The sequence below is a fragment of the Oryctolagus cuniculus genome, chromosome 20 (genome assembly GCF_051225735.1).
Source record: "Oryctolagus cuniculus isolate XC-2025 breed Fujian yellow rabbit chromosome 20, ASM5122573v1, whole genome shotgun sequence".
Classification (NCBI taxonomy): domain Eukaryota; kingdom Metazoa; phylum Chordata; class Mammalia; order Lagomorpha; family Leporidae; genus Oryctolagus; species Oryctolagus cuniculus.
Window position 1 is genome coordinate 11179358 of NC_142886.1, and position 283991 is coordinate 11463348.

At 45.8% G+C, this 283991-nt stretch overlaps 1 protein-coding gene and 1 long non-coding RNA gene across 4 annotated transcripts; both read left to right on the plus strand.

Moving 5' to 3' along the window:
- Positions 1 to 41887: 41887 nt before the first annotated feature.
- Positions 41888 to 48118, plus strand: LOC149120055 (uncharacterized). Its single transcript, XR_016226826.1, has 3 exons — positions 41888 to 41991; positions 45231 to 45355; positions 47770 to 48118. It is a non-coding gene; the product is annotated as an uncharacterized LOC149120055 (long non-coding RNA).
- Positions 48119 to 52081: 3963 nt separating this feature from the next.
- PPP2R5E (protein phosphatase 2 regulatory subunit B'epsilon) lies at positions 52082 to 229481 on the plus strand. 3 transcript variants are annotated; one of them, XM_089322682.1, is made up of 14 exons: positions 52082 to 52730; positions 54871 to 55034; positions 148833 to 149029; positions 178501 to 178602; positions 184051 to 184143; positions 208705 to 208835; positions 209003 to 209062; positions 209944 to 210052; positions 211730 to 211783; positions 211884 to 211934; positions 212732 to 212851; positions 216465 to 216592; positions 219689 to 219775; positions 224716 to 229481. In XM_089322682.1, exons 2-14 carry the CDS (start codon positions 54878 to 54880, stop codon positions 224813 to 224815), a joined length of 1389 nt encoding a protein of 462 aa, XP_089178808.1. In that variant the 5' UTR covers positions 52082 to 52730; positions 54871 to 54877; the 3' UTR covers positions 224816 to 229481. The 3 variants fall into 3 exon arrangements, with proteins under 3 accessions (XP_089178808.1, XP_069921160.1, XP_069921159.1); XM_070065059.2 differs by having other exon boundaries at positions 52093 to 52730; positions 54874 to 55034; positions 219689 to 219790; XM_070065058.2 differs by having other exon boundaries at positions 52095 to 52730; positions 219689 to 219790.
- The last annotated feature ends 54510 nt before the right edge of the window (positions 229482 to 283991 follow it).

Here is a 283991-nt window from a genome sequence, read left to right on the forward strand (position 1 = left end):
GTCCTTGGGGCAGAGTGGATGAATGTTATACCCACTGGGGCTAGCACTCAGGTGCTGGTCTCCTTTGAGGAGAGGAGCTCAGCTGAGCAGATAAACTTCCCTTCTGATTGAAAAATAAAAAAAGAGGCTGGCGCTGCGGCTCACTAGGCTAATCCTCTGCCTTGCGGCGCCGGCACACCGGGTTCTAGTCCCGGTCGGGGTGTCGGATTCTGTCCCGGTTGCCCCTCTTCCAGGCCAGCTCTCTGCTGTGGCCCGGGAGTGCAGTGGAGGATGGCCCAAGTGCTTGGGCCCTGCACCCCATGGGAGACCAGGAGAAGTACCTGGCTCTTGCCATCAGATCAGCGCGGTGTGCCAGCCGCAGCGCGCCAGCCGTGGCAGCCATTGGAGGATGAACCAACGGCAAAGGAAGACCTTTCTCTCTCTCTGTCTCTCTCTCTCACTGTCCACTCTGCCTGTCCAAAAAAAGAAAGAAAGAAAGAAAGAAAGAAAGAAAGAAAGAAAGAAAGAAAGAAAGAAGAAAAATAAAAAAAGAGGAGATTCACCATGCCAAATTGGGTGTGTCACCTTAGACAGATTCTTCACCCCGGGGAACTGAACAGAGCTCCCTGTCCACACCCACTATAAACCTTTAGATATTCACTGAAAGCAGATACTCCATTTATTTATAGAGGCATGGTACAAAAATAAAAGTCCCCACATTGAAAAAACAAAGTAGAAGCCAACAAGTATCTCTACAAATGCCAAACAACAAATGCACCAATTCAAGAAACAATAAAGAAGACAACATGACACCCCCAAAAGAACAAAACACTTCAATACTAGATTGTGAAGATAGTGAGATGAAAGAAATACAAGAAATGGAATTCAAAAAATTGATCATAAGGTTACATAGAAGTGGCCGACGCCGCGGCTCACTAGGCTAATCCTCCACCTTGCGGCGCCGGCACACCGGGTTCTAGTCCCAGTCGGGGTGCCGGATTCTGTCCCAGTTGCCCCTCTTCCAGGCCAGCTCTCTGCTGTGGCCCGGGAGTGCAGTGGAGGATGGCCCAAGTGCTTGGGCCCTGCACCCCATGGGAGACCAGGATAAGTACCTGGCTCCTGCCATCGGATCAGCGTGGTGCGCCGGCCGCAGCGTGCCGGCTGCGGCGGCCATTGGAGGGTGAACCAACGGCAAAAAGGAAGACCTTTCTCTCTGTCTCTCTCTCTCACTGTCCACTCTGCCTGTCAAAAAAAAAAAAAAAAAAAAGATTACATTGAAGTAATCAGAAGCAAATGCATGAACTACTGAAATCCATACAGGACATGGAAGAAAATTTCTCCCATGAAATTGAGATTTTTTTTTTCTTTTTTGACAGGCAGAGTGGGCAGTGAGAGAGAGAGACAGAGAGAAAGGTCTTCCTTTACCATTGGTTCAACCCCCAATGGCCGCTGCGGCTGACGCATCGCACTGATCCGAAGCCCGGAGCCAGGTGCTTTTCCTGGTCACCCATGCGGGTGCAGGGCCCAAGGACTAGGGCCATCCTCCACTGCACTCCCGGGCATAGCAGAGAGCTGGACTAGAAGAGGAGCAACCAGGACAGAATCCAGCACCCTGACCGGGACTAGAACCTGGTGTGCCGGTGCCGCAGGCGGAGGATTAGCCTATTGAGCCATGGCGCCGGCTGAGATCTTGAAGAGAAATTAACATGAAATGAAGAAGTCAATAGAACAAATAAAAAATCCAGTGGAAAGCCTTAACAGCAGAATGTGTGAAGCAGAAGAATATTGGACTTAGAAGACAAAGCATAGGAAATTATACAGTCAAACCAAAGACAAGAAGAGTAAATTAGAAAACTAAAAAACACTGTTGGAAATCTACAAGATATTATCAAATGACCCAACATATGGGTTCTAGGAGTTCCTGAAGGCATGGAAGGAGAGAAAGGATTAGAAAGCCTTTTTAGTGAAATAATAACAGAAAACTTCCCTAATTTAGAGAAAGAAAGGTACATCTAATTACAGGAAGCACATAGAACTCCTAATAGACATGACCAGAAAGGATCTTCACAATGACCCATTGTAATCAAACTCACAACAGTAAAACATAAAGAAGATTCTAAACTATGCCCAAGAGAAACACCGGGTTACTTTCAGAGGATCTCCAATTCGTCTCACAGCGGATTTCTCATCAGAAACCCTACAGTTTAGGAGAAAATGGTGATATATATTCCAAGTCTTAAGAGAAAAGAACTGCCAACCCAGAATACTATACCTTGCAAAGTTCTCATTTATGAATGGAGGTGAAATAAAGACTTTCCATAACAAACAGAAATTGAAATTTGTCACCACCCATTCAGCCCTCAAAATAAGCTTAAGGATGTGTTGCACACAGAAACATGGTCATCACTACAAAAGAAGGTAAAGGAAGAAGATCTCTCAGTAGAAGTTCAAAGGAAATTCAAAGTAAAAAATAGGAATATTTTTGGAAAAATGGCAGGGCAATGTCATTACTTATCAGTAGTCACTTTAAATGTAAATGGTCTCAACTCTCCAGTTAAAAGATATAGACTGGCTGAATGGATTAAAAAACAAAACTCATCTATTTGTTGCCTACAAGAAACACATCTCACCAACAACTATGCATGCAGACCTAAAGTGAAAGGATGGAAAAAGATATTCCATCAAACAGAAACTGAAAAAGGAGCTGGTGTAGCCATTCTAATATCAGACAAAATAGACTTTAACACAAAAACTGCTAAAAGAGACCAAATGGACCTAACAGATATCTACCGAACTTTTCATCCTAAAGTTTCAGAATGCACATTCTTCTCAGCAGTGCATGGAACATTCTCTAGGATTGAACACATGCCAGGCCATAAAGCAAGTCTCAGCAAATTTGAAAAAATCAAATCATACCATGCATCTTAGACCACAAGGCAATGAAGCTGGAAATCAGCAACTCAGGAATCTCTAGAACACAGCAAACACATGGAGACTGAACAACATGTTCCTGAATGAACACTGGGTAATAGGAGAAACCAAAAAATTTTTGGAGACAAATGAAGATGACAGTACAACATATCAGAACTTATGGGATACAGCAAAGCAGTGATAAGAGGAGAGTTTATAGCAATTAGTGCCTACATCAAAATCGGAAAAGTACCAAATAATGAGCTATCAATGCATCTCAAGGCTCTAGAAAAATGGCAACAACCCAAACACAACTCTAGGAGGAGAAAAGAAATAATTAAAGTTAGAGAGGAAATCAACAAAATTGAATCCAAAAAACAATACAAAAGATCAGCAAAACAAAGAGCTCATTTTTTGAAAAAAAAATATACAAAATTGACACACCATTGGCCCAACTAAACAAAAAAAGGAGAAAGAAGACCCAAATCAATAAAATTAGTGATGAAAAAGGAATGTAGCAACAGACACCACAGAAATAAAAAGAATCAGCAGAAATTGCTACAAAGACTTGTATGCTAGCAAACTGGGAAACCTAGAAGAAATGGAGAGATTCCTGGACACATACAACCTACCTAAATTGAGCATAAAGACACAGAAAACCTAAACAGACCCATAAAAAGTCAGAAATTGAATCAGTAGTAAAGGCCCTACCCACAAAGAAAAGCCCAGGACTGGATGGCTTTAGTGCTGAAACCTACAATACATTTAAAGAAGAACTAACTTCAATTCTTCTCAAGTTATTCAAAGAATTGAAAGGAAGGAATCTTTCCAAATTCTTTCTATGAAGCCAGCATCATCTTAATTCCTAAACCTGCAAAAAATACAACAGGGAAAGAGAATTACAGACCGATTCCTCTGATGAACATAGATGCAAAAATCCTCTACAAAATTTTAGCTAGTCGAATAGAACAACATATCAGAAGGTTCATCCACCCAGACCAAGTAGGATTTATCCCTGGTATGCAGGGATGGTTCAACATTCACAAATCAATCAGTGTAATACTTCACATTAACAAACTGAAGAACAAAAATCATATGATTATCTCAATAGATGCAGAGAAATCATTTGATAAAATATAAACCCATTCATGATGAAAACTAAACAAATTGGGTATAGAAGGAACATTCCTCAACACAATCAAGACAATATATATGACAAACTCATGGCCAGCATCCTATTGAATGGGGAAAAGTTAGAAGCATTCCCACTGGCCGGCGCCGCGGCTCACTAGGCTAATCCTCTGCCTAGCGGCGCCGGCACACCGGGTTCTAGTCCCGGTCGGGGCACCGGATTCTGTCCCGGTTGCCCCTCTTCCAGGCCAGCCCTCTGCTGTGGCCCGGGAGTGCAGTGGAGGATGGCCCAGGTGCTTGGGCCCTGCACCCCATGGGAGACCAGGAAAAGCACCTGGCCCCTGGCTCCTGCCATCAGATCAGCGCAGCGCGCCGGCCGCGGCGGCCATTGGAGGGTGAACCAACGGCAGAGGAAGACCTTTCTCTCTGTCTCTCTCTCTCACTGTCCACTCTGCCTGTCAAAAAAAAAAAAAAAAAATTAAAAAAAAAAAAAAGAAGCATTCCCACTGAGATCTAGTACCAAACAAGAATGCCCACTCTCACCATTGATATTCAATATAGTCCTGGAAGTATTAGCCAGAGCCATATAGAAATCAACAAACAACAAATGCTCTCAAGTATGTGGGGGAGAAGGTACCCTAATCCACTGTTGGTGGGAATGTAAACTGGTAAAGCAACTATTGAAGACAGTATGGAGATACTTCAAAAATCTGAATATAGACCCACCATATGACCCAGCCATCCAACTCCTGGGAATTTACCCAAAGGAAATGAAATCAGTAAGCAAAAGAGTTGTCTGCACCTCCATGTTTATTCCAGCTCAATTCAGAATAGCTTAGACATACTATCAACCTAAATTTCCATCAACTGAAGACTGGATAAATTGTGGAATATTTACTCTATGGACTACTACACAGTGTTAAAAATATATGAGATCTGGTTATTTGCAACAAAATGTGGATGAATCTGGAAAACATTGCCTAGTGAAATAAGTCAGTCTTGGGGCTGGCACCACGGATCACCTGGTTAATTCTCTGCCTGTGGCACTGGCATCCCATATGAGCACCAGATTCTAGTCCTGGTTGTTCCTCTTCCAGTCCAGCTCTATGCTGTGGCCTGGGAAAGCAGTGGAAGATGGTCCAAGTGCTTGGGCCCCTGCACCCACGTGGGAGACCAGGAGGAAGCACCTGGCTCTGGCTTTGGATTGGTGCAGCACCAACTGTAGTGGCCATTTGTGGGGTGAATCAACGGAAGGAGGACCTTTCTCTGTCTCTCTCTCTCTCTCTGTCTATAACTCTACCTGTCTAATAAAAAAAAAGAAATAAGCCAGTCCCAAAGGGACAAATACCATATGTTCTCCCGTATGTTTTCTGTGAGAACTAAAAGAGCACCTAAAATGAATTCTGTAAAAGTAAAATTGACATTTTGAGAAGGGATGACTTGATCTGCCCTTGTCTTGACTCTCGAGGAATAGTTTCATTTATTTATTTATTTATTTATTTTTCTTCATACTATTTGTTGAGTTCTTTACTTAACATGGAGTTAATCATATGTGTATAAAGTCAATTGAAAATAGATTTCAGGAAAAAAAGAGTGGGAATAAGAGAAGGAGGAGGAAGTTTGTAACAGTAAAGCTCTATAGTTCTGCATTCATTCCTACAGACTTACTTCTAAGGTTACAGTTTAACAACTTGTCATGGGACTCCAAATCCCATTATGCTTGATGGTCAAAGTGCCATCTTAACTGTTAAAGTGATCATATTAAGTGATAAAGTGAACATATAGGTAGGATTAAGTGTTAAAGTGATCATATAAATAGGATAAAGTGCCTGGTAATAATAATAGATATAATTAAATAGGAGAGAACGTTCCAACATGAGAAGCAGTCAACAGAGCAGACCTCTAGAATTACAATCACTTTAAGTAACACTCTGACCTTAAAATCAGCCCTTAAGGCTTCCTGGTCTAGCTGAGAAGCCCATGAAAGCATTTCAGACATGAAAAACCAAGACACTGTGGCAAAAAATGTTCTATATGAAAGATCTCTGTTGAGTGAGACCTCAGTGGAAAGTGGCCATGAAAGAAGGATGTACTCTTCTCTAAAGGAAGGAGAGAACTTCTACTTTGCTTGTGGCCTTGTACAAACACTGACCGAGTTTGTGGACTCAAAAGTCTTCCATACCCTAGGAAGCTCATGTCAAGAGCCTCGGGTGGTCACTGACGTCATACATGAGTGTTACTTGTTAATAATAGGAGTCACTGTGCACTAACTCCCTATGCAGGACCTTTGTCCTCAATGAGTTGTATTATGAAAGTTACCTGTAAAACTAGTTCTCAAAGAGTTTTTTTGGTGTGTGTGTGTGTGTGTGTGAGTGTGTGTGTATGCAAACTGTTGAAATCTTTACTTAGTCTAAAGTTGGTCTTCTGTGTACAAAGTTAATTGAAAATGAATCTTGATGGAGAATAGAACTGGCAAGGGGAGTGGGAGGAGGAGGAGGGATGGGAATGTGCATGAGAGGGGGTGTGGTGCAAAGAATAACCATATTCTTAAATTGTACTTATGACATTTGTATTCCTTAAAAAATAAATTAAAAAAAGAAACTTGGCTGGCACCGTGGCTCACTAGGCTAATCCTCCACCTGTGGCGCCGGCACACCAGGTTCTAGTCCCGGTCGGGGCGCCGGATTCTGTCCCAGTTGCTCCTCTTTCAGTCCAGCTCTCTGCTGTGGCCCGGGAGTGCAGTGGAGGATGGCCCGAGTGCTTGGGCCCTGCACCCCATGGGAGACCAGGAGGAAGCACCTGGCTCCTGGCTTCAGATTGGCGCAGGTGCTGGCCTTAGCAGCCATTTTGGGGGTGAACCAACAGAAGGAAGACCTTTCTCTCTGTCTCTCTCTCTCACTAACTCTGCCTGTCAAGAAAGAAACAAAGAAAGAAAGAAAGAAAGAAAGAAAGAAAGAAAGAAAGAAAGAAAGAAAGAAAGAAAGAAAGAAAGAAAGAAAGAAAGAAAGAAAGAAAGAAAGAAAGAAAGAAAGAAAGAAAGAAAGAAAGAAAGAAAGAAAGAAAGAAAGAAAGAAAGAAAGAAAGAAAGAAAGAAAGAAAGAAAGAAAGAAAGAAAGAAAGAAAGAAAGAAAGAAAGAAAGAAAGAAAGAAAGAAAGAAAGAAAGAAAGAAAGAAAGAAAGAAAGAAAGAAAGAAAGAAAGAAAGAAAGAAAGAAAGAAAGAAAGAAAGAAAGAAAGAAAGAAAGAAAGAAAGAAACGAAACTGTCCCTGGAGAGCTTAAATGGCATTTTTACTGGACAAAGACTTTAAACCTAGTCTTTAAAACATTGTCAAAGAATTAAAGGAAACCATGTCCAATGAACTAAAGTATGAGGATGATGTGTCACCAGATAGAGAAGCTCAGGAAAGATACAGAAATGTGTATCTCTCTATATATAATGAAATTGGGATCAGCATTGTGGTGTAGCTGGTAAAGCCACTAGCTGTGACACTACTATCCCATATGGATGCCAGTTCAAGTCCTGGCTGCTCCACTGCTGATCCTGCTCCCTGCTAATGCACCTTGAAAAGCCTCAGAAGATGACCCAAGTGGGCCCCTGTACCCATAGGGAGACCTGGAAGAAGCTTCTAGCTCCTGGCTTCAACCTGGCCCAGCCCTAGACATTGCTGCCATTTGCGAAGTGAACCAGCAGATATAACATCTCTCTCTGTCTCTTCCTCTTTCCCTCTCAAATAATAAATAAATAAATCTTTTTTAAAAAAATTTGAAATTCTGAACTTGAAAATACAGCATAAATTTTCTTTCTTTTCAAATTTATTTATTATTTACATGAAAGTCAGAATTATAGAGATAGAGGCAGAGAGAGAGAAAGAGAGAGAGAAAGTCTTCCATCTGCTGATTCACACCCCAAATGGCCGCAGTGGCTGGAGCTGAGCTGATCCGAAGCCAGGAACCAGGAGTGACTTTCAAGTCTCCCACACAGATGCAGGGGCCTAAGAACTTGGGTTTATCCTCTACTGCTTTCTTTCACAGGCCATATCTTAAAATTTTCCTTTTTCCCTTTCCAGTAATTGCATATGGCAGAAAATTGAACTTCATATAAGCTTTATTTCTGTTTTTAAATATTCATTTATTTATTTGGAAGACACAGAGGGTGAGGGAGAGAGTGAGGGAGAGAGAGAGGATGAGTATCTTCCATTCCCTGATTCACTGCCTAAATGGGCACAACAGCCAGACCTGGGCAAGGCCAAAGCCAGGAGCCAGGAGCTCCATTTGGGCTCCCACATGGGTGTTGGGGGCAAGTACTTGCACCATGATGCACTGCTTTCCCAGGCACATTGGCAAGAAATTGGATCAGAAGCAGTGTAGCTGGGTTACCAACTGAAACTCTAATATGGAATGCCAGTTTCACAAGCAGCAGGTTTTTCTTTTTAAATATTTATCTATTTGAGAGAAGAGTTACAGAGAAGCAGAGGCAGAGAGAGAGAGAGGTCTTGCATCCACTGGTTCATTTCCCAGATGTCCGCAATGGCTGGAGCTGGGCTGATCTAAAGCCAGGAGCCAGGAGCTTCTTCTGGGTCTCCCACATGTGTGCAGGGCTCCAAGCACTTGGGCCATCTTCCACTGCTTTTTCAGGCACATTAGCAGAGAGCTGGATTCCAAGTAGAGCAACTGGGACTCAAATTGGCACCTATATGGGACTGGCACTGAGGCGGCAACTTTACCCACTACACCACAGTGCCGGCCCCATCAGCAGCAGTTTAACCTGTTATACCACAATGCTGGCCTCAACCTTTGTTTTTAATAATCCCTAACTTTCAATTGCTTGTATTTCCTCCAAAGAAAGCCCTTGAAATTCCTTTAATTATAGAATAGATACCACTGAGATCAAATTTTTTTTTTAAAGCAGTAAGCATCGTAGCCACGTTTAATGAAAAGAAATAATGGAGAGAGTATATCTGATAGATCAAGCAGGCAACTTGGCACACAACTGAGAGCCCAGTCTGTACTGAGATCAGAGTTTTTGTGGATGTGGGTGCCAAGGACTTGGGCCATCTCTTACTGCTTTCCCAGATGCATTAGCAGGGAGATGGACTGGAAGTGGAGCAGCTGGGTCACAAACTGGCACCCAGGGGCCGGCGCTGTGGCACAGCGGGTTAATGTCCTAGCCTGCAGTGCCGGCATCCCATATGAGCGCCAGTTCAAGACCCGGCTACTCCACTTCTGATTCATCTCTCTGCTATGACCTGGGAAAGCCCAAGTCCTTGGGCCCCTGTGCCCACGTGGGAGACCTGGAGGGGACTCCTGGCTCCTGGCTCCAGATTGGCTCAGCTTTGGCCATTGCGGCCAATTGGGGAGTGAACCATTGGATGGAAGACCTCTCTCTCTCTCTCACTGCCTCTCCTCTCACTGTGTAACTCTGACTTTCATATAAATAAATAAACCTTTTAAAAAAAACACATGTGTGCTAAGTTTTGCATGTATACATGTTGTCATCTCTCTTGGGTATATGCCATGGAACACAATATATGGATCATGTGGCGAGTCTGTTTAATCATCTAAGGAACTGCTGGAGTAGCATTTTGCATTTTCCTGAGCAGTGTGTAGGAGTGCGATTTCTCCACTTCCTCGCCAACACTTGTTACCTGACTTTTTGATCAGAGGGGTTGTAGTGGTGAAGTGGCATCGCATTGTGGCGTTGATTGTGCTTTCGTCCATGACTGATGGCATCAAGCATCTTTTCCTGGGCTTATGTTCATTTGCAGGTCTTTGTTGGAGAAATGCCCATTCAGTTCCTTCGCTCAGTTCTTAATTGGGGAGTCTGCTGTTTTATTATGGAGTGATAAGATTATGTATTCTAGACACAAATATTTTAAGTCCCTTATCAGACATATGAGGTGCCAATGTGTTCTCCCATGCTGTAGCTGCCTTTTCACTTTCTTGATGGTGTTCTCTGAAGCACAGAAGTTTTTAATCTTGATGAATTCAAGTTATCTACTTTTTCTTTTGCTGCTGAATTTTTGTGTGTTGATCTGTGCTTATTTGTATGAGGATTATCTGATAATGGTCCCTTGATACTCTTTTAAAATGACATCTTTCAAAAGAAGACAGCGTTCATCCTGTAGATCCCAAAGTTATGTACAAAGGATTACCAAGAATGGTTTTTTTTTTTTACAACTGATCCCTTAAAAATAGAGTTTCTCTGTCTCAAAACCTGTAACATCTTATTGCCATCTGCCCAGTCACCTGCCAGCTAATCCTGTGCTTAGAATGAGAGTAAGTTTCAGGCCTAGCACTGTGGCGTAGTGGGCTAAGCCTCCACCTGTGGTGCTGGAATTCCTTATGGGTGCCGGTTCTAGTTCTGGCTGCTCCTCTTCTAATCCAGCTTCCTGCTATGACCTGGGAAAGCTGTAGAAATAGAAAGCTTAGGCCCCTGCACCCATGTGGGAGACCTGGAAGAAACTCCTGGCTCCGGATTGGCCCAGCTCTGACCGTGCGGCCATCTAGGGAGTGAACCAGTGGATGGAAGACCTCTCTCTCTCTCTGACTCTGCCTCTCTCTCTGTCACTCTACTTCTCAAAGAAATAAATAGAATCTTTAAAAAGAAAGAGAAGGTAATACTAAGGTTTTTCAGACTTCTTTTTTTTAAAGAGTAGGTTCCTTATTCTTCTTCTTATTATTATTATTTTGACAGGCAGAGTGGACAGTGAGAGAGAGAGACAGAGAGAAAGGTCTTCCTTTTCCGTTGGTGCACCCCTCAATGGCCGCTGCGGCCAGCGCACCATGCTGATCCAAAGCCAGGAGCCAGGCGCTTCTCCTGGTCTCCCGTGCAGGTGCAGGGCCAAGGACTTGGGCCATCCTCCACTGCACTCCAGGGCCACAGCAGAGAGCTGGACTGGAAGAGGAGCGACTGGGACAGAATCCAGTGCCCTGACCGGGACTAGAACCCTGGGTGCTGGTGCCGCAAGGCTGAGGATTAGCCTATTGAGCCGTGGTACTGGCCAAAAGAGTAGGTTTCATAGGTGGAAGAGAGGATTTTTAATGTTCTCACCATAGAGAAATGATAAATGTTTGACATGATGCATATGCTAATTACCCTGATATGATTATTAATACAGTATATACATATATTTAAACAGCAGGGCCTATGCTGTGGCATAGTAGGCCATTGCCTGTGGTGCCAACATTCCATACGGATGCCAGTTTGAGTCCCAGCCTCTCTATTTGTGATCCAGCTCCCTGCTAATGCACCTGGGAAAACAGTGGAAGATGACTCAAGTACTTGGGCCCCTGCACCCACATGGGAGACCTGGAGGAGGCTCCTGGCTCCTGACTTCAGATCAGCCCAGCTCTGGCTGTTGGGGCCATTTGGGGATTGAACCAGCTGATGGAAGAATTCTCTGCCTTTCTCTCTCTAACTCTGCCTTTCAAATAAATAAATACATCTTTAAAAAAAAAAAAAAACCACTGCACTGGGGATGGGCATTTGTTGTACCAAATTAAGACATTGCCCAGATGCCTGCATCCCAGGCTGGAGTGCTAAATTTGAGACCCACTCTATGTCTGATTCTAGCTTCCTTGGTGGCTCAAGTACTTGGGTCTCTGCTACCCAGATGGGAGACCCAAATTGAATTCTAGGTTTCTGACTCACGCCTGGCCCAGCCCTAGCCATTGTACACATTTGGGGGGTGAATCAGAAAATGGGAGATCTCTCTGCTTTTCAAATCTAAATGAATAAAAATTAAAAAATCATGCAGTATACCATAGATATGTAAAATTACATGCCAAGTTTACAAAACAGTAACAAAAGGTTCGCAGTGTGTTTGGGAAGAGATTGCTAAATTGATGTTGTATTATTTGTTTCCTCTGACTTTTCTTTTCTAGAATGCTTGATCAGGAAGAGCCCTAAGAAAGTTTGTACTTCCTTTCATTTTATAGATCAGGCAGTCAGATCTTGCTGAGATCCCCACCTTAGCTCCAAGTGTAATTGATGTTGTCTTGATGTAATGCATTGTTAAGATCTACTGAATTGGGGCTGGTGCTGTGGCACAGTAAGTTAATCCTCTGCCTGTGGTGTTGGCATCCCATATGGGCGCCGGTTCTAGTCCCGACTGCTCCTCTTCCCATCCAGCTCTCTGCTATGGCCTGGGAAAGCAGTAGAAGATGGCCCAAGTCCTTGGGCCCCTGAACTCGATGGGAGACCCGGAAGAAGCTCCTGGCTCCTGGCTAAGGATCAGTGCAGCTCCAGCTGTTGCAGCCATTTGGGGAATGAACCAGTGGATGGAAGACCTTTCTCTCTGTCTCTCCCTCTCACTGTCTGTAACACTACCTCTCAAATAAATAAATAATCTTTTAAAAAAGATCTACTGAATTGGCATGAAAAAGAGTTTAAAGCTGATATGGTGGGGGGGGGGGCGTGAACACTGCAAATCTCCTATGTCCTTTGCAATTTTTTGAGATCTCAAAACTCAGTTTACAGACTTGGTCAAGTTACTGAGTCGTTGACTAACCTGGAGAGTACATAAGGCCATACTTCATGATCTGATCTCTTGATTTATCTTTCTAGCCCCATTTGCCCTTCATTCTTCCTACTTTTCCCCCCTACAATTTATTTATTCATTTGAAAGGCAGAGTTACAGGGGGTGGGGGGAGAGAGAGAGGAAAAGAGAGGTGGATCTTTGATCTGCTGATTCACTCCCCAAATGGCCATAAAGCTAAGCTGGGCCAGGCCAAAGCCAGGAGCCTGGAATTCTATTCAGGTCTCCCACATAGGCGACAGGAGCCCCAACACTTAAACCATCTTTCACTTCTTTCCCAGGTGCATTAGCAGGGAGCTGGATTGGAAATGGAGCAGCTGGGACTCGAACTGGTGCCCATCCAGGATGCTGGCACTGCAGGCAGTGGCCTAACCTGCTGTACCACAACGCCAGCCCCCATTCTTGCTACTTTATACTTTGCATAAGTCAAAAGAAATGCAATGAAATTTTGTGACTCTCCCATGAGATAAATGCAATCACTCTTCACATTGATTCTATCTCAGAAATGGAGATCAGACTATGTGTCAGAAATAGCTAATTGCCTCTCATTATCTGTTCTCCTGTTCCCTAGTTTTGAAACCCTCACTTCTGAGGTAGAGATATGTTTCCGAGAATAAACACTGTATTTTGCACAGTGGCTTGCAGATACTTGTGGCTATAAGCCTATTTTGGGGTAATGAAATGTGCTTATATGTGAGTGTCTAAGAACCACATAAGGGGCGGGTGTTGTGTTGCAGTGGGTTACACCTCCACCTCTGATACCAGCATCCCATATCCAAGTGCCAGTCTGAGTCCAGACTGCTCTGCTTCTGATGCAGGGCCCTTCAGATGCACCTGGAAATGCAGCCAGTGATGGCCACGTACTTTGGCCCCTGCCACATACGTGAGAAACCTGGATGGAGTTCCAGGCTCCTGGCTTCGGCCTGACCCTGCTCTGGCCATTGTGGCCATTTGGGTAGTGACCCAGCCTGTGGAAGCTCTCTCTGTCTCTCTCTGGCACTTTGCCTTTCAAATAAATAAAATAAATTATTTTTTTAAAAAAAGAACAATATAAAATGACATGTGTTAAGTGCTTTTTGCACTCTTTTCTGCCACCTGGAATGTGCAGGTGATAGCTGGAACTCTGGTTAACATCTTGGACCTTAAAGGGTGAAGGCTGCACCTAGTTTCTGGAGCAGTTGGTAAAAGAAGTCCTGGACACTGAGGTCTTCATGGAGAGAGAAATGTATTGCTTGGTTGTTTAACCTACTGTTATTTTATTTCTCTTCCAAGCCATGAAACCTAACTGATACATTGTATAAACTTTTTAAGATTGCTGGCAACATTACATGAGCTGATACTATGGAAGCTCTTGGGACAGTGCCTGAGAACAGGACAAACAGAAAGTTAACTACTCTTATGACAATTCTCTGTTCTGAGAACACTGTTCCCTCTGCCTGGAAGTTTGCTTGATGTATTAGTTGGGGTTCACTAGAGAAAGAGAAGCAGCAGAATGGATAGATTAGATATGCATAGACCAGTGGATGGATGGATGGATGGATGAGTGGATAGATGGGTGGATGGGTGGATGGATGGAGGGATGGATGGATAGATGGGTGGATGGGTGGATGGATAGATGGATGGGTGAATGGATGGATGGAGGGATGGATGGATAGATGGGTGGATGGATGGATGGATGGATAGATGGGTGGATGGATGGATGGATAGATGGGTGGATGGGTGAATGGATGGATGGATGGAGGGATGGATGGATGGATAGATGGGTGGATGGATGGATGGATAGATGGGTGGATGGGTGGATGGATGGATGGATGGAGGGATGGATGGATAGATGGGTGGGTGGATGGATGGGTGGATGATGGATGAATGGATAGATGGGTGGATGTATGGATGGGTGGGTGGATGGAGAGAGGGGATTTGTTGGAGGAATTGACTCATATGTTGACAGAGGCTGGAGACTCCCAAGATATGCTGTCTGCAAGCTGGAGAACCAGGGAAGCCAGTAGCTGGCTCATTCCAAGTGCAAAAGCTGTGACCCAGAGCTGAGGGTGTCACCCAGCCAGAGGCCAGAGCCAAGGTGCTGCTGATGCTAAGTCCCAGAGTGCGAAGGCCGCAGAACCCAGAGTTCTGCTGTGCAAGGGCAGAAGCTGAGTGTCCCTGCAGGAGAGTGAGAGGAGTGAATTCACCTTTCTTCTGCTGCTTTGTTCTGTCTGGACCCTCAGACTGAATGGTGACCTCTGTACTGGATGAGGACAGATCTTTCTTACTCAGTCTGTTGGTTTAAATGATAACCTCAAGGGCCATCGCTGTGGCAAAGTGGGTTAAGCCAGCATCTGCAGTGCCAGCATCCCATATGGATGCTGGTTTGAGTCCCAGCTGCTCAAGTTCCAATTCTGCTCTCTGCTAATGCACCTGGTAAAGCGGCAGAGGATGGCCCAAGTCCTTGGGCCCCTGCACCCACATGGGAGACCCAGAAGAAGCTCCTGGCTCCTGGCTTTAGCCTGGGCCATCCCTGGCTGTTGTGGCCATTTGGGGAGTAAACCAGCAGATGGAAGATCTCTCTTTCTCTCTTCTTCTGCCTCTCTCTCTACAACTCTGCCCTTTGAATAAATAAATACTTTTTAAAAAACAATTTTTTTAAAGTGGGGCCAGTGCTGTGGCATAGTAGGCTAAGCCTCTGCCTGCAGCACCAACATCCCATATGGGCGCCGGTTTGTGTCTCAGCTGTTCCACCTCCAATCCAGCTCTCTTCTATGGCCTGGGAAAGCAGTAGAAGATGGCCCAGGTGCCTGGGGCCCTAGACCTATGTGAGAGACCCAGAAGAAGCTCCTGGCTGATGGCTTCGGATTGGCTGAGCTCCAGCCATTGCAACCATTTGGGGAGTGAGCCAGTGGATAGAAGACTTTTCTCTCTGTCTTTCCATCTCTAACTCTACCTCTCAAATAAATAAATAAAATCTTTCTTTTAAATTTTTAAAAATAGATCTTTTTAACTATTTATTTATTTGAACTTCATAGTTACACAGGAAGAGAAGGAGAGAGAGAGAGAGAGAGAGAGAGAGAGAGGCGCCTTCCATCCACTGGTTCACTCCCCTATTGGCCACAACAGCCAGAGCAGTGCAGGTCCGAAGCCAGGAGCCAGGAGCTTCTTCTGGGTCTCTCACAGGGGTGCAGGGGCCCAAGGACTTGGGTCATTTTCCACTGCTTTCCCAGGCCATAGCAGAGAGCTGGATCAGAAGTGGAGGAGCCGAGACTTGAACCAGCGCCCATATGAGATGCCAGCACTGCAAGTGGCAGCTTTACCTGCTACACCACAGTGCCGGCCCTAAAAAATAAATGTTAATCTCTTCTGGAAACAGGCTCACAGCACGCCCAGAAATGATGCTTTGTCACCTGTCAGGGCATCCCTTAGTTCATACCCCAGATGAATCATTCCACTTGAAAAGCTCCTAAGGACCCAGATCAAACACTTCCTCCTCATGGAACTTTTAATTATCCCTACTTAGGGGTTCAATTCTTCTTTGACTTTATAGTAGGTGTTAGATTTGGGTATACTATTTTTGAGGTGGGATTTCTTTTTTTATGTGTTGATTTTTATTTATTATGAGACGAGAGAGAGAGAATCTTCCATCTGCTTGTTCATTGCCCACAGTGGCTGGAGCTGGGCCAGAAGAGCTAGAAGACTGAAACTAACTCAATCAGGGTCTCCCATGGGAGTAGCAGGGACCCAGCCCTGGAGCCATCACTGGCTGCCTTGCAGGGTGCACACAAGCAGGAAACTGGAATCAGAAGCAGGGCAAGGAGTTGAACCCAGGCACTCCAATATGAGATGTGGGCATCTCATGCATTGTCTTAACCACTGCACCAAAAGCCTGCACCTTGTGTATACGTTTACAGCAAGTTGCACATTTTTGTTAATACATTTTTCTCCCTGTTACACCACTATTATCAAAAACAAAAACAAAAACAAAAACAAACAAACAAAAAAAAAACACTACCACCACCAACAGAGTTCTCTTTCAATAAATGTAAAAATTCTGTGGCTCATTTGCATTCTGACACTGCCTCCAAAGCCTATGGCAACCCTGGGAACCAGCCCTGCCTGTCCAAAGATTGATGTGCCTTTTAGCGCAGGCATATCCCCCGCCCTCTCCTGGCCCACCCCATAACTCAGCTGAGATAGACACTATTAGGATGGGGACTGCTGTAGGTGATGCTGGGGGTAGGGTTTTGGTCTCTGCCCTCAAAGAGCTTGCAATGTACAAGGTGAGACGGATCCTCACCTAGTAATCCTCCTCTTATGTGCAGGGCACAGGAGTGGAAAGGACAAGGAAACGATTCTCCCCGCTCACAAGCACAGGTTGTGAAAGGACGACGCCTGCACTGCATTTTGATAGAAAAATAGTTCACCCAATAGCCTGGGGAAAGTGGAGGAAAAGGGTACCAGGACAGGCAGCAGGACAGCATGTGCAGAGCGCAGAGGCATACAATACGTGGCTAATTTTCGTCGTGAGCTTGGGACTCCGGCCTTCCCGAGTTTCTCTGCAATAACATCAGGGCGAGCGGCCTCTGCAGATGGCACATCTCATCTTCTATATCTTGATTTTTCACATTTAATTGGAAGGCCAGTGTTTCCCTGAGCCTGCTCCCTAGCCTCAATACCGCTAGGCAATGGCTGAAGCTGTTCATGTTACTGTTCCTGGAAAAACGTGCCGCAGTGCCGGGTCGGAGCCCCGCCGTGGACTCATGCTGCCGTGGGGGACGCGCTGCTGCTCTTCCTTCTAAAGGCTTCGTTGACATCCACAGCATTTGCAAGATTGCCTTGTAAAGTCTGCCTGGTTAGTTTTTGGCTACTAGTTTCTTTCTCTCAAGCTTTATTTATTTTATTTGAAAGCCAGTGCTCCAGAGACAGTGAGAGATATTCCATCCTATGAGTCACTCCCTAAATGGCTGCAACAGCTGTGACGGGGCCAGGCTGAAGCCAGGAACCTGGAATTTCATCTGGGTCTCCTACATGGGTGGCAGGGGCCCAAGCACTTGGGCCATCGTCTGCTGCCTTCCCAGGTGCATTAGCAGGGAGCTGGATAGGAAGAGGAGCAGCTGAGACTTCAGCGGGTGCTCATATGGATGCTGATTTAACCCGCTGTGCCCCAGTGCAGGCCCTTTAGCTACTAGTTTCTGGTTAATAGCAGGTCTGCCTGTTTGCCGCCTTCCCTGCGAGACCCTAGCCTAGAGCAAGGCTGCCTCTAGCCGCAACCATTGCTTCCTCGATGACTGAACCACACTCTACAGATGAAGTTACAGCTGTGCTTTCATTTCTCTCCAGGACAGAATAAAGGCTCGGTATTTCCTTAGGGGCTTTCCAAATAATGTAGGTTGGCCCAGGAATTGAATGAGCTCCTCCTAATAGGGTTAGCCTGATTCTCTGCCCTGGAGACCCTCAGTGGCTCTGACTCCCACAGAGCTTGGCTGGAGAGAGTTGACTCTGCCTGGCAACTCCTGGGAATGGTGGATTGGGTTTGTGCCAAGCCTTGAAGGCTGTTCCGAATCTGCAGGTACCACGTCGAGGCTCCTGCCAATTCTGTTTTCTCTCTGACCCTCTTGTTCTTCACTCACACCTCTGCTGACATGCTGAAGGTTCTGATCTCCATTATGACTGCTCCATCCTGTGTCAGCCATGGCCACCATTGGCCTTGACCAAAGCCAGAGAACCAAATGAGCACAAAGGGAGTGTCCCATCTTGCGAATGCTTCTTTTGTTCAAGGAAGTCTGCTGCCCACCCCTGACCGGTTAGGCCTCGGCTGGAGTGCTGGACCACAGCATCAGTCTGGCCGCGCGGGTGTGCTCATCAGTAGATGCTTAGCTCCTCTCCATCCGACACCGGGATGGCTTGTTCCCCACAGCAGAGCGGTCCTTGGGGCTTTTCTTACCTGTGACATCTGGTGCAGAGCAGTCATGACCCAGCTCTGGGCTCCGGGTTTGATTCCCCTTCCTGGCGTTTCCACCTAAAGGAGTGCTAGAGATAATCCTCACGAGCAGCTCTGAGAGGTAGGAACCTCATCCCTCGGGCTGTAGGAGGCAGTAACAGAAGCGGTAAAGAGTGTGGACGCAGTAGGGGCTGGTAGAAGGCTAAGCTTCTCCCCGCGGTGCTGGCATCCCAGTTTGGGTGCTGGTTGTTTCACTTCCAATCCAGCTCCCTGCTAATCCACCTGGGAAAGCAACACAGGATGGACCAAATATTTGGGCTCCTGCATCCGGAAGAAATTCCTGGCTCTTAGCTTCCACCTGGCCCAGCCCTGGCCATTGCAGCCATTTGAGAAGTGAACCAGTGGATGGAAAATCTCTCTCTTCTCTCTGTATCTCTGCCTTTCAAATAAATAAATAATTAAAAAAAAGTGTATTAGGTTTAAAAAAGAAAGAAAGAAAGAAAGAAAGAAAGAAAGAAAGAAAGAGGACTCAAGTGCCAGATTGCCTGGGTTTAAATCCTTGTTGCTTTACCTTTGCGATTTTTTTGGGGAAAATGACATAGACTATCTAGGACTTGGCTTGCTTGTCTGAAAAAAGTGAGGAAATAAAAAGCCCTTACCCCTTCAGTTATTACAAGAATGTAAAGAGTTAATATAAGTGAAGCAGGCCGGCGCCATGGCTCACTAGGCTAATCCTCTGCCTGCAGCACCGGCACACCGGGTTCTAGTCCCAGTCGGGGCGCCGTATTCTGTCCCGGTTGCTCCTCTTCCAGTCCAGCTCTCTGCTGTGGCCTGGGAAGGCAGTGGAGGATGGCCCAAGTCCTTGGGCCCTGCACCTGCATGGAAGACCAGGAGAAGCACCTGGCTCCTGGCTTCAGCTCGGCGCAGTGCGCCAGCTGTGGCGGCCATTTTGGGGGTGAACCAATGGAAAAGAAGACCTTTCTCTTTGTCTCTCTCTCTCTCTCACTGTCTAACTCTGCCTGTCAAAAAATAAAAATAAAAAAATATATAAGTGAAGCATTTAACACAGTGCTCTGGACATTATAAGCGCTCAATTAATGTTAACTACCACCACCATCATCATCATTGAAACCAAGTTTTCTGGGTAGTAGAAACTAGTGAAATTAGGTCCAGAGGGGTTGGCATTTACCCTAGAAATTAAGACACTGCTTAAGATGCCCGTGTCCACATTGCAGTTTCTGGCTTCCACACCTGGCCCTGGCTCCTGACTCCAGCTTCCTGCTAATGCAAGCCCTGGGAGGCAGGAATGACGACTGTAGTGACTTGAGTTCCTGCCAGCCACCTGGGGGACCTAGGTTGACCTCCCAGCTTTCGTCTGGCCCAATATCAGCCACTGAAGTCGTTGGGGAGTGAACGAGTGGGTGGGAGCTCTCTATCTCTGTCTCTGTATCTTTCTGTCTCTCAAATATGTAAAATCAGAAAATAAATTAAAAAATGAGGCCCTAGGGCCGGTATTGTGGTATAGTGGGTTGAGCCGCCACCTGCAATGCTGGCATCCCACATAGGCACCAGTTCAAGACCTGCCTGCTCCACTTCTGATCCAGCTCCCTGCTAATGCACCTGGGAAAGCAGTGGAAATTGGCCCCTGCACCCATGTGGGAGGCCCAGAAAGAGCTCCTGGCTTCTGGCTTTGGCCTGACATAGTCCTGGCCATTGAAGCCATTTGAGGAACAGACCAGCAGCCAGAGGATATCTCTGTCTGACTGTCTGGCTGTCTCTCTCTTTCTGTAATTCTGCCTTTAAAACAAACAAACAAACAAACAAAAAACGAGGGCCAGAGGTATCAGTGATCACACCATCGCATACTTTGCATCAAGCTTTTTCAGTGTTTAAAGAACTTTCGTATCATTATCGTTCATGATCCTGTCACCACACCACCATTGGTTAGGACAGTCAATCATAGCATTTCCATTTTATAGATTCATTAATCAATACTGCTTATTGAGGACTCTTCATAGCAGGCACTGCTATAGTCTGAGAATTTAAAGATGGAAATTCATGACCTATGCTCTTATATTAAAGAAGGAGAGAGCCGCCACACTGCTTCCGGGTCCATTCTCCAGCCGCGCTACCCGACCCAGCACCTGTTCCAGGGTCCCCAGCATGGGAGTGTGGGTGGAGATTGTCTCCCTGGAGATGGGTGCACCTTGCCCCAAATGCAGCCAGGCCTGTGCGATGCACTACAACAGGACGCTTGGAGATGGAAAGAAATTTAACTCCTCCTGGGATGGACACAAGAGTCCATGCAGGGCAAACAGGAGGTGATCTGAGGCTGGAAGGAAGAATTGCCCAGGTGAGTGTGGGAGAGAGCCGACCTGCCCAACGCCCCAGACTATGCCCCCTGTGCCACTAGGCACCTGAGCATCATCCCACCTCCCACCACTCGCAGCTTCAACGTGGAGCTTCTGAAACTGGTAAGATGGGACGGGCCTGCTCCGTTGGCTCCCTGTTGTTGGATCTGCTGTAGAGGGATCTGGTGCCTCCAGATGTGGGCACGTGAATCCATATGGAGCTTTTCCGGATAGGGGACTGAGTTTGCAAGAATCTGTATTTTTTCCTGGATGAAATTGTAATCTGTTATGTATTAAGCATTCCTGAGGCTGCACTGCAGAACCACAGCAGATTTGAGATGCTGTTGAGAGCTGAATTATTTCCCAGTGTGAGAGAGGCCCATGGGTTAGATTAGAAGACTTACTTGGGGTCAGCGCTGTGGTGCAGTGGGTTAACTCCCTGCCCTGAAGCGCTGGCATCCCATATGGGTGCCGGTTCTAGTCCCAGCTGCTCCTCTTCTGATCCAGCTCTCTGCTGTGGCCTGAGAAAGCAGTAGAAGATGGCCCAAGTCTTTGGGCCCCTGCACCCGCGTGGGAGACCCAGAAGAAACTCCTCGCTCCTGGCTTCGGATCAGCATATCTCCGGCCGTTGCAGCCATTTGGGGAGTGAACCAGTGGATGGAAGACCTTTCTCTCTGTCTCTACCTCTCTCTCTGTAACTCTGTCTTTCAAATAAATAAAATAAATCTTTAAAAAAAAAGACCTACTAAGGGGCTGGCATTGTGAAGCTGCAGGTTAAGCTGCCACTTGCAACACAGGCATCTCACATAGGCGTGCAAGTCCCACTCCCAGCTGCTCTGCTTTCAATCAGGTAATGCACGTAGGAGAGCAGCAGGACATGGGCATAGTGCTTGGGTCCTTGCCACCCAAATAGGAGACCCGGATGCAGCTCTGGGCCTGCCTATCCTTTGCTGTTGCAGCCAAACCAGCAGATGAAAGCTCTTTCTCTCTTTCTGTCGCTTTCTCTCTGTCTGTCCCTCTCTCTCTCTCTGTCACCTTGCCTTTCAAATAAATAAAGCCTAAAAAAAGAGTCCTCCCCCACATTGAAGTGGGGATGGGAAGAGCCTTTGACGCCACCAGTCCCGCCATCCCCTCCCTCTGCCTTTGAAACCAGATCACGTAGCAATGCTGGATGCTACAGTGCTCTGTCCCTGGGCCAGCGGGGACCCCCGAAGCCTTCTTCATGGCACAGCTCTCAGTGGTTTCCACCCTGTGCATGGTCTCCTAACTATCCAAAGTCCACCAAAACTTCCAAAGTGTTGAGAACTTTACCCGAGCGTTTCAGTGGAAGGTGCCATGTGTAGACTTCACACCCACGGGAGGCCCAGCTACGGTGGCACACCCTTGAGTGTTCCTCCAAAAAAATGATGCTGGTCATGGCAGCTTCAGCATCTCCCAGGTTTTTTTTTTTAAGATTTGTTATTTTATTTGAAAGTCAGAGTTACACACAGAGAGAAGGAGAAGCAGAGTGAGAGAGAGAGAGAGAGAGAGGTCTTCCATCCGCTGGTTCACTCCTCAGTTGGCCACAATGGCCAGAGCTGCACCGATATGAAGCCAGGAGCCAGGAGCTTCTTCCAGGTCCCTCACATAGGTGCAGGGGCCCAAGGACTTGGGCCATCTTCTACTGCTTTCCCAGGCCACAGCAGAGAGCTGGATGGGAAGTGGAGCAGCTGGGACTCCAACTGGTGCCCATATGGGATGCTGGCACTGCAGGCAGCGGCCTCACCTGCTACGCCACAGCACTAGCCCCTCCTGGTTTTCACTGCTTGCCTCTCGCTGCTGATCTCAAAGATTTGCTGCTTTTCCTTCTTCCAAGCTCCTTCTCTGCCCCTCTGCTGTCCTGTGTGGTGGTTTGGTGAAAGAAGTTCTTGCTGCCTCCTCTTCTCTGGCACTACATAAGTTTCAAGTTGTTTTTTCTTTTTAATATTTCATTTATTTGAAAGGTGGCGAGAGAGTGAGAGAGATCAATCTTCCATTCTATGGTTCCCTCTCCAAGTGGCCACAACAGCTGTGGCTGGTCCAGACTATAGCCAGGAGCCTGGCACTGCATCCAGGTCTCCTACGTAGTTGGGCCATCATTAGCTGCTTTCCCAGGAACATTAGCAGGGAGCTGGATTGGAAGTGGAGCAGCTAGAACCTGAACTGGCACTCCTATATGAGATGCTGTTGTCACAGGCTGCAACTTAACCTCATTTGCCCCAAAGCTGGCCTCTCAATTTTGTTATTGCAATAATGTGCTTTATGCTAACTTTTCTCAAGCAAACTAACAAAAAAGAAAATAGGAGCTGTCTTTGAGAGTGAGTTTTCAGGGGGTCATTTAACTTTCTGCATTTTTTTTAATTTATGCCACTTTTATGATCAGAAATGAACAAACTGGTGGGGGTAGTACAAAAAATCGGGGGGGGGGGGCAGGCATGCAAAGTAAGGAATTAGGAAAATAGGGCCACAGATCTTTAGAAATTCCAGGGGAAAAATCAGCAGTGGCTTCGAAGTGGAGGCAGAAATGTTGAGTACAAGTTTGTGAGATGAGAGCCAAGAGAGTGTTCCGGCAGAGGAAGCAGGGGCAAGCGTGGTAGCCCCCTAGGGAGCTGCCCTATGCTTCGCTTCGCTGGACAGGAAGTGAGCGGTGAACGGTGTAGCGGGGGCCGGGATGATGAGCAGGCTTCAGACGATGGGGGATGTTCAGAAGCTACACTCTAGGGATGGATGCCCATGACGAGTTTTATGCTGGGGAGAAGCATGGTTAGATTTGTGTCATTCACTGGCAATGTGGATGGTGGGAACTGATAATTTTTAAAAATTTATTCATTTATTTGAAAATCAGAGTTACACAGAAAGAGGAAAGGCAGAAAGAGAGAGATCTTCCATCCACTGATTCACTCCCCAGTTGACCACAACGCCCAGAGCTGTGCTGATCTGAAGCCAGGAACCAGGAGCTTCCTCCAGGTCTCCCACGTGGGTGCAGGGGCCCAAGGACTTGGGCCATCTTCTACTGCTTTCCCAGGCCACAGCAGAGAGCTGGATGGGAAGTGGAGCAGCTGGAGCTCGAACCAGCGCGCCTATATGGGATGCCGGTATTGCAGGAGGTGGCTTTTCCTGCTATGCCATAGCGCCTCAGGAACTGATAATCCTATAAAAGGCTCACAGGGTCAAAGCAATCAGCACCTAAAGTTAAGGTTTAGGTGTTTTAGGAATTTTCCCTTGAACTGTGCCGACTCCTCCTGTAAGGCAGCATATTCAGGGGCCGACACTTTGTCGGTTTGCTCGTGTGCACTTACATTCTTGACTCAGAATGAGAACGGTTTCACATGATCTCTAGGCAACTGTCCTCTTGTCCTTTATGCTTCTTTGGGGACACACCTATTAAATCCACTCTTCTTTTGAGTTGTATCTCTTCCTCTGAATGGAAAAGAGCACCCTTAATTCCTTCTTCTCATGCGTAAGAGTGTAATTTCCACTTAGTGACTTCGCCTCCAGGCCTATACCCTTTATTAATTCATGCAAATCGTCTTCAGTCTCAATTGAATTTTTATTGATACAGTATAACCCCATTTCTTCTGGTTTCCGTCCTTAGGTTATGTATCAAATCCAAAGACAGAGGGACAGCCGTTGTTAGCAGGAGAGTTTGCGCCCCCAGGGGACGATACTTGCTGTCGGTGTGTTGAACTCCGTCTTTGCCTTCACACCTCTGTCCCCATCAGAGGGCATCCATCAGCCTCACGCACAGCAAACTGAGGAGCAGAGTGGGACAATGCTTTAGCTTCCTGCGCTTTCACCCCGGGGTCCTTGCTGTCTGGAGGAAGACACGGGAGGCCTGGTCTTGTGTCATTGGCCATCCCGTTAATCTAGCATCTTATCAGAATTCCATGGGTTCCCACATGCTTCAACTCCTCAGAGTTACACAGAGAGAGGAGAGGCAGAAAGAGAGAGAGAGAGAGAGAGGTCTTCCATCCGCTGGTTTACTCCCCAGTTGGCTGCAATGGCTGGAGCTGTGCTGATCCGAAGACAGGAGCCAGGAGTCTCCCATGTGGGTGCAGGGGCCCAAGAACTTGGGCCATCTTCTACTACTTTCCCAGGCCATAGCAGAGAGCTGGATCAGAAGTGGAGCAGGCCGGCGCCATGGCTCACTAGGCTAATCCTCCGCCTGCAGCACCGGCAGTCCGGGTTCTAGTCCCAGTTGGGGTGCCAGGTACTAGTCCCGGTTGCTCCTCTTCCAGTCCAGCTCTCTGCTGTGGCCCGGGAGGGCAGTGGAGGATGTCCCAAGTGCTTGGATCCTGCACCCCATGGGAGACAAGGAGGAAGCACCCAGCTCCTGGCTTCAGATCTGCGCCAGCCGTGGTGGCCATTAGGGGAGTGAACCAACAGAAGGAAGACCTTTCTCTCTCTCTCTCTCTCTCTCTCTCTCACTCTCTAACTCTGCCTGTCCAAAAAAAAAAAAAAAAAAGTGGAGCAGCCAGGACGTGAACTGGTGCCCATATGGGATGCGGGCGCTTCAGGCCAGGGCATTAACCCGCTGCGCGACAGCGCCGGCCCCAGCACATGGTCTTTTTTATGCACTCATTCATTTATCCATTTTCTTGAGGGTTTACTACATGTCAGCCCCTGTGCTAGGTGCTTGAGTCACAACAGTGAACCACACAGCTCCTTCCGTCATGAATCTTCTGCTCTGGTGACCCCGGGGGTGGCGGGCTTGTTCGAAGGGGAGAACAGCTTGTCCCATGAGACTCGGAGGAAACGGAAGTGACTACCATTGCCAACAGTGTAACTGACGCATCCTAAGCAAGAAGTTTAAACATATTTTAATGGTTATATATGAGCATGATTGCTATTTTCAATTTAATTAGAGGGAAGGCAATATGCCGCCTCTTAACATATTGCAGTAGCGACCATGAGAATGGGGCTATTTGCTTAAAAGTTAACATAATTCCTCAAGAAACTAAAAATAGAATTACCATATGATCCCACAATCCTACTTCTGAGTATATATCCAAAAGATGTGAAAACAGCATTTTAAAGAGATATTTGCACCTCTATGTTAATTGCAGCATGATGCACCATTGCCAAGAGCTGGAAGCAGCCCAGGCGTCCATCACAGATGAAAGTATGGTGTACACACACAATGGAATATTGTTCAGGCTCAGGAACGACGGAAATCCTGCCACAGCATGGACGCAGCTCGAGAACAGTATGCTGAGTGAAGTAAGCCAGTTACAAAAGGACAAAGCTGAGGGGCAGCTGCTGGCCTGCTACTTGCGACGTTGGCATCCCAACTAAAGCTCCCGGATTTGAGTCCCAACTCTGGTCTTGCTCATGCAGACCCTGGGAGGCAGCAAGTGATGGCTCAAGTGGCTGGATCCTTGGTCACCCAAGTGGGAGACTTGGATCCAGTTTTTGCCTCTGGCCTTGCCCCCAGACCGGCCCTGGCCCATTGCAGACATTTGGGAAGTAAATGAATGGATTTGAGCTCTCTTTCTCTGCCTGTCTTTCAAATAAAAAAAAGCATAGCTTAAAAGTCCTTTATTAGAATAAGGATGAATTCTGTTTGGTGACATTTGTGTGAAGTATCTAGAGGGACACATACAATAGAATGTGTGTTTTTTTATTTTTATTTTTTTGATGGGCAGAATGGACAGTGAGAGAGAGAGACAGAGAGAAAGGTCTTCCTTTGCCGTTGGTTCACCCTCCAATGGCCGCTGTGGCTGGCGCATTGCAGCCGGCGCACTGCGCTGATCCAAAGGCAGGAGCCAGGTGCTTCTCCTGGTCTCCCATGGGGTGCAGGACCCAAGTACTTGGGCCATCCTCCACTGCCTTCCTGGGCCACAGCAGAGAGCTGGCCTGGAAGAGGGGCAACTGGGACAGAATCTGGCGCCCTGACCGGGACTAGAACCTGGTGTGCTGGCGCCGAAAGGCGGAGGATTAGCCTAGTGAGCCGTGGCGCCGGCCCACAATAGAATGTTAATTGTCAGGGGCCTGGGGAGGAGAACGTGGGAAGTTGTTGTTTAATGGGTACAGAGTTCCAGTTTTGTAAGATGAAGAAGCTTCTAGGGATCTGATATACAACGATATGACCATAGTTAACACTACTGAGATGTAGACTTGAAAATGGTTAGGCAGGCGCCATGGCTCACTAGGCTAATCCTCCACCTTGCGGCTCTGGCACACCGCGTTCTAGTCCCAGTCGGGGCGCCAGATTCTGTCCCAGTTGCCCCTCTTCCACGCCAGCTCTTTGCTGTGGCCAGGGAGTGCAGTGGAGGATGGCCCAAGTGCTTGTGCTCTGCACCCCATGGGAGACCAGGAGAAGCACCTGGCTCCTGCCTTCGGATCAGTGCGATGTGCCGGCTGCAGTGGCCATTGGAGGGTGAACCAACGGTAAAGGAAGACCTTTCTCTCTGTCTCTCTCTCTCACTGTCCACTCTGCCTGTCAAAAAAAATTAAAAAAAAAAAATGGTTAGGAGGTGGCTTCGGATCAGCCTGGCTCCCGCCACTGTGGCCACTTAGGGAGTGAACCAGCAGATGGAAGACCTTTCTCTCTGCCTCTCTCTGTAACTCTGCCTCTTAAGTAACTAAATAGTAACTAAAGTATAATAAAGTATAATTGTAAATATAGTAACTTTAAGTAACTTAAGTAACTAAATAGGAGGGGCTGGTGTTGTGGTGTAGCAGGTAAAGCTGCTGCCTATGGTGCTAGCATCCCATATGAGCCCCAGTTTGAGACCCAGCTGCTCCTGGCTCCTGGCTTTGGATTGGCATAGTTCTGGCCATTGCAGTCAATTAGGGAGTAAACCAGTGGATAGAAGACCTCTCTCTCTCTCTCTCTCTCTGCCTCTCCTTCTCTCTTTGTGTAACTTGGGCTTTCAAATAAATAAATCTTTCAAAAAATATGGTTAGGAGGATAAGTGTTGTATTATGTGGGTTTTTTTTTGCCCTAACTAAAAATAAAAATAAGAATTTTATACACATAGTTAACCTGGAAGCATCTGTATATGTATGGTGGAGAAGGCATTGATTTGAGGTCAATTGGCCCTGCCAGTTCCTAGCTGCATGACCTTGGACTTGCTTTTCACCTCTATGCCTCATTGTCCCTACATGTCAGATAGAGAGCAGGCCTCCGGCAGCAGAGAGTTTTGCAAAGAATAAACGAGATGATGTGTGTGCAAGTTGGTGGACACTAAAGCACAGTTCAAATGGAAAGCATTTTATCTGTTTTGGTTGTCTGTTTTAAATTTGCTTATTTATTTGAGTGGCAGAGAGACAGAGAGAAACAAACACAGAGACAGAGAGAGCTCCTATCCGCTGGTTCACTCTTGAAAGTCCTGCAACAATTAGGGGTGTTGAAGCCAGGAGCCGGGAACCCAGTCCAGGCCCCCATGTGGCTGCGGGCCAGAGGAATGTGAGCCATCACCTGCTGCCTCCCAGTGTGCACTAGCAGGAAGCTGCTGTCAGGAGTGGAGCCGGGACTTGAGCCCAAGTACTCCCATGTGGGATGTGGGAGTCTTGAGCACGAGGTCAAATTCCCATCTCCCCTTCTTTCATTGTAAAAACTTATTTTGGGGTTGGCACTGTGGCATAGCAGGTAAAGCTGCCACCGGCAGTGCTGGCATCCCATTTGGACGCCGGTTCGAGTCCCAGCTGCTGAACTTCCGATCCAGCTCTCTGCTATGACCTGGGAAAGTGGAAGATGTCCCAAGTCCTTGGGCTCCTGTACTCCCATGGGAGACCTAGAAGAAGCTCCTGGCTCCTGGCTTCAAATCAGCGCAGCTCCGACTGTTGCAGCCGCTTGGGGAGTGAACCAGTGGATGGAAGACCTCTCTCTCTCTCTACCTCTCCTTCTCTCTCGGTGTAACTCTGCCTTTCAAATAAATAAATAAATTTTTTTTAAGTCTTATTTGATAGGCAGAGAAGCAAATAGAGAGACAGACAGGGAAGGTGCTGGGTGGTCATGATGGTGTCCTCCAGTACCTGGGTTGACCACTGTCATGTCCACCCGTGTTCCGGCATGTGGGGAGTTGAGGCTGTAGTTCCTGCTTCATCTTTCATCGTTTGTCCTGCTACTTTCCCCTCTTCAGGGCTACAGATTTTAAGATTTATTTTATTTATTTGAAAGACAGAGTTACAGAAAGAGGTAGAAACAAAGAGATGTCTTACACCCGCTGGTTCACTCCCCAGATGGCTGCAACGGCCAGAGCTGTGCTGATCTGAAGCCAGGAGCCAGGCGCTTCTTCCAGGTCTCCCATGTGGGTGCAGGGGCCCAAGGATTTGGCCATCTTCTACTGCTTTCTCAGGCCATAGCAGAGAGCTGGATTGGAAGAGGAGCAGCCAGGACTAGAACCAGTGCTCTTATGGACTGCTGGTGCTTCAGGCCGAGGGTTTAACCCACTGTGCCACAGCACCAGCCCCGGGGCTGGTTAACACGGAAGCCTGGCCTACCCGGCTGCTGCTCCTGTGACCAGCAACTGTTCTTCCTGACTTCTCTCAGGCAAGTTCCACTTGTCTCTCGTTCTTATCTGATCTAAACTCAATCCGAGAGTTAGCGACAGATGTATGAGAAAACTAAAGAGCAATGCAAGATAATAAGATTGAGTGTAGACTGGGACACTTGGAGAAGAGAGTGTGACCTCGGCCAGCCTCTAAAGGAAGGAAAGATGGAAATATGAGGGGAGTTGGAAGGGAGGGGTCAAGTCCTTGGTGGCAGGGAACCTCGTGCAGCAAAAGTGCAGAGGAAGTGATGGCAGGAGAGTGCAGGGGCAGCAGCACGCAGGTCTCTGAGGGGTGACGGGCCTGGGCTAGTCTGGGCCTAAAGCAGTTTTCCAGACTCTTGCCTTTGGCTTGGAGAACAATTCTAAATACAGGCCCAAGCACGGCATGCAGTGTCATACACTTTATTCACAAAGAGAGAAAAACACACAGGCTCGTTAGGGCTTTATTTAGGGAGAGTGGGCCAGGGAAGGGAACTCCCATACCCCGCTCTGCTCGTCCCAAGTCCATGAAGAAGAGAGCACGGGTTTCTGTGCTGCCTGGCTTTTATGAGCTTAGGAAAACAGAAGTGTTTCCATGGTCCCACCCCATGTCACTGGTGAGAGGAAGTACTTCCTGGGGCGGGGTCCCCTGATTGACAGGTAGTTGAACATAGGAACACAGAGTGAAGGAGGTGTGGCTTCCAGCTCATGGACTTGAAATGACCTGTGTAAGCTCTCCTGCATCCAAACGTGACAGCAGGGGACTACACAGCCAGGGCAGTGAGGGATGACAGGTGGGGGACTTGAGGCTCAGGCTGAGGGTCCCGGGTGTCATGCCCTGAGGAGATTGGTCATTTCGTCTTGAGAATATGGAAATGATCCATTGAGTGTAGGAACAAAATAATTCAAGGGCGTAATACAATGATAGTAAAATCCCAACGGGTTATTCAGGGGAACTCTGAAAACAGCGCTGAAATTCAACTAGATGACTCATCAGGTGAGACAAAGAAAAAGATTTAGAAGTGAGGAATGTAGGAGGGCTTGCCGGCTAATGGAGGTGGGAAAAGTAGCTACTTAATTAAAAAAATCAATTTGGGTTTTTATCTCATATCATATGTCAAAATTAATCATGATTAGAGTGAAAATAAAAATAAAAGTTGATAATATAGATGCATGTCTACTGATGAGTAAGGAGTTTTTTAAAAATTATTTATTTGAGAGAGAGAGATCGATCTACTGGTTAACTCTCCAAAGGCCCACAGTGGCCCCTGACTGGGACAGCAGCAGGGAGCTGGAACTCGGTTCAGTTCTCCGTGTGGCTGGTAGGGACCTAATTCCCTGAGCCATTACTGCTGGCTCCCCTGGTCTGCACTGGCAGGAAGCTGCAGTCTGACCTGGAGCGGGTGTCAGAGTCAACGTAGGCCCCTTCATTGCTTGGCCAAGTGCCCACCTGGGTCAGGAGTTTTAGAGCCATAGAATCTCTGACATACTGCAGTGGGGTTGTACATTGGAACAATGGTTTCGGAAAGCGACTTGCTGTATCTTGTGAAGCAGTTCCACTCTGAGATGCACTAGAGAAACCACAGTATGCAGGAGACCTGCCTGGGAATGTCACAGCAACTCTATTCCCTATGATACAGAACTGCAAATAAACCAAGCCGCACAAAACATCACAACATCTATAAATGAAAGGTTTTGTAGTAGTGAAAGTGAACACTTTAAAGTGTGCGCACAAACACAGCATGTCGGGGTGGGCATCTGGTCTACCAGTTGAGAGACTCGTTGGGACACTAGTATCCTACGTGGGAGTGCCTGCGTTTTGGTCCCGGCTTTGCTCCTGATCCAACCTTCCTGCTGAGGTGCAACCTAGCAGACAGCAATTGATGGCTCAAGTACTTGGGTTCCTGCCACCCACGTGGGAGACCTGCCCTGACTTCCAGGATCCTGGCTTTGGCCGGGTCCATCCTTGGCTATTGTAGGCATTTGGAGAGTGACTCAGTGGTCTTTCAAACACATTTTTTAAAAATCACAATGTTGAGTGAAAATGAAGTGTAATACCAATTATATACAATCCCCAAATATGGAAAAGTATCACATGCTGTTTAGGTATATATACATGTTTAGAAGTGTAACGTCAGGGGCCAGTGCTGTGGTATAGTGGGTTACCACTACCTGCAACGCCGGCATCCCATATGAGTGCCAGGTTTGTTTTTTTTTTAATGTTTATTTATTTATTTATTTGAAAGCCAGAGTTACAGAGAGAGAGGAGAGGCAGAAAGAGAGAGAGATCTTCCATCCGATGGTTCACTCCCCAGTTGGTCGCAATGGCCGGAGCTGTGCTGATCCGAAGCCAGGAGCCAGGAGCTTCCTCCAGATCTCCCATGTGGGTACAGGAGCCCAAGGACTTGGGCTTTCCCAGGCCATAGCAGAGAGATGAATCAGAAGTCGAGTAGCCGGGTCTTGAACTGGCGCTCATATGGAATGCCGGCACTGCAGGCTAGGACATTAACCCGCTGTGCCACAGTGCCGGCCCCTGGGTGCCAGTTTGTGTCCCAGTTAACGCATCTGGGAAAGCAGTAAGAGATGGCCCAAGTCCTTGGCACCCTGTCACCTGCGTGGGAGACCCGGATGAAGCTCCTGGCACCTGGCTTCTGCTTGGCCCAAACCTGGCCATTGTGGCCATTTGGAGAGTGAACCAGGGGATGGAAGATCTCACTTTCCATATTTCTCTCCCTCTCTCTCTCTCTCTCTCTCTCTGTAACTCTGACTTTCAAATAAATAAAATAAATCTTAAAAAAAAAAAAGTGACAACATGGGAATGAGAGACAGTAGATTTAGGGATATGGTACTCCTGAGAAAGAAGGGACTATGAGAGAAGGTCACACAGGAGGCTATAACTCTGTCGGTCATGTATTATCTCTAGAGCTGTGTGATGGCTATATGGGTAGATCTGTGTATTGTTCACTGTGGTTGTTTGTAAGTCTAAAACGGCCCATGAGGAACAAGCATTTGGCGTAGTGGTTAAGACTCTGCTTGGCAGGCCTGCATCCCACAAGGGAGTGGCTGGGTTTGAGTTCCTTCCAGGTTCCTACTAATACACACCCTGAGGTGGCTCAAGTAGTGGGAACCGGGCCCCAACACGGGAGACCTGGATTGAGTTCTCGGCTCCTAGCATTTTTTTTTTTAAGATTTATTTACAGGCCGGCGCCGCGGCTCACTAGGCTAATCCTCCGCCTTGCGGCGCCAGCACACCGGGTTCTAGTCCCGGTCGGGGCGCCGGATTCTGTCCCGGTTGCCCCTCTTCCAGGCCAGCTCTCTGCTGTGGCCCGGGAGTGCAGTGGAGGATGGCCCGAGTCCTTGGGCCCTGCACCCCATGGGAGACCAGGAGAAGCACCTGGCTCCTGCCATCGGATCAGCGCAGCGCGCCGGCCACTGCGGCCATTGGAGGGTGAACCAACGGCAAAGGAAGACCTTTCTCTCTGTCTTTCTCTCTCACTGTCCACTCTTCCTGTCAAAAAAAAAAAAAAGATTTATTTATTTATTTGAAAGTCAGAGTTACACAGAGAGAGGAGAGGCAGAGAGAGAGAGAGGTCTTCCATGCACTGGTTCACTCCCCAATTGGCCTCAACGGCTAGAGCTGTGCCCATCCAAAGCCAGGAGCCAGGAGCTTCTTCCGGGCAGGGTCTCAAGGACCTGGGCCATCTTCCACTGCTTTCCCAGGCCATAGCAGAGAGCTGGATGGGAAGTGGAGCAGCAGGGACTTGAACTGGCACCCAGATGGGATGACAGCGCTTCAGGCCAGGGCGTTAACTCACTGTGCCACAGCATTGGTCCCCTTGGCTCCCAGCTTTGGCCTGGCTGCAGCCCAGCCAGAACTCAGCCCCAAATTTTGTAGGCATTTGGGGAGTAAACCAGCAGAGGGAAGATCTCTCTCTTCCCCACACCCACCTCTTCCTTTGAAATAAGTAAGTTATTTTTAAAAATTTCCATGAAGTAAAATGCAAAGGTGATACATGTTCCTTATGAAAATTAAAAATAATATCTATGTATATAATTAAATCTTTTTTGAGGCTTTATTTATTTATTTGAAAGGTAGTTATAGGGGTAGGTATCTTCCATCCACTGGTTCTCTCAGGAGTCTGGAATTCCATCTGGGTCTCCCATGTGCCGCAACACGGAGCTGGATCAGAGGGGAGAAGCTGGGACTCTAACAGGTGCACCCATAGGGGATTCTGGCTTAATCCACTGTGCCACAATGCCAACCTCTGTAATTTAATCTCTACTACCCATACCTCCAACCCATGTCCACAGGTATGCAATGGTAACAATTCCTTGTATGACCATAATGTACGTATTTCATAATCTGATTTTTCCTAATACGAATTGGACACTAATTATTATGGGTTGAACAGGATATGATTCCTAAGACTCATACAGATATTAAACCCCAACTTTTATATTAGTGGTAAATGGATTCATGTTAATGATTGGTGGTTAAGGGTGGAGACTGTCCAATTGCAGTATCTGGGATGTGGGCCAAGCGGGAACTGTTTCAGTCGGGGGGCTTGCCCTGGGACGGCGGTTCTCAAGGACTGGTTGTTTAAGCCCAGCGTGTCCCAGCTCTTCCCTGTCTGCTTCCTGCCTTGTGCTATGCTTGTACTGCTCACGCTCTGCCACTGCCAGCCTCCGGCACACACCAGACTAACGGGCCCCCATCTTCAACTGTGAATCTGCAAACCATGACCTGAAATGAACCACCTTCCTTCATAAGTAGCTTCTCTACAGCAATTTAGTTAAGTAGTGAAAGCTGACTACTACGCTACTTTCCCTATAATTCTGTGATCTTGCATTTTTCCCAATATTTCCATATGACATACATCTCCCTTATATTTAATGCCTGCATAGTATCCCACAGTAGGGTGTGCCATAATTTATTTATCTACCCTTTAACTGATACAGATTTAGGTTGTTCCTTTTTTTGTTATTAATATTCTACAAGGAATATCCCTGGTAAGCCCTAGCGATATTTTTGTATGAAAGATTTCTGGGGAGAAGAATTATTAAGTGAGAAACTTTCTGAGAATTTATGCTTAGCAATGAAAGAAATCCCCAAAGAAATACGGTATAGTCTTCTATGTAAAATCAATATATAAAACATTCATATAAATAAATCACAAAATCACTGAAACTGTAATAGAAAAATAAGCCAAAAAAAAGATTCCCCCAAAACAGAAAACCAAAACCACCAATAGCCAATTTTAAGTAAAAGAAATACAAATAACTACTACATAGATGGAAAATATTGTAACTACCCTACCTCTGTAATGAAAAAATTGGTGTTTATAATTACTTTCAAATTTTTGGCCTATCAGCTTAGACCACATGAGAAAATGAGTAATAATGTTGGCAGTGTGGAAGAACCTTATCAAGAGCTTAAAAAAATTCATGTCCTTAGACCATTGATTTTACTGTTACAAATTTAGTTTGAGGCAACAAAGATGTTGTAAGTGTTTGGTTCATGGGTGGGTGTCAGGACTGTGGTTTTTCCCTCTTCTTTCTCTCTCTCTCTCTCAGCAGATGTAGAAAGGGCATTCAGGCCCAGGAACTCTGTGTGCCCTGTGCCCTGTGCCCTGTGTCCTGTGACTCCAAGGCCCTGGCCAATGTGGAGCGGCCCCGGTGTGAGTAGAGTCCCTTTCCCAGGAACTCTGGGTTAAAACTGCGGGATTCTAACTTAAGTTCTGGCTGCTCTCTTAAGGGAGACAAGGCAAAGGCGAGAGCTTGATCTGCCATGTTGCCCAGCTCCGCCTGGCTCTCCGAGAACATGAGAGAGATGGAGACAACAGAGGGCTAAACCTAGCGGCGCCGGCACACCGGGTTCTAGTCCCGGTCGGGACGCCGGATTCTGTCCCGGTTGCCCCTCTTCCAGGCCAGCCCTCTGCTGTGGCCAGGGAGTGCAGTGGAGGATGGCCCAGGTGCTTGGGCCCTGCACCCCATGGGAGACCAGGAGAAGCACCTGGCTCCTGCCACCGGATCAGCGCGGTGCGCCGGCCACAGCGCACCGGCCGCGGCGGCCATTGGAGGGTGAACCAACGGCAAAGGAAGACCTTTCTCTCTGTCTCTCTCTCTCACTGTCCACTCTGCCTGTCAAAAACAAAACAAAACAAAACAAACAAAAAAACCAGAGGGCTGAGGGCTTTCCCCTCCCGCCGCGAGCTCCTGCTGCTGAGGCTGAGGGCAGCCCTGCACAGAATTCTAACGGCGGTTTTCCTGTTTGCTTAGCTTCGTCAGCTGCAGTGAGGTTTTGGTAAGGCCCCTGCTGCTGTGAACCAAGAGACGGCACCCCAGATTCTGCCTAGGCTCTCAGTATCCCCTGACATGGAGAGAGAGGGAACTGAGTAACTCTGAGGGTCTACAGTGGAAAGAAGACTTCATATCCAGAGAGCACTAAGTCCAATGAAAGCAAATACAGGGATCGGCGCTGTGGTAGAGCGGGTAAGCCACAACCTGCAGTGCCGGCATCCCATGTGGGCACTGGTTCAAGTCCCAGCTGCTCCACTTCCGATCCAGCTCTCTGCTGTGGCCTGGGAAAGCAGTGGAGGATGGCCCAAGTTCTTGGGCCCCTGCACCCACATGGGAGACCCAGAAGAAGCTCCTGGTTCCTGGTTCCTGGCTTCGGATCTGTGGTGTGTCTCCAGCCATTGTGGCTAACTAGGGAGTGAACCAGGGGATGGAAGACCTCTCTCTCTCTGCCTCTGCTCTCTGTAACTTTGACTTTCAAGTAAAATAAATAAATCTTAAAAAAAAAAAGCAAATACAAGGACTCCTCAAACCATTTATGGAAAGTGAAATTAAAAGGTAAATGATTGTGTTGTGAAAATATTTTGACACCTATGAATAGTTTTTTCATAATATTTATTTTTCAAGGACTTTTAAAAATTGCTTATCTATTTGAGATGCAGACAGGGACAAAGGGAGAGGGGAGGAGAGACGAGGGGGGGGGAGAGAGAGAGAGAGAGAGAGAGAGCACTTCTATCTACTGGTTCACTTCCTAAATAACCTGCCATGGCTGGGGATGGGCCAAGATGAAGCTGGGAGTCAAGGAACTCATCCCTGCTGCCTCCCAAGTTCAGCACTGGCAAGAATCTGGGGTCAGGGGGCTGTGGTGAGGTGGGTAAAGCCAACGCCTGCAGTGCCAGAATTCCATATGGGTGCCGGTTGCAGTCCCGGCTGCTCCACTTCTGATCCAGCTCTCTGCTGTGGCCTAGGAAAGCAGTAGAAGATCGCCCAAGTCCTTGGGCCCCTGTACCCGATGGGAGACTCGGAAGAAACTCCTAGCTCCTAGCTTCGGATTGGCACAGCTCTGGCTGTTGCAGCTATTTGAGGATTGAACCAGCGCTTGGAAGACCTCTCTCTCTCTGTCTCTCCTTCTCTCTCTGTGTAACTCTGACTTTCAAATAAAATAAACAAATCTTAAAAAAAAAAAAAGAATCTAGGGTCAGGAAGTGGAGCCTGATGTTGAACCCTGGTACTCTGACACAGGTGGATTCAGATGTCTTAACTGGCACCTTCACCCCCAGGACAAGTGCCTACCCCATAAACCATTGAATTCTATTTTCCACAAACTTTTTTTTTTTTTTTTTGACAGGCAGAGTCGACAGTGAGAGAGAGAGATAGAGAGAAAGGTCTTCCTTTGCCATTGGTTCACCCTCCAATGGCTGCCGCGGCCGGCGTGCTGCGCTGATCTGATGGCAGGAGCCAGGTACTTATCCTGGTCTCCCATGGGGTGCAGGGCCCAAGCACCTGGGCCATCCTCCACTGCACTCCCTGGCCACAGCAGAGAGCTGGCCTGGAAGAGGGGCAACCGGGTCAGAATCCGGTGCCCTGACCAGGACTAGAACCCGGTGTGCTGGCGCCGCAAGGCGGAGGATTAGCCTAGTGAGCTGTGGTGCCGGCCTGCCACAAAGTGACAGAGAGAGCACTTCCATTTTCTCCAAATGGCCACAATGAGGCCAAGGCCAGGCTGAAGCCAGAAGCCAGGAACTTCTTCTGGGTCTCGCACATTCGGGAGGGGCCCAAGCGCTCAAGCCATTGCCTGCTGCTTTCCCAGGCACATTGGCAGGGACCTTGATCGGAAGCTGAGCAACAGAGTTGAACCAAGATACTGGCATTACTACAGCCTAACCCTATGTGTCACAAAAGCAGCCCATTTCCACAATTTTTTTTAAAAAAGATTTATTTACTTGTTTTGTAAATCACAGTTACAGAGAGAGGGGGACAAATTGAGATCTTTTATTCACTGGTTCATTCCCTGAGATGGTCACAATGACCAGGTCTGGGCCAGGCTGAAGCCAGGAGCCAGGAGCTTCATCCGAGTCTCCCACATGGGTGGCGGGGGTCCAAGCACTTGGACCATCTTCTGTTGCTTTCTCAGGCCATTATCAGGGAGCTGGGGCAGAAGTGGGCAGCCGGGACACCAGCCAGAGCCCGTGTGGGGTGCTGATGTTGTAGGCAGCAGCTCCACCCGCTGTTCCATAAGGCTGGTCCCATTCCACAACTTTTATGACACAGCCTAGTGCTCTATGTGAGATGCTTTGGTTCTGGTTCTTAGTAAATAATACCCTTAAAAAACCAACAATGTGCCAAACCAGGAGCCATTTGTTTGTTTGTTTTTTAAAAATTTATTTATTCATTTGAAAGAGTTACGGAGAGAGAGGTCTTCCATCTGCTGATTCACTCCCCAGATGGCTGCAACCAAAGTCAGGAGCCAGGAGCTTCCTCCAAGTCTCCCATGCGGGTGCAGGGGCCCAAGGACTTGGGCCATCTTCCACTGCTTTCCCAGGCCATAACAGAGAGCTGGATGGGAAGAGCAGCTGGGACTAGAACCACCATCCATACGGGATGCTGGTGCTTCAGGCCAGGGCTTTAACCTGCTGTGCCACAGCGCCGGCCCCATGGAGCCATGAGTTTTAAGTATTTCCATTATCACCTCCTGTTTTTCTCTTTCTCCCCTATTCTTACCACCTGGTCACAAGATATTATACTTGGCTCTGGACTCCCAAAACAATTATTAGCCCTTGAAGGGCAGGCATTGTGATGCAATAGATTAAGCCACTGCTTTGGACAGCCACATAGCAAAGTGCTAGTTGGAGCCCTGGTTCCCCTGTTTCTGGTCCGGCTTCCTGCTAATGCACCTGGAAAGCAGTGGATAGTGGACCAAATATTTGGGTCCCTGCCACCCTTGTGAGAGAGCAGGATGGCGTTTGTGGCCCCTGGCTTAGGCCTGGACTGGTCCTGGCTGCTGAGGCCATCTGGGAAATGAACCAGTGGACTGAAGAGCTCGTTCTCCAACCACACTTCTCTTGTGCATTTTGCCTTTCAAACAAATAAATGAATCTTTTAAAAAAACTTAGCCCTTGATCATAACATGTTGTAATGCACTAGAGCAATAATATTTATTCAATTTTATATTTTTAGAGGCAGAGAGAGAGAGAGAGAGAGAGAGAGACTTCCTACCCACTGATTCACTCCCTAGATGCCCTGAAGGCAGGAACTCAATCCAGGTCTCCCATGTGAGTGGCAGAGACCCAAGCAGTTGAGCCGTTACCTGCTGCCTCTCAGCTGGAATCAAGAACACAGCTGGACTCAAACCCAGACACTCGGATACGGGGTCTGCTGTGTTAACGGTTGAGCCAAACAGCTGCCTGCCCTGGTACTTACCATGTCTTACCCATGCATAAGTGGATTTTCCCAGGGCAGAGTGGGTACTTACATGTTTAATGTGACTTCGGGAGAAAAGGGCCAAATAAACTAATGACAAGTCAGTTAGAAAGTTCTTCTATATTAAGTATGTGGAAGCCTTATAGACATGAATTTATCACCATGTGGAGGATGACTTGAAGTTGTGCATTTACCACAGTCTGCCTATGAAGTCAGTGGCTTTTAGCTAATTATAACTTTTTCCTCTTGTGGGTCAGGAAGATTGGGATTTTATACTTCCAATGAGTCTCTTCTAATGCTTTTTTTTCCTCAAAAAATACTTTTAAAAAGTAAATACTTTGTTCTGGTTGCCAACTGGCTTGTTAAGTGGGTCACCAACCTTCCAAGCCTGAGAATACTTGTATAAGCTTTCTTGATATAGAAATACCATCAAACAGAATATTTTCAAATACTGGAGATGACTACTGCCTCTAACCTTGCTTTCAAAACCCTGTCAACCTAGATTATCTGCAAAATCTTCTATTCCTTAAAGGGAATGTTGGGGTGAGCATTTGACCTGCTGGTTAAGATGCTGGTTGACATGCCAACATCCCATATCAGAGTGCCTGGGTTCAAGTTTTAGCTTTGTTCCTGATTCCAGCTTCCTGCTAATGCAGACCCTGGGAGACAGCAGTGCTGTTTCAAGTAGTAGAGTCCTTGCTATCCAATTGGAGAACTGGATTGAGTTCCTGCCACCTGGTTTGAGCCTGGCTCAATCCTGGCCATTGCATGCATTCAGGAATCAAACCATCTAATAGAATCTCTCTTTGTCTGTCTGTCTTTGTGTCTCTTTCTCTGTCACTGGAATAAATAAATGAGAATTTGGGGGGGGGGAAGGAATGTTGATTTGGAGCCACACTGCAACATAACTCTACCAGCAAAGTGTGCTTTTCGTCAAAGACAGAATGGGGAGTCTGTGTTTTTGTAAAGAGACTTAAATATCAGTGGGAATTAGCTGGAAAGGCTTCATGTTTCTGTAAAGGAGAATACTTCAACAAATTTGTGGAACATGTAATTAAAAGATGATTTCATCTTGGTACAAAAATGTTGAAATGGATGCATGTGAGGGGTGTTCAAAGAAGTTCATGGAGGGGCCAATGTGATGGCACAGCAGGTTGGGCCGTTGCCCGTGATGCCAACATCTCACATGGGTGCCAGTTTGAGTTTTGGCTGCTCCACTTCTGATCCAGCTCCCTACAAATGCACCTGGGAAAGTACGGAAAATGGCCCAAGTCCTTGGGCCCCTGCCGTGTGGGAGAGCCAGATGGAGTTTCCAGTCTCCTGACTTTGGTCTGGCCCAGCTCCAACATTTGTGGCCATCTGGGTAGTGGACCAGCAGATGAAGATCTCTGTCTGTCTCTTCTTCTCTCTAACTCTGTCTTTTGAATCAATAAATCTTTAAAAAAATTAAAAAAAAAAGAATGTCATGGACAATGCATATTGTGAGAGAACTATGCATAGATTTCAGAATTTTTTTTCACCAAAATTAACTTGACTTTTACTTCAATTTTTCTGTGACTTTCTTGAAGTACCCTGTGTTCTACACAGCATTAGACACAAACCAGATTCTTTCCAAGAGTCCCAGGGTGAAAGGTAGTAAAATTGTTTAGAATTTCAATGCTACATTCCAGTTTTACCTCCTGCCCAAGATCTGCTTCTTCCGAGATGCGCAGCCTTGGAAAATAAGCTTAAGCTTCCTGTATCATCATCGTTTCTGTATCGCTATTGTTTGTGCATCTGTGAAGTGGGATAACAGTACCTACAGGAATGGGTTACTTTGAGGATTAAACAAAATGAAACATGTTGAAGAGGCTGTCACAATTCCTGGCTTATAGTCTACATTTTTACATTATGACCTGATTGAAGACACTTAACCTCTGTATCTTGTGAGTCTTGTCTTTGGTGAGGTAGAGAACATAGGAGCCTTATATTCAGTCTCTTGGACACACCATGAACAAATGGACAAAAGGAGTTGGCATGGTGTAGAGAGGACTGGCCCATGGGAGAGCAAGGTTCAAACTGTGGCTCTGTGAGCTCCTAGCAGTCTGACATCTGGTCACCTTCCCAATCCTGCTTTCTTATTCATGATATGGAAATAATAAGTCTGTATGGAGTGAAGGCAAATGAAATAGTGCCTGTGGAAGCACGCTACGTGGGCTGCATGTGTTTGCAGAGATGACCAGTCCCACATGAGAGTCCTGCATTGTCTTTATTGGATTATTTTGTTCTAATAACACTGAAATCAAGATTTAAGTTTTCAAGCTTTTTTTTTTTTTCGGTTGACTTTCCATCTCAGAATATTTTAATGATGTACATATCCCATGGTTTCTTTATCCAGTCTTAAATTGATGGACATTTAGGTTGATTCCATGTCTTAGCTATTGTGAATTGAGCTGCAATAAACATGGAGGTGCAGATAGCTCTTTTATTTGCTGATTTAATTTCCCTTGGGTAAATTCTGAGGAGTGGGATGGCTGGGTCATAAGGTAGGTCTATATTCAGATTTTTGTGGTATCTCTATACTGTCTTCCATAGTGGTTTCACCAGTTTACATTCCCACTAACAGAGGATCAGGCTACCTTTTCCCCCACATCCATACCAGCATTTGTTCTTTGTTGATTTCTATATGAAAGCCATTCTAACTGGGATGAGGTGAAACCTCATTGTGGTCTTGATTTGCATTTCCCTGATGGCCGCTAGGGCCAGCACTGCACCAATCCGAAGCCAGGAGGCAGGTGCTTCCTCCTGGTCTCCCATGCAGGTGCAGGGGCCCAAGCACTTGGGCCATCCTCCACTGGCCCCCCCCCCCCCGGGCCACAGCAGAGAGCTGGACTGGAAGAGGAGCAACCAGGACTAGAACCGGCACCCATATGGGATGCCAATGCCACAGGCCAAAGATTAACCAGGTGAGCCATGGCCCTGGCCCTGAACATTTTTTTGCATGTGTTTATTGGCCATTTTGATTTCCTTTTTTGAAAAATGTCTGTTTAAGTCCTTTGCCCATCTCTTATCTGGGTTGTTTTGTTGTTGTGGAGTTTCTTGTTCTCCTTCTATATTCTGGTTATTAATCTTTTATCAGTTGCATAGTTTGCAAATATTTTTCCCATTCTGTTGGTTGCCTCTTCATTTCTGTTTCTTTTGCAGTACAGAAGCTTCTCAATTTGATGTTATCTCATTTGTTAATTTTCACTTTGATTGCCTGTGCCTCTGGAGTCTTTTCTGCATGTAGAAATCCAGTTTTCCCATCACCATTTGTTGAAGAGACTGTCCTTGCTCCAGGGATTGGTTTTAGCTCCTTGGTCAAATATAAGTTGGTTGTAGATGTTTGGATTGATTTCTGGTGTTTCTATTCTATTCCATTGGTCTATCCATCTATTTTTGTACCAGTACCAGGCTGTTTTGATTATAACTGCCCTGTAGTATGTCTTGAAATCTGGTGAGGCCTCTAGCTTTGTTTTTGTGGTTTAAGATTGCTTTAGCTATTCAAGGTCTCCTGTGCCTCCATATGAATTTCAGCATCATTTTTCTAGATCTGAGAAGAATGTACTTGGTATTTTGATTGGTATCACATTGAATCTACAAATTGCTTTTGGAAAAATGGATATTTTGATGCTATTGATTCTTCTAATCCATGAACATGAAGATTTTTCCATTTTTTTGTATCTTCTATTTCTTTAATGTTTTGTAATTCTCATCATAGAAATCTTTGACATTCTTGGTTAAATTTATTCCAAGGTATTTGATTTTTTTTGTAGCTATTGTGAATGGGATTGATCTTAGAAGTTCTTTCTTAGCGTTGGCATTGTCTGTATATACAAATGCTGTTGATTTTTGTGTATTGACTTTATATCCTGCTACTTTACCAAAATCTTCCATGAGTTCCAGTAGTCTCTTTGTGGAATTTTTTGAATCCCCTATATATAGAATCATGTCATCTGCATGTGATAGTTTGACTTCCTCCTCCCCAGTTACATCCCTTTGATTTCTTTTTCTTGTCTAATGGCTCTAGCTAAAATTTTCAGAACTATATTAAATAGCAATGGTGAGAGTGGGCATCGCTGTCTGGTACCAGATCTCAGTGGAAATGCTTCCAACTTTTCTCCATTCAGTAGGACACTGGCTGTGGGTTTGTCATAAATTGCCTTGATTGTATTGAGGAATGTTCCTTCTATATCCAATTTGCTTAGAGTTTTGATCATGAAAGGGTGTTGTATTTTATCAAATGCTTTATCTGCATCTATTGAGATAATCATATGGTTTCTGTTCTTCCGTTTGTTAATGTGAAGTATTATATTGATTTGCAAATGTTGAACCATCCCTGAATACCAGGAATAAATCCCACTTGGTCCAGGTGAATAATATTTCTGATGTGTTATTGGATTCAGTTGGCCATACTTTCAGATGTGTTGTTGGATTTGATTGGCTAAATTTTTTTCATGGATTTTTGCATCTGTTCATCAGGGAAATTGGTCTGTAGTTCTCTTCCTCTGTTGCATCTTTTTCAGGTTTAGGAATTAAGGTGATGCTGGATTTGTAGAAAGAATTTGGGAGGATTCCTTCCCTTTTAATTCTTTTGAATAACTTGAGAAGATTTGGAGTTAGTTCTTCCTTAAACGTATTGTAGGGTTCAGCAGTAAAGTCATCCAGTCCTGGGCTTTTCTTTGTGGGGAGGGTCTTTATTACTGATTCAACTTCCATCTTGGTTATGGGTCTATTTAGGTTTTCTGTGTCTTCATGGATCAATTTAGGTATGTCCAGGAATCTATCCATTTCTTCTAGGTTTTCCAGTTTCTTGCCATATAGCTCTTTGTAGTAATTTCTAATGATTTTCTTTATTTTTGTGGTGTTTGTTGTTACAGTTCCCTTTTCATCTCCAGTTTTATTTATTTATTTATTTTTTTGACAGGCAGAGTGGACAGAGAGAGAGAGAGAGACAGAGAGAAAGGTCTTCCTTTGCTGTTGGTTCACCCTCCAATGGTCGCCACGGCCGGCGCACTGTGGCCGGCGCATTGCGCTGATCCAATAGCAGGAGCCAGGTACTTATCCTGGTCTCCCATGGGGTGCAGGGCCCAAGGACTTGGGCCATCCTCCACTACACTCCCTGGCTACAGCAGAGAGCTGGCCTGGAAGAGGGGCAACCGGGACAGAATCCGGCGCCCCAACTGGAACTAGAACCCGGTGTGCTGGTGCCGCAAGGCGGAGGATTAGCCTAGTGAGCCGCGGCACTGGCCCATCTCCAGTTTTATTGATTTGGGTCTTCTCTCTCCTTTTTCTGTTTAATTGGGCCAATGGTGTCAATTTTGTTTATTTTCCCAAAAACCAGCTCTTGATTTTGCTAATCTTTTGCGTTGTTTTTTGGGGATTCAATTTTGTTGATTTCTTCTCTAATTTTAATTATTTCTTTTCTCCTACTAGCTTTGGGTTTGGTTTGCTGTTGTTTTTCTAGATCCTTGAGTCGCATTGATAGCTCATTTATTTGGTGCCTTTCCAATTTCTTGATGTAGGTGCCAATTGCTATAAACTTTCCTCTTAACACTGCTTTTGCTGTATCCCATAAGTTCCTTTATGCTGTGTCATTGTCTTCATTTGTTTCCAGAAATTTTTTGATTTCTCTCTTGATTTCTTCTACTATCCACTGTTCATTCAGGAGCATGTTATTCTGTCTCCATGTGTTTGTTATGTCCTAGTGATTCCTGATTTGCTCATTCCTGGCTTCATTCCACTGTGGTCTGAGAATTTGCTTGATATGATTTTGATTTTTTTGAATTTTCTAGGACTTCCTTTATGGCCTAGCATCTGATCAATCCTAGAGAAAGTTCCATGAACTGCTGAGAAGAATGTGTATTCTGCAACTGTGGGATGAAAAGTAGATATCTGTTAGGTCCATTTGGTCTATAGTGTTGATTAAATCTGCTGTTTCCCTGTTGATTTTCTGTCTGGTTGATCTGTCCATTTCTGAAAGTGGGCTATTGAAGTCCCCCATTACTATTGTATTTGAGTCTGTGTCTCCTTTTAGATCCCTTAACTTTTTTTTAAATAGCCAGGTGCCCTGTAATTAGGTGCATATATGTTTCTAAAAGTTACATCTTCCTGTTGAATTGATTCCTTAATCATTACATGTGCCTTTCTTTGTCTCTTTTAACAGTTTTTGTGTTAAATTCTATTTTGTCTGATATTCGGATGGCTACACCAGCTCTCCCCACGGACCACACAAAGGATCTGTGCAGTCCTCTGCGTAAGCTCAGATTCCCCAGCAGTGTCCCTCACCAGGTAAGCAGGGAGCCCTGAGCTGTGGAGCCTCCCACAGTGGCTGCCCAGAGTCCCAGCCACACCATGAGTCCACCCACGCAGTCGCAGCATTTTCACAGCCCGAGCACGGAGCCCCCGTCTGTTCTCCCCACCAGACTCAGGAGTCTGCTCTTGGCTACTCGCTGGGCACAGCCACAATCTGGCACAGCTGTTACGTATGTCCAAAATGGTGACTGCTGTCTATCAGCTTGTTACAGGACGCCATTTCAGGGTGACCAGGGAGAGAGAAACGTGCCGCACCTTTGTTTTTTCTCCTCTAGTTTTGCAGGTACGTTATCCCCCACAGGGTTCCAGGCCAGATCCCTCTAGGCTGTTCCTGCAGCTTTTTCGCCAGTGGCTTGGGCTGCTGCAGTCTGGAGTCACCTCACTCTCCAATGCTGGTGCAGAGGCTCTCAGCTGCTGGGGTCCTGAGTGTGCTGACCTTAGTATTTTAAGAGAATACAGTAAAAATAACCTATTGAAAAGCAGCAACAGTGACTTCTGTTCATGCTAGGCAGGTCACTGCTCTGTTCTTTTGTAATGTGCCTGAATTCTAGAGGGACGTATATAAGGATAATTTTTAACACTCACTGGGTGAGGGGCCGGCCTGTGGCATAGTGGGCTAAGCCTCCACCTGCAGTGCCAGCATCTTATATGGGTGCTGATTCCTGTCCCAGCTGCTTTTCTTCCCATGTAGCTCTCTGCTGATGGCCTGGGAAAGCAATGGAAGACGGCCCAAGTGCTTGAGCCCCTGCACCCATGTGGGAGACACAGATGGAGTTCCACACTCCTAGCTTCAGCTTGTCCCAGCTCCAGCCATTTGAGGAGTAAACCAGCAGATGGAAGACCTCTCTCTCTTTCTCTTTCTCTCTCTGCCTCTGCTTCTCTCTGTGTGTGACTTTCAAATGAATCAATAAGTCTTAAAAAAAAAAAAAGCAAATATTGGAGAAACACAGCAGATCCCTCTGAGTCATGTACCCCAGCCCTCTGGGATGGGGGGAGGGGATGGAAGGCAAGAGGGAGGCAGCTTCTTGGAGGGAGGGGGTGGTGGTCCTCCATGGAAATAGAGGATGAATGGGAAGCAGATACTCATCCCACCAGCGCCAGACCGTTAGCAAGGGCAGAGCTACACCTGGAAAATGCAGCCTCAGTCCTGGTTAGAGAAGTTACAGTGAGGGAGAGTGACAGGGAAGTTTAGAGCAAAAACAATTTAACAAATAATGTAAATTCAAAACAAAGATAAAGCTCTGAAATGATGCTAAGTCAAATAACCAGAGTTTTTTTTTTTAAGGAATAATTTATTTATTTGAAAGAGTTACAGAGAGAGAGAGAGAGAGAGAGAGAGAGAGAGAGAGAGAGGTCTTCCATCTGCTGGTTCACTCCTCAAATGGTGGCAATGGCCAGAGCTGAGCTGACCCAAAGCCAGGAGCCAGGAGCTTCTTCCAGGACTCCCACGTGGGGGCAGGAGCCCAAGCACTTGGGCCATACTCTGCTGCTTTCCCAGGCCATAGCAGAGAGCTGGATGGGAAGTGGAGCAGCCGGGACTCGAACCAGTGCCCATATGGGATGCTGGCGCCGCAGGCCAGGGCTTTAACCCACTGCACCACAGCGCTGGCCCATTTTGTTTTTTACTTGCAGAAGTATATGGATGTTATAAAATGCAAATCCCTAGTCCTGCTAATGAATGCTCCCACACACATTCTGTAATTGAGCGTGCTCATGGATGAACGGCCTGCCTCTGGTTCCCTGCTCCTCGTCTTCCTTCCACCACAATACAATCTGCAGGGGGAACAAAATAAAGAAAATTGCCTTTTTTTTTTTTTAAGATTTGTGTATTTGAAATACAGAGTTACAGAGAGAGGTACAGACATCCTGAGGTCTTCCATCTGCTGCATCACTCCCCAAATGGCTGCAACAGCTGGAGCTGAGCGGATCCAAAGCCAGGAGCCAGGACTTTCATCCAGGTCTCCCACGCACTTGGGCCATCCTCTGCTGCCTTCTCAGGCAAATTAGCAGGGAGCTGGATTGGAAATGGAGCAGTCAGGATGCCAACTGGCAACCATGAGTGACGCCAGCGCTGCAGGCTGGGGCAGTAACCTGCTGTGCCATATTGCTGGCCCCAGAAAATTTCTTAAAGAAAAGTTTCTATATGGATAAAGAATAGTCACAGTAAGAAAATGCATAATTGTGGTAATGGGCAGTATCTACTGAGCAGGGAGCGTATGTTAGTCACTGTAGTAAATAAGACAATCATTTCAATCTTGTAACTCTCCTGTGAGTTGGGATTTTGATTCTGCTTACTTGCAAGTGAGAAAACCAAGGCTGGGAGGGATGAATGATTTGCCCCCGTTCTGGCTAAGGCCTTGATTTCAGAATCTGCATTCTTAAAATTCTAGGTACCGGGCCGCCGGTGCTGTGGTACAGCGGATTAAAGCCCCAGCCTGCAGCCTTGGCATCCCATATGGGTGCTGGTTCGAGTCCCAGTTGTTCCACTTCCGATCTAGCTCTCTGCTATGGCCTGGGAAAGCAGCAGAAGATGGCCCAAGTCCTTGGGCTCCTGCCCCACTTGCGAGAACCAGAAGAAGCTCCTGGCTCCTGGCTTCGGATCGGCACAGCTCTGGCCGTTGCGGCCCTCCGGGGAGTGAACCAACGATGGAAGACCTCTCTCTTTCTCTCTCTCTCTGTCTGCCTCTGCCTCTCTGTAACTCTGGCTTTCAAATAAAATAAATAAATATTTTTAAAAAATTCTAGGCGTGGCTTTCACTTTTCGTTAATTATTTGACTATTTTTTAATTTAAGCACCATGATTTCTTGTGGCGCATTATTTTATATTTGGTACTGTGGGCAATAAAGCACACTCGAAGCTGGCTTTTTTTTTTTTAATTTAATTATTTTTTGACAGGTAGAGTTATAGACAGTGAGAGAGAGAGACAGAGAGAAAGGTCTTCCTTTGGTTGGCTCACTCCTCAAACGGTCGTCACGGCCGGCGCTGCGCCAGTCTGAAGCCAGGAGCCAGGTGCTTCCTCCTGGTCTTCGATGTGGGTTCAGGGGCCCAAACACTTGGGCCATCCTCCACTGCCTTCCATGGCCACAGCAGAGAGCTGGACTGGAAGAGGAGCAACTGGGACTGGAACCCAGGCCCATATGGGATGCCGACGCCACAGGCCGAGGATTAACCAAGTGAGCCATGGCGCTGGCCCTGAAGCTGGCTTTCTCTCCCTGTTTTTTCTCCAACTGTCCTACCCCATCTGCAACACAAGGCCTCTCTTCCTGCTCTGGTCCATCAGGGACATCGGACTCTGACTCTGGATGGAGCAAACTTCCTCTGATAGTCATTTCTGGATTGCAGCTGACCCTGGCAAATAAATCTCAAGCAACAACTATGCACATTGATCATTTGAAAATCTGCAAGAAAATGCCAATCCATGAAGCACATCTGCAAATGTAACTGCAATATTTAAATTGTGACCCAGGAAAATGTCTCTGCTGAGGGTGTTTCCTGGTGGATGTGGTTCAAAGAAATCTGACACCCTTGTCTACACTGGCTGTGTGTGTCCTCCTTTTACGGGAGCTCTTGTTTTAGGCTTTCTCACAGCTCTTCCCCTGGTCCAGCCTCAGCTCATGTACCCTCATCCCACACCCACTGGATTGGGCCAGTCTTCCTCCAATGAAGATCTATCAGCATAGGTCTTTTCCTTCTCTGGTTACTGGTTGAGAATTGCATTGGTGCTGCTTCTGCTTATTATCTTAGCCCTTCTTAAGTTCACCAGTGAGCTGTCGTTCGAGTCTTCCAGGCTCATCACATGGCCAGCCTGCCAGTAGATCCGCGATAAGCTCGGCTTTGATATCTGGGAAGTGTATGCTTTCATCTGATATCCATGAACTGTGTTTTGTCACTTGTGTTTGGCCTCCCGGTTGGCTATTGATGTATTTCTTTCCTTATTATCTGGAGTAGCAGTCCAGCTTTTTTGATAATGCTTTCCCTTTGGTCTATTTTTTTGGGACAAATTCTTCCAAATATATTTGTTCTTAAAGGGTATACAGGTGCTCCTGTCCTTAGCTTGTTACAGTTAGTATACACAGGGTGAAGTTCATTGTTGATAATGGACGCGCATCTACATTTCAAATTGTCCTCCTGATAGTTTTATTGTTTTCCTAATGAGAATTTGGTTGATAAGGTTGCCATTTGAATTTTGAAAGTGATTGTCAAAGATGTGACACCTGGGACCCTGCAGTGCCAGCATCCCTTATGGGCGCCAGTTTGAGTCCCGACTGCTCCACTTCCGATCCAGCTCTCTGCTATGGCCTGGGAAAGCAGTAGAAGATGGCCCAAGTCCTTGGGCTCCTGGACCCATATGGGAGACCCAGAGGAAGCTCCTGGCTCCTGGCTTCAGATCAGCTCAGCTCTGCTATTACGGCCAACTGGGGAGTGATAGAAGACATTTCTCTCTGCCTCTCCTCTCTCTGTGTAACTCTTTCAGATAAATAAATAATTTTTTTTTTTTTAAAGATGTGATACTCAAAGAGCCGGTTCTGTCATTTGCTTGCTGTTCTCCTGTGGCTTCTTTGCAGAGGATTCTTACACAACCATTTGTTCTGCGAGAGTCGAATTAAATCTAGATAATGTAGTCAGAAAGCCTGTTTCACTGAATGTAGTAATGTTTCAACATGTTGACCGGTGCCAACTCCTGGGAATGGGAAGAGGACATCTCTGTTGCACGAGGGCATGGGACTACACCACGGACTGAGTGCCGGGCCCTCCATCGTGGATAGAACATATTAGTTGAGGTTAATGCCTTTCTTTTTACATTAGAATCAGGCATAAGTAGATGTCTGAATGTTTTCTTCTGCATCCCCAATGGGCTGGCTTGCACTATCTTTGGAGTATACACACTCCTGGGAGGCACTGTCCTTCTGCAGAAATTACGAGTCCAGAGAACAGTTTCTCACGTAAGCAAGGATGTTTCCCTTGAAAAAAGGCCTGCTCATTTCAGTTGCTCAGCCATTTTTATCAAAAATGCAATGACTTTGAAATGAATTGTCTTTAGAGAGATCCATAATTTGCAAGCAAAATCTCCACTCTACAAAATGTGAAATGTTCTAAGCAACAGCTGTGAGCATTTCAAACGTGCACTATTTCTTAACGGTTCAACTGTTGCCAAGGGAAATTGAGTTGGCTTGAAAATCTTCCTTGGTTTTAAGTCTGCATTTTTATCCCGAGATGCAGGAACCAGTTCTGCTTGGCTGGGACACTGAACTTTCATGAAGACTGTACGGGAAGCGGAGACCCGAAATGGAAGTTTCTTGAAGGCAGAACTAGTCCCGTATTCCAGTCTTCAGGGCTTAGTGGTAATGAACTTGCTCAGAGTCAAAACCAACAGGAGTGATACCAGCGCAGCAGCCAATCACCTGAAGTCAGCAGGGGGAGCCTGCTTCATGGAAGTCATCTTCCCGTTCCGCATTCCCAAGGCAGGGATATTTTTATCTTTCATGGCACAAAATAATTATTTATTTATTTTTCACCTAAGAGCCATTTCTGGCAGTGTACACGGAAATCGGCACTACCTGAGAGCTAAAGAACAGAATCGAGAACACAAATGCGTTTTGTTGGTTGTCAGTTGTACTCATGGTAAATACTTTTATTTTAATACAGTCCCGACTCCCTAACTGTGTGGATATCATGATGTGCTGCCGAGGGGGAAACCTAGGTTACAGAACGACACAGATGATCAGAAATTAAATAAATAAACACAAAAAACCAAACCCACTGGGAAGACGTACACTAAGATGAGCGATATGAATAATGCTTATTTTTTTAAGTGCTCCCCCCCCCAATTATGCAAGTTTTGAACAAATGCTACTCTGACGTTCGTGATTCACATTAAAACTTTCTTCCCTGAAAAGATGTGTGTAGCGTGCATTCGAATAGACAGAGAAGCCAAGAACATTCGCTGGCGACGCTCCACTTGGCCTAGGGCTCGCCGAGGGTGCCGACTCGTCTCGAAACAGCTCGTCACTCGTCCTAGACAGAGTGAGGGGACGTCTGCGTGAACTCTCCGGGGTCCGGCGCGAACACCTCGCACGCTCCCACGGCCCGCCCGAGCGCCGAGGCCGGCAGGGGCTTCCGGGAGTGGACTGACGTCGAGGGAAAAGGACGGCGGGCGACGGGGCGCTCGGCCCGGGCCCGGGGTCGGATGTCGGAGCCAGGCCTCCCGCCCGGAGCGGCTGCGGGGTGGCACCGCGGGCTCCCAGGGACCCCCGTGCAGCGGCGCACAGGTGCGGGAGCCGGCTCTCCCGTCTACGCAGCGCGGGGTCCCGTCCTGAGCCGGCCTCGCTAGTCGCTGAGGGCTGCGAGATCGAGGCTCAGGGGGGCTGCCCCGCCCTTGCTCTGGGAATCCTGAGGGAAGACGACCGCCGCCCAAAGCCTCCGCACGGCGCGCAAGCCCAGCCCGCGGCGCTGCCGGCCGCACGCCTCCCGGGTTCTTTAAAGCGCTCCTGTTCGGCCTAGCGGAGGCAGCGACCGCCACCGCGAGCCCGCACCCGGCCGCCCGGCGGAAGCGGCAGCGGCGCGGCCGGAGATCGCGGCTGCATCCGGGTCCCTCAGGCCTCGGCCCAATCCTCGACCTCCGCTCTTCCCACCCCTCCTGTTTCTCCGCCCCCTCCCGCCGCCAATCCCCGATCAGCTCTCAGCCTAACATGCTGGCAGGGGAGTGAAGGCGGATCCCGGCCAATGAGGCCTCGCTTCCCGTTTGAAGTCTCCAGTGGGCGGGCGCCGGAGGCGGGCGCTGCTGGTCAGAAGGTTCGGTTGAGCGTGTGCCATGGACTCAGCCGCCCGGTGATATTGACAATAGGAGAGAGAAAGGGGCATTGACGGGGACCCACCGCGGGTAGCGAACGGCGGCTCTGGCAGCGGCGGCTCCAGCTCCAGCGGCTCCTCTTTCTCCTGCCTCCTCCGCCGGCTGCCGCTGCGGATTCAGTCTTCCTCCCTCCCTTCCCCCCTCCCCACGTCGCCGCCGCCGCCGCCGCCGCCGCCGGGTCCGGGGCTACGAGCAGAGGCGCCGCCCGCCGGGAATGTGAACGCGGAGCCTCAGGCGGAGCCGCTACGGAGTCGGGTGCCGATTTGATGGGACGGGCCCGCGGGGGAGGATCGTGAGGCCGCCGCCGCCGCGCTGAGGTTCAGGTCCGGCCGTGAGGCCTAGAGGCGCCGCCGCCGCCGCCGCCGCCGCGGAGCCGGAGGGACGCCGCACCGGACCGCCGTCGCCCCGGGCTCCCCGCCGCTGCCCGCCCGGACCCCGCCCGCACGCCCGCCCCCTGGAAACCACACGTCGTCTTCGGATTCCTCCCCAGAAGCTTCAAGGTAACTTGGTCCCTGCAGCCCCGCGCGGCTCGCCGGCTTCCCCTTCCTCCTGGACGGTCCTCCCGGGGGGCACCCCGCAGGGCTCCGGGCCGCAGAAGGCCCGGCCGGGGCCGGCCAGGGGTGCGGTGGGGTGGGGTGCGCCGGAGCCCCGCGCGTCCCACTTGTCTGATTGACCTGCAGATGCCTCGCTCCCGGCGCCTCCTCCCCCTCTTCCTCCTCCTCCTGGCCTCGGGGGCGTTTTCTCGTCCGGGCAGGGCAGGGGCAGTAAGGGGGCTTGGGGCAGCGGGCAGGACGCCGTAGCCGCCTGGCTGCTCCGGGGCTTGGGATGCGTGGGGTGGGAGCGAAGGGATTTCGGGCTGCAAGTACCCCCTCCCCGTCTCCCTCTCCCCGCTCTCCCCTTCGGATTACCCTGAGCCTTGGAAATGCCCCGTGCCCGCTGTTAGAGGATAATAGGGCTTCGGGCGTCCTGGCCCAGGGCGAAACCTGTTTCCCAGGGCTTTGGCGGACTCGCTGCTGCCGAACGTTCAGTCCTGCAATGCTTTAGGGTTGAGATCTCTGACGTTTTATTCTGGGCCGCGAGCATAAGGGGCGAATGGTTTTTTTTTTGGGGGGGGGGGCATTGCAACCCGTAGTCCTCTTTAGAGGTGGGAATGGAGAATAAAGACGAGATAGAAGGAGTGATGGAAGCAAGATTTACCGGAATCTTGCGCTGTTGGGTTACAGTAAAATCTAAGTAATTCCAATGTAATACCTGATGAGAAAATCGGCCCTAAATAGGCAGCAAACAGAGGTGATGTGGAGCTGCTTGCTGCTGCAGTCATTGTATTTTAAAGTCATCTTTTCGTTTTCTATAGTCATTCGTAGTGTGCAATTACATTTTAAAGATCTGCCACATATTTTATGCTAAACTAGGCAGATGAAAAGAAAAACACCTTTTTTCTTAAAAAAAAAGAGAGAGAGAACCAAAGAAGACTTAAAGTTCCAAACCTCCACATCATTTTTTTAGGTGTTATTTTTACTTTGTCAGAATCTGTGTACATAATCAGGTTAACTTTTAATTCCTACATGTTCAGGAAGAGCCCCTCTCACTCTTCAGAAGTTTAAAAACACTTGCGTTGTGTGTTAGGTGAGTAATTGCGTTCCAGCCCCCCACCCCCACCCCGTGGGTGATTTCTGTCTCAGTGTGCCGTGAACCCTGCGTGGAGCCTCAGTACCATAGAGACGATGGCCTCTGTATAGGTAGTGAATGAAATTGAACTTCATGCTTGGCACTTTTAGGAAACAGCTTTCATTTGAGGGGGTTCAAGAATGCCAAAGAACTATCTAGCCCTATCGGTTTGATGGAATTACAATTGGTGTTTGACAGTGAACTTCAGGGTCTAAACCTCTGGGGAACTCAACTTGGTTGTCTGAAGTAGGCTGTGGAGTTACGTTTTCAGTTCAGCTCTGGTGCTTGATTTCATCATAGGTTCCTTTATTAAGCTTTAATAACTTTAGGTGACTTCATTACAAAGAAGACTTCTTTGAAATGATTTTAATTATGCCTTTTATGTGTTCTGTTTAATCTAGCCTGTCCTCATTTGCAGTGTGGTGCTTTATCATAGCTAGCACAGCACATTGCTTTAAAAGTCGTGCTTAGAGTGTCATCGTGATTGTGAATTTCACCTTGCTCTGATACCCTGGTGTGGATTGTTGGAGACCAAAAAGGATTCTAGCTCCAGAGCCCATTCATAATATTAAATACCTTGGGAAAAATGGATCAGTGGACGTTTTCCAGCGGCAGAACCACTCCAGAATTACTTCCAGAGACTCGAGATGAGAAGAGCTGTGCAATTAGGAAGTAGGCAGACGGCACAGAGTTCTCCAAGTCCACATAAGCATCCACGATGCTTACAGCAGAGTGGTGTGGTGTTAGATTTAGGGTATTGCCTGCATGATAGTTGCATCTTTTTTTTTTCCACCAAATTCTCATATTTTACCACTGACATAGGACTTCTGTTAACTGACTTCGTTTGCTTTCTTGTTGAGCACATATTTTACCACTGACATAGGACTTAGTTTCATGAATATTATATATGGAAGCACTGTCATTTCTGTAACTCTGCTTGGGCACTTGCTGATGACACCTCTTTCTCTTCAGTAGGGATATGTCCTCAGCACCAACTACTCCTCCATCAGTGGATAAAGTAGACGGATTTTCTCGGAAGTCCGTCAGAAAAGCGAGACAGAAGAGGTCGCAAAGTTCCTCACAGTTTAGGTCTCAAGGCAAGCCTATTGAGCTAACACCTCTGCCGCTGCTCAAAGGTAAGGCTCCTGACAAGGTGATGCAGTTTGCCAGGGGTCTGTCTGTATCTGTGTAATTTCATTTTCGTAGAGTTTCGTATCTGTTAAGATTCTGTTGCACATTGGAGGGATGGGAGGCAGCAAACACATTGAAGTTGCTGGTAGGTGATCAGGTAACGCTCACCTTTTAAGGGGCTCAGTTTAATCTAAAGAGCTGTAGACAAGGAAAAGAAATGTATTGTCTGGGAGCCTGCTCACGTTGATGAGTAGAAAGCTTACAGGTGTCTGCGCCTGGTTTTCATGTTTCTTCTGTTGACCTTTAGGTGAATCCGGCAGGTACAAGGACAACTATAAACTGTGCTGTGTTGGTCAGAGAGAAGACTTTTGTAGTGAAGGAGATAAATACAGCTAACTTACATGTAGAGAAGTGTTTGGCGACTTTAGTTTTTAAAAATCAAGAAAAAAAAGAGTTTGTAATAGATGATATTCATTCTTGCCTTTGGGTAGTACAAAATAGAGAAGATGCATGATGGTCATACTTGCTTAATACTTTTTTCTTCGGAATGGGTGAAGAAGTTTTTAATGTGAGCACTGTTTTTTCTAAATTAGATCTTTTTAGAATCTAGTGTACAGATACTTTTTTTCCCTTTTAATTTTAAGTTCATCTGCTTGCTTCCTCTTTCTGGGGAGAAATTGTTTGAAATGTATCCAAACCTAACTGTTATAGTGTAGAAGCTGTCAGAATTCCCTCTAAGGATGGAGTTGTGTCTGCGGAATGCTTCCAGTGGGAAGACAGGAAACAACGCCACAGTGGACGCCAGTGGCTCAGAGGAAATGAGACAACTTGCTTTACTTCATTAATACACTTTTTTTTTTCTGTAACACTGTGTGAAGTCAGATTTTAAAAGACAACTGGAATGTACCTGGAAAAAACTCCTGAAAACTTAGCTTAGGACATTTCAAGCTGCTATTTTTTTCCTTTTTTTAAAAAAAGGGAGGGAGATTCATAAATAGGATTCCAGTGTGGAGACTTGAAGTCAGTGGAAACTAAATACTGACTACCATAAAGGTGATGGATCTACCAGGTAGGAAGGATGAACTCTTAAGTTTCAAGGAAGAAAATTTTGGCTGAACATTTTCCGGCTCAACATGAAAATAGTTTGTATGAGCCTTTGGAAGAAAAATGAGGAGGAATTGTGAGGCTAAAATTCATGGTGCTTTGACAAATACAAATTTGGGAGAGAATACTGGGTTTTTAGTGATGCGTTTAATCTCAGGTAGACACGTAATAGCTGCTAAGCATCTGTGTCCGGCAGAACTTTATTTTGAGGAAACAGATTAAGCTTTTTCATGATTCGAAGGAATTTTAAAACTTTTATTAAAAGTAATTTCTTGGGACTATGGTAAACACTTAGAGTGTAACTAGTCAGTCATAGGATATTGACATACAGGTAGGAAAGAGGTGTAAAGAGAACTCGGACACGTATTTTAATGATGTGCTTCCCTTTTCTCACTGCGTCTCACTTTGGTAAAACAGGCATGGCATAAAATGGGCGAGTTCAACCATTCTGCAGTTCAGTGGTATTAAGTGCATTCACAGAGCTCCCCGGCCATCTCCACCTGGTATTGCTAGAGCCTTTTCATCTCCCCCTACAGAAATTCTACCTGTTAAACACCTCCTCCCTCTTCCCCGCAACCACCCAAACCCTGGCAGCCGCCATCCTACCTTTGGTCCGCCCCAGTACCTCCTGTAAGTGGAGTCCTGCCAGTATTTGTCCTTTTGTGACTGGCTTATTTCACTTAGCCTTACGTCTTCAGTGTTCATTTGTGTGGTAGCATGTGTCAGAATTTTTGTCTTTTTAAAGGCTGAATGATGCTTCCTTGTGTGTACCACACATGATGCTTACCCGTTCATCCGTCAGTGGACATTTGGGTTGCTTTTACCTTTTGGCTGTGTAGATAATGCCGCTGTGAGCATGGGTGTACAACATCTGTTTGAGAGCTTGCTTTCATTTTTGGGGGGTGTATACCCCAAAGTGGAATTGCTGGATCTGATATTTGATTTCTTGAGGAATTGCCATAAAGTTTTCCACAGCAGCTGTGTCACTTTTCATTCCATCAGGAATGCACCAGGATTCCAGTTCCTCCAGCATCCTCACAGATCTTTGCTGTTTTTTTTTTTTTAAATAGCTGTTATAATGGATATGAAGTGGTATTTCATTGTGATTTTCATTTGCATTTGATTAGTGAAGTTCAGCACCTTTTCATGTGCTTATTGGCCATTTGGGTGTCTCTCTTTTTTTTTTTTTTAAGATTTTATTATTTATTTGAAAGAGTTATAGGTAGAGAAAGAGAGAGAGAGGCAGAGATTTTTTTAAATAAGTCTAGTCGTATTTAAAGTTTTCTAGGAACTCTGCTGTCCAGCATTTCTTTTGTGTGTGTGTGTGTGTGTGTGTTTGTGTGTGTGTGAACTTGTATACTTTGTGAGTGTGGGAGAACTGGAGAGGGCAGTAGGACTAGGTGTACCAAGTAAACCTAATTCCAGAATGACTAAAAGTGATTCTTGTATAATCAACACATTCTGGGTAAATATTCTGGGATGTATTCCATCAGTTAGATTCCCACACTTGTCTATAGAAAGCATAAAGAAGAATAATCAGGCACAGATTTCAGAAATATGTATTTGTTCTTGATTTTTGTGGTGAATATGAAGAGTTTGCTAACTGACATTTGTTTTCCTTATAGTGCATCAGCTTTTGTTTGTGTGTTGCCTCCTTGCTAACTTTAGGAAATAATTTATGGACTATAAAGAAAATACAGGAAGATTTTCTTTTCTAGGTTTCTCTTTGGCATTGCCTTAGGTTTTTCCTAAGTAAATGCATGCCAAAGGATAACAATTTATTTTTTTCTAGTGTTTCTTTGACTAAATTAGAAAGTTTGAGTTAATTTTATTTAAGACACATAATATGCAGTAGAATTTTGTGAGTTATTTAAAAGAACAAAGTAGAAGACTTGTCCTGAAGGACTTAGTTTTAGGGAATTTGACAATGGACATTGCATAAATAACAGAATTATGTAACTCATCTTTTTAATCTAATTTTTGAAAGCTCAGAGCTTATGAAATTCATTAGTCATTTGTATACATTATCAGAATGTTTATTATAGGCATTGTGATATTTGATTGGCAGACTTAGGCATACCACGTCAATCTATGCATTTTGACAGGACGTTCATGTTTAGAACTAGAACATAGAGTAAAGGGAAAGAAAAGGAAAGTATCTGTTTTGTCCTTTTTCTGATAGGTGGGTGGCATTTTGAAATTTGTGTCAGTGTTATTTCTGTGAAAGCAACACCAGCATGTGCTTCTTTGTAGACAGACAGCGAGTGGCCCAGCTTTTTTTCAGCTAGATGTATGAAATTATGTGGTTGAACTTTGTAGATAAAGACTTTTGAATTGTTTCTGGCTGTGTGTACTTCTGAAAGGGTTTTTGGAAGAACCCTAAAATTTTTGAATCTGACTCTTACTCATAGAAAACCTGGTAGAAGTTTAGTGTTCTATGATTACACTTGATCTTAGCCAAAAGGCTGAGAAGCAATTTTTTTTTTAAAGATTTTTAAGATTTATTTTATTTATTTGAAAGACAGTTACAGAGAGAGAGAGAGAGAGACAGAGGTTTTGCATTCCCTGGTTTGCTCCTCAGATGGTTGCAACGGCTGGAGCTGAGCTGATCTGAAGCCAGGAGCTTCTTCTGGGTCTCCCACCTGGGTCAGGGGCCCAAGGACTTGGGCCATCCTTTGCTGCTTTCCCAGATGCATTAGCAAAGAGCTGGATGGGAAGTGGAGCAGCCTGGACTCTAACCGGCGCCCAAATGGGATGTCTGTGTTGCAAGTGGAGGATTAACCTGCTACACCCCAGCGTCGGCCCCTGTTTCCTGGCTTTTATTCCAGGTTTTTGCTCCTGCATAACTTAAGATTTCAAAGCAAGGACAAAAGTAAAGTGCAGTAATGGGAGCAGGATGTATTTAAATGTGAGTACCCATTCAGGCATGAGTGCAGGCAGCCCTACTGAAAGAGAAGGCCACCCTCCCAACCCCTCCCCAGAGTAGGGGTTCCCTCTATTGGTAGGGGCCTGCCCTAATTGACTATACAAACAGGGTGGAGTTGGGGTACAGTTTGGTGCCCATGTTGTTCTCTGGGAAAGTTTTAGGGACATCTCCATGTAGAGCTCAGTGTATGTTGTTCTTGGCATCCTGCTCTTTGTCCAGTAGCAGGCTCAGTGCATCATGGGAAAGTGAGTGTGCTAGATTGGCACGTGACGGGGTGGAGTTAGGGTTCAGGGCCACAGACAGAAACTACAGAAAATCTCCCAGCTCATTTAGTTCTTGTCCGACTTCTTGCCCATCCTATATTATTATGTGTGTGAGAAGAAAATATCTGGATGCTTTCTTTGTACTTGCATAGTAGGATGTGAGGCAAGCTTTACAGTTATTGAGGTACATCAGTGAGTAACGACAGTCAGACTAAACACTTAAGCAACACATGCACACTCACTTCCGTTAATAATGATTAGTGGTAGTGGTAGTGGCAGTGGTTGGTAGTGGTAGTGGTAGTGCTTGGTAGTGCTAGTGCTTGGTAGTGGTAGTGGCAGTGGTTGGTAGTGGTGGTGGTTGGTAGTGGTGGTGGTTGGTAGTGGTTGGTAGTGGCTTTGGTTGGTAGTGGTAGTGGTAGTGGTTGGTAGTGGTAGTGGTTGGTAGTGGTAGTGACAGTGGTTGGTAGTGGTAGTGGTTGGTAGTGGTAGTGGCAGTGGTTGGTAGTGCTAGTGGTAGTGGCAGTGGTTGGTAGTGGCAGTGGTTGGTAGTGGTAGTGGTAGTGGTAGTGGCAGTGGTTGGTAGTGGTAGTGACAGTGGTTGGTAGTGGTAGTGGTTGGTAGTGGTAGTGGCAGTGGTTGGTAGGTAGTGGCAGTGGTTGGTAGTGGTAGTGGTAGTGGTTGGTAGTGGTAGTGGCAGTGGTTGGTAGTGGTTGGTAGTGGCAGTGGTTGGTAGTGGCAGTGGTTGGTAGTGGTAGTGGTTGGCAGTGGTAGTGGTTGGTAGTGGCAGTGGCAGTGGTTGGTAGTGGTAGTGGTTGGTAGGTAGTGGTTGGTAGTGGTAGTGGTTGGTAGGTAGTGGTTGGTAGTGGTAGTGGCAGTGGCAGTGGTTGGTAGTGATAGTGGTAGTGGTTGGTAGTGGTAGTGGCAGTGGTTGGTAGTGGTTGGTAGTGGTAGTGGGTGGTAGTGGTAGTGGCAGTGGTTGGTAGGTAGTGGCAGTGGTTGGTAGGTAGTGGTTGGTAGTGGCAGTGGTTGGTAGTGGTAGTGGTAGTGGCAGTGGTTGGTAGGTAGTGGCAGTGGTTGGTAGTGGTAGTGGCAGTAGTTGGTAGTGATAGTGGCAATGGTTGGTAGTGGCAGTGGTTGGTAGTGGTAGTGGGTGGTAGTGGTAGTGGTTGGTAGTGATAGTGGCAGTGGTTGGTAGTGGCAGTGGTTGGTAGTGGTAGTGGGTGGTAGTGGCAGTGGTTGGTAGTGATAGTGGCAGTGGTTGGTAGTGGCAGTGGTTGGTAGTGGTAGTGGGTGGTAGTGGCAGTGGTTGGTAGTGATAGTGGCAGTGGTTGGTAGTGGTTGGTAGTGGTAGTGGGTGGTAGTGGCAGTGGCAGGGGTAGTACCTCCTTAGGTGATGATTTATGTTCCCTCCCTACCCCGCCCTCCCATGCCTGATTTCCCTCTTTCTTTGACTTAAATGATTCAGTTTCAAGGGAATGATTCAATTTGCATGAAATATTTTTGAAAAAGACTACCTCTTTGAAGATGCTGTTGCAGTAAAAGTGATCATTATTGCTAGCCTCACAATTCATTGTATGTTTCTGAGGCATTTTGTGGGTAGTTTGGACATTCACTGTTTAACTTTCCAATTACTGTGATGACTGGAGGCAGGCACCATGTAGCAGAAAGAAACTTTTTTTAAGACTTACTTATTTGAAAGGCAGAGGGAGAGAGAGAGAGGAGAAAGAAGTTTTGCATCCTCTGGTTCACTCCCTAAATGGCCCCAATAGCTGAGATTGGGCCAGGCTGAAGCTCGGAGCCAGGAGCGTCTTCCGGGTCTCCCACCTGGGTAAAGGGGCCCAAGTACTTGAGCCATCCTCTGATGCTTTCCCTGAGCAGCTGGGATTTGAATCCATGCCCATATGGGATACCAGTGTTGCAGGCGGTGGCTTAACCTACTATGCCACAATGCTGGCCCTCAGAAAGAAGCTCTTTTCAACATTTTATCATTATTTTAAAAAATGTATAAGATTAAGATTCATCTTACATTTTTACTTTTTAGGTTGAAAGTTTATAAGAACTTGACAGATTACAATTTTGACCTAGTTTTTTTGCCTTTCTAATGATTGGGTGGGACAGTTCTTGTCTTTTGTCTGTTTCTGCTTTGTGTAGTTTAAGATAGGAATATGGTGTGCTAATGCTGTAAAGTGCATTTATAAGAATAATCTCTTAGAACATGATGTCCTTTCTCTCTTTCTCTTAAGATTTTATTTTATTTATTTAAGAGAGTCACAGAGAGATGGAGAAAAGAGAGAGAGGTCTTCTATCCACTGCTTCACTCCCCAGATGGCCACATCAGCTGGGGCTGGTCCAGGCGAAGCTAGGAGTCAGGAGCTTTCTCTGGGTCTCCTCCACCTTTCTCTGGGTGCAGGGGCCCAAGCACCTGGCCATCCTCCTGATGCATTTCCCAGGTGCATTACAAGGAGCCGGGTCGGAAGTGGAGTAGCCAGTATTGAACTGGCACCCATATGGGATGCTGGCAGTGGCTAAACCTGCTATGCCATGATGCCAGCCCCTCTTTTTTTAAAGTTTATTTTATTTACTTGAAAGGTAGAGTGACAGAGAGGGGAAAATGAGAGAGAGGTCTTCATCCCTCCGCTGGTTCACTCCTTATATGCTTGCAACAGCCAGGTCTGGCCAGGCTGAAGCCAGGAGCCAGGAGCTTCTTCCTGGTCTCTCAATGTGGATGCAGGGACCCAAGGACTTGGGCCGTCTTCCACTGCATTCCCAGGCTCATTAGCAGGAAGTTGGATCAGCAGTGGAACATCCAGGACATGAACCGGTGCCCATATGGGATGCTGGTGTCACAGGCCGTGGCTTAACCTACTATACCACAGTGCCGGGCCCCCAAAGGTGTTTTTGACTCAAAATAAGGTTAAGAACTGTTGATCGAGTTTGTCCCTTGGTTAATGATGGATGTGTTTTAAGCATCTAGATTGTGGTGTGTACGTGTGTGTGTATGGTTGGTTTTAAAAATAACTAATCTGCTTTTGAACTGGGAGAACATTTGTAAGTCGGTGGTAAAAAGTTCAGTTTTTGCAACCTTTCAAAGTGTGTAGTAATATTTTTCTTTTGAGAAAGAAATTATAAGATCTTGCATAACACCATGTGCCAAACTACATTATTCTCATGTGTGAGACATTATACTCACTTGTAGCAAGGAGGTGTTTCATTCACTGGTAGGCAAGGATTTTTTTTATATGTTCTGATAATTTTTTCTGTAGCATAGCACAAAGTCCCATACAGTCTTATGTGGGCCAAAAGAAATGGAGAATCTAAGTATTCCTGACTTACTGCATCTACCCCTGTGATAGTTGGATAATTAGAGGTTGAGGATCCGTTATCCACAATGCGTGGCCCGGGAGTGTTTCAGGTTTTGGATCTTTTTGGACTTGGAGACACTTGCACATAGTGAAACATCTTGGCAGTGGGACCTGAGTCTGAACACAGAGTCCACTTGTGTCTCCTCTATGCCCCGCACACAGTGATTCACACAGTGATTTTAGTGAGGCTGTGTCCTGTCCCGACAGGTCTGAGGTGGAATCTTCTCCTTTTCTGTGGAGTCATGTTGGCACTCAAGTTTCACGTTTTGGGGCGGTTCAGATTCTGGGTTTTTGGATTAGGGATGCTCAGCCTTCATTTAGTTCTCCACCCAGGGTTCATGGTTTTCTGCTTGGGACAATGTGTGTCATGGGTGGGCTTCAGGGTTCTAAGACCCTTCTAAAATTATGTGTAAAGTTTCCGTGTGCCTTTTTCTTTGAAGGAGAGAATTCATTGTTGTCATCAGATTGTCAAAGATTCAACCCTTCCGTTCCAGTTCTCTTCTCAGAGATGAGAGCTCTTGCTGTAGACTCAGATGGGGGGTGAGTGTGTGTTAGCTGTTGCACATGCATGCCCACGCTGCATTAACCCTCGCCAGGCAACACCGTAAACACAGTGGTGGGCCTGTCCAACATGTAGCCGAGACACGGCATATGAACACTGAAGGACCAAATGAGTGTTCCCGTAAGGTGAGGTGGCCTCTTCTACTGAGAGCTTGCTACTCCTAATTCTGGATCATTCTTCAGAACTGAGCTCAGGGGGCCTCCTTGGGGTCTTCCCTAATGATTTTTTTTTTAAGATTTATTTATTTATTTGAAAGTCAGAGTTACACAGAGAGAGAAGGAGTGGCAGAGAGGAGAGAGGGAGAGAGGTCTTCCATCCTCTGGTTCACTCCCCTAATTGGCTGCAAGGCTGGAGCTGTGCCAATCTGAAGCCAAGAGCCAGGAGCTTCCTCTGGGTCTCTCATGCAGGTGCAGGGGCCCAAGGACTTGGGCCATCTTCTACTGCTTTCCCAGGCCATTGCAGAGAGCTGGATCGGAAGTGGAGCAGCCAGGACTACCTTGGTTAATGATGGATGTGGCTTTACCCGTTATGCCACAGTGCCAGCTCCCCTAATGACTTTTAAAAGTAGTCTGTGAAGTTTCTGTCACGCCGCTGTTTCTTGTAATCTGAGTTGTTTTGTCTTTGTTCACTTGTGTGTTATCCGTCTCCTTTTCCCCATTAAAATATAATCTTCACTGTGGAAGCCTTGTTCTCTTTATCTCCAGGGTCTCAGTCTATGTCTGGTACATAGTTGGCATTCAATAAATATTTTTTCTTCTTTAAAGATTTATTTTACTTATTTGAAAGTCAGACACAGAGGAGAGGCAGAGAGAGAGAGAGGTCTTCCATCCTCTGGTTCACTTCCTAATTGGCTGCAACAGCCGGAGCTGCACCAATCCAAAGCCAGGAGCTAGGTGCTTCCTCTGGGGCTTCCCATGTGGGTGCAGGAGCCCAAGGTCTTGGGCCATCTTCTACTGCTCTCCCAGGCCATAGCAGAGAGCTGGATTGGAAGTGTAGCTGCTGGGATTTGAACTGATGCCACATGGGATGCTGGGACTGCAGACGGCGGCTTTTACCCGCTACATCACAGCGCTGTCCCCTTTGTTTTTTAGTAAACTAATGAACATTATTAGTTGAAATTTAGGTTGATTTAGTTGATTAATAAGTAATAGAAGTATAGGCATTTATTTTTCTTGCTAAAAATATAAAATTTTCCCCTTAAAATACGAATTATACACATTTTATTTTAACTTGTAACTTACACAAAATGATAAATTTGTTTAATAAAAAGCTTTTTAAAAGGATCAAATTGCCAAGCGTTCACGTGAAATCCTGAGTGGCTTTATGCTGTGAGAGTCCTGTGTGTTTCAGATTTAAAAGAGGAGTGGAGGTTTGTGGAAAGAGGATGGAATGCATTTGATATAAGCCAAGCCAAGAGCAGTTCCCTATACCTTGGGGATTCATCACCTCTGTTTTACAAAGTAAAGATGTTAAGTACAGTGAAATCTTGATGTTTCTTTTGGTGTTTGGGGACTGATTATAGGCTAATCTGATCACTAGACTTTATGTAGTTTAAAAGAGAATAGCATATCTGAATATTATAAAGAACTTAAGAGCAGGGGTTTATGGTCAGATTTTCTCTCATTTATAAACTTTATAACACTGTTGGCTTCAAAAAGATAAAAATTCTCGGTATTTAAAAAAGACTTAAGATAGTTCTTTGTAAATGATGATACCCTCTTACTGCTTAAAAATTATTTTCTACTTTTTGTATTTGAAGACTTTTTGCAAACAGATATAGTATCTTATTTTTATGTTACTATGGAATCAAGCATATAATGAACATCTTAATTAATAGAATAATTTTTTTAAGATTTATTTTATTTACTTGAAAGAGTTATGGAAAGGTAGAGAGCAGGTGAGCGAGTGAGAGAGGTCTGCTGGTTTGCTTCCCAAATGGCCGTAATGGCCAGAGCTGAGCCAGTCCAAAGGCAGGAGCCAGGGACTTTTTCCGGGTCTCCCACATGGGTGCAGGGGCCCAAGCACTTGGGCCATCTTCCACTGCTTTCCCAGGCATATCAACAGGGAGCTGGATAGGAAGTGGAGCAGCTGGGACTCGAACTGATGCCCATATGGGATGCCGGCACTGCAGGCCGGGTCTTTAACCCACTGCACCACAGCACCAGTCCCTAGAATAATTTTTGTGTTCATTACCTAGTGAGACAGGTGACCTGTCTCAGCTAAGCATGTAGGTCCTGGGGTCAAGCCTGTGACACTGTGGGTTAAGCTGCCACACCATCATCTCACATCAGAGCGTTTGGGATTGGGTCCCACCCCTGCTGCTGGTTCAGATTTCTACTGTGTGCACCTTAGGAGGCAGTGGGTGATGGCCCAGTCCTTGGGTCCCTGGATGGAATTCCCAGACTGGCTGCTGTGAGCATTTGGGGAGTGAACCAGTGGATGGATGGAAGAGTGTCTCTCTCTCTCTCTCTGTCATTCTTTTTTTTTTTAATTTTATTTATTTTATTTTTTTTAACTTTTATTTAGTAAATATAAATTTCCAAAGTAAAGTTTATGGATTACAATGGCTCCCCCCCCCATAACTTCCTTCCTACCCGCACCCCTCCCGCCTCCCGCTCCCTCTCCCTCTCCCATTCCATTCACATCAAGATTCATTTTCAATTATCTTTATATACAGAAGATCGATTTAGTATATATTAAGTAAAGATTTCATCAGTTTGCACCCACACAGAACATAAAGTGTAAGATACTGTTTGAGTACTAGTTATAGCATTAATTCACAATGAACAACACATTAAGGACAGATCCCACATGAGAAGTAAGTACACAGTAACTCCTGTTGTTGACTTAACAATTTGACACTCTTGTTTATGGTGTCAAAAATCTCCCTAGGCTCTAATCATGAGTTGCCAAGGCTATGGAAGCCTTTTGAGTTCGCTGACTTCGATCTTATTTAGACAAGGTTATGGTCAAAGTGGAAGTTGTTTCCTCCCTTCAGAGAAAGGTACCTCCTTCTTTGATGACCCGTTCTTTCCACTGGGATCTCACTTGCAGAGATCTTTCATTTAGTTGTTGTTGTTGTTGTTGTTTTTTTTTTTTTTTTTTGCCACAGTGTCTTGGCTTTCCATGTCTAAAATACTCTCATGGGCTCTTCAGCCAGATCTGAATGCCTTAAGGGCTGATTTTGTATCATTCTGCTTTTCAAATAAATAAGGATAAAAAAAGGATAAGGAAAGCTCATTGTTTTGGGGAAAATGTGTAAACCCTGAGATGGCAGGTATTTTGGTTTGAATTCTGCATCCACTGCTCAAAACCATGTGAATTCTAAGCCTCAGTTTTATCTGAAACATTGGCAAGTACTAGAGCCTACCTCATAGCATCAGATTAAATACATAATGCAGGTAAAGCATTCAGCTCGGCGCTGGGTATGTTGTAGGAGTCCAAGAATTAGCTACTGCAATGATGGGAAAAATTTCATTGTGGGCTGTGGTTACTGGTGTTTTTCAGTTGATTTTTATTCCCTTAATACATTACATGGATTATTTCCACTTAAGGAAGAAGAATATGGAGTGTGTAGAACTGTGAAAATTAGGCTCTGATTTGACTCTTGGAAAGGAGAACTAGATAAGAAGCAATCTCCGCATTACTGTTTAGTTAATGCCACTTTCAGACCAACTTCTCATTTCAGGAATGAGCACCTAAGGCTAATGTAATTATTTTCAAGGGAAATTCCGCTTGTGGAATAACCAGGTAAAATTACTGTTAAAATTATTTTGGAAGTTGTCCATTAGAGTAGAATCTCCAAACTTTTTTTGAAATGGCTTAAGTCTGTCAGTAAATACAATTCTAGCATTCCCCTTATATTTGTGCTATTATGCAAATATGTAAGTGTGTTAAAATACACAAACACATAATTTTTTCAAAGATTGATTTATTTGAAAGGCAGAGTGAGAGAGGGAGAGCTAGTGAGCAAGAGAGGCCTTGTGTCCACTGGTTCACTCCTTGAATGCCCATGTAAGCCAGGAGTGGACTAGGTGAGCGCTAGAAGCCCAGAACTCCATCTGGGTTTCCCACATGGATGGCAGGGGCCAAGTTCTTGAACCGTCATCTGGTGCCTTCCCAGATGTGTTACCAGGAAGCTGGGTTGGAAGCAAAGAAGCCAGGGACTTAAACTAGCACTCCAGTATGGGAAGTGGGCATCCTGAGCGGCGGCTGAACCTGTTGTGCCATAATGCTTGCCTTGCCACAAACACAGCAATTTTTAAAAATATGATACTGAAAAATAAAATATGAGAATACTTCAAAACGTCTGTGGAAAATGGGATTAAAAAATTAACTAATTAATTAAATAATTAACTAACTTATTTTGGTGCAGATTGTTTTTTTGAAATCTGTGCATGTATGAGGTCATCATAAGTTCATGGAAAATGCATATTATGAAAAAACTATGCATGGGCTGGTGCCGTGGCTCGCTTGGTTAATCCTCCACCTGCGGCGCCAGCATCCCATATGGACGCCACATTCTGTCCTGGTTGCCCCTCTTCCAGGCCAGCTCTCTGCTGTGGCCCAGAGGGCAGTGGAGGATGGTTCAAGTGCTTGGGCCCTGCACCCCATGGGAGACCAGGAGAAGCACCTGGCACCTGGCTTCTGATCAGTGCAGCACTGGCCATAGTGTCCATTAGGGGAGTGAACCAATGGAAGGAAGACCTTTCTCTCTCTCTCTCTCTCACTGTCTGACTGTATCAGTCAAATAAAAAAAAAGAAAAAACTATGCATGGATTTCAAAAAGTCTTTGCACCAAAATAAATTTATGTGGGTGGGTGTTTGGTGCAGCTGCTGCGATGCTGCTTTAGACTCCCACTTCCCATATTGGAGTGCGGGTCCTAGTCCCAGCTTCATTGTCTTTTTTTTTTTTTTTTTTTTTTTTTTTTTTAAAGATTTACTTATTTACTTGAAAGTCAGAAAGTCAGAGTTACACAGAGAGAGAGAAGGAGAGGCAGAGAGAGAGAGAGAGAAAGGTCTTCCATCCGATGGTTCACTTCTCAATTGGCCGAAACGGCTGGAGCTGCGCTGATCCGAAGGCAGGAGCCAGGTGCTTCTCCTGGTCTCCCATGCAGGTGCAGGGCCCAAGCACTTGGGCCATCCTCCACTGCACTCCCTGGCCACAGCAGAGAGCTGGCCTGGAAGAGGGGCAACCGGGACTGAATCCGGCACCCTGACCGGGACTAGAACCCGGTGTGCCAGCACCGCAAGGCAGAGGATTAGCTTAGTGAGCCACGGCACGGGCCGGAGATGCAGTGATTTTTAACAGCCTTATCTCGGCTGTTGAGGAACAGTGTTTTATTTACTTCGTACTGTTTGTTAACTCTTTACTTAGTATAGAGTTAATCTGACGAGTATAAAATTAACTGAAAATAGATCTTTGTAAAAAATATGAATGGGAATAGGAAAGGGAGGAGGAAGAAAAAAGTGTTCATCAGTCCTCTTTTTTTTTTTTTTTTTTTATAACATTTGCTTATTTTAAAGAGTTGGAGAGAGAGGGAGGGAGAGAGAGAATGAGAATGAATATCTTCCATCCACTGGTTCACTCTCCAGATGGCTGGAACTGTTGGGGTTGGGCCAGGCTGAAGCCAGATTCTTTCAGATCTCCCTCATGGGTGCAGGGGCCCAAGCATTTGGGCCATCTCTACTGCTTTTCCCAGGCCATTAGCAGGGAGCTGAAATCAGAAGTGGAGTAGCTGGGTCTTCAAACAGTACTCATAGGGGATGCTAGTGTCATAGGCGGCGGCTTTACGCACTGTGCCACAATGCTGGCCCTCATCAGTATTGTTTGAAAAATTAAGTTGGGGGACTGGCACTGTGGCATAGCAGGTAAAGGCCACTGCCTGCAGTGCCAGTATCCCATATGGGTGCCGGTTCGAGTCCCGGCTGCTTCACTTCTAATCCGGCTCTCTGCTGTGGCCTGGGAAAGCAGTGAAAGATGGCCCAAGTCCTTGGGTCCCTGCACTCCCTGTAGGAGGCCTGGAAGAAGCTCCTGGCTCCTGCCTTTGGATCTGTGTAGCTCAGGCCGTTACGGCCAATTGAGGAATGAATCATTGGGTGGAAGACCTCTCTCTCTTTCTCTCTTTCTCTCTGCCTCTCCTTCTCTCTCTTAGTAACTCTGACTTTCAAATAAATAAATAAAAAAAGAAAATTTAAGTTGGATGCAGAGGAGTACTACTGGCAAAATTATGTGTGCTTATAAAATAACATTTTTTTCTGAAACAGCTACAGACCTAGGAGAGGTGAGGCAGGTTGTCTTTGCTGGTAAAAAAATAATTTAGGTCAGCAGTGAAGGAAAAAGAAGTATTGGGGTGCTTCAGAAAATTCATGCAAAAAATAGAAACTTTTTTTTTAAAGATTTATTTATTTATTTGAAAGGCTGAGTGAAGGATAAGAGAGATAGGGAGAGACTGCAAGAGATTTTCCATCCATAGGTTCACTGCCTTAATTAAAAGTAGCTAAGGTTGAAGCCAGGAACCAGGTACTCCATTTGGGGTCTCCCATGTGCTGGCAGGGGCCCAAGGAGTTGGGCCATCTTCTGCTGCTTTGCCAGGCACATCAGCAAGGAGCTGTATTGAAAGCAGAGCAGCCGGGACTGGACCCAGGGCTCTGATAGGAGCTGTTGGCATTGCAAGCAGAGGCTTAACCAGATGTGCCACAACACTGCCCCTCCTTTATTTTTTTGAAGACCCTGTATATCTCTTGGTTCTGCTGTTTCCCTGGCATCACAAGATGACCAATACTATTGTAAATGCAAGAAATATTTCCTTGTAACTGAGGGCAAGTAACTTGCTGGCTCCTGCAGAGAGAGTCAGAGGTGGGGTCCCAGGCTCCTCCGGCTCCAAAGTCAGAGCCTTGCTTATTGTGGCCATTAGCAATAAATGAATCCAGGTGAGAATAGGAGCTAACCTGAAACTTTATGTTGTGTTGGGGTGATTCACAAAGTGGACCACCTTACTATCTCTGGGCACGAACCCTGAACATTGCTGGCAGATGAAAGTGGTAAGAGAGAACAGTCGAGAAGAGTGATGGGAGCAGCCAGGCCAGTAGCAGAGCTGTGGGTGGTGGTGGGCAGCAGCCATGTGCTCGCTGCTCTCCAGGAACGAAGCGGAGCTGTGCACTGGATGGTAGAGAGGAGGAGGAGCGCCTCTGAAGCCCTGTGACTCCCATTCTGTCCTGGCAGAGCATGGCAGCCACAGGGTGGTGACCTGGTACTGGTGGCCTCTGCCACTAGCTTATTGTGGGAGAGTGAATGCTCAGGTGGTAACCACAGCCTTGTGAACTGGGCTCAGTCACTTAACCCTGTGGACTCCAGTCTGCGCTTTGCCTTATACCTCGCAAGGTGGTTGGGAGGAGTAGGTGAGCCAGCCTGGCTTAACTGTCTGCTGTGTGATGGGTTGCTTCATGAATATTTGTCCTTATCTTTCTGTTTGCCACTGATCTGCCTTGGAGTCAGCCCTGTGGGCCAGGATCTTGTTTCAGAACACGCAGTGTGGTGGGCGAAGATACCTGGCAAAAGTCCATTCGTTACGTAGGCACCGTGAGACTTGTATTGCATGGCGATGTTAATTTTTAATTTAATTTAATTAATTCAAGGTTGCATGTGCCTGGAACACTGTTCACAGTGACGCGTTGAAACATTGAAAAGAACATGGGGAAAATTAGGACTTAGAACTATTTCAGGGAAAGTGCCGTCTTCCAATAGGAATTAACGTTTTACCAGAGTGTGCCCAGAATATGATATCTGGCGCTGGTAGGAGCTACTCACTGCTGTGCCTTATGAAGAAATATGGTGAGAAGGGGGGGTGGGTGCAGGCTCCTAAGAAGCGCCCTTATTTTTAGCATATGGGAATCACAGCTAAAATGTGGCTGGCACATTATGGTCACACAAGACTTTTCTTTTGGAATGAATGAATACTTTGGAATCATAGGCAAAAATGAGTTGTTTTGAGGGTTAGAAGACAACTTTCAACCTTTGGCTCATCAGACTAATTTCTCAGGAACGCAGTTTTTGCATCAAAAGTTCTGATGCTTTCCCCTGCTTTGTGACCGACAGTCAAAATCACTCGAGCACAGGTGGACACAGGGGACCCTTTTGTAGTGAAAAGTTTTCATGTTCCCTGTTGTGCTGTCTTCCGTCTGTCTACCTCCTCAGGCCATCTACAACTGGTATAACTGGGGTTTTTAATCTTCTGTTTGTTTGTTTGAAAGGCAGAGTTACATAGAGAAGGGGAGAGGCAGGGAGAAAGAGATCTTCCATTTGCGGGTTCATTCCCCAAGTGGCTGTAGCAGCCGGGGCTGGGCCAGGTTGATGCCAGGAGCCTGGAACTCCATCTGGGTCTCACAGATGGTTGCCAGGGGCCCAGGCACCTTGGGCTGTCTTCTGCTGCCTTCCCAGGTGCATTTGCGGGGGCTGGATTGGAAGTAGGGCAGCTGGGACTTGAGCTGATGCTCCGATATAGGATACGTGGGCATTGCAAGCAGTGGCCTGACCTGCACCACAACGCTAACCCCCAACTTCAGATTTTCTTGGGCTTAGGGTTGGTAGAGTCAACTCAGACTCTTTTGAATTATGGTAAGGCTTGCTTGTATGCAAGGGTTATTTGAAGTATGTGTGAAACAAAAACCTACGAAAAGGAGTCTGCGTTTGACCTGGCTAAATCAGTCTCTTCCAAGGGCCTTAAATTCTCATTTAATTTTTCTTGCTGTGGTCTAATTCGGTCCTTCAGAAGGTTTCTGCTGAGTAATAAGATGCAGCACACGCGGTCCTGGTAAGACAGTGGAGAGCAGAGCACGATCGGTTCCACTGTCTTCTGGAGATGTGTGTTAGCTGATTAAACGAAGGTGGGGTTCCAGCAGTGGGAAGGTCTGTGAGAGAAGTGTGCTGACTGTTACGGAAGGCTTTCCTGGAGCGAGCAGTGTTTACCCTGAGGCTTAAAGACAGGCCAGGTAGGCTGATGAGGTTCTTCTCAAAAGGTCGTTGTAGATGGAGATCAGAGACTGGATGGGACTGTTCTAGTCGGAGGCCAAATCATCCAGACTGCTTTCACGTGTTTGTCCTTGGGCCTAAGAGCACTTGTCCATCCATGAATGTATTGCTCCAGAATACATAAATCCTCCTGCCAGCCCTGAGGGTTTCATAGTTCCCCTCATATTGATATATTCTTGTATTATACTTCTTTATCCCATGTGATGATTAACAGCATTTTGACAGAATTATTTGAAGTAGTCTTATTGTTGGAGTTGGACTTTTTTTTAAAAGATTTATTCATGTATTTATTTATTTGAAAGAGAGAGAGAAAGAGAGATCTTTCATCTGCTGGTTCATCGCCAGATGGCTGCAAGCCAAGAGCCTTTTCCATGTCTCCCACATGGGTGCAGGGACCCAAGCACTTGGGCCATCTTCTGCTGCTTTTCCCGGGCCGTTAGCAGGGAGCTGGATTGGAAGTGGAGCAGCTGGGACTCAAATCGGCACCCATATAGGACAAAGCCGGCCAAAGAGTTGGAATTTTTAAAAATTCTCTTGCCGTGGTAGCATCACGTTTGTCATTTCATGATCGTGAAGTTTCTTTGAAAACAAACCACCTGTTTGTTTATTGTTTGATTGTATTGCCAGTTTGCTTTCAGACGTAAACATGAAATGTTCAAATGTAAGAAACATCAGATCTCCTTAAAACTGTACATCAAATCTATCTTGGTTCAATTGCATGCTCTGTAGATGCCAGTGTTACTAAGGTGCACGATCCTAAGTTTACACGTGTTGTAATACACTGTTTTATGAAGTGCTGTGTGGAATTGTGGCAGGCATAATACAATAGATTTAATTCATTAAGAGAATAAAGGTTTAGAAGATTAGAGGTAGAATTATTGTCAACGCCAAGTGAAGTTCATTAAATGAGAATGAAAGCTACAGTAAAATCAGTTGGGCAAAGGTTGGTGTTATGGTTACTGTGAAGATTGGAAAAATAAATAATTGGGAGCATTGTAAAGGTGACAAACTGAATGAAGTTAAAAATTGAATCCACCTCCTTGCTACTTGCTAATTTTAAACTTTCCTGAGCTGTTATAATTTAAATTGAAGCTATCTGTGCTTCGTTCTGTAGGTGGTGAAAATACAAAGAAATAAGTGCTTTTCAATATCAGTGCTAGAAATGGAATTAGATTTGTGATGGCTTTTGTAAGGAAGGAAGCTTTGTCTATGATTGTCTCAAACTCTGACCGGTGGAAGAATCTAATAGAATTAATAAAAAGATTGTCGACTTTGGAGCTTGACAGTCGATGCTTAAATGACCAATCTTGTATCCAAATGGTTAATAAATTTCAGAATGATTTGTCATTTCATGGTTAGTCCAGCAGTGTGCCTTCTTGTGAGCACAAATCTGTATTTAATACAAAAGTAATCTTAGTGACATATGTCCTAACAGTTGAACTTAATGAAAAATTTTTCTTCAGTTGTGTATTAATGTAGTACACCATACCTACATTTTAAGGCTAGGAATGTATTTTATATTTCATTTTATTTATTAAAAAATTTTATTTATTTATTTGAGAAAAGGAGAAAGAGAGCTGTCATCTACTAGTTTTCTCCCCAAATACCCACAACAGAGCTTGAAGCTGGGTCTTCCAGATGTGTGGCAGGGACTCACCTATTTGAGCCATCAGCACTGCCTGTCGGAGTCTGCATTAGCAGGAAGCTGGAGTCAGGAGCTGGAGCCAGGTGTCAAGCCCAGGCACACTGATGTAGGACACAGGTGATTTAACTGCTCCTCTGGATGTCTGTCCCTGTGTACTGTCACTTAAGAGAATATACTTCTCCACATCAAGGACTCATATACTGATTGACACTCATTTCTGTCCCTTAATGTAAGGGTAGTTGGCTCGTTTTTTGTCTCTCATTGTGGAATTGTCATGAAATTTAGCTTGACTCATTTGGAGAAGTTGAGTGATTAAGAACCTCCCCATAGAGTAGTTGTGAACATTGAGTAAGTTAATAGTATGGCTAATGTTTAGAACAAGGCCTTCTTTAGTAGGTGTTACACAGATGTTAGCTGTTGTTGTAATTTATAAATAAATACTCTTTATTGTCTGAGTCTTAAGGATTGGGTCCGAAGTAGATCTCCTAAAGACTATATTTAGGAGAGTAGGTGTTTATTTTTTAGGATCTATTTAATCTGTTCATGGACTACATTGTTAAGTAAAACAGTCTATCACTATATATTACATTTGCTTAATGAACTTTAAAGAGCTTTTAAAGACTTTGTGAGTGAAGGAACATTTGGAGGCTGTCAAAATTAGTACATTTCTAAACCCAAGAAACAGCACAGTCAAGTGTGGGCTGTGGTGCTTAATGACAGATGTTGCAGCATTGTGTTCACCTGTCTTCCCCAGCTGGTCAGTGCTGGGAGTTGGAGGGGTTGGAGATTGGGGAGTTGGATGTTTGTGAAGACATTGGATATGGTTACTGTGGAACACTGGGGAGGCCTGGAGTGTTGGAGGTTGACATTGCAGTTGAGGTTGGTGGATGGTACTTGGACAGATAGGAAATAGCTATTAACCTAATATCTTTGTTAAGTGGGATCATTGAACAGTCTTAAAAATGCTAGGGGTTTAACAAAAGTCTGTTTGGAGCAGGTGGCTTAGAATATGTATTTCATGTGTGTTAAAATTTTTCTTCATCTGTGAGTTTTTATTTGAAGCTATTCTTGTGAACTGAAATTATCGATTTGTTGTTCACGTATAATTTTGTTTAGCGATGGAAACGGTATTTAGTTTTTGTTCAAACTTCGAGTAACTTTTTTCTTTGTCTCCCCCATGGGAAGTCATGGTTATTACGGTGTCCAAAACATGCATTTCTCACACTTATCTCAAGATAATGAGGATTGCCATTGAGAAGTCACCAGTTTCTGCCAAAACAAGAAAAGACATTCACCTTTGTGGAGTTTTTCCTTTCATAATGCATTCAAATAAATTAAGTGACTGGGTGATTTTGTTCATAACGTACACATGCATTTGAAGGAGGTGTGTAATGAGGGAAATTGCTGACACTTCAGTGTGACTAAATTAGAATGTCAAGCAGAGTTTTGTCTTCCAGGTTATCTTCCTGTGCTGGGAGAAGCCCTAGTTTCTGTTCTCCCTTGAGTTCTTATTTGTTATGTTATGGTGAAGATTGTAAAGGCAGACTCAGAGTGAAGAAACCTCAGTGGAGACGGGCGGGCGCTTTAGGTGTGCTTACTCTTTGGAGGCAGCTTTGTGGAGGCTGAGGCAGTGGCCCTTTTAATGGTTTTTTTCTTCCCATCAATTAAAACATTTTTTTAAATGGAGTTTTTTTTTTTTTTTTTAGATTTATTTATTATTTGAAAGAGTTACACAGAGAGAGGAGAGGCAGAGAGAGAGAGCGAGAGAGAGAGAGAGAGAGAGAGAGGGGTCTTCCATTTGATGATTCATTCCCCAGTTGGCTGCAACGGATGGAGCTGCGCGGATCCGAAGCCAGGAGCCAGGTGCTTCTTCCGGGTCTCCCATGTGGGTGCAGGGCCCAAGGACTTGGGCCATCCTCCACTGCTTTCCCAGGCCACAACAGAGAGCTGGACTGGAAGTGGAGCAGCCGGGACTAGAACCGGCACCCATATGGGATGCCGGCGCTTCAGGCCAGGGCATTAACCTGCTGTGCCACAGTGCCGGCCCCTAAACAGAGTTTTGACATTAATTTTTATTATCTCTGGATTTTCTCCTCCCTTAGTTGTTTTGTGAGTGGGTTTGCTTAAGGCCATACAGAGCTATCAGAAATACAGAAGTAGTGTGGGAAGCTTGGGACACTAACGATTGAGACACAGGGTTTTTACACGTCCAGCAGGGTAGAGTTATGGGAGGACAGGTCTGTGAGCCAAACAGACATCTGAAAATTGTAGCCAGTTTTCCTTGTAAGTAGGTGACCTTGAACAAATGACACCTAAGAGTCAGTTTTCTCACATGTAAAGTGATGACAATATCATCTCCGTTGGCAGGGTTCATTTGCAAGGTGATGTCTATGAAGTGCCTAGATTACTACCTGCCTGCGACATGTGGTGCGTGCTTAGTCATTGACTGTTGTCCAAATCCCGTCCTTGCGCTCATGGTCCATTCACGATTGTATTCCCACTGTCTCAGAGAGTGCCCACGTACATTGTCACTGCTCAGTGAGTTACTTGTTGAGTGAAACTGTCCTTACAGGCAGGAAAGGAACTCTTGATGTAGATAAAGCAGGGACGATTCTGATGTGAGTAGTATTGCTTCTTGGGCATTGCTTTTTTACCCGTTTTGCATCTTAAATGGTCCAGAGAATTGTTTTTTTAAAAAACTGGACTGTTTTTGTATAATGTAGCTGTGTAAAAACTGAGCATAGCTTTAAGCCATAGCCTGCTCGGGTTGCTGTGGACAGAGCACAGTCCCTGAAAGGCCCATCCCTCTCAGCAGTCTCCTGGCCTTGAAAGGCTCTGGGTAGGCTGGCGCCACAGCTCACTAGGCTAATGCTCCGCCTGCGGCACCGGCACACCGGGTTCTAGTCCCGGTCGGGGCGCTGGATTCTGTCCCAGTTGCTCCTCCTCCTGTCCAGCTCTCTGCTGTGGCCCGGGAGTGCAGTGGAGGATGGCCCAAGTGCTTGGGCCCTGCACCCCATGGGAGACCAGGAGAAGCACCTGGCTCCTGGCTTCAGATCCGCGCAGCTCCATCCGTTGCAGCCAACTGGGGAATGAATCATCAAATGGAAGACCCCTCTCTCTCTCTCTCTCTCTCACTGTCCACTCTGCCTGTGAAGAAAAAGAGAGAAAGGCTCTGGGTGTTCGTTTCTTTTTCTGTTTCTGTGCTCAATGTCTTCAGCTGTGACTGAGAGCTGGCAGTGTCCGCCATGTGTGAGACAGTAGGAGTGGTTACTGAATGAGTGAATGCATGTGGTGATAGTTCAACTGTCAAGATTTAGAGGAGTCTTTATTGGGTAGTATTTATGTAATCAGCTCGGAACAGCAGAAATAGTATGCAGGCAGTAAGTGAATTTTAGTGCAGTCTTGACAGTCAAAGCAACTTAGTTTCCTGTCACTTCTCAGGCTTAGACTGGACAGAGACCTGCTGGTTCCCAAGAATTGCCGGCAGCACTAATTTAGCACTTTGTAGTTCTCCTTGAAATACGCTGTGGAAGACAGTGGGCTGGATCCCAGGGCCTGAACAGTTGTACCTTTGTGCAGGAATGTCCGGGGAGCTGCTGGTGGGGGACATGTGAGTGGAAGGGCGAGAGGGAAGCGGGAGAGAGAGTGGTATTCCGATCCCTTCTCTCTTAGTGGGGCCCCTCTTGCCTTTTAGGGATTTCTGTCAGTTCAGATACACCAGCTCTGCTCATCATGATTGATGGGCGCTAAGTGCTGAGAAAGGTCCTCTCTCAGCTTCTGTGTGATCTCTTTCCTCTCAGATGGACACCCAGTCTGATTTTACTTTTGTTTGATGTATGTTCAGGAAATTGAAAAAAGCTTGTATTAGTTCTAGGTTGGATTTAATTAAAGAGGCAGAGTTTCTGTTAGCTGATGCAGGAACTCCTCCTCCCTCCCATCCCTGGCCTCCAAACCCCCGCAGTCATTAACATTTTTATTGAACAGTGATAACTGAGTTTTAGGGTGCCCAGGTTTCTACCCCTTCATTAGGATTTGTAATTAAGAGTGGAAGGATTTGATGCGATTTTTCTAAATTTTTAAGCAGCATGAAGCACAGTGTTTGATATTTTTCAAAGATTTGGGGAGATTTTATTTTTATTAGAAGCCTCATTATCTTGGTAAAGATTTATTTATTTGTTTGACAATTAGAATTACAGAGAGAGAAGGAGAGACAATCTTTTCATCTGTTGGTCCACACACAGAGGGCTACAGTGGCCACGGCTGGGTCAGGCCGAAGCCAGGAGCCGGGAGATTCATCCGTGTCTCCCACATGGGTGGCTGGAGCTCAAACACTTGGGTCATCTGCTGCTGCTTTTCCCAGGCCATTAGCAGGGAGCTGGATTGGAAGTGGAGCAGCCGGGACATAAACTGGTGCCCTTATGGATGCTGGCGGTGTAGGTGGTGGCTTTGCCTGCTATGCCACAGCACTGGCCCCAGAGGCCTCATTTTCTGAGCTCTTCATTTTCCTGTGTATAATTTGGTAAGACACAGTCTATCCTTGTTCTTTGTACGAGAAGGCAGTGCAGTGTGTATTCCCAGGGGACCAGTGCATGACCCTGAGAGGCCTCTCTTTGGTGTGTGTGTCTTCAGAAATAAGGGCAATCAAGACCTGTCTCCAGAAATTTTCTTTCTTCCTAAAGACTCATTTCCACATGTCAGGTATAAACTAGGCCCACAGACTCCGATGAGTACTTTTCATTTAGCCATCCAAACAGTTTCTGTTTTAGTTCCAAAAAAGGTAATTTTCTCCCTAGCTGTTAAACAGTCAGGTTCCCCCACCCCTCCCCATCTTTTGAGGGAGACTGGGGTCTTTCACTTCTTCTGAGTTCTGTTTGATGATAATGGATGAGCTGTTTAAGAAATCTAGCCGTTATAATATCGGTTGTTTTAAACTCAACGTACAAGACTAATGTTAGATTTTTATAGAGTTTGGAAAGTTCTGACAGCAGAATACTTGCAGATAGGAGCGAGCTCTACTTGATTCATAGGGGTAGTGTGGAAGGATTACATATTTTACTTTTTAAAATTACAGCTCCCAATAGTCAACTTTGAAAAGAATGGTCTAGAAGGAGATATAAGGAAGTTGTTAACAGTGGTCATCTTTGGGTAGTAGGAATGGAAAGTTTTACTCTCTGTCCTGACATTAAAACAATTATTGAAAAAGCAGAAGGGTAGTCGTGTATTTTAGACGTGTCTACGTTCCAACTAAGACAAAGTAAGCAAATTCCTGGGAGTAAAAATATTGTTTGTGAAGTTTGGTGATCATTAGATCAAGGCTTTGTGTAATTAGTTACAATGTGATGGAATATCTATGCCAGTCTTTGAATACAGCATAATTGCTTATGAGACACATGTGTTTGTCCTGTTCTTCTGTCCCCTAGTCACCCAGCCATCTACCCAGCTGTCTGTATCAGACGCAGAAGTACAACCTGTAATCTCTTTAATATAATTGTTTTTTAAATAAAGAGCGTAATTGCTCATTTATCTAGATAACCTTGAAAAAGCATTATATTTGATAGTCACCAGAAGGGTAAGGTACTAGTAATTTTTGGAGATGGTGTATGGGACATTGAAAAGATAAATTCTAGTGGTGTAAGTCTTTTATTCTCATTATTTTCTGAGATTCTTATCTTGGCGATTTTAGTACAGAGAGAGTTGTCACGGCACACTTTTAATTAGTGACACAGTGATACATGAGTTGTGCTCCTTCCTTTTCTAATCAACTCATCTGAGCACCGTACTTTGTCAGTTTACTTTAGAGTTGACATTTTTGGTTTTTGTGTGTTTGCCTTTAGAAAAATGGTTTGCATTCAGTTTGGGAGATAAGTAATATTGAATCAGCTTTTGCTGTTTAATAAACTACTCCAAAACTCCGCAGCATAAGACAGCAGCCGTTTATTTAGCTCACCATTCTGTGGTTTGGCACGGGGGCTGGGCTCAGCCCGGTGACGGTTCTTGTCTCCTCTGGAGTCACTCCTGCGCTTGCAGTCCGCTGGTGGTTGATTGGCTCACTGTTGTTGGCTGGATTACAGGGGTGCCTGGCTCCTCCCTGTAAGTCTCAGCATCCAGCGGGTTAGCAAGGTCTTCTCCACATGGCGGCTTGCGTAAGTTCTTTTCACATTTCTGCCGTGTTTGCTTTTGTCCCATTGGCCAAAGCAAGTTGTAAGGTCATCTGAAATTCCAGTGGTGCAGAAAGACTCCACCTCTTTGGAGGAGCTCTGAAATGTAGTGCAGTGGCATGAATACAGGAAGACAAAGAACTGCCGCCGTTTTTGCAGTCCGCCGTGGATATTCCAGGGACTTTTTTGATCTTGGCTCAAGGGTATCGTCTCAGCTTTGACATATCTCTAGAATTTAAGCATCTCGCACTTTCTCTAGTGTCTCCTCGGCTGCCTTCCAGTCCATATCACTGTCATCTTTGGCCTGCTAGCAGGGTCCCTGTTTTCACCTTTTCCCGTCTGTTTCACAAAGCAGCCACAGCATACTTTTAAAAATAGAAGACAGGGCTTGGTATTCAGCATGTGTCTCACATCAGAGCACCTGGGTTTGATTCCTGGTCTGGGCTCCTGATTGCAGTTTTCTGCTAATGCAGACCCTGAGAGGCGGCAGTGATGGTTCAGGTTGTTGAGTGTCTGCCACCCGTGTGGAGACCTGGACTGAGTTCCTGGCCTAGCTGTGGCTGATGGCAAGTGAACCAGCTAAGGGGAGCACATAATTTTTTTTTTTTTTTTTAAGATTTATTTATTTATTTGGATAGCAGAGTTCATAGAGAGGTAGAAGCAGAGAGAGAGAGAGAGAGAGAGAGAGAGAGAGAGAGAGAGCGGTCTTTCATCCAATAGTTCACTCTCCAGATGGCTGCAGTGGTCAGAGCTAGGCTGATCTGAGGTCAGGAGCTGAGAGCTTCCTCTGGGTCTCCCACATGGGTGCAGGGGCCCAAGGACTTTGGCTATCTTCTGCTGCTTTCTCAGGCCATAGCAGAGAGCTGGATCGGAAATGGAGCATCCAGAACTAGAACTGGCACCCATATGGGATGCCAACACTGCAGGTGGCGGCTTTACCCGCTAGGCCACAGTGCCAGCCCCAAGCGTATGCTCTTTTTGTCTGTATCTCTGCTTCTAAAATTAAAAGGAAAAGAACAAAAAGTAGAATTCAGATGAATCATGTCACTCCTCTTTTAAAAACTTCCTTTGGGCTTTCAAGCTCATTCAGACCACACTGGAAGTTCCTTTTTGAGGCTGTTGACTGCACTTAATGCAGCTTCCTTCTTGGAGCTCGTCTCACGCCACTGCTCAGTCTTCCTGCTGCAGCCACCCTTCCTCTGTGCACTCAGGTGCTCCTGCCCTGGGGCTGTGCCCTGGCTGACCACCTTAACCATCCGCTTGCTGTGTTTCGGTTCGTAGTACCTAGCACCATCTGACGTTTGTGCTTTGCTCCTCCAGTTAGAATGCAAGCCCCGTGAGGGCGGTGCCTAGGAGCTCCCTGAGCCTCAGCGGACACGGTCATCTGACCCTGTGGCTCCTCCCTGGGGTTGAGGTGGAACCTGTGTCCTGTCAGTGCAGGGCTGGAGACATCTAATGTCCTCTCCTCTACTCGACGCTCAGCTGGACGACTGTCCAGAAGATATTTAATGAAGGGTGCATCCTGTCTTCCATTAAAATTCTCGAGCAAAATTTTAACTTGATAACTTTTAAAAAATCATTTTTCTTTATAAATACCTGTTTTCATGGATTTAGGAATATAATCATTATATGCTTAGATGCAAATGAGGGGGGGTCTTCCAAAAGTTCATGAAAAACGCACAGTATGAAAAAATTGCACAGATTAAAGTAGTTTCTGTACCAAAATAAACTTCTAATTCTGTTTACCATGAACTTTTTGAAGTACCCTCCTAAACAAATCTGTAATTTTGAAGAGGCTGGCATGCAGAACAAACCCTGTAAGGGAGACAGTAAGCACAGGGAAGCTGCGTTTCTCCCTTCTTTGTGTGCTCCGGAGCTTCCTGCCGGCTCCCAAGCCTGTTTTCACTCAGACCCACATCCTGAGCTGCTCAGACTTCCTCTGAGGTTGAGCTAACGCAGGCAGGTGTAGAGCTGTTATCCTTGCAGTCTCGGTTGTCTTTCAGATGACTTTCTGAAAGCTGAATTTGAAGCTTCGCATCTGAATTCTTGCAGATACGTATTTGTAACATAAAGGCAGACCTCTCATTTGGAATAATTGGAGATGGGAATGAGTAGCAGGAAGGGCTTAGTGAAGTGTCTGAATCACAGAATATTGGAAGATAAGGGCAATTATATGATTTTATAATTACAGTGCATGTGACAGCTTAAGATATAGCTGGATTATAAGCAACGGTGATGTAAATATTTACAGTTCACCACAGCCCTGCAGAATAAGCTACGGATTTTAAGCAGCAATATCTAGGAGTTATTTGGCTTAGAATTTGAAGGCTAATCCAAAGAACCTGAGAAATTCAATTTCTTGCAACATTTGATTTGAAAAAGTTACTGATTTTTATATGAAATTCTCATAACTTGTAAGGAGCTGAAAATGTGCAGGTGCAGATTAACTTGTACTCGATTACAATGACTCAAGTCAAAAATGGAAATTTTGAAGAGGAATTGCTGAGACTTGAAGCTTACCTGCCCTGCCTGTCTGTCTTCTGGTCATTTAGATAGCCCTGACCGGAGAGGTTGCCCTTTTTGTGTTTTATTGCCCCAGAGCTGGTTGAGTTAGAAAGCTGGGAAACAGGGCCTGGCACTGTGGCATAGTGGGTAAAGCTGCCGCCTGCAGTGCTGGCATCCCATATGGGTGCCGGTTTGAGTCCCAGCTGCTCCACTTCTGACCCAGCTCTGCTGTGGCCTGGGAAAGCAGTGGAAGATGGCCCAAGTCCTTGGGCCCCTGCACCCACTTGGGAGGCCTGCAGTAGCTCCTGGCTTGGAATTGGCCAGCTCCAAATGGGGAGCAAACCACTTGATGGAAGACCTCTCTCTCTTTCTCTCTGCTTCTGCCTCTCTGTAACTCTGCCTTTTAAATAAATAAATCTTCAGAAAAAAATAAAAGAGGGCTTTGTTTATATAAAAAAAAAAAGGCTGGGAAGCAAAGCAAGAGAAGTCTTTAAATAATTCAGTGCAAAGAGGATGCTGATAATGACAGCAGGAACTATTAGACTGTTTTGGGCTCTGGCTTAAGACAGAAAGGGACAGGATTAAGAACCTGTGCTTTGGGGCCAGACAAGCTAGGATTTTAGTTTAGTTTAGCCATTTACTGTATGATTGATCACAGGTACCAGTGTCCTTGGTAAAAAAGGAGATGTTGAGAGGGCCTGTGTCTTAAGTTGTTGAAAGGATTAAATGAAGTGATGTATATGAAAGGCTGCTTCTATGAGTCTCAGAGTAGATGCTCAGGGAATGTTAGCCACTGTGTAGAGAAGAGTGTTTTCTCATTCAGCAAGATGGCCCCAGAGGCAGTGGGCACATTGGCACAGTCGTACGTGACATTTTGGTGTGCAGTTGGTTTGTGAGAGGGACAGGATGGAGGGTGCTGGGCAGAGGGAATGGGTTGCCCTAGCCTTCGCAAGGCCTCAGTTGGTGGAAGTGGTGAATGGGGGTAGTCTGGAGAAGAATGGGCAGGGTGTTTCACACGTGCATGGTGGATCCACGGCAGGATGTGAGGTGTGGAAGGTGGGAAAGCACACACCAGCTGCTGGAGACTGAGGGGCCCAGGGAGAGTAAGAAAGCATTGGTGCCTGTAGGAGTATATGGGTGCGAGTTGGGGAAGGGGGAATGGGGCAGAAGGGTGAGAGTTTGGAGGTCTGGATTAGGCAGTTACACTCGATTCCCAAGGCAGTTGGCCACTCAAACTAGTTCTCTACCCAGGGGAAGGAGACAAACAGAGGCTCTGGAAGGACCTCTGTAAGGTCCTCCTGCTGGTTTATGAGAGATCCCAAAGGCACTGCTTCTCAAACTTACCCACTCAAGCGCCCTGGGAGTAAAAGAATTACCCGTGCTGCAGTTGTGTGATTTGGAGTCTTGGTTTGTGTTTTAGAAACCCACAGGCAGGCATTTGGGCTAGCATTTACACTGCCTGTCAAGTTGCCTGCTTCTCCCATCAGAATGCCTGGGTTCCAGTCCTGCTAGTGAGAGCCCTGGGAGCAGCAGTGATGGCTCAAGTGACTGAGTTCCTGCTGCCCACCTCGATTGAGAGGCCTAGATTGCCTTCTCAACTCAACTCCCAGTTTGGGCTGGGCCCACCCCTGTTTGTTGGAGATGTTTGGGGAGTGAACCAGTGGATGGGAACTTTCTCCTCTTCTTTAAAAAAAAAAAAGACAAAACAGAGCTTTCATAGCAAGGAAGAAGTAGAAATGGATATTGGGTTGGTGATTAAGACTGCGATAGTCTTTGGACTTAGAGAGAAGTGGTAGAAGAGCAAAATGATGAGATGCAGAAAGGATTTTGTTGGGTGGCTGTTTGGCCAAGTGGTTAAAACTGGCAGCCTACAGTGGAGAGCCTGGGTTCAAGTCCCAGCTCCACCCTGATTGTAGCTTTCTGTTAATGTATACCCTGGGAGCCAGCAGATGATGGCTCAAGTACTTGGGTCCTTGCCACCCACGTGGAAGACCCAGATTGAGTTCCAGGCTCTTGGCCTTGGCCAGGCCTAACTTGGCTGTTGCAGGAATTTGGGAAGTGAATCAGTAGATGGAAGACCTCTTTTACTGTCTCTGTTTCTCTTTCCAAAAAAAAAACCAAAAACCAAAAAACAAAGACAAAACAAAACAAAAATTTCCCTGGTCGGGGAAGTGCTGTGTTTTTCCGATGGCTTCTGAAAGACACTCCCCTTATTCTCAGATTAATCTGGAGCCAAATACTGAGCAATTAGGATAGTTGGACACCAGGAAAGAGGGGTCTTTTGAAGGGGCTTCCTACTACCAGCAGGCAAGCAGATGGTATCCCTCATTGCTTCTTCCAGCCCTCTTAGGGACCACATCCTCTATGCAAGACATCTTGGCTGTTTTTGACAGCTTCTAGGGCAGTCTCTTGGTGCTCACTGCTTGTTTACCTGAGCTGCTAAGAGTTCTCCTCCCCAGCCAGGAGCCCCAGCAGCAGCAGCAGCAGCAGCAGCAGGAGCCGCAAGCATCCGGCCCGGTGCAGCTGTGTGCGCAGCAGCACCGCAGAACAGGAAGCGATGGGCGTGCGGGGGGGAGTTCTGTTCTGCGGCAGGCAGTGTGTTGTTTCTGAGGACGGGCCCGCCCGGGCTCCCTCTGCTCCCTCTCCCCAGTCCCACCTTTCTTTTCTTTCCCTTTCTCTTGGTCTAAAATACCCGACCTCCTTCTTACTGCTATTTTGTTTTAACATTTCTATTGCGATATAGTTCACATACCATACAGTTCTCCCATTTGTATGATACATTCCAAGGTTTAGTATATCCACAGGTTGAACAGCCATCACCGCTCCAGTTTTGAAAATTTTCTTCCCTTCTGAAAGGAACTAGCCATTATTGCTCGCTCTTCTTTTCCCTGCCCCCATCTTGGCCACCTCTAGTCCTGGCCAACCGCTAATCTAGTTTTGCCAGTTCTGGACGTTGCATATAAGCAGAGTCATACACAGTGTTATTTAACTGTTACTAACTGCTTTCATGTCGTATAATGTTTTCGAGTTTCCTCTATATTGTAGCATATATTCCTGTAGTGCTTTGTTCCTTTTAATGGTTGAGTAATACTCCGTGGCGCTGCGTTTTGTTTATCCATTTGTCAGCTGATGAACATCTGGGTTGTTCTACTTTTGGCTGTTAGTAATGCTGCTAACCAACACTTGTGCACAAGCTTCTGTGGGTGCAGCTTCAAACTTTGGAGCGTACCTCGTAGCAGGGTTGCTGCGGAGCTGCTAAACTTTCCGGAGTGCCTGTATCTTTTGCATTACTGTAGTGATGTAGGAGAGATTCCGCTTCCTCACCACCTCGCCAGCATTCGCATTTCCCTGATGACTGAAGAGGCTGACTATCTTTTCATGTGCTTTTGGCCATGTGTTTCCTTGGAGAAATGTCTGCTCAAATCCTTTGTCCACTTTTGGGTTGTCTTTTAATTAGTAAGTTTTTTTTTTTAAAGACTTATTTTTATTTATTTGTAAGAGTTACAGAGAGAGGGAGAGGGAGACAGAAAGAGGTCGATCTTCCATCTGCAGTTCACTCCCCAAATGGCCATAATGGCCAGGGCTGGGCCAGACTGAAGCCAGGAGCCAGAACTTCTTCCCCGTCTCTCACGTGGGCACAGGAGCTCCTGTACTCTGGCCATCTTCTGCTGTTTTCCCAGGCACATTAGCAGGGAACTGGATTGGAAGTGGAGTAGCTGGGACTTGAATCGGCACCCATATGGGATATGAGCGTCACAAGGGAATGGCTTTACCAGCTGTACCACGTTGGCCCCCAAGATTTCTTTTTAAAGATTTATTTATTTGTTTGAAAGTCAGAGTTACAGAGAGAAGGAGTGACACAGAGAGAGAGAGTTTTTGCATTTGGTGGCTCATTCCCCAGATGCCTGCAACAGCCAGGCCTGGAAGCTAGGAGGCCGGAGCCAGGAGCTTCTCAGGTTTTCCACATGGGTAGCAGGGGCCCAAGCACTTGGGCCATCTTCTACTGCTTTTTCCAGGCCATTAGCAGGGAGCTGGATTGGAAGTGGACAAACTGGCACCTACATGGGATGCTGGCATTGCAGGTGGCAACTTTACCCACTATGCCACAATGCTAGTCCCACGATTTTTTATATATATATATGTGTGTGTGTGTGTGTGTGTGCGCACGTGCATCTGTCTATCTGTGTGTGTGTGTGTGTATGTGTATTCAGGGTACAAGTTCCTTCTCAGATACGTGATTTATAAATATTTTCTCCTGTTCAGTGGATTGTCTTTTTTTTTTATGTCCTTTGTGAACAATAGTTTTTTGATCATGATGAAGTCTCGTTTATCTATTGTTTGTGTTGTCTATGCCTTTCTTACTGCTTTTTATCCCTAGTTGTGCTGAGAATCAGAACTCCTGGGTTTTAGCTCATTTTGCTGTGTGCACACTGTTTGGCAGTGGACAAATCACTGTTTGCCCTGTCTGTCCTTCACAGAAGAAATCTTTTCCTGCAAAACGAAGTCGGTCCTGTCACTTCCCTCTACACAAACATCTACCAGTTCCTGCTGTCTATAAGGGTAAACTCAGAACACTTTTGTATGGCTGCACGGGATGGGTGTTGTGGCATCGCAGCTGAAGCCACCACTGGAGTTGCCGGTTTGAGTCCAGGTCTTCCAAACTTCTGATCCAGCTTCCTGTTCATGCATCCTAGGGGTCAGTGGATGATGGCTTAAGTGCTTGGGTTCCTGTCACTCATATGGGAGAGGCTGATGGAGTTCTAGGCTCCTGGTTTCAGTTTGGCCCAGCTCTGGCTTTTGTGGGAGGAATAACCAGCAGGTGGAAGATCTGTCTCTCCGTCTCTCTTTGTCATGCTGCCTTTCAAGTAGATGAAAACAAATAAAAAAATACTGAAAACTCTGCCCCAAGCTGGCCCACTGCGTATCGTTTCTGTTGTGTGTACCCCTGCACTCTAGCTCAGCTGTGCTGTCTCACCTGACACTAAATCTGTCAGGCCGTCTTCCTGCTTCCTGACTCTGCCTTTTCTCTTCACAAGAATGCCCTCCCTGTCTTCTGCTGCTGTTTCTGTAGTGAGCTTGCAGTTGAGTCTTCTAGGACCTAGAGAGGATTTCCTTTGTGCCCATGTAGTGCCTGGAGCATAGTAGTACTCAGTAAATATTTGTTCAAGAAACAGTACCTTTTCCTGAAAGCCTTTCTCTGCCTTTTATACAGTGTTATTTCCTCTTTTGGACTCCTAGAGTACTTTTTCCTGTCTGTCTTAATCCCCTCCATGCTGTCATATAATTCACTTGTAATATTTTCTCCCTCACCTAGTGACATCGTTGGGGGCCAGGTGGCCTGTCCATCATTATCTCAGCACATCTCGGGTGTGTGGGCTGGGATCTAGTGTGGGGTGGTCGGTAAATGCTGCCTGAGGGAAAGCAAGAATTGCTCTAGTGGGACTTCTGCCGTTGGTGTAGCCTAGACGGTTTGTTCTCAATTTTCATGAACCCATAAGCTTGTAGAGTGTGCACAGAGGGCTGTGAGGAGTTCAGTCCTCAGAAAAAAGATAATGGCCCATTTTAGTCCTGACTTTATCTGACCGTTGGAGATAAGCTGGCTCTAAACACAGCCTTCTTGCCTGGTCTTTTGAGGGTGGGGAAGAGGTGGGGAGAGCGGAGTGAATGGCAAAGCGTTCAGTGGAGAGCAGGTGGGTGTTATTACATGTTAACTACCACTGTTTATGTGGATTTCCTCAATTTTAATGTAGTCACTACCAAGTGTAATTGTCTTTTTAACCTTAGGCACATAAAACTGCTTTTGGGAGTCAGCACAGAATGGTCTTTGTGGCACTCAGATTTCTTTCTGCTCTGGGAGTTTTCCCAGTAAGATGTTCTGGATTACTTCGTCCTCCCTGACCCCAGCTTCTTAACCTGGGTCACACGAGATACATTTATGTGGATAAGCACAGTATCATGCATTCATTTAGCAAATATTGCTGTGTGCTGGAGTGACAGCGATGACTAAAAAAAATCATTTATTTAACTTTACTGAACACATATTTTATGCTACGACTTGGGGGTAAGGTGTGACTAAGATGGACAAGGCGCATGCTTTCTATAGGTTGTCGCTCTTCATGGGGGTGGGCTTTATCTCTCAAGTTGGACTGCAAGCTGTGTATTTTGTATTTCATTTCTCCCAAACATCATATTTTCAGGAGTAAATAGTTCTCAACAATGACTTAATTCACTTATGTTATCTTTTAAAAAAAAATCATTTGAGAAAAAGACACACACACACACACACACAGGCACATGCTCGCTGCCGCACCCCTCCCCTCCCAATCTGCTGTCTCACTTCTCATTTCCCAGGTGCCTGCAGCTGTTTGGGCTAGGGGGAAGCAGGGAGTCGGAGACTCAGTGCAGATCTTCCACATGGCTGAGAAGAGCCCACAGCTACTTGAGCCAATCACTGCTGCTTCCCGGGCCCAACATTGGCAAGAACCCGAAATCAGAAGCCGGATATCAAATTCAGGCACTCTGATACGGAATGCAAGCATCTTTTTTTTTTTTTTTTTTTTTTTGACAGGCAGAGTGGACAGAGAGAGAGAGAGAGAGAGAGAGAGAGAAAGGTCTTCCTTTGCCATTGGTTCACCCTCCAATGGCTGGCGCGGCCGGCGCACCGCGCTGATCTGATGGCAGGAGCCAGGTACTTCTCCTGGTCTCCCATGGGGTGCAGGGCCCAAGCACTTGGGCCATCCTCCACTGCACTCCCTGGCCACAGCAGAGAGCTGGCCTGGAAGAGGGGCAACCGGGACAGAATCCGGCGCCCCGACCGGGACTAGAACCCGGTGTGCCAGCGCCGCAAGGCCGAGGATTAGCCTAGTGAGCCGCGGCGCCGGCCAAAATGCAAGCATCTTAATTGGCACCTTAACCATTAGGCCGGATGCTTGACCCTTAATTGACTTCTTGGATGAGGAATTTTTAATTGTCAAGAAAAAAAAACTGGTAAGAAAACTGAAACTTTGAAATTTATAACCTGCACAGTATGTACATATCTTAGATGCAAGTGGCTACCCTGCATGGTAGGAATAATCTGTACCTGTGCTGGGTTCTTCATTTTTTTTTTTTTTTAAAGATTTTACTTATTTATTTGAAAGTCAGAGTTACACAGAGAGAGGAGAGGGAGAGGGGAGAGGGGTCTTCCATCCACTGGTTCACTCCCCAATTGGCCACAACGGTCGGAGCTGCGCCAGTCCAAAGCCAGGAGCCAGGAGCTTCTTCCCCATCTCCCACACAGGTGCAGGGGCCCAAGGTCTTGGGCCAGCCTCCACTGCTTTCCCAGGTCACAGCAGAGAGCTGGATTGGAAGTGGAGCAGCCGGGTCTTGAACTGCTGCCCATACGGGCCAGGGCGTTAACCCACTGCGCCACAGCGCCAGCCTCTGGGTTCTTCATTTGAAACAAACATTTGGAAGTAGCTTGGAGACTCACTCAAAAGTTGCCATACTACCTGGCTCTTTAAACAGATTTCATTTGGAAATAATGAACTTAAAAATTTAAATTTTGGGCTTATAGGAAACTGGCATGTGATTTTTTTTAAGGATCTATTTGTTTATTTGAAAGGCAAAGTTAGAGAAGGAGGGAAATTGAGAGAGACAGAGAGAGAGAAATCTTCATCTTCTGGTTCACTCTCCAGATGGCTACAAGGGCCAGAGTTAGGCCAGGCCAAAGTCAGGAGTGTCATCCTGGGCTCACACGTGGATGCAGGGGCCCAAGCACTGGGGCCACCTTCAGCTGCTTTCCCAGGCCATAGCAGGGAGCAGGATCCGAAGTGGAGCAGCTGGGATGCCAGCTTGCTTCCCTATGGGATACTGGTGTCGTAGGCAATGGCTTCACTCAGGTCGCCACAATGCTGGCCGCGTAGTATGTGATTTTGGAGCTGCACGATTAATCAGTTTGTTTTACTTTTTTAAAAAATTTTTATTTATTTGACAGGTAGAGTTATAGACAGTGAGAGAGAGACAGAGAGAAAGGTCTTCCTTCCGTTGGTTCACTCCCCTAATGGCTGCTATGCCGATCTGAATTCAGGAGCCCCAGGTGCTTCTTCCTGGTCTCATGCAGGTGCCATCCTCCACTTGGGCCATCCTCCACTGCCCTTCTGGGCCACAGCAGAGAGCGGGAATGGAAGAGGAGCGACCGGGACTAGAACCCAGTACCCATATGGATGCTGGTGCTGCAGGCGGAGGATTAACCAAGTGAGCCACGGCGCCGGCCCTTGAATAAGGGTTTTCAAGGCAGTTCTCAGAGTTTCATTATTCCTAACAGGAGGCAGATTATTTACCATTTTCAGATGTGAAACTCATTGAGCTGTGTAATACATTAACATCCTTTTGGGGAAGGAAGGAAGGAAGGAAGGATAATAGTGGAAAGTATTTCCAGCTTCCTGCTAATGTGCACCCGGAAAGGTAGCAGGTGATTGTCCAAGTACCTGGGACTTGCCATATACATGGGACACCTGGATTGATTAATTTACACGCTCCTGGCTTTGGCCTGGCTAAGTCCTGGCTGTTGCATTTGTGGATGGAGCTAACCAGCGGATAGGAGATCTCCGTCTCTCTGCCTTTCAGATAAATTAAAAATAAAACAACATTTTTTAAAACAACTGTCTTCCTTGCAGCATTGACATGTGAGTGAAATGTGTTGTTTTTTGCCCTTACTGCTTTCCTTTTGTTACCTCCTTGCTCCGTGTTCAAGCTTCCGTGTCCATAGGAATCACCTGAGGCACTTGCTGAGTTGTGGGTCTCCTCTGCCCTCCACGGGGCCTCAGTCCCTAGATCTCCCCTGGGGATGTGTGGGGTAGCTGCTTCTGTCTCTGATGGGAAGCGTCCAGTGCCCTTTTCTAGGCTCTCCTCCAGCTGGCCACCCTGTTCCCAGTCTGCCGCCTCACACCCAGTGTTCTGTAGTGGCCTCGGTGCCTTTGCTGTGTTCGTTTCCCCAGGGTGGAAGCCGTCTTTTCCCTGAGGACTCAGTTCAAGAGGTAGGCTTCCTGAGGAGCTTTCTCTGTCTAGTCTTTTTTTTTTTTTTTTTTTAAGATTTTTATTTATTTGACAGGTAAAGTTACAGACAGAGACAAAGGTCTTCCTTCCGTTGGTTCACTCCACAAATGGCTGCAACGGCTGGTGCTGCGCTGATCCAAAGCCAGGAGCCAGGTGCTTCTCCTGGTCTTCCACGGGGGTGCAGGGTCCAAGGACTTGGGCCACAGCAGAGAGCTGGCCTGGAAGAGGAACAACCGGGACAGAACCCAGCGCCCATATGGGATACCGGCGCTGCAGGTGGATAACCTAATGTGCCATGGCGCCGGCCCCTCTCTGTCTAGTCTTAAAGCTCCTTCCCCAGGAGTGGGAAACCTTTTTTCTGCCAGGGGCCATTTGGATATTTATTTATTTATTTTGACAGTCAGAGTGGACAGTGAGAGACAGAGAGAAAGGTCTTCCTTTGCTGTTGGTTCATCCCCCAATGGCCAGTGCGGCCGGTGCACCGTGCTGATCCGAAGCCAGGAGCCAGGTGCTTCTCCTGGTCTCCCATGCGGGTGCAGGGCAAGCACTTGGGCCATCCTCCACTGCACTCCCGGGTCATAGCAGAGAGCTGGCCTGGAAGAGGGGCAACTGGGACAGAATCCGGCGCCCTGACCAGGACTAGAACCTGGGGTTCCAGTGCCACAGGCGGACGATTAGCCTAGTGAGCCGGGGTGCCGGCCCATTTGGATATTTATAACATCATTCATAGGCCATACAAAATCACCAATCTGAGAATTAGGCTACCGCAGCTTTATTGAATTTTGACCACGTGATTTCATGGAGGCCCACAGGCCAGATGTTCTTCAGCCCTGCAACCCTTCCATATGTATGATAGTTTAAAAAAAAAAAACTTTCAGCTTCCCCTGTATGTAATGCTTGATTTATGGCCTGCTTTGTTCATCGTACCATTCCCATGCCCTAGCTTGCTGGTTATGTCTCTCAGGCTTCCCATGTGTAGCTTCATAGGTAGTACAGTATATCATGTTACATGCTGGCCTTCGCTTTTACTGTAAAAATAGGCCATTTCTCTTCTCCCAGTATTTCAAGTCCTTTAAAAGTAGGGATAATCTTAAGATTGTGATCTTCACAGCATCAACATAACGATATGTAGCTTAGATAGCTTCTAATATTTTTATCAATTTCATAGTAGAAAAATATGGTAGTATTTTGTCTTATTAAGAGTGGAACTGCTAACAAATTATAAGATTGGCTACCAAGTCTTAAATTTGTTGGATACTCTTTTGTAATTTTTAGAGTTCTGTTTCTACCGTTGCTTCATTCACATGTGTTTTCATATGTTAAAAGTAGTATCTTAAGAAGTATTAAAATAAAGTACCATTGAATGAATACTTCTTAATGAACATGTGGTTGCTAAAGATTTGATGTAAAGGTTCCAGTTAGAAGCCCTGAACTAAGTTTTGCTGAATCTACCCCCCGCCCAAGAGAACATAAAAGTATTCATTGTTAATATATGAATAGTTGAATGTGCATATTGGTCTTTTCCTTAAAAAATAAAGAAACTTTTGCAAAGGTAGAAGAGTCATGCCTGTGTGATTGCAGAAGACACAGGTAGGGGCTGGTGCTGTGGCGCAGTGGGTAAGGCCACCTCCTGCAGCGCCAGCCTCCAGCGTCCTGGCCGCTCCACTTCCAATCCAGCTGTCTGCCGATGTGCCTGGGAAAGCAGTGGAGGAGGCCAAGTGCTTGGGCTCCTGTACCCACGTGGGAGACCCAGAAGAAGCTGCTGGCTGCTGGCTTTGGTCTTGCCCTGTGCTGGCCATTGTGGCCATTTGGGGAGTGAACCAGTAGCTGGAAAATTTCTCTCCCCCTCACCCTCTCTCCCGTTCTTCATCTGTCTTTGTAACTCTGTCATTCAAATAATGACAAAGTTTTTTATTTTATTATCATTTTTATTTTGTTTTGTTTTATTTTATTATCATTATTTTAAAGATCTACTTATTTATTTGAAAGGCACAGTTACAGAGAGGCAGAGGCAGAGAGAGAGGTCTTCCATTTGCTGGTTCACTCCCCAGGTGGCCGCAGTGGTGGGTGCTGCGCTGATCTGAAGCCAGGAGCCAGGAGCTTCTTCCAGGTCTCCAACATGGGTGCAGGGGCCCAAGGACTTGGACCATCTTCTGTTTGCTTTCCCAGGCCACAGCAGAGAGCTGGATCAGAAGTGGAGAAGCCGGATGTGAACTGGCGCCCATGTGGGATGCCCACACTGCAGGTGGTGGCTTTACCCACTGTGCCAGTGTCGGCCCCAATAAATCTTTTTTTAAAAAAAACACAGGTGGGCCGGCGCCACGGCTCACTAGGCTAATCCTCCGCCTTGCGGCGCCGGCACACTGGGTTCTAGTCCTGGTTGGGGCGCCGGATTGTGTCCCAGTTGCCCCTCTTCCAGGCCAGCTCTCTGCTGTGGCCCGGGAGTGCAGTGGAAGATGGCCCAAGTGCTTGGGCCCTGCACCCACATGGGAGACCAGGAGAAGCACCTGGCTCCTGCCTTCGGATAGGTGCGGTGCGCTGGCCGCGGCACGCTGGCCGCGGCACGCTGGCCGCGGCGGCCACTGGAGGGTGAACCAACGGCAAAAGGAAGACCTTTCTCTTTGTCTCTCTCTCTCACTGTCCACTCTGCCTGTCAAAAAAAAAAAAAAAAAAAAAAAAAAAAAAGTAAAAATTGCCCTTCCTCCCTGCTTCAGAAGTGACTACTACTTCAGGCAATTTGGGTGTTTTCCTTCAAGCTGTTTTTTGGGGGGAGGGGAGGTTGTGGTGGTGGTGTTTGGTGGTGTAGGCTGTAATGTTTACATGGTCTCATGATCCTGAAAATAATTTTAACTGTATTTCTAAATAGACTAATAAAAGTTTTTTGAATGACTATCCTTGATCCCAATGTAGTGATCCACCTGGTAAAATTTTTTTTTTAATTAACTTTATTTATTTGAAAACCAGTTACAAGAGAGGTAGAGAGAGAGAGAGAGAGGTCTTCCATCTGCTGGTTCAGTCCCCAAATGGCCTCAACGACAGGAGCTCAACCAATCTGAAGCCAGGAGCCAGGAGCTCCTTCCGCATCTCCTGTGTGGCTGCAGGGCCCCAAGGACTTGGGCCAACCTCTGCTGTTTTCCCAGGTGCATTAACAGGGAGCTGGATAGGAAGTAGAGCAGCCGGGACTGTAACCGGTGCCCAAATGCGATGGCAGCGCTGCAGGCTGGGGCTTTATCCCTCTGTGCCACAGCATCGACCCCTCTGGTAAACATTTAACTTTGAGTAATTTATATTAGTGTCTTTTTATTAATTCACTTATCCAGTTGGTAATACATCTTGTGGTCAGATCAGTGCCCTGCTGTACCACTAGACTGGGGCCCTTTGATAAAGGGCAGTGCATCTAGACTATTAGGTAGTAGGTGTCTTGCATTTTGGGAACTGCTGAGGTGGTTTTGTTGTTCTTGTTGGTTAAAGTACTGAGAACTGAGCCAGCACATTTTTGCCTGCAGTTAGAGGAAGGAGAGTGTTCAGCTTCTGCGTTTTGGAGAATAATGATTTTTGACATAATGTGTCCATTTCTCCAGTTGCCTGATGAGCCCTCTCATCTTCTGTGCAGACAGGAAGCTACATCGTGTTGATGAGTGTCAGGACACAACTGACACCAGTTTATAGAAGGGTGTTATGGTACAGGAGAAGGCAGGTCTTGGGGATTTGCTTTTTTTTTTTTTTTTTTTTTTTTGACAGGCAGAGTGGACAGTGAGAGAGAGAGAGACAGAGAGAGAAAGGTCTTCCTTTGCCGTTGGTTCACCCTCCAATGGCCGCCGCTGCAGCCGGCGCACCGTGCTGATCCGATGGCAGGAGCCAGGATCCAGGTGCTTTTCCTGGTCTCCCATGGGGTGCAGGGCCCAAGCACCTGGGCCATCCTCCACTGCACTCCCTGGCCATAGCAGAGAGCTGGCCTGGAAGAGGGGCAACCGGGACAGAATCCGGCGCCCCAACCGGGACTAGAACCCGGTGTGCCGGCGCCGCTAGGCGGAGGATTAGCCTATTGAGCTATGGCGCCGGCTGGGGATTTGCTATTTTCTACGCATATGTGATAGGTCTTTTAGAGTCACAGGTGACTCAAATCAAATGGGGAAATTTTTTTTGTAACTTGGATATTTATAACCTCATTCGCTGGCTGTGCAAAATTGTCAACTTAAAAGTTAACCTGTTCTAGATTTATTGGAGATTTCAAGTCCCACCTGTGGTTGCTTTGGCAGGGCCAGACCAAATGCTTTTGCAGGCCTTATACAACCAAAGGGCCTGATGTTCCCCACCCCTGAATAGGAGGGGAGTAAACCCAACTGCTTGATGAATTTGGGGGTAAAGTCTTCAGTGCCACCCCATTTCATTCCCCATCTCCTCATACCCTGTCACGAATGCACCTGCTCTGTGATGGCCAGCAGGTATGGGTTGTTACCTGGAACTGCATTTGCTCCCTTGTTTCAGTGTGGAAGGTGGTGTTCCTCTTTCTGTTCACTTTTCTTTCTGTGTCCTGTGTTTGCTGCTGCCTGTGCTCCCTGCTCCATTGGTCATCCCTTCTGCTATGCTGGCCTGAGCTTGCTCGCTCGTTCTCTCTTGGCAAACTTTTATGAACCTGACCAGATACAGCTCAAGATGTCAACTCGGAAACCCTCTGTGATTTGCCTGGGCTTAGGGAGGTACTGCAACCTCTGTACCCTCATAGCGTTCCCAGCATTTTTGTAGCACTCTTTTTTTGTAGTGGCTTTTGGGATTTACTTGCGTGTTTCCCCACCACAGGGTGACACTTAACCTTTCTAAAGATGGTGTTTGATTATTTTGGAGGTGTTTTCATGGGTCCCTTAGGCCAGTGAGGGGTAAGCAGCATGAGGATTTATCCCCTCATTACACAGAAGTGAAAAATGTTAGGAGACAGGGCACACCTCCTGCCTCTAAATGATGCCTTTCCTTCCAATTTATATTGATGGATCCATTTCTCAGTTTTTTACTTATTTTTTAGAAGATTTATTTATTTATTTGAAAGGCAGAGTGGGCAGAGAGAGAAATCTTCCATCCCTGGTTTGCTGCACTGCTGTAACAGCCAGGGCTGGGCCAGGCTGAAACCAGGAGCCTGGAAACCCATCCTGGTCTCCCACGTGGGTGTCAGGGCCCAAGCACTTGGTCCGTCTTCCGCTGCTTTACCACGCACAGTAACAGGGAGCTGGATCAGACGTGGAGCAGCCGGGACTTGGATGGGAGCACATGAGGATGCTGGCATCATAGGGAGCAGCTTAACCTGCTGCGCCACAGTGCTGATCCCATATAGATCTGTTTCTTTAAAAACCACGAGTTTCATTTAAAAAATAGTTTTAGACTTAAAGGTGCAAAAATAGAGAATTCAAACTGCTTTTCCTAATACTAGCAACTTATATAACCATCTTTTCCTGTCCTCTGTGCATTATTCCATGTTGAATATCTCACCATAATTTTTTAATATTTATTTATTTGAAAGTCAGAGGCACACAGAGAGGAGAGGAGAGGGAGGAAGAGATAGAGGGAGGGAGGGAGGGAGAAGCAGGGAGGGAGAGAAGTAGTAGGTCTTCCATTCAGAACTGCGCCCATCTGAAGCCAGGAGCCTGGTGCCCCCTCTGGGTCTCCCATGTGGGTGCAGGGGCCCAAGAACTTGGGCAATGTTCTACTGCTTTCCCAGGCCACAGCAGAGAGCTGCATCGGAAGTAGAGCAGCTGGGACTTGAACTGGCACCGATGTGGGATGCTGGTATTGCAGGCGGCAGCTTCACCCACCACAGCACAGTGCAGGCCCCTCTCACCATCATTTTTAAACAGCCAGCTTTATTCAGATACACTTTACATACGCTGCAGTTCATGCGTGCAAAGTATACTACAGTATTCCGCTTGTCTGCAGGGGATGTGCTGTGAGGTCCCTGGTGGATGCCTGCAACAGCCTATGTGTTCCTGTAAAAATGTACCTCTGATAAAGCTTACTTTGTAAATTAGACACAGTAAGAGGTTAACAACAAGAATTAATAAAATAGAACAGCTATAGCAATATGGTGTAATAAAACTGCCAGTGTCACTCTTCTTGTGTTTTGGGGTCATTGTTATTTTTTAAAGCTTTAATTTTTATTTATTTGAAAGGCAGAGTTAGGAGGAGAGAGGAGAGAGACAGAGAGAGAGAGAGAGAGAGAGAATGCACGTGAGTGCAGAGAGAGAGAGAGAGAGAGAGAAAGTGTGCGAGTGCTGTCTTCCATCTGCTGGTTTGTTCCCCAAACAGCTGTAATGGCTGGAGCTGGGCCAGGCTGAAGTCAGAGGCTTTGAGCTTCTTCTGGGTCTCCCACATAGGTGCAGGAACCCAAACACTTAGGCCGTCTTCTGCTGCTTTCCCAGGTGTGTTAGCAGGGAGCCGGATCGGAAATGTGGCTGCTGGATCTCACGCTGGCACCCATAGGGGATGCCGGCATCATAGGCAGAGCTTGACCTGCTATGCACAACGCCGGCCCTGGGGACATTAGTTAGTAAAATAGAGGTTCATTGAGCACAGACACTCTGATACTTTTATAGTTGACCTGAGATGCACATTGGCTGCTAAGTGACAAACGGATGAGTAGCATATACAGCATGGAGATGCTGAACCAAGGCTGATTAAGGTCCTGGAGAGGGATGGAGCCGCATGGTGCAAGATTCCATCATGCTACTTGGGATGGTGCTCAATTTAAAACTCATGAATTGTTTATTTCTGGAATTTTTCCATTGCATATTTTTAGATAGCAGATGACTGAAACTGCAGAAGGTGAAATTGTGGATGAGGGGAACTCCTGTCTTTTTTTTTAAAACTTTTATTTAATGAATATAAATTTCCAAAGTACAGCTTACTGATTACAATGGCTTTCCCCCCCATAATGTCCCTCCCACCGGCGACCCTCCTCTCTCCCACTCCCTCTCCCCTTCCATTCACATCAAGATTCATTTTCAATTCTCTTTATATACAGAAGATAAATTTAGCATATATTAAGTAAAGATTTCATCAGTTTGCACCCACACAGAAATACAAAGTGTAAAATACTGTTTGAGTATTAGTTTTAGCATTAAATCACAATGTACAGCACATTAAGGACAGAGATCCTACATGAGGAGTAAGTGCACAGTGACTCCTGTTGTTGACTTAACAAATTGACACTCTTGTTTATGGTGTCAGTAATCACCTTAGGCTCTTGTCATGAGTTGCCAAGGCTGTGGAAGCCTTTTGAGTTCACCGACTCTGATCATATTTAGACAAGGTCATAGTCAAAGTGGAAGTTCTCTCCTCCCTTCAGAGAAAGGTACCTCCTTCTTTGATGACCTGTTCTTTCCACTGGGATCTCACTTGCAGAGATCTTTCATATAGGGATTTTTTTTCCCCCAGAGTGTCTTGGCTTTCCATGCCTGAAATAGTCTCATGGGCTCTTCAGCCAGATCTGAATGCCTTAAGGGCTGATTCTGAGGCCAGAGTGCTATTTAGGACATTTACCATTTGATGAGTCTGCTGTGTATCCTGCTTCCCATATTAGATTGTTCTCTCCCTTTTTTATTCTATCAGTTAGTATTTGCAGACACTGGTCTTGTTTATGTGATCCCGTTGACTCTTAGTCCTATCATTATGACCAATTGTGAACAGAAATTGATCACTGGGACTAGTGAGATGACATTGGTACATGCCACCTTGTGGGGATTGAATTGGAATCCCCTGGTATGTTTCTAACTCTACCGTTTGAGGTAAGTCAGCTTGAGCATGTCCCAAATTGTACATCTCCTCCCTTTCTTATTCCCACTCTTATATTTAACAGGGATCACTTTTCAGTTAAATTTCAACACTTAAGAATAATTGTGTATTAATTACGGAGTTCAACCAATAGTATTAAGTAGAACAAAAAAAATACTAAAAGGGATAAAGTATTAAGTTTTTCATCATCAGTCAGGACAAGGGCTGATCAAGTCACTGTCATAAGCTAAATTTAAGACTCTCTTTTCTAATTTTTGACTTAACTCCTGTCTTAAGAGTTCTGTAATCCTCATTGCCACTTAATTGTCCAACAGTTTGATCACCTCAAAGCAAGCTGGTAATTGTTAGCATCCACTCCTCATTTGTCTCTACTCCTCCCCTTCCCCAGGCAAACACCGCTTTACTTGTTTAATCTTTAGGTTTACCTATTCTGGACATTTCATGTCAATTTTCCACTACCTTTAGTTACAGTGCCTGGGTTTAAATTTTAGCTTATCTCCTTACAAGCATCTGACCAAGGGTTTGTCATTTAATTTGTCTCTGCTTTGGTTTCTTAATTTATAAAACAAGAGATAATAATAGTAGGTACATACAGGGTTGTAAGAATCAAATCACTTGGGGTGCCACTGTGGTACAATGGGTTAAGTTGCTACCTGCTGTTTTGGCATCCCAAGGGCGGTGGCTCAAGTCCTGGGCTGTTAGACTTCTGATCCAGCTCCCTGCTAGTGGGTCTGGGAAAGCAGTGGAAGATGGCCCAAGTGCATGGGCCCCTGCCACCCACATGGGAGACCCAGAGGAAGCTCCTACCGCCTGACTTTGGCCTGGCCCAGCCCTGGCTGTTGTGGCTATTTGGGGAGTGAACCTGTGGATGGAAGATTTTTCTCTGTGTCTTTGCATCTCCCTTTTATTTATGTATCTGAGAGGCAGAGTTATAGACAGAGAGAGGTGCAGTGGACCCAAGCATTTGGGCCATCCTCCATTGCTTTCCCAGGCCATCAGCAGGGAGTTGGATCTGAAGTAAAGCAGTGGGGATTTGAATTGGTGGAGGCTTTACCTACTACCCCACAGTGCCGGCCCGGTAAATAAATCTAAGTTCTTTGTAACTTGTGGAAAGCACTTCAGCTGTTCTTGCCCCCAGTAAGTGCTCTATGAGTTGTAGCTGTTGTTTTGCTGGGATCGATCATATTTCTGTTCGATTCCTTTTTAGTTCCATATTGATATTTATTGTTTCTGTGTTACCTGTTACCCTTACAAGGACATACGGAGAAATGATTTAGATCAGCTTAGTATTCTGTCCTAAATCCTGAGTTGAGAATTGAGTCATTCTATGTAATCTGTGTCCTGTCACAAAGGCTTAGCTGGTGGGAAGACCGGCAGCATTTGGCAGTGTAATTATGCAGCCTTATTTGGCACCTTGCTGTGTGTATTGGAATGAGAGATGATGCACCCATCTGATCTAGTTGAAGTAACGGAAATCTAGGGCATTCATTTTTGAAACCCATGTTTTATTTTCATTAAAATGAATTTGTTTCCCAAAAAATTGCTTTGGAGACCAATTTTTAAAAACATATTTATTTCCCATAGACTTCCAAGATCAAAGAGGAGATATGTTCCTCTAAAAATGATTCACAGTGCCCAAAACATGCCCTCTCCCCCACCTCCAGATCTCAGTGATCTGAGGGATAAGTGAAGTTTGAGAGATTTTTTTTTTTTTTTTTTAATTTGAGAGACAGACTGCCATAGAGAGAGGGAGCTAGAGAAAACCTTTCCTCCTGCTGGGTCGCTCTGTAATGCCCACAGTATCGCCTTGCTGGGGATTCAGTGCAGGTGTTCCGTGTGGCTGGCAGGGGACTGCTTAGTGGGGCCATCACCGCTGCTTCCCGGGGTCTGATTAGCAGGGAACTGGAGCCAGGACTTGAACCCAGGGACTCTGATGTGGGGTGAGGACTTCTTAACTGACACCTTAGCTGCTAGGCCCAGTGCCTGCCCTGTCAGCATGATTTCCTAACAAAAATACAGATCAAACCCAGATTAGGACACAAGGGAACGGCTAGCGTTGTGGCTTAGTGAGTTAAGCCGTTGCGTGTGTACGACATGACTTGGTACCTCATATGGGTGTCAGTTCGTGTCTCAGCTGTTCCACTTCCTTTTTAAAAAAAAAACTTTTATTTAATAAATATAAATTTCCAAAGTACAGCTTTTGGATTACAGTGCCCCCCCCCCCATAACTTCCCTCCCACCTGAACCCTCCCATCTCCTGATCCCTCTCCCATTCCATTCACATCAAGATTCATTTTCAATTATCTTTATATACAGAAGATCAATTTAGCATATATTAAGTAAAGATTTCAACAGTTTGCATCCAAACAGAAATACAAAGTGTAAAGTACTGTTTGAGTACTAGTTATAGATTAATTCACATTGTACAACACATTAAAGACAGAGATCCTACATGGGGAGTAAGTAGACAAGGTCATAATCAAAGTGGAAGTTCTCTCCTCCCTTTAGAGAAAGGCACCTCCTACCTCCTTCTTTGATGACCTGTTTTTTCCACTGGGATCTCATTCACAGAGATCTTTCATTTAGGTTTTTTTTTCCCCCTAGCTGTTCCACTTCCAATCCAGCTCCTTGCTAATGTTGTAGGGAAAGCAGAGGAGGACGGCCCAAGTCCTTGAGCCCCTGCACCCATGCGGGAGACCTGGAAGAAGCTCTGGCTTCAGCCTGGCCCAGCCCTGGCTGTTGTGGCCATTTGAGGGGTGAACCAGCAGATAGAAGATCTCTCTCTCTCTCTCTCTGTCCCTGAAACTCTGTGTTTCAAATCTTTTTTTTTTTCTTTCTTTCTTTTTTTTTATTTTTATTTATTTATTTGAAAGGCACGGTTACAGAAAGGCAGAGCGAGAGAGAGGTCTTTTATCTGCTGGTTCACTCCCTAAATGTCCACAATAGCTGAAACTGGGCCAGGCTGAAGCCAGGAGCTTCTTCCGGGTCTCCCATGGGTGCAGGGGCCCAAGGACTTGGGCCATCTTCTACTGCTTTCCCAGGCCACAGCAGAGAGCTGGATCGGAAGTGGAGCAGCCAGGACTAGAACTGGTGCCCACATGGGATGCAGCACTGCAGGCCAGGACTTTAACCCACTGCGCCACAGCACTGGCCCCTTTTCATTCTTTTAAAAAAATTGTTTATTTATTTGAGAAGCAGAGAGAGAGAGAAAGAGAGAAGAGAGTGCTCCCATCAGCTGGTTTATTCTCCTGATGCTCAAAACAGATGGCCCCCCGCTGGGGCCATGGACTGGTGCTGGGAGCTCAGTCGTGTCCTCCCATTTGGCTGGCAGGAACCCAGCTGCTTGAACCAGTGCTGCTTCCCGAACATTTTCAGGAAGCTGGAGTTGGGAGTGCAGCTGGGACTGGGGCTGAGCACTCCTGTGTGGGATAGGGCCGTTCCAAGCAGCATCTTAACGGCTGACCCGAACACCTGCCCTCTTCTCCTCATCTTGTCCTTACAGCGAGAGCCCTTCTAGTTTGGCAGTGTGGTGGAGGGTATGGTATGATTTGTGTTTTTACATTTCTGTCATTGTGTGTATTTGACTTTTTTCAGGCAGTTGTGACCTGTGATACCTTCAAAATCTTATTAAGATTTTAGTTACAGATGCTGTCCTGGGCACTGGAGATCAGGATGAAAATCCACTTTTCTTTCCTTCTTGGTGGTAGAAATAATAGCTGGCATGTCTTCTGTTCAAGTGTCCTAAGGAGTTTTTCTTAATATGTGGTTGCATTTCTTTAAAATTGCCTAGGAAGTAAGTGCTTGTATACAGGTGATATTTGTGACAAATATTGATTTAAAAAAACTTGGAATTGTAGTTTTATGGAGAAAAACATTGGTACCTGACACAATATGTTTTTGTTTAAGATACCACATATTTATTTATTTATTAAAAATTTTATTTATTTGACAGGTAGAGTTACAGACAGTGAGAGGGAGAGACAGAGAGAAAGGTCTTTCTACCCTTGGTTCATTCCCCAAATGGCCGCAACGTCTGGTGCTGCGCCGATCTGAAGCCAGGAGCCAGGAGCCAGGAGCCAGGAGCTTCTTCCTGTTTTCCCACACGGGCTCAGGAGCCCAAGCACTTGGGGCATCCTCCACTGCCTTCCCAGGCCATAGCAGAGAGCTGGACTGGAAGTGGAGCAGGCAGGACTTGAACTGGTGCCCATATGGGATGTGAGCTTCGCAGGCGGAGGATTAACCAAGTGAGCCATGGCACTGGCCCCAAGATACCAAATATTTAGTGAGCTATTCTGCTTGTAACTAGGCAGTTTTGTATTTCATGCTCCCTGCCGGTGGTTCTCAGCTGAGGGCCATGAACGCTGAAGGAAGCTGTTCTGTGGGGTTCAGGTGAACCCCCGGCTGCATACTGCGTAGACAGGAGGCCTTGGTCATACATGTGCTGTTGTGTTTCAGACATATGCATAGGTTTAATAGACATTTATTTTAAAGCATTTGGCATTCGTAAAAGTGATCTGTCATTGTCTTTCCTCTAAAGATATTAATGATACAATTATTGTTATGGAAACATCCAGGGACACTTTAAAACTTTCCGAAGGTCCATGCATGTGAAGCGTGGAGAACATTCTTCTCTAAAACCATGCCAACAGCGATAGGGTCAGGGGCCACTTGATACACATTTTGGAGAATTTAAGCAACCCCTGCTTTATTGCTTGATAAAAACTGCATTGTTTGTCTCTTTAGTAGATTTAGCGCATCAGGTCTCAAGGTGAAAGCAACGAACATTCAAAAAGCCCTCAAGGTTTGGCTGATTCTACCTAAGCAAGCTGTCAAAGTAATACTTTGTTTCTGATGAGATAGGTGTTTTGTTCACTGAATTAGCATCATGCTCAAAATAAGACATCATCTATAGGAACCCAACTCAGTTACTGTGAAAAGTTCACCACAAATGCATTATCTTCTAAGTAAGAAAATGAGATTTGTTGATATTTGTGACAGAAGAAATATTGAAGTTGTACCAACTGATCGGCTGACACAAGGGCATTTCTTGCCATCAAACGAGGCTTTTCCTCAGCTGTTTGGGTTGATCATTGATTTGCCTTTCCAGTTTTGGGTAAACTTGGAGCAGGTTCATGTGTTTATACCCCATGTCTTACCCTGCAGATGGAGGAGGTGTGATTAATCCAGAGATGGTGTCCTGGGCAGGAAAGAGAACACTGTGGCCCTGTGATAGCTAAGCCAGCCTTGTGCGATCCCAGGGAGCCAGTCTTCATATCCAGTGTCCTAACTGGTAAACAACTTCAGAGCTCTTTTGCCATGTTGTTCTTTGAAAGGAAAGGAATTACTATCACAGCCATATCTATGCATCTGCATCTATAGTGCTTAGAAATGGTATCATATAGGTATTGAATGTTTGTGATGATAACTGCCTGAATAAAGGTTAAAATATGCTGGAAAAATATAATCAGAAGGGAATAGAGGTAGTTTATTTTTAATGACCGAGAATGTTCCTTTTAAAAGCAGTTAAACTGGCTAGAGCTGGGGGTGGGGTAAGGGTGCTGGGGTGGTTTCAAGGCCATAGCTATTATGGTGAGTGCTGACATTTTGTTCTGACGTATGTCTGCTTGTGTATTTTAGAACCAGAAAAATTCCTTGGAAAACTGCCTTTTTTTTTTTTTGGTGTGTACCCAGATAAAATAGACAAATCTGGAATTGCGATTTTAACTTTTACTGTCAGGACTGTCAGTCTTTCTGACATTTTGTTTCTTTGTTTATTCGTTCAACATTTGAGTAGGAGGAGAGAAGCCACATCCGTAAGTTTTGATCATTTAGATTGATAAATTGAGAAGTTAGAATCCTTTAAATTTGACTGTGAGTGATCAGATACTGCTAAATTAAACTGTAAATTAACTAAATTAACTGAAGTAAACATTCTACTAAATTGAACTCTTCCTAGTTGTTGATTTGATACTGTGCAAGGGGACAGCTCAGGGCTTTTGAACTTTTGGAGACTGGTTTAGCAGCTTCAGTGAAGCTTGGAGTGCTTCACTCTGGAGGGTTCAGCCTTGTTCACATAATGTTGTAGAAAGTTGGCGAGGACCACGGCACCCCATGTGTTATACATGATAGCCCATAGTGCTTGGTTTGTAGAAGGGATGATATTCACCACAGAAAGTCTTTGAAACTCACATTTGCAAAATCAAGATAGTCTAAGTCTCATTTTAAGTCTGGGTCTTGAAACTAGTATAAGTGACTTAAACACCTGTTTGTTAGAACAGATAAATTAGTGTTTATTCATTTGGAGTTTTCTCTTTTATACATGCATGTGTATACATGTTTCTTTTTGTGAAAATAGGACTGCACGTCTCTCTCACTATCTATCTATACTTAAAGATTTATTTATTTGAAAGGGAGAGATAGACTTCTTCCATCTGCTTGTTCACTCACAATGGCCAGGCTGAAGCCAGGAGCCATGAGTTCTTCCCCGTCTCCTGCACAGATGCTGGGCCCCAAGGACTTGGGCCATCTTCTACTGCTCTCCCAGTCCATAGCAGAGAGCTGGATTGAAAGTGGAACAGCCGGGACTTGAACCAGCGCCCATATGGGATGCCGGCACTGCAAACGGTGGCTTAACCTATTGCACCATACCGTGACCCCTCCCTATCTGTATTTCTATGAACATTATATTTCCTGTTTTAAAGATTTGCCATCCATTTATCTCTCTCTCTCTCTCTCTTTTTTTTTTTTTTTTTGCCATAGCATCTTCAGTGCTTTTGCTTTATACTAGTGGGATCACCTGGAAGTGGTTTTATGTCTCTCCTCCCCCTGTATGCCTGGATAAGTGGGAAGATGCTACTGGCATCTAGTGGTAGACAGGCCAAATATCCTGGATCCTGGATTTCATAGAACAGCTGCCCTCTAAAAAGATACGAACTTACGGGTTTCAGAGGGAGGTTGCTGTGCTTGACCAACTTTCTGTGTCCTTTACCTAAACTGATTCTAACCTGTTTTTTATGGCTCCATGCCAGAATGGCCTTTAGTATGTGAGCTGCAGGCTACACATGGGGACTTTGCTATTTCTAGCCTTCTTTATGTTTTGTTTAGAGGTATAGACAGGCAGGCAGAGTTGGATAGAACTTGGCAAGGAGGCCTGCACTGTGGCATAGTGGGCCAAGCCTTCGCCTGTAGTGCTGGCATCCCATATGGGCGCTAGTTTAAGTCCTGGCTGCTCCTCTTCTGATTCAGTTCTCTGCTATGGCCTGGGAAAGCAGTAGAAGATGCACCTGTGTGAGAGATCCGGAAGAAGCTCCTGGCTCCAGATTGGCTCAGCTCCAGCCGTAATGGCTATTTGAGGAGAGAACCAGCGGATGGAAGACCTCTCTCTCTCTCTCCCTGTCTCTGTCTGTAACTCTACCACCCAAATAAATAATAAATAAAATCTTAAATTAATAAAGAACTTGGCAAAGTGAAGGCTACAAAAATTGTCCAAAGACTCAACTTCTGTGTTTTGTTCCTGGTAAATTTCTGTCCTGGAAGAATTGGCTGTTACTATTTTCTGGTAAATACCTTTCCACTGACACATTGAAGTAAAACAAACACTAATCCCCTCCCCTGCAAACAAACCCAACAAACAAAAACAAAACACGTGGTGATCAGAGCCAGCCTTAAATGACTGTTCTTATTCTACATTTCAAGTTCATACTTGACCTTGTCTAGCGTAAGAGAAACCTAACTGCTATGACTATCTTGAGTGCATTTCCAGTGGAGAGGCTGCTAGAGTCCAAAAGAATGTTTTGAGTCTCCAGATCCTTTTACAACGCTCCATTCTTTCTGTGGGGTTAATTGAAACCTGTTATAGCCCTTTAAAAATCTTCACAGAGCCCTCAGAGCCATAGTAACGTCGGAATACTGCTTGTGTGGTGGAAGGCTTTCTAAGGGGCACCTTTGCATTGGGCCACATAGCTTCTTTTATCGACCATCATGGAAGAGAGGAACAGGAACTCCTGGATTCTTCCCTAGAGAGAACAGCTGCTCAGAGCTTAGAGTCTCATGAAGTAAGCAGGACGCTCTCTTGTTGGGAAAGAAGGCGTGGTAGCCTGTTCCCGTTGCTGTCTGGGGCAGGTTGGGCTTAGTCTAAGTTGGAAGTGTGTGTGAGGGTGCTCTTTCCCCCGTGAGGGTCCCTCAGGAAGTGAGCTGTAGGTCATCTGGTTGACCACCAATGATGGGGTTTCTTGTGTGACCACAGAGCAGAAAGCTTCTGGGCTATTTTTCTGGATCCAAGGGAAGGAAAAGTACCCCAACACCCTTTTTTTTTTTTACCAGAAATACTTGTTTTTATTTATTTGAAAGGCAGAATTAGAGCGAGGAAGACAAGTCTTCCATCTGCTGGTTCACTTCCACGGGGCTGCAGTGGCCAGGGCTGGCCAGGCGGAAGCCAGGAGCTGAGAGCGCCATCTGGGTCTCAGCATGGGTAGCAGGGGCGTCTGCTGCTGCTTTCCCAGGCAGGGTCGTGGGTCTGAAGGTAGCAACTGGGCCCTGAAGCAGTTCATGGTGGAATGCTGGTGTTTCAGGTGGCAGCTTAACCTTCACATCTGGACACCAGCCCCTTCCTTTGTGTTTTTTTTCCCCCCTTCATTTTGCCTCTTTCATTGTCTTGGTTTAGTGCTCTTCAATAAAAAGGTGGTATTGGGGCTGGCGTTGTGTAGAGGGTAAAGTTGTTGCCTGCAGTGCCTGCTTCCCATATGGGTACTGATTCAGGTTCTGGCTGCTCTGCTTCCCATCCAGCTCACTGCTATGGCCTGGGAAAGCATCAGAAGATAGCCCAAGTGCTTGGCCCCTGCTATGCTTATGTGAGACCCAGATGAAGTTCCTGGCTTCTGGCTTTGGCCTGGCCCAGCTCTGGCCATTGTGGCCATTTGGGGAGTGAACCAGTGAATGGAAGATTCTCTCTCTCTTTATCTACCTCTCTCTCTGTAACTTTCACTTTCAATAAATAAATAAATAAATCTTAAAATGTATAAAACACAATTTTGAGCTACATATATAATTTAAAAATTGTAGTGGCTCTGTTAAGAGAAAAGGAGAGACATATGGAAAATTCATTATGTCTTAAGATATAGTCATCCCTGGTGTTTTCAGGAGATTGATTTCAGAACCCCTGTGGATGCCAAAATCCACAGGTGCTCAGGGGTGTTTATCTATGAACACATATGTGTAGCCTAAGGAAAAAAATAGATCTTTGTAATTGATAAACTCAACTGTTCTTAATGAAAATACTTATAATGTGTCAAATGGTATTATAGTTGATGGCATAATTGGCCTGGACTTTATAGTGTTTGTGCCTGTGTTTATGTTAATTTTCCAGGGCCATGTATTCTTTTTTTTTTTTTTCCCACAAATAAGAGACAGAGAGAAAGGTCTTCCTTCTGTTGGTTCACTCCCCAAATGGCCGCTACGGCCATTGCTGCGCCGATCCGAAGCCGGGAGCCAGGTGCTTCCTCCTGGTCTCCCACGTGGGTGCAGGCGCCCAAGCACTTGGGCCATCCTCCACTGCCCTCCCGGGCCACAGCAGAGAGCTGGGCTGGAAGAGGAGCAACCAGGACCCATATGGGATGCCGGCGCCGCATGCTGAGAATTAATCAAGTGAGCCATGGTGCCTGCCCTGGGACAGGTATTCTTTAAAAACAAATTATTCGAATAGGTGCAGTTCCGGCCATTGTGGCCAGTTGGGGAGTGAACCAGCAGACGAAAGACCTCTCTCCCTGCTTCTCCTCTCTCTGTGTAACTCTGACTTCCAAATAAATAAATAAATAAATCCTAAAAAAAAAATAAAAATAAAAAAATCAGGAAGTCCAGCGCTGTGTTGTAGCTGGTTAAGTTTCTGCCTTCAACATGGCCAGTTCAAGTCCTAGCTGCTGTGCTTCCGATCCAGCTCCTTGCTAATGCACCTGGGAAAGCAGCAGAAGATGGCCCAAATTCTTGTATACCTGCTGCTACCCAAGGAGGCCCACAAGAAGCTCCTGTCTTTGGACCAGCCCAGCTCCAGCCATTGCAGCCATTTAGGGAGTGAACCAGAAGATGGAAGACTTCTCTCTTTCTGCCTCTACTTCTCTCTCTGTGTAACTCTGACTTTCAAATAAATAAATCTTTCAAAAAATTATGAAGATTTATTTAATATTTAGAAGAGTTATTTGGAGGCAGAGGTAGAGAGAGCAGTCTTCCACCTTCTGGTTCACTCCCCAAATGGCTACAATGACTGGAGCAGGGCTGATCTGCCAGGAGCCAGGAGCTTCTTCTGGGTCTCCCACGTGGGTGCAGGGACCCAAGCACTTGGGCTATCTTCTACTGCTTTCTCAGACCATAGCAGAGAGCTGGATGGGAAGTAGACCAGTCGGGACTAGAAGTGGCACCCATATGGGATGCCAGCCCTTTAGGCATCAGCTTTACCCACTACGCCACAGTGCCGGCTCCTCCACTTTCATTAATGCCTTTTCAGATTGAAGATAGGATTGAGTTAGATTTATACCTCAGCAAATAAAACTTTGTGTTTTGGGACAAATACAGTTGGGTTTAGTGAGAGTGAGGGTAGTGACACCTGAATAATGAATCAATACTTTTTTATGCTTGCTTTTCACCTTCTAAATGTGCAGCAAGCCTATATTATTTTATAATCAGACCCCCTCCCCAGTTAAAGCAAAATCTAAAGGGAAACACAAAACCGGAAAAATGCAAACTACCAATAGTGTACACAAAAGTGAAGAGGTTTGAAGACCTGGATTCTAATTCTGCTTCTGTCATTAACCATCTGTGCAATTTTGGGTAACTCTGTTGCCATCTGCAAAATCAGAAATTAGCATTTTTAAGTTCTTTAAATCTTGGTCATAAATAATGCAGTTCCATGGCAGTTGTCATGAAAGGCTGTGGGGGAAGTTTTCAGAAGGAACGAATAGAGTCCAGGAGCTTCTCCTGAAATCCTTCACCGTGTGACTGTTAAATGCCCGTTTTGTGGCAAGCAGTGCCCTTGAGCTCTCAAGAATGTGGGTGTTGTGGTGTGGCTCATTCCGCCGCTGCTCGGGATGTCCACGTGCCATATCTAGAGCACCTGGTTCAAGGCTGGGCCATTCTGCTTCTGATCTAGCTTCCTGCTGATGTATACTTGAGAACGTTCTCCTCTTTTCTCTTTCCCTCTTGCCTTTTCTCTCTCTCGCTCTGTCTTTCAAATAAATAAGTAAATCTTTTTTAAAAAATGAAAAAATGTAGAAGTATCCCAAGTAGGGGTGAGATGAGTGTGGAAAAAAGGAATGATGCAAAAAGATGACAATGACTGATAGAAATAAAATGAGGTTTTATGTTTTACTATGTAATTTAGCAGGTGCTTCCCTGTATCATACCTCATTTAATCTTTCGGACACATGATGGAGAGAATATGAGGGTGTTGGTGGGACCATGTACAAGACAAATAGAATTTGTTAACAAAACCCGAGACTACTATAATAAAGCAATATTTGGATTAATCTAAGGAAAGAACGTTTGGACGGGCTCTGAGAGAATAATTAAGAAAAGATGCTTATGTTCAGATGACCTGTGTGTGATTGGCATTCTGAGATCGTGTTGTTGAATTGTAGAATTACAGGCAGGATTCTTTGATAACAGTAAGTATGTTACTGGGTTTCAAAAGCTCAAAGATCAAGTTGTGAAGCAGAAAGAACTGCGGTTACAAGTTACTTAGGTCTGAAAGCATAGGGGTAGCTCCCGGTTTTATATGTAGTCTCTCAGGTGCTTTTCAGAAGCCTTGATTCCAGTCGGCCCTTGCGTCGGCACTGGCCTCTTCGTGTGGCCACAGTCGCCGCTGTGCTTCCTTCCACTGCCTCCCTTCCAGCTCCCTGTCTTGTCCAGGGGACTGCGCTGAGCAAGCAGACCATCTGCTGGAATCACCCGCAGAACTACTCAGGAGCTCTAGAGAAAGACTGCAGGAATTTAAGAGTGGTGGGTTGAGTGGTAATTGTTCTAATTCCAGATCTGATTACCTAGCGGGATATGTCCTTTTTTTCCTCTTGTTTTTAAGTGTCTTAACTACTTGAGCAAATGTTTATTTACACTTTCAAGTAATGTGTTTAGTCAATGGCGTTCTAGAAACCCAGGCAAATATTAAAATACCAGGATACTGGGTTTGTGTTTCTCTTCTGGACAAATTACTTCCTCTGAGTCTTCCCGAGGTAGAAGCACTGCTTGTTAACAAGCCCAGAGACAGATGTGCTTTGATGGGCAGCCATATCGAAATTAACTGATTTGTTACAGAGACAGCGAGTGTCTCTCCCTGTTCGGTGCTGGTCTCCTAGGTACTGCAGGGCTGCTGTTACTGCATGGTGCGGGCCAGAGCTGGAAGGGGAGCTGGTGAGTGAGAGTGAGGGACCCTGCAGCTCCCAGGAAGGGAGGGGCCGCACCAGGCTGAGGAAGCCAGCCAGGAAAGTCTGCTGAAAGTGACATCAGGGGAGCTGCCAAGGATGGGTGGAGACAGGGCTGGAGAGGAAGGGCTGGCTGAGGTGTCCAGACCAGGGCTAGCGGCTGGTGTGGGATGTCTAAGCTGGACCACAGATAGCAGCTTGGGCTTTGTGTCTGTGGGAAAGGAGGGGCAGGGCAGTTGGGATAGGAAAGTACATGGAAGGGGCGGGAAGCAGAGGTGTGCGCTGTGTGCCTTGTGTTTGCAGCCTTCTCTTCTGGTGTGTGTGTGTGTTTATGTGAGAGAGAGAGAGAAAGATTTAGTGTACATCTCGGAGTAAGAGTGCTGGCTTGTATGTGCACATAATAGGTATTTACGTGTGTTATTTATCCCAGGGAAGCGTGTTTCTTTTGGGATTTGTTAGAAAAACTGTCATTTGTGCAAATGTTTCCACTCATGAGCACTGTGAAAAAACTTGTTTCCTGGTAGAAGTGGTGAAAGAATTGGTGTGTGGGGTGGGAGCAGAGAAGTCAGGGAGGGGGTGAATGGGTGGTAGGAAAAGAAGTACAGAGAGGATTGGGGGGCGGATCTAGATTGAAATGTCATTAGTTAAGGGACTTTTTTTGGGGGGGGGGAGGGGAAGAAATGCCTTTAGAGGAGTTTCCCATAACAGATGTTTGTCAGCATATGTACAACCACACAGATAGTAAGAGATCAAACTTTATATATTACTAAAAATGCAGACATCTGGAGATTTTTTCTGCCTGTGTGGTGGGGAGGAAAGTATACATTGTGTGCAAGAGGACATCCACATTTCATAGTTCATCTTGCTGCCAGTTTGCTTTTGTCTGAATTGTATAGCAGTATCGCTCTTCTATGAATCAGAGAGATGTCAGGCTAGAATTGTGCAGGAGAAATTGTTGCTTCGTTTGGGTGGAAGATTAACTTTTGTAAAATCAAGGCCAGTGAAAAAGCTGAAATGACTATTGAGTTTGGATATAATAATTGCTTCAGGGTTAACTTATTTATTATACTTAATGTGCTGAAAAGCTATTTTTCTTTTCTTCTTTCTTTCTTTCTTTTTTTTTTTTTTTTTTTTACAGGCAGAGTGGACAGTGAGAGAGAGAGACAGAGAGAAAGGGCTTCCTTTTGCCGTTGGTTGACCCCCCCAATGGCCGCCGCGGCTGGCGCGCTGCGGCCAGCGCACCGCGCTGATCCGATGGCAGGAGCCAGGTACTTCTCCTGGTCTCCCATGGGGTGCAGGGCCCAAGCACTTGGGCCATCCTCCACTGCACTCCCTGGCCACAGCAGAGAGCTGGCCTGGAAGAGGGGCAACCGGGACAGAATCCGGCGCCCTGACCGGGACTAGAACCCGGTGTGCCGGCGCCGCAAAAGCTATTTTTCAATAAGAAGTGCTGTTGGAGCAGACTTTGGTGCAGTGGTTAATATACCTCTTGGGACACCGACATTCCATATCGGAGTGTCTGGGTTTGAGTGCCAGCTCTGCTTCTGATTCCACCTTGCTGGTATAGCCACCCCAGGAAGCAGCAGATGATGGCTCCAGTACTTGGGTTCCTGCTCTGCTCATCGGGAGACCCAGAAGGAGTTTCCTGCCTGGCCCAAGCCTGGCTGGTGCAGGCATTTGGAGAATGAACCAGTGGGTAGAAGATCTCTGCCTGCCTCCTGTCTGTTTCTCTGCCTTTCAAGTAAGATGAAAATAAATGGAAGTTTAAAAAAACGTTGTTCCTCGGTGCTGTTGTCAAAATCATGGTCTCTGAGGACAGATGAGCAGATTTGCTGAGTTAGCTGTGGGCAGTTCCTCTTTGTTGTTTGGGATTCTTGTACATTTAAAAGAAATTACTGGCTTACATGTTTTGGTTGTGTATTATAGAAATATTAGGACCTAAAAATTGAACTTGGTGGTGCCCCGATAGCGTTTTTCAATCTCTCGTTTACTAGCCCGAGAACATCGGGTAGGCCTTTGGAAGCAGAGTTGGCCTCGTTTTGGAACTTGTGTCTGGCTTTGCTGGTCTTTTGAATAGACTCCGAGTACTTTTCTTTGGTTTGAATTATAACATTGTTTCTTGTGGTTCCAAAAATGATCTGTAATAGCCTCGTTTTTTGTCACTGCCTCATTCTTCAGAAGTTGCTTTTTGCTTTTGGATATTTGTGGCTGATGGACTCAATGCACGCTTAAGACACATGAAAAAAATTAATTTAATGTTAATGCAGGCAGATTTTTTCTTCATACTTGTGTGTTTTGTGTCTGTGACAGAGAGGGAGGGAGAGAGAGAGGGAAAGATCTTTTTCATTTTAGAATCTTGCCTTTAGCTTCCCCTCTTTTTTTTTTCTTTTTTCTTTTAAAGATTTATTTATTTGAAAGTCAGAGTTATACACAGAGAGAAGGAGAGGCAAAGAGAGAGAGAGAAAGAGGTCGGTCAGTCTTCCATCTGCTGGTCCACTCCCCAGTTGGCTGCAATGGCTGGAGCTGTGCTGATTCGAAGCCAAGAACCAGGAGCTTCTTCTGGGTCTCCCACGTGGGTGTAGGAGCCCAAGGATTTGGGCCATCTTCTACTGCTTTCCCAGGCCACAGCAGTGCGCTGGATTGGATGTGGAACAGCTGGGACTCAAACTGGTGCCCATATGGGATGCCGGCACTGCATGCGGCTGCTTTACCTGCTACCCCACAGCGCTGGCCCGAGCTTCCCCTCTTACACTCTTTCAGTCTGTACCTCCAGGTTAGAATTTTCTCTAATCCAGACTTGAATTTCTAGTTACTGCTTGGGCCCTCTCACAGACACTCAAATTCGGTATGTTTTGGATTTTTCTAGAATTTCTTTTTGGTTTTCCGCCTCTAGGGAGAGGCATTGTCATCTCCTTTGTGGCCCAGGTGTCATCGGCTTGGGCCCTAACTCTGCTTCCAGCTGCTCAGTAGCCTTTGGACTCTCTCCTGCCGTGTCCTTCCTTCCCCCCATGTGTTCTCTCTTCTGCCCACTAAGGGAGACCCCTGGTAGGTCTGTCGGCCTACAGCCTGCTCTCTTGCAGACACACTTGTCAAAGTTGCCAATATAAGCTGGTAACAGACTGCCTTGACTTTCACATCGGAAAACAGCTGCCGTCTGACCCCTGCCTGCCTGCCTGCCTGCCTGTGTGCTGGCTCCCTCCTTCCTGTTCCGGGTTCCCCAGGCTGAGGCTGGGAGGAGCTGCCTCCACTGACTCCCTGGGTGCTCACCTCTCTGCCCTGCCAGGGTTGTTCTCTCTCCTGCCTCGGGGCCCTGCTCCCTCCTGTGCTTCTGGCCGGCATCTTTTGTTCTCTCAACCTTGTCTTAGATACCACCTCCTCTCTCCTCCTTCTCATTCCCACAGAGCCGTAATCTCTCCCTGTGCTTATCTTAATAAGGGGATCATAATCATATTAATCATCGTAAGGGAAATGTCTATCTTTTCCACGAGTCTGTGAGTCACTGTTTAAAGTTACACCCCATCCCCTCCCCATTTCTCATTCCTTACTCTGCATTTTCTTTTTCTCTTGCACTTACCCCCCCCCCCCCCGTGCTTTTAAAAAAGATTTATTTATTTGAGAGATAGTTACAGAGAGAGAGAGAGAGAGATCTTGCACCTATTGGTTCACTCCCCAAAATAGCCACAGTTCCGGAGCTAGGCCGATCTGAATCCAGGAGTTTCTTCCAAATCTCCCACACAGGTGCAGGGGCCCAAGGACTTGGGCCATCTTCTACTGCTTTCCCAGGCCATAGCAGAGAGTTGGATCAGAAGAGGAGCAGCCGGGACTCAAACCACGTCCATATGCATCGCTGGTGCTGCCTATGATGCCACAGTGCCGGCCCCACACCCATCCCTTTGCTACATACTGTGTCATGTGTTAGATTTCTTATTTGTGCCCCGCGAGAACGTAGACTCCATTGGTGCAGACGTCTTCCTGTCTTTTGGGCTCTACAACAGTGTCTGTTACCGGGAAGGTGCTCGGCTGTTTGCAGAGGATCTGCATTCGTGCATCGGGCCTAGCCCACAGTAATTATTGAGCACGTTAAAGTGATGCTGAATAGTTCTGTTTCTTAAAATAATTTTTATTCGAACAGTTTACTCTGTTGAACTTTATAGAGGATGGCTGCCTCTTCCCTTGTCCAGTAAATACGATTAAAAACTTTTTAGAGTCTTCCTTTTGCGAGAGTCTGTTTTACTCTCTGCTGATGAGTTGGGATATCTCAGTCTGCCAGAAGTATTTCATACATTAGCCCCCTTTCTTGTATAGGCCCAAGCTCAACAACTAAACTATCTCACCAAAGTGCATGCTTTCAGAGTACGTAAAACTCCCATGTGCCCCTAGCAGCAGTTTTCAAACACTTTTGCACAAATGAACTTGAAAGAATTTTGTAAAACAATGTTTTTTTATTGACTCAGGAAAGCTTTCCTTATATGTTTAAGATAATTACATAGCATGTAATTTCTCAGCATTATACACATTGACATTTAAGGATTAAATTGCTTCATTATTCTTGTGTATGTATTTTGTATAATTTAAAGAAAGTAGTTCGTTACCCTCCATCATCTAAAATATTGAACAGGGACAGGAGTTGGGTGCAATTAAGATGCCACTTGGCGACTACTGCATCCCATTTCAGGGTTGCTGATTTGATTCCTGGCTCCCCTTCTGATCCAGCTTCCTGCTGTTGCACACCTTTGAAGGTAGCAGGCAATGGCTCAAGTACTTGGTCCCTGCTACTTACATAGGATATCCAGAATGAGCTCTGGGCTTCTGGCTTCGGCCTGTCCCAAAGCTGTTGTGGGCATTTGGGGAGTGAACCAGGAAATGGAAGATCTGTCTCTGTCTCTCTCTGTCTTTCACATAAATAAATTAAAAACAGAGAACAACAACAACAACAAAAAAACCCAAAACTAGTTCTGTAACCTTTTTCTTATTGAAGTTTTATTTTCATTCCACTTATCTTGTGGATTTTTATCATAATAAAAATATCTTAAAACTAGGAATTCTTAATAACTGTCTCATACTTAGGGGGACGCGTGTGGCACAAAGGGTTAAGCTGCCCCTTGGAATGCCCACATCCCATATTGGAGTGTCTGGTTTGAATCCCAGCTACTTTTCCTTCTAATCTAGCTTCTTGCTAATGCCCCTGGAAGGCAGCAGATGATGGCTGAAGTACTTGGGCCCCTGCCAACCATGAGAAAGGTCAGGATAGAGTTTCTGCCTCCTGGCTTTAGTATGACCCAGCCCGACTGTTGCAGGCATGTGGGGAATGAACCATTGTGTGGAAGATCCCTCCCTCCCTTGCCCCTCTCTGTTGCTCTGTCGTTTAGGTAGATGAAAATAATCCCATATGGGTGTGAGTCAAGTCCTGACTGCCCCACTTTGTGCCCTGCACTCTGCTAATGTGCTTGGGAAAGCAGTGGAGGGTGACCCAAGTGCTTATGCCCCTGCCATCCATGTGGGAGACCTGGATGAAGCTCCTGGCTCCTGGCTTTGCTTTGGCCCAACTATGGCTGTTGTCACCATTTGAAGAGTGAAACAATGGATAGAAGATCTCACTTTCTATGTCTCTGTCTCTGTGACTCTGCCTTTCAAATAAATAAATTTTATTTTAAAAATGTCAATTTAAATAAAAAAATTAAAATGCCTGTTACCATAGGGTTCTAAGTGTTAATTCAATCTGGAAGTAAATAAGATTTATCATTATAATTATTACCACATAATCCAAACCAAAATAATAGATTATTTTGGTAAATTATTAAAATAGAATAAATTATGAAAATGCATATTTTAACAAGTCGGTAAGAGTGTGATTTTATTCAATGAATTCTCCATACATGAATGAATATTGATTGTCGGATTGAGGATCCAGTATTAATTCTACTCCATATTTTTTATTGCGAGAAAGCACTTAAAAATCCTGTTCTTTTAAATAGGAAATAGGAATGGCAAGCATCCTGTTATTGCATTGTCATTTAATCCTTTGAAATGTTTTTCCTAAAATTATTTTTAATGACAACTGATTTGATCCTCTTATAATATTGTTGAAAGCAAAGAATTTGGTTTTCAGTTGTTGTCTATTCATTTTCTTTCTTTTTTTAAAAGATTTTTATGGATTTGAAGGGCAGCACTATGGGGGAGCAGTGGGGACTCACTGGTTCATTCCCCAAATGGCTGCAATGGTTGCAGCTGGGCGGATCTGAAGCCAGGAGCTTATGCCAAGTCTCCTACATAGGTGCAGGGGTCCAAGTACTTGGGCCATCTTCTGCTGCTTTCCCAAGCACATTAGTAGGAACCTGGATCAGAAGTGGAGTAGCTGGGACAGCAGCGTGGTGGCTTTACCCACTATGCCACAGATACCTGGATCTCAGTCCAGCCCTTTGATGAGAGGTTGGGAGTGAGCCGTGTTCAGGTGTGGGACTGGAGAAGGGGTATGTTCTTCATTTGTCAAGTGGGAGAAGGCAGATTTGAAAAGGGAACTTACGTCACAGAAAAGATTTCAGCAGATGGGTTTTAGGAAGGAATGCCTAGAAAACTGTTGCTTTGGAAGTGGATTTTTAAAAGATTATCTGGGTAGTAAAATTGGTATGAGGTTGACATTATTGAAGCTGAGTAGTAAGATTGGCAAAAGGTTGATAATTGTTGAACAGTGGGTATGTGAAAGCTTTCAACATTTTTAAATTTTTTTGAGAAGCACAGAGACACGCATGCACAATGGAGAGAGGCAGAGAGAGCACACACTCTCATTTGCTGGGTCACTCCCCAAATGCCTGCAGCCGCCAGGATCCCAGAACTCAGTGCGACTCTCACATGGACAGCAGGGACTCAAGCACTTGAGCTTCACCACTGCTGCTTCCGCGGGAGCCCCATTAGCAGGAAGTCAGAGTCAAGAGCTGGAGCCGGGTATCAGCCAGGTGCTCTGACAGAGGACATGGATCTCCTAGCCAGGGTCTTGACCACCTAGACTAGATTCCCACCCCGTCCCTTCTACTTCAGTGTGTTTTAATAGTCACATGATAAAAGTAAGACAAAAAAGTCCTCTGTGGAAAGGGTTCCTTTTGTTTGCCTTCTATTTGAGGTCTGTCATCTTTTGGAGTGACACCGTTAGTCATAGTGCCATTAACAAGGTCAGACCTTTAGACTGAGCCAAATGAAATTGTCACAAATTGTGTGTGTGTGTGTGTGTTTAAAAAATTTATTTATTTGAAAGGAGGAGTTAGAGAACAGGAGAGGGAGGGGGAGAGAGAGAGAGAGAGAGATCTTCCATCTGTTGATTCACTCCCCTAATTCCCAAATGGCTGGGTGCAGTGGCCTGGAGATGGGCCTGGCTGAAGCGATTAGCCAGGCACTCCATCTGGGTCTCCCACATGGGTAGTAGGACCACCTTCTACTGCTTTCCCAGGAGCATTAGCAGGGAGCTGGATCAGAAGCAGAATAGCCATGCCTTGAACTGGTGCTCATTTGGGATGTCTGCACTGCAAGTGGTGTCTTAACACACGTCACCACAATGCCGGTCTCCACTTTTTTTGACCTATAAATTTTTTATTAAAGATTTATTTATTTATTTGAAAGAATTACATAGAGAGAAAAGGAGAGGCAGAATTTATTTGAAAGAGTTATACACAGAGAGAAGGAGAGGCAGAGAGAGAGTGAGGTTTTCCATCCGTTGGTTCACTCCCCAATTGGCTGCAATGGCCAGAGCTGTGCTGATCTGAAGCCAGGAGCTTCTTCTGGGTCTCCCACATGGATACAGGGGCCCAAGGACTTGGGCCATCTTCCACTGCTTTCCCAGGCCATAGCAGAGAGCTGGATCAGAAGTAGAGCAGCCAGGACTCGAACTGGTGCCCATATGGGATGCTGGCCCTGCAGGCGGTGGCTTTACCAGCTAAGACACAGTGTCAGCTCCAACCTACAAAATTGAGAGTTCATAGTTCCACCTAACAATCTTTGATTGTATGCATTTTTTTCCTAAACCTCCTTATCAGTTTCATTTCACTTGCAACACAGCTGGATGGCTCAGGAAGAGTGGTTTTCATGCTCTTTCATTCCTCAAAGGCTATCCTTAATAGTTAAGATTTGTCCAAAAGAAGTTTAACATGCAGTCAGCACAGTGCTAGTTGCTGTATAGACCAAATTAACCAGGCAGCTGCTTCTTCCCCTTATTGTACTAAAGATTTAGGTTTTGCCAGTCTTTATTTTAAGTGTGGGGAAACAGATCAATTCATTTAGCGAGGTGCTGAGTGAACAGAAAGAAATGTTCAGGAGTAGACAGGTGGAGCTGTCACCCGGATAATAGCTGAGAAGTTGACATTGCTGAGAAGTTAATCTTCAAAGAGCTCTGAGCGAGTCTCATGTTTTTTATCTGTTTTATAAAGTCCTGAAATAACATGCCGGAGACAGATACTGTTGTTCCTGTTCTCTGCAGTGAGCCCGAGACTGGAATCTGGAGAAGTGAAGTGATGTGATCTGCCGCTGTGGGCCAGAAGCAGAATCAGGTTCTTGTGGGTTCTCGCGTGTACTCCATCCCCTAGACTAGTCATTCTTTTTTTTTTTTTAAAGATTTATTTTTTTTATTTATTTGAAAATCAAAGTTACATGCAGAGTGAAGGAGAGGCACAGAGAGAGAGAGAGAGAGAGAGAGAGAGAGAGGTCTTTCATCCGCTGGTTCACTCCCTGGTTGGCTGCAACGGCTGGATCTGTGCCGATCCGAAGCCAGGAGCCAGGAGCCAGGAGCCAGGAGCATCCTCCAGGTCTCCCACGTGGGTGCAGGGGCCCAAGGACTTGGGCCATCTTCTCCTGTTTTCCCAGGCCACAGCAGTGAGCTGGATTGGAATTGGAGCTGCTGGGACTTGAACTGGTGCCCATATGGGATGCTGGCACTGCAGGTGGTGCTTTACCCGCTAGGCCACAGCGTTGGTCCCAACCAGTCATTCTTACAGGGTGTTTTGGGGGTCCCTGAAGGTCCTTGAGTCCTTCACAATGCTCTGTGAGGTGAAAACTCTTTTTGTAATAATACTAATGTATTATATGCCTGCACTCTTCTCTCGTGAATGTACTGTGGAATTTGACGGAAGCTACATGATGTCTCATATTACAAGAAATTAAGGCAAAAGTAGGTTGGAGAATCTAGTTACTTTATATTAAGTCAGACCATAAAGAGATTTACAGTGATATAAAATGATGGCACTCTTTTTTCACTGTGTTTTTTTTTTTTTGGTAAATAGAGTTAAACTTTATAATTGTTATATTTAAATAACTTATTTTTTTGAAATTAAAAACATTTAGTTATTTATTTTCATTTTAATTTAGAAGGCAGAGAGACATAGGTCTTCCATTTGCTGGCTCACCCTGCTCATGCCTGCAACAGCCAGGTCAAAGCCAGGTCAAATCCAGGAACCCAGAACTCCCTCTAGGTCTCTCTTGTGGGTGTTAGGGACCTAAGTACCTTATTCATCATCTGCTGCCTCCTCGGATGTGCATTTGAGGGGAACTAGAGCAGAGGCAGAGTAGCTGGGCTTGAACCAGGCACCCTGACACTGAATGTCAGCGTCCTAAGCAGAGAATTCACCGCCAGTGTCACATGGCTGCTGAAGAAATTCTGTTTTTATTAGGACAAGAAAATCTGGCCTGGTTTAGAACTTTTAAGGCAAGTGATTGGCTTCACCTGAGTTTTGTAGGAGGGGCTTCCTTAGTGCAAAATATCTTCCCTCCCCTGGGTTACTCCTCAAATGCCCACAGCAGCTGGAACTGGGCATAGGCTGAAGCCAGGAAACTTGGTCCAGGTCTCTGATGTGGTGGCGTCATCCAGTTGCTTGCACCATCCTCTGCTGCCTCCCAGGGTCTGCACTGGTAAGAAGCTGGACTTGGGAGGCAGAGCTGGGAATCAAACCCAGGCACTCTGATGGGATACAGGTGTCTTAACCACCATGGCAAACACGTGCCCCTTTGCTTGTAATTTTTGATACATTTTGTGCATACAACCCAGATCACATTTAGTTAATAGACTTCATTTTATCTTTATGGGAAGATGCAGCATCACATAAAAGTAGAACTTTTCTGGAAAATCTAGGATGACATTTTTCAGATTTTTTGCTACCTGAGTAAAGAACTGATTTTACACCTTGAGCCTCGTACATCTATCTACACACATTAGTACAAGATACTACTACATGTAACTAGTCTCAAGTTTAATGGAACAGAACTGATTCTTTTGGATAGGCTCATTTCTATTCTGTTTTATACTACTCTCATGAAAAATATGGTGTTACAACTCACCAAATTTAAAAACAATACAGGGGCATGTTTTGGTGTAACAGGTAAAGCCACTGCCTGCAACGCCATATGGGAACTGGTTGAAGTCCCGGCTGCTCCACTTCCAATCCAGTTCTCTGGTAATGACCTGGGAGAAGCGACAGAAGATGGCCCAAGTGCTTGGGGCCCTGCAACCCAGGTGGGAGACCTGGAGGAAGCTCCTGGTTTTGGCCTGGCCCAGCCTTGGCCATTGTGGACACATTGAGCAGTGGGCCAGCGGATGGAAATCTCTCTCCCCGCCTCTCTGTTGCTCTCTCTCTGTAACTCTGACTTTTAAAAAAGAAACTAAAGACCATAAAGTAGGAAACATCTTACTGTACATAGGGCATAAGTGTCTTTTTTTGTGGGGAGGGGGCTCTATCAGATGGACTAACCCCCCAGGGGTGCTAGGGCATAAGTGCCTTTACAAGAAATTTAGGAGAACTGGGTTGAGTGTTGGTTCTCCCACTAATTACTTGTGTGATCTCTCTTTATTCTCTGCCTCTGTTGTTTGAGGATTGCCCTGCCAGGCCTTACACTGACTGACAGGTACAGCTCTTACCTCTTCGAAGACGGTATTCATGATATTAACAGTGATAGCTGCCACCTACTGAGACACTTAAGAAGACATTGTTTTAATGTAGTGCTGCTAGCTGCCGTTCACCGATGGCCTCTTACTAGCTAAATGTCACACATGTTTTTATTTCTCATGGCAGCTTGCTTTGAAACTGGTGTGATTCTCCTTTTAGCTGAGGAGACTGAGGCAGCATTTGTCAGTGAGGGAACCAGCATTCGACTGGGGGTGTGTCTGATTCCAGTATTTGTTCCCTTTCTCCTGAACTTTCTCCTGAACTGGTTTCTTTGTTAACCTTCCTGGGTTTCATCTTCCTTATTCTTTTTTTTTTTTTGACAGGTAGAGTTATAGACAGTGAGAGAGAGAGACAGAGAGAAAGGTCTTCCTTCCGTTGCTTCACTCCCCAAATGGCCGCTACAGCCGGTGCTGCGCCGATAGGAAGCCAGGAGCCAGGTGCTTCCTCCTGGTCTCCCATGTGGGTGCAGGGGCCCGAGGATCTGGGCCATCCTCCACTGCTTTCCCAGGCCACAGCAGAGAGCTGGATTGGAAGTGGAGCAGCTGGACTTGAACCGGTGCCCATATGGAATGCTGGCGCTGCAGGCAGAGGCTTAACCTTCTAGGCCACAGTGCCAGCCCCTTGTATGCTGTCTTTATGAAATGGGACAGATGCTTATACTCCATGGCTGTAGTCCAGATAGTTAGCAGATACTGTGGCCTTCGTAAAGGATATTCATGAGAACAGCCCATTAATTAAATGGGAAATGGAGAGATTTGGTCCTTGTATATATCCATTTTTAAATGGAGATGTGTTGTTGTGTGCATGTATATTAGTTGTAGTAGTAATAGCAGCAACAGCAGCACCAAAGTCATAAACAGATTCTAATACTTTACAGCCTAAATAATTTGCCCTATTCTTAATTTTCAGCTGATAGTGGACACAGGTCAGGTGTAATAAAGTAGCTTTTTTGTTCAGCTAAGTTTTTGTTACATAGATGATGTTATTGATGAATGTCATGAAGAAGTAATGTACAGATCACTTTATGGCTACTAATTGTTAATGGGTTTGAAAGCACATGAAATGCTAAGAATGGAGGCCTGGTAACCACCAGCATTCTTCTTACTCTTGTTCTTTTTAAGAGCAATAGTAATGTCATGAACAACTTCTCGGAAGTGGCTCTCTGATAATCCATCCGTATGGTTGGGCATCAGCTATCTCAACACTGATATTCACCTAGTGATTCATATAAATATAACTTAGGTTAAATAGTTGAGTCTGGTTTAGGAGTCAGAATAGTATATGATATTTGAACCAATTCCAGCAGGGATTTAAAACCTCTTATTGAAGATTGTTTTAATATAAACTTTAGTGAAAGGAGCAGTGATCTTGTAGCCTACAAGACACTGAATAGGGTCTCTGTTTCTTGCAAGTTGTATACTTTTGAGCAAATCCTGTGTCCTTGTTGCAAATCAGATTCCTCAACATAGTTAGCTTAACTAGGATCATTAAATGAAACAATGCATTTTCAGAGTCGTTAAAAACTTCTGGGTACCATGCAAATATAAAGCAACATCCTTTCTGGTTTCAAATGCTAGGGTACTGTTTAGTTTAGAGAGTATTCTGACCCCAGTTAGTGTTTGTAGGATATTTGTTTGTTTAGGTTCCTCAATGGCAAGTATAAGGTTAAGTCTCACGAAGAATGTGTTTTAAAAGTCTGAGTGCGTGTGTGCATCTGACAGCAGTGCTGCTCCGTTCAGTGTAGTGAAGTACTCGTCAGAGTTTCCACTGTAAACTCCCCTTAGCTTGGTTTTCCTGAGGGATAAAATTAGTCTGAATGTTTTTGGTTGGAAACTTTTTTCTTTTTAATAGAGAATGAATGCCTGCCCTGCTATTAAAAATGGTCTTTTCTTAGATTTTATAGCAGTTTATCATAAATGTTTTAAAAACCACATATGTAGTTTCTCTTTCTTATATCATTAAATATAAGATACAAGAGCATTTTCCTTGGCTCTAGTAGATTTTCTTTTAAAATTATCATAGTCTTCAATTTATTACCCAGGTTGAAATATTATAAATATCTTTTGTAAACTAATTGTAAGGTATAAAGAACTTAAATTTAAAAAAAAAAATTTTAGATTTTATTTATTTACTTGAGAGGCAGAGTTAGAGAGGTGGAGACAGAGAGAGAGGTCTTCCATCTGCTGAATCACTCCCTAGATGGCCTTAACAGCTGGAGCTGGGCTGATCCGAAGCCAGGAGCCAGGAGCTTCTTCCTGGTCTCCTATGCAGGTACAGGGGCCCAAATACTTGGGCCATCTTCCACTGCTTTCCCAGGCCACAGCAGAGAGCTGGATTGGAAGAGGAGCAGCCAGGATATGAATCAGCACCCATATGAATTGCTGGTGCTGCAGGCAGAGGCTTAGCTCACTATGCCACAGCACTGACCCCAGAACTTTTTTTTTTACTATGTAAATATACTTCTGAATACACATCCCAAGTTAAGAAAAAATAAACTGCTGTAATTTATAAGCCTCCTTAGATGTAGGTAAAAGTGTCCATTGGTCTTTGTTTTAAATATCAGGAAAATGTCTTAGAGACAGGCCATAGTCCCACTTGTAACAGGTGTCATGTGTGCTGTAGTTCAGGTGACTGTTGGGACCCAAGGCCATCCAGTCTATAGGCAAGGCATTTGTATGGCCCTATGGCTATCCCCAGAAGAGATGACTGGTGTTCCAGTTAGAACCTTTGCCTAGGAAAGTTTGAATTTGACATAGAGCAGTTAAAGGCAGAAACAGAAGCGGAGAGACAACAAAGAAGGGAAGAAGGCGTGAGTCATGTTGATTGGGAGTGGAGGGTGATCTGCCTTTATCACCTCTTCCCTGAGGTTGGTCTTGTTAGCGCTCCTCCTGGTGGACACACGTCTGTCAGCAGCATTTGACACTCGTCCACGTTTTCCTTGGGGTATTTATTCTTTTGCTTTTGGGATGCCACCCAGATTGTCTCCTTCCCTCTGGCTGTGCTTTCCTTGGGCTCTGTGCTGGCTCATCCTCCTGTACTCAGCTCATGTTGGATTTCTTTAGGGCTCCTTCTGCTTTACTTTTTGTGTATTGCTGTTGGTGATCACGTACATTCCCTTGGCTTTAATGCCATGTGTATACTGCTTTCACATTTTTTCTTTAAATTTTTTTTTTTTTGTTTAGTTAGCAAGTGAGTGAGCTCTCCTATTCACTGGCTCACTCCCCAAATGCTTGTAGTGCTCCAGGTTGAAGCCAGGATCCAGAAGTGCAATGCAGGTCTCCCTCATGGGTGGCAGGAATCCGGTTGCCTCAGCATTGATTCTGATTCCTCTCTACATATAAGTGCAGGATGGAAAAACTGTATTTCCTAGAATCCCTGGCTCCTGGGTTTCAGATACAGTGTATCTTTATATCCCATTTTAAAAATCAATATAAAGAGAGGAGATTTAATGTAGCTCATAGATACAATTCTAAGAATATAATGATATGTCCCTTCCTCCCTCTTCTCCCATCCTTTCTTAATTTTTATGATAACATATTTTTAATTTACTTTATAGTCAAAGGCTCAATGCTCCACCAAATAGAGTTCAGCAAGTAACAAGCAGTAAGGCATCTGTTCAGCAGACACAGACAGGATGATAAATGGTGATCAAATCTAAAGACGGCAGTTTTGTGCATATACATTAATTTTTTTTAGTGTTCTCTGTATATTAACTACCAAAAATCAGAGAAAACGTGCTGTTTGTCTTTTTGGTTCTGGCTTATTTTACTGAACATTCTGATCGCTAGGTTGCAACATTCGGTTGTAAAGTCAGGATTTCACTCTTTTTTATGGCTAAGTAGTATTCCATTGTGTCCGTGTATGTATACCACAGTTGCTTTATGCAGTTATCAGCTGATGGACGTTCCAGGTTGCAGGATATGGACTTCTTCACCAGCTTTTTAATTGCTAGCCTAAATGCCCACCCCAGCTCTTGCATTTCTGTCACCTCTGAGCCTTCCTCAAACTTTGGTCATGTATATACAATTGTGGACTGGACATCTCCATTTATGTTTCCTGAGCACCTCTAAATTAACACATTCTTGGTAAGGGACCTGATTTCCTCCAGCAAACGATTTCTTTTATTTTTATTCTTTAAAGATTTATTTATTTACTTGAAAGACAGAGTTACAGAGAGAAGGAAAGGCAGAGACAGAGACAGAGAGAGAGAGAGAGAGAGGTCTTCCATCCGCTGGTTCACTCCCCAGATGGCTGCAATGGCTGGAGCTGTGCTGATCCAAAGCCATGAGCCAGGAGCTTCTTCCGGGTCTCCCACATGGGTGCAGGGGCCTAAGGACTTGGGCCATCCTCCACTGCTTCCCCAGTCCATAGCGGAGAGCTGGATTGGAAGTGGAGCAGGCGGGACTAGAACTGGCACCCATATGGGATGCCAGCCCTCAGGCAGCGGCTTTACCACTACGCCACAGCGCTGGCCCCTCTTTTTTATTTATTTACTCAGTCGCTCAAACCAGCCAGTGATCACTTGTTTCTCAGCCCCGCTTCCCCCAGAAAAGCTTGTCTTTTCTCTCTCCCCACCTCTCTTATTTTTCACTTTATTTGAAAGGCGGGGGCGGGGGGGGGACTTCCATCTATGGTGCAATCAGATATACCACGCACACATTTGATTTTAATATAAAACTCTGGAGTTTCTATAAATATGAATGGACTTTATCTCTACTTCCAATCTTTTCTCACTTTCTTCTTCCTCCTCTTAATACAATCCGCAAGAAAATTAAAGACCCAGTCTGCTAGGTTTTTGATTTCATTTAGTGTTTCTCGGAACTCTGAGAGCTATTTGATTTTTTCATTAACAAGGTTATGGGAAAAGGTTTTACTCTTGTATATCTGTCATACACACACTATTAGTATTGGGAATGGCTTGGAAGCTTTATTTCCTGTTTTTGGTGTCACTTCATCTCCTTGGTTCTCTGACCTGTCCCACACTGAGCTTTCTGCTTCATTGTTGAGTTTCCTGCCTTACTTCTAGCTGCCCTATGATTCCATTTTTAAAAAAAGATTTACGGTTTGTTTGAAAGGAAGAGTGCGTGGGAGACCCAGAATAAGCTCTTGGCTCCTGGCTTCGGATCGTTGCGGCCATCTGGGGAGTGAACCAGTGGATGGAAGACCTCTCTCTCTGTCTCTACCTCTCTCTGTAACTCTGTCTTTTAAATAAATAAAATAAATCTTAAAAAAAAAAAAAAAGAAAAAGAAAAAGGAAGGAAGAGTGACAGAGAAGGGGGAGTGTGGAGGAGATATCTTCTATCGGCTGGTTCACTCCACAAACGCCTACAGGGGTGAGGTCTAGGCCAGGATGAAGCCATGAGCCAGTGACTCCGTCCAGGTCTCCCACGTGGGCGGCAGGGACCCAGGTTCTTATGCCATTGTCCACAGCCTCCCAGGATGCATTGGCAGGAAGTTGGATTGGAAGTGCGGAGTAGCCAGGGCTCAACTCAGGCACTCTGACAAGACGGGCTGGTGTCCCAAGTGGCTGCTTACCTTGTGCCATGGCGCCTGCCTCCTGAGGTTCCATTTTTAACCTTTTGTTCTTAGTTTTCTATTTGCTCTGTCATTGAGCGTGACTAGTCCTCAAACTTCTACCCTTTCTGAGAAACTCCAGAATCCCCATGCTCCAGTTTAGCCCATGTTTTTGATTCTGTCTTCAATCTCCCCTTCCTTGGATGCACTGGAGGTCTCCCCTCCCCCTCCTCTCCCTTCTCCACTGTCCCCAGTACTACAGCATATGAACTTCTTTGATAAACTTTTTTTTAAAAGATTTATTTATTTATCTGAAAGAGTTACACAGAGAGAGGAGAGGCAGAGAGAGAGCCAGAGATCCTTCATCTGCTGGTTTACTCCCCAGTTGGCCGCAACAGCCGGAGCTGTGCCAATCCGAAGCCAGGAGCCAGGAGCTTCTCCCTGGTCTCCCACGTGGGTGCAGAGGCTCAAGGACTCGGGCCATCTTCTACTGCTTTCCCAGGCCGCAGCAGAGAGCTAGATCGGAAGTGGAACAGCCAGAACTCGAACTGGTGCCCTTATGGGATGTTGGCACCTCAGGCGGTGGCTTTGCTCACTAAGCCACAGTGCCAACCTGGATAAACTAACTTCTTTGGTGATGCTGTTTTTTAAGTTTTATTTATTTGTTTGAAAGGCAGAGTGACAGAGAGAGGGAGAGACACGTAGAGATCGTCCATCACCCTAAACCTGTGCAATAGCTGTGATTGGGTCAGGCTGAAGCCAGGAGCTGAGAACTCCATCTGGATCTCTCATGTGGGTGAGGGGGACCCAAATACTTGGGCTGTCCTTTGCTGCCTGCCAGGTGCATTAGGAGGAAGCCAGTTAGGACTGGATCCTATGCATTCCAGTGCAGGGTGAAAGGCATCCTGGGCAGTGGCTTAGCTGGCCTGCCCCTGGGGATCTCCTTTGTACCAGTAGTCTCATCATTCCCCCAACCTTTGTCTTCCAATGCTCTTCTATCTAATGTGACCAAGAATCCTTTGTTTCCTCCTTCTAAATGTACCTCAGACTGTTTCTTTCTGATATTGATCTCTGGTGTTGTGAGGATTCAAGGAGTTAATGCATGAACATGGCTTAGAACAGTTGCTTGCCACAGAGTGAGTGCTTACTAAGTCTTTACTATTATTATATATGCCAGATGCGACTTGTTTTTTTTTTTTTTTCTTTTTTCGACAGGCAGAGTGGACAGTGAGAGAGAGAGACAGAGAGAAAGGTCTTCCTTTGCCGTTGGTTCACCCTCCAATGGCCGCCACGGCCAGTGCGCTGCTGCTGGCGCACTGCGCTGATCCGATGGCAGGAGCCAGGTGCTTTTCCTGGTCTCCCATGGGGTGCAGGCCCAAGGACCTGGGCCATCCTCCACTGCACTCCCTGGCTACAGCAGAGAGCTGGCCTGGAAGAGGGGCAACCGGGACAGAATCCGGCGCCCTGACCGGGACTAGAACCCGGTGTGCCGGTGCCGCAAGGCGGAGGATTAGCCTAGTGAGCTGCGGTGCCGGCTGCCAGATGCGACTTGGATGGGATACCTCACTCAGGACTTTCAAAGAGCTGTTTACTGTGAAACAGGAAATGGCTGCTCAGAGCATGGAGCATGCGTCTTTCTTCATACCTGGCCTGTCCTTGGTGACTGGTGTTTGTTTTGGCTTCTTCATGCTTTGACAATATCTTGTGACTTTACTTGCAGGGGTGAAGATCATGAAAGGGCCGTTTATCTGTAGGAGACGGGGATCTTTTCAGTAGAGGAAAATACTCTAGTGAGGATTGTGTAGACTGAGCTTCTCTCGGCTCAGTTGGGTCTAGGAACACTCTATAGGTATAAAGTATTGGGTCTCATTAGAAGTTGAAACCTACACATATTTAGTTGTGCTCTCGTTCCACAGAGAGTGAGGTGCATGCTTTCCCACATTTATGTAATGTGGGAATTTCTGGAATCTCGATGAATGTCATTCAGAAGGTCTCTTCTAGGCTGGCTACACTGGGCCATTTTGAAAGAAAGGTGGTCATCTGCCGGCGGTGCTGGACGTCTGCGTTCCGACTTCAGGGAGGGCAGGTAGGGCTCAGAAGCTCTTGCTTGGTCAGCTTTGTGACAGCAGGTGCATCGATGGTGCAAATAAGCGTGTTGTTCAGACTTTCAAATAAGGCATTTTCTCCTTTTTATCGAGGTGCTGTATTTATTTATTAGTTTTTAAAGATCTGTTGATAAAGGCTTGCCGTATGAGCCTATGAAAGTGGAATAGATGTGACGGAATGGGCTCCAAATAATGTGTTCATTTCATCCCTGAAATTCCATTCTTAAAATCAGGCTCTCGTGTGAGGCAGTGTTGTCATGATGAAGTTTTTGCGGTAGTGTACATGTGTTTCTTGTGGGGTGGGGGGACCCCTTTGCCAGCACATTATCGGGGCAAGGTCGTGAGCACAGGGTGTGGTTGTGGTGGGAATGCTGCGTGCGGTAGGGTTGGAGTGGGTTATGTAAGGGAGCTGTAGAGGCCTGTGAGGACAGAATCGGTGCTGTGCCGTAGACTCGTGTATTATCTGTCCAATGTGAGGAAGGCTTCCATTTTGGTCTAAAATCATAATTTCTGGTTCTGGGTAATGAAGCTTTTTTTTTCTGTACATTAGCTGTTGACCTATAATAATAATTTTTTGCAGCTTCAGTTTTGTAGCCACAGTTTTCTTGTATTTAAAATGAGAATATCAGTGCATGCCTGCAGGATTTTTGCCAGGCTTCAGTGAGGGGACCTATGGAAAGACCTTAGCTGGATATTCCCATGTCCTCTCCACATGCTCTTTTCTTTCCTGTCTCTCAATTTGGCCCATGAAATTTAGATAGTTTAATTGTATTTTTTCTCTTATTAGATATCTTGCTGATATTGCTTCCCTCTAAAATCGTTTTTGTAGGCAGTATCTGTCGCTCCCCCTCTTCGTGGAGGAACGACACAGGACCCTGCGCTGTTCTTTCGTCTGCTCGGCCCTCCCCGGGTTTGCTGCTGGTTCTTCCCGGGTTGGCTACTATCCCTTCCACCTCCGTGGAAGGGCAGTTCCCCCTGGCCACATTCCCCACTTCCGCGGGGGAGCGGCACACCGCCGGCCGGCTCTCTCGGGGGCTGCACAGGTGTTCCCCTTAGATGTTCCCCCCAGATGTTCCTGGTGAATGCCGTCTCTCTCCTCCTTTATAGTCCTCCTCCGCCAATCCTAACTCTGCTACCCACACGCCGAGTACGCTGCTCTCCTCCAATCAGGAGCAGCTCCTGCAGCTTGTCAAGTTGGTGAGAGGCAGCTGGGTAGAAGCTGTTGCCTCCTCTCCCAGCGCCATATTGTGGGAGAGCAGATGCATAGAATAAGTCTTAATTCCAGTAACTTAGTCTAGTCCGAGTTGCCCTCCACAAGTATCCTTGCTTTTTCATTTTCTACAGTATATGTTCTTATAATACTTTGTACCTGTTTGTAGCACAGGTTGTTTTATACTTATTTATATGGTCATTTAATTAGATACGCTCCCCATTTTGGGCTGTGGTCTGCAAGGCTCATGAAACCTGGGATCGTGTTTGGTTTTGCTCAGTGATGCGTATTTAAGGCCTTGACTAGTGCCTGTCATGTAGAAGGTGTTTTATAAGTATCTGTGGCATGAATGAATGATTATTAAGTTAAACATGGTAAACAGGGGATGTGTCCATGAAAAAAAATGTTTACAAAAGACTTAGAATCTTTACAACTGATTCAAAATAAACATTGACCTCCCACTAAAATAGCATAAAATACTAAACCACTTCTAAGTGTAAATGACTGTTGTGACCTTGGTTAGTATTTAGAGGTACCCATGTCTGTGACTGTGATAGTAATTTAAAATCCAGGCTGAAGGACAGAGCTGACCAGTGTTGCTTGCTTCTTTGTCTGCTTTGCGAACTGTGCGCTCACCTGGTTGCGTGGGAAGGAAGCTCTGGGGCTGTGCGAGAGCGGGCGTGTCCGGTTCTGGCAGTGCTTGCTGGCACTGTGGGACTCCTCCTGCATCTCTGTCAGGCGTGCTCAGCCTCACTGCCATTCATTCCTCCAAGTGCCGACTCTGCGCCCTCCAGGGTTCTGACACACTGCCTGCTGCACTTCCTGACAGCCGACTTACTTCACATCTTGAGTCAGCATCTCCGCTTGTCCTCTAATCAAATCATAACTTTATTTTGAAGTAATCTCCCTGGATTTTAGTAGGTCAGGCACAATATTACTTTTCCTAACATGGCTTACACAACTGGACGTGCAAAGAAGGGAGGAGAAGCCCATGTGAGCCATTCAGTTTAGATGGTGAGTTCGTGGTGGTTGTTGAAAGCTGACATTGGTGGAACATTTTCCATATTCAAGGCATTGTGTCCCGCAGTTTATGCATTATCCCATGAAAGCTCAGCTGTGATAGAGTTGCTCCCAGATCGTTCTGTGAGAGAGATGAATGCCCAGTCCCTGCAGTAACTCAGCAGCTGAAGTTTATTGGGCACCAGATGTGTTCCAGACGCTGCTCTGTGTTGGCGTTTTTATTCACTCACTTAATTCTTAGGTTGGGTCTGTTATTATGTCCTCATTTACAGGGGAGGAAATCAAGGCACAGGGTATCACCTGAGGTCTCCCAACTAGGAAGTGGCTAAGCCAGCCTTGGAATCCAGGTTATTGAACTCTGTAGCCCATTGTTACCCTGTGTCATGCAAAATTGCCTCCTGGTGTTCCTGGTGAGAACCTGGGCCCCTGATTTCCAACCTCAGGCAGCTGGAAGAATGCAGAACGGGTTTATATTTTATTGCCCAGGTTCCCAGAAATCTAATTCATTTGACATCATGAATGTTTCTGTGACATTTTTCTAGAATTAAAACTGGCAGGCTGGCGCCGTGGCTCACTAGGCTAATCCTCCGCCTGCGGTGCCCCGAGGTTCTAGTCCTGGTCAGGGTGCTGGATTCTGTCTTGGTTGCTCCTCTTCCAGTCCAGCTCTTTGCTGTGGCCCGGGAAGGCAGTGGAGGGTGGCCCAGGTCCTTGGGCCCTGCACCCACATGGGTGACCAGGATAAAGCACCTGGCTCCTGGCTTCGGATTGGTGCAGCGTGCTGGCTGTAGGAGCCATCTGGGGGGTGAACCAACGGAGGGAAGACTTCCCTCTCTCTCTCTCTCTCTTGCTCTCGCTGTCTAACTCTGCCTGTCAAAAAAAAAAAAAAAAAAAAAAGAATTGAAACTGACGTACTTTTGAGATAGTGAGCTTAGATGACCAGCTTAGTTTTAATTTTATTATACTTATTAAGGTCAATTATTATTTCTCATATCTGGTCTGGTTTCTTACATGGAAGATGCAGTTATGTCCAGAATATGTTTTCTGAACGGGAAAAGTACCAGAAAGAGAAAATGTTTGTACTGCTCAGTGTCAGGTTTAGCTAAGCTTTGGGACACACCATTGGACATGGAAGGCTACATTACATCAAGATTCATAGAGTCTGTGCATCAGTCGTGTGCATATCTTTAGGTTCAGTGAGTGCCTAACTTGAGAGACAGGTGTTTTGTGGACAGGAAACCAGCCGCAATGAAGAGAGTTACGTTTGAATATCTTAGCTGAAACCGGTATCAGATCTCAACTACCGAGTGTTTTAAAGTGCTTTTCTTTTTCTGAAAGCTTTCCAGACACATTCTTTGCCCATTATGTTACTTATATTACCATTCTCCAAGTTTTGATTTTGTAGTCATTGTGTACATACCTATTTACATAGATGAGCATAGTTTTTTCTTTTAATGCTTGAACAATACTGTTTTTATTAAGCCTAGGAAATAGGCTTTAAAGTGGATTTTAGTTTTCTTAGTAAGGTTTATAAAATTTGACCTCTGGATTTTCTCAACTCTTACCTGTGGGCTTACGTTTGTGTTTAGTTTATTTTAATTGGTATTCTTTGTATGAAGCATGAAAGAGCTCCACAGTTGGGGGGCTACATGCACTACATCTTGTCATTGGATTTTATTGCTCAGATTATGACTAATTCTAAATGTACACTCCTCATTACTCTCAGGTCAGAGGCTCTTCCCCTGTACTGACTGGGTCCTGTGTCACAGGAGCTTAACTGCCCAGCTGAGATTCAGAAACGGCATCTCTGAGTTGGCATTTCAACATTGGATTGATTGTTCTTTTGTATAAAAATTCATTTGTCATGAAAATAGATAACTGATATCACAAAGTGAGTGATTCGTGACATGCTCACAACTGGGGTAAACAACATAAGTATATGCCAAATGATAGGACAGCCACATCATTTTTATACCCTGTACTGACATCCACAAATAAGAGAGAATGTGCCGTTCGTCTTTCTGAGTATGGCTTATTTCATCTGGCATGGTCATCTCCAGTTCCATCCGTTTGGTTGCAAATGTCAGGATTCAGATTTGTTTTAGTTTAGTGATGTCTGTGAGTGCTATCAGCTATAAGTTGTGAATTAACAGTGGGCTTAATTGCTGTTAATATGATATCCACCTTGTTATATATTAATGTTAGCCATCGCAAAACACACCAGACACTGGAGTAAGGGAAAGAGTTTATTGGGGAACACCCTACAGACCGGAGTGAAGGGGCGGCGAAGGAAAAAGAGAGAAAGAGAATATAAGAGAGAAACAGAGAGGAGAGGAGCTAGCAAGGAGAGAAGATAGAGCAGAGAAGAGGAGAGAGGAGAGCAGAGCCGAGAGAGAAGAACCAAGAGCCAAGAGAGCACGTGTTCAGGAATAGGCCCTTTTAAAACTTCGCCTGAGGGCGGGCAGGGAAGCAGGAGCAGCACATCCCATTAAGTGGGGGTGGAGCCTGGCTCAGGTAGCCGGGCCACGCGGTCACCTGGCCACAACTGCGCCAGTTTCCTAACACACCTATCGCATTTACTTTTAAACCTCAAATCATACAGTTAAAAAAGCTGCAGGTTTGCCTCATTCTGCTGCGATTCCTGCGGCTGTTAGTCCTAGAGAGCAAAAGGAAAGTAGATAGGCCATTTTTATCCCTGTGGATCTCTTGGGGAGGGCCCTCAGGAACTGAGATGCTTAAATAATGTGCTCTTTCATGGTCGTTTGTTTATGTTAGACCTGTCAGCGGGGTGTTAAGTGCTTGCTGAAAATCATTTTATTAATTTATTTCTTCACCTTGTCTTTTTGAAGACTTTTGTTGCTCATGTTTCTGAAATGGGCCTTCAGTGATGCTGGCTCTCAGGCATATCCTGGAGGTTGTTTCGTTAATTCTTTCTTACTGATTAGGATTTTATGAGTTGAAAGTCAAGTGCAGAAGACAAATTATGAGGGTTCTAAATAGATAGGCTTTGTCTAATTGATATTTGACATTACTAGAATACAATTTTTGCAGAAATTTAATGTTCCTAGAAATGCTTCAGTTTATTTAAATATATTTAAATATATTTTTTAAAAATGATTTTGAAAGTATGCCAAAAACAGTAAAAAATAACTGTTCCTAGACAAAACGTAGTTTTTAAAAAATCTTTAAAATTTTCATTTTATTTGAAAGACAGAGATCTTCCATTTGCTGGTTAACCCCTGAAATAAATGTCCCTAACAGCCTGGATTGTGTCAGGTTGCAGCCAGGAGCTAGGAACCCTATCCAGGTCTCCCAGTGGGTGGCAGGGACCCATGTACTTGAGCCATCATCCGATGCCTACCAGGGTGGGGCTGGAAATAGAAAGCAGAAAGAGTACTCAAGCCAGGCACTTGTGTAGGGGATAGGAGTGTCCCAAGTAACATTTTGCCTACTGCACCGAGCACCTGCACTCAGAAGGCAGTTTTAATAAGAGTTATAAAACAGGAAATTGATTCCATACAGTACGTTAGAGATACTGGATAAATGTTCTCAAATGAATAACTTTTTCTTTGAAAAGAACTTTCCAGGGGCTGGTGCTGTGGCACAGCAGGTTAAAGCCCTGGCCTGCAGCACCGGCATCCCATACAGATGCTGGTTTGAGTCCTGGCTGCTGCACTCTGATCCAGCTCTCTGCTGTTGTGCCTGGGAAGGCAGCAGAAGATGACCCAAGTGCTTGGGCCAGCACAGCCACATAGGAGACCCGGAAGAAGCTCCTGGCTTCTGTCTTTGGTCTGGCCAGACCCAGTCGTTGTGGCCATTTGGATAGTGAAACAGCAGATGAAATCTCTCTCTCTCTCTGTTTGTCTCTACCTATCTCTGTAACTCTACCTTCAAATAAATGAAATAAATTAAAAAAAGAAAAGAACTTTCCACCCTATAATAAGTGACTTTTCCTTTAATCCTTACCTAATTCTCAGTGAACTCCATTTTCTGAAATGACAGTTAAGGAAACTCACTCAGGGAGTCAGTAGCTTGCCTGGTGCCCTATAGTAGACAGAAAGCCATGATCCTTAGTTCCGGACCAGAGTCCTTGAACGCCCCTCAGGGCCGGGATGATCTGCAGACCCTATCCCTCACTCCTCTGTTCCTGCCGCCGCCCCCTTCCTTGCCAGCTCCAGCCGAATGCAGGGCTTCGCTGTCATGAGACCCCGCAGATGCTCCCTCCTGCCAGGGTGCTGTTGTGCTGCGTCCCTCTGCCGGGGGTGCTTCTTTCCCGGCGTACCGGCCCACCTTGGCTTCCTGAAATGCCTGCTCTTCTGGCATCTCCCAGGTGAACACTGTTCAGACTGTACTCTGCAGTCCCTGCAGTAGTCCTGCTTGCCTGGATGCTGTTGTCCTTCAGCACACACCAGGCACTATCCCTGATCGTCTTTCCTTGCTGCTGTTCGTCTCCTCCTGCATGATGGAATGTTCCAGATTGTGATGGCCTTCCTTGTGGAATCCTGGCGGTACCTGACATTCCATGGGTGTTCCATAAATGTTGGGTGTGGGCGTGAAGGCATGAATGAGTGCAAAGCCCAGACCCTTTGCACTGGGCTGTCCCGTATTCCACCTGGTGGTGATGGCTTGGCAAGCTCTTTATTGTAACTGTGCAAGGCATTTCCAGGTTATGCTGCTCATTGATGTGGTAGCTTCATCTTCTTTTTTTTTTTCCCTCTGTTTTTCCTCACATCTTTGAATAGAAAACTTTCTGTTTATTTTTAAATATCAGCTGGATTTGTTATGAAGTGTTAGAAAAATAAGGCATACTTTTACTGGATATTTGTCGGGGGAGATAGTCCAGAAAAGCAAGGAACTGTGGATATTTTTTAGTTAGATTTTTAAAAAAAATTTTATTTGATTTGAAAGGCAGAAAGAAAAAGAGGACAGCACACATGTACATATATACACACACAGAAAGAGAGATCCTCCATCTGCTGGTTCAGACCCCAATGGCTGCAATAGCCCGGGCTGGGCCAGGCCAAAGCCAGGAGCCTGAAGCTCAGATGGGAACTCCCACGAGGGTGGCAGGGACCCAAGTACTTGAACTATCATCTGCTGCCTCCAGGGTGTGTATTGGAAGAACCTGGAATCAGGAGTGGAGCTGGGTCTTGAACTCAGACATTCTAGTACAGGATGTGGGCTCCGAAGGGGTGTCTTAACTGCTGTCCCTTTCGTTAGATTTTTTAAAAGTTAGATGTCCTTTCTTCTTTTTGTGTACATAAATGTATCATTAAAAACCATCCTAGTTTTTTATCTGCATTTGATGACTTGGCATTTACAATATACTAGGAAATATTTTATTTTATTAAATATGATAAGCTTTTCCTCTATTCAGTATAATTTTATTTTAAGAGAGTTAAAGTTCTATTTTAAAATTGAAAACATTGGGAAATGAGTCCTATTAAATACATAGGACTTAAGTAACATTTATTATATACTTACTGTATTCCAGAAACTCCTGCTAGGGACAGGGCTTTAAAAGAACACAGACAACACATGAGAGGCACTGACTCCCCCCACCGCACCCACCCCAAAGAAACCTTTTATTTAAGGGATACAGACTTCATGCATTTCATAAGTACAACTTTAGGAACATAGTGATTCTTCCCGTCTTATCCACACTCCCACCCCTCCCCCTCCTCCCACTCCCACTCCCACTCCCACTCCCACTCCCATTCTCTACTAAGATCCATTTTCAGTTAACTTTATACATAGAAGACCAACTCTGTACCAAGTGAAGAGTTCAACAGTTTGCACAGAAAAGCAAACTGTTCCTCAACAGTTGAGACAAGGGAGTTCAGTCATTGCATCTCGAAGTAATTTCAGTCATTGCATCTCAAAGATAATTTCACTTCTTCTTTCTATTTTTTAAAAACTTAATTAACTTTAAAGGAGCACCCAAGAATGACATCTTTTGCGAGCACTTAGACATAACTATAACTTATGAGACATATGAATATCTTCTATTTAATACATTAAAAAAATTAAGTCCTTGAGAATGAGTTTTATCACAATTAAGGAAGCACCTAAGAAAACAAGCAATGGAGTTGGACACTTAGGCATAACTAAAACTTATAAAACATACGAATATCCTCCACTTTATACACTAAAACAAAATAAATCTTTGAGAAAAAGTTTTACTGTTAACTCTCATAATCCAGGTCTTTAAAGACCGAGGTCCTGCATGGGAAGTTAGTGCACAGTGATTCCTGTTGTTGATTTAACAGTTGACACTCTTATTTATGACATCAGTGATCGCCGAGGCTCTTGACATGAGCTGCCTAGGCTATGGATCCTTTTGAATCCACAAACTCCGTCAGTATTTAGACAGGGCCGTAAGCAGAGTGAAAGTTCCCTCCTCCCTTCAGAGAAAAGTACATGCTTCTTTAATGACCACTTCTTTCCACTGCAGTCTCACCCACAGAGATCCTTCATGTAGGACATTTTTTTTTTTGCCTCAGTGTCTTGGCTTTCCATGCCTGAAATGCTCTCAAGGGCTTTTCAGCCAGGCCAGAATGCCTTCAGGGCTGAATCTGAAGTAAGAGGAGGCACTGATTTATAAAGACAAAGTCTCAGTATAGTGTGGCAAGTGCTTGGGTAGAGGTGTATATAGGTGTCACAGGGATCTTGCTTTGAACAGTTTTCCAGGGACTCCGTGGCTGCCCTCCCTCTCTGGCAGCAGAGCATGGGATTGTCTTCTCAGCTTGTATGTGATCTGAAGGCACCTAGAGTTAGTAGAAACACTGAAACAAAGAAATAATGTGGGGGCTGGTGCTGTGATGTAGCAGGAAAAGCCACTGCCTGCAGTGCCAGCATCCTATTTGGGCGCCGGGTTCTAGTCCTGTTTGCTTCATTCGGATCCAGCTCTCTCTGTGTAACTCTGACTTACAAATGAATAGATAAATCTAAAAAAAAAAAAAAAAAAAAAAAGAAAGAAAGAAAGAATGTGGCTCAGGAATTCTGAAATCCAAGCCTGTGGAAAAGTTGTTTGTTACTGGTTAGGCAAAGTAAAAAAGAGACAAAAAGGAAAGGCTAGGGGAGATAACACCTTTGTGTGTGTGTGTGTGTGTGTGTGTGTGTGTAGGATTTCCAAATTCTGTTGCTCCCCTCCCCCCCAAGATTTATTTATTTGAAAGGCAGAGTTAGAGAGAGAGTGAAGGAGAGAGAGAGAACTCTTCCAGCTGTTGGTTCACTTCCTGAATGGGTAAGATGGCTGGGGATGGGTTAAGCCAAAGCCAGGAGCCTGAAACTCCATCCAGGTCTCCCATGTGCGTGCATGGGCTCAAGCACTTGAGCCATCTTCTGCTGGCTTCCCAGCTACATTAGCAGGGAGCTGGGTCAGAAACAGCAGTCTGGGCTTGAACTGGTTGGTGCTCATGTGGGCTGCCAGCACCCAGGTGGCAGCTTACTCTCTCTATCACAACGCCGGCCCCACATTCTGTTTTTTAAAGAAAGATAGGTTATCTTTTATTGAGAGATTGTCCTTTCTGTTAAAATGTTCTTTCCTGTTTATGAGATTACAGTCAAATTAAATGGTGGCTAGCTCTCAAAAACTGTCTTCTAATAATTTTTTTTTTTTAATTATTAGAGAGGTAGAGAGCGAGCGAGCTACCCTCCCCTGGTTACTTCACAGATTCCTTCAACAGCGAGGGCTATGCAGGCCCAAGCTGAGAACAAGGGACACAATGCAGGTCTCCCATGTGGGTGGCGGGAACCCAGTTACTCGAGCAGCCAGTGCTGCCTGCAGGAGTCTGCAGTGGTGGAAGCTGGAGCCAGGAATCCGAACGAAGCACGCTGAAGTGGGATGTGGTCTTCTCAACTGTCCCCCTCAACCCTTGCTCCTAGGGCTTTCATGTTGTTTCCTTTTGCTTCTGTTTTTAAAATGCCTTTACCTGGAAAAAGATCGCCTACCTGCTCTTTTTTGGGGGAGGGGGAGTAGGGGATATGGGTACGTAAAATCCTCGAAACAGGGACCCTGCAGCCTGGATACTGAGGAATACTGTCTGTTTCTTGCAGCCCTGTGTTTGGTATAGCCTAGCAAACTCTAGGAATTCCTTGTAGAAATGAGGCCCTGCTCTCTTTGCTCCTGGAAAGAAGCCCTTAGGAAATGAATTAATAATAGAGACGTTGACAGTGCCAGTCAGAAAGGTTTCGGGAGCTTCTGTCCTGTGGTGAGCTTGGTGGCAGCAAAGTCATTTACACCTATAATTAGGGGTGGATCAATTTTTAAATATTTAATTTCTTGTGCTGACAAGTTGCAGTGTCTGTTTTGGCATTAGAAGATAGAACATGAGAGATAGCTAATGAAGTGTTGGAAACAGAAATACGTGTCAGAAGAGTGTGTGTGTGTGTGTGCATGCGTGTGTGTTTCCCCTCTGTTTATTCTGGTTGAACACAGGGTCAGAATAATGGGAAAGCTCTGAATCAGCGAGGCTGCCGAGGCTGCATTAGTCTGCATTAGTGACCTTTGGGCTTTGCTGATGCGTCAGAGAGCACAGGTTTGTTAGCTGTTAGGAAAGGGAGACCGGTGAGCTCCATCAGAGTATATTAGTAAGTACATGTTGACTGTCTAAGCTGAGAAGATAATTAAATATTATTATTTAAAGCTTTATCATTATGCTGCCGAAGAATTTTTTTAAAGTGGGTTTTGATCTGTTTAACAAAAATTAATTTATTTGAGAGAGAAAAGAGCTTCTGTCAGATAGCTCACTCCCTAAATGCCCACAGTGGCTGAGCTTGAGCCGCAGCCAGGAGCTGGCAAAGAGTTCAGTTCAGGGCTCCCGTGTGGGTGGCAGGAACCTAACCACCTGGACTGTCACGGCTGCCTCCCATGGTCGGGTGTAGCAGGAAGCTGGGGTCAGGATCCAGATCTGGGAATTGGACCCAGGGATCCCTTAACTGTTAGGTAAAACGCTGGCTCCCCTTCTAGCCGTACACAAACAAAATACCTCAGTTCATTACTGTTGCTTGTAGTTACGCTGCTGTGCGGAAGAACACCAAAACTTCCTCCTGTTTAACCGTAACTTAGCGCCTGTTAGTTAACTGTCCTACGTCCCTCCCTCGCTGCTTCCCTTCCTCTGTCCCGGCCTCTGATATCTACCCTTCGACTCTCACCTGTGAGATCAACTTAAAAACTTGTTTATTTTCATTTTATTTAAGAGAGAGAAAAACAAAGAATCACACACACACAATCTTCCATGTACTGGTTTACTCCTCACATGCCCGCAGTAGTCGAGGCTGGGCTGGACCAAAGCCAGCACCCAGAACTCAGTCTTGGTCTCCCATGTTGGCGGCAGAGACCTGGGTATTTGTGCCATCGTTGCTGCCTCCTAGGCTGTGCATTGGCAGGAAGCTGGATTGGAAGTGGAGTAGCTGGGACTTGAACCAGGTTCTCTATTGTGGGATGCAGGTGTTTTACCTGGCATCTTCACCTCTGGACCAAATGCCTGCTCTGAGATCAACTTATTTTTAAAAAATATTTATTTGTGTGAAAAGCAGAGGGATAGAGAGAGGGAGAGAAATCTTCCGTCTGCTGGTTCACTCCTGAAATGGCTGGTGCTTCTCTTTGCTGCTTTCTGAGACAGCTTTGCAGGGGTCTGGATTGGAAGTGGTGTAGATGGGGCTGGACTGGCACTCTGATATGGGAGGCCAGAATTGTAAGTGGGCAGCTTAACCCTTGGTGCCATAGTGTGGGCCCCGATGTTTTTAGATTCCACATATGGGTGAGATCGTGCTGTACTTGTGTTTCTGTGCCTGGGGCTTATTTTGTTCAACATAGTGATTCCACTTCCATCCATGTCATAGCAGTTGATGATGGGATTTCATCTTTTTACGGCTGAACGGTATTCCACTGTGTATTTCTCCGTGTAGTACGCTGTACCTCCATTGTTTTCCCCAGTGGCGAGAGTAAGTTATGTTCTCACCCACAATGTGCCGAGGGTTCTCTTTTCTCCATATCTTTGTATCAGCACATGTTTTCTTTTGCCTTGGTAACAGGCATTTTAAGAGTTGCGAGGTATCAGGAGTTCTCTCTCTGTGTTTTTAATGTGCACTTCCCTGATGCTTAGTGATGCTAAGTGTTCCTTCTTATAGCCGTTAGCTGGATTGTTTAATTTTTTTGTATTAACCACGTGTCATGTGCGTGTTATTTGCAGATGTTTCTCCCATTCTGCAGACTGTCTCGTCACTCTGTTGATTGTTTCCTTTGCTGTGCAGAAGTTTTTTAGTTTGGTGAAATCCCATTTGTCTATTTTTGCCTTACCTTACTGTGCTTTTGGGAACTGACCCTTCCCTCCTCCAATTCCTGGAAACACTGGAATATGAGTAGTGACCACTCTGAGGAGTTCTGGGGGTCAGCAGGCATAATGTGTGTCAGGAGCGTAGCACAGTGCTCTCCAGTGGTAATGTTCATTATCGCCCACGTTCTTTTTACCTAGCGTTTCAGTGCTGTTGGCTTTTCTGCATTTCAGTTGTTTGCTGTTTGATTAATACCCACACCTTGGTCTCACCCTCTTGATACCATTGTAGGTTTGCTAGCCATTCTGTGAAGCCTGTTTTGAATCCATCCTGTCCAGCTCTCTGCTGTGGCCCGGGAGTGCAGTGGAGGATGGCCCAGGTGCTTGGGCCCTGCACCCCATGGGAGACCAGGAGAAGTACCTGGCTCCTGGCTTTGGATCAGCGCAGTATGCCGGCCGCAGTGGCCATTGGAGGGTGAACCAACGGCAAAGGAAGACCTTTCTCTCTGTCTCTCTCACTGTCCACTCTGCCTGCCCCCCCCCCCCAAAAGAAAAGAAAATGTGCTAATCATAAGCGAAGTGTCTTTCAAGCCTCCTGATAGATTGGAAAGAGCCCTGAAAGCAGCAAATATACTTTGACTTATTTATACCCAAGGCCAAGAAGAAACACTTTCACTGTTATAGATGTTTCTAGGGTCCTTCCCCAGCTTGGAGCCTGAAAGCTTTCACTGCCAGCTTTAAGTAAACTGAGAGAGGAGGAATTTCAAAGGTTGAAGGGGATGAAGGAAGGATTTTAAAGTTCTTCCTTTAAAGACCGTGGTTTTCACACACACACACACACACACACACACACACCCGGCATTAGAATCACCTGAGGCACTTTCATAGACTACAGACACCCAGGCATGGAAGCCCCACAGCACAGCATGGCTGCCACCGCCACCGCCACTGCCACCGCCACTGCCACCGCCACCGCCACTGCCACCGCCAGTTTTAAATCCACCGCTCTGAGCACAGCAATAAAGTGATTAGCATGGGCAGTGCTTCTTACATACTTTAGCTGATGGGTTAGTTTATTATTTGCTTATGCACTTCAAAGTGTCTTCTATAATCACTGTACTGTGCTCAACTGTTTCATAGGACATAAAATCTAATTTTTATAATTTGATTTCATCGTAAAGGTTTATGGTTATCTCCTTGTTTTGATAAAATGTTGGTTACATCTATGATTTATTGGGTGTTAAAAGCCATTCCTAATGGAAAGATAGTTCCACTAATAAAATGGGATTTCTTTTTTGGTTTCCTGAAATATATATGCTATAAAAAGGGAATGCTGCCCGTATCTGTATTCCCAAGTAAAATTAGTAGAAAAGATTTGAATGGACCATGTGGTGGGCAATTAGGCAGTTCACCACATGTGCGAGTGCAGCTTCCTTTAGTCTTTGAAGACTGGATTTACCTCGTATTTTAAGGTTTTTCTTAATTTTCTGTAGGCTGACTCATACCTCGTGGCAGTTAGCTTCTCGTGGATTTAGTTGATGTTTCTGGAGGGTTGTTTGTGAGGGACTGTTCACATAGGTGGTGGGGGTGGCACAGTCAGGAAGGTTCTCAGGGACCAGGAGGTCACTGTGCTCCTCTTGTCGCCTCCTCGCTGTCCTTGTGAGAGCCGGAGAAGTGGACGTAGAGCTGAGTGAAAACTAGTTCATTTGGAAGGATTTTAGCTCAGATCTTTTTTTATTTTATTTTATTTTTATTTTTATTTTTTTTTACAGGCAGAGTGGATAGCGGCCGGTGCACCACGCTGATCCGAAGGCAGGAGCCAGGTGCTTCTCCTGGTCTCCCATGGGGTGCAGGGCTTAAGGACTTGGGCCATCCTCCACTGCCTTCCCAGGCCACAGCAGAGAGCTGGCCTGGAAGAGGGGCAACCGGGACAGAATCCGGCGCCCCGACCGGGACTAGAACCCGGTGTGCTGGCGCCGCTAGGTGGAGGATTAGCCTAGTGAGCCGCGGCGCCGGCCTCAGATCTTTTGTATAGGAATATAAGTATAATTTATAAACATCCATTGAATAATAGTATAAATATTGTATAATTCATAACATTATAAAAATACAATGTTAAATATTAAATGATCATATATAATATAAGTGTTATTCAGTAGATGTTCAAATAATGTCATAGCTCAGTTTCCAATGCAAACATGAATATTGTATAAAATATTTATTCACTGTATTTGTCTACCCAGGTGTATTTTCTTTAAAGATTTTATTTATTTGTTTATTTGAGAGTAGAGTTACAGACAGTGAGAGGGAGAGACACAGAGAAAGGTCTTCCAATCTGCTGGTTCACTCCCCAGATGGCCGCAATGGCCAGCGCTGAGCCGGTCTGAAGCCAGGAGCCAGGAGCTTGTGCCTAGCTGTGGGGTGGAATCAGGCGTTCCCTCCGTGGAGCACACTCACACCAGATGCCCGAGTCGCGCTAATGACCTTCACAGCGCTACAGAAGCACGCATCGATTCCTCGTTACTTCCGGTTATGGCTCCGGGAGGCCCCCTCCCTGGGGCAGGGCTGGTGCGGGCTGCAGGTTTCCATCGGAACATCCAGGACAGCATCACCCGCTGCCTGCTGTGCTTTGGGATTTGAAGATAGTTGGTACTGTCTTTCCTAATCTCCATGTGTTTCAAATGTTTATAGTTTAGTTTTTCTTCGACTGTAAGTTTTGCTTCAGATGTGTTCAGATTTTCAGGTATCTGAATTAGGAGGCGAGTGATTGAGTTGTTTAGTGTTACTGCTTTGTGGTCAAAATGTACTCACTGTATGATCTTTGTTTTGTCATTTATGGGCTTTTCTTTGTAGCCTAGTTCCCGATCCTTTTATAAATGTTTCTTTAAAGAGGATTTTTGGATCTGCTTCTGGGACTGGTTCCATAGACACTGAACCTCTCTTAACGTCGTTGAAAGTTTCTGGACTGCTCAGACAATGTGTCTTCACTGGGTGATCCTACCTTCTCACTCCACATCCTACTGGGACAGGGCACACAGCCAAGGGGCTTGGCAGTGTGGGGCAGTCGAGGGCCAGCCATCAGAAGAAGGGCCCCTTACCTGCAGAGTTGGTGCTTGGGTCCTCCTTGAGTGTGAATGAGCTTTTTTTTTTTTTTTTTTTTTTTTTTTTAATATTTTCTGTAAAGGAATGGCCTATTTAAGGGAATGCTGTCCCTTCTTTTTATGTTGGTTTTGACTGCTTTTCTCAGCTTAATGGAGGGAAGTCATTTTAGAAGAATGTAGTCTGTAAGAAGGGGATGAAGCGTGGCTTTTGCTGTCTGTGAATCTTTGGGCATGGGTTAGAGGCGAGGTAGGGAAGAGGTTCTTCATGTTGCGTTAGGAATGGGCACACCAGGGCTGGATTGGCTCATTTCTCTCTGCTTTTCTCTCCTCTGCTGTCTTTGCACACACCCTGATTTCTGGAGTGCAGTGTTACTCTGGCCCTTCACTGTTTGAGTGGTGGTGAAGAATCTGGGCTGGGGAGCCAGCCTGCTTGGGTTTGAATCCTGTCTCCCCTGCTTATAGCTTTGTGACTTGGGCAAGTCACTGAACCTCTCTGTCTCACTATTGAAATGGAGGTAGCACCTACTACATGAGGGTTTTAGTAGGGATTAAATGGATATGATCATTATACATGCTTAGAATAGTTCCTAAGAAGTATACCCAGTATGGTCAGTAAATAGAAACACTTACTGTCACTCCCTCAGCTGCTGGATGGCTTGCTTCACATTTGTCTCTGACATCCATTTGCATAAATTAGGAGTGAATTTCAAGTGCAGAACATTAAAATAATGGTCTAAATGGGTCTTTTTATTTGACAAATACATGAATCTCTTGAGTGTTATTTTGGTGACCATACATGCTGTTTTCAGAGAAAAGGCTATCATTTTATAGATGTTTTCATAATTTATGTATGCTGAGTTAAGCAGTTCTTCATGTAAGATGGTCTGGCTTTTTGGCTTTAAGTTACTGTATCAAAAATTTGATAATTAAAATTTCCCTTGAAGCTTTTAACCTTGAACTAATAATACTTTAATATGATTTTTCTTGTTCTTTTGCAGCATCACAAGTCTGATTCAGCTTTTGGGGTGTGGGGTCTGATTCAGAACTCAGAAGATCTCACTGATTCCCCGTGATGGTCCTGTGCATGCATTAGACATGGTTAAAGATACACTGTCATGTTCACAAGCATGGTTTTGTTCATTGTTTCAAATACTAAAGCAAGTAGAGTCCCAAGAGAAAGCTTGGTCTAATTCAGTTTAGTCCTTATAGTCTAAGGCTACATGCCTTAAAATGGATTAAATTGGGGTGTATAGGATAAGATAGATATCACACTGAAAACTAAATTCTGAACTATTTGACAATGAGACACTTTAGACTGCTTAATAATTTCTAAGTTTACAACTTGTTTTTGCCAAGAGTAGCAAATTTGCTGTCAATGCCTTCAAAAATGTTGACTGTTTTTTGTCCCCTAATATCTGGTAGAGAAATTCTGTCCTCTCCCATCCAGGCTCACCTTGACAGTACTTGTGAGAGGTTACTTGTTACTCCGTGGATCATGTGTGTAAGGAGGGGCGGGGGAGTGTGGAGAGGAGACGCTGTGAATACGAGGCAGGCCCTCACACTCCTCTGCTATGGCTGCTGGTGGCTGGCAGGTGGGTGCTGTGTGGTGTTCCAGTGCCTGCCACGGAGCAGGTGGCTGGTGCTGTGAGGTGGCTTCTAGTAAAGCATTTACTAGAAGGCTGGGAACTGAGAGCAATTGCAAGTGACTGGCCAATTGCTGTTAAAGTCCTTCTGGGGTAGTACCCCGGGAACGTGGGAGTGCGGTTAGAGACCTGGGCGTTGTGCCCAGCTCCATAACTCTTTCATTGTGGGCCCTCAATTATTGTCTCTCTCTCTCTCTCTTTTTTTTTTTGAAAACCAGGAGAATAATAATGCCACCTGCCTGCTTTGGAAGGGTGTTCTGAGGATTAATGAGTTAAGCACCTTAGATGAAGGCAGAGCCTACTGTGGTCATAATTTCATTGTCTCTCCAGGAAAGCTCCAGTTTGGGGAATAAAGTGGTGGGAAGGAGGGATGAAGAGAGTGGGCTGCGGCAGCTTAGTTTGTGTATTTCAGGTCCAACTGTAGACCGCATTCCTTTCCAGCAGGAGAATTTTAACTAACCTAAACTTTCTGTGTATTCTTTTAGAAATTACTCCAAGCCACATGTCTGACCTGCTGTTTGTGGGCAAAAGAACAGATGTCTATTCTGAGAGCATATTAATAAAGATGTTTGTGGTTTTCTTTCACCGTAAAGGAAGCAAATAGGTCTACAGACAGCATAGATTTAAATGGAGCTTGCTCTCCTTCCCCCACCACTGATAATGCTCTTTTGGAGAGAGTTGGTATTGTTTTATTTTGTTGATTTTTCAAGTTTGACAAAGAAACTTCTTAGAGATCAAACCAAACCAAACAAAAATATCAACATACAGCAATTGCTTCAAATACCAAACATGTCAGCATGAAATTAAAATGAATCAACTGACATTTCTGCTTTGAAATATTTTAGTAAAACTAATTTAAACCAGCCGTGAAAGCTTCTGGCTTCACCTTATAAGGGGAAGTTTGACCTTTTTCAGTGTTTTGGATTTCAAGGTATTGACATTGGGTTGTTTTTGGTTAAAATTTGCTTCTACCTTCTAAGGGCTGTTGGGATTTGGGGAATCTGGGATTGAAGCATTGCAAACGCAGGCTGTGGTGTTGGTACAACGTAGCTATCAAAGACAAGGTCTCTACAAGTCATGGCTATGGTATCCCTCCCACCCATGTGTAACTGTTAACAAGAACGCTGTTGTCATGTGAATTCTTATTTTTTTTTGAGCTTGCTTTTGAAATAACTTTCACAGAGAATTCCTGTTACCGAGAAATTGATGACAGACTTACACCATTTCCTTTTTTTTTCTTAGACGTTCCATCCTCAGAGCAGCCTGAACTGTTCCTAAAGAAACTTCAGCAGTGCTGTGTCATTTTTGACTTCATGGACACGCTATCTGATCTTAAAATGAAAGAATACAAGCGCTCCACTCTTAATGAACTGGTGGACTACATTACAATAAGCAGAGGCTGTTTGACAGAGCAGACTTACCCTGAAGTAGTTAGAATGGTGAGTTTCTTGTTTTCGCCGCGGACACCCTTAAGCTACCTCCATAGCGACTCACAGGTGTATTTATTGCAGAGTGAGGTCACCTCCACAAATGAGAGCCAACCTTCTGAGAGCTAAGCCAAAGTAGTCGGCACAGTACTAGAATTGGAAGAGCATGATTTCATGAGAATGAAATCCAGAACTTTTCCACTACCACAGTATTGAAGGAATCAATGACTTCAAGGAATGAAGCCAAGATTGCGAGAGTATGATTGGATTTCTGGCTTTGGAGAAGGAAAAGACGCAGGAGAATCACCAGGAATTTTAGATGTGTGTTTGAAAAATGTTCAAGCCTGTTGGATGTCTTGATTTTTTTCCCCTCCCTATTCATTTTGGTATTAGAAATGGCTTTACGCTTAATAAAACTGTGACTTGCTGATTCTAGTTAGGACCTCTCTTGGCTCTACAGCTAATCCTTCTCTTTATAATCTCCTGGAAATCATGGGTGATGCCTTTTATGATTTCGGAACAGCGGCTTACACTTTGTGTGGTCATTAGGAATTATGAGAAGAAACATAATTAGCATAATATGAGGAATTATGTTCTTATGTGTCAACAAATTATATTGGTTTTTCAAAAGCGGAGCCAAAATGTGATTTTCTGTTGATGTTTGGGGGAGGGTTGCCTTCCTTGGCACCCTAGAAGATCTTGGGTGTAGAGTGCATGCCATTGGTGGGAGGGCCAGAGTGGGAGGAGCTGGTCGCTGGATCGATGAATTAAGCTGCAGCGAACCCAAGGGGTCACTGCCTCATTGGCAGCCCACTGGGAACGCTGGCACACTCGGCTGGGCATCTATGTAGCTTTTCTATTTCGTTCTTACCATTTGTATTCAGCAAATGCAGAGAAGACACATTTGTGATGGAGTGTGTGTGGTTCAGATGTGGGAAGGGGCTTGCATCATCTCAGCTTGAGAAACTGGCCGTTGTGTGAAGGTCCAGTGTATTCCTCAGTTCCATTGGATTTGTTGTGGATCTACCGGAAACTGCTGCTAGAGTGCTTTGTGTTTTAACCATCACCATTGTGGCTCCAAGCAGTGCTCGTTTGCCTGACTGGGCATTGGGCAGTGTCTCGCGATGTTGCTGGTCGTCATAACCAGGTGTGGAAGGAGGGTGCCTCCACCATCCTGTGGGTAGAGTCCAGGTGTGCTGCTGAATGTCCTAGAAGGCACAGGACGACTGCCACAACAAAGGATTTCTGGCCTCAGATGTCGCTAGTGCTGCTATTGAGGAACACCTGGCTCTTGAGTTTGCATGGTGTCTAAAATTCTGAACCTGTTATTGCGAGGGTTTGCTTTTGTCGCCCTGCGTTCTATAGAGTACAGTCCCTTGGTTTTAGCTTACCTCTGTCCCCACCCAACAGATGCACCTTCTCCTTATAACTTTATATATGGATTACTTATTTATCTGTTTTGAAAGGCAGAGCCACAGAGACAGGGAGAGACAGAGAAAGATCTCTAAATGACTGTCACAGCCAGGGCTGACCAAGGTGAAGCCAGGAGTCAGGAACTCCACCCTGGTCTCCCACATGGGTGGCAGAGCCCCAAGTGTTCAGACCATCTTCTGCCACCTTCACCAGGTATATTAGGTGGAGGCTGGACAGGAAGTAGAGCAGCTGGGATTTGAACCAGCGCTCTCATATGGGATACTGGCATCCTAAGCAGTGGCTTAACCTGCTGCACAGAAATGCTTATTCTGCTTTCCTGTATCTTCTCATGGACGGTTTATGACTATATGAGCATCTTTAGGCATATAGGTATTTTTTTTTGTAAACACACAAATGGTGGCGTGCTATAAACATTTTCTGTACCTTACATTTTTCATTTAACAATATGTATGTTAGTATCTATAAAGCTGTCTCATTCCTTTTTTACAGCTATGTAATGTTTCATTATATGAATGTTGAATATCTCTGTATATATATCAGTTTGCTCTGTGAGGGCATCTGTAGATGGTTTGTTTATTTTTAAATACTTTATTTCTCAGTTTCAGGGTCATGAGGAAACTGAGGGGAAGACTGTAGATTTCTCTGTCTTCCTGTCCCCACACATGCACGGCCCTGATTATTAGTACCCCTCACCAGAGTGGTTCCTTTGTCATGGTCCATGAGTCTACTCAGACACACCACTCTGCCAAAATCCATGGTTTACATGAGGGTTCATGCTTGGTGTTGTACATTCTGTAGTTCTGGACAAATGTACAATGACAGGTATCCACCAGTATCTCACAGAGTATTGTCACTAGAAGTACTTTGTATTATTCCACGTCTTCATTGCCCTGGACCCCACCCCCAGCCTCCCGACGACCGCTGATCTTTGTGCTGTCTACAGAGTTTTGCTATTTCTAGCATGTCATACAGTTGCAGGCTGGCATCTTTTACTTAATAACATAAATTGGAGACTCCTCCACATATTTTCCCAGCTTGAGAGCTCGTCTGCTTTTAGTGTGTTGAATAGTATTCCATCGTCGGGGTGTACCAGTGTATCTGTTTACCTGCTGAAAGCCATCTTGTTTGCTTCCAAGTTTGGGCGGTTAGTACAGCTGCCGTAAACATCCCTATGCAGGTGTTTGCGTGGACACTAGTTTTCCACCTGGTATAGTAACGACTCCCAAACTGTCCTCCCACATGGCCCTGCCATTTGCTTTCCTACCAACAGTGGATGAGAGCTTTTGGAGTTGGTTTGTTTTGTGATGGCCCTTTTCCCTCTGTCTCTGACCTCCATGGATCCCCTGCCACATTCTAATTTCATTTTCCCACCAAGGGCTGGCTTAAAGTGCTGCTCTATTTCCTGGGGAAAGGGGCGGCGGGGGTGGAGGTGGTGCTTGATGGAGGGGAGGCCCAGGGCTCGCTCTCTCCTGTCTTCAGTTCCTCTGCTTCTTGAGGACCACCCTTTTGGAGTTTGTTTTCTGCTTTTTATCCGTTTGCACATCTGTCTGATTATCCCTCTCGTGGGGGAACTGGGGCCGGCACATCCGTCTTGGCTCTGCAAATGTCTGCTGGCACGTGCATGCTTGAGGTTGTTGAGGAAGTGCACGGACTCTCTCGTTTCATTTATTTGAAAGGCTGAGTTAGAGGCAGGGACACACACACACACACAGAAATGAATTCCCTCTTAAAATGTATACATTTCAGGTGTTCAGATTGGGACTAGGACATTGGATTAGGTTCTAGTTTTAATCCTAGCATTTAGCCAAATCCAGAAATTCTTTCTTTATTTTAAAAAACAGATTTGTTTATTATTTAAAAGAGTTACAGAGAAAGAGACAGAGTGAGAGAGGGGAGAAGATATTCTGTCATTTTTTTCTTCATGTGTGTAGAAGCACTTTATTATATATTTGAAAGTTTTGTGTCTTCTTACTGAATTATTATTGTTAAATGTCCTTTATTGCTAATAATACTCTTTGTCTTGAAGCCTACTTTATTTTATGTTACCTTGTCCACATTTATCTTCTTTTTTAAAAAAAGATTTATTTGAAAGTCAGAGTTAGAGAAAGAGAGTCATCTTCCATCTGCTGGGCTACTCCCGAAGTGGCTGAACCAGACTGAAGTCAGGAGTTTCACCTGGGTCTCCCATGGGATTGGCGGGGATCCAAGGACTCGGACCATCTTCCGCTGCTTTTTCCAGGTCATTAGCAGAGAGTTGGATTGGAAGTGGGAGCAGCTGGAATTCACCCGTATCTGAATTGCCAAAAGGGGCTTTCTAAAAAGGCCTTTTGGGGGCTTTCTAAAGGTTGGGGATATGTATAAAGCTCTAAGAATGGTCCCCAACACATGGTAAATCCTCAAATATTGTATTTTGATGATTTTGTTATTAGATGCTTGATTTTCAGTCATTGGTAGAACCTACAGCTCCTGTCTATGGACTTGATATGCTCTATCAGCTAGATATGTTGTGATTCTAAATTCCTTTTTTTTTTAAAGATTTATTTTATTTATTTGAAAGAGAGTTACAGAGAGAGAGGTCTTCCATCTGCTGATTCACTCCCCAGATGGCCTCAACGGCTGGAGCTGCGCTGATCTGAAGCCAGGAGCTTCTTCCAGGTCTCCCACATGGGTGCAGGCCATAGCAGACAGCTGGATCGGAAGTGGAGCAGCTGGGTCTTGAACTGGCACCCATATGGGATGCTGGTGCTTCATACCAGGGCTGATTCTAAATTCTTTAACTCCAGTAAACAAACAAACAAATAAAATCAACTCACTATCCCTGGGGTTGGTGTTGTGGCCTAATGGGTAAAGCTGCCGCCTACAACACCAGCATCCCGTACGGGCGCTTGTTTGTGTCCGGGCTGCTCTACTTCCAATCTAGGCCCTTGCTTATAGCCTGGGAAAAGCAGCAGAGGATGGCCCAAGTGTTTGGGCCTCTGCTGCCTACATGGGAGACCCAGATGCAGCTCCTACGTCCTGGCTTTGGCCTGGCCCTCACTGGCCATTGTAGCTATCTAGAGAGTGGACCAGTGGATGGAAAATATCTCTCTCTCTCTCTCTCTCTCTGTCTCTGTCTCTATCTCTATCTCTCGCTTTCTATAACTCTGACTTTCAAATACATAAAGGAATGTTAAAAAAAAAGTTACTACCCCACCTACTACTCTTACTCTTGTTACTATACAACAGCAGCACTAGGAGTTATTGATGAAATGGTAATACTTTTGAAGAAATATCAATGAAGTAATAGCTGGATTTACAAGTCAGAATGAGTAATGACTTGGGGTATGCTATCCGCATTAGTACCCAGAGTCCTTGATCCACCCTGATGTATTTTGAGAGTTGTTTTTTGTGTTTTGATCCACATTGTGCTTTGAGAGTTGGTGGGGGAAGAAAAAGAGAAGAGAGGAAAGTGATCTACATGTGTGGAAACTCGTGTGTGTGTGTGTATGTGTGTGTGTGTGTGTTTAATCTATTTGAAACTACAGAGAGACGTAGAACCAGAGAGAGAGAGGTCTTCCATTCCGCTGGTTCACTCCCCCAGATGACCGCAACAGTTAGAGCTGAACTGATCTGAAGCCAGGAGACAGCAGCTTCTTCCAGGTCTCCTGTGCGGGTGCAGAGGCCCAGGGAGTTGGCCCATCCTCCACTGCCTTCCCAGGCCATAGCAGAGAGCCGGATCAGAAGTGGAGCAGCCGGGACTAGAACCCGTGCCCACATGGGATGCTGGCACTGCAGGCCAGGGCTTTAACCCACTGCGCCACAGCGCTGGCCCCGGAAACCATTTTTAACATTTAAGTGAAGTCTGGGTGCCACTGCAGAGTGGTAGAATTAATAAAGAAAGCTGTTACATGTAAACAAAATAGCATGTAACAAACTTTAGAGGAGTAGTGTGGGACAGCGGAAAGAGCCCCAGAGAGAGAATATGGAAGCCACTGTTCTCGTTTCTCTTCTGCCTAACTAGTGGTGAGATCTTAGCTACGTAATTTCTTCTCTAAGCCTTGATTTCTACATTCAGAAATGGAGGGAGCTGCTGATGCTGTCTCACATCCTCTGTCTTTGAAAACTAACCACTCTTTGATCATCAAAGTGTAAGAAAAGTGTAGAAATTTAGGATGGGTTCTGCCTTTCTTAAAATTGACAGGCATTGTCCAAAGTGGTTTCTTAGGTAAGTGGGTCTAGTGGGAAGATGAGAATCAGGACTCGTTCCTTTCCTTGCATCATCACAATTGGCAGGCAGGCTCTGTCCCTGCAGCTCATTTTTCCCACATTGTGCTAGTGTCTTTTTGGGTTTGTTGCCATGTATCCACTTGAAGGATTGCTTAGAATTTATGACTCTCCCAGTAATGCTGTGTAAATTTTTGTTGACCTGAGCTCCAACTCTATATTTTCTATTCTTCATATTTACACATCTTCATTTGTATCCTTTTTTTTAAAAAAAGATTTATTTATGTATTTGAAAGGGAGAATTAGAGGGAGTGAGGGAGAGAGAGAGAGAGAGAGAGAGAGAGAATGAGAATATCTTCTATTGGCTGGTTCATTCCCCAAATGGCTGCAACAGCCAGGGGCTGGGCCAGGTAGAAGCCAGGAGCTTCTTTCAGGTCTCCCACAAGGGTACTTGTGCCATCTTCTACTACTTTCCCAGGACATTAGCAGGGAGTTGCATTGGAAGTGGAGCAGCCGGGACTTAAACTGGTGCCCATATAGGATCCTTGCATCGCAGGTGGCGGCTTTACCCGCTGTACCACAAATCCAACCCTGTGTACACCTTCATTTTTTAAAAAAAGATTTATTTATTTATTTGAAAGCCAGAGTTACACAGAGAGAGGAGAGAGAGAGAGAGAGAGAGAGAGAGAGAGAGAGAGAGAGAGAGGTCTTCCATCTGCTGGTTCACTCCCCATTTGGCTGCAACTGCTGGAGCTGTGTCCATCTGAAGCCAGGAGCCTGGAGCTTCTTCTGGGTCTCCCACATGGGTGCAGGGACCCAAGGACTTGGGCCATCTTCCACTTCCACTGCTTTCCCAGGCCATAGCAGAGAGCTGGATTGGAAGTGGAGCAGCTGGGTCTCAAACTGGCACCCATATGGGATGCCGGGGCTTCAGGCCAGGGTGTTAACCTGCTGCGCCACAGTGCTGGCTCCTGCATCTTCATTTTTAAAAATGTTTCTTTTGGGGATACTAAGTGTGACATGAAATGTTGGTGAAGGCATTGTAGTTAACTCTGGGTAATATTTTATTAAGTGTCTTAGTTTCATACATTTACAGTTTTGCAGGGGATGGATTTCTTTATGTACTTATTTGAAAGGCAGAACTTCAGAGAGGAAAAAGGAGTAGGGGCAGAGAGAGAGAGGGGAGAGAGAGGGAGAGAAAGAGAGAGAGAGAGAGGGAGAGGGAGAGGGAGAGGAGAGAGAGCATCTTCCATGCTGGTTCCCTCCCGATGGTCACAGTGGGTTGTGAAGCAAGGCCTGACGGAGTGAGTGAAGCCTCTGTTGGGTGAGCATGTGTTTCCAGGTGGCTGAACAAGTGCTGACCAGCGAAAGAGAATCACACAGCACAGAGGAATTCCCCCAGCGCATGGCATACTCCTGGAGACACGGGCATGCTCTTCCCAGTGTGTAAGGGGTGTGTGTTGGAGTGGGTCCAGGTTTGTGTGTGGCAGCTGAAGGTGGTGATGAGGGCTAGATGCTGAGCAGGCCTCGCAGGCAACAGAGAACCTGGAAAGGCATTGAAGCCAGGGGAGTGACAGCTCACGTTTGTGTGTGTGTGTGTTCTAATTTGAGAGTCAGGGAGATAGAGCGAGCGAGCGAGCGAGCTCCTGTCTGTTGGCTTATTCTCCAAAGGCCCACAATGGCGGGGCCTGAGCTGGGGTCAGAGCCAGGATCTTGGAACTCAGTCCAGATCTGCCATGTAGTTGGCAGAGACCCAGTTACTTGGTGCTTTCCCGAGATGCTGGGAGCGGGAGCCAGAGCCAGAAATTGAACCCGAGGGTTCTGATGTGAGGCCGGTGGGTGGGTGGAGCGCCTTAACTCCCAGATTTGAGTTACAATGGCAGTGAGGCACATAGCTTGGAAGGGGCTGCAATTCAAGGCAGAGAGGAATCAGCTAGGGGATTGCTGTATTACAGGTAATATCGAGGACAAAACCAAGTGCAGGTGAGAAAAAAGGGTGACTATTTAAAAATTGATTTATTTATATTTGAAAGAGTTACTGAGAGGGGGAGAGACTGACGGACACACATACACACACACACACACAGAATCTTCTATCTGCTGGTTTACCTCCCAAATGCTGCAATGGCCAGTGCTGGGCTGGGCTGAAGCCAGGAGCCAGGGACTTCTTCCAGGTCTCCCACATGGGAGCAGAGGCCAAAGCACTTGGGCCATCTTCCTCTGCTATTCCCAGGCCATTAGAAGGTAGCTGGATTGGAAGTGGAGCAGCTGGGACACTAGCAACCATATGCGATGCTGGTATTGCAGGCACTGGCCTTACCAGCTGTGCCACAATGCTGGCCCCAAAATGGTGACATTTGAAATTCTCTAAGGAGGTGAAATTGAAGCCGTTTAGCATTTGTGGATGTTTGAAGTGAGAGAGGAGAAGGAGCAGGGGCTAGCCCTGCAATTTAGGTAGTTCATGAAGCCTCTCTGAGGAGTGTTTTGATGTTAACCTTGAGCTTCCTACGGGAGAGCTGGAGATGAGGACTGGTAATTGGCAGCCTGGAGCTAGAACAATGGTGAAACTCTGGGTGATGGCCAAGTATCCTTGGGCTTTAGTGCAGTGGTGCAGAGGGGAGCTAGGAGGTTGAGGAATGGTGAAATGAGAGGAAGTTGGGACGATGACTGGAGCTAATGACTGCACACAGCTGTGGGTCCCTGGGAGCGCTGTCTTCATTAGACCTCATCACACAGGTCATTTGTGTTACTCTTTCCATACTTTGTCTTTATAACTTGGCTTTTCTGGGCTTCAAAGCCTGCTCCATCCCAGCCTGTGGTTAAATCTCTATGTACCGCAAATGGTAGAATATGTGATTTTTCAAGATTGAAGTAGTGTTCAGAGGAAGAACATTGAAGAGTTTTTTTTTTTAAATTTTTTTTCTTTTCTATCGAGATCTTTCCTTGAATCCTTTCTATGGTTTCTTGGCCACCATTAGCTTTGTTTTTTTTCCGCTCTCAAATTATATCCTGTCACTTGGTTATCTGAGTGCTTTATCTTTTGTACACTATTTGCTTTCACTGGAATTCATAACTCTGGTTAGCCTCTTAATGGAATAATATGGTTTTGTGGAAAATTATGAAGCACCAGTTAAAGGTCTCAGAGTCTGCCTACGTGTATTTTTCGTGCTCTGTTAACTTCACTCCCTGCGCATTTGGTTCTAGGACAGAGGGCTTCTTTTCATAAAAGAGCAGAAATCTAGAAGTAGAGGCAGGCGTTAAACTCAGCAGTTAAGACACCATTTATGGTGCTTGTGTGCCACATCAGGGCACAGCTCCCATCTTCTGTCCCCAGCTTCCTGCCAATGCAGAGCCTGGGAGGCAGGGGTGATGGCTCAAGTGATTTCCCCACCATTCATGGGGATGAGCTGGATTGAGTTCCTAGCCTGGCCTTGTGGGAGTTTACTGGTACTGGGAGTGCTCTCTTTCTGTCTCCCTGTCTCTCTGCTTCTCAAGGAAAGAAAGAAAACAAAATAGCTACCAGAGGGGAATATGAAATTTTCATTTTTCTTATTCCTGCATCTGATAAGGAATCCATCTGTACCTGGTGGCTGGCATTGGCCTGGGAGGGAGCTTTTTAGATCCAAAGGAGGTAGGATTGTAGGTAAGCGTTAGTAGCAAAGGAGCTACAGAGGTGGATGGGGTGGCCTGCTTACAAGATTGGAGTATCTGAGAAAGGCCATTTACAAACTGATTAATGGGGGAATTTTGAGGTTATGTCTAAGAGAAGAACCCAAGAATTAGTTTAGAAATTAAAGAATGTCTTGGTGTATAGGAAAAGATGGAAGGTTGGGATAATGAAGGTTGACTGAGGAAGAATTGCTTCTCAGGGTTTGGAGTAGTTAGCACGTGTGGTTGTCAGAGGGTAGAGAAACTGCCTGGCACTTGTCCTCTGAGTGGCCATCTTACACTGCGCCCCTCGGGGTGGGCAGTGGGTGTTGCGGCACAGTGAGTTTCATTTCTGCTTGGGACGCCCCACATCTCATACTGTACTCGGGGCCCTGCCACCCGTGTGGAAGACCTGGATGGAGTTCCCGGCTCTTGGCTTTTCTGGCCCAGCTCTAGCTGTTGAGGACGTTTGACGACTGAATCAGAAGATGGAAGATATCCCCCCCAAATAAATAGATAAATCTAAAAAAATCCCCCAAAACCCTAATATTCCATGCTACTTCAGTTTATGCATATTTAATGTGTATACTTAGCATCTTAGGATGTCCATAATCGGTTTTATAGAGTCACTGAACCCTCTGATGTTAACTACAAAATTTTGTGTTCTGTGTATTTTTTGTGGGAGGAAAAGAAATCATTTGTGTTTGATTAAATTTTCAAAGATCTAGCCGGCTCCAAAATGGATCAGGCTTGAATTTCCCCTGTGTGCAATAGACATCTATGCTGGGTGCTGCTCAGCTGGACAAGGGAAAGGGGCAGAGTTCTTCCTTTCATGTCGGGAGCTGTGAAAAAATGAAGTTGTTAGAACGATTTCAACCTGGGCCTGAGGTGGTCTTTATGGGAAGGCTTTTGGTAGTGAGTGAATGCAGTTTCTAAAATGGCTGTCTGTCCAGATTTTCTGTTTTACCTTGTGTTCATTCTTCTATGTTGTTACAGTAGTTTCACAGTTTATAATTGTGGTCATAGTCATTGTAAAGTTTTATTTACCGAATTTACTTGAAAGCGAGAGAGTGGGGGGAGAGAGACAGAGACAGAGAATCTTTCCCAGATGGATGTCAGGAATCCAACTACAGGCCGCATCACTGCTGCCTCCCAGGGTCTGCAGTGGCAGGAAGCTGGAGCCCCATTTCAGCCTAGGCACTGATGTGGGACTCGGGCTAAACACAACACCTGCCTCTCTGTGAACTTGCTCAAGACCCCTTGTAGTGAACTTTGGGATTAAACGTTCATTTTTCCTTAAAAGATAGTTTCCCTTCCCCTCGCCCAAGTAATAACTTGACATTGGCTTTTTGTTGTTCTTGAATGGGTATTGCTGCCTCTAAACCTCTCCCCTGCCACTCTCCCAGTGTATGGTGATTGGGGCTGTTGTATCGTTTAGACTCTGTCTTCCAGCCAAACTACAGACCCACATGTGATTCTGCCCCCTACGTTCATGTGCTCTTCCATGCCACTTTTCTCCCTGTGACCCTCCATTAAATTTCCTTCTGTCCAGATGCCCTCCTCATGGACTGATATCATCTCTGCGGTACCTCCCCCTCGTATCTTAGACGTGCCCCACCTTTGTACCCTTGGTTGTGGTCCCCTTGGTTATACTCGCAGAACACACCTGGACATTCCAAGGGCCAGGGTATGAATTCAAAATGAGAAGAGTGTTGCTCAGTGGATAGCTGTTTGCACATATAGGTTGAGCATTCCAAAGCTGAAAATTGAAAATCCTAAATGTGACCCTTTTGATTGCTGACATGGTGCCTTAAGTGGAACATGTCATATCCAACCTGATAACGTAATGGGTCACAGTCAGATTGCAGATACGTTAGAAATAGTGTATACAGTTATCTAGGCTGTATTTATAAAGGTATGTGAAACATAAAGGCATTTCATGTTTATCCTTGGGTCCCATTCCCAAGACATGCAAGCATTTCCAAATCTGAGAAGAATCCCAAGAATTTTGGATAGGAGACACTCAGCCTACATTGGACCAGAGCCCTCTTTCCTTGCAGGTGAGCCCGTTGGGCAGCCTGGCTTCGGAGGAAGGGGAGTTCGGTGATTTTCACTTGCCCACCTCCAAGGTGGACCCTGTCATCTGGAAGCACTTGTGTGTGTGCAGCCTGGGCCTTTTGTTGTGGTGCCTGGGTTGGTGGTATAGGTAGACAGACCTGAACCCAGTGCCAGCGCTGACTTAGCTGTGTGATCTTGGGGGTGTCTCCAGCTTTCAAAGGTTGTTGTGAAAATTTAATTACAAAAAAATGCCTGTTGCAGAATAACTGGTAGAATAGCCATTGTTACAGTCGTTACTGTCGTTATCCATAGTACTACCTGATACCGCTGCTCAGTCTAGGGGGATTCTGCGGATGAATTACTGCATTTTGCTGGTTAAAATGAGGTGAATTGCTAGCCTGAATACTTTTTTTTGTTTCTTTAAGAGACTTTATCTTTTCTCTGTTGATTTTATTTTACTTTTTAAGATTTTATTTACTTATTTATTTGAAAGGCAGAGTTATAGGGGTAGGGGGAGATATCTTCCATCCATTGGTTCACTGCCCAAGTGGTGACAAAGAGCCAGGTGCTTCATCCGGGTCTCCCACGTTGGGGGGGGGGGTGCTTCATCCGGGTCTCCCACGTGGGGGGGGGGGCGAGTGCAAGGACTTGGGCCATCCTCCGCTGCTTTCCCAGATGCATTAGCAGTTGGGACTCAAACAGGCGTCCACGTGGGATGCTGGTGTTGCAGGCAGCAGCTTAGCTCGCTGTGCCACAGTGCTGGTCCCTGACTGTTGATTTTAAACGTGCTCTCTGGAAAATTTTATTTTCAAGTCTTATTTGAGAAGACTCCCTGTAAGTCAGTATCTGCTTGTATATGTACGCATATATTATGTACACAGACCTTCTTTGTATGTATATGTGTGTACATTTCTATGTACATACTTTCTTTACTGCACCTGAAGGAAAGCTTTTCCGGATATGCTTGCCTGTTCTTGTCCCTTCTGCATTAATAATTCTGTCCTCTAAGGATTCTCTTTTGGGGCAGGCATTGTGCCAGTTCCAGTCCTGGCTGCTCCTCTTCTGATCCAGCTCCCTGCTCATGGGTCCTGGGAAGCAGCAGACGATGGCCCAAATACTTGAGTGCCTGCCACCCAAGTTTGGCCTGGCCCAGCCCTGGCTGTTGCAGACACTTGAATAATGTAACAGCAGCAGATGCATGATCTTTAGTTTTATATCCCCCCCCCCCACCCCGTCACACTGCCCTTCAAACGAATATATATATGTATATAAAAAAGGGATTTATTTCTTAAGGAATCTGACAGGAATTTTAAGGTGCTTGTTTTGATTTAACTGTGCTAACGAGTGGATTTTTTACTCAGGAAGCTACTGAGCTCCACTTACAAGCTGTGGGTCTTCCGCCTGAACTGCTTTGAAGGTTGCTCCGAGTTTTCGGGATACTTAAAGTTGTTTGACAGCTGTGGCTTGTCTAGCGCTGATGCATCCAGTAATATCATCTCGCTGTAACGAGAATCCTCCCGCTCTGCCTCCAGCCCGCCACCCCTGCTACCCACCCCCACACTGGCAGCAGTGTTGCGGGATAAGTTACAGTCCTGTATTCAAGTTTTGGTTTCTCCTCCTCCCACTCCTTAATTTAAACTTCACAGTGAAAAATGTGGTTTAGAAGGATGGGAGTGCTCTGGAAAAGTCTCCCAAGGAAACGCGCGAGAACGTGGTTGGCCTTATTGCTGTGGTCCGCACACATGGGCCTTGGATCCCTCCAAGGCTTCATGGTGGGCTGTTTCCTGCCGAGCAGAGGAGGATTTATTGGTTGGTTCTTTAAGGAGAAAGCTGGTTCTCCCACAGTGGAGCATTAGCGGGAGAAAGTGTCCTCAGTGTGGAATTCTCAGACAGCAAGATAGCAAGGAGCAGGTCATTGCCAGGAGGTAGCTGGCGCTGACCGGTACTTAAAGCCAAACTTGATCCGTAGATGAAAATAAGAAACATGCTATCCAGTGGCTTGTGAAGAGGAAGTTGTTTCTGGACAGAGGGGAGAAGATAAGGGCCTGTGAGGGTAAAAATGCAGTTACACTGCTGAATAGAGGGAGGCAGGGTTGGCGGAGCCGTGGAGAGAGAACTGCGGACGGATCCAGGCGAGGCGCGTTGTGAGGAAGGGTGCGTCAGTGCAGAGAAGACTGGCTGCAGTTATTTGGGAAGTTGGAGAGCAAGTGTGTTTTTAAGAACGCGGATAAGGGAGCTGTGCTGGAGAAGATGATGTTTCAGAACCTTTCAGAAATGCAGGCATGAACGAGGGAGTGGGGCTGAGCCCACCGTCTCAGTTAGGTACCTGAGCGGTTGCTTTGAAATACTGTGGAATTAGAAGTTACGACTTTGTGAAAACAGGATAGAACCCTCTGCAATGGTAAAGGCTGCTTCCTTTTGAGAAAGTGTTGATTTTTCCATAGGAAATTTCTGATAGAGAAAGTTCCGGAAGCTTGAATTTTATGTTTGTGCCGGCTGCCCTTACTCTCCACCTGAGCGATCTGTGTCTCCTGTTGTGGTAGTGAGAGTAACTGTTGAGGGATTAGGTGATCAGAGGGCAGTGCTAAGTACATGCGTATTGTAAATGTAGGCTACTTTCCTGTCTTGGGAGCCCTTTCTTGGTTTTCTTTAAAAGAACTTAGGCCCAGTCCCCTGCTTCCCCGCCAAGAAGCACAGGCCTCAGTGGGGGAGGCAGGCTGTCCCTCCAGGACTGCAGTGGCATCTCTCAGGTCGTGCTGGGAAGGGAGCGGCAGTCCGTGGACAGGTGTGCTTTAATTACTCACCTGCTGGCTCAGGGCTCTGATGAGTGAAAGGTCACAGAGACAGAGAAACAGAGCGAGAGACAGTGGCAGCTTGGACAGTATCTGCTGTTTATTTTTAGTGATTTCAAATAAGGAGGTATCACCAGTAGCCGGATTTTCAAGAGCGTTAATTTGTCTTGTAGCTTTAGCTTGTTTGAACCACTACGTGTGTTCCAAGCAGATGTTCGGAATTGCTTATTCCAAAAAATGTCTGATATTGATACAATCTTATCAGCCTGGCACACTTTGGCTCTTCAAGAGGTCACTGAATTCCCCAGGTTTAGTAGCATTGGGGGATTGAGGACCCACAGTGCTCAGGCAATGAAATGCAGCGAAGCCCTGGCAGCAGGAGGCCAGTCTGTGTGTGGGATGGCAGTGCCTGTCGGCAGACACGAGGGCCTGCGCTGTATTTGTACACAGTAAGCACTATGACTATGGCAGTGTTTACACCTCTATTTTTGGACTCTAAGATTTAATATCAACAATCTTCGCTTTTGGATTCACGGCCACATTTCCAATTTTGGAGAGAGCGCGATACAGTTGTCTCTGTGATTTCCCAGGGATGTGCTGTGTGGAGGTAACAGACTCTAGAGGTAATTAAATGATCATTGCTGTCACCATTTCAGCAGGGAAAGAGGTGCATCTCATTTCGAGCAAAGTTTAGTCCTTGAAATAGCTGTCTGCTGGGACTGGAGAGCCACGGTCAGAAGTTGTGACAAGGTAGAGAGGCAGGGATGGGCAGGTCATGTCGGGGAATGTCAGGCTTAATTTTGGAGACAGCAGGCAGGAAGTAGTAGGGATTTTTGAACAGGAGGTGGAATGTGAATGATAGTCTTTGTTTTGTGTCTCCAGCCTCTGCAAACAAAGTGTGTGCTCCTTTAAGGAGGGCTAGACTGGCCGGCTTGACCTAGGATGGGAGATGGCTGAGTCAGGGCTGTGATCCTCATCTGTGTCCCACAGGGGCCGAGGAAGAGGAGATAGAGAGGAGTATGTAAAGGAGTTCTTCTGTGGCCGTTCCGTTCCCCATTTTCAAAGGAGAGGAGAGCGGGTTTGGCCTAGTGACCAAAACGCTAGGTAGAGACCCCTGCGTCCCGCAGTGCAGTGCCTGGGCTTGGTTCTTGGCTCCGGCTCCTGATGCCAGCTTCCTGCCAGTGCAGCAGAGAGAGCTCGTGTGGGGGACTGGCGTTGAGTACCCGGCTCCCGGCTCCCGGCTCCTGGCTCCGGCTTGGGCCTGGCCTAGCCCCAGCCATTGCAAGCATTTGGGGAGTTACCTAGCAGATGGCAGCTCTGTCTTTCTGTCTCTGCCTCTAATTAAGTAAAGTTTTTGAAAAAGAAAAGTATCACCCATGGTGTCGTTTCAGTTCAGCCATTGTTCACATTTGCCAATTCCCTTTCAGTCTCTTTTTAATGAGTTTTCCCCTCAATTCTTTTTGTTTTTCATTTAAAGATACTTAATATGCAATAAAATTCAAGGACAGGTGCTTTAATGAATTTGACAGTTGTCTACACTCAGAATGATCACCTCAGAGGTCTAGAACATTACCCTAACCCTAGCAAATTTCCTTATACTCCTTTTTTGTTTTCCTTTGTTGAACATTTTTTTCCTTAATCTTCCTAGAAATGTAATTTGGATTCGGTTTCCTTATTTCTTTAGCTTTATGACTTAAGCAGGTTTTCATGTAATTATATGTCTTTTAAAAATGTCATTCTAATGGTCCATAGTTGGGATATATGATTGCTTGCTTATTTTCCCATTTTGGGGACCTTTTTAAAAAAGGATTTATTTTATTTACTTGAAAGGCAGCAGTACAGAGAGGGAGACAGACACACACACACACACACATTCACAGAGAGATGGAGAGGGAGAGAGAGAGAGAAAGAAATTGCTTCCATTCACTGGTTCACTCTCCAGATGTTTGCAAGGGCCTGGATTGGGCCTAACCAAAGCAAGGAAGTTGGAACGTCATCCTTGTCTCCATGTGGGTGTCAGGACCCAAGCACTTGGGCCATGTTCCACTGCCTTCCCAGGCACATTAGCAGGGAGCTGGATTGGAAACACAGCAGCCGGGACTTGAACCAGCACTCTGATACGGGATGCTGGCATCGCAGGCAGCAGTTTAAACCACTCTGGCACAAAGCTGGCTCCCAATTTTGGGCTATTTAGATAGTTTATAAATTTTTACTATTGAAGGTGGGAGCATGTCGAACAACAAAGAGGCATTTTGAAGTAATATTAAAATGACTTCTTGACAGATTAATTTGTAGCAGATAAAGGAGAGAATTGAAGAAACTCCAGAGGATTAGAAGAATAGTGAATCCATTGAGAAAGGAGAACTATGGGAGGAGAATTCTCTTTTATGGATAAATGGAGGCTAGCGAGGATGTTGGTGAGTTTAGGATGGTAGTGGGGTAGCAGAGCAGCTCTGAGTGTAACTGGACATAAATGGTTTAAGGGTGCCCATGCACCCTGGGAAGAGAGGGTGTGGTGCAAATCCTAACTGCTGCATACTATGGGAAGAGCACCATGCTCCGCGGTGAGCCTGGCTCTGCCTACAGTTCTGCTCCTGGTTTTCTGTGTGCGTTTGGAGATTTGCATACTCGTTCATTGGATGAAATGTTAACTTTGAGGCATTCATTTCTACTCAGTATCTCCAGATCCTGAGTGCACTTTGAAAAATTTTCTGTTATACTGAGACCTACAACTAACAAGGTAGGTGTTAATTCAGAGAAAGAAGATCTCTTATTTTGCCTTGGCTAGGATTAGAGCAGCTGCCATTTGGTTTTTCTTGCAGAGAGAGAAGGAGAGACAGAGACAGAGAGAGAGAGATCTTCATCCACTGGTTCAACCCCCAAATGGCCGCAATGACCAGGGCTGTGCCAGGCCAATGCCAGGAAACAGGAACTTCTTTCAGGTCTCCCATGTGCGTGCAGGACCCCAGGGACTTGGGTTGTCGTCTACTGCTTTCTCAGGTGTATTAGCAGGAGACTGGATTGGAAGTGGAGCAGCTAGGACTTGAACCAGTGCCCATATTGGGATGCCAGCACTGCAGGTCATGGCCTAACCTGCTGTGTGGCTGTTCCAGCCCCTTTTCTTGTTGTTCTGCTGGACTCTTTCCCACTAAAAAGAGACTGACATATCTGTATAAGAAAATTAAATTACTTGAATTAGCAGAAGCTAATGGAGAATGGAAGAAATAATTTAATAAGAAATAATGTAACTTGGGTAAATAAGGTAGATCAAACACATACATATGGTTACTTCCTTTAAAAAAATTTTTTTTTGTTTGAAAGGCAGAAAAATAGGGAGAGACAAAGAAGGAGAGAGAGAGAGAGGGCTGCCTTCGATCTGTTAGTCCACTCCCCAACTGGCTGCAACAGCCAGGGCTGGGCCGGGCCAAAGCCAGGAGCCTGGAGCTCCGTTTGAGTCTCGCACATGGGTGGCAGGAGCCCAAGCACGTGGGCCATCTTCCTCTGCTTTCCCAGGCACCTTAGCAGGGACCTGAATCAGAAGCAGAGCAGCTGGGCCTGGAACCAGCATTTGTATGGGATGCGGACATTGACTGGGGTGTGGTGGGACATGGGGGCTTAACCCACTGAGCCACAATGTCTGCCTCCTAATTACTTCCTTTACCGCCTGGAATCTCATTGAAGTTACTGAAAAATAAGTAAAATCCACAAGAACAAAGCACAATGGAGAGGAGAGCTTAAAAGTCAATGAACTGTGGTCAGAGCTGAACCCAGGTTAGCAGGGTGGAAGTCTGGGAACACCCAGGTTGCACCCCAGGTGCACTAGACAGGGAAAGGCCGGGAGCCGTGGAAGGAAGTCTGCATAGGAAGTAGCTGGAATTCCAGACAGCCCGCTCTCCGGAAACTGGGCAGCCCAGTGACTACAAGACACTGGAGGCTTCCTCTTGGGGGAGGCTACACCAAAGAGAATCTGGATTTGGGGACAGTGGGTACAGTGAGAGCAGCGGGACCCTTGTGAAAGTAGGGAACTGTTGGGTGGGAAGATCCTCACTTGAACCTCAGATAGCAAAGACCCCCAGTCAAGACGTGGACGATTCTTCTCTGGACAATCAGAGGAGTCTGACAGCTGTGGGTTAAAGGGGCGTCCTTGGGGGAAGGGGGTGATGAGGAGGTAGCCTGGCCAGTCTGCTGCAGGCAGGCTCAGAGCCGTAGTGCCGCCTTCTGCAGAGCCCCGTATTAGAAAGGACTGTACGTGGCACTTTGGTTAAGGACAGAGACTTTCCGGATTTGAGCTGTCTCTCTGGCACGCCCTGCCATCGACAGTGTTACTTTGGCCCGATTTTGGATTTTCCATAAGTTGAATCAAATAGCCTATATATTTCAGGGAGGTCTGATTTCTTTCGCCTGTGAGATGTGTCCAGCTTGTGATGCATAACACGTAATTTATTTTTGTGGCTGTTCAATATTCAGTTGCATACGTGTCCTGTGGTTTCCCTCTCTCACTGTTGCATGTAGGCTGTTTTCGGTTTGAGGCTATTCTGCATCCTGCTATGAACATTATTGTACTAGCTGGCATCCGTGATTGCTGTACACAGAGGGAGGCCAGCTCTTTCCCCTGGATTTCCCAGTGTCTTCTCTGTTCCTGTCTTTGGGACATCTCTGTCATCTGGTTAGCATATGTGACAGGTCAAGGAGAGTGGGACAGAAGACAAAGTCCTCTCCCTCACTTTTGTCCCTTTATAATGAAATGTTGACATAGTCCTCATAGCATTTGACTAGATTTCGATTTTGTTGTTCTTGACTGCTTGTGGACCTATTCCTTCCCTATAGTTGGCAACACTGCGATCCCTTTAGAAACTCAGCGTCTAAAGGGACCAAATTATTTGCAGAGACAATCAATATATACTAAATCTAGTCATACCAATGCGTGATAATATTATAAATGAAATACTCCTGCTGCCAACAGAAGGAGCAGCAGTAACAATGAAAACAGGTTTTTTTAGCTTCTTTTCTGTTCCTCCCATTCTCTAATGGTCTGTTAATTTTTTTATCATTTTAAGATTTTTTTGGTCTCATTGTAGAAATCTGGTTTAATAGAATAGTTGCTGTGCCCTCGAAGCCCCACTAATCCAGATTTAAAGTGTGATGGGGAATGTTTCACAATAATAAGGTGGTAGTCACTCACTTTAGAAACACCCTTTTAAGTTTACCCCGTCGAGATTTCTGGATGCTATAAAATGAACCTCAGAGCTGTCACAAAGTGCAGGCTTCTTAGTCACCCGTTTTGAGGGCCTTCGGTTTTTGGTTCAGTAAGTGTTTTCTCAAAGGTGTGGAGTTTTGTCTGTGTGTGTGTGTGTGTGTATGTGTGTTAATATTTTATTTTATTTATTTGAAAGGGAGTTACAGAAGGAAAGAGACAGAGGGAGACTCTCTCTCTCTCTCTCTCTCTCTCTCTCTCTCACACACACACACACACACACACACACACATATCTGCCAGACTAAAGCCTGGAGCTTGGAGCTTCAAGCTTCATCTGGGTGTCCCATGTGGATAGTAGGGCCCAGGCACTTGGGCCATCTTCTGCTGCCCTCCCAGGCATATCAGCAGGGAGCTGGATCAGAAGTGGAGCTGCCGGAACACTGGCATTGCAAGCTGCGGCTTAACTTGCTGCGCTATGACACCAGCTCCTGCCTGTGTAGTTTTAAGGTAATGATGTAGACAGCCTTGTGAATGGCTTGACCATAACTGTGTATCACAGTATTCCAGGTGGTTCTCATTGTGCTGCTGAGACCTGCACTTTGTGACAAATAAGGGTATTGTGGCGATTGTTTTGGCTCAAAGAATCAAGTTTCACTCCATTGAATATATTTGGAACAATAGCTTCTGGAAATTCTTGTCTGAAAATTGTAATTGTACTGGTAATATTACATAACAATGACAGTTACATATTTAATATGTTATGGAATAAAAGTTAGACCTGCAATGAATAGCTCATGATCTAAGGAATTGCGAAACATATTTAATTAAGTTTCTGCTCCTTAGAATAATAGCTGTGATCACTCACATAGATGGTGAAAGTTAAAGAGACTTTGTACCTAGTTTGAACTGGCAGCTGCAATACATTTGTTGTAATTAAAAGACATGGTTTAGCTTTAAAAAAACAAATGATTGATTGAACAAATTGGCAGTGAATTAAATTAAGTGCTAATTTGAAAGCTTTAAAATTTTGCCATTTGTTTCCTAATCAAAGCATCAGCTTAAAAGATAATTACCTGTTTTGATGCTAAGTCCTTTGAGTATAATTATAGATGTTTTGGAATTTTTATTTACCAGTAGTTGTTTATCTGTAGTTAATTTAGAGTCAGATTTGAAAGGTTCTTTGTCGCTGGGACCATTAACAGTTCTTAAATTTGGTGTTAACAGAAGTAAGTTGACTTGTATGTATATTGCTTATTATTTTCACATTAGCAAATTTTGTTAGAATTTTAGTTCTTATTCTTGGAGTTGAATATTTAATACACATTCTAGATGTTGGGAAATAGTCTTAATTTGTTCCAAGGTCTGCTTTAGAGGTCTTGCTTATGTTCTTTTTGGTTTGTTTGTTTGGGATGCAATTATTTATCAGAATGGCATCCATGGTGAATGTTGATGAATTACTATGAGTTTTGTCTGTTTTCTTTCAAGATCCCATTTTACCACGTTTACCACGTCTACCTAGAGTCATAATGTGATGGCTTTGCTTCAGCATTGCATTTGTTAGGCCCTCCCTCTGTCCTGAATGATTGATAAGGTCATTTTGGTTTATTTTCAATATATGATGAAAGAATGAATGAAGAGTATGAAAAGAGAGATATCATTAACATTTTTACTTGGATGAGATTTTTAAAAATATTTTTATTTATTTGAAAAGCAGGGTGATGGAGGCAGGGGGAGGGAGAGAGAAAGAAAGAAAGATATCTTCCATCTGTTGATTCACTCCCCAAATTTCTGCCACTGTTTGGGCTGGGCCTGGCTGAAGCCGGGAGACTGGGGCCCAATTTAGGGCTTCCATGTGGGTGGCAGTGACTCACATACTTGAGCCATGACCTGCTGTCTTCCAGCATATGAATTAACAAGGAGCTGGAGCAGAGGCAGAGCTGGGACTTGAACCCAGGCCCCCCGGCACTGGATATGGGGTGTCCCAACAGCAGCTTAGCCTGCTGCTCTACAACACCTGTCCCCAGAAGAGTGCTCAGTGTGACTAGTGCTGGAGAAATAAGGGCACCTCTTAATTTGCCAGAAAGTTCTCTATCATTATTCATACAGTTCTCTTTTTTCAGTGTGAAAAATTGCTTTTTAGATGAAATCTCAGGAGAATTCATTATTCTGCCTTTGATACCATTATTTTTGTTACTATAGATGACGTGCTTGCATTATTGCATGATTGTTTGAAATTAGAGCTTCACAGGTGAAAAGGGAGAAAATATCCTAGAGGGAATTAGTTCGTCTGCTTTCGTTCAGTAAAGTGGATACCCAGTCATCCAGAAGACACATTTCAAAGCACAGAAAAGGTAATTTCCCTTGACTGGTGTAGTACGGTGGTGCAAGTGGTCCCCTGATTGTAAAGCTTTACTGAAGCCTTAAATGTCAACAGGTATATGATTAAATGGAATTCAGAGTGTCCATTTTTTAAAAAGGTTCATTTATTTATTTTAAAGGCAGAGTTATATAGAGAGCGGGAGTGACAGGGAGCGAGGGAGGAAAAACTTCCATATGCTGGTTTGCTCGCCAGAGGGCTGCAATGGCCAGGGCTGGGCCAGGCCGAAAGCAGGGGCCCAAGCACTTGGGCCATCCTCTGCTGCTTTTTCCCAGCCATTAGTAGGGACCTGGATGGGAAGTGGAGCAGCCAGGACACGAACTGGTGCTCACACGGGTGCTGGCGCTGCAGGCACCAGCCTTACCTGCTGTGCCATGACTTAGAGTGGATTATCTTCATCTTCTGTTTTGTTTATATTAATCTTTACAGATATTTAGTGCATAGCTACCAGGTGCTAATCACACTCTGTTCTTTTTACACTCTGCTAATGAAGTGTGCACTTGGCTTAGTGGTTAAAATACAGCTTAGGGTACCTGGGTTCCAGGCCTGGCTTTGCTTCCAATTCCAGCCTCCTGCTTATGTGTACCCTGGGAGGCAGCAGGTGATGGCTCAAGTAATTAGGTCCCTGTCTGTCACGTGGGAGAGCTGGATTAAGATCTGGTCTCCTGGCTTTAGCCTGGTCCAGCCCTGGCCGTTGTGGGTACTTGGGGAGTGAGCCAGTAGGTGGAAGATCTCTTTGTCTCTCTGTCTGTCTCTCTCTCAAACACAAACACACACACACACACACACGTATGCATCATTTGCTGGTCATTTTCTTTAAACAACATCATTTCAACCAAAATCATGGTGTCAAATGAGTAGTTCCTGTGGAGACAAAGGAGTTGGGCACAGTGAATTATTTTTTTTCTGCAGTAATTTCAGTAACTATTTGAAAATATTAGCAGTTGTGTTTTGTTGTGGCAATAACTTGTTTAATCAAAAACTGATAAAAATATGCCTAAAAGCTTCTTCCAGTTTTTCTTATCAAGTCATAAACTCGAAAACTTTGGAATCTTCTTTATCACATTTGGCTAGAACTTTGAACTTTATATTTTTGCGCCGTAGTCAACAGCAGTCAGCAATAAGTAATACAGCACTGGAAAGTAACAGAGTGGGCAGTCCACCTAACTGAGCAGTCTTTAGTTCTGAGGCCTTGCCTGTGGAGGTTCTTTCCCTTTGTAATGGTTCTTAATTAATATTGATGTGACTTTAGGATTGTCAGATTTAGCAAGTAAAAATAAATTTGAATTTTAGGGGCTGGCATTTTGCATAGTGGATTAAGTCACATCCTGCAACACTGGCCTCGCATATGGATACCAGTTCAAGTCCTGGCTGCTCCACTTCTGGCCCAGCTCCCTGCTATTGCACCTAGGGAAGCAGTGGAAGATGACCCAAGTGTTTGGGCCCCTGCCTCCATGTAGGAGCCTGGGATGAAGCTCCTGGCTTCAGCCTGGCAGAGCCCTAGCCGTGGAGGCCATTTGAGGAGTGAATCAGAGGATGGAAAATCCCTCTCTCTCTGTAACTCAGCCTTGTCCATAAAAAGTAAATCTTTAAGAAAAAAATTTGGGCCAGTGCCGCGGCTCAGTAGGCTAATCCTCCGCCTGCAGTGCTGGCACACTGGGTTCTAGTCCTGGTCGGGGCTCCGGATTCTGTCCCGTTTGCCCCTCTTCCAGGCCAGCTCTCTGCTGTGGCCTGGGAGTGCAGTGGAGGATGGCCCAAGTCCTTGGGCCCTGCACCCGCATGGGAGACCAGGAGAAGCACCTGGCTCCTGGCTTCGGATCGGTGCAGTGTGCCGGCCGCAGTGGCCATTGGAGGGTGAACCAACAGTAAAGGAAGACCTTTCTCTCTGTCTCTCTCTCTCTCACTGTCCAATCTGCCTGTCCAAAAAAAAAAAAAAAAAAGAATTTCAGATGAACAGGGAACTCTATTTTTTAGTATTGAGACTGTCCCAAATATTGTATGAGATATATTTATACCAAAAAATTACTTATAATTTATCTGGAATTCAACTGTAACTGATGTCCTGTATTTTTTTTGGCAACCCTGATTATTTGCACTTATTAAATAGTGTAGGGGTCAAGTCTTCAGAGACTAAAGAGTGCTGGAGGGGCTCCAAATGTAACCAGGGAGCCACTCAAGGATGTGACAGGAGCAGCAGAAAGGGGACACTGCACTAATCACCCGGGGTGGTGCTGGAGGTCTGGACCAGCAGTCAGGGACACAGGTCCCTAACGGTTTCTTGTTGCTGCTGAGCCAGGTCATCAGCTTGTTCACAACGCAGTGCTGATGGGAGGATGACACTGGAGCCCAGAGTCCGATGGCAAAACACATGAGAAATGAGACCAGAATAAAAATGACAAGAAATGGGGGTGGGGAGATCAGAGGTGAAAGAGAGGGATACAGAAGTGGGCCTATCCATGGACCCCAGTGGGGCTGGGGTGGTGATGGTTCATCAGAGAAGGAGCCCTGGGGGCTCCAAACCCTTTGCATCCAAAACCCTTTGCCATCTTGAAAACCTCGCAAGCTCTCCACTCCCCTGCACCTCTATTTGTAAGATGAAAGGGCTAGATGTAATACTCTGTGTCATGATGTGATTCAAAAGCTACCCAGTGGAGTCCCTCATCCTTGGAAGAGGGGTTATCCAGGTTCCCACACGGGTTCCTCTTGTCCCTGCAGCCTTATTCCCTCTCCCCAAAATCACCTCTGGGGGTCGGGCCAGTGTCTGCAAGAGCCTGCAGTTTTCACCCTAACATTCAGTGTTTCTTGTAATCTAGTTTCTGGAAAGGGAAGGAAGTAGACTACTGCGAAGACTTCTATTTTTAAAATTTGTTTTCTTTGCACCGATCGCAGTGTAGATGAAAATAGTTGAGAAACCCTTCCAATATACTCTAAAAATGTCTTTTGTTCATTCTGATAATCTGAATGAATGAAATAGCACAGTTAGGGCCAGAGCTTCAGCTGCTGGATGTATCACAGAGGCAGTTTGCACTCGGGAAGTACCTGGATGTATTTTTTGTAGCCACATGGGCCCTCTACGAAACTGCCATGTGGTGGGGAGTGATGCTGGTGGACCTGTGGTCATGACACGTGAGCATAAGCGTGTAGTTGCCATTATGTTTAATAATCCACTTAATAATCTTATTCTGCAAACTGCCAGTGATAAAAGAAGATACAATGGAAGCAAATTTACTATGTAGAGCAGTGGTTGTGAAGCAGTTTTAGATCTTGGAAGCCTTTTGAAAATCTAATGAAGGCAACTTGCCCTCTTCCCAAATTGGAGTCATACACAAACTTTCAGGCATAAAACAGCAGCTACCTTAGCTTATCCATATTTATCTCGCTTTTATACAGCTTTTAATTTTTCTTGTCCACTTACATTCTTACAAAACATGTATTTGTTTGAGAGGAGTGGAGAGACAGGGAACTCCTTTCTGCTGAGCTGATTCGATTCCAAATGCCTGCAACAGCCAGGGTTGAGCCAAGCTGAAGCCAGGAGCTGGGAAATTAATCTGGGTCTCCCACTTGAGTGGCAAGGGCCCAGCTGCTGGAGTCATTATTGCTTCCTTCTAGGGTGTATATTCATGCAGGAAGCTGCAACGGGGAGCAGAGCCAGGGCTCCAGCTCAGGCCCTCCGCTGCAGCCAAACACCCACTTCATATTCACGTGCTTTATAAGTGTCGGCGTGTACTTTTCAGTTCCTTTCTGCTTAAATTCTTACTTGAGAACTTCTTCCTTCCTCTTGAGTACTGCTGCACGGTATTCCACTGAGTTATGTACCTCTCTGATGCTAGATGGACCGGTTATTTCCAGCTCTGCACTTCACAGAGAATGTTGTAGATGACAGCTGTAGCTTTTCAGTCTTGGATTACTTGCCAAGGGTAGGTTCTCAGGGATGAGGGTAAGCATTCCTTCTTTCATGACCCCATTAAGCACCTACTATATGCAAGGCTGGACCAGAAGCTTGGCCATTTCCATGACACTTGATATGCTTTGCCATTCTTTCCCAGTGTGCTAGGGGAACTGCTTAACCAGTCAGTCAGCTCTGAATTGTCCAGCCCAATGGACCTGGTTACTCATCTGGGAATGGTTAGAAATAAACTAAAAGCAGAACAACGAAGGTAAATCTGAAGAAATGGTGACATATGGTTTATTGAGGTGCACTTGACTTTAGAACTAGCTGCTGTTGTAATTGTTGACAAAATTCAGCCTTCTTTTGATGTGATAACTGAGAGGTAGCATTTTGACCAAACCAGAGGATTAGAGCACTGTATAGGGTTAAGTATCCTTGTAAATGACCAGTATATATTTAAAGCATCTAGAAAAAAATGGTTAAAGCAGAACTCCAGTACAGAGCCTTTAAAAAATTACTGATTTATTTGAAAGGCAGAGTTACAGAGAGGAAGCGACAGAGAGAGAGAGAGAGAGAGAGGGAGGGAGGTGTCAGTCTTCCATCTGCTAGATCACTCTCTGAGTGGCCACAACAGTCATATCTGGACCAGCTAGAAGCCAGGAGCCTGGAACTCCATCTGTGTCTCCCACATGGGTGGCAGGGTCCCAAACACTCGAGCTGTCTAACACTGCTTTCCCAGGAGCATTAGTAGGAAGCTGGCTCAGAAGTGGATCAATCGGGACTTGAACCTGTGCCTGTATGGATGCTGATGTTGCAGGCGGCAGCTTAACTCGCTATGCCACAGAGCTGTCCCCAAGTATACAGCCTTATGAATGCTTCCAAACTTATGTTTTGTGAATATTTATTAAATGCCTTGAATGTGCTAGGAAGACACATGTATTGCATATCCTCAGTTATTCTGTTAGTGGGTCGTGACAAACAAGTGTCCACAGATCATTGCTGCAGCAGTAGTGGGTGCTGTGTGGTACAAAGGAGCATCGGTTTAGGCATCTCCTCACCAGGGGTTTTATTATAGAGAAGCCCCTTTCATGGTCTACTTTCATATCTTAAGAGAGGGAAACAGCAATTTACAGACTAGTTGAGATGAAAACTTAAATAACTTCAGTGTGCATTCAAATTGAATAATCGAAGGAACTTTGCCCATGTGAATGTGATATGGCTGGCTGGTTGGAGGGAAGTAGCAGGCTGATGGTTATTTAAAAAGTCACTAGTTTCTTTGTAAATGTAGTTTTCATCATTGAAGGGGTAAAAATAAAATAATAGAACTATGTATGCTGTCATCAGCACTAGCAAAAGCATGGTGTTGTAATAGGATCATCTTTTGTTACCTAAGCTAAGAGCAGAAGTGTTGGTCTGCTACTGTTGTTCAAATCAGTGGACTCTCTGAGCCTAACTGCCTAGGTGCAGTTGTCGCTTTGCTGGTTACTAACTGTAATGTGGAGCTTTATCCACACTTGTACTTCTGTTCCTCAGGGAAATGCTGGGAGATAATGACGCATATTTCATAGGGCTGCCAGGCCCAGAAGATGCTGCGCTATGTCCTCTTACCTTCAATAGCACTTGCTGCTGTCGTCTTCCTTCTTAAAACACTCTTTTCTGTCCTGAAACCCCAAAATCCAGTCTTGCTTGTTGTATCTCCTGCTGCTATTCATTGGTTCTTCTACCCAATTTCTAAAGATTTGTCCTGGGGCCAGCATTGTGGTGTAGTGTGTTAATCTGTCCTCTGCAGCGCTGAGTATATCATATGGGTGCCAGTTCAAGTCCCAGCTGCTCCACTTCTGATCCAGCTCCCTGCTAATGCACCTGGGAAAGCAACAGAGGATAGCCCAAATACTTGGGTTCCTGCATCCATGTGGGAGACTCGGATGAAGTTCCTGGCTCCTGGCTTTGGCCTGACCCAGCCTTGGATGTTGTGGCCATCTAGGGAGTGAACCAGGAGATGGACAATCTCTGTTCTGCGCTCAGGCCGTGGCGGCCATTGGAGGGTGAACCAACGGCAAAGGAAGACCTTTCTCTCTGTCTCTCTCTCTCACTGTCCACTCTGCCTGTCAAAAAAAAAAAAAAAAAAAAAAAAAGATCCACTAATGATTTTGCATTGCATGTAAGATAAAACCTAATTTCCTTCCATAGCTTACACCTCTGGGATCTGTTTCCATCACTAGGAAATATGGGTAATTGTGACTTTAGACTATAAGCTCTGTGAGGGGACAGATTTTTATCTGCTTTGATCACTGCCATTTTCCCACTGCCTAGAACATTATTTGCACACAATGGGCCACTCACTAATATTTGTTGAAAGAATGAGCATCTTTCGGCTATATGGGCTCCTAAGCATTTCTTCTTTTCTTTTCCCTTAAATAAGGAAATCCAGCAGTAGGTTCTGGGGCAGTATCTCTCTTTTTTCCCTTTTCACCTTCTATGCATGGTCCACTCCCTCTTCTCCCCTTTCGATCTTTCAGATCAGGGTATGTTTGAGTCCTTAAGAGAAGATAGGTATGTAAGTACAGCAACAGAATGGAAATTGGAGCCCTGAAAATAGCACCAACAGCATTTTAAAATTAAACATTGTAGTGTAGAAATCTTGTGATACATACAGAAATTGTAGTAGAATCGTGGATCCTCAACCCGCCATCATTCATCATCAGCCGTTACCAATGTATGGCCATTCGTTGAGCAACCAGCATTTAACCTGAGTATTATTTGTGGTGAGGGAATGTCTAGTTTATAGAGGTATATGCCACGGATACGCCCTTGCGTATACTTATAAAAATTTGTGGAAATGTGGAATTGAAAGATACTTATTTGGTTGCAGATGTTCTTTTTAAATTAATGCATAGTCTTTTGATAATTTGTATTTTCCATTAACTTTTTCAAGACCTCCTTGCACGCATGGGTTTCAAATAATTCTTTTTTCTCCAATGAACTTATTTTTTTACTACTGTCTTCTGGGGCTAGTGTTGTGGTATAGCAGGTTAAGCTGCCCCCTGTGACACCAGCATCCCATATGGGCAGCAGTTCAAGACCCAGCTGGTCCACTTCCGATCCAGCTCCCTGCTAGTTGAGCCCCTGCACCAACGTGGGAGACCTGGAAGAAGCTCCTGGCTTCCGCCCGGCCCAGCCCCGGCAGCTATGACCATTTGGGGATTGAAACAGTGGATTGAAGATCTGTCTCTCTCTCTCTCTCTCTCTCTCTCTCTCTCTCTCTGTGTCTCCCTTCTCTCTGTCTGTAACTCTGCCTTTCAAATAAATAAAAAATATCTGTTTAAAAAAAATACCATCTTCCATGGGTTTTTTTTCGAGTCCCCTGATATCTTAACCTGATCATTTTTAGTGTTCTGTAAATGAGCTGAGGACAGATTAGGCTTGATTTGAAGGATGTTAGAAATATTCTAGAGTATCTTTTCCAGTTCATTTTTTTTTTTTCCTGTGAGCATCTGGGATCTCACCATTAGTGCAATCATCAGAATGCAAAATGCAAGTGAGCCTGAGAAGGGACGGACGGGAAGCTCACCGGCAGTTGCTTGTAACTTAACGTAAATTGGTTAATTAGAAGCATGCTTCACTGGTACATAAGCAAGAACAGGCTCTGATGAAGGTATAAAGTCAACGGGGGCCCAGGGTGAGGGTGGCCGAGTAAGGGCAGGGAGTCCTGTCCAGGAGCCTGGGAAGGAGCTGCTGTCCTCTCCGGCTTTGCCTGGCGGCCTGGCTCAGTCTGTCCCGAGAGGGTCTTGCTGCAGTTTGGGGATGCTCCCTACCTGGCCACAAGGGCCCTGGAAGGCAGTCCAGAAGGGGCTTCCAGTTAACTCTGCTGCTTGTTTATTTTTAGGTATCTTGCAATATATTCAGAACTCTCCCTCCTAGTGACAGCAACGAGTTTGATCCAGAAGAAGATGAACCTACCCTTGAGGCATCCTGGCCACACTTACAGGTACATTGAACTACCTTTGTTATAAAAGAAATAGCCATTAGCCCATTAGCTGACGAGCACGGGAGTTCCCGGAAGGCCTTTATTCACCAAGGAGTCACTTGGAGGACATGAATGGAAGGCTGGAGTGTGCTCTTTATGTTTCTTTCTCTTCATAATGAGAACGGCAGAAGTTAAAGAGCACGTTTCAGTGGGATGCCTTGCTGTGGGCCCCTCCCCGTGTTGCGGGCCTGCAGCAGCTCCTGCCTTTGTGGGGGCTTGTCGGTGATCCCGCCCGCTGGAGCCTCAGACAAGGACAGAACCATTTTCACATTAATATTAGTTGGATGTGATTAGGTCACAGAGTACACATCTCATTTTTAGCAGTAGCTAACCCTGGGGACGTTGTGTGCCTGTCCTTATGATAATCATAACTGTGTCTCTTTAGAACAGTCTAGCAGGGCAGAACTGGACCGCAGCAGCGTTGTAAGGAAGAGCAGCAGCTGGAGAAAGCTTGGGGGAAGGCCAGTTCTGTTCTCTCACACCGGGAAGGCCGTGTTTTCCAGCCCCGCTCAGGTGCGGGGATAGGTCGGGGCCTCGCACGTCTCCGTTTCCAGCACTGGGCCCATCTGTATGGCGCTGACTTTTACATCCTGGCCATTTTACAGCTCCTCCCTTCCTGGCTGCCTTCCCTTGTGACCAGCGTTTCTCAAAATGTTAGCGGAGATGGTGGAAGAGGTTTTTGTCTTCGTGGAAGGAGGAGCTCAGACGTGAGACAGGAGTGGGAAACAAGGCAGCAGGGTTGAATGGGGTGGGGCGTCCGGCCTCTCTGGATGGCATCTGAGAGCGCTCAGCCATCCAGGCTGGGGTTAGCAAAGTTACGTGGCTTCATGGAGAGGGTGCACCTGCCAGCCAGGCGAGCATCTCAGGAGAGAGCTGAGTGCCGAGTGGAGAAAAATACTCCTGCTAGACTGAGGAACGTCTCAGGAGAGACTGCGCATGCCGTCTGTATGCAGATGGGGCCTTATAAGGGAATGGGGTCCAGCTCCTCCCTCCATTTTTCTTTTCCCCATCCTCTTCTCCTGGGCAAGGCATTTGCTGGATGTGAAATAGGTAAAATTCCTCCCAAGGTTTTGTTGCCAGTGTTAGTGGACTGGGGAGCCCACTTAGCCCTGGGCAGGGAGGGTTCTCCTGGAGTTTATTCCTTGGGGCTAAGGCTGGAAACACCTATAAAGTTACCAGGGTATGGGCAAGATTTTTTTGTTTTTTAAGATTTATTGATTTATTTTGAGAGAGTTGGAGGGAGAGAATGAATCTTCTATCCACTTTTTCACTCCCCAGCATCACTGGCTCAGGCCAAAGCTGGGAGCCAGGGTCTTTATCCAGGTCTCATATGTGAATGGCAGGGGCTCAAACACTTGGACCATGTCCCACTGCTCTTCCCAGGCATTAGCAGGGAGCTGGATTAGAAGTGGAACAGCTGGGACATGAACCAGCACCCATATGGGCTGCTGGCCACAGGCTGCGATTTTTAGCCACCAAGTCACAACTCGGCCCTACGCAGTATGGTGAACCCTACTAGGCTGCTGCATCCCTTTGCACAGGGGCTTTTTTTCCCATAGCCCCTCATACACACACAGGCTAATGTCTCAGCTTCCTACCTAACAGAAGAACAGAACAAGGAAACTGGGGTAGATTGACTCCCAGAGCCATCTTTCCATGAGTCATCGTGTCCTCAGAGTGGAGGTGACAAACACCAAGGAGGGAAGGATGGAAGAGGAGCAGTGTAACCCTGTGCCTTCTCACCCCCAGGCAGAAGCCGCTGTCTTTGTAGACGTGTTCTCAGGCTTCCTAAATGACCTTTGGAAGATTAAAAAAAAAATCCGTCCAGCAGGGAGATAAGACCTGAAGATACTCTGCTTACTTTTCCCCCTCATAAATTTTTGACAGGGCATTTGCATTTTTGCCTGTTGTGCTTTGGCAATTCAGGGTTGCTACAGACACCCATGTATGCTATTTTCCCAGCTGTATGTCATATGAGAGCTTTGGGGGGCTCTCTTTTATCCGTTCCAACATAGGCATTTCATGCATATGTATTCATGCTTTCAGTGCCGGGAGTGGGTAAATTAGTTGACATTATAATGGATTTACTCTCTTAGGTTTTTTTTTTTTTTTAAGGTGCCAGACGTGCTGTCTGCAACCTAAAAATTTGTAAAACTATTTGTGCTTTTCATAGGCACCTCTCAGGCTGTGAAGCAATGCAAAACAAGAATTGTTCTTCTGAATGGTGGACTTCTTGTCAGGTCTCAGCTGTGATGCGTGGCACCAGCTCATGGGATTGCAGTTTAGAGTGAAAGAAGAGACTTTGGTTTCTTCCTTTGTCGTCTTCCTTCTTTAAATCTCCCTGGGAAAGTCCCATATCTGATGATGGAAAAGCCAGGAAGAGAAATGTCTTCCAAGCTTCAGCTTCTTGTGTCTTCTCTGTGTCCCACAAAAGAGAGAACAGAGCACTCCCCTCACTGGGAAGAGCTTTTAGAATGCTCTAAAATCGCACTACCATAGGTACAGATTTCCTGTAAAGTTCGGTGACGTTTAACTCAGTACTTCTAATTCTTCCAGTACTTAACAACTCTGTAAGACATAGCGCCAAATTAATTCCTGAAGCTATTAGACTGAATTCTGGCATGAAAAAAACTCTAGCTTACGCTGTCATTCCAGCAGGAATAGTATGAATCATTGATTCATCTGAAACCCTAAAGTCAAGGCAGCCTTGAAGAGTGGTGATGAAGCCTGGCACCCTCAGGGATATAAAGTCGTAAACTGTGTTACAGAACAGGCTGGGTTCATCTGTGTTGACATCCTGTTCGAGCCTGTAATCCTCACCCCTTCTTCTTTAGCTCGGGGGGAGGAAGTGACCCACTAAGTCTTGGTAGGTGTAGGCCTATTACTCTTAACTGCACAGGTCAGGCAGGAAAGTCAGCCAGTGGGAGCAGGTGCATCTGTTGCTCTGTGGGTCCCTCTGCAGCTTCCTGGCTGGTTTTGTGAGTCCTGTGTTCTCCCTTGTGCGTGTTAGTCACAAGACTGGTCGCCTTTCTGTTTTCACTGATAGCTGGGTCAGTACTGACAGAGCCCTCGCTGAACGTCTAAGAAATCCCTTTGCTGTTCACGATAGGTCGTCCCGTGATGGTCCCTCGTCACTGAATTCAGCATTTTACTTATTAATTGAGCCAACGGTCTTTTTCCGACTGAAACACAGTGTGGTCTTAGACCTTTTCACTTTGTAAAAACTCCATGAGTAGCAGTGTGTTTCCTTTTCTGGATGACATTTTACAAGAAAGCGGAGTGTACAGGGGAACTTTAAAAAGCTTGTGGGAACTGGAATAAAAAGATAAGTTCATTATGCTTCAGAAAATGTTGGAATTGTATATAGTGGTTGGTCTCCAAAATGTTTGTAGAGAATGTGTATTATGAGAAACTGCATGGACTGAAACTTTTTTTTTTTTTTTTTTTGCATAAAGTGATTATCTTAATTCCATTTCCCATGGGCTTTCTGAGTACAGTGAAGAACAACACAGCATTGGGATACAGTTCTTGAGTTGTTGGTGCCATTGCCTTGTTAGCTCATCGATCTTGTTTCAGGTTCTCTGATCTTGAAAAAAATGGCAATTTGTTGACTTTTGTGTAGTATCAAAAGAAGAATATCTACAATAGACTATTAAAATACTCTGTTTTTTCAGCTACTAGATCTGTGTGACTTGAGTTGCTTTATATGCTTTAATCAAAACAGTATGTCACAACAGATTTAATATATAGATATTAATCTATCTTCTATTAAGCCAGCTATTAAAGTGGTTACAAAAATATAAAACAGTGCCCCTCTTCTCATTGTTTTGGAAAATAAAGTTATTTTTCACAAAAAATTATTTTAACTACTAAAGCATTTTAAATTTTCTCGGTTTTTATTTCTAACTTGAGACATTTTATATATATATATATCTCTTACATATATCTTATTTAGACAAAAAAGTGTTTTGGGATCCCGATTAAATTATAAATATAAAGGATTAAGACCAAAAAGTTTGCAAATGGTGTTGAGAGCGGTAGTGATGATGATACATTTCAGTCACTGGCACAGATGGTTTGGTATTTATCACCACATTTAATAGGGTTTATCCTCTCCTTTATGAAGTTATAGAAACAGTGTCAGAGCTGGACTTGCAATGTAGCATCTGTCTCTTAAACTACTTAAGTGTTGGGTTCATGTACTGTTATGTACTACGTGGGGACCTAATACAGATGTGTTATAGAGAGAGGACTCACAGTGCATCCTTGGCGTGTTCTCAGGACAGTTACTGGAGAGTGACTGTTTGCAGATGACAGTATGTGCCACTCTGCGGTGCATTGCTTGGAGGAGTATCAGCTGCTGTAAACTTTCTGGAAGTAACTTTGTTAATGAATATCTAAAGCCTTAAGTGTTTTGATATCTTTTTTTCCTAGAAATTCCACTTAGAAATATTTATTCATGAAAGAATTGAACAAATGTATACTAATGTACCTTGTATAATGCACATTATGTCATAAGTTGGTAGAGAAATAATTCAGAAACTACTGAAATGTTTAAGCATAGGAGATTGGCTAAATTAGTTATGAATAATGGAAATCATTATACATTATGTATGATACCCTGAAGCTACTAGGAATGATGGTTCAGGTAATTGTTGACATAAAGTGTTTACAATGTATTATTTAAGTGGTAAAAATAGTTTAGAGAACTATATAGGAATGCATTATAGTAAATTATATATAGAATATACAACATACATTAAGTATACATACTATACATATATCAAAGATACATGCATTCAAGTGGTAACAGTAGTAGTCTCTGAATGGTAAGATTATAGGGAAATTTCTGTACTTTTTGTGGCTCTATTTTCTGATTTTTAATTATTTTTTAGAGATGTATTTATTTATTTGAAAATGAGAATTACAAAGGAAGAGGGAGAGACAAGGAAGGAGGGTGAGACAGAGATCTTCCCATCCGCTGGTTCACTTCCCCAAATGGCTGCAATGGCCAGAGCTGGGGCAGGCCTAAGCCAGGAGTTTCTGGGTTTCCCATATGGGTGCAGGGGCCCAAGCACTTGGACTCTCTTCTTCTGCTTTCCCAGGTGCATTAGCAGGGAGTTGGATTGGAAATGGAGCAGCTGGACCTTGAACCAATGCCCACATAGGATGCTGGTGCTGTAGACGGCAGCCTAGCCTGCTGCACCACAGCACAGCCCCTGATTTTTAATTTTATTAGCTAAAAAAACATGGCAACTGTGAGCTACAGGAAGGGCTGGGATGACTTGTTGATTGATAAGAAAGCCCAGCTTTCTAATCCTGTCAGTTGTAGTCTTACAGGCTTTCATGGTTTTAGTTTTATTCTTAGTGAATCATAATTTTACATGAACTGTTTTCTGTTTCTTGCAGCTTGTATATGAATTTTTCATACGATTTTTGGAAAGCCAAGAATTCCAGCCCAGCATTGCCAAAAAATATATAGATCAGAAATTTGTATTACAGGTAAGCAAATTCTTGTGGTTGTGTTATTCAACTTTGTATAGTTCATCAGATTTTCTCTTACAATGACAGTTATAGCACCATATATGTGTGTGTATGTATGTATATATGTTAGTTTCCATTAAGAATAACAGGTACCTTTTTAATTTCTTTGTGGTGGGAATTGATTGCATTTTGCACAGCCACGAATGCTAATGCTTAAATCTTTGTGGTTTTCTTTCTTGAAGTTTAATTATAAAGGAATTTCATTTATATAACCCTGGTTTGTGTGAATATTTATGCAGCTTAAAAATTTGTATTTGCATAAGGATTCCTAAAGAACTGTTACTACATCTGTTAAAACTGAGTAGGCAGGTTCATGCTGTGGCGCGTAAGTAACCTGTAGTAACCAGAGGCTGGGTATCAGTGAGCTTTTACTGCTAGGAGACAGCAGTCTGACACTCGGGGATTAACTCTGACCTGTCCATTTGGAGCTTCCCAGGGAATCTACCTTGCCTGTCTTCTCGTCGTACCATTTATAACCGTTGGCCATACCTTCCCTTTTATTCGAGATGGTTTTCTCATGGCCCTGAGTTTTGAGCTAGTAAGCCCTTCCTCTTGTTTATCTGTACAGACAGGTACTTGAGCCACCATGGCGTATAGGCTGTTGTAGCTGCTTTCTGAGTGACACAGGAGGCACAGTGTGTCGGAGAAAAGTAAATGTCTGTATCCTCGTGGGCAATAAGTAGAATTTCAGCTTGTGAGTATGTGACACATAACAGATTCCTAGGATTCAGTTCAACAGAATACCAGAGGCAGGCCAGCTTCAGATATCAGAGGGCCACGGAGGCACCTCTGCACCCTGGGTAATGTGGCTGAGTGGGAGGGAGCTTTGGTGTGTTAGCTCATCAGCACCCCCATACCGACAGTCCACATTCCCTGAGGTCACAGGGCAGATCACTGAACCCTTCTGCACATTCAGGGTGCTTTGGTGCCCCAATAATTGTGGCTCACACCTTGGCATCAGAGGCTTTGGGGGAAGGAGGATTGAGCTGAGGTAGAGAGATATGCAGATAGCACACCAGCATCCCTGGATTGCGGGTTTAATTGGTAGATCAATACAGATCCTTCGACCAAGGAAGCAAACATCACTTCAGAAAACCTAAATAGAAGTAATAGATCTGTGCTTTGTGTTGTAAAACCCTTGCGTGTGTGTGGTGCTGTATAGTTGTCAGAGCTCCTGTTACATGTATTATTTGATTTGTACAACAGTCTTCTAGAATAGAATTGGCTAAGTTTTTAAGGCACATTTTCTAGGTGAATAAACTGAGGTCTGAAAAGATGATCAAGTTTGCCCCAGCACATTTCCTATTTTGGTTTTCTGTCCATGACGCCCCAATGCTGCTTGTGAGTTCCTTCACTTTGCCTGAAGTGACAAGAGAGGAGGAGCCTCTTTTTATTAAAGATTTATTTGTTTTTAATTTTTAATTAGTGTTTAACAGATTCTGTGTGCTTTGTAGATAGAATTCTAAGAACATCATGCTATTCCCTCCCTCCCCCCTCCCCACCCTTTTATCTTTCTTCCTTCTTCCCTTTTTTTAAATTTTTGAGATAACTTATTTTAAATTTGCATTATAGTAAAAAGGCTTAATACTTTGCAAATTAAGAAGTTTAACAAGTAAAAAGCAAAAAAACCATAGTTTAGAGGGAATATAGACAAAGGCTATAAACAGTAATTGAATGGAAAATGACCATTTCACCCATATACAGTAAATTTTAAAGTAATCCCAGATCATTAAAACTATAGTAGTGTAACATTCTTTCTTTCTTTTTTATTTTTTGACAGGCAGAGTTAGACAGTGAGAGAGAGAGACAGAGAGAGAGGTCTTCCTTTTCCATTGGTTCACCCCCCAAATGGCTGCTACGGCTGGCGCACTCCGCCGATCCGAAGCCAGGAGCTGGGTGCTTCCTCCTGGTCTCCCATGCGGGTGCAGGGCCCAAGCACCTGGGCCATCCTCCACTGCCTTCCTGGGCCACAGCAGAGAGCTAGACTGGAAGAGGGGCAACTGGGACAGAATGCAGCACCCCAACTGGGACTAGAACCCGGGGTGCCGGCACTGCAGGCGGAGGATTAGCCAAGGGAGCCATGGCGCCGGCCAAGAGTAGTGTAACATTCTTAACCATTGGTTTGACAAAGGTATAAAACAAAGTTTTACAAAACTATGCTTGTGGGGCCAGCACTGTGGCAGATAAAGCCGCCGCCTGCAGTACCGGCATCCCATGTGGACATTGGTTTGAGTCCTGGCTGCTCCACTTCCGATCTAGCTCTCTGCTATGGCCTGGGAAAGCAGTGAAAGATGGCCCAAGTCCTTGGGCCCCTGCACCCATGTGGAGACCCGGATGAGGCTCCTGGCTCCTGGCTTCAGATCAGCTCAGCTCAGGCTGTTGTGGCCATCTGGGTTGTGAACCAGTGGATGGAAGACTCTCTGCCTCTCTGTAACTCTGCCTTTCAAATAAATCTTTAAATAAAAAAAACTATATTTGCAGCAACTGATACACACAAACTTTTTGTTGTTGTTGTTGTTGTTGTTGATTTTTGAATTTTAGCTCCCACATATAAGGGAGAACATGCAGTATTTGTCTTTCTTGGTCTGTCTTATTTCACTCAGCAAGATGTCCTCCAGTTGTGTGCATTTGCTGCAATGGTAGAATTTCATTCTTAATTTATAACTGAATAATATTCCATTGTGCATCAGTGCCACATTTTGTTATCCATGCATCTGATGATGGACACCTTGGTTGAATCCAAATTTTGGCTATTGTGGACACTGCTGCCATAAACATGGTGGTGCAGGTGTCTCTTGGACACATTGTGTTCAAGTCTTTTGGGTAAATACCCTGCAGTGGGATTGTGGGATCATGCGGCAAGTCTGTTTCTAGTTTTTAAAGAAATCTCCACACTGTTTTTGACAGTGGCTGCACTAACTCACATTCCTACCAGCAGTGTGGACGTGCTCCCCTTTGTCCACATCCTCGCCAGCATTTGTTACTCTGTGTTTTGGATTTTAGCCAGTGACAGGGGTGAGGTGATACCTGATTGTGGTGTTGATTTGCATGTCCCTGGTGGCTTGTGAGGCTAGCATTTTTACATGTATTTGTTGACCATTTGTGTTTCTTCTTTGGAGAGCTGTTTTTGAAGTCCTTTTACGTTTCCCAGCTGGATTGGTGGTTTTGTTGTTGAGCCTTTGGAGTAGCTGATTTATTCAGGATACTAATCCTTTGTCAGAATGGTGGTTTGCAAATATTTTTTCCCGTTCTGTTGGATGTCTCCTCACCCTGTTGTTTCCCTTGCTATGCAAAAGCTTCTGAGTTTGATAGCGTCGCGTTTGTTTAGTTTGTTTAGTTTGGCTTTTGTGTAGCCCTTGTGTTGACACGGATGAAGTGGCGGGTTCTCATATGTTTGGCAAATGAGTATGCCTGCGGGAATGACAGAGTGATGCTGCAGAAGAGCCTGTGTTTAGCTGACATGGAAACACGTGCTGAGGCCGGTGCTTACACAGGAGTCTGCAGGGCCAGCCCTGCGTGCGCTTCCTGGTGGACAGATACTGAAGACGGTAAAGCCCGCGACAGGAACATCCGGCACATCTAGGCTTGGAAAGGACTTTGGGGTTGCACGTTCCGGTTCTTTATCCAGTGATTCAGTCTCCTCTGAGGCACTTCTCAGTGAAGGAAAGCTATGCACTTAGGCAGGTTTTCCGTTTTTGTTAGAAAGTTCTTTTTATGTTGAGCCTCCTTATATTGAGGCCTGGTTTTCCCAGAGTGGTCTCAGTATATTGCTAGCCCAGAAATAACCTTTCGGGTGTTGGAAAACTGGTTTTGTGTTCACATGTTTTTCTCTAGGTCAGTGGTAAGTCTGGTATCCAGGTGTCCACAGAGGAGGTAGACTGGTGCCTATTAAAGGTGGCCTTGGCTCCCCCCTTATTTGGTTATTACCAGTCTTTTCTCCCCCTCCTCTTTGGGAAACAGAAATCTAGATTTTTATGTCACATTTTCTGATGCTGATAAATTCTCTTTAGGATGAACTCAGCCCATTTGCTTTCTGGATCAAGCCCAACAGCTGCTGAGTATCAGTTCTCTGCTCTAGACTGAGTGCTGAGTCAGCCTTTTTGCATTTGTCACTTCTTGAGGCCTCCAGCATGTTCTGGATGTGTCCATGTGTCTTCATGTACAACACTTAGGTCAGAGTGAGCGCTCTGAGCCTGCTCAGTCCAGCACGTCCTAGAGCTGGGTTTTCCATTCATGTCAACACTTAGGTCAGAGTGAGCGCTCTGAGCCTGCTCGGTCCAGCACGGCCTAGAGCTGGGTTTTCCATTCCCTTGTCTGGGTGTCTCAAAGGTTTCTTAAAGGGAACGTCTCATTAGCATTTCTTCCTGTTGTATGATGTGGACAACCGATGTCAAACTTGGGTTCTTGTGTCCAGCGTGATGGCCCAGAGGGTTAAGAACTTGCCAGGTGCTGGCAGCCTGTATGATTGAGTCCCAGCTGCTCCACTTCCTGCTAGTGCATTTGGGAGAGCAGCAGCAGATGGCCCAAGTGCTTAGGCCCCTGCACCCACATAAGCAACCTGCTTGGAACTCCAGTCTCCTGGCTTTGGCCTGGCCCTGCCCTGGCCACTCAGCCATTCGAGGAGTGAACCACTGACAAGATCTCTCTCGCTCTCCCTCCCTCCCTTTCTCCCTCTCTCCCTCTCTGCCTCTGTCTCTGCCTCTGCAATTGTGCCTTTCAAATGGATAAATAAATTTTTTAAAAAGCCAAAAAACCCTTGTGTTCTTGATTGACTTGATTGAGCTTTATGCATGTTGCTGTTAGGGCATGTTCCCCTCCCCCCGAAAGATTTATTTAATTTATTTGAGAGACAGAGTTACAGATGGAGAGAGGAAGAGACAGAGAGAGAGGTCTTACATCCGCCGGTTCACTCCCCAAGTGGCAGCAATGGAAGGAGCTGATTCGATCTGAATCCAGGAGCCAAGAGTTTCCTCTAGGTCTCCCACATGGGTACAGGGGCCTAAGCATTTGGGCCGTGTTCCCCTGCTTTCAGAGGCATGTTAGCAGAGAACTGGATTGAAAGTGGAGCAGCCAGGACTCAAACCAGCACCCATATGCCAGGGTTGTAGGCAGAGACTTAACCCGGTATGCCACATCACCATGTCCCCCTTCTTGTTTGTTTTTGTAGTTTGATATTTTATCTAAGTGAGGGCTTGACAAATATTCCTGTGTATATTAATCCTTTTTCTGTTGCTAATGTAATTCTAGAGACTGGATAAATTGTGGAGCAAGGTAGGTTGTGTTGGCTCATGGTTCTGGTACAGGTTGGGACTGTGGGGCTGTGTGCCGTAACTGCTGTTTTGCCGACAGAGTACAGTGATGGTACAGGGCACCACGTGCTGGCACAGATGGTGAGTTTGTGCATATCCTCTGGCCTCTCTCTCTCTCTCTGTCCTTTAAAAAGGCCACCAGTGTTTAATCATGGGGCCTCCGTCCTGATGACCTTGTCTAATCCTAATCACTGGTCAGAGGCCTCATCTTTAAAGTTACCCTGAGTTTCCACCGTGTTAATACCTCACAATGGGAATAAACTCCAGCATGGGTTTCAGAAGGGGCAAACCATATTGAAACCATAGCACTATGTGTTACGATTTCATCTTTAGAGGTCTTTTTAGATCTTTACATTGTCATCCATCCACTTTATTCACTGTGTCTTCCATCTTTGTGATATCTAACTTTTTTTTTTTCCTTTTAATGTGCAAGGCAGTGAGGAAGAGACAGAAAGAGGTTGCTCTTCCATTCCCTGGTTCATTCTCCAGGTGGCTATAACAGCCAGGTTTGGGCCAATATGAAGCCAGAAGTCAGGACCTTCATCCTGACCTTCCCCCTGGGTGGCACTACCTAAGTACTAGGCTCATTAGCAGGTAGCTGGATCGGTAGTGGAGTAGCCGGGACTTGAACTGGTGCTGAGATGGAATGCCGGTGTCACATGGCGGTGGCTTAACCCACTGTACCACGCGTCCAGCCCCACATCTGTCATCTTTTTACATTTGCTAACTGTTGGCGTCATCTAAGTCATTCATCACAATCATTGACCTAGCCAGGACTGAGAGTAGAGGACTGGGACATGCCTTTAAGTACTTCTTATTTCAACACAAATTCATTCATCAGTGATCTTTGAATTCTGTCATTGAACCAGTTAGAAATGTATTTGTGTGTTGTCATCCTTTGCATTTTTTTAGGAGAGCATAGAGACTCGATTAAATGCTATGTTTACAGCATTCTCTTCCTATCTGGGCCTTATAACTTTTTTTCTTTTTAAAGATTTATTTGAAAGGCAGAATTATGGGGAGAGGGGGAGAGAAAGAAAGAGATCTTCCATCTGCTGGTTCACTCCCCAAATAGTTGCAACGGCCAGAGCTGGGCCGATCCAAAGCAAGGAGTCAGGAGCTTCTTTCAGGTCTCCCACGTGGATGCAGGGGCCCAAGGACTGGGATCATCTCCCGCAGGGAGCTGTATGGGATGTGGAGCAGCCGGAACTCGATCAGTGCCCATGTGGGATGCTGGTGTTGTGGACGGCGGCCTAACCCGCTACGCCATAGTGCCAGCTCCAGGCCTGGTAAATGTGTCGTGAAAAAGAATGCTGTTTATCTACATGTGACATTGGTGATCCTGACGAGCTACTTACTCTAAATGCTTATAAACCAGGGAGTTCTTCTGTGCTAGGGTTTTGTCAGAGACGAGAAGTGGAGCATACTTGGTGAAGTCCATCTGAGAACTTTACATCTTTAGCCGCTTCCTTGTTTTCCCACCTTTGCCTTCAATACCTTCCTCTGCTGGATCTATGGATGAACTCGACCTGTGGACCAGGGCTCTCTCCAGACGCTAAAGAAGAGCACTGTGTGCTATGGGTAGCCCCAGCAGCGCCCCTTGAGTGGTACTTGAATGAGTCCTGGCCAACCAGTACGTTTGACTGCCTTGTTGGGACAAACCCTGGGTACCTGGTAGCTCCCATTTTTCCAGAACAGCCAATTCTCTCTCGTTGCAGTCAGCAAAGTGTCTTCCTGCCCCTCTTCTTACTGACTTCCCTGGGATCCCGAAACCTTCTGAGAGTGGTGGGCCCTCCATCCCCTCCCTCAGTTCTCCTGAGCTCCGTTCCTGTGTGGTTTGGTCCTTATTGGTCCTGCTGGGGAGGAGTGGGCCTTTGGAGTTGGAAGACTTGTGAGCCTCTTCCCATGCCTCCCCTGCCCTTTGGCTGGCAGGTCCTGCCCGCTTCTCTATCCTGTGGTCAGGTCTTGTTCACATCCTTGCCTTTTCCTGTTTGCCCACCAGCAGACACCCTTCGTGCCCCCAGATCCTGTCTGTGTTTTGTACCCAAGCTTGGCTCTCTTACTGGCCATAAGCCTTTATCCTTGTCCTTTGGTCAGGTAGGATGGCATGTATTTTGTTTCTTTTCTTTGGATAAACTTTCTATTTTCTATAGATACTTAATGATATCAGAGTTGTGGTTGTCTCAAGTTAAAACACCCTCATTCAGGTAGATGTAATTTACTGTGGCCATGAGATGTAAGTGTATTTTCTGTAGCAGCTAAGTGTATTCTTTACAGTCTTTTCTGATTTTCATTCCTCTGTCAGTGAACACAAAAGCAGAATCAGAATCGAGCCATTTCCAAGCCATGATGTAGTGGAAAGTTAGGACGCCCTGGGATTGCATGACTCCCCTGTGTGCTGTAAGTGTATTTTAGGAGCTAAGAATGTGAGCTGCGGGGTCAGATGAAACTGCATTCAAACCCTGGCTTTTCTTGACTTTTAGTGAGTCTGTGTGCTTCCTGCTCAGGCCTTAAATTTTTTTCGTTCCTGACATGAGGCATAAGTGAAATACTGTTAAGTGAGCTAGGAGACTCCCTAAAATTGACAGCTCCGTTACAAAGACAGGATCCCTACCGCAGTCTGAGGCAGGTAGGGAGCACCCTGGGCGGTCACTAACCGCTCTGAGCCTCGTTGTTTCTGTGCAGTGGTGATGAGACTCACCTCTTCTGCAAGGAGTCACAGCAAGTAGGCTTCTTTTGAGGTCACATGAGATGACTTGAAAAGTGTCTGCTGGCGTAAGAGTGGCTCATTAAGTAGTATTCTTTTTTTCACGTCTTAAAATTATCCGCCCACATTGGTAGGATATCTTATTTTCTCAATTCCAGTGTTAATTTTAAAATTTCTAACTTGTGAAACAAAATTTAAGAATTCCTGTAAAACTTACAGTAAGCGGCCAGCGCTGTGGCTCACTTGGTTAATCCTCCGCCTGTGGCGCCAGCATCCCACATGGGCGCCGGGTACTAGTCCCGGTTGCCCCTCTTCCATGCCAGCTCTCTGCTGTGGCCCAGGAAGGCAGTGGAGGAGGCCCAAGTGCTTGGGCCCCTGCACCCGCATGGGAGACCAGGAAGAAGCACCTGGCTCCTGGCTTCAGATCGGCGCCGTAGCGGCCATTTAGGGGGTGAACAAATGGAAGGAAGACCTTTCTCTCTGTCCCTCTCTCTCTCACTAACTCTGTCAAATAAATAAATAAATAAATAAATTACAGTAAAGCTTTGCAAAGCAGGCTTGACTAAATGCAAGAATGTGACATGATCTAGATGGGAAGACTTGTCAGCACAAGGACGAGGACAGTCGTGCCACCCCCCAAGTAATTTATCCATGTAGTGTGGTGCTAACGAAAATTCTAGTCTTTGTAAAAAATTTCCTGAGTACATGAAACAAATTTTTGAAAAAGTTGATTAATGATGTGGTATTTACCTAGTAGATAATAAGACATTCTACAAAGATATTGTAATTAAAACAGATATGGTATTGGAACAGGAGAATGGAACAGAACAGTCTTTGGTGGAAAAGACCCTTCCAGATTTGCTGTAAAACCCCAGAAGAAGATGTGCTAATAGATAAATCATAGGTAAATCCATTCACTCATTCATACATACATACATATGCTAAATTGATTTAACTTTTCTGAAAAGGAAATCTAATAGTATTGTCAACTTAAATTTTTGACCCAGAAATTCCATGAAGAAATAATCAGGTAGATATGTACACACAAAGGTAGATGTATATATGTAATATATATGCACACACACAATACAAAGATATTGAATACATCATTGTTAATAATTATTAGAGAATTAGAAACAACTTAAAAGTTCCTCAGTAGGAGTTGATTGAATAAACTGGCCATTGACATAGTCCATATTATAATTGATCGTCATCAGTTAGTAAAGAGGAAGTGAGAGAGCTACATATGATCTGTTTTTAAGTGAAATATGCATGTTATAGAACAGTAATTTTTGAGCTGGTGTGTGTTGTTTCTAGGGAAAAGTAATGTTTGTTGTTTTGTCATAGTCCATTTGGACTGCTCTAGCAGAGTATCTGGGACTGGGTAGTGCGTAAGGACAGGACCTTATTTCTGATAGCTCTGAAGGCTAGGATGTCCCGGACCAGGGGATAGTACTGAGTGAGGGCCGCTGACCACGGTCTCCTGTGGTGGAGAGTGAAGGGCAAGAGAGAGTGAGCCCACTCCTTTTACTCCTCTTGATCCGCTGTCTTCGCTTCTTCAGATCCTGGTGTTGTGGGTAGAGTTTCCTACACGTGAATTCTGGGGGACATGCTCAGACCATAGAAATATTCACTGACAATTTTGCAAGGAGAAACAGACATTGTTTTCATTGTCTAGAAGCGTGTGATTATTTGTGGTCCTCACTTTCTGTTTTGTATGTCTGTCTATTTTTTGCATTTGAAAAATAATGAGCATATATGTTATGAATAAGAATAGTAAACAGAGTTCAGTTGCAAGTACGTTCTCCTTTTATTGCCTTGCATTTTTCATAAACACCAGCTGACTTGATGCATTAGCCTTCCCAGGGCATAGCCAGTAGCAGAAAGCTGAAATCAGAAGCAGGGCCAGGACGTGAACCCAGGCACTGTGAATTGGGATGCCGGCATGTCAAGTAGCAGCTTCACCCCTGCACCACTCATCCCTCATGGTGTCGTTTACGTCCATTTTCCCCATGGACTTTTTGGAGCGTCCCCACTCATGTACCTGTAATTCTGTGTCTGAGTTTCCTCGTCTGGACAACAGATGCAAAATATCCATGTGAGTGATTACATCCTGTGGTTGTTGTTGAGACTGGATAAATGAATACTGTATGAGGGGTCTTTTTTTATTTTTCATTTTTATTAATTTATTTTTTGACAGACAGAGTGGACAGTGAGAGAGAGAGACAGAGAGAAAGGTCTTCCTTTTTGCCATTGGTTCACCCTCCAATGGCCACTGCACCGCGCTGATCCAAAGCCAGGAGCCAGGTGCTTCTCCTGGTCTCCCATGGGGTGCAGGGCCCAAACACTTGGGCCATCCTCCACTGCACTCCCTGGCCACAGCAGAGAGCTGGCCTGGAAGAGGGGCAACCGGGACAGAATCCTGCGCCCCGACCAGGACTAGAACCCGGTGTGCCGGCGCCGCAAGGTGGAGGATTAGCCTAGTGAGCCATGGCGCCGGCCATATGAGGGGTCTTGAGGAAGTTCCTAGGAAACACAAATATAAGATCAGTTTTTTTTTGGTGCAGAAAGATTTTGAAATCCATTCACAGTTTTTTCATGATAAATATTTTCCTTTTAACTTTTTGAAGCCCCTTGCATAGGCATTTAGAAAATTCTTGACACATGCTAAGTGGTTATTTAATTGTCAAACTGGTGTGTCCCTAATACTTATATTAGGGGCAGTTCTTATTTTGATACCTTCTTAAGGTGTTTTTTTCTTTAATAACTTCAGTCTGTGAAGTCTGTCCTGTCTTTCCTGGTGTGTTATGGATTAGTTGAAAGCAGATTGTTCTTCTAAACATCATTAGTATCCTTTGGACTCCGCATGATTGGTTTGAGGTCTTACGTGTGGTCTCCAGCGTTCTTGGATTCTTATCAGTTCAGCATGCCAGCTGATTTCTTCCCTTCAGTGTTGAAAGTAAATGCTTATTGGTTTGAGGAACATAGAACTTAATGGTATGTGGAAACCAGGGCTAGCTCATTCAGATCTTCACAGGACACAGATAAGGGGTACTTAATTCATAGCCTGGGTGTGACCAAAGGGAGTGATGGGAACTGGTAACTGACATTGGGCTCTGCGGCTGATGCACTCCTGTTAACTCTTGTTTCCAGATAAGTGAGCCAAGTGTTGCTAAATCATCTGGTTTTTCAAGAAAAGCTAGAAATCTGAATTATGTATGGGTCAGACGAAACAGGCTGTTGTTTTTTTGTTAAAGGGCTTTGAATGTTTTTTTTATAAGAAACGTTTTGTTGTTTTTTACAATTTAATTAGTTAATTAATTGTTGAGGGTTGAGAGAGAGACAGAGTGTGCTGGTTCACTCCCCTAATGGCCATGGTGTCTGGGATTGGGCCAGGCCTGAAGCTGGGAGCAGGAGTTCAATCCAGAACTCCCAAGTGCGTGCTAGGAGCCCAGTTAACTGCTAGTGTAGACCTGCCTCCCCGGGTATACACAGGCAGGAACCTGGAGTCAGGAGCTGGAGCCGAGAAGGGAGCCCAGGCACTCTGCTAGGGGATGCAAAGCCAAACCTGACATCTCAGCTGCGAGGCTAAACACCCGCCCCAGGTTTTGTAGTTTTTATTCTAGAATGCTCAAACTGGCTTCCTAAATTTCAGTGTAATTTGTATTAAATCTAGATGTACATAACCTTTAGCATTTTTTCATGTACTCGGCTAAGTCTTTACATTAGGAAGCTGTCAGAAATTTATCAGAGAGCACATTGCTAGTGTCGTGTGTGGTAATGTTGTCTGTCTTTCACATAGGGAACTCGGTAAGCTGCCTCCTGTGCCTGTAAATGTGTAGATTTTCCCAGGTTTGTGGGATGATTTTTTTTTTTTTTTAAGATCTATTTATTTGTTTGAAAGGCAGAGTTACGGATAGAGAAAGATCTTTCATCCACTGGTTTATTCCCCAGCAGGCCGCAATGGCCAGAGCTGTGCTGATCAGGATCCCAGGAGCCAGAGCTTCTTCCAGGTCTCTCACGTGGGTGCAGGGGCCCAGGCGCTTGGATCATCTTCTACTGCTTTCCCAGGAATAGTAGAGAGCAGAGAATAGATAGAATGCTTCTTCTGGATCAGAAGAAGAGCAGCCAGGACTTGAACCGTGCCCGGATAGGATGCCAGCACCTCAGGTGGCAGCGCAGCCCTGGCCCCTGTGGAACGATTTTGACTCTTGTCAGAAAACATGATTTTCACCTGTCCTGATTGGAAAAGCCATTTCTTTAGAGGTGCCCCTCCCCTTTGCTTAGGTCCAAACGAATCGTCAGACCCTGAATTATTTCATTGGGTGGATTATTGTGGCAAGAATTTAGCAGGATATTTCTGAAGCTTGCTTTCAGCCATTCTGCAAATCTGAAAACAGTCAGTGGTTGCTAAGAGACATACTATTCAAGTATCCCCATAAACATATGTACTGCTGGAGACTGCTGTTTAGTAATTTGTACTTCTCATTTGCAGTTATATTTAGCTGAAAGGTGCTGTAATTATCATGCAAATTATGCAAATCTTCCAGGCTGTCCTTACCAGTGACCTTTTGTTATTGTGTTTTTAAAAACCCAAGACAAATTGAATGTGACATAATCCAACCTGTTAAAGATTTTTAAGTTTTAAACTGAAATAAATTCTGTGAGGCCTTGAATCTCAGCTTAAATACAAAGAACTATTTTCTAAACAAGTTTGTTGAATATGCCAAACTGTTTGTATTTATTTCTCAGACCCTATAGCAAATGAAACTGGAGAATTTATTTACCTGGAATTTGATGAGATAGCTCTTGACAGTCTATCAGGCCGCTCTTATCAACATAATACTCAGAAATCTTAACAAAAAGGCTTTACTGCTGTGACGCCTGCATCCAGAGTCAGCTTGCTGGTACAGCTGGTGCAGTTGTGCTAGACCCGGTGCTCACGAGGCCCTGAGCTTGGTTTAATATTCTGCACTGCTGTCTTGAAATTCTTAATACTTCTGAAACAAGGCGCAGTATATGTTCATTTTGTACATACTCCCTGCCTGCATCCCACTAAAGCATTATTTACCACAACTCTGTTGAAATGCTGACCAAGTTGAATGCTTTAAAAGTTTAAATTGCGGGATTGTTGGCAGGTAAAGCCACCGCCACAGTTGCGGCATAGCAGGTAAAGCAGTGCCTGCAGCACCAGCATCCCATATGGGCGCTGGTTCGAGTCCTGGCTGCTCCACTTCTGATCCAGCTCTCTGTTATGGCCTGGGAAAGCAGTAGAAGATGATCCTAGTCCTTGGGCCCTTGCACCTGTGTGGGAGACCCGGAAGAAGCTCCTGGCTCCTGGCTTTGGCACGGCTCTGGCTGTTACTGTCATCTAGGGAGTGAACCAGTGGATGGAAGGACCCCCACCACGCCCCCACACGTGCCCCACCTCTGCCTCTGTAACTCTGCTTTTCAAATACATCTTTAAAAAAAAAAAACAAACATCCACCATATAGGATTATTCTTTTTTTAATAAAAGTTTAAATTCCAAGGTTTCCTTTAAATCAGGTAGAATGCTTAAGGACTTCTCCATAGTTTGTAAAAAGAATGCCTAGAATTAGGGGGAAAAGCAGAGCCTGTGACTTGGTAGAGATATTTTTACTTATATTCTTACTTATATCACTTACACTTTGAAATTTTCATGTTGAATTTCTGCAGGGATCTTAAAGTCAGAGTTGCTAGAGGTTTAAGATTGTGACCTTTGGATCCACTGTGCTTTATCACTGGTGATTCACAGGTCCCCCCATTTCCTGAGGAGAGTCCCCTGGGTCATTGCACTTCCTTGGAGTCCTGCTGCCACGGGCTCTGCTTTCTTGATTCTGCACTGTGTTCTCTGTGCGCGTTGTTTGGTCAGGTTGAAGATACTCCGTTTTCAGCTAAAGGTGCAAAAGCCAGAAATCCGGAAATGTGTTTTGGTGTCCATTGACAATTTGGATGAAAACACTTAGAGTACCAATTTCATTGATTACCTGCTTCAGAATTTCTGATGTTCTCTAAAGTCTTATGAGTAGAGCAGGTGAGTTACCTTTTTTTTTTTTTTAGATGTATGTATTTGAGAGGTAGAGTTACAGACAGACGGAAAGACAGAGAGAAAGGTCTTCCGTCTGCTGATTCACTTCCCCAAATGGCCAACAATGTTCTGAGCTGATCTGATCTGAAGTCAGGAGCCAGGAGCTTCCTCTGGGTCTGCTTTGTGGGTGCAGGGCCCAAGGACTTGGGCCATCTTGCACTGCTTTCCCAGGCCATAAGCAGAGAGCTGGATTGGAAGAGAGCAGTTGGGACTGGAACCAGTGCCCATATGGGACGCCGGTGCCGCAGGTGGAGATTTAGCCCACTATGCCACAGCACCAGCCTTGGTGATATCTATTTTAAAGTGTTCAAATATATTTATATGGTTTATAATGAAAAATAGCAATGCGTTCTGTCATTCTTCCCTAACCCAGAGTGCCACTCCCTAGGGGTAACCAGATTCAAGTGTTCTGGTTGTTTCCTTTATTTATCTCCATATTTCTAAATAGCATGCTTTTACTGCTATTTCTTGATTTTTAAATTCTAGGTGTTTGCTATCTCCTGATTTCCATGTATAAGCCATTATATGTCTCCCCTTAGATCTCCGTCCTCCACGTTCAGTCCATCATATTATAAAATTCTATTAAATCAAAATCAGAGTGCTTACATTAGTGTGACTATACATATTGCTCATATCCGACTCACTAATTGTATTTCTTTTCTTACAGAGCCTTGTTTTTAAGAATTAGTAGTAACCTTATTAATTTCTTGCTTGCTTTCTAATGTATCAATCACTAGTTCATCCCTTAACCATCTGAGAGTACCACATAGCTCTTCTCAGTGTGACCCACACAGTAGCTAATCTGTTCAACATTTTTCTTGAAGGTTTGTTTATTTTATTTAAAAGGCAGAGTTAGAAGGAGAGACAGTGGCAGAACTTCCGTCTGCTGGTTCCTTCCCAGATGGCTGCAACAAGCAGGCTGAAACCAGGAGCCGGAGCTTTATCTGGGTCTCTCGTGGGTGTAGGGGCCCAAGCGTGGGACTTGAACTGGCACCTATGTGGGATGCCACTATCGCAGGCGGTGGCTTAACCTGCTACACTACAACATCAACCCCAATATTTTTCCCCTTGGAGGCCTCCTTCCTGGACCTTTGATCATCCTGCTGTAACCAGCAGTAGTGGCTTCCCTTAGGGCGTGTCCTCAGTGGGTGTCCTCGGGACTTCCCTTTGCTCTCTTCTGGGCCTTGCCTCTGCTCACTTAACTTCCTTTGTTCATTGTGATGGAATATATCCTCTATAGGCTTCCCAAAAAAGCATAGATGTGGGGCCAGCGCTGTGGCATAGCGGGTAAAGGCACCGCCTGCAGTGCCGGCGTCCCATATGGGCACCGAGTACCCAGCGCTTGAGTCCCAGCTCCACTTCCGATCCAGCTCTCTGCTACGGTCTGGGAAAGCAGTGGAAGATGGCCCAAGTGCTTGGGACCCTGCACCCACATGGAAGACTCAGAAGAAGCTCCTGGCTCTTTGCTTCGGATCGGCGCAGCTCCGGCCATTGTGGCCATTTGGGGGGTGAACCAGCAGATGGAAGACCTCCCTCTCTCTCTCTCTTTCTCTCTACCTCTGCCTCTGCCTCTGCCTCTGCCTCTCTGTAACTCTGGCTTTCAAATAAATAAATAAACCTTTTGAAAAAAAATCATACATGTATGAACATTTTCTGAGATCACTTGTCTAAAAATGCCTTTATTCTACCCACATACTTTAAAAAATTTATTTATTTTCATTTTATTTGGAAGACAGAGGGGGGAATAGAGACAGACTGAGAGGCAGATCTTCCATTGCTAGTTCACTCCCTGAATACCTGCTGCAGCCAGGGCTGGACCAGGCTGAAGTCAGGAGCTTAGAGTTCAGTCCGGGCCTCCCATGTGGGTAGCAGGGACCCAGGTACTCGAGCCATCAGCTGATTCCTCTTGCATTAATAAGAAGCTGGATCAGAGCCGAGCCTCAAGTCAGGCACTCTGATGCGGGGTGTGGATGTCCCAAGTGGTGTTTTAACTGCTGTGACAAATGCCCGTCCCCTATGCATGTATTTGACATTTTGTCTAGCTACTCACTTATAGGTTGGAAGCCATAATCTATTAGGTGTCCTAAGGAAGTGCTCCGTGACTGGTAGCTCCCAGTGTTGGCACTGAGAAGGCCTGTGTCAGCTGAATGCCTTATACTTTCTAGTGACCTACTTTTTCTGTAAGCTTTTGAGATCTGCTCCTTGTCCCTGTGTCCAGAGACTTCAGACTGAAACGCTTTGGAGTGGATTTTTGTTCATTTATTTGTACAGAGTTCCTAATGGGCCGTATCTATATTGCAAATGCATGCTTTTTTTCCCCCATGGAAAATTGCACTGGGTTCTTCCTGGGACAATTCCCTGTCTTCACTTTGTATTTTTCTTGATCTGCCTCTCTGAATTGTGTACTATTTGTGTATTGGACCTTCTGGATCAGCTCTCTAGTCTCCTTCTACACAAGGACACTTCAAACTTGGGACAATGGAATTAAAGAATGTTCATTTTGGTATAAAAATTTTTTAAAATTTATACATCAGCGATTTTCAAGAAGTTCAATGAGGCACAGCATTTTGGTGCAATGGTTAAGATCAGGACACTTGCATCACATATTGGAGCGCTTGGTTAGAGCTTCGGTTCCTCTCAGTCAGTTTCCTACTTATATATACCTGGACAGCAGCAGGCGATGGCTCAAGTACTTTTGCCACCCACACGGGAGATCGCAACAGAGTTCTGGGTTTCTGGCTTCATCCTGGCCCAACCTTGGCTATTGTGAGGATTTGAGGCATGAATCAGTGGATGGAAGATGTCTCCACATCTCTGTGTGTCTCTGTCTCTCTGTTGCTGTGCCTTTCAGATAAATAATAAAGAAAAGTTCATAGAAAACATGTATTGTGAAAAAAAAAGCATGGATTCCAAAATTTTTTGTAGCAAAATAAACTTTTAGTTTCATTTTTTCATGAGTTCTTTAAAATTCTCTTTTTGGTAATACTTTCAGCATTGGACTTGTTCATTTTACTGTGCTAGTCTTTCTGTTGAAATTTTGGTTTCTGCTATATCTTGAATTTCCAGAAACTTTTATCTTCTGAATATTCATATGTAACAGCATTCTGTTTTTGTCTCAGGAATCCAGTATATTTATCTCTGATGGTGTTAAAGATTCCTTTTTGCAGTTTTGTTTTACTCCTTATATTGTACCTATTTCCTTTGAATTCCTTGTAATTGTTTTGTTCTCTTTTTTAGATTAGATTGTCTGGTGGTCCCCTGCTTCATTGTCATACGAGTTAGTCTACCCAAGAGCCACTTAGAGCCTGTGCATGTGGGTGTACATGTGGGTGTATATTTGCAAGGGTATCACTTGACAGCTGGTGTTTTTCAATGGGACAGTTGGACAGAGACTTGCCTTTTCATTGGGAAACCAATAGATACTATTACACCCATAGACCTGTCCTCTTGAGACCGTGAGTTTCCCCAGGAGAACTTCTGCTCTCTACCTTGGGAACTGAGCCTTCGAAGGATGGGCTGGAGGATATAGTGTTTTACTCAATCCCATTATGTTGCATAAGTGAATCACTTAACTGTGTATGTATGGTGTCTCCAAGACCAGACTTAGGTTGGACATCTAAGGGCACTGCAGGGGACAGGGATCTGGGGGCTTGGTACGCTGTCCTGTGGACTTCAGCCAGCACTCCAGTGTTCAGCCCCCTCACACTTCCGTCAGGCGTGTCTGGTGCCTTCACTTCTTAAGCCTTCGAGGATTCTCTGGTAGGAATTTCCACGCTTCTTATCAGCTTCCCTCCCTGCTGTCAGAATGGAAAAGCACTTAGCAGAGTGGAGCAAGAGGCAACCTAAGACAGTCGTCGCCTCTCGTCACCCACTTTGAGTCGCTGACAAGCCTACAGACAGGTGTCGCCTGCAGTCTCCTCTGCTCTGTGGGTTTCTTCACTGTCTTCCCCGACTGTGCTTTCAGAGGAGAGATTCAAGGTACAGCCGGACACCCCGACTGTCCTTTCCACTTGCCCTTCTCCTTCCACGTAGGTTTACTGTGAGGTGCGGAGGGGGGGTCCTTGAGCACAGCAGCGCGCACCTCACCCCTGCCTGCTGGCTCGGAACGGCGGTTTCGTGAGCTCAGAGCCGTGTGTCGAGAGGTCCGTCTGTGCTCTGTGATCACCTTGGGGACTCTCCAGCTTTTCTTCCACAACAGCTCTGTCTCGCATTGTGGCTGGCACAGTTCACCTCCGCGTTTACAGATGCTGGATTGTATTTCTCTTTGCTTTTTTGTGGGAAGTGCTGGGGAGTGTACTTCGGACGGAGCACACTGTTCTGGTTGGAAACCAGAGCTCCTCCCACTCCCCCTTCTCTGGCCTAGGCAATATCTCTGTTTCGCTCTCAAAATCATCAAAGGGATGTTCTATAGAGCAGCAGGCAAAATCGTTCAGTAATGCAATGTGTCTTTCTCATAAGCATAAAGCATTTCATACTTGTGGCTTTGTAAATGACTCGAGTTCGGTGCCTGGTAATGCGTTTCCTTTGAGGGCCTTATGGGAACTTTGTTAAATTTTATTTAATTATTATGTTTTCATTATATTCTTAAGATTAACAATGCATAAGCATGGTTGTTTCAAGTTTTACTAATACTATACCCCCTCAAAGTTTCTCTTATGTTGCTTCCAAATTACTCATTCAACCATTTTGCAATTCTTAAAAACAGAAGCCAGATTACAAACTAGAACCCAGAAGGTTAAATTTTTCCACCAAAAAGGAAACCAACAAGGAATGGGATGGGGAGATTATATATCATTTTGAGCATGTTAGACAGGTATTGTGTCCATGGGGACACTTGTCTTGCTCTCCTAGATGGAATATTCTCCTGGTATCGTGAAATTGTGCACTGCCTCCTCTGGTGAGCTCCGACCGTGTCCAGCGTTGTGTGTGGCCAGTAGTGAGGACGATCCCTGGTGCAGGGATGTGTACCTCAGGGCCTGTCTGTTTCCTTTATTGCTGAATGGGCAGAGAGGTGGCAGCTTTTGTTAATGGTATCTTTCTCCATTTGATAGGCTTCTCCTAAGGGCATGTGCTAGTGAATGTGTCCCACTTTGGCTCCACTTTTTTTTTTTTTTTTTTAAGATTTATTTTCTTTGAAAGGCAGAGTTAGAGAGAGAGATCTTCCATTCACTGGTTCACTCCCCAGGTGCCACAATGGCCAGAGCTGCGCTGATCCGAAGCCAGGAGCCAGGAGCTTCTTCCCAGTCTCCCACGTGGGTGCAGGGGCCCAAGGACTTGGGCCATCTTCTGCTGCTTTCCCAGGCCACAGCAGAGAGCAGGATAGGAAGTGAGCAGCTGGGACTCAACTGGTGCCCTTACGGGATGCCAGCACTGCAGGTGGCGGCTTTACCCGCTATGCCACAGCGCCGGCTCCTGGCTCCACTCTTGAGTTCTGATTTCCTCGTGGGTCAGCGTGGCTGCCCTGCCCTCTAGGAGTCTTTGCTCACTCCACGTAGAGCAGATGTGTCTCCTCCGCATTCACACAACCTCCGAGCTGCAGACTGTGCTGTTTCCTTACCGCATCCTCCGTCAGAATAGGCTCCATGAAAGCAGAGGTGCTGTAGCTGTCATTCCCTCTGTCGCTGCCCCCTTGTGTGCCCACTGGCTGTGAGTAGACCACAACAAGGACTTACGTGAGTGGGTGGGTGACAGGCAGGCATTGTAGAGCCAAAAACCAGGTCCTGTCTCACTGCCCACTTTCCAGGACTCTCCAGCTTGCGCTTCCTGCCATTTTGGAAGGCTGCTTTTTGTCTGTAACTCTGATCTTTCATTCAAAGAGAAGCAGCAAGCAAAAGCACACCTGTTTGACGATCGCCTACTGAATTCCACTCTGTCGGCCTGAAGTTACGCGTGTGGATACCTTGATCGCGATTTTGATAGCAATGTGTCCCGTCTACGCTCTGGACAGCTTCCTCTGGACTGTCTGTACCTGCTCTTGAAGTGTTTTGCTTTTCTTTATTGCAGTGATGATCGTATTCAAAAAACAGAATAGAATTCAAACTGATCTCCAAGCGTGCTCTTTAGATGGGGAACTTACAGTTGTTTTTTTAAGAGTAGCAAGTGTATTGGGTTATAATTCATATACCATAAAATGGACCCTTTTCAAGAAATTCCATGCTTTTTTAGAATCTTTAAAGAGTTGTGCCACTGTCACCACAATAATTTATTTGAAAGGCTGAAAGAGAGAGAGAGATCTTTCATCTGCTGGTTCATTCCCCAAATGGCTGCAACAGCTGAGGTTGCCCATGCTAAAGCCAGTAGCCAAGAACTCCATCTGGGTCTCCGATATGAGTGCCAAGAACTCAAGTATTTGTGCCATCTTTCACTGCTTCCTAGGTGCATTAGCAGGGAGCTGGATTGGAAGCAGAGTAGCCAGGACTCAAGCCAGCACTCCTGCATGGGGTGCAGGAGTCCCTAGCAGCGGCTTAACCTGTTGAGCCACAGTGCCCACCCTGGTAACCACAGTATTATTACAAAACATCTCCCAAGGAAACCCATACCCATTAGTAGTGACTTCCCATTATACTTTGTGTCTGTATGGATTTATCTGTTTTGTGTATTTCAGGTAAATGGAATCATACATTATGTAGCCCTTTCATGTCTTAACTCGGCAAGATGTTTGAAAATGGTTCATCCATGTTAAAACATGTATCAGTACTTGATTTCTTATTCGTGACTGGATAATATTCCATTGTATTTCATTTTGCTTATACAATCATTAGTTAATGAACTTTTGGGGTTGTTTCACTTTTTGACTGTTGTGAATGTTTCTGCTATGAACATTTGTGTACAAGATTTTGGGTGGAGGCCTGCACTGTGGTGTAGTGGGTAAAGCCGCTGCCTGCAGTGCCAGCATCCCATATGGGCACCGGTTCTAGTCCCAGCTGCTCCACTTCCAATCCAGCTCTCTGCTATGGCCCAGGAAAGCAGTGGAGGATGGCCCAAGTCCTGGGCCCCTACACCCACGTGGGAGACCCAGAGGAAGCTCCTGGCTTTGGATCGGTGCAGCCCCAGCTTTTGAGGCCATTTGGGGAGTGAACCATCAGATGGAAGACTCTGAATCTCTCTCTCTCTCTCTCTGCCTCTCTGTAACTCTGCTTTTTCAAATAAATAAATTAAATAAATCTTAAAAGATTTTGGGTGGACATGTGCGTTGAGTTCTATTGGATATATACCTGGGAATGGTAATTTTGTGGAAGTTTCTTTATGGTGGGGAGAATTGAAAGAGAGGGAAAGTGAGAGCTCCCCTCTCTGCTGGTTCTGTCCCCAGATGCCCACAACTGGCTGGGTGGAAGATGGGAGTCAGTGACGCAATGCAGACTTCCACATGGTTAGCAGGAAGCCAGTCACCGGAGCCATCATGACTGCTGCCTCCAGGATCTGCGTTAGCAAGAACGGCGGCCATGAGCTCGTGGTGCATATCAAACCCAGGCACTCCGATATGGGATGTGCTAACTGATGTGTTCACTGCAGGGCTGAACGACTGCTCCACCCCCACCCTGTGAAAATCTTGAGAAAATTTTTTACTCCTCGAGAGGAGGCCATCTTCTACTGCTTTCCCAGGCCATAGCAGAGTAGCTGGATCGGAAAAGGAGCAGCTGGGACTAGAACTGGCGCCCACATGGGATGCTGACACCACAGGTGGAGGCTTAGCCCACTAAGCCACAGCACTGGCCCTACCATTTTATATTCTCCTATTAAAAAATGTATTTGTGGGCCGGCGCCGTGGCTCACTTGGTTAATCCTTCGCCTGCAGCGCTGGCATTGCATATGGGCACCAGGTTCCAGTCCCAGTTGCTCCTCTTCTAGTCCAGTTCTCTGCTGTGGCCTGGGAGGATACAGTGGAGGATGGCCCAAGTCTTGGGCCCCTGCACCCACATGGGGAGACCAGGAGGAAGCACCTGGCTCCTGGCTTCAAATCAGCGCAGTGCGCCAGCTGTAGCGGCCATTTAGGGGGTGAACCAACAAAAGGAAGACCTTTCTCTCTGTCTCCCCCTCTCACTGTCTAACTCTGCCTGTCAAATAAAAAAAAAAAACACATTTATTTGTTGGAGCTGGCACTGTGGTGTAGTAGGCTAAGCTTCCACCTGTGGCGCCAACATCCCATATGGATGCAGGTGCGAGTCCCGGCTGCTCCATTTCTGATCCAGCTCCCTGCTGATGGCCTGGGAAAGCAGTGAAAAATGGTCCAAACACTTGGGTCCCTGCACTGGCATGGGCATGGGAGACCTGGAAGAAGCTCCTGGATCCTGGCTTCAGATCTGCTCAGCTCCAGCCATTGCAGCTGTTTAGGGAGTGAGCCAGTAAATGAAAGACCTCTCTCTCTCTGTCTCCCCCTCTCTCTGTAACTCTGCCTTTCAAACAAATCTTTTTAAAAAAGTATTTATTTATTTGAAAGGCAGAGTTACACAGAGAAGGAGAGAGAGACATCTTCCATCTGCTTATTCATACCCCAAATGGTTGCAAAGCCTGGGGCTGGTCCAGGCTGAAGCCAGGAGCTTCTTCTGGGTCTACTATGTGGGTGCAGGGACCCAAGCACTAGGGTCATCTTCGGCTGCTTTCCCAGGCGCATGAGTAAGGAGTTGGATTGGAAGTGGAACAGCCAGGACTTGAATCTGTGCCGATGTAGGGTGCTGGCTTAGCAGATAGAGGCTTAAGCTGCCATGCCACATTGCTGGTCCCCCATTTACACTCTTGCCACAAATATATGAGAGTTTCAATTTCGCCATGTCCTTGCCAGCACTTCTCATTATCTTTTTGATTATAGGTATTCAATGCGTGGCAGCCCCTTGTTTGGACATGCATATCTGTAATAATTTACAAAATGGAACACCTTTTCCTGTGTTTACTGGACTTTTATACCTTCTTTGGGATGTGTCTATTTAAAAAATCCTTTGTTCATTGTAATATTGGGGATTTTTTGTCATTGAGCTTAAAGAGTTTTTTTTTAACGTATGTTGGATTCTAGTCTCTCAGCAGATAAGTGGTTTGCAAACACTTTCTCCTGTTGTGTGGATTGTCTTATCATTTTCTTGATGGTGTTTGAAGCATCATGTTTTAGTTTGATGAAGTCTGTTTTTCTCTGTGTTACTTATGCTATTGGTGCATATCTAAGAAACCATTGTCTAATCTAGGACTATGAAGGTTTATTCTTAAGTTTTTTCCTAATGGTTCTGTTATAATTTAGCTCTTAACCTTTAGGGTGGTTATCCATTTTGAGTGCATTAGAGTGTGGGGTGAGGTAAGGGCTCAGGTTCCAGTTTTTGCATGTGGCCATCCAGTTGTCTCAGCAGCGTTGTAGAAAGGACTGTTCTCACTGAGAGTGGCTGGGCGTCTGCATTGAAAATCAATTGACCACAAATGTGGGGACTTATTTTTAGATTCTCAGTTCTGATGTATTGATCTGTATGTATGTATGAACTTATGCCAGTATCACATTGTCCTAGTTAATGTAGCTTTGTAATAAATTTCGAATTTGAAAGCCTAAGTCCTCCAAGTTCATCCCCTGCCCTGAGATTATTTTGGCTCTTTGGGTCGTTGGCGTTTGCATAGAGATTTTAGTAACAGTTTGTTCATTTCTGCAAAATCAAAGCTGGAAATTGGGGTGGGGGCTCAGCTGCCTCTGTGATACTCGCTGTCAGTTGACCTGAGGCTGTAGCGTGGGTCTCATTTTGAGTGCATACGTGGGCTGTTATCTTGACTCTGTTGACAGTAGATTACATATGGTTGAGGACTTAAAAAATGTTACTCGTGTATAGTATGCGTGGAAGTTCCAAGTGTTCTGCAGTGAATAGTTAGGAAGTGAGCACAGGTGTATAAAGAGAAAGGGAACATGGCTGGGTATGGTTGGGGAGTTTTCGGGACTTTTTTGTCTGTTTTGTTTGTAAGTACTTGATTTGGTGTACGTTGTTTCTCAGAAGACGGCATACTGCCCTGGTTGGTAGCATGGACTTTGACCTTTACTGCTTGGGTTCAAATCCCAGCCCTGCCACATACTCCTGTGACACCACGCTCAAGAGGCTTAACCCTTCTGTGTCCTCATTTCCTTGTCTGTGAATTGGGAGTAAAAGTGCCTCACGGGGAGGGTTAGCGTGTGTGACTGCTTGGGAAATGGACGGTCACAGGAAATGCTGCGTCTGCTTTCTGCTGGACTGTTGCCATTGTTCTGCCTGTCATTGTTGTGTGTCTCTTCACTGGAGCCTGTGCCTTTGTCTGATTTAGTTATCACCAGATTCCCGAAGACCAGCGAGATCCTCGAGCCGTGTCCACCAAGGAAGGGATTAGACAGTGAGTGCAGGGACTCCTAACTCCTTAGCGGCGCCTCTGACAGCCGTGCTGCCTTTCTCTCACCACAGCTTCTGGAGCTCTTTGACAGCGAAGACCCTCGGGAGCGGGACTACTTAAAAACGGTCTTACACAGAATCTACGGCAAGTTTCTTGGTCTTAGAGCATTTATCCGAAAACAGATTAACAATATTTTTCTAAGGTAAGTGGAGGGCGGGAGGGGAAAAGGGTAAGCCAGGCTGATGTCTTCATAGAAGTATTCAGTACACCCCCAATACGGGAGTGTACTGTACTGATGTTGTTCTTCCCATCTCTACCCTTCTCTCCCTCCTCCTGTCCTTATCCTCCTACCTTCTCTTCCCTTTTAAGGTTTGTTTATGAAACAGAACACTTCAATGGTGTAGCTGAACTGCTGGAAATATTAGGAAGGTAAGCGCGTTTCGCTGCTTGCTCATCTCAGGTGTTTGTCATTCTGTAGATGGGTGCAGGCGGCACTGGGACGTGCTGACTTGGATCTCTTGCTGACTGTCCGGCGGGTCTCTGGCATTTGCGCCTAGCGTGCCTCCCAACTGACTACCAGACACGATTTCCTGTTCCCCGTGTTCCCCACGAGGCGTTGCTAATGAGCGTAATCCCACTGGGATGGCTGAAGGCGCTAACAGCTCATTCGTTACTGTAGGGAAAATACGAGTGTGTCTAATTGCATCTGAATGCCATAAGCCTCGTTCCAGGCTGCTGACCTGTGGCATAGCTGCGGAGGCAAGTTTCTGATCAGTAGGAGAGCTGGCCATCTTCATAGGGACCCTGTACCTGCTGCAGTTCTTGGGCGGCTGCTGCCTGGAGGGAGGAGGGGAATGGACTAGACAAAGCTGGCTGTTGCGTAGGTTCCCACACGCGAGGGAGACAGCTGGGCGGCGTGAGCCCAGCGGGGGAGTCGCACGGTTTTCTGTCAGTGACCTCCCTTTGGTGGGCAGAGATTGATGCCGTCTGGAAATGGGAACTGTCGGATTTAAAGAGGAGGAGGAAAAGCAGGCGAGAAAAAAACAAAAGAGTTTTGATGAAAAGCTTTTAGGAGCCATCTGATTAGTTTTAATGGTGGGGTGAGCATGAGCAAATTCATTTCTCCTTTTAAATTTCCTTTCTACTTAAATGCACTCTTTGAAGTAACTGAGAAGTCTTGACTGCAGCTGGGCGGGTTTGGGGTTGTTCTGGACAAACATAAACTGTTCAGGGTTTGAGCTTCACAGGGGCAGCTGTGTGTGAGTGTAGCTGTGTCAACACCGCCAATGCGCGTCTCTTCTTTCTCCTAGTATTATCAATGGCTTTGCGTTACCTCTGAAGGCCGAGCACAAACAGTTTCTGGTGAAAGTGTTGATCCCTTTGCACACCGTCAGGAGCTTATCGCTCTTCCACGCGCAGGTAGGATGTGCCACAGCTGCCTCTGGAAGCTGTCGAAACGTTGGAAAACAGTCTCTTTCACTGTTGCGGTTTCCCTATTTTTAAAAAAGGACTTATTCAAGTTGAAAATACTCCCCGAGGGAGATCAAGATGTGTGTCATTTTCTCCATGCCCAGGAAAGTCCTGGGGACATTTTTAAGGTGGGCGGGGCCTCTGTGCAGACGCCTAGTCTGCGACAGAGAACGGAGGTGACTGTCCTGGTTCACACAACTGCGTATGAACATACGTATGCATGAAAGAAGCTGTGTGTGGGTCTCCAGGTTTGCATCTTTGGACATGTGCAGTCATTTTTCAGTGTTCTTCAATATTGTGTTCCATCCTTAGCCTCACTTTAAATTACCCTTTCAGTTGCCTTTTTTTGCCCCCTTTTCTGAGTTTCCATTTAGTTCTCACTTTCTACCCAGAAATAAACACAAGAAGTCAACTGTTTTCATTTTTTTGGCCTCATTACTGTAAAGGCATATCCTGTCTTGTCCCACTCTGACTCCTGAGCCAGCACTGCCCCGCATGGCGGGCGTGTCACCAGGGGAGATGGATGACCTCGTGTATTTCTAATTCCAGTGTCTCAAAACTCTGACCCCCTCCCCGCTCCAGTAGGAGTGTTTTGAGTTTGCGTCAGAATATAACATGTTTTTCTAAGCAGTGTTCGTTCTTTAAATGTGAAGTTCTGTGTTTTTGAAGAAGAATTACTTCCTCTTTTTCTGTTTTGGAACACCATCAAAATGTTGATGTTTACGAGGGTGGATCTCCAAGAGTCTTCCCCCGTCCCACCCCCCTTTTAAGATTATTTACTTATTTCAAGGTCAGAGTTAGAGAGAGAGAGAGAGATCTGTCATCTGTTGGTTCACTCCCTAACTGGGTACAACAGCTAGGGCCGGGCTAGGAGCTTCTCCTAGGTCTCCCATGTGGGTACAGGGGCCTGAGCCATCTTCCGCTGCTTTCCTGGGCACATTAGCAGGGAACTGGATCAGAAACGGAGCAGCTGGGACTCAAACAGCGCCCATATAGGATGCTGGTGCTGCAGTCAGCAGGTTAACCCGTGCACCATGGCACTGGCCCCTTGGCCAAGAATCTTTACAAACCTTTCCTACGTCTTGCCTTTTGTTTTAGAAATGGGATGTTCCATTTCATGCCCACGTAAGAATTCTTGCTGAGATGGGCTAGCATGGGATAGCGAGCTCCAGGTTCTCACTGTGACGGACGCAGGAGCCTGCGTAGTTTGTGCCACTTCAGGCAGCCAGTGCAGTTTCTGGAGTAGCCTGCTTCCCCTGCAGGACCCTAGAACCTCAGTAAGCCCAGTCCTGTGGGTGGTAGAAAGGAGGCGCCCGATGCCGCTGAAGCTGCGTGTGGACGAGACTCCGAATCTGCTTGTCATTCGCTGCGTGTTTCTGGCCTCGAAACTCTCCCCCTCACCTCCCAGTAGATTCCCCTGGAGCCTTGTTAGTGTCCGACTTGGGCTTGAAAACGTAGCTTTTTATTTTGCTTTATATGCATTTTATTTGTATCATAGTTAAAATGAATTGAACATGAAGTTATTAAGACCGGAGTCTGGGATCCTTTTATAAGTTTTAATACTGCATTTTTTGAGCCCTTAGTGTGTCGAATGTGAAATTTTGTCTTGTCTTTTTGTTTCCTCAGTTGGCCTATTGTATAGTACAGTTTCTGGAAAAAGACCCTTCACTCACAGAACCAGTAAGAATTTTTTCCATAATTTAAAAAAAAAAACTTCAGAAAAACTACTTGTCTTGGAAGCGTATGTGAACAATCATTCTCTTTCTCCTTTTCCTTTTAGGTTATTAGAGGATTAATGAAATTTTGGCCTAAAACATGTAGTCAAAAAGAGGTGAGTGCTTCGTGTCCCACGCTGTGAGCAGCTTGCCAAGTGTGGTGCTGAGTGCCAGGGGCGGGGCCTGCCTGTGTGACAGCCCTCTGACGTGTGCTGTAGCTGTGCGGGGAGGGCCTGGGAGCGCTCCTTCACTGGCCGTGAAATGGAGCCATAGTGAAGTTAGCCAGGGCCCGGCTCTGCGGAGGGCGCAGGTGAATGGGCCAGAGCCAGTGCCCGTGACTTCTGAACCTGGGGCCTTTAGGCCCCAAGCGTGTGTCGCGTTGTACAGTTCTGTGGAGGTAACTAGGTAGGATCATAAAATACAGGGACACCCTACAAACTTCCCGGAATGGTCCATTTGTGTTTTCTGGACTTGGTTCTCTTAGCTGGTTGTGCTAGAGGAGCACCCAGCGCATGGCGGGGGCTGTACCTGCTTGGCCAGTTGCAGCGTGTGCTGCTGTGTGTGGGGGGTGGGACACACCCTCCCCTTGGAGAGGTAGCTGGGTCTTGCCAGTAGGGAAGTGAGCCCCCTCCAGGGAAAGTCCTGTTTCCCAGGGGCCCTGATGCACAGCCAACTTATTTTTTCAAAGTAGATAGAGTTATATTTTCAGTGCCGTGGTGACTTGCTTTTAAGAAGTCCCCCATCATGAGTTCATTGTGAACAGAACATCTAACATGGGATAATGCCCAGTTTATCTATGTTTGGCTTGATGTATAAATTTCTCTTCAGTCAGTACAGACTCCCCCTCGTCCTCACCGTCTGTGAGGATTTTTAACGAGGTCCGTCACGCTCTGTGTTTTGCTTTTACTTCCAGGTCATGTTCCTCGGGGAGCTGGAAGAAATATTGGATGTGATTGAACCTTCACAATTTGTGAAAATCCAAGAACCTTTGTTTAAACAGATTGCCAAGTGTGTGTCCAGCCCCCACTTTCAGGTTAGTGGTGAAGAGAACATGAGCCGGAGTGGCCGTGGCCGGTACAGTTATTCTGGGTGACTTTTATTTGTGCTGAAAGAGATAAAATGGATACTAGCAACTTCCTGGGTTTTATTTGCATTTTTCCCTCCTGATAATTTTAACCATAGGCACCTTATCTTGGGTGCCTGCCGTGCAGCGGCCACGGTGGTGTGCATTCTGTGCTGTCACTTTCCCGTAATACCCTGCAAGGAGGGCTTTATGTTTTTATGGTTTTGAAGATGTGAGCACTGAAGCTGCAGTGGTAAAATCACTGTCCTCGGGCACACTGCTGACTTAAGAAATGAGCTGATACGTTTCCTATTGTGTGTAAGAGAGAACACCACATAATGCTTAGGGAGAACGTGAGAACCCCAGCAGTCTCTAGTGTCAGCTACATTACATTCCTGAAAAACCTCAGAGTGTTCTGGGAAGCCTTTTTGCATTTTATAAGTGAGGCTCAGAGGTGTGGAGCCCATTTTTGGTCTTAGGCGTAGCTTCTAGGGAAAGCCTGTAACCTTCCGGTGGCACCACACTGCCTCCTTGTGGCCACTCAGGGGGAACACAGGGAAGGTAAACTTGGGCGGCTGTTTTTGGAGCCGTTGCTGTCGTGTTGGGTGGGTAGTTCAGGGCTGAACTCCCGTTGGGTTTTATCCTACAGCTGTGTCACCAGAGGTGCCTCTGACAGAGGTGGAGAGCTGCCACTCTCCATGCTGCCTGCCAGTGCCAAGGGGCTGTTCAGAGTGTGGTTTGCAGCACAAAGCCACACCTGTTGTGGCGGGCTCATTTGAAGATGCACCTTTGCCGACGCTGTGGGATCCCCCACAGGTGTAGAAACACTGACTGCTGCTGACCTGAGACATGTTAGCATGTCCGTGCCCTGATCTTAGGACGTCCTAGCAGCTGTGCCATACAGCACATAGGAAAGGTAGAAATCGTTAGATGAATTGTCCAGACGATGAAGGACCTGTCTGAGTAACAACAGAATGTGCGGAACTGCGTCTACGGGCGCTTTACGTCTACACAGCGACTGTGCTGCTCGCACATCCGATCTGCTCATCTTGGTCTTCTGTCTCCGTGAGGGTGTATGGCGGAATGGAGGCCCAGTGCAGGAATCTCTTAGAGTGAGCCTCACCAAGGAGTCTTCAGTGTTTCTCAGGAGCTTAGGAAGGGAGACAGGGCCTTAGTCGCCCTGGCTGCTGTAGCAGACGTGACTGGTTTCTCCCAGTGTCAGAGGCTCGAAGGCCAAGCTGCCAGCCGGGTTGGTTTCTGGCGAGGTCCCGCTCTCTGTCACGTCCGCCTCACGGTGTCCCCTCTTCTCTGTGTGCACGTGCAGTGAGAGAGGCGCCGATCCTGTCTGATTAGGATCTCACCCTTGTGACCTCCGTTGACCTTGGTGACTTCCTTAAAGTCCTCTGTCCAAATATAGTCACGTTGGAGAGTAGACTTCAACGTATGCTGGAGCGTCAACAAAGTCCATGGGAAATGTGTATTATGAAAGACCTGTGCGTGGGTTCCAGAACTTGCCGCACCAGAATCGTTTCTTTTTTGAAGTTGTCTTAATTTGAAAGGCAGGGAAACAGAGGGAAGGACAGAGAACGATCTCTGTCCACTGATTGACTCCCCAGATGCCCCCAGCAGCCAGAAACTCCATGTGGTTCTCGCACTCAGGTGACAGAACCCCAGGTGCTTGAGCCCTTGTTTGCGGCCTCCCAGGCTTGTTCGTGGTGGCTGGCTCGGAAGCTGAAGTGGGACTCAGATCCCAGGCACTCTGCCAGGGAATGTGGGGTTCTGAGTGGCGGCTTAACTTGCCCCCCCACAAAATAATCTTTTTAAAAAAATGTTCATCTAAAAACACATTTATTATTTATTTGAAAGACAGAGTGACAGAGATCGATCGTCCTGAGCTCCCACTGGGTGGCAGCAGTGCAGACACTTGAGCCGTTATCTGCTGCCTTCCCAGGGTCGTTAGCAGGGAGCTGGGTTGGCAGCAGAGCAGCCAGAGCCTGAACCAGCGCTCTGATACAGCATGCTGGCTTGTAAGGCCGTGGCTTAACCTGTTACACCACAACACACCCCGCGTTGACTGTGTTTAGCTTCCCTCTGTCTCTGCTAGCATAGCCCTTCGGTCTGTTTGAAAATTCTTCCCTTCAGTGTCAGGTTTCAAGGCAGCCTCATTTCCCTCTGTCCCCCCCCACCCCGTTCTGGCCGCGTCGGCCACGCCGCTTGCTCAGGTGGTTTCGAAACGCACTGCTGATGGGGGTGCCTCTGCCCCGCCGTCCTCTGCTGGGGATGCCCTTCCCTTCATGCTCCACAGCGCAGTCATTGCTGCCTGCCGGGGCACGTGCCTGCCTCCCCATGGCTCCCCAGGGCAGCTGGGTCATTCAGCCAGACCTTAACCGGGGTGTCCTACGCCTCTGTCTGATGCAGCGTCTGTCACCACTCGGGATGGCATGGGCTTGCCCCTGCCTCCTTTCCCCGCTAGTTTATCAGCTTCGAGGGGATGGCAGAGGGGAGAAGTTAAGAGCAGAGACGTGGGAGTGTGCCCCCCGCTAGCCATGTGGCCTTGAGCCCGCACTTTACCTTCTCTAAGCCTCCGGTTCCTCCTCTGCAGACTGGGGATCGTGATAGCAGCTCCTTGCTGGTTGTGAGAATTAAATGAGATACTGTGTATGTGAACCACTTAGCCGGGGCCAGGCGTGCCATCAACGTTCAGAAGTGATTTTTTTCTTTGTATTCTCAGGGTCTAATGCTGAGCAGGTTCCGGGATTTTTTTTTAACCAGATTGAGTGCTGTCAGTGGAGCAGTGCTCATTTCTGGGTGGTGCGTCCTGTACTGTTTGTCCTCTTCTAGCACTCAGTCTCCTGTCTGCTGCTTTCCTCTCCCCACAGGGGACCTCTCCTTGTAGAGCTTGTAGGTTTTGTTTCTGAGATGTTCCTTGGAATCCATAAAATCCACGATGAGCCCCACACGCATGCAGCAGGTGCAGTTCGAGTCTGTGTGGTGGGCGAGGGAAGGGCTCTGAGAGGGCAAGCAGGGGGGATGCAGCCCATGTCCCTGCACGTCCAGAAACTGAGCAGCCACCTCCTGGCTTGCCCCGTTTAAAGGAAGGGACTTGGGTCCCTACCCTTTGCGAGCGCTGTGACCCTAGGCTGGGGTTCCCAGTGCCTCTGAGCCGCTGTGTACCCGTCACAGAGATGCCTCTGTGGTGGCTGGTGCTGTGCTGGTGCAGTCCCCCTGTGGTGCACACTCGGGGCCGGGTCTGTGGCGGGCCTGAGCGTGCAGGCCGAGCCAGGTGAGCCAGGTGAGCCAGGAGGGGAGCCACGTGGGGGTGCAGGTGCTGCACATTCTACAGAGGAGACTGTGGAATGGCGGGCAGGAAAACGGCCTTTGTCTTCTCCAGCCGATGTTGATGAAGCGCTTTGGAACTTTCTGAGAGATTTTTAAAACATATAAAATGCCATTAGTTTTAAATCCGTTTTTTTTTTAACTTTGAAAAGTAGTCTTTTAAACTACTTTTGTTTGGAGAGATTACAGTTCTGGTGTATCTTTGTCTTTTTCTCTCGCCTAACATCTTGTTTTTCCTTTCCCGCAGGTGGCAGAGAGAGCCCTGTATTATTGGAATAATGAGTACATCATGAGCTTGATAGAAGAGAACTCGAACGTCATCCTGCCCATCATGTTCTCCAGTCTTTACAGGATTTCAAAAGAACACTGGAATCCGTAGGTTTTCAGTTTTTAACAGTTGTTTATTTATGTTCATTACTTCCAAGGCAGAGTGACAGAGAGTGACAGAGAGAGAGAGAGACAGAGGTCTGCCATCCACTGGTTCACTCCCCAAATGCCGATAACACTCAGGGTTGGGTCAAGTCAAAGCCTGGAGCCAGAAATTCCATCTGGGTCTTCCATGTGGCCTGCAGGGGCCCAAGCACTTGAGCCGTCATCTGCTGCCTCCCGGGATGTCTTAGCTGGGACTGGAGCCAGACAGTGTGCTGCCGGGTGTGGTGCCCAAGCAGCGGCCTAGCCAGCTGCGCCGCGACATGGCCGCGGCTTGAGTCTCGTCACTTCCTCCTTCCCTCCATCTCTCTCTCTCTCTCTCTCTGGCCTTTCCTGTCATCTTCCTTCCTGTTGTGCCTGTCAAAATGTCTCGAATGCTCACTGGGCCAAATGCTCCGCAGACAGGCACAAAGAGGAATCCCTACCTTTTAGGGATTTACTGACTAGCGGGGAGGCCCACGGATGAACAGGAGGAGTTGACTTGAGAGGCTCTGCCCTGTCTGAAGGGAGCGCTCTGGAGCCGAGTGGGAGGTTGGTGGATATTGATGAGGGGCTGGGATTTGGCAGACGGACGTGATGGGCTGCTCAGCGGATCCGTCCATCACACAGAGAGGCACGGTGACATAGAAAACACGTGTTAGGCTGTTAGAACTCTGAGGCTGGGGGCTGAGCACAGGTTTTTGGGCAGGCTGCTGGAAGGTGGAACGGGGCCCACGTGAGGTCTCACCAAGGCGGTGACGAGGAAACACTGAAGGGCTGTGAAGAGGGAAGTGGTCTGAATGTGCTTGTGTTTTCCCGACATGCACTTCTTGACATCCAAGTTAGTTGTGATGTATATTCTCTAGGAAAAAAGGTTGAAAGTCTTCAAGAAATTCAGTGTCTAGCCCCAATCTTCACTCCCCTCCCCTCCCCTGCCCTCCTCTCCCCCTCCTGTTTCCCTCCCTCCCTGATTGAGTCATTTGAAAGAGTTAGAGAGAGAGATCTTCTATCTGCTGGTTCACTCCCCAGATGGCTGTGACCAGGAGCTTCCTCTGAGTCTCCCACATGGGTGCAGGGGCCCAAACACTCAGGCCGTCTTCTGCTGCTTTCCCAGGTCATCAGCAGGGAGCTCAATTGGGAGTAGAGCAGCTGGGATTTGAATTGGCACCATAAAGGATGCTAGCATTGCAGGTGGCGGCTGCATGCGCTATGCCACAGCTCCAGCCCCCCAAATGTACTTCTTATACATGTTTTGGGAAAGGTCAGACTTGCAGTTTATTTAATGCAAAGCTTAATTTTTATGACTTCCTTTTTCAGTGGTATTGGGAACACATTTGTTGAAAATGGAAGCAGGCTGGCACCGCGACTCACTAGGCTAATCCTCTGTCTGCGGCACCGGCACACCGGGTTCTAGTCCCGATCTGGGCGCTGGATTCTGTCCCGGTTGCCCCCCTTCCAGGCCAGCTCTCTGCTGTGACCCGGGAAGGCAGTGGAGGATGGCTCAGGTCCTTGGGCCCTGCACCCACATGAGAGACCAGGAGAAGCACCTGGCTCCTGGCTTCGGATCAGCGCAGTGCGCCGGCCGCAGTGGCCATTGGGGAGTGAACCAACGGAAGAAAACCTTTCTGTCTCTCTCTCTCTCACTGTCCACTCTGCCTGTCAAAAAAAAAAAAAAAAGAAAAAGAAAAAAAGAAAATGGAAACAAACTTGTGTATTTCGGCCAAAGGCACTGCTACTGAGACTGTAGCCGGAAGCCCCCGAGCCCCTCACGGTGCACCCTCGTGTTGCCAGGGACCTGTCCTTTCAGCTGAGAAGGCCGGGCTGCCACCCTCGCCTGTGCCCTGGCTCGGGTGCCACAGCTAATAGCAACCATCAGCAGCTTCCAGTTAGCTTTTTTTTTTTTTTTTTAAGAGATAACTTATTTATTTATTTATTTGAAAGTCAGAGTTACACAGAGAGAGAAAGAGAGGCAGAGAGAGAGGTCTTCCATCATCCGCTGGTCCACTCCGCAATTGACTGCAATGGCTGGCACTGTGCCTATCCGAAGCCAGGTACCAGGAGCTTCTTCCGGGTCTCCCATGCGGGTGCAGGGGCCCAATGACTATGGGCCATCTTCCACTGCCATCCCAGGCCATAGCAGAGAGCTGGATTGGAAGTTGAGCAGCTGGGACTCAAACCTGCGCCCTTAAGGGATGCTGGCACCGCAGGTGGCGACTCCACCCGCTACTCCACAGTGCTGGCCCTTCCAGTTATCTTATCAGCATCTGTATAGGGTCAGCAGAATGGATGGACTGATAGAAATCACAGTTAATAGAGAACTCCTATTAAACCGCTCAGTTTACAGAGGCTTGCTATCATACCTTTGAATATGAATTCTGTGTGTAAACATGTTTGTTTCCATGGGGACAGCTTCTGATTTTGATGGATTATGTGTGATATTTGACAAGTAAAATTCTATGCACTTGCAGGTCTTGAGGGCCAGTATGGCCACAGATAAACTTATTTTAGGGTAAAGTTGCTTTATTTTTATAAAAGTTGAGCATCCCAAATCTAAAATTACAAAAATACTCTAAAACGTGGAACTTTCTGATTTCCACCTTGATGCTCAGCCAGTTTTAGATTTTGGATTTCCAGAGTTGGGGTGCTCAGCTGGTAAAAAGTCTGTGCAAATAGTTCTCAGTCCTGAAACTCTGAAAAAATCGGCATTTGTGGTCCCAGGCATTTCAGGTAAGAAACACTTAAGTTGTTCTTGCCTTTTTATTAAGAGTTATCAAGAGGCTGTGAGCAAGTGTGTTTCTAGAAGGGTACATTTAAGGGTTTTTTTTTTTTTTCTTTTTTCCTAAGTCTGCTACCGCTAGGAAAGATGTTTTGCCTTGAAGAGTAAAGCGTAGAAGCCTCCTGAACTGGAAGTGGACTGTGAGTCATTTCAGTGGCTCCAGCCGGGGGTCGGGGGTGAGCTCTGTGCACGAAGGAGCGCCTCCAGACACAGGTCACGCATCTGTGCTCCTCCTGGGCGCCTGCTGCAGGTGGCTGACCGGACGCTCCCTTCCTCTCTGCTTACAGGGCCATCGTGGCACTGGTGTACAACGTGTTGAAGGCGTTTATGGAGATGAACAGCACCATGTTTGATGAGCTGACAGCCACATACAAGTCAGATCGTCAGCGGTAACTTTTTAAAGCTTTTTTGTCAGACGTGCATACAACTACTGAGTTCTTTCCTTGCCCTTTGCCGATATTGCCCGGTGGCTCCCCACCTCATAAGCACAGTGCAGTTTTACCTACGTATGTCTTCACTCTTGCATGCTCATCAGCTCTGTGTTTGCTGGTGCCCACCGGTCGCGAAGCTGTGTGACAGTGTCATGTTGTTGGAGCCTGCTCTCCTCCCTTCCTTCCAGAAATATCCCGGTTATGCTTCAGGGTTGAGAGTCTGGCACAGAATTGCCGTGTCAGGCCTGTGGAAAGCCATCAGCATGTGGCTTGCCAGCCGGGTCACTCTCATCCGGAACTCGCTCGACCTAGGCCACCCCCAGGAGGGATGCGGCGCCATTTGTCCAGCACTTTGGCTCCAGACTTACAGGAACTCAACTCTAGAACTCAACAGACTCATTGCAATGTTCTTATTATTTTAAAATTTTTTTATTTATTTGAAAAGCAGAGAGGGAGACAAAAGCAAGGTTATTCCTCCCATCTTCTGGTTCACTCCCCATATGCCTGCAACAGCTAGACTGAGCCAGACCAAAGCCAGGAGCCCCGAAGTTGGTCTGGGTCTTCTACATGGGTGGCAGGCCTCGAGTCCTTGAGCCATCACCTGCTGCCTCCCAGGGTGCACATTAGTAGGAAGCTGGAATTGGCAGCAGAGCTGGGACTCGGGCACTCGCATGTGGCATGTGGGCGTCCCAGTGGTGTCTTCACCGCTACACCAGATACTCACCCTCCTTGCAGTTTGAAAGACAGCACAAAGGACATGGAGCCTAGCAGCCTGCCGTTCCCATGTCTAAGGCCAAAAGGAAGCAAATACCACTGGAGCTTCCTACAGTAAGGCATCGTGGGCCTTCCTTAGTGCGGTTTATATTATTCAGCTTGGTCATTTGGTACTTCAAAAAGTTCATGGCAGATGGATTGAAAAGTTAACTTTTTTTGGTGCAAAGAGTTTGAAGTCCTTGCATAGATGTTTCACAGTACGTGTTTTGAAGACCTTTTGTGTGTCCAACTTTGGTTGTCTTCCAAAAGGTGTGGAGAGAACTCGGAAAGTCTTGAGAGCTCTTCTTTGTAGCTGGGCCTTGCGACTGGCCTTTGGTCGCCCAGGAGCAAGTGTCAGTTTTGAATCTCCCAAGGCCATGGTCCTTAGAGGGTCCCGGGGTGGGGGTGGGGGGGGGTGCGAGGGCTCAGACCCAGGCCCGTGCTCACCTTTCTGGAAAAAGCTGTTTCTGACCCCTTGCTTTGCTGATTTTGAGTATGTTGCTTCTCTTTTACTGAGTAGAAGAGCAATGAGAAGAAAGGTTTGGTGGCAGAGGGTGAAGTATTAGTGCAGTGATTTTTTTTCAGTCACCGTGGACATTTATGAAATGCAGCTTGTTACGGAATATGGCAGATATTTAGCTGTATACAGAAGAAGCTGAGATTTCTTAGCACAGTTTTGGAATAAATGTCAATTATGGGATGTCATGCCATACTTGCAATTTAAATGACTTTTTTTTTTTTTTTAAGATTTATTTGTTTATTTGAAAGGCAGAGTTACAGAGAGGCAGAGGCAGAGAGAGAGAGAGAAGTCCTCTGTTTGCTGGCCTACTCCCCAGACAGCCACAGTGGCCTGAGCTGGGCTGATCTGAAGCCAGGAGCCAGGAGCTTCTTCCTCAGGAGCTTCCTCCTGGTCTTCCATGTGGGTGCAGGGCCCAGCACTTGGGCCATCTTCTACTGCTTTCCCAGGCCACAGCAGAGAGCTGGATCAGAAGACGAGCAGCTGGGACTCGAACCGGCACCCATGTGGGATGCCAGCACTGCAGGCGGTGGCTTTACCTGCTACGCCACAACACAGGCCCAAAAACAACTCTTAATTCACTATATTAGCAGTTGTTATCAATCATTAAGTTTGTAACAGCCTTCTTGCCCCAAACTTAAATCTTTTTTTTTTTAAAGTTACTTAAATAGGGGGCCAAGAGCACATTTGATTACTGTGATATTCCACTAAAGATTGCATTGCCCAGAACATCCTGTTTGGGAGCACCTAAAAGCTTATTTTGTTTAAAATATTTTGGTTTATTAGATGCACACAGAGACAGAGAGAGAAGGTCCCCATCCATGGTTCACTCCATCGGGCCCACAATGGCTGCAACTGGGTTGGGCCAAACCAGGAGCTCATCCAGGTCTGCTGTGCGGGTGGCGGGGACTCGAGCGGTAGGAGCATCACTGCTGCCTCGCAGCTGAGTCAGGAGCCTGAGGTGGTGTCTAACCCAAGTACTCCGTCAGTCAGCGTCTGAAACAGTAGGCTACGCGGCCACTCTGAGAGCTCATTATGATTATTCAATTAATCTTTCATATTTAGTAAAATTTCAATAATAAAGCTGCTGCCTGATCTTTTGTCATCTGAACTAAGTCCAAACCCTTGTTTAAAAAAAAAAAAAAATGAGCCAGGAGGACTAGGAATAGACAGAACTGTGTGATTAATTCAGATACTCTGGCATATTAAAGTGAGTTATTGCGAGTAGACTTTCTTCACAGAAGAGAACGATTTTTTTTTAAGCCAGGGCAATACTTGGCTATATGAGCAATAGAAGGTTCTACGGAGCAGATGGAACCACTTGTCTCTCTACAGAGTTGGTGCTGGGATCAGAGAATTGGGAGATACATTTGATATTACCAGAGAAGTGGATGGAAGATTTCACTTCCAGGTGTCAAGAAATCAATGGTTTCTGTTCAGATCTAATTTTGAAGTATTGCAAATCTGAAAATGGTGGGTGGAAGAAGTATTTAGCGTTCTTAGCTACATACGCCAACATCAGTGCCTCGTACAATTGAAATTGGAAGCGAATTTGACAATATCCCCAGCATGACACTGTGGCTAGGTTTTAAAATTTCCACCTACAGGGAGAAAGGAAGGTGGGAAAGAGTGGAATGATAGTTAACTCTATCAGAAATGCTCAGACTTTTTAAAGATAACGTTGTCAGCGGCATGAAGTTCATCTGTAGGAGAGGCCCTAGAGGACAGTTTGCATTGATGGCCATTCAACTGTGGGTCAAGAACACGAGCGAGACACTTCAGCAAGAAGATGATGAGTGCTTGCAGAAAAGTAGTGACTTGCTAGATTTGCCTTTCGCTTTTCATTTGTGAGGGTGTCCTTCTGTTGGCTGTGTGCATTGCTGAGACCTTCAGGTCTGTGACGCGCCGTTTCACTCTGCTCTGTGGCCTTCGAGAAACACAAGTCCTTAACCTCAACGGCCAGGTTGTTGTTGAGGACTGTCTAATCTTGCTCCTGCCGTGCTAATGCACTTTCTCATGGTCAGAATTGCCAGATAGGTAATTCTGTTACGCCCAGTAAGAGTTAGGTTCTATAGAAATCTGATTATAGCAATCAAGGCCTAGGTTATCAAAATATTGATTATGAAATGCTGATACTCGTTACACAGCCTAGCATTCCCTCATGACTCTAGAGGAATGAGGATAGCAAACTACTTTGATTTTTCTGGAGGTTTTTTTTATTGAAAGATTTCTTTTTTTCCTTTTTTTTTTTTTTTTTAAAGATTTATTTATTTGAAAGGCAGAGTTACAGAGAGAGAGGTCTTCGATCTGCTGGTTCACTACCCCAAATGGCCTCAACTGCCACAGCTGAGCTAATCCAGAGCCAGGAGCTTCCTCTGGGTCTCCCACGCGGGCGCAGGGGCCCAAGCACCTGGGCCATCTTCTACTGCTTTCCCAGGCCACAGCAGAGAGCTGGATGGGAAGTGGAGGAGCTGGGACTTGAACTGGTGCCCATTTGGATGCTGGGCTGCTGGCTGGGGCTTTAACCCGCTGGGCTGGCCCTGAGAGATTTATTTCTTTATAAGGCAGAGAGGGCGAGCAAGCACTTTCCCGAGCAGTGAAACTTGCGCTGTGGCCGAAGTTAAGTCCTTGCTGACAAAGCGCAGGGACCACGTTGCTGTGCCTGGATTGGCGGGGCCCCTCTTTTCCGGCATCATCGGAGTTTGTGGACTCAGAGGTCAAGATGAGGAGAACTAGGAACAGTACAGTGAATGATGTTGAATAAACCAACTTCATTCAGTTTACAGTATAGCTGTGTATTCCTACTTGGTTGATGTTAACAGTTGCTGTCTTTGGCTAAAATCTGCGAATTCCTAAATGTCCTTGGCAAAATGCAGTTTGTTGACTATATGTTGGAATCCAGTTTTACAGTAAATTTCGTCAGTGAAATCTGAAGGACTGGAAATCACCAGTAAAACTGATACTGAACCAAAGTTGAAGTCTTGGTACATTAGAGAGTGAACAGATAATGATATCAACCAAAGTCGGCCCCAGTCGTTAATTAAACTGAAATTGCAAGGTCTTAGTTTCTCCCAAGCTGCTAAGGAGTTGGCATATTGCTGGTGTGGGAAAAGCAGATAGGAGCAGAGCGGGGAAGGTGGTGTTCCTGATCCCACTCTTTTCTCTGTGTCAGTGTCATGTCCACTGTCCTTGTGGAGAAGCCATTTTGGAGACATCCAAAAACCTAGAGTCCCCCGAGGCCCCAGAACATACTGACAGGCCGTGGTTCTGGGCCAGCTGATCGTGGAAGTCCACCCAGCTGGTTGCTCAGTGATTTTGAAGCTGATTTTCCCCATTAAGCTAAGTATAAAGGGATATTAATATGGCGTCTTAAAATACCCTTGTCATCTGCTCTGTGGAGTAATGCTACTTTTGTGCCTATGTAGGTAGCAAAAAAAAAAAAAATCATAAAATGCAAGCACAGGAGAGGAAAACCCAAAATGAGGACATGCGCCAGCTTCCTGTGAGCCTTTGGAGGCTTTTCAAACATTGACGGGAAAAATGTGTTGCAAGCAGCTGTTGGTGGAGAATCTCCCCCGCTTCTCGGTTGCTTATGTTGTTTTCTCTCCCCCAGTGAGAAAAAGAAAGAAAAGGAGCGTGAAGAGTTATGGAAGAAGTTGGAGGACCTGGAGTTAAAGAGAGGCCTTAGACGCGACGGGATAATTCCAACCTAACAGAGACAACGCCGGCAAGCTAGCTAACCTGTGGAGCCACACATTTATGTAGTAGAAGATGGAGCAACAGTTTTCTGTATTGTGCAACTTTACAGTAGATTTCACATTTGTTTCATTGTTACAGCAACACTGTATATACCTGTCTCTAAGTAAAGGAAAAAAATAAGGACTTCAAATCCAAAGTTTGGACAGTAGATGGACTTCTCAGAACTTTGCAAACGTAATCATTGTTCTAACCCTCTTTAAAACACGAAACAGCAGTCTTCAGAGATCTGTTGATGAAATTGCTATGTTAAAATTCCATTATCAGGAGTTCCTTATTTATCACTAGCAGAGAGTATGATAAAATTTTCAAATGTGAACAATCTTAAATTTAGCTTGTCTTTCTGCTAAGCTGTTAAATGTATTTATAGTAAAGAAAGAAAAAAAAAAGACTGTCATTTCCTTGTAAGTTTGTATGCCATCCTCCTCTGGATAACTTGACTGTAATTTGACATCTTTTCCTTTTGCACATCTTCATGAGTTGAATGTCCATGTGGAAGGGGGCCATGAATTATTAAGGCCCCTGATAGAGAAAGTTTTGTTTACTGGGGTGAACATCTTTCCAGTCGCCAGGTAGCCCTGGTGCTCCTTTCGTTTGAAAATTAAGAGTCAGAAGAGAAGAGGTGATAAACATAGTAGGGAGGGGAGTTTTGGATTCATGCGTGAGTCGATGGTGGATCCAAATCAGTGTCTTGAATCCTTTGAAAACAGGCACTGGGGCTGCACAAGCTTCAGTCCCTGGCCAGTATTGGTTGCATACATCACTGAACACACACAGACCAGAGATGTTTTAGAAATGTCAGAAAAACATCCTTTTGGACCATATGAAATGAGAAAGACAAACACTAAAGTCTAACCATGAAATTGATCGCCAGGATTGTGAATCCAATTGGGAACAGAGTTGAGCAAACAGCTTGGACTGTTTGGAGTTGTTGCCTTACTTTTTAATATGTATTTATAAAGTATTCCAGCAAAAGAGGATGTAGCCTCTGGGAAAAAACAAACAAACATGTTACAGTGTTTTTTGTAGATTTCTCGTTCTATATCTCATCACAGTGCCCACCCTGTTTTTAGCCGGAAAGGATTCAGGATAAACATTATGCATTCTGAACTGGATGCGTATTCCTAACTACTGTATTTGTTACCAAAAGTGGTTCTACAAATGCTACTGAAAAAATCTGGAAATTCCTAATGTCCTGAGTATTAATAATAAAGTTTAAAAATGCTTTTATATCAAAGGTGCATCGTGACCAAATTGTTTAAGAAAACAAAAACAAAAACAAAAAAACAAAATCTAGGGCTGTATTATAGATGTATCTTATTGGCTCTCTGCTTTGTACTTAAAAGAGGAATCTTATACCAAGGGGTAGGAAAGTCCCTGGTACAACCTGTGTACAGTACGTACGGACTTAATATGGCTGCATTGTGATGTACTGAAAGGCGTGTGTCCTGGGTTGACGTCCAGGATGCGCTTGCTCATGGTAGATGGGCAGCAGTGAGTTGATAATCCTCAGCCGTCCCCTTCCGCAGTATCCAAGGGTGGGGCTGAGTCTTTGTTCATATGTTAAATTGTGATAGTAGCAAACACGAGCATATGAACTACTGTTGCTCTTACTAGAAATATAATATAAATATGGGCCTGTATATTTTCTTTCTTCCATTGAAATATAAAGCAGAATATACAGTGTTATTGTTTCCAAGAGAAAGGAAAAAGGAGTTGCCACTGCGCTTTCTTCCCTGGGAAGTGCTCCAGGGCCAGGAGGTAGAGTGCGTCCTTAGGAGTCAGCTGGTGGCGGATATTGTCACCTAGGTAACTTTGTAAACAACACTTGACATCGTCCATTCCTAAAGAGAAATAGCATTAAAAACATCACGCACAGCACCAAACACAACGTGGGTTGATGGAATTCCTAGATTTACAAAAAAAGAAGTTCATGGGGCTTCAACGTAAAGGTGGCAGAGGCTGCCAGAGGAGGCACCGTACTTCCAAGGTGTGGGAGCCGAGGCGCCAGTTGAGTTACTGATGCTGGAGGATCGTGTGTGACCTTTCTTCTCCGCCCTTTTGGTTTTAGCCCTTTCCTTGTGACTCTACATCACGTTGATTTTTGGTAGTATAAACTTTTTTTTGCCCAGAATTCATCTTTTTAGATAGGAGATGTGAAAATCCCAGGTTTATCAAGAACCTCCGCCCATCGGAATGCAATGCAGTCACTGGAGACGAGAGAGGCCAGGGTCCCTTTTTTTCTTTTTGTTGCACCTTACACTGCCATCAGAGTGAAGGTGGAAATGACACGGGTGATCCTGGATGTCAATTTTGTGTGTTGATCATTCCAAACTGAGAAGACTAAAGCCAAATTTTGGTGTATTTAAGGAAGCCGCGATAGAGCTATATGTCTACAATCCACAGGGCAACTTCTGAGAAGAAAACGCTGTCTTTTTCTTTCCTAACTGAGAGTGACAATGTGACGTTTGTCACGTTGTGTGCAGTGACGCAGAGTAACTGAGGTAAGCTGACTGTTGCACTATGTGACATTTTTAAGGACGCACTTGCTGCATTGGCAGCCGCCCTCTCTGTCCCTTCCCACAATTCTGCTGTTGCTGCAACTCGAGTTAATTGTGACAAATGCATCCTGGTGTTCTATTTTGTTTGCGTCATGATTTTCAGAACTATATATAAATATATTTTTTAAATAGCAAATATTGTAGTTAGTGAGGATCACTCCAACCCATTCCCTACCATATTGGTTTCAGGGATAGGATTACGAGTGTCTTTGGAAGAAAACAATACACACAGCCCTGTGGTTTAGAACGAGACTGAGGCCTTGGGCTGTGGGCCTAGACAACTGTATGAGTGAAAACCAACCCATGTCATACTCTGAATCAAAGCATGCATTCCTTTTTCTCATCATGCGAATGTCCTAGTTGTTTTCCTTCAGTGTTAGGTTTTGTCCTTTTAAGTTTTAGTATATTTTCCTCTAACATTTGCCTTTTAAAAAAAATTAAAAAAAAAAGAAAGAATACCCTCAATGCCGCTGGATACTCACAAGCAGGGTTATGCTCCTTCCTCTTGGGCTTGTTTGCCTAAGTAGAAGGATTTAATTTATTCTGTACCTCCTCCTAGGCGTGGGGCAGTCCAGGGTGCACAGCCAGGAATTGCTAGTAATTGCACCTGCAATACTTAAACACATAGCCCTAGGCGCAATCACACTATGGAAAGGAAAAAAAAAAAAGTATATTTAGAGCTTTAAAAGCCTTTTTATTTTTTTGTGGGGGTGATGGGGGGTGGGAAAGTGATATATGGAAGTTACTGGCATTTTTAAGTGTTCAGATTCTGGCCCTCCCCCGCCCCGTTTTTTTTTTTTTTTTTTTTTTTTTTTTCCTCCCCGTTTAATTGGATGCACTGATCTGGCCCAGGAAATGAAGAGATCCTTTTGATGCTATAACCAATGTTATCACCAAGTGACAGTCACCTGTGGCTACCAGGTGGCACCAGATGTGATCAGTAAAGTTGTATTTGCACATCGATATTTTTTGTGTGTGTCTGGCTCAGCCGCTTCTCTGAGTGGAGTTGAGGGATGAGCCACAGGGATTTTTGTAGCAGGTCTATGGACAGTGCATCTTAGATTCCTCTGCATTTCATTTTGAAAAGCTGAAAGGAGGATTGTGCATCTGGAGAGAAAGTTGAGCAAATTCTGATCTAGCGGAATGTTCGTTTGTGCTGCTTCTTGTGTACGACAGCAGCAGAGGTCTCTCTCGGAAATACACGTCCCGTATTGCGATGTCTATGAACATAGGTTTCCTTTGCTTCCTCCTGCCTCTCCCGTCCTCCTCGGAGCTTTTCCCCCTGCCCAATCTCCTCTCTTCCTCCTTTCTCCCCCTCTTCTGTTAGCCTGTCTTCCTCCATTCCTTCCTGCCCCCTTTCCTCTTTCTTTACTTTTTTTTTTTTTTTTTGGGAAATCACTTATTGTAAATAAGTTGTAATCCACACCTCATGTATCAAATGGGGAACTTTCAAAAATACAAATATTACCAATACATTTTCTGGTTGTTGTCTGATTTTTGATTGAAGCATAATGAAAATGACATGTCCATTGCTTTTGGTTTGAGGATTTTGCTGTAGCTTTATACATCTGGTATTTTAGTATTTCATTGTCTTAGCAGGAGAGGGCAGCAGAAGTTCATTTTCCCTGTTAGTAATGCTGTGATTCATGGTTGGATTTGAATTTAGCTGTGTGTGTGTGCGTGTGCGTGTGTGTGTGTGTGTGTGTGTGTGTGTAACAGCATCTGTTTGTGGGTAGAGGTAAAAGTGAAGCATTTTTGATATGAAAAGTTGCATATGAAAATTATAGACTGGTTCAACCAGATGGTGAAGACTTCTGACCCACAACGCTAAAACACCAGATCTTCCAGCTCCTTCCTTCTCAGACACAACAGAATGCAAGCTGGGTCTTGAAACACTTGGAACTTAAAATGTTTTTTCTTTGGAAATGATTTAACTTTCTTCAAAGTGGTGACAGAAACAAAAATGAAGGTGCTCCCCCAACGCAATGTAACCCCGTTCACAGCTGTGTGCAAGGTTCTGTACTGTGGGCGCATCAGAATAAAGCAGTGGAGTGTTCTGGGGCGCCTGGCTCTGTTGTTTGTCTCCCACCTCCGTGGCCTTTTCCGAACCATACAGGTGATAGAGTTGATCCGTTCAGCCTTGAGGGCAAGTGAGGTTGGCGTGCTGGGGCTTCCAACTGGGGGAGAATTCGTCTATGATGAGGGGTGTATAATACCGGGCAGTGGTCCAGGGGCTTTATGGTATAACCAGCCTCTCCCCGTGCTAGAGGCTCCACACAGCAATGCTTAAGTGCTCACTCTGGGTTTTATGGTTTGGGAAGGACTTGGCAAGAGCTTGTGGTCTCTGAGCCTCGTATCAGCGTGGATGTCTCAGGCCGGGCAGGAGGGTTCACTCCCAACACGGTTCACTCAGCGTGGCCTTCAAGTTCGTGCAGGCTCTTACCTTGTGGGTCTCCTCTCTTACAGTGTGGCCACTGGGTTCTAAGAGACAGGACATGGGACTGCCAGTTTGCTGCATCCTGCAGTCTGGGCCGACTGTCTCAGCATCACTTCCGTCCTGTTCTTTTGACTAAAATCAGAGCCTGCTCAGCTTCAGGTGAGGGTAGGGGACACACAAACCTCAATGTATTGGCTGATTTGCAGTCACGTGAGAGAGGAATGGTTTCTCTGTAAAGCATTTGATTTGGGTGTGGTCTACCGTTAGACAATTAAATTGTATAAAACCGAGAAACATGGAGGTAACCAGTTGATGTTTGCTATTCAGAGAATCTGGGATGGGAGGAAAAAGTCCTTGTAAACTCGGGCATTTTGTGTTTTGTAGCATCAAGATCAACCTCTTGGCAGGTTATGGGGATAAGAAACTTGTCACAGAATATTTAGGGTTCAGAGATTTAAGAGATGATTCCCATTTCAGTGAAATCGGCAATCCTTGGCAGGGGGCTGCCACCCCCTGGAAATAAGTATTTACAAAAATGGAGACATAGCAGATGAAAGTGCAATTCGTGTTTCCCGGATTTTATGCAAGTAGTGTGTCCTAGGGTGGCTCTTTGGCCTGGCAGTGTCCATCACTGGTTACAATGCTCTCTCTGCGAGTCTGAATGTCCCAGTTTGGTCCTGAGCTCCGGCTCTGAGCTAGCTTCAGCCCTTGCCCAACCCTACCCATTGTGGGTGTTTGAGGACTGAACCAGTAGGTGGGAGTTCTATCTGTGTCTCACCGACTCTTCGCCTCCCAAATGTATTAAAAAACAAAATTAGTGGCCGGCGCCGCGGCACAATAGGCTAATCCTCTGCCTGCGGCGCCGGCACACCGGGTTCTAGTCCTAGTTGGGGCGCAGGATTCTGTCCCAGTTGCTCCTCTTCCAGGCCAGCTCTCTGCTGTGGCCCGGGAGTGCAGTGGAGGATGGCCCAAGTGCTTGGGCCCTGCACCTGCATGGGAGACCAGGAGAAGCACCTGGCTCCTGGCTTCGGATCAGCGCAATGCCCTGGCCACAGTGCACCGGCCGTGGCGGCCATTGGAGGGTGAACCAACGGTAAAGGAAGACCTTTCTCTCTGTCTCTCTCTCTCACTGTCCACTCTGCCTGTCCAAAAAAAAAAAAAAAAAAAAAAAATTAGCGATGTATCCTGAAAGTTTCTTTTAAGCTCACATTAGCTTAAAAAAAAACACTAAAGAATGGGATAGTTAGGAGAAATGAAAATTTGATTTTTTTCTGATTATGATGTATGTTATAAATACACTTTTAAAAAAAGATATATTTATTTATTTGAAAGAGTTACAGAGAGAGGGGGAGTCAGATCTTCCATCTGCTGGTTCACTCAGGGCCAGGCCGAAGCCAGGAGCCAGGAGCTTCTAGATCACCCATGTGCGTGCAGGGCCCCAAAGACTTGGGCCATCCTCCTCTGCTTTCCCAGGCACAGTAGCAGGGAGCTGGTGATCAGAAGTAGAGCAGCTGGGACATGAACAAATGCCCATATGGAATGCCAGCACTGCAGAGAGCAGCCTAACCCGCTATGCCACAGCACAAGCCCCCTACACTTTTATTCTTAAGGCAGAATTGTTTTATGATAATTGTTTCTTATGACCTAAGAAACCTTTCTGTTTTCCCCACCCCCACATCCCAGAACCGAAAATATGCTCTTATGTTTTCTTCTAAGGACTTATTTATAATTTTAGCTTTCTGTCTCAGTGCATAGTTCCCCTTGGATTCTGTTTTGGGAAGATTATAAACTAGGAATCTAGATCCATTTTCTTCATATGAATATCCAGTTACCATGGCACCACTTACTGAAATGTCTCCCTGAAGAGTTGGTTTGGTCCCTTTGTCAACAAGCTACCCTGAAAGTTTGCATCTACATTGGGGTGTCCTGTTCTACTCCAGTTGTAGTGGAGGTCCTTGAGACAGAACCATGGTGTCATGATTACTGTAGCTTTAAGATGGCCTGGGAACCAGTTGTCTGTGCTCTTTCTTTTTCAAGGTTGCTGTCCATATGCCAGCCAGATCCTTTGATCTCTACATAAAACTCAGAAGCAACCCATCTATTTCTACAGAAGAAAATAAACTGGTGGTGTTGTGATTGGGGTTACATGGAACCTGTGATTTTGGGAAGGACTGACACAAATACTGAATTATAATCTATAGTTGGAATGTGTTCCCCTTAAAGCATATACTAGAAACTTAGTCCCCAGTGCAACAGTTTTGGGAGGCAGGGACTAATAAGATGTGGTTAGGCTGTGAGAGCTCTGCTCACAGGAATGGATCAATGCTGTTTTTCTAGGACTGGATTCGTTATAAAAGGATGAGTTCAATCTCTAGCTGTCTGTCTCTCTCTCTCACTCCTGCTCCACGTCCCTCCTTTCTTCCCTCCCTTTCCCACCCTCCTGTGTTCTGCCATGGGATGATATAGCAAGGCCACCTCCAGATGCTGGCACCTGGACCCCCCCAGCATCCAGCACCATGAGAAACAAGCTTGTTCTCTTTAAACGTCACCCAGTGTCTGTGTGACATTCTATTACAGCCCCATGAGATGGACTGACATCCATGAACATGGTATAACTTCATTCATTCTGTCTTTAATTTCCCCCAGCAATATCTGGTAATTTTTCAGTCTGGAAGTCTCCTGAATCATTTGTTAAATGTATTGGTAAATATTTTTATGTTTTGGGAAGGCATTAGAAATGGAACTGTTTTTTCATTTTTGTTTGATACTAAAATTGATTTTGTGTATTAACTGACATCTTTACATTTTGCTAAATTTACCTATTTAATTAGTTTTATAGATTCCATAGGTTTTTGTGTAAATAATCCTTTTATCTGCAGATAGAAAGTTTTATTTCTTTGGTTTTGATCTCCAAATTTCTATTATAGTTCTTTCCTTTATCCTTGTTGTGAAGATTAAGACTGGAGTATAATGTTGAATAGAAGTGGCACAAGTGTCATTCTTACCTTATCCCTAATCTTAGAGAGAAAGTGATATTTCTCCATCAACTATGTTAATTGTAGTTTTTTTTTAAATTGATGTCCTTTATGAAATTGAGGAAGTTTCCTTCTATTTTTAGTTTTCTGAGTTTTTTTTTTTGTCATGAATAAGTATTGATACTTGTCCATTGCCTATTCTGAATATACTGAAATGATGCTACAGTTTTTCTACTTTTATTTTATTGAATTTCTGGGATAAACACTATGTATATTGTAAGGAAAGATTCTCAGTCAGTGTCTTTGTGTATCACTCAGCAGTTTGTATCTCTAAGTTTATACCTTTTAACCAGGTTTGGTAAACTTCTCCATTCTTTGTATTCCCTGTTTCTGTTATATGTGTGTTAACCCTTTTGGTATTATACCAAAGGTCCCTGAGATTGCTCATATTTTTAAATTTTTGTTGTACGGAGATAAAACACGGTTAACAAAGTGACCACTGTAAACCCTGCAGGAAGTTAGAACTTTCACAGTAGTGTGCAGCCATCATTCTGTGCACTTCCAAAGTACTATTAAGCACTCTCCATTCCTTCCTCAGCCCCTGCAACTACTAATCTGCTTTCTTCCTTTATGTATTCTGTATATTTCATATAAATGGAATCATATGATCTGTGGCCTTTTGTGTCTGGTTTCTTTGATTTAGCATAATGCTTTTTGAAGTTCACTTATGTGGTAGCATTACTTTTCATGACTAAATAATATTCCATGGTATGTATATTCCATGTTTGTATTGTTTTTACCTAGAAACCTTAAAGGTGTACACACTTCATGCATTTCATATATAAAAATTTAGGAAAACAGTGATTCTTCCCTTCCTACCCTCCCTCCCACACTTCTTCCTCTTCCTTCTTCTAGTCCCATTATTATTTCTTACTAAGAGCTATTTTCAATGAACTTTATACACATCAGATTAACCCTACACTAAATAAAGAGTTCAACAAATAGTATGGGGGGAAAAACTGTCCCTCAACAGTTGAGACAAAAGGGCATCTCAAAGTGTCAATTTCACTTCTATAGATTACCCTTTTTTTTTTTTTGACAGGCAGAGTTAGACAGTGAGAGAGAGAGACAGAGAGAAAGGTCTTCCTTTTTCCATTGGTTCACCCCCCAAATGGCCACTACGGCCAATGTGCTGCGCCGATCCGAAGCCAGAAGCCAGGTGCTTCCTCCTGGTCTCCCATGTTGGTGCAGGGGCCCAAACACTTGGGCCATCCTCCACTGTCTTCCTGGGCCACAGCAGAGAGCTGGACTGGAATAGAAGCAAGCAGGACAGAATCCGGTGCCCTGATGGTTTAGGTACTGTATTAGTTACCACACATCAGGGAGAACATATGGTATTTGTCTTTTGGGGACTGGCTTATTTCACTAAGTATAATCTTTTCCAGTTGCATCTACTATGTTGCAAATGACAGGATTTAATTTTCTTTACCACTGTATAGTATTCCATGATGTACCTCTTCCATAATTTATCCAGTCTCCAGTTGATGGACATCTGGGTTGATTTCACATCTTAGCTATTGTGAATTGAACTGCAGTAAACATGGGGATACAGATGACTCTTTCATATGCTGATTTCTTTCCATTTGGGCAAATTCCCAGAAGTAGGATGGCTGGATCATATGGTAGGTCTATATTCAGATTTCTAAGGTATCCCCATATTGTTTTCCACAGTGGCTGCACTAGCTTACATTTCTAACAGTGGTTAGGGTACCTTTTGACCTATATTCATACCAGTGTCTGTTGAGTTTTGATTTCTGTATGAAAGCCATTTTAACTAGGGTGAGGTGAAACCTCATTGTGGTTTTAATTCGCACTTCCCTAATTGCTAATGATCCTGAACATTTCTTCATGTGCCTGTTGGTCATTTGGCTTTCTTCTTTTGAAAAATGCCTGTTCAAGTCCTTTGTCCATTTCTTAGCTGAATTGTTTTGTTGTTGTTGAGTTTCTTGAGCTCATTATAGATTCTGGATATTTATCCTTTATCAGCTACATAGTTTGTAAATGATTTCTTCCATTCTGTCAGTTGCCTCTTCAATTTACTGATTGTTTCTTGTGCAAGTACAGAAGCTTCTCAATTTGATGGAATCCCTTTTGTCAATTTTAGCTTTGATTGCCTGTGCCTCTGGAGTCTTTTCCAAGAAGTCTTTGCCTATGCCAATATCTTACAGGAGTTCCCTAATGTTCTTTAATAATTTGATGGTATTGAATCATAAATTTGGGTCTTTGAGTCATTTTCAGTGGATTTTTGTGTAAGGTGTAAAGTAGGGGCCTTGCTTCATACTTCTGCATGTGGAGATCCAGTTTTCCCAGCACCATTTGTCGAAGAGATTGTCCTTGTTCCTGGGATTGATTTTAGCTCCCCTGTCAAAGATAAATTGGTTGTAGGATGTGTGAGTTGATTTCTGCAGTTTCTATTCTGTTCCATTGGTCTACCCATCTGTTTCTGTGCCAGTAACAGGCTGTTTTGATTATAACTGCTTGTAGTATATCTTGAAATTTGGTATTGTGATGCCTCTGACTTTGTTTTTGTTGTATAAGATTGCTTTAGCTATTTGGGGTCTCCTGTGTTTCCATATGAATTTCAGCATCATTTTATCTAGATCTGAGAAGAATATCCTTGGTATTTTGATTGGGATTGCATTAAATCTATAAATTGCTTTCAGTAGTATGGACATTTTGATGATATTGATTCTTCCAATCCATGAACATGGAAGATTGTTCTTTTGTGTGCGTGTGTCCTCTTCTATTTCTTTCTTTAATGTTTTGTAATTTTCATTGTAGAGACCTTTGATATCCTTGGTTAAATTTACTCCAAGATATTTACTTTTTTGTATAGGCATTGTGAATGGGATTGCTCTTAGAAGTTTGTTCATTCTTCAAGGATGGACATTCAGATAATTTCCACCTTATAACTACTGTGAGTGGTGCTGTTAATAAGCTTCATTAAACCTTTTTATATGAATACCTATTTTTAATTCTTTTTGTTCTTGGTAGGAGTGAAAGGAAGAGAGTGACAAGAAGAAAAAGTGAGAGAGGGAGAATGAGAGAACTATTTCCTCCCACACATCTGGGTCATTCCCCAGATGAAGCCAGGGACTTCAATCTAGGTCTCCCATGTGGTGTCAGGGACCCACCTGCTGAACCATCCTAGGGTTCACATCAGCAGGAGGCTGCAATTTGAAGAGGAGCAGGGACTGAAGCCCACGCATTCTGATGTGAGATGTGTGTCCCAAGTGGTGTCTGGCTGCTGGGCCATATGCCCAACCTAGAAATGCCATTTAATTTGTTGAGGGACTGTTGGGCTGGCTTCCACAGCAGCTTCACTGTTTGATTCCTGCTCTCAGTGTATGAAGGTTCTAATTGATCCATATTCATGCTAACATTTGTTATTTCTGTCGTTATCTAGGGAGTGTGCTGTTCATCTTTAAGAAAGTATCTTTTTTTTGTGTGTGTGTTCTTCAAATCAGGTGACTTTTGTTAATCTATCTTTATTTACGTTTACTGGCTCTTTCCTCTATTGCTGATAAGCCCATGCAGTCATTTTTTCTTTTAGATTTTTTTTTATCTTATGATGTCTGCATTGAATCTACATATCACAGAAGGTACATGTCATAAAATTCTTGGCGAATTCCAACATCTGGGTCACATTGGGCTCTGTTTTATTCGTCTTTTTCTTGGGCTTCTGTCACCTTTCCCTGGTTCTTGTAAGTAATTTTGGTTATTATGAATAGCATGGAAACTCTGAATCCTGTGTATCCTCTGAGAGTCCATTGATCATTTTTGTTTGACAGGCAGAGTTAGACAGTGAGAGAGAGAGAGAGAGACAGAGAGAAAGGTCTTCCTTCCGTTGGTTCACCCCCCAAATGGCCGCTATGGCCGGCGTGCTGTGCTGTTCCGAAGCCAGGAGCCAGGTGCTTCTCCTGGTCTCCCATGCAGGTGCAGGGCCCAAGCACTTGGGCCATCCTCCACTGCACTCCCTGGCCACAGCAGAGAGCTGGCCTGGAAGAGGGGCAACCGGGACAGAATCCGGTGCCCCGACCAGGACTAGAACCCGGTGTGCCGGCGCCGCAGGCAGAGGATTAGCCTATTGAGCCATGGCGCCGGCCACTCATTTTGTTTTGACAAGCAGTTGACTTGGAAGGGACCCAAAGCGCAGACCCCTCTAGGGCAGCAGCTCCCATGTTGGTTCTGTTCTGTTACCCTTCCCAGGAGGTCATTCCATGTGTGCAAGGCTTGGACAGAGATTTAGACTGAATGATGTACAAGGTTTGGGTTTTTTCCTTCTGCTTCTCTTCGTCCTCACTTCCCACCGGCTGTGATTGTCCTGTGCTCTGCCCTCTGCTTTGTTGCTGTTGTTTGTTTTCTTATGTGAAATTTATTGTCCTAATAACTTTTTTAAGTGTGCAGCTCGGTGATATTAAGTACATTCATATAGTGTAGCCGTCACCACCATCCATCTCTCTCTCTCTTTTCATCTTGCAGAACTAAAGCTCAACCCATTAAACAATAAAACTCCATTTCTTCCGCCCTCAGTTCTTGGCAGCCACAATGCTACTTTAGAATGCCCTCTGGGTGTCCAGGCCAGACAGATAGCTTCTGTATTACATTCTGCTTCGTGTGACGTTGACCCTATAAAGACGGCAAACGCACTGCGGGGGCATCTTTTCTTCCAACAGCTGCTCCCCTTTCAGAACATGCCTGTCCGTGCTTCCCCGTGTCCCACCACTCACTCCCAACTGCCCATTGGGTTTTGGCTGGATTTTTACCATGTGTATCTGCAAGGCAAGGTTTGGTAGGGCTTTAGTCAAATGCTCTGGAAACAGGTCTTCCAGCAAGGGGTATGTTGTGGGGACCCATGATGCACCTGGCCACATGCACTCACTGTGTGTTATCCATCAGGCATTGTTCTCAGTCGACATTATTGGTTCTCACACATCAGCCATTCACGTATGTGAGTTTTGCCATATAGCACGGCTGTGTTACACTTGTTCTTTAGCATTTCTGCTGACTCATTTTTCCTCCACTTATTTTTTAAAGCCTTCTTTTGAGATCACTTTAGACTTACAGAAGTGTTGAAAAATAGTACCAGGAATTCCCGGGTGCCCTTCACCCAGCTCCCCCTAGTGGTCACATGTTCTGTACCCACAGGAAAATTCATCTTGGATCTGTTGTCTTCGATACAGAGCTATTAAGCAAGACTTTGAACCGAATCAGATTTCATCACTGTTTCCATTAGTGTTCCTTTTCTGTTTCCAAGATCCAGTCCAGACTCCACATTTAGTTTCTAGGTCGCTTTAGTCTCTCCCGGTCTTTGACAGTTTCTGCATCTTCCCTTACAAGGAACGACTGAGACTTCTGCCCTTTTCCAGTCAAGGGTTTGTTCGAAAGTCTGGTGGGTTTGTGTGAGGCTTGCCTGCTGTTAGATTGAAAGCATGCGTTACTTGGAGGCACGTTCCAGAGATGACTACTCGACTACTCGGTCTCGGTGCTCACCAGGGGGTACCAGACCTCACTGTGCACTCCCAGCTCACCGGACTCAGGCTCTGTCCACAAAGGTTTTCCACTGCACAATATTCCCCCTTTTATAATCACTATGCAAATACGAGGGGTCTACAAAATGTTCATAGAAAATGCATGTTATTATTGGCCAGCACCGCGGCTCACTAGGCTAATCCTCCACCTGCGGTGCCGGCACCCTGGGTTCTAGTCCCTGTCGGGGCGCCGGATTCTGTCCTGGTTGCTCCTCTTCCAGGCCAGCTCTCTGCTGTGGCCCGGGAGTGCAGTGGAGGATGGCCCAAGTGCTTGGGCCCTGCACCCCATGGGAGACCAGGAGGAAGCACCTGGCTCCTGGCTTTGGATCAGCGCGGTACACCAGCCGCAGCGGCCACTGGGGGGGTGAACCAACGGAAAAGGAAGACCTTTCTCTCTCTCTCTCTCTCTCTCACTGTCCACTCTGCCTGTAAAAAAAAAAAGAAAAGAAAATGCATGTTATGAAAAAGCAATGCATGGATTTCAAATTTATTTTGCATCAAAATGAACATTTTTTAATGTCATTTTTCACAAACTTTTTTAAAAGATTATTTATTTGAGAGGCAGAATTACAGAGATGCAGAGAGAGAGGCAGAGAGAAAGGGAAAGAGAGAGAGAGAGGTCTTCCATCTGCTGGTTCACTCCCCAATTGGCTGCAATGGCTGGAGCTGGGCCGATCCAAAGCCAAGAGCCAGGAGCTTCCTCTAGGTCTCCCACATGGGTATAGGGACCCAAGGACTTGAGCCATCTTCCACTGTTTTCCCAGGCCACAGCAGAGAGCTGGATCAGCAATGTAGCAGCTGGGACTAGAACCAGTGTCCATATGGGTACCGGCACCACAGATGGAGGATTAACCTACAGCACCGCAGCGCCAGCCCCCTGGCTTCTTTAGTTAACGAATCATATTTTAGAAACTAAGACTGGATAGTAGATGTGTTCATTGCCACTGTTTATACTCTGTCCCGGGAGATACTTCTAGGCAACCTGAAGGTACTTCAAAAGGTTTGTGAAAAATGAATTTCAAAGGTAAGTTTATTTTGGGGGTAAAATTTTTTGAAATCTTCAAAAAATTCAGAGAAAATGCATATTACTAAAAAACTATGTTATGTGTAGATTTCAAACAAATTTCTTTTTTTTTTCCCACCAAAATAAACTTATCTTGTGCTGTGAGCCTTTGGCCCAACAGTTAACTGTCTGGAATGCCCACATCGCGGATCTAGGGTGCCTGGGTTCAAGTCCCAACTCTGCTCCAGCTTCCTGCTAATGTGCACCCTGGGAGGCAGCAGTGATGGCTCAGATGGTTGGGTCCCTGCCACCCATGTGAGAGATGCAGATTGAATTCCCTGCTCCTGGCTTTGGCATGGCCCAGCCTGGCTGCTGTGGGCATTTGGGGAGTAAATCTATCAAATAAAAAGCAACAAAGATGTGGAGGGGAAGATAGAATGGGAACTACAACAAATAACTATGTTACAAATGAATCCTGGCCAGCACTGTGGCATAATAGGTTAACCCTTTGCCTACGGTGCTGGCATCCCAAATGAGCACTGGTTCGAGTCCTGGCTACTCCTCTTCCAATCCAGCTCTCTACTGTGGCCTGGGAAAGCAGTAGAAGATGGCCCAAGTCCTTGGGCCCCTGCACCCACGTGGGAGACCTGGAAGAAGCTCCTCACTCCTGGCTTTGGATCGGCCCAGCCCTGGTGGCCAGCAGATGGAAGACCTCTCTCTCTCTCTCTCTCTCTCTCTCCCCCTTTCTCTCTGCCTCTCTCTCTCTTTGCATCTCTGTAATTCTGCCTCTCAAAGAGGAAGACCGCTTTCTCCAACTCTCCCTTTCTCTGTCTGTAACTCTGCCTCTCAAATAAATAAATCTTAAAAAAATGAATCATAATCATACTAACTAGGATAGGGAAGAAAAGAGTTAATCTAAATTGCTAAGGAAAATAGTACTTAAATATTAATTAGTACTAAATAGTGTTTAGTATTAAATAGTACTTTAAATATTGTGAAGCTCAAAACAAAAAGAAGCGTTCAAAAAGAAGCATAAATTTCTTTTATAGGTATTGGTTAAGAACTCTGAAACTATTTTGGCTTTATAATAAAGTTAAACAAGGCCAGCGCCGTGGCTCACTTGGCTAATCCTCCACCTGCAGCGCCAGCACACCGGGTTCTAGTCCCGGTCGGGGCGCCGGATTCTGTCCCGGTTGCCCCTCTTCCAGGCCAGCTCTCTGCTGTGGCCAGGGAGTGCAGTGGAGGATGGCCCAAAGTGCTTGGGCCCTGCACCCCATGGGAGACCAGGAGAAGCATCTGGCTCCTGCCTTCGGATCAGCGCAGCGTGCCGGCCACAGTGGTCATTTTGGGGGTGAACCAACGGAAGGAAGACCTTTCCTCTCTCTCTCTCTCTCTCTCTCACTGTCTAACTCTGCCTGTCAAAAAAAAGAAAAATAAAGTTAAGTAAGTAAATCTGTCGGAGGAATATTGCTAGGTTTTTCATTGTTGGAGAAAGGTTAGGCTGAATTCTCTGGTGCTAGAAGTATCAATATGTATTTATATTTTAAACACATAAGTGCAGCTATAGCAATAGAAATGTGTGTATATGTGCATTAACATATGCATACAAAAACAAGGGGACTTCAAAAAGTTCATGGAAAATGGAATTTGAAGATTTTCTTTAAATTTTGAAAGGCAGAGAGAGACATATAAGAACGATCTCCCGTCCACTAGTTACCTCCCCAAATGTCCACAGCTGTCAGGCTGGGCCAGGCTGAAGCCAGGAGCCTGGAACTAAATCTGATTCTCCCATGTGGGTAGCAGAGACCCACGTACCCGAGCCATTATCCTTGTCTTCCAGGGTGCACACTAGCAGAAGCTGGATTGGAACCAGAGGAGCCAGGACTCAGACAAGCACTCTGAAATGGAACGTGGGTATCTCATGTGGTGATCTATCTGCCATGACCAATGCCTACTCTTTGGTTGATTTTTGCAGTTCGTTTTTGTTGTGCCATCCCGTGCTTCTGACAGATGCTTAGAATCTGGTATCTCACCACAATTCCATGTAGAAAATTTCATTGCGCTCAAAACTTCCTCATGTTCCTCCTTTACAGTCAGACAGTGCCTTTAAAATGTGCGGAAAAGGGGTTCGCCACCTAGCATGCCATATGCAGTCAGGCACTCTGTTGTGAGGGTGGAGTTTTTAGACAAGCTAGTATTTAGAAAATTCACTTTTCATTAAGTTTTACTTAAGTTTGAAACTACTTCAGGATATGCTCCAGCAAGACAACAACAACACAAAGTAAAATAAGAAAGCAGAAGACATAGGGTGCAGGGAACAGTGGATCCCTGCCTAGGAAGAAATTTAGTATGTGACTAGCAGGTCTGTAAAATCAACAGTGAAGATGACATTAAAACACCCTGGAAGCAAGAAAAAAAAAGAGAGGACTTGGTAAAGAAGTTGATATAACATTTGAAAATGATTAGTGAAATGTAGATGACAGGGTAAGAGAAAAATACAGGCAGTTTTTTTATATGTCTTATCATTTTATTTACATCATAAAATAATTATCAAGCATGAATATAGTATATCAGCAATATTATTATAAAAAATTACAGCTAAGACCTTGGTAGCTTGTAATAGAAATGATAGTCTAACTGTACCTTTTTAAATTAAAAGTCTGTATATGTTCCCAAAATAGGTCTAGGATGTAAAATCATATTAGTAGTAAAATCAGATTTTTTGGTGTGGTAGTGATTGCAATCATGGTCTCCAATCACATTCTTTAGAAAATTTGGGTGAATTTCTATTATTTCTTGTTCCTACTTAGCCTCCTAATTTCTACCTTGAACGCAAAATCCCCATAATCAAATTCCTCACTGTTTTGCCTGATTTAAAAGTTCTATATACATGAGTTAAATATTAACATCCAATACAGAAAAGTTATCTCACAGTATGTGTTTAAATGAGCCCGCACACTCGGATCTGGCTGAAAAGCCCATGAGAGTATTTCAGGCATGGAAAGCCAAGGCACTCTGGCAAAAAGATCTCTGTGAGTGAGATCCCAGTGGAAAGAACAGGTCTTCAAAGAGGGAGGTGCCTTTCTCTGAAGGGAGGAGAGAACCTCCACTTTGACTATGACCTTGTCTAAACAAGATAAGAGTCGGAGAACTCAAGGGGCTTCCATAGCCTTGGAAACTCATGACTGGAGCATGGGGAGATTACTGATGCCATAGACAGGAGTGTCAATTGGTAAAGTCAACAACAGGAGTCACTGTGCACTTACTCCTCATGTAGGATCTCTGTCCTTAATGTGCTGTACACTGAGGCTTAATGCTATAACGAGTACTCAAACAGTATATTTCACTTTGTGTTTCTATGGGGGTGCAAACGATTGAAATCTTTACTTAATGTACACTAAACTGATCTTCTGTAAAAAAAAAAAAAAAAAGAAATTATCGATTCCCAACTTGACTCTCACTGGGATTAAACATGACAATAGGTCTGATCTGATTTCATCATGATTTAAAAAAAAAAATCATCTATTATTTTTCACTTTATGTTTCTGTGTGGGAACAAACTGTTGAAATCCTTACTTAAGGTATACTAAGCTGATCTTCTGTATATTAAGATAATCGAAAATGAATCTTGATGTGAATGGAAGGGGAGAGGGAGTGGGAAAGGGGAGGGTTGTGGGTGGGAGGGACGGTATGGGGGGGAAAGCCATTGTAACCCATGAGTCGTACTTTGAAAATTTATGTTCATTAAATAAAAGATAAAAAAAAAAAAGAAAAAAAAATAAATGAGCCCGCACAGAAATGATGAATGAATTGAAAATAATGTTAAACATCGTGTTTCAACTGTAGAGGAAGATGACTATATGTCGTTTGCGAAGACTCCTTCAAGAAGAGGGTTACATTACTTTGCTGCACCTAGAAATAATTTGGGATCCAAACAGTGGATGATTTACCTTGAGATGTCATTACACAGAACATGCACAGCTCATCTGGCAACCACATGATTTCTACTTCACAAGGCAGAGCCATACAGTAAGTGTGGAAGTCCAAGCCCTGTCTCAATTTTTTGTCAGTTTCTACCTAAATTTCATTCAAATCCATACCAACTGGAATTTAAAGATTTTTTTCCTCTGGTCAGTGAAAATATTTACACAATTCATCTATCTATGAAATGTTTTTAAATGACATTAAACTATATATATTTATGGAGTACTGTATGATTTTTCAAATATGCATACATTATGCACCATTCAAACCAGGGTAAACATATCTCAACTAAAAATTTATCGTGTGTTTATGGTGAAAATATCCAAAATCCTTTCTTCTTTTTTTAATTTTTATTTTTTTCTTTTTATTATTTAATAAATGTGAATTTACAAAGCGCAACTTTTGTATTGTTGTGGCTTCCCCCCCAACCTCCCTCCCTCCCGCGGCCCTCCCCTCTCTCATTCCCTCTCCCATCCCGCCCTTCGTCGAGTTTCATTTTCAGTTACCTTCATATACAGAAGATCAACTTAGTATACACTAAGCAAGGATTTCAACAGGCTGCCCTCACACAACCGCACAAGGTGTAGGGTATTGTTTGACTAGTAGTGTTGTCTTTAAGTTTCATAGTAAAACACATTATGGACAGAGATCCTACGTGGGGAGCCTGTACCCAGTGACTCCCATTGTTGATTTAACAATTGGCACTCTTATTTATGGCATCAGCAATCACCCGAGGCTCTTGCCATGAGCTGTCTAGGCTATGGAAGCCCCTTGAGTTCACCAACTCTGAACTTGTTTAGTCAAGGCCGTATCACAGTGGAGGTTCCTTCCTCCCTTCGGAGAAAGGCGCCTCCCTCCTTGATGGCCTGTTCCTTCCACTGGGGTCTTGTTCACCAGGATATTTCATTTAGATTGTTGGCAATTAATTCTAAGATCTAGGAAACAGAGAATCTTTGTAAGAGCTTTGTAATCACTGTATATTACTGCACCTGCAGAGAATATTATCATAGACATGAACACAAACTCTGATTATTGATTTAATTCAGGTGGTGGTATATTAGGAATATGGGTGAGGGGAGGTATCAGTGGTGCAGGGGAGCTAAATCCTTAACAGAAATCAAGAAATAGCAGCCTAAGCAAATTGGAATTGGAGCAATTACTGGTAGCTTAAGTGATGAAGTAATTAATAAGAGGGAGTTGAGAGTGATCATGCCAATAAGGAATAGTAAAACACATTTTAGGGGCCAGCACTGTGGCGTAGTGGGTAAAGCAGTGCTGGCATCCCATGTGGGCTCCAGTTCAAGTCCCGACTGCTTCACTTCCCATCCGGCTCTCTGCTATGGCCTGAAAAAGTAGTAGAAGATGCCCAGGTCCTTGGGCCCCTGCACCTGCATGTGAGACCCAGAAGAAGCTCCTGGCTCCTGGCTTCAGGTCAGTGCAGCTCTGGCTGTTGTGGCCATCTGGGGAGTGAACCAACAGATGGAAGACCTCTCTCTCTGCCTCTCCTTCTCTCTCTCTATAACTCTGACTTTCAAATACATCTTTTAAAAAATACATTTTACTGAAGATTCAATGCATGAAAAACAGGTCAAAAATATTATGCATCCTGTTTTCAAAAGCTCAGTGTTACAGATCTGAGCCAACGTCAGCAGCGGATTAAGACATGTCTGTTGGTATAAAAAGGGCTTTCTTTGAAGCCAGAGCAATTTTTATAAAGATAAAGATGCAGCTCAAGCCTTAGGAAGTAGCAAGTCAGGATGATATCCTGCCAAATCCATCAAAGAGGTTGAACTTCTGAGAATGCAAGGATGATCTGTTTATTATCTTCCAGATTAGAAAGAAACCTGGCACACGTACTTGTGACCTCCTTGTTGGCTTGAATGAGAAATGTGACTAGGAGACTGTTAATGAGGTAGTTGTTTATAGGCTGTTTCCTGGACACAAAAGGGGTCTTATCTGGGATGCCCCTTGCACGTCTGCACCTGGGGCACCTCAGACAATGGTGAGTTCACAGAATGCGCAATTGGAGCTCCTGGAATTGCAAAGGAAGGCGGTCTTGATTGTGAGGGGGATGCAGCAGGACTGACACTTCAGAAAGCTCCGTGCTGGCTGCAGGGGGTCCTGTGGGCTGGGAAGGGACCTTGTGCAGGGGCGTGAGAGGCAGGTCAAGTGCATTGCTTCTGTACACCTGAGGGTGCACCTGTACGGTACACCTGAGGGTCAAACCCCTCCAGGTCTCCCTGTGGGAGCTGCAGCCACGTAGTCTCCTGATTGGCTATTAGATGAGGCATAGTCACAGAAACCTTGGCAGATCTGTGAACAATTCAGCTACGTTCCAGCCGGCGAGAGGAGAGGAGGGCCATCTGGGGAGGATCACCTGGGAGAAAGCACTTCCACGTGGGAGGGAGGTGTTACTCTCACTGTGCGATTGCCTGGCCTTTCATTTTGACTGTTCCGCGAAGTGCCATATCTTGGCGGGAAAGTGCACCTGTTACAAACAGCGTGATGGATTGTTCCTGATTGCTTTTTTAAAGATAAAAGCCAAAAAGCCAAGCGAGACATAGAAAACAGCTTGGGAGAGACCGTATTCTCTGTCACCAGCTAGTGAGGGAAGGGTGTGACGCTCCAGATGTGATGGCCAGAGGTGCCCGTGGCTCTGGGGACTTCCTCCTAGAATTGTCTCCACTCCGGGAAGGAGCCGTCAGGGCTTCCCCAGGCACGACCTCCTGCCAGGATGCCCACGGTAATGGCCGTGCTGGACAAATGCGACACCCGGGAAGGCAGTGGAAGTCTTCAGGTCCAGGTTCTGAAAGAAATAGGACTGTGAGAGAGGGAATAAAACACCAAGAAGTTGCTGTGGATTTCCTATGAGACTCAAGGATTGTTTCTATCCCATGATTACTCCCATGATTCAGGTAAGTGCGAGAAAGCTGATCACTACCCTTCCTAAAGCCATTCCGTGACTATCTGATACACAGAGAATAAAACCTGGTCACCCAATCCCGGTCTTCAGCGTCAGGTTTTCTCACCTTTGCTGCTGCTTCTCCCCTCTCTTACTTCTCTATGCCAATCCCCCGGCTGCCATGCTGCGCCTTGGCTGTGCCTCAGGGCCTTTGCACCTGCTGTTTCCCCTGCCTGAGGCTCTCTGTAGGATCAGCTGTTTCGATTCTTTGCTTACATGTCACCTGTTCAGTGGATCCTCTGTCTACACAACACAGAGTCCCTTCTCCCAAATGACCCCTGTCTCATTGTCCTACTTTTGCTGAATAACTCACAGCTTGCACACTCTTGTGTTGACTTCCTAATGTGCTCACTTGCCTCTTGACTGTCTCTCCTTTCTAGAATCTCAAGTCTGTAATGGCAAAGACCTCATTGTCCTCACTCACGGCTGCAACCCAGTCCCTATGACTTGTACATAACTGGTGCTTAGTAAGCAAATGTTAAGTGAATGAATGAATCATCTGCATATATGCATATCCATTCGACTAAGGTGTTTGTAGAGTGAGTCCCTGTCTTTCTCCTCTGCAAGATATCTCAGTGTATAAATCCCCAGACAGCCCTAGCAAGGTTACCAGAATCTCTATTCGTTTTCTATTGCTGTGTAACAATTTGCTACAAATTTGGCAACTTAAAACCATGCACATTTATTCCCTCACAGTTCGTGTGGATTAGGCTTAGCTCCATCCTCTGCTCTGGGGTCTCTCAAGAGGCTGCCATCAAGAGGGAGGTTGGGGCTGTGGTCTACAAGGACTGGCCGGGAAAGGATCTGCTTCCAAGCCCACATGGGAGTTGGCAGAATTCAGTTTCTTGCAGTTATAAGAACGAGGTTTCTGCTTGGTTATTGACTGAGTGCTACCACTGGTTTCTGGCTTATTGCTGGCTACAGACCATTCTCAGTTCCCTAGCATGGAGGCCCTCCCACATGGCTGCCTGCTGGCCCAGGCATGGTGGATATAGAATCTTAAGTAACAGTCATGGAAGTGAGGGATCATCAAGTTTGCCATATTCTATTGGGTTAAAGCAAGTCATTAGTCTGGACCACACTCAGGGGAGGGGCTCAGAGGAGGGTGGGCTCACCAAGAAGTAGGCATCACCATAGGCCGTCTTGGAAGCTGTTCACCACCGTTGGCCTTCTGACTTCCAAGGGAGGACCCTCCGCTAAGCCCCTCCTAAAATTCATTTGCTGCCTCCCAAGGGACCAAGAGTCTCATCCCATCACAGCAGCTGTCCGAAATCCGGAATCTTACCATCTAAATCAGGAACTTCACTCTACTATTTAAAAAAACTAGGGTGATGGGGCTGGCATGTGACATAGTGGGTCAAGGTACCACCTGAGACATCAGCATTCCATATGGGCACTGGTTCGAGACCTGGCTGCTCCACTTCCAGACCAGCTCCCTGCTGATGCACCTGAGAAAGCAGCAGAGGAAAGCCCAGGTGCTTGGGCTCCTGCCATCCACGTGGGAGACCCTGATGAAGCTCCTGGCTCCTGGCTTCAGCCTGGCCCAGCCCTGGTTGTTGCAGCCATTTGGGGGGGGGGGGCAATGAACCAGCAGGAACTCTGCCTTTCAAATAGAGAGAGAGAGAGAGAGAGAGAGAGAGAGAGAGAGGGAGATAGAGAGAGATTCTATTCTATTCTGTTCTGTTGTATTCTATTCTATTCGCTGGTTCACTCCCTAGATGGTTCTAGCAGCTGGGTGGCTGAGCCAGGCCAAAGCCAGGAGCCAAGAGCTTCTCGCAGGTCTCTGACGTGGGTTGCAGCCCAAACATGTGGGCCATCTTCCACTGCTTTTCCCAGGCCATTAGCATGAACTTATTTAAATTGCACTCTCACCATGATTTAGGTACTATATTTTTTAAGATTTATATTTATTTATTAAAAACAAATAATAGAGAGCATGCATTTACAGCTGAGTAGCTTTAGCAGCTTGCTTCCTACACGTAGGGTCTGGGGAGTCCAAATAATTCACTCTGTACTTTCTCTTATTATTTCTCAAATATTTCACTCTGTACTTTCTCTGTACTTTTCTTGATGGTATTTTTGCCAAAATCATTTTCTCGAAACTTTGTAGGACTCCCATGGGTCTCATTCACTGAAAGCCACTCCTACTGATCTTTTTAAAGGTAAGCCCTTCTCTCCCTTAGAGTCTTGCTGAGCTGGCTGGGGAGCCAGGATCCCAGGCTGCCCACTGTCTCTCTAGCACCTGCTTTTTTTTTTTTTTTTTTGGACAGACAGAGTGGACAGTGAGAGAGAGAGAGACAGAGAGACAGAGAGAAAGGTCTTCCTTTTTGCCGTTGGTTCACCCTCCAATGGCCGCTGCGGCCAGTGCGCTGTAGCCGACGCACCGCGCTGATCCGATGGCAGGAGCCAGGTACTTATCCTGGTCTCCCATGGGGTGCAGGGCCCAAGCACTTGGGCCATCCTCCACTGCACTCCCTGGCCACAACAGAGAGCTGGCCTGGAAGAGGGGCAACCAGGACAGAATCTGGCACCCCGACCGGGACTAGAACCCGGTGTGCCGGCACCGCAAGGCGGAGGATTAACCAAGTGAGTCGTGGCGCCGGCCTTTTTTTTTCTTAATAGGTTGTTAGGTGCAAGAAAAGCCACAGAGTGATAGTTATCTTTTTGGGTAAGGTTGATACTGTTGTCCTAACCCTGTTATTCAATCATCCTTAGTTAGATTTATCTTCTTTGCATATTCATTTGCCTTTTGGGGTTTCATATCTTTCAGCTGAGTGAACAGGACACATTTTCTTGACCCCAAGCCACTGGCTGTGGATTCTGGGGTTCCTGAGAAACACCGGCTCAGAGAAGACATAATTGGATGATGCTGGTTTGGGGTGGGGGCTGGGGGATTGGACATTTGCAGATTTGTAACTCATCTGTGAACATGAGGACTGCCCGGGGTGGGGGCCTTCGGGCCCCTGCCTACATGTCTCCTCCAGTGACATTTAAACAGGATGAGCAGTTTCTGTGACGACTGTCCCCTGCAGTGGCAGCCCGGGCACCCAGGCATCCCGACAATGACAGGCTACAGGCCGGAAAGCCCTCCTGGTATTCCTGTTTTCTTGGTGCCAAGCCAACTTGTCAGTGGATGCCATGGCCCGTGTCCACTCCTGGGGGTACATTCTGATGGTGTGCTGCGGGGTCCCAGCTGGGGGCCTGACCCCAGCTCCGGAGTGTTGCTTGGCATTCATGCGTGGTCTCATCTGATCCGGAATGTTTCTCCCGAGCAGATACAAAAATGACAACTCTTTGGACGTGTGAATGCCCTGAGGACCGGCCTGTGTCACTTGGTCTGTATCTCTCGAGCGTGATGTGGCGTGACGTCGTGAGTACCACAGGCGTCTCCCTCACATCCATCTCAGCTGACTGGGCCGTGGTCTTTTCTGTGTCGGCCACTGTGACCGCAGGAGCCACCTGCAACTCTGACGGATGTTTCTTGTTCGTCCAGGCCAGTGTAGTCTTCGGTTCTAGCCAGGAGCCTGGTCTCACCGTTTTTTTTTTTTTTTTTTTAAGATTTATTTATTTATTTGAGTTACACAGAGAGAGGAGAGGGAGAGAGGGACAGAGAGGTCTTCCATCTGCTGGTTCACTCCCTAATTGTCCGCAATGGCCAGAGCTACGCGGATCCGAAGCCAGGAGCTAGGGGCTTCTTCCGGGTCTCCCACAGTGGGTGTAGGGGCCCAAAGACTTGGGCCATCTTTTACTGCTTTCTCAGGCCATAGCAGAGAGCTGGATCGAAAGTAGAGCAGCTGGTCTCAAAGCGGCGCCCATGTGGAAGGCCGGCGCTTCAGGCCAGGGTGTTAACCTGTTATGCCACAGCGCCGGCCCCTGGTCTCCACTGTTAACGTGATTATATTCTTTCTTTTTTAAAGGATTCGTTTTTTTTTTTTTTTTTTTTTTTTTTTATTTCCCTCAGAGGAAAGCTCCTTCGATCATGGGTGGCCTGGCTTTGTATTTATGCCTGAGAGCCTTTGTCCAACTTTCTAATCAACTTTAATTAAAACTCATTATCTGTTTTCCTTTTGTAAAAACTGTGGACAAGAGACAGAGCTTCCAGGGACAGCATCATATGGGTAGCAATAATTTTAGTTGATGTGAGAGACAGGCAGTCTTGGAATCTCTTGCTAAGTAGAACATGCCAATTCTATGTGTTTTTTTTTTTTTTTTTAAAGATGGAGAAAGACAATTCTTATTAACTCTGTAAGAGCAGGTTCCTATTCAGGCCAAGTTGTTTCACGTTATCTCTGATCATCAAGACTGAAGTGTAGCTTGTCCAGAGAAAAAGAAGCGGCTGGGTTTGCAAAGACAAAGTGTGTCTTGATTCCTGCCCGTCTCCTCTTTTTTTTTTTTTTTTTCTTTGACAGGCAGAGTGGACAGTGAGAGAGAGACACAAAGAGAAAGGTCTTCCTTTTGCCGTTGGTCGTGCTGCTCTGAAGCCAGGAGCCAGGTGCTTCTCCTGGTCTCCCATGGGGTGCAGGGCCCAAGCACTTGGGCCATCCTCCACTGCACTCCCAGGCCACAGCAGAGAGCTGGCCTGGAAGAGGGGCAACCGGGACAGAATCCGGCGCCCTGACCGGGACTAGAACCCGGGGTGCTGGCGCTGCAAGGTGGAGGATTAGCCTAGTGAGCCGCGGCACCGGCCTTGTCTCCTCTTAAGCGCGGTTGAACTCTGCTCTGTTCTCTTCTCCTATTGAGTGTACTGACTTGAACAGAGCTCTGCCCAGGAATGTCCGCCAAGACCTGAGAATGTGACTTTATTTGCAAAGAGTCTTTGCAGATGTAATTAAGATATGACCTTGAGATGAGAGCTTAGATTTAGCCTGGACCTTAAATTCAATGACAGGGGCCCTTGTAAGAGAAAGAGAGGGCAACAGACACACAGACATGATGGGAAGACAGAACAGACTTATGTAGCCCCAGGCCAACGAACGTCAAGGGTTGCCAGGGGCCTTCAGAAACCAGGAGACAGACAGGGAACCGATTCTGTTCAGAGGCACCAGCAAGAACTAACCCTTCCATCACCTTGAGTCTGGATTTCAGAACTGTGAAAGGATTAACGATGGTCCTTGATGCATTATGCCAGCAGAGATGTGAGACTTTGCAGTATCATTTGGTATGAGGGGATGATCTGTCTTCCCTTTAAGAGTAAGAATTAGCTGGCGCTGTGGCTCAATAGGCTAATCCTCCGCCTTGCGGCGCCGGCACACCGGGTTCTAGTCCCGGTCGGGGCGCTGGATTCTGTCCCGGTTGCCCCTCTTCCAGGCCAGCTCTCTGCTGTGGCCAGGGAGTGCAGTGGAGGATGGCCCAAGTGCTTGGGCCCTGCACCCACATGGGAGACCAGGAGAAGCACCTGGCTCCTGCCTTCGGATCAGCACGGTGTGCCGGCTGTAGTGCGCCGGCTGCAGTGGCCATTGGAGGGTGAACCAACGGCAAAGGGAGACCTTTCTCTCTGTCTCTCTCTGTCCACTCTGCCTGTCAAAAAAAAAAAAAAAAGAGTAAGACTTGGGTGCTGGCTCTGTGGCGTACTGGGTAAAGCTGCCGCCTGCAGTGCCAGCATCCCATAAGGACTCTGGTTCAAGTCTTGGCTGCTCCACTTCTGATCCAGCTCTGCTATGGCCTGGGAAAGCAGTAGAAGTTGGCCTAAGACCTTGGGCCCCTGCACCCATGTGGGAGACCTGGAGGAAACTCCTGGCTCCTGCCTTCAGATCAGCACAGCTCCAGCTGTTGTGGCCAACTGGGGAGTGAGCTAGTGGATGGAAGATCTCTCTCTCTCTCTCTGCGTTTCCTTCTCTCTCTGTGTAACTCTATCAAATAAATAAATAAATCCTTAAAGAAGAGAAAGATTTGCAGATCACAGAAAGTTATGTGGGGCCGTGATGTCATCAGTCTAGAATGGCTCTTGCAAGGTCTTTGAAACCACACAGTGAGAGGCTGCATTGGTCCCATAACACCAGGCATTTTGTTGAGAGAGCATCATGGGAGTGTACGTCTTAGGAGAGACGACTCCATGCTGGCTGGCCGGCTGGGAGACCAGCTCCTGCTGAGACAAGATTTGATTGCACCTGCATAGTTGCAGAGGAACGTGGCAACAACCCTGGCCAGGGGCGAGACTGGAATGGAATGGAAAACTGGCGGAGGGTTGGACTGCACCCTTCCCCCTGTGGAACCGTCAAAGATCCATGCACAGGCATGTGTTCGTTATTAGCCGGCCAATGCAGAGGCTACGCCTTGCCAGCTTACAAGTAAAGGCAGAAGATCTGTGTGGGGAGGTGGGGGGTGCTGGGGGTGAGGGGGCAGTTGGGCAGGAGAGGGGCTGCGTGTGCACCCATGTGATGAAGAGCGGACGTCGCCGCTTCCTCCTCAACAACTTGCCCTGTTGTGGTCTGTGGCATGGAGATGGTTGCAGTGCAGCCTGGGACTCCCAAGCATAAAGAGAGTCCTATAGATTCAAAAGTAATTTTTGCAACAAAATGAGCTTGTATTTAAATTATATTTTTCATGAATTTTTTTTTGACGTAGCCTTGCCTTTGTTTTTTCAACTGCTCAACACCTGAACCCCTGTATGAGCCTTGGGAGAATGCATGGAACTCATGTCCCGCCCCTTTCCTGGGCTGTAGAGCCCAGAGTGATTCCTCCAGAGCAGGAATTCATTTATTCAGTTATTCATGCTGTGAGGGGGTTCCATTGGGACCATTTGAGGTCCAGTGAGGGCAGATAAGCAGAGCGGTTCGGTGTCAGGGGGTGGAGGTGACAGAATTTTCCAGGGCCGTATCGTGTCACCCTGAGTGTCAGTCCTGAGCTGTAAGGTCTGAACCCAATCTCCAATTTTTTCCTCCATTTTTTTGAATCTCCCAGAGTTGGCTTCTTTTGTTTGTACAACTGTGTAATTTTGTGTAAATTAAACTTTCTGGAATTCAATTTAAAATTAAGCTTTTTGGAGCTCTGGGATGACAGATCGGAAGCTGGAGGGATCGAGGCTGTGGGGTCAGACAACAAGAACGATATGTGTTACTGGAAGACTAGACTTAAAAAGTAGTCATTGGGGCCGGCACTGTGGTGTAGTGGGTAAAACTGCTACCTGCAACACCGGCATCCCACATGAGCACTCTCGGCTGCTCCACTTCTGATCCAGCTCTCTGCTATGGCCTGGGAAAGCAGTAGAAGATGGCTCAAGTCCTTGGGCCCCTGCACTCACATGGGAGACCTGGAAGAAGCTCCTGGCTCCTGGCTTCGGATCAGCGCAGCTCTGGCCGTTGTGGCCAATTGGGGGAGTGAGTGAACCAGCAGATGGAAGATCTCTCTCTCTCTCTCTCTCTGCCTCTCTGTAACTCTGCCTTTCAAATAAATAAATAAATATTAAAAAAAAAAAAAAGCAGTCACTGGGCGGTGTTTGGCCCAGCAGGTAGAGGGTCTATATCCTATACCGGAGCACCTGATTTTGATACCAGCTTCTAGCTCCTGACTCCAGCTTCCTGCCAATACAGTCCCTGAGGGAAGCAAGCGAAGGCTGAGATAGTTGGGTTCCTCTGCTACCTGCGTAGGAGACCTGGATTGAGTTCCCAGCTCCTGGCCAAACGTTCTCAACCCTGCACCAGCAGAATAAATGCACACAGATTGGGAGCAAGACTTTTTTTTAAAGGTTTTATTTGTTTATTTGAAAGAGTTACACACAGAGAGAAGGAGAGGCAGAGAGAGAGAGAAAGAGAGAGAGGTCTTCCATCCACTGGTTCACTCCCCAGTTGGCTGCAGTGTCTGGAGACGGGCCAATCCAGAGCTAGGAGCTTCTTCTGGGTCTCCCACGCAGGTGCAGGGGCCCAAGGACTTGGGCCATCTTCTACTGCTTTCCCAGGCCACAGCAGAGAGCCAGATCAGAGTGGAGCAGCTGAGACTAGAACCAGTACCCATATGGGATGCCGGCACTGCAGGTGGTGGCTTTACCCGCTATACCACAGCGCTGGTCGCGGGAGAAAGACTTTTATTGACTGTAATAAGATTTTTAATTTGTACTTTTAACATAGTGTAAATGCATTACTTTGCCAGAAAAGAGGATTCATAAGATTTGGGTTCTCTTTATCCAGTAAAATATGATATGTAATACATAAATATGCAAAACCTCTTCCTCTCTAGTCATTTCTCTAACTAGAATTTTAAGAACTCAGCCTTAGAATGTAATGTTTTTTAGCTTAAAGGCCCTGAGAAGATGAGATGTGCAGAGTGGGGAGACAGCTAAGAACCATAGGATCACTCACACTGCTTGCCAGGCCCATAAGTAATGTTTGGATTTTATCCCAAGAGCAATGCAGTTACCAAGGGCTTAGAAGGGGGAGGACCAAGTCCAATTCCTGTTTTTGACTTTGCTGCTTTGGTCATTTCTTTTGTAGAGGAAGCAAGTCATTTGGCCCTCCTAAGACCGAATCACAAATGATAATAAATTGACCTTATTGCAGTGCAAATCCCTTCTTGCAACTTAAATAAGGGGGCTGTGCTGTGGTGTAGAAGGTTAAGCATCCGCTTGCGACTCCGGCATCCCATATGGGCACTGGTTTGAGTCCCAGCTGCTCAACTTCTGATCCAGCTCTCTGCTGTGGCCTGGGAAAGCAGTGGAAGATGGCCTGGGTCCTTGGACCCCTGCACCTGCGTTGGAGACCCGGAAGAAGCTCCTGGCTCCTGGTTTTGGATAAGCTCTGCTTTAGAGTCTAGAGTCCCACTAGTTCACAGCCTGACAGGCAGCAGCAGGTACTGGGTAACGGCCACCGACAGGAGAGAGCTGGATCGAGCTCCTAGCTCCTTGTTTCAGCCTGACCTGGCTCTGGCTACTGCAGGTGTTTAGGGAGTGAATCCGTGAAATGAAGATCTCTGTCTTTCTGGTCTCTCTGCCTTTCAAATTAAAAAAAAAATTAATTAATTAATAATACTTGTTTCACTTAAGAATGTCTTTGAAAAAAACAACAGTAAAAATCATTCCTTTTGCTAAATTCCAGCGCTTGAATCCATTTCCATGGTTTGTGATGACCTGTGAAGTTTGCACAAAGTGCTTTTGCTTCTTGTTGGAATATGCCGGTTGGGGGCCAGCGTTGTAGCATCGTAGCAGGGAAAGCCGCCGCCTGCAGTGCCGACATCCCACAGCGGCTTGAGTCCTGGCTGCCCCACTTCTGATCCAGATCTCTGCTATGGCCTGGGGAAGCAGTGGAAAATGGCCCAAGTCCTTGAGCGTCTGCACCCATGTGGGAGACCGGGAAGAAGCTCCTGGCTCCTGACTTTGGATTGGCTCAGCCCTGGCCATTGCGGCCAGTTAGGGAGTGAATCATTGGATGGAAGACTTTCTCTCTCTCTCTCTCTCTCTCTCTCTCTCTCTCTCTCGCTTTCTCTCTCTCTGCCTCTCTGTAATTCTGCCTTTCAAATAAATAGATAAAAAAAATTAAAAAAAAAAAGAAATATGCTGGTTGTCCTGAGGAAAAACATTTGTGTGACTGAGTTGAGCTCACTCAGCTTGGCTGTTATTCACCCCAGCTGAATTAGCTGTCTTGGTGTTTTTTTTTTTTTTTTTTTTTTTTTTTTTTGACAGGCAGAGTGGACAGTGAGAGAGAGAGACAGAGAGAAAGGTCTTCCTTTGCCGTTGGTTCACCCTCCAATGGCCGCTGCGGCCGGCGCGCTGCGGCCGGCGCACCGCGCTGATCCGATGGCAGGAGCCAGGAGCCAGGTGCTTTTCCTGGTCTCCCATGGGGTGCAGGGCCCAAGCACTTGGGCCATCCTCCACTGTGCTCCCTGGCCACAGCAGAGAGCTGGCCTGGAAGAGGGACAACCGGGACAGAATCCGGCGCCCTGACCGGGACTAGAACCTTGTGTGCCGGCGCCGCTAGGCGGAGGATTAGCCTAGTGAGCCGCGGCGCCGGCCGCTGGCTTGTTTTCATGGTACACCATTTTTACTCGCAAGAAGGACAGATAAACTGTGGTTATTTGGAACTGGATACTTGGCAGACATTTTCTAGAAAATGAACCAAGTAACTCATCCCTTCAAGGAAAGTAACTGACAGTATCTGTTGTTTATAATAAAATTCAGGCTTCCAAGGGAGACCTAGGGTTTTGAAAAACTGCTTTCTACTGCTGTGAGCTTGACAGTTTCCAAAAACTCAAAGACTTTTCTAGAGAGAGTACTGCTAATATTAGTGAATGGAATTTTCTTGACATTGTATGACAAAATATGTGAGCACTTGAGTGATTTACACAATCCAGTGAACTAAGGTTTTCTAAACGGTAGATGCAAGATGTGAAAAACTATGCGTCTGTTAATTAAAAATGAATCTCAATGAAAAATGGGATGGGATAGGGAGTAGGAGATGGGATGGTTTGTGGATGGGTGGGTGGTTATGGGGGTTTTTGGAGGAAAAACACTATAATCCAAAAGTTGTACTTTTAAAATTTATATTTATTAAATAAAAGTTTTCTATTAAAAAAAAACTATGCATCTAAAGGATTCTTTCACAGTGCAAGGCAGACCAATGGATCTAATTCCATACAAAAAGTTCTCTGTTGAGCTTTCGGGTCCCACATTACCATCAACCTTTATGAAACTACCATTCGTTGAGTTATGACTTAGTCACGAGAAATATTCACAAAATTCCTGGAAAGGGTGTTCAAACTATTCCTCTCATTTCTGACTATGTGTCATTGGAAGCCTGGATTTTCTTCATATTCATCAGCCAAAACGATACCCCACAGTGATTTGAACTTAAAAATACCTGTACCTACAAGAGCAGGTGTAAGTATTTGTCGATGAATGAAACAGAGCAGTTTCCTTGCTATTTTGTTTGGAAACACAGTTATTTTTCACAAAAAGTGTGTTAATATGTAATGACTTTATTACTGTTAATTTAAAATTAGTTAATAGTTGGACATTTATATTTTTTCTTTTTTTCTTTTTTAAAAGATTTTATTTATTTATTTGAAAGGCAGAGTTACAGACAGCGAGAGGGAGGGAGGGAGGGAGGGCGGGAGAGAGAGAGAGAGAGAGAGAGAGAGAGAAAGGGAGGGAGGGAGAGAAAGAGGTCTTCCATCCGCTGGTTCACTCCCCAGATGGCCACAACGGCCAGAGCTGTGCCGATCCGAAGTCAGGAGCCAGGCGCTTCTTCTGGGTCTCCCACGTGGGTGCAGGGGCCCAAGGACTTGGGCCTTCTTCTGCTGCTTTCCCAGGCTGCAGCAGAGAGCAGGATCAGATGCGGAGCAGCCGGGACTAGAACCGGCGCCCATATGGGATGCCAGAGCCGCAGGCGGAGGATTAACCTACTGCACCACAGCGCTGGCCCCTAAATACCTAAGTTTTACGTTCTACAATAGTAAATACTGACAGGTAGACTCCATACAAATGAAAGCTCTTGGTGGTCCTCAGTGGTTGCTTAGCCAAAGGGATCCTGAGCACACAGAGCGTGGGAAGCAGTGAGCTGTACGGAGCTCCCAGACATTCACAGGCCGGGGGTTGGTCTCGTGCTCTGTGATTTCATGTGATCACGTCTTTCACCTCCAAACTGTTGGTTGAAGTGAAACGCAGACTAAAATGTACATAGATAGAGATTGATTGAGACATTACAACTTTTATGGGACACGTCTAAGAGTTTTTTTTGTTTTTCCTGGGAAATGGGATTAATATCAGCAGATTCACGGGGGCTAGATAATGAAATGACAGATGAAATGCTCACCAGGACTCCGTTGTTCTCTCAAGGGGTTCATTATTCCTCAAGTGGACTCATCCATGTGCTTATGGATTCACAGGCGGGGCTTCTCTGGGCACTGCCTTGCCTTCTGGTGGCTTTGCTAACACATTCTGGTGTGGTGTGGGCATTCCTTAGTGTCCCCCATCATCATCAGAAGAAAGATTCAGGGGCCGGCACTGTGGTGTAGCAGGTAAAGCTGCTGCCCACAGTGCCAGCATCCCCTGTGGGCGCCGGTTCAAGTCCCGGCTGCTCCACTTCCAATCCAGCTCTCTGCTGTGGCTTGGGAAAGCAATGGAAGATGGCCCAAGTGCTTGGGCCCTTGCACCCACGAGGGAGACTGGGAAGAAGCTCCTGGCTCCTGGCTTTGGATTGGTGCAGCTCTGGCCATCCTGGCAATTTGGGGAGTGAACCAGCAGATGGAAGACTTCTCTCTCTCTCTCTCTCTCTCTCTCTCTCTCTCTACCTCTCTCTGTAACTCTGCCTTTAAAATAAATAAAAATAAATCTTATAAAAAATGAAAGCTTCATCTATGGAGTATTTTAGATATTTTCCTTTCTTCCCCTGGGGGAGACTAAGTCCCAATGGTAACCCCCCCCCCCCGTAAGAAAAAGAAAAAGTGGTGACACCTGCTATAGAAGATTCCGGAGAGCTGGAGAGCCCACTGTGACACATAATCCTCAGTGAGCCTGAATGACAAGTCTCTAAGAGGAGAGATTACAGAATTCTTTCACTACATTGGAAAACTCTTACTCTCGCTGTTTCTTTATTCTTTCACTTGACAAACTATTCCTTCGAACATGGCCATTGCTACTATCATTTGTTGGTTTTATTTTTTTTTTTTTAACTTTATCCATAACCTCTCTCCAGTATTCTTCCTCTGAGATCTGGGAACAGTCTGTGGCTCACTAGGAGATCATGAAATTCATGTTTGGCTTATCTACCAGGGAAACCAGCCTAGAGAAATAAGCCTTGTGGATTCTCCTTCTATTGAATGTCAAGGTTCTGAATACGAGGAGCCCTGGTCTGGGTGGAGAGTTGACCAAACAGCACAGTTACTACACTACTCTAAAGTAAACAGACATAGCTTTGTCTTTGTAGTTTCTTTGTACAGAGTGGTTAATCCTCCGCCTGCGGCGCCAGCATCCCATGTGGGCACCGGGTTCTAGTCCCGGTTGCTCCTCTTCGCTGTGGCCCAGGAGGGCAGTGGAGGATGGCCGGGTGCTTGGGCCCCTGCACCTGCATGGGAGAATGAGGCTCCTAGCTTTGGACTGGCGTGGCACGCCGGCCATGGCGGCCATTTGGGGGGTGAACCAATGGAAGGGGGACCTTTCTCTGTCTCTCTCTCTCACTGTCTGATTCTGCATGTCAAATAATAATAATAAAAAAACCCCAAAGTTTTGTATTTCAGAGACTGGGATTACAAGAAGATTCGTTCTTTAGGAGAGACTTTGGAAATAGCTGGCCGTGTTTCATTGACACGAAGCTTTCCTTAAGGAGACGTCCCTGGAGTGAAGTCATGGCAGAAGTGAGACAGAACCCACTTTGAGGGTGCTGAAAAGGACCAGGAGGAACCTTAGGTAAAAGCCGATTTTTCTACATTATCTTCTCCTAAGTTACTTACACAATTTATAAGTAATCTATAATTAGTTATGTGATTATGGTAATGACTAGGTTTCTTGTGACACTGGACTAACTGGCTCTCTTGCTTCTCTGTCTTCCTTTGCTTTCTGATACTTGCATATTTCCTGTCGTTAGCATCCCCCCCACCCCAAGATGCTAGCAGGGGAGGGTGGAGATGCTAGCAGGGGGGAGGCTCATAGTGAGGGGGGATCCTAAGGGTTGCTCTCAGCCCGGCTTCTCTCCTGTGTAAATGGGAATGGGAAGCCTCCTGCTTCACAGGCTAGTTCTGAGGATGAGATGGCTAGTGTGTGCAGCGTGAGCAGCGTGGGGTCTGATATGCAACAGGACCAACAAATGTGGGTTGCAAGTCACTTCCAGTGAATCCGTTTTGGTGGGTGCGGGGAAGAGGGGACGGAATTGTGAGAGGAAGACAGCCCTAGGTTTTCTGCCACCTTTCTGATGAGCCTGCCTTGCACTTCCTGCTTCCTAAAGGAAATCCAGGAAGAGCTCAGTTCTGTGAGTGCGACGCTAAGTTCCCCTCACAACAGCCCTGTGTGATGAAAGCCTGCAGGTGAGGGGTCCACTGTGCCCACCTCGTTGTCTTTGACAGGCAGAGTGGACAGTGAGAGAGAGAGACAGAGAGAAAGGTCTTCCTTTGCCGTTCGTTCACCCTCCAATGGCCGCCGCGGCTGGCGCACTGCGGCCGGTGCACCGTGCTGATCCGAAGGCAGGAGCCAGGTGCTTCTCCTGGTCTCCCATGGGGTGCAGGGCCCAAGGACTTGGGCCATCCTCCACTGCACTCCCGGGCCACAGCAGAGAGCTGGCCTGGAAGAGGGGTAAGCAGGACAGAATCCGGCGCCCCAACCGGGACTAGAACCCTGTGTGCCAGTGTCACAAGGTGGAGGATTAGCCTAGTGAGCCTCGGCGCCGGCCCATAAGGAAGCATTTATAAACCCCCTTAAGGAATCAGCTGAAGAGTGGCTCATTCGGTGGAACAACGGGGACGAGGGACTTTTTTTTTTTTTTTTTTTTACTACCTGTTGACTCTGATTCACAGGCTTGCTTCCTCCTGGATGCAAAATGGCTGCTACTGTTCCAGACATCACGCCCTGACATGACTGTATGGAGAAAGAAGAGCGTCTTCATCTGGGTCCCTTTCATCCAAAAGGAAATGATTTCCTGGAAGCCTCCCAGGAGGTGTCCCTCATTCTGAGTCTCCCATAATGCAGAGGGAAGCAGTGAGGGGCCCAGATACATAAGAAGGATTAACAACGACTGAAAAAATGTGGTAATTTGTGGGGCTGGTCCTGTGGTGTAGTGGGCTAAGCCTCAGCCTGCTGCACTGCCATCCCATATGGGCACCGGTTCAAGCCTTGGCTGCTCCACTTCCAATCCAGCTCTCTGCTGTGGCCTGGGAAAGCAGTAGAAGATGACCCAAGTCCTTGGGCCCCTGCACCCACATGGGAGACCAGGTAGAAGCTCTTGGCTTCAGTTGGCTCAGCTCCTGCCGTTGAGGCCATCTGGGGAGTGAATCTGTTTCTTTCTCCCTCTCTATCTCTGTAACTCTGCCTCTCAAATAAATCAATAAATCTTTTTAAAAAATGGTAATTTGTGCCTGATGATGATTCTGGTTCTAGTGTGGTATCTGAGGCTTGTGTGTGTGTATGTGCGCTCCTGGCTGTGTGTGAGTTCTTTCATTCACGCACACGAAGCCACCGTGCATGCACGGAGCAGATGCTCCACTGGATGCTAGGGATTCAGAGATGGCTGTGACCTGTCTCGGCCGTTGTCCCACCCTCTCAGGTTCCGCCCCCTGCTTCTGTCCCCCGCCCAGTTGGTGGACAACGCAGGGTTCTCAGGCTCCGTGCCTCTTAGCTGGCCTGGAGGCCGCCCTTCCTGCCCTCTCTGCCCTCTGGCGGCCCCAGGCTGCTGAGCAGAACCCTGCAGACAGGGAGCCAGCATCTCTGGGCAAGCGCAGCCCGGCCTTGTCCCAGCCCTCGGTGCCGTCTGTAGCTTAGCCTGCTCCGCGCCCCTGTCTCAAACCCTAGCTCCTCGGCTATAGATCCCCGCTCTGCTTCCTTCCTTCCTGGGCTGGCTTTCCACTTCAGGGGGAAAACATAAACCAACCACGCGATGTCAACTTGCTACACGTCTCCCTGCTCCTGCATGTACTTTCTTGGCTACGAATAAAATGTGGTGCATCTTCAAATCTCTTGTCGCTCCCTCTCATTCCCGGCAGAATCAGTGGATGTTTTTTCATGGACGTTCTCATTAATGCTGGGGCTCGTATAACAGTAGGGGCTGCGGCACACTGAGGACAGTGCAAAGACAGCTTTGCGGGGCAGTTAGAAGCAAGCAAAGCTTTGTCCTTTCTGTGTTAGAAACCAAAGGCTCGACTTCGCCTTGTGTGCAGGCTCTTGCTGGGCCCCGGGGGAAGGCGGTCAGCGTGCATCAGTGTTGGTGTGTCTAACGCTGAGAAAAGCAGCCTTTTCCAGGTGTGGGAACCATCCGCTGCCGAATATCTCGGTGTGGTTGGCCATACTGCAACTGCTCATTAGAAACCTATACATCCTGTGAGATGTAAAGTCTCAGGGAAGGAGGTACAACGTAACGGAGTGAGGAATCTCTCTCAGGGAGGATACATTGCAAACCCATTTCTGTTTCTGCAGGAAGTGGAGGAAGATGTCCTCACTCTCTTCAGAGTGTAGACGCTCTCCCATGTCCGCCTCTGGCTCTGTCTCCCAGTAGATCATTCTGGTCATATGTTGCACCCCTAAACAACTCTCTAGTCAAACTGTTTGTTGAATGGTTTAGGGCAGCAATTAAGGCCCCTGCATCCCGGGGCTGGGGTTGTGGCGCTGGTGTCCCATAGCAGAGTGCTGTTTGGGGTCCCGGCTGCTCTGTAGCAGTTCCAGCTCCCTGCTAATCTGCTGGGAAAGCAGAAGAAGATGACCCAAGGACTTGAGCTCCTGATGCCCACATGGGAGACACCAGGATGGAGTTCCAGGCTCCTGGCTTTAGCTTGGCTATTGCCGCCATTGTTGGAGTAAACCAGAGGTTGGAACCTCTCTCTCTCTCTCTCTCTCTCTCTCTCTCTCTCTCTCCCTTGCTCCCCCTTTTAAACAAACCAATACACTTAAAAAAAAAAAAAAAGATGCCTGAATCCCAAATCAGAGTGCCTGGATTTGACTCCTGGCTCCGGCTCCCGAGTCCAGCTTACTACTAATGTAGCCCCTGGAAGCAGCAGGTGATGGCTCAAGTAACTGGGTCCCTGCCACCCATATGGGAAATCTAGATTGTGTCCTTGGGTCCTACCTTCAGCCCTGGCCCAGCTGCAATGGTTGGTAGTTCTCTTAAATACATACATAAATAACAAAACCATTTAGGATGGTTGGCAGGTGATTTGTTTTCATTAATGTATGGCCATTTTGCTGACAAAATATTTTTCTCCTGTGGCTGAATGCCTTTAGCCATGTTAACTGAACACGAATACCTCTAGATTCCTTGTAGGAACACTTTACTTGGTAGAAGCTTTGTGTTTTGATGCTAATTCGCAAACACTGTTCTGTGTAAGATGTGCTTTCAACAGCTGTTCCCTCCCAAGAAAAGGGGTGCTCAGCTCCCCGATCCAAGGGTAGTGTTCAACCCAAAATGTAGCCCAAGAAAATGGCCGTGTTTCAAGACTCAAGAGGCAATTCTGCCAGAAAGTTCCCTGGGTTTGAGGCATTCCTTTGGAATCCTTGGTTTTCCAGGATCCATTTCCTCTACCTGTTGCTTCCAAGCACGATCCAGGTTTTGTTCAAGCACCCTCCCACCTTCCCGGTGCACCCCAGTGGAGGCCAACCCCATCCTTCTCTGGGGGTGAGGCCTGAGTCATGTGAGCCAATCACGGAGCTCCCCAGCTTGTCGGTGCCTGGGGCAGGGTGGACACATGAACTGACCGGGCTCAAGCAGATTTTCTTCCACATTGAGGGGAGCGTCCTGCTTGCTCCCGGTGGTCATGAAAGAGAAAGTATGTTGTTCCAGTTGCTGCTGCAGCTGTCTTGGGACCATGAGGACAACCTCAGTTTGAGGACAGAGCTGCCATGCTGGATTGTGAAGGACAGAGAAACTCTCTCCGTGGAACTTGTTCAACATCTGGGACTTAGCTCTGTGTCTAATGGTTGCAACCTGGATGAGTCAGGCTCCCTGTGGCTTCAACAATGTGTTTAGCACAGGTCTGCGGTCTACCAGGTGCTGTCCTAGGTACTGAATACGGAGCCGTGAACAACAGTATGGTCAGTGTTTACCCTCATGGACCTACACAATAAATGATAAATACCTACCACAGTGGCAAGTGAGGACGCAGACTCAGCAGCTGGAGAGGGGAGAGAGTCACAGTTGTGAGAGGCATGTCGTCCCGAGGTGAGCAAAGCGAGAGAGTGTCCTCCCACGTGGGGGGCAGGAACCCCGTGACTTGAGCCCTCCTGTGGCATGGGCATTAGCAGAAAGCTAGAATCAGGAATACAGCCGACTATCAGCTGAACCCAGGTACATCCATATGGGATGCAGGCATCCTGACCTGTCTTTTTTTAATAGAAAGCTTTTATTTAATAAGTATAAATTTCGTAAGTACAACTTTTGGATTCTAGCAGTTCTTTCCCCCATACCTGCTCTCCCACCCCCAGACCATCCCACCTCCTACTCCCTCTCCCATCCCATTCTTCATTAAGATTAATTTTTAATTATCTTTATATACAGAAGATCAACTCTAAACTGAGTAAAGATTTCAACAGTTTGCACCCACACAGACACACTAAGTATAAAGTACTATTTGAAGATTAGTTTTACCGTTAATTCTCATAGTATAACACATTAAGGACAGAGGTCCTACATGGGGAGCAAGTGTGCAGTGACTCCTGTTGTTGATTTAACAATTGGCACTCTTATTTATGGCGTCAGTAATCACCCGAGGCTCTTGTCATGAGCTGCCAAGGCTATGGAAGCCTCTTGAGTTTGCCAACTCCGATCTTATTTAGACAAGGCCATAGTCAAAGTGGAAGTTCTCTTCTCCCTTCAGAGAAGGGTACCTCCTTCCTTGATGGCCTGTTCTTTCCACTGGGATCTCACTCACAGAGATCTTTCATACAGGAAATTTTTTGCCACAGTCTGACCTGTCTTTTAACTGCCACATGTCCACCCTTGCTTTGAGTTTTTTAATGGTCGTTATGCACATTTAGTTTCCAAGGGTCTCACTGGGCGAAGGAACTGTGGCTAAACTTTTACAGTTTGAACAATCAAAGTTTGGTGTAGCTACCATGCATGCAAACACAGAGAGATGCACAATACCCAGAACCCTGAGAAAGTAGCTATTCTTACTATTTTACTAAAAAACTCAATATTACTTTAAATCAAGGAATAACTGTTGTGTTTATTTTATCACATGCTTTTGCAACCTCTCTTGAGATGACATCATGTGTTTTTCTTCTTTGATCTATTGTGAGGAGAATTACACGAACAGATTCCCTGTTATTGAGTCATCGTTGCATTTCTGGAATAAACCCAACTTGGCCGTGGTATATTGTTTGTTTAACATATTGCTGAATTTGATTTGCTAATATTTCATTTAGTATTTCGACATCAGTATTCATAAAGGAAATAAGTGTAGGGCCTTCCTTTCTTGTGTTTTTTTCATTCAAGTTTTCAGTATTAGTGTCTTTGTGAAAACAACCGGGATGCATCCTCTCTGGAATTGTTTGAATAGTGTTGGGACTTTTTTCCTCGAAGGCTTGAAATAATTCAGTCTTTGTGGTTAACATAGTCTACTCACCTTATGAACTCCACTGTTGGGGCCAGCGCTGTGGTATAGTAGGCTGAGCTGCCACCTGCACTGCCTGCATCCCATATGGGCGCTGGTTCGAGTCCAGGCTGCTCCACTTCCAATCCAGCTGTCTGCTATGGCCTGGGAAAGCAGTGGAGGATGGCCCAAGTCCTTGGGCCCCTGCACCTGCATGGGAGACCTGGAAGAAGCTCCTGGCTCCTGGCTTTGGATCAGCCCAGTTCTGGCCATTGCGATTATTTGGGGAGTGAACCAGAAGCTGGAAGACCTCTCTCTCTTTCTCTACATCTCTCTGTCTATAACTCTACATCTCAGATACAGAAATAAATCTTTAAAAAACACCCTCAGTTGTCATTTTTCATATGACCTTCCAGGTTTTGGCCACTGACTTTGCATAACTGTGAAACAGATATAGCCATGTCACTTACGTATAATCTTGCATTCTGATTTCTCCCCGGAACCTTATGTCATATGATATATTTTTATATGCTACCGTCTTTATTAACTGTAATTGATGTATGCTAGTCTATCATTTGGATGGGCTATAATTTAATAATTTCCTACCTGGGGCGGGCGCTGTGGCACAGCTGGTTAACGCCCTGGCCTGAAGTGCAGGCATCAAATATGGACACCGGTTCAAGATCCAGCTCTCTGCTGTGGCCTGGGAAAGCAGTAGAAGATGGCCCAAGACCTTGGGCCCCTGCACCCGCGCAGGAGATCCAGAAGAAGCTCCTGGCTCCTGGCTTCGGATTGGCGCAGCTACAACCATTGTGGCCAATTGGGGAGTGAACCTGCAGATGGAAGACCTCTCTCTCTGTCTCTGCCTCTCCTTTCTCTATGTAACTGACTTTCAAGTAAAATAAATAAATCTTAAAAAAAATTTCCTACCGATAAATGATTAGGGTGCTTCCTCTTGATGGTTTTTTAATTTTTTTTATCAGTGTACTGCCATAAATGTGTCTTGCCTACGTTGTAGTCTCATTTTAGATTGTTTTCCTTCAGGGTCTGGTGCTAGGATTGGGAGGGCAGAAAACTTTCTGTGACTTTGGAGACGTAGGAGCAAATGATTTTCTAAACGATTTGTGCCAACTGACAAGACCTCTGGAATGTCGGTATAGTTTTGACACTTGTCCGTACTAGTACTATTTCTTTTTTATTTTTTTCTGTTAAGTCTCAGGTTTAGGTAAGAGTCAGTCCTGAGCTGAACTGTACGAGCCACCAGGTGCGTCCGAGTGCTGGAACTCTGACTTTGTCACCATTTGGTTTGTTTTCAGTTGCTGTTGGCTGAGCTCTTAGAGCAGGCTAAACATAAAGCTCCGATTGCCTTTACTTAGAGTTCGTTGCTAATAAGCAGGACCCAACGGCCAGGGGACGTGAGATTGTACAGGCAGACAGAGCAAGAGCCTGCCCTGGCAGCCTCACCGCAAAGACAAAGACAAAACACTTTCCCTCTTCACTTCCTCTCTGACTCTAATTTCGTGACTGGATTCACGGAGCACTGGCTTCTGAGCAGGTTGGTAGCTGGCTGGGAAGGAGAGAAGAGTCCTTGCCTAGTTACTCTGCGTAATAAAACAAAACACTACCCTCTTATTTTTGTGAAATCAAAGCACTTTGTAACCATGACGAATTCCCAGTACCAGTAAACTGTGCCCGGGGAGAGGTTCCAATCACAGAAGACTCACGTAGAATGAGAATGCTCCTCTGCTCCAGCTGGGACTGTCACACAGCAGGGACAGGCTGATCTGCTCTCCTCTCCCTCGCCAGGGACTCAAAGAAGGATTAAGTGGAGAGCAGAAACCAGTTACAAGACTATTCACCTGGTTTTTGTTTTTATGTGTTAAATTTCATTTTATATGAAAGGCATAGAAACAGAGAATGAGAGAGATGAGAGAGAGAGAGAGAGAGAGAGAGAGGTAGAGAGAGAGAGAGAGAGAGAGAGAGAAGAGAAGTCGTATATCTACTGGTTTACTCCCCAAATGCCTGCAACAGCTGGGGCTTGGCCAGGCTGAAGACAGGAGCTAGCAGCTTAATCCAGATCTCCCATGTGGGACCCAAGTACTTAAGCCATCGTCTGCAGCCTCCCAGAGTGTGCATAAGCAGAAAGCTGGATTCAGAAAGCAGAGCTGGAACTTGAACCCAGGCACTCCAGTGTGGGATGTGGGTGTCCCAAGATGCTTAACAGCTATGCCAAATCCCTGGCTATATTTCTCTGGTTTTGAAATTTACTTTTAAAAGTGATCCACAGAAATACAGGAAAATCAAACACTCCTGTTTTCATAGTGAGGTATGGAAACAAACGGTAAGGTCTTTTTTTTTAAGATTTATTTATTTGAAAGTCAGAGTTACACAGAGAGAAGAGAGGGAGAGAGAGAGAGAGAGATAGATATGTTTTCCATCCGCTGGTTCACTCCCCAGTTGGCTGCAATGGCCGGAGCTGGGCCAATCCAAACTCAAGAGCCAGGAGCCAGGAGCTTCTTCTGGGTCTCCCATGCAGGTGCAGGGCCCCAGGGGCCTGGGCCATCTTCTACTGCTTTCGCAGGTCATAGCAGAGAGCTGGATGGGATGTGGAGCGGCTGGGACTCAAACCGGCATCCACATGGGATGCCAGCGCTGCAGGCCGTGGCTTTACCTGCTATGACATGGCACCAGCCCCAGTGGTCAAGTCTTGAGACCAGATTTCTGCTCTGAAGGGAGGAAAGACAGAGGGGACAGACAGAAATTGTTCTTAGAAATAGAAAGTATTCTTAGAGTAGAAAGACTGTATCTCCCATGCAGGTGCAGGGGCCCAAGGACTTGGGCCATCTTCCACTGCTTTCCCAGGCCATAGCAGGGAGCTGGATTGGAAGTGGAGCAGCCGGGACTCAAACTGGTGGCCATATGAGATGCCGGCACTCACTGCTACGTCACAGTGCTGGCCCCCTACATAGACTTTCTATCATGGAGAAGAGGGAGCAGTATAAGTTAGCACCTGGTAGGATAATAGATCCCCTGTCCGTTTCCCCTTTCACATTGCTGAAAGGCAGTGGTCCTCCGGGTCCAGCTGAGAACATCACTGTCCAGACCAGAGCCCAGCTCTCATCTACGAACTTGCCTTCTGCTCTCCCCTGAGTCAGATCCCTGGTGTCGAGGTGAGATGCTCCAACTTCTTTAGTGACTTTCTTGTTTACATGGTTTGAGCTTCCTGAGAAAGAGAGCAGAGTGTAAAGTTCTTGAAATGTTGCGCGTCTGACTATTTCTTTAGTTGATTCTCCTCTTTGAAGGCATTCTGGCTGGATATGGAATTCTACGTGGCAAGTCATTTTCATTAGGATTTGATGATGATGCTGCATCCCAAGGTATGGAAGGAACGGTGGGAACCATGTTCTCTGCTCATCACAGCTCTTTCATCTTTTTCTTGTGTGCACAGGCAAACTTGGTCCTCAGCCGTGTTTGCAGTGAGATTAGGGCTGTAAGACTGAAGCTATGGCCAATGCAAGGGTGTTCCCAGTTCAGTGCTCACACCGTTCCCCATGAGCACCCTTGCCCTTCCACGGCAGCCTTATAGGCGTGTTTTGAAGATGGTGGTGCCGATAGGCGTGTCCTATGTCAATTAGTGCTTGCAGAACTCTGCCTGCTGCTTCTGCTGAGTGATTTTTGTTGAGTTAAACTCATTGAGATTTAGGAGCTGCTGCTAGCGGATCCTGATTAATGAGTTAATAACTGCTGCTAGTGCAACCTGATTAGTTAATAACCCCAGCGCCATTCTGATTCTTGGTTCTTTGCCTGTGACTTTTCTTCCATGTGAAGAATACAGCACACGCAGGACATGTGAGCACATTCCTGAATGAGGAAGAGATTCCTCTGGGTAGAGGAAGTGGCGGAAGTCAGGGCATGGGGGTGCGATGAAGCACAATGTGTCTGAAGAAAATTGAGGTCTGTATGAAATGTCGCTAATTTGCCCTTGAAGTATTTAGTGTCTGCTGGCTGCCAGATATGCTGCTAGGGAATGAAGAGACAATGGCCCCATCTGTGATAGTGGTAGAAATAGAAATGCAAGAGACATTTTAAAAACATTTAAATGCTGTCAGAGCAATATGAGGTAATGGCCAAGGGCCTGGGTTGTAGGCACAGACGGCTGAAGTTCAGGTTCTGGTCCCAGGTTTGTGTAAGTTTTGGTCCTCCCACTTTCTACTGGCTGACCTTGAGCAAATTAATCAACTCCATTTTCTTCATTTAGAGAATGTAGTTATATCAATACTACTATTGTGAGGATTGAAAGAGACCGTGCGCAACAGAAAGGACTTCGTATGTGTTGAGCACAGGGTAAGACTTTTAAAATGTTAGCTGTGGGGTCCAGTGCTGTGGTGTGGTGGGTTAAGCTGCTGCCTGCAGTGCCAGCATCCCATATGGGTGCCGGTTTGAGTTCCAGCTACTCCACTTCGATCCAGTTCCCTGCTAATGCACCTGGGAAAGCAGCAGAGGATAGCAAGTCCTTGGGCCCCTGCAGCCACATGGGAGACCTGGATGAAGCTCCTGGCTCCTGGCTCCTGGCTTTGGACTGGCCCTGCTCTGGCCGTTGTGGCCATTTGTGGAGCAAGCCAGCAGATAAGATCTGTTCCCCTTCCTGCCTCCCGCCATCTCTCCCTCTCTCTTTGTAACTCTGCCTTTTAAGTTAAAAATTTTTAAAAAAAATTAGCTGTTATCATTACTGAGTATGAATAGATATAGACCCATGCTTTGTTGGACAGCATTTTTTTTAAGGATTTATTTATTTATTCAAAAGGCAGAGTTACGGAGAGTCAGAGAGAGAGAGAGAGAGAGAGAGAGAGAGAGAGATCTTTCATCTGCTGGTTCACTCCCCAATGGCTGCAACATCCAGAGCTGCGCCAATCCGAAGCCAGGAGCCAGGAGCTTCTTCCGGGTCTCCCATGTGCACGCAGGGGCCCAAGGACTCAGGCCATCTTCCACTGCTTTCCCAGGCCATAGCAGAGAGCTGGATCACAAGTGGAGCAGCCAGGTCTTGATCCGGTGCCCATACGGAATGCCAGCATTGAAGGTGGCAGCTTTAACCAGCCACGTCACAGCGCTGGCCCCAGGACAGGATTTTTTATAAGCTGTGTCGAGGTGTTTGGGATGCAATTTGTAGGCGTTCGAGATTATTTCAAGGCGCAGCTAAAGGAGAGAGTTGTTTCAGCGCTTGCCATTCTGCTTGCCTTACAAAATTCATTTTTCAAGGGAGCAGCAATTGTCCTAAACTCCTGTAAGCCCATTACATGGTTACCCTCAGCAACAGGCCTGGAGCGCAGTCAGAAGTTCTAATTTTATTGAACTGACACTGGCTTCAAACTTCATTGTAGTTGACTGTTTTTGATGCCCCAAAGGCCACCGTGAGTTAATGTGACTTGAATTTCTTCCTCTCATAACATTTGTTAGGCTCCTTGCGATTTGATTCTCTGCTTGGAGACGCTGGAACACACGGTCGTGGGACCACAGACTGTTGGGGGCACGTCGGGGTGGAGGGAGGTGCTCTCGTTCAGCTCCTTTGCTTGCAGATAAAGGAACTGGGGTCCAAAAGCAAGTGGTGGTTGATTTTCCTATAGTCGGCAATGCTCCTGCTGCTGATCGTTAAGTGTCTGAGATGAGGAATAATCATGTCCCTTCCTTTCCTCCGAGCTTGGAATGAGCAGACAAATAAGCCCCAAGGATCTCACAGGAAGAGATAAAAATACTGAGTTTCTTACTGAATGAAGCCAAATAGCAGAGTCCAGCTTGGCAGGGAGTCTAATGGCTTCTGTCCTGAGCGGCACCTGCACGCTGGATGGACGCCGGTGGTTGTTTAACCTTTTACCCTGTAGCTGTCCCCTGCCATCCTTCCTTGCTGGTGACTGGGTCTCCGGCATGCCTTGTGCCTTCATTCTCAGACTTCTTACAGCCGATGGGACCAGGTGACGTGATTCTGGCCAACGTGATCACAGAGGAAATCAGCAGGAAATTTCCATAAGATATTCTTCCTCTTAAACAAAAAATGCTTGTGACTCTGTATCTCCCTCTCTTGTCTCTTTCTTCCATGTTGTCCAGGCTGTTGCTTGAGGGTGCTGAGTTTGGAGCTTGGGAGGCACATCAGCCTGCTGGCCTCACCCACTACGCTACTGTGATGCTACGAAAGTCAGAGTTACACACACACAACAGAGAGAGAGAGAGAGAGAGAGAGAGAGAGAGAGAGAGAGAGAGAGAGGGAAAGTCTTCCATCTGCTGGTTCACTCCCCAGTTGGCCACAATGGCTGGAGCTGCGCTGATCCAAAGCCAGGAGCCAGGAGCTTCCTCCAGGTCTCCCAAGTGGGTGCAGGGGCCCAAGGACTTGGGCCATCTTCTATTGCTTTCCCAGGCCATAGCAGAGAGCTGGATCAGAAGTGGAGCAGCTGGATCTTGGGCCGACACCCATATGGGATGCCGGCACTGCACGCAGTGGCTTTACCTGCTACGCCACAGCACCGGTCCCCTTGGTTCTGTTTTTTGTCACTACTGTGCTGTTTTGGTTACCATAGCTTTGTATTATAATTTTAAGTCAGGTAGTATGATGCCTCCAGCTTTGTCCTTTTTGCTCAAGGTTTTTGAGCAAAAATCTTGGCTATTCAAGGTCTTTTCTGGTTCCCAATGAGTTTTGGATTTTTTAAAACCAATTTCAGTGAAGTATGAAAATGGCATTTGATAGGTCTTTAAATTTTTTTTAAAGATTTATTTTATTTATTTTGAAAGGCAGATTTACAGAGAGGTGGAGGTAGAGAGAAAGAGAGGTCTTCCATCTGCTGGTTCACTCCCCAGATGGCCGAAATGGCCAGAGCTGCACCAATCTGAAGCCAAGAGCCAGGAGCTTCTTCTGGGTCTCTCATATGGGTGCAGGGGCCCAAGGACTTGGGCCATCTTCTGCTGTTTCCCAGGCCACAGCAGAGAGCTGAATCAGAAGTAGAGCAGCCGGGACTCGAACTAGCACCCATATAAGATGCTGGCACTGCAGGTGGTGACTTTACCCGCTACACTGCAGCGCCAGCCCCAAGGTCTTGCAACTTTTTAAACTGCGCGATTAGATCCATAATTTTACATGATAAATAGAGTTGAGCCGAGTATGTGTATTTCAATCATATTTCTAATACTTCACACTTTTTTTCAGGCCTCTCTGATCTTCAGGGCAGTTAAGAAAACAGAGCATGGACAGCAACGCCAGGCGTGCCTGAGACAAGTGTCTGGTTTCCAGAGCCCTGACACGGACAATGCAAACAGCACGAATCCAGTGACTCTAGCTCTGAGGCCCAGTCATTTCATTATGAGGTTTCCATCTCTACCTCTGCCCCTGGCGGGAGAGGATTATTAAAATTACATCGTTGCTCATCAGACTGTCAGAAGTGTCTGAACTCTTCTTTTCCAAACGCAGCTACAGAACAGCATATGTGATTGAGGCAAACAGCTTTCCACCTTTCTTTGATGAGCTCTTTCCCCTCCCCCACAAAAGTGAAACTAGTCGCCAAACCAGACCAAACAGAGCAAGGTGCCAAAGAGGACCAAGAAGCCGGTGTGGACACTTGACCATTCGGGCAGAGGAATCTTCAGACTCGAGGGAGGTGGAAACTACCAGGTTTAATGTCCTGGGGTGGAGAAGAAGATGGGGGGGATGTGGGTGCTGACCCTACAGCCTAGGCCCAATACTTCCAGGAAGTTCCTTGACTGGGCTGGTCCACACCCCCACACGTGGGCTCCACACGGTACCGACTCAAAGTCCTTGGCATTTCATGATGACCCTGGTGCTGGTCCATTGAATTCTCACTTAAAAATTTTTTAAAAGATTTTATTGATTTATTTGACAGATAGAGTTACAGACAGAGAAGGAGAGACAGAGAGAAAGGTCTTCCATCTGCTGGTTCACTCCCCAAATGGCCACAATGGCCAGAGCGGGGCAGATCCAAAGTCAGGAGCTTCTTCCAAGTCTCCCACGTGGGTGCAGGGGCCCAAGGACTTGGGCCATCTTCCACTGCTTTTCCAGGCCACAGCAGAGAGCTGGATTGGAAGTGGAGCAGTCTGGACTCGAACCAGCGCCCATACGGGATGCCGGCACTGCAGGCGGCAGCTTTACCCACTACACCACAGTGCCAGCCACGTGAAGACTCCCTCATGAGTGCAGGCATTAGGGGTGTAAAGGCAGACAGGTAGCTGCTTGGCGCTACAGCCCTGTGAAAGGGGCTGTGACAGGGGAGGGGCTTGGCATGGTGGGAACGCACTTCACCCTGGGAGGACGAAGGAGGGCTTCCTGAAGGAAGCGGCAGCTAAGCCAAGTCCTGGAGGATGAGCGTGAGGTGAGGCAGAGGGAAGAGCTGGGGAGAGAAAGGCCAAGGACCTAGGAACCTCACTACAGACGGAAATGCGTCTTGGCTGTGTCTGCTGCTCTGCAGTACGCGGGCTGCTGTGCTTCGAGTTATTTTATTGTATTTTCCTTCTGCTTAGGCGTTGCCTGTCCAGCCTGGGTCATTTTTTTCAATTCCATTCTTTATGATAAAATCCCTCCGCTTTTGATTACATTAGTTTCCCTCGCTCTGGACTCGCTTCCTATTCCGGCTTCATTGCTCACTAAATGTCAGCGCTGTCTCTACTTGGGAGAAATGTTCTCTGCAATTCCTTTTCAGGCAGCCTCTTCAATGACGTTAAGAAGCCGCGATTCAGTCCAGCAAACAGGCACATTTCCAGAGATGCACTCTCTCAGATCAAGTGAGTAGGCTCAGCGGATCAGAAATCATGGTTCTGGATATATAAGCATTTTGATTGAGTTCTGGAAAAAAAGCTCTTCTAGTGACTTCCTCCTGCTTCACACTTTGAAATTCCACCTGCAGGGGCTCAGCTGGTGAGGGCTCAGTTATTTCTATGAGATTGATCCAGAGGCTTCTTACCGCAACACTGAAACTGTTTCACTGGAAAAAGTTTCTTACTGGAAACAAAGCAGCCGGATACAGTATAAGCACAATCCGTCAGACCTAATTTTGAATCCTAGCTTCATCGCTGATTAGCTGGAAGGGTCTTCTTCTTCTTTTTTTTTTTTTTAAGATTTTTTATTTATTTATTTGAGAGGTAGAGTTACAGAGAGTGAGAGGGAGAGACAGAGAGAGAGAAGTCTTCCATCTGCTGGTTCACTCCCCAGATGTCTGCAATGGCTTGGAGCTGCACCGATCCGAAGCCAGGAGCCAGGAGCTTCTTCTGGGTCTCTCACACGGGTGCAGGGGCCCATGCACTTGGGCCATCTTTTACTGCTTTCCCAGGCCACAGCAGAGAGCTGGATCAGAAGAGGAGCAGCCGGGACTCGAACCGGTGCTCATATGGGACGCCGGCACCGCAGGTGGAGGATTAACCTATTGCACCATGGAACCAGCCCCTGGAAGGCTCTTTCTAATTACTTTGATTTCTCTGGTATCTGGTCTCAGTTTTCTCATCAGAGAGGATAGAAAATAATCTTTCGTAGGATGATTGTTGTTGCTGTAAGAATGAATAACTACACCGCGTGGAAAGAGTCCACACAGAGTTCACGTAATTATTCTTTGCCACTGCTGAGTGCCAGCCTGGTGCAGTAGGGTCGCCGTAGCCACCGTGGTGGTTCCTAGAGCATTGGAAATGTGGATGGTTGGAATGAGATGTGCTGTCAATGCTGTCCAGACTCCAAAGACTTAGCATCAGAAAGACATCAAGAGTGCGAAATATTTCATAAGTAACTTCATGTTGACTACATGTTGGAATGGTGATATTTTGGATAATGTGGAGTTAAGTAAAGTCTGTTTTATTTCTAGTACTTACTAAAATCAATCTCACATGTTTATATTTATTTATTTAGTTTGTTTAAGATTTACTTACTTATTTGAAAGGCAGAGAGAGGAAGAGAGAGGGAGAGAGAGAGAGAGGGAGAGAGAGAGGGATCTTTCATTTGCTTTCATTCCCCAAATGGCTTCAATGGCTGGGGCTGGGCCAGGAATGAAGCAAGGAGCCAGGAACTTATTAATCCAGGTCTCTCGTGGGTGGCAGGAACCCAGTTACTTGAGCCATCACTTCTCCTCCCAAGGTCTGCCTTGGCAGGAAGGTGGAATCTAGCCAGATCTGGACATTAAACTCAGATACTCTGATACCGGATGTGTGCATCTTAACTGCTGTGCCAACCACTAAACTAAACACCTGCCCCTCTCGTTACCTTTTTCTATGTGGCTGCTAGGAAACTTGACATTGAATTTGTGGCTTGAGCTTTGCTTCTATCGGACACCCCTGCCTTAGACCTAGGTTTACCCTGGGAGGCTGTTTGGGGGCGCCCTCACCTGGGTGGCCTCAGCAGGTGCCCCAGCTACTAACTGCTCCAGTGTCTTTTTTCCGTATGCCTGCAGGGTCTGCCAGAGAACCCGACCCACACCTGTTGTTCCTTCCATCCTCATGCCTGGCTGACCTCCTGAGGACACGCTAGGCTCAACCACGATGAGCTTAAAACCACATTCTCTCTGCCAAGTCTTGAGCTATTTGTTCAACAAAGTTTTTGATAATTAACTGTTACTCAGGCAGTTTTCCAGTCATTGGGGAAATAGAGGTGAATAGATAGACTTCTCTGTATGTATGGTTTTCTCTGCCTGGAAAGATTCTCTCTCTCTCTCTCCCTCTCTCTCTTCCCCCTGCCCCCAGAGTCATCTTTCTGGAAAGTCTCTCCAGACAACACCCCTTCGCATCCCATAGGCTCAGCTCTCATAGTGTTGCATTTTTATTTTTATCATGGCATTAATCACAATTAATATGGTAGCAATGAAAAAATAAAATCTTTTAATTTGAGACAATTGTGGATTCTATATGTAGTTATAAAAAATACAGAGGGCTGGCACTGTGGCATAGTGGGTAAGGCCGCCGCCTGCAGTGCCAGCATCCCATATGGGCGCCGGCTTGAGACCAGCTGCTCCACTTCTGATCCAGCTCTCTGCTATGGCCTGGGAAAGCAGTAGAAGATGGCCCAAGTCCTTGGGCCCCTGCACCCACGTGGGAGACCTGAAGAAGCTCCTGGCTCCTGGCTTTGGATCAATGCAGTTCCTCCAGTTGTGGCCATCTGGGGAGTGAACCAGCAGATGGAAGACTGCTCTCTCTCTTTGTCTCTCTGTCTCTCTGTCTCTCCTCTGCCTCTCTGTAACTCTGCCTTTCAAATAAATAAATAAATAAATATTTAAAAAGAAATGCAGTCAGATCCTAGGTGCCTTCTACCCAATTTCTCTCAATGATAACATCTTACAAAACTATTGTACAATATTGTCACCAGGGTGTTGGCATGGATACAATCACCAATCTCATCCAGATTTCCCACTTTACTTGTATTCCTCTGTGTGTGTGTGTGTGTGTGTGTGTGCACCTATTGAATTCAATGCAGTTTTATGGCATGGTTCCTTTTGCTCCTCCACCAGCACGGTCAAGGGGACATCGCGCTCACTGAGAAAATCCTTTATGTTACCCTTTCGTAACCACAGCCCTCCCACCCCTCAGCCTGTGGTCTGTAGCTGTTTCTCTAACTGTCACTTCAACAAGGTTATCTGACAGCCAGCAGACAGCATGTCACCTTCCAGGGCTGGCTTTTTCAATTCAGCAGGGCTCACTGAACGTTGCTGGGGGATCACCCTTTTCCACAGTGAGTAATGTTCCACGTTATATACCCCAGCTTGTTTAACTGTTCACCAATCGAAAGACACCCAAGTTGTTTGAAGTTTGGGGCACTTATGAGTAGATGTTTTCAGCAGTTCATGGAGGGGTGGGCGAGGTGGTGCAGCCAGTTAAGCTGCCCACTCCTGTATCTGGGTGCCTGGCACTGAGTCCCTCCTCCACTTCCCATCCAGCTTCTTGCTAATATGCACTCCGGGAAGCAGCAGATGATGGATCAAGTACTTGAGTCCCTGTCACCCACATAAGAGACCTGGATAGAGTTCCTGGCTCCTGGCTGTAGCCCAGCCCAGCCCTGGCCATTGTGGGATTTGGGGTGTGAACCAACAGATGACAATCTCTTTCTCTATCTGTTGCCTTGCCTTGTGAATAAATTTTACAAATATAAATAAGTATTCCAAAAACAGTTCATGGAAAAATTTAATTTAAAACTGTCTATTTTGGTGCAGAGAATTAAAATCCCTGTGTACTTTTTTTTTTTCATAATAATGCACTTCCATGAACTCGTGTTAGATGCATTTCCACTTCCTCCCGTTAGATGACCAAGAAGGCAATTTCCAACCCACGGATCTGTTGGCTTCCTTATTGGCTGTGAGGTCAACTCCTCAGTTCTGTTCATTTGTACATCACATGTGCTTAGTATGCTTCTAACACATGGTGATAATCTGTGAAACTCAGTAACATACTTAAGGACAGGGAAGAAGGGAGGAGGGAGCGAGAGAAGGAAAGAAATCCATCAACCAGGCATGTGGTTAGCTGTTGCCATCCGCACGCCTCCCAACATCACCATCTTTGAATTTTCTAGAGGAACTTGGTGACCCCAATGTGACACAGCGCCTGCCTGGCACACAGTCGTGGCATCATGGCTGTCTGTTATCTGGTGTTATGGATACTGGAGAGCAGAGCAGTTCTCTGCCGCTCCTTCTCCACCCTTCCATCACTTGTGCTGTTGTCATCCAACACAGGTGTCCATTGTCTGGGGGGCTTTTTTGGAAAGACGTCAGTAGGTAAGGAAAGAGCAGCTTCGCCCTCAGCCCTCCTGGCCTTGGGGAATAACAAATGAAGGGGTTTGCAGGAGCCAGCAGCTTTGTGGACTTGATCCAAGGAGGATACAGGATGCACTTGACACAAAGAATCCTTCTTTGAGACTCATTAAACTCTGCTCTGTTGCTCTCTGCTGGGCATGTGTCTGCCTTGCTCTGCGCAGCTCTGGGCTCTGCACAGCTATGACATTCCAAAATGCAAGAGCCAGGTGGAAATAAAAACATTCACTTCAGCGCCTAAACCATGTGCCCCTTAATTCGAAATAAATCTGTGACAACTGACAGACACGGCTTTCAGACGGTGGTGGAGGAAAGCTTGACTTGTCCTGGCAAATCCCACACAGGCTTCATTATTTTTAGTCTAGTTAAAAAAAAATGTTACCATAGCAACGGCACCATCATCCAGGGCAAATGTTATCTCTTTAAGTCAATAACACCAGGAGCTGTCCCGTGAATACCCAGTGCTGGGAGAGGAAGAAATGGCTTTTCAATAAAATCCATTTCTTCTGTCTTCACCATTCATCTTCATCCACAAGCCCAGTGTTTTTTCTCCCTGTAAATGAGAGAGATTAAGAGCAGCATGCAACCTCGTTAAGACCCCAAAGAGGACCATGCTTGTACCTGTTTGCAGAAAATCACTAATTCTGTTAGTTCCAGGGCTGCTGTTGTGGTGTGACGGGTTGAGCTGCTGTTCGCGATGCTGGCATTCCATATGGGCGCCAATTCGAGTCCTGGCTGCTCTACTTCTGATCCAGCTCCCTGCTAATGTGCCTGGGAGAACAACATAAGATGGCCCTAGTCCTTGGGCCCCTGCACCCATGTGGGAGATTCGGAAAAAGCTCCTGGCTCTTGGCTTCGGCCTGGCCCAGCCCTGGCCATTGCTGCCATTTGGGGAATGAGCTAGTGGATGGAAAACTCTCTCTCTCTCTCTCTCTCTCTCTCTCTCTATATATATATATATATATAATATATACACACACTATATATATATATATATGCCTATCAAATAAATAGAGTCCTAAAATAAAAAAAAGAAAAAGGAAAAAAGGAAAAAATAATTCTATTGATTCCTTGGAACAGGTGGTTATATTTGCATCTTTTTAATTCATCCATAGGAGGCACAGTGGTGAAGGAGTTGATCCCTGCATATTTTTTAAAAAATATTATTTTAAAATTTATTTAAAATTTTAATTCAATTGAAATGGTTGTAATGGCTGGGGGTGGGCCAGGTAGAAGCCAGGATCCAGGAGCTTCTTCTGGGTTTCCTACATGGGTGCAGGGGCTCAAGTACTTAGGCCATCTTCTACTGCTTTTCCAAGAGCATTAGCAGGGAGCTGGATTAGAAGTGGAGCAGCCGGGACTTGACCTGGAGCTCATATAAGATGCTGGCATCTTATCGCAGGCAGTGGTTTAACCTGCTATGCCACAACGCTGGCCCCAGCCTGTGTGTTTTGAGAGGACCATGGAGAAATACACGTTGAAATAGGCACATCTTTTATAGACTCATCAAAGATCAATTTTAAGGATGCAGCAAACTGAGCTGTCACCTGCTACCTCCCAGGGTGTACAATAAGAAGCTAGAATGAGGAGCAGAGTTGGGACTTGAACCCACACAGTCCAACATGGGGTGTGGGCACCTCAAGTGCTGTCTTAAACACAACCCCAAATGCCTGCCCCAGCGTTTTCAGTTTTGTGAGAACTTGCGACACAGGGCTGTTACAAGACTTTCCCAGGTTCACAGGTTAGTAAGCGTCAGAGTCAGGATTTGAACACAAATCAGCATGACTGTTTATTTATTTATTTTTTTATAGCCCATGGATTCTCCATCTGACTTGCTTTGTTCTGTTATATAATCATTTGCAAATTCTCAAATCCCAGAGCCGGGAAGGAGCTTATGAATCATGGGGTCCAACCCTAGCAGATACTGAGGAACAAACTGAGGCTCAGAGAAGTGACTTGGCCAAGGTAATCCCAAAGAAACTCACGCAAATCGGAGTCAGTGTGGCTGAGCGACAGAGAGGGCTTCCAGTCTCTCAGCATCTCCGTCTCCTCACTCCTGCACACCGCAGGTCCTCCCCACCTGGGGGTGCTCTCCCAGCTCCAAGGCTCAGGTGTCAGCCACACCTTTGAGGTGCTGATGCTTGGTCCACTCCTCCCCTGCTATCATGGCTCCCCCAGACCTCAGAAGAATCGCTTTGTACATTCCTTCTCCTCTCTTCTTACCTCTAGTAGATCTGTATCTTGTCACTCATCCTCCAAGACTTCAAGGAATTCATGTGACGATGGCAATGGGACAAAGTGAGAGATTTTCCCAGCTAGTGACAGAGCCTATGTCTTTGTAACCTCAAGGTGGTGGCTTCAGTGGTGGGAATTTCCCCGTAGGTGGCAGGGAACGTGGCAGGTGCAGAGACTATGGTGCAGGGGTTTTCTGTAAGTTCCAGGTTCCTGAGTAACCTCTGAAGTTGCATGATAACCTCTCAGTGTGCCTACTGAGAGACAAGTGGTGTGGCACACTGGAGGGACTGCAGACAAATGGCATCCATACACCATCCCCCACTTTCTACAACCATAATAAAGCAACAGACCCTTTCTGTCTGCACTTGGAATGGTTCCAGTCACCTTCTTGCCATGGTGGCTTCCAGGCAGCCACTTCCAACAGACAGAGAGGAAACAAGCTCACTTGCTATTCCCAGTGAAGCTGAAGGTTTTGGAAGTAGGCAGGTTATAGAAGATTGAGCTTCCTGTTCTACCTATGTAAAATGGAGAAAGCAACAATTCATTTACAGAATTGTAAGGTTTAGAGATAAAATATGTGGACACCTAGGAGATTCCACATGTGTGGAGACTGTAAATTGTCATCATTACAAGGTTACTCCCTAGTTGGCTGCAATGGCCGGAACTGTGCCAATCTGAAGCCAGCAGCCAGGAACTTCTTCTGTGTCTCCCACATGGGTGCAGGGGCCCAAGCACTGGGTCATCCTCTACTGCTTTCCCAGGCCACAGCAGAGAGCTGGATCAGAAGTGGAGCAGCTGGGACTCGAACCAGTACCCATATAGGGTGCCAGCACTGCAGGAGGCAGCTTTACCCTCCACGCCACAGTGCCGACCCCAAGAATTTTTTTAAAGTATCCTCATGTGTTTCAAGTCTGAAGGCCTGAGCAGCTACTTTGTGAAGCACAGGCTGACAGCCCAGGACGAGGGCATCAGGTGAGGAGTCTGTCCCCACAGTACCCAGTTCTGGTTAGGTTACTTGCAGACCGAACAATAAACAAAGTCCTTTAATCAAGCCTAATTTAATTTTTTTAAAGAATGATTTATTATCATCCTTTTATTTGGAAGGCAGAGAGACAGAGGGATAGATGGGAGAGAACTTTATCCCTGGTTCACATCACAGATGCCTGCAATAGCCAGAGCTGGGCCACGCTGAAGCCAGGAGCTGAGATTCCAATCTGGGTCCCCCACGTGGGTGGCAAGGACCCCAAGTACTGAGCTGTTGCTGTTGCTTCCCAAGGTGTGCATTAGCAAGAAGTTGGATCCTAAGCAGAGTAGCTGGGTTGGAAACAAGCACTCCAATATAGGGTACATGCCTTCCATGCAGTGACTTCAATTGCTATACCAAATGGCTGCTCTTCAGTTTCAACTTCTAGGAAACACCTAATGGTGATCTGGCTTTGGACATGCAAGAGTGTATTGATGGCTCACTGAGTGTCATTATAGGTTTGAAAAACCAAACCTTTGATGAATTGTCTGCTTGCTTCAAGAACACCTTTCTTCGTAGAAAATGGGAAGGCGTTGCCTTCTTCATTTGGTTTCATTATTTATTTAATATGCGTCTTAACTGTCTCTGGCTAGGTCATTATTTGCTATGATATGTAAGCTCCCAAGGGCAAAGATGATATCTGCTTCATTTACTTTCCAAAGCGCTCAGAAAAATGTCATAAACCAGTAGGTTTTAATCCATTTGTATGTTGTTATTGAAAGCTAGAATATAAACTATGTCCCACAGTCATAAGCAAATGCCAGTTTGTTGCTACTTTAACCTTTGAAGACCAGAAATAAATGAAGCATCTTCGTTAGAGGAGTGTCGGATGACCTTACACGCAGTATAAATGCGTAGCTTTGGGGTATTTTAATTTAAAAGTATTGATAGTAATGGACTTCCTATTATAAAAGTCTGCCTGATGCAGAAAAAGGCAAAAAAATGCTGAAAGTCATATAGAAGAAATAATTCATTTCTATCATTCCCATGCTGGAAAAAAGTCACTTTGATCATCTTGCTACTTTTTCCTGTGCGATTCACTTTAAGCCTATAATCTAACCCCAAGCTAATTTGAACACTTCCAGAAGGTTTCCTCTCAATATGATTCCCATCCTTTCAGTTAGTTAGTAATCCTGTGTCTTTTCCAGTAAGAGCGGTTGTTTTTGTTATTTTCAATGTATGGAAACATGTTGCAGGGCACAGAGTCAGCCGCTAGCTGCCCCTGTCTCAAAGGAAACTTGTGGTTCCCATGAAGGAAAACTTAATCTTGCCCCAGTACCTTTTGTTCTGCCCAGAGCCATGTGAACCGCTTCTGACTATTTCCCCAAGATTATGTCACCCATCAAGGCAACTTTCTGTTGCAGTAGGTGATGTTAAGAAACAAAGCAACACCTTTTGCGTTAATCAGTTTTGGAAAATAGAGACTGGCTTTATATTCCTCAGCTTTGATGTGTTTAGCAGTTCCTGTAAGGATCTGCCTCTCTTCTGTTTTGATTGACAAGACCTTTCCTATATATTTGAGCAACCGAGCAGCTCCCTCACAGAGGGGAGAGACATTTACCCACAGCACACCTCTCACTGTCATTGTAACTTTCTGAAGCTCTGGGTGCAAGGCTCAGCTCTGCAGGGAGAGTTGACTCCAGCAAGATCAGGTAAGTGCTGTTCTGTCTTTAGAACTTCATTTCTCCTCTGGGAAGGGGAAGCCCAGTGAGCCCACTATGGTGAGAGGTCAGAAGGGGAATCGTGACATCGGGTTTGGAAATGGATAACTTTGCAGCCCATTTCAAGGGATGCTCAGTTACAACGTATGTAATATCCACCTTTGCTTCCACATCCAGGTGTGCTGTATCTAGTGGGACAAGTGTGATTCTGGCCCCTAGAACACGATCAATGGCCATGACCCAGAGGGGTGGCAGTTGGAATTAAGCTGAATCATAATGAGACATTATTACAGTGGCAATTTGTAGTGAGTTGGACACATTTTCAGGAATGGCCTCCACATCAGGTGCCAAGTTCACAGTATCTTCTGCTTTCCATGTTTTGGGCTAGGAGCAACATATATAGGACCTATCATTATTATTATGTCTTTAAATATTTATTGATTGATTTGAAAGGCAGAGCCAGAGAGGCAGAGAGAGAGAGAGAGAGAGAGAGAGAGAGTTTTCCATCCCCTGGTTCACTCCCCAAATGGCCACAATGGCCGGAGCTGAGCTGAACTGAAGCCAGGAGCCAGGAGCTTCTTCCAGGTCTCCCATGTGGGTGCAAGGGTCCAAGGACTTTTCCAGGCCACAGCAGAGAGCTGGATCGGAAGTGGAGCAGCCGGGACTTGAACCAGTGCCCATATGGGATGCTGGCACTGCAGGCTGAGGCTTTATCCACTGTGCCACAGCGCTGGTTCCGGACCTATCATCATTAATATTCATCTACCCTCCTCCCTTCATTACT

What these genes read in the sequence shown, in the direction of transcription:
- PPP2R5E (XM_070065059.2), top strand. Translation starts at nt 54,878, where the DNA reads ATGTCCTCAGCACCAACTACTCCTCCATCAGTGGATAAAGTAGACGGA. An exon ending in ATTAACAATATTTTTCTAAG is followed by an intron (nt 208,836 to 209,002) that starts GTAAGTGGAGGG and finishes TTCCCTTTTAAG; the next exon opens with GTTTGTTTATGAAACAGAAC. An exon ending in AAACATGTAGTCAAAAAGAG is followed by an intron (nt 211,935 to 212,731) that starts GTGAGTGCTTCG and finishes TTTTACTTCCAG; the next exon opens with GTCATGTTCCTCGGGGAGCT.